Genomic DNA, 221225 nt, shown 5'->3' with positions numbered 1-221225 from the left:
CGCGCCCCGCAACGTCCGCCCCTCGGCAGGTGCCCGCACGGGCCCGAGAGCATCCCCCGAGAGCGTCCTCCCACGGCATCCTCCCGACAGGCGTCCCCCGAGTGTATCCCCTCCAGAGCATCCTGCCGAGAGCATCCCCGAGAGCCTTGCCTCCCCAGCATCCCTCCACAGCATCCCTCCCCAGCATCCCTCCCCAGCATCCCTCCACAGCATCCCTCCCCAGCATCCCTCCACAGCATCCCTCCACAGCATCCCTCCTCAGCATCCCTCCTCAGCATCCCTCCACAGCATCCCTCCTCAGCATCCCTCCTCAGCATCCCTCCTCAGCATCCCTCCTCAGCATCCCTCCCCAGCATCCCTCCTCAGCATCCCTCCTCAGCATCCCTCCCCAGCATCCCTCCTCAGCATCCCTCCCCAGCATCCCTCCCCAGCATCCCTCCTCAGCATCCCTCCTCAGCATCCCTCCTCAGCATCCCTCCTCAGCATCCCTCCCCAGCATCCCTCCTCAGCATCCCTCCCCAGCATCCCTCCCCAGCATCCCTCCACAGCATCCCTCCCCAGCATCTCCCCCAGAGCATCTCCGCGAGTGCTCGGCTCTGCACAGCTGTGGGGTGGGTGTGGGACACGGGCCTCAGCTCCATCCTCTGGATCCAGGAGGTGGCTGTGCCAAGCAGCCAATTATCACGGCTGCAAGGAAAGGGAAGGTGACTTGAAGGGAACTGGATACTCTTTGCTCACTGCATCTCTCAGTATTCCTCAAATGCAAAATATGACCGGGGACTGACTCATGTGTGGCCACTGCAAACACCACACAGCCCACCCATGTACAGCACTGCAGGTCACAACACCTGACAAGCCTCACGACCTTGGGTTATCTTTTTTGTGCTTTTTTTTTCTTTATTCCAGTCAGTTCAGTCATCACTCTATGGATATTGACCCCATGATTCACTGTGAACACTTGGAATTACCCTAGATAGAGGGAAAATCGGATCTCAACACCCATCTGTGCTCCCACCTGGAGCACTGGCTAGTTCTGGGGGCCTCAGCACAACAAGAATATTGACCTGTTGGAGTTGGTCCAGAGGAAGCCACAAAAATAATTGGATGGTTAGAGCCCTTCTGCTCTGGAGCCAGGCTGGGAGAGCTGGGAGTGCTCACCTGGAGAGTTGAAGGCTCCAGGGAGATCTTAGAGCCCCTTCCAGTGCCCAAAGGGCCTTCAGAAGAGATGGAGAGGGACTTGGGATAACAGCCCAGAGTGCCAGGACAGGGGGGAATGGCTTCCCACTGCCAGAGGGCAGGTTAAATGGGATATGGGGAAGGAATTCTTGGCTGGAGGGTGGGGAGGTCCTGGAAGAAGCTTCCAGGAGAAGCTGTGGCAGCCCCTGGGTCTCTGGAAGTCTAGGTTGGATGGGGCTTGGAGCATCCTGGGACAGTGGAAGGTGTCCTTGACCATGGCAGGGTTAGGAATGAGATGGGCTTTAGGATTCCTTCCAACCCAAACTTCTGTAATTCACCCCTAGGTAAGGTCAGAGACACTGGCATTGCCAAAGGCTGTGCCCTGCGACAGCTGTGACATTTCTGCTCTGTAAACTCACAAAAGGACTCTGGTCACCACTACTGCCAAGCTGCTTCCTCAAATATTAGGCTCATACAAACATACCATATGTTTTTGTAATTAAAATTTAAGTAAATGAAGAAAAATAATAAGAGAAGGTTTACCAGGTAATTATATCCTGAGATTTCTGAGGGAAAGGAAGCTGACTATCAAGCAACCGTAATGAGTTCTTTTACTTAATTAATTTTTGGTTAAGAATGATTGAAAAAAAAACCTTTTAAAATAAGAAACCAGATAGTTATTGTCAATGGAATTCCTGGTGTTTTATTTTTACAAATCACACTTCACTAATAATTCAGCCTCACGGATGCATTTGATCTTTAAGTCGTTTGTTTTTTGAAGTGTTCAAATATCAGGGATATTTCTAGGACTTGCAATTGTGGCATGAAACACAGATTTGTGTGCTATATAGAAATTTGAATTCCCAAACATTAATTAGTCCTGTATGGTGGGCTCTGCTCCTCTCTGCAGACGGAGATTTGGCACACAGAGAACAGTCTGCAGTTGCCAGGAGAAAAGCAGGGAAGGTGAAGAGCTCTGACACCTTCTCCCACTTATTACATAAATTGACCTAGAACTCTCTTCCCAGCAATGGAAATTCTCACTACCACGTAGAAAAAGGGTAAGATTCAGGCTAATGAGAGGGCTAAATGTAGCTGGAGCATTTCACTCTGCAGGTGGACAGGAGAAAATGGGGAATATTCTAGAGCTGACCAAATACCAACCCCAAAACCCACAATTGAGAAAAATATGGGGAAAAAAGAAGACATTGGATTTCCCCATCTGCCAGGCCTTGTCAGAGGAGAGAGGGAATCTGCACACCCTCAGGTATAAGGGAGCATCCCACCCCTGCCTCAGAACACATGAGCACTGCTGAGCTGCACCCGTGTCCCCTGACCCCTTCCCAGGGCTCCACAGGTGAAACAGGACCTGTTCTCACAGCTGAGTTTTTGTCCAGTGCCAGAAGGTGCCCAGGGCTCTCCCTGTGTCCATTTGTCTGCTGAAAGCTTAGCAATAATTTGCATGTCACAAACCTGTGATCCACTACTAAGTGCTCCAAGTCTGTCTGATCTTTAATATTACTAAAATGGAAAGAAAAAATTTCTTCCCACATCTTCTGTTTGACCTTTTCCGTGCTGCCCTCTACCTGCTCCACATCCCCAGGTGGGTGAGCTGGGCAGCACAGCTGGGCAGATGGGCTGGGCAGAGCTGGGCAGAGCTGGGCAGATGGGCTGGGCAGAGCTGGGCAGGTGAGATGGGCAGAGCTGGGCAGGTGAGATGGGCAGGTGAGATGGGCAGCAGAGCTGTGCAGAGCTGTGCAGAGCTGGGCAGAGCTGTGCAGGTGAGATGGGCAGAGCTGGGCAGAGCTGGGCAGATGAGATGGGCAGAGCTGGGCAGAGCTGGGCAGAGCTGGGCAGAGCTGGGCAGCAGAGCTGTGCAGGTGAGATGGGCAGATGAGATGGGCAGCAGAGCTGTGCAGAGCTGTGCAGGTGAGATGGGCAGAGCTGGGCAGAGCTGTGCAGAGCTGTGCAGGTGAGATGGGCAGAGCTGGGCAGAGCTGGGCAGAGCTGGGCAGAGCTGTGCAGGTGAGATGGGCAGAGCTGGGCAGAGCTGTGCAGAGCTGGGCAGAGCTGTGCAGGTGAGATGGGCAGAGCTGGGCAGAGCTGGGCAGAGCTGGGCAGAGCTGGGCAGCAGAGCTGGGCAGAGCTGTGCAGGTGAGATGGGCAGAGCTGGGCAGAGCTGTGCAGGTGAGATGGGCAGAGCTGGGCAGAGCTGGGCAGAGCTGGGCAGAGCTGTGCAGGTGAGATGGGCAGAGCTGGGCAGAGCTGTGCAGAGCTGGGCAGAGCTGTGCAGGTGAGATGGGCAGAGCTGGGCAGAGCTGGGCAGAGCTGGGCAGAGCTGGGCAGCAGAGCTGTGCAGAGCTGTGCAGGTGAGATGGGCAGAGCTGTGCAGAGCTGTGCAGGTGAGATGGGCAGAGCTGGGCAGAGCTGGGCAGCAGAGCTGTTCAGAGCTGTGCAGATGCAGTGTGGCACAGCATGGGCAGTGTCTGATCCAGCTCCCCACAGCAGGAAACAATGGCCCATCCCAGCAGAGGGATGCTGCCCAGCAGACAGAGAACTTTTCCTCAGCCATCAGGAGCTGTCGTTCCAGGCCGTCCCCGGTGTCCATGACCACAATGGACACACAGCTGGGGAAGGATCCAGTGCCCAGCTCTCCTGTGTCCTGTGCTCAAGCAGTCCCAAGCCAGCCTCCTGTCCCAGGCTCATGCCTGCTGGGTGAGGAATGCTCAGCAGGCACATGGAGTGGGCTGGAATGAAACCCAAAGTACAGGCTGATGCACTCTTTGTTTTTGCCATCCAGCCAAAGCCCTCAGCCACTGGGTACAGTCACCTACAAGCTACCTTTCCACAAGGGAGAACTTCTGTCCTGGGCAGAGGCCCTCACACCAGAACAGGCTGCACAGAGAGGGTGGGGAGACTCCTGCACTGGGGATACTCCAGAACTGTCTGTGAACACAATCCTGTGCTCAAGAATGAGCACCAGGTGACCCACCGTGGTCCCCTCCAACCTTCCCCATCCTGTGATAAGCTATTTTATGGGGTTGCCTCTACTTTCCTCAGTTTACCCAGGACAGAAGCATGTTATTGTTTCTCCTGCTGTCCCCTTTCAGCCTGTGCCAGCCAGCAGACACACAGGCACAAGGATGTTGCTCTATCCACACAGCATATTATATCAGTGTGCTTTGTTACCAAAGGACATGGAAAAAGATGAACATTTGCCATTTTCCTGATTGTTGGATCATCAGCCATCATCAGTGCAAGCTGGAAGCAGCTTCACCCTCGAGAGCTGACCAGTATACAGATGGCATTGGGAATTATAGCATGTTTCAACTAAGAGGCAGTGAAGGTGCTACCTCAGACTATGACCTTAATCAAGCCTTTGACTTGGAGAACTGCTCTTTACAGGAATGAAAGACAAGATGCTCACGCCCTGGGTGAAGCTCTCTCCCCATGCATGGCACCAAGTGAGACACATTGCCCCAGAGCAGAGATGGGCATTTCCACTTGACAAGCAGATTACCACAGGTCTGTCTTTGACTCCCCTCACTTGTGGCAGGAACAGTCAGTCACTCACTGACACAGAGCAGGACAGCTTGTCCCAGTTAATAGCTAGTGTTAGTTTTAAAAGGGACAAGAAGAACAATTTCACCTTACTAACAGCCCTTATTTTCTTTCCTTGTTTGTTCATTTGAGTGAGAAAGTTCAGTCCAGTTCAACCAGCTTGACTTTCAGGTTCTCAGATACTGAGAATTTTTTTTTATTTATTTAAAATAAATGCTTGCAGGAGACCATGGAAACCATAGACTCCAGTTTTCTATTAACTTGTTTTTTTATATAATTTATAATTGGATTGAAATCAGGTCAAATACCTATTGAGAGCTACTTTCAACTGCACCCAGGGTATGCTCTTCCACCTGCACATGTGCTCTGGGCCCTAGTGTAGTGTTATGTAGTAATTGTTTTTTCTTTAAAAGAACAAGAATGACCAGTTAAAAGCTCAGTTCCACAACATATTCTCCGTTAGGTCATCTGTGTTCTGTTTTAACTATTTGTTTATAGAGACAATATAGATACAGTGGTCCAAGTATCGTAGAATCCTGGAATCCTAGAAGGATTCAAGCTCATCCCATTCCACCCCTGCCATGGCAGGGACACCTCCCACTGTCCCAGGCTGCTCCCAGCCCTGTCCAGCCTGGCCTTGGGCACTGCCAGGGATACAGGGGCAGCCACAGCTGCTCTGGGCACCTGTGCCAGGGCCTGCCCACCTTTATAGTAAAGAACTCTTTCCTAAGTATCAGTTGATCTCAAGTTAATGGTTGGACGATGTTAGAGGTATTTTCCAACCTTAATCACTCTGATTCTATGATTCTAAGTCATTGAGTTTATAGAAACTAATCACAAAGGTGTAAAAAAGCATTTCTGTATGTCAGAATGATGGATGCTGTTGGCAAACTCACCTTGCAGGTAGTGAGGAGTGGGAAGGTGTGTGCCACCCTCCTCAGGAAGGGCTGGGCTCCATTTATCTTTGTTTGCCCTGCAGTGTGACACCGGTACAACGCATCATTCTAACATGCATCACAAGCTTAGTCTAAAAAAATGTTCCATGTTTTTAATTCCTACAGAATTTAATAGGCATAACAGTATGCCACCACATTACCTCTCAGGTTCCTTAAATAAACAAACTTAATGGTGCTGCACAGAAGTTAATGGGCAGTATCTTCATTGCTGTATGGATTTATGAGGTGTGATTGCTGCTCCCCAGGCCAGGAGCCAGCTGTGCCCAGGGAATTGCATTCAGGCCTCCCTGAAGGGCAGCTTAGTCAGCAAAAACACAGTTATTTTACAATTCTAGGATTTACATCGAGCATCATCTCTCCACACCACTTCATGAAGGTGAGGTTTATTTTTCAGACAGGCAGCCTGTCACCTTTCCCACCCTAAATCTGACCAATGATGAATAGCTGTTTTAAAATTACTGCATAATTCCAAAATTTGTATTTAATTATTCATCTGCTTTTCTTTGCCAGAAAACAATGGCTTTCAGCCTGACATAAACACAAATGAATGACCCAATTAATTTCCCACTGCTCCTGCGTGGCCACAGGGGTTGCATGAGTTCAAAGAGCAGATTGGGTTTTTTGAAAACCTCTTTCACCTCTTGTGCCATTTCCTGCTATGATCCCTCGGGTACCTATATAATGAAAACAAAATAGATGGAAAGGGCAATGTAAGAATTAGATCAAAACAAGGAACAGAGCAAAACAGGCCAAATCAAGGAGTTGAATGTGACACTTAATAGCACAGTCAGGACTTTCCAAAACATTAATATTTAAGTTGAGCGAGTGAATAGCCTTTACTTTTTTATTTTTAGCATGAAGCTGTATTTTATCAAAGAGCCCATCTAACACATTATGTTGCAAAATAGGCAGATTTAAGACATAATGACAGAGCCATTATTCTTCCTAACATAAAAGATGGGGCATAAGTTCTTCTAACTTTAATAAGAACATCTGCTGATCTCGTCTCCATGAAATGCTGCTCGTTATACCGAGCTCTTTGATCCTGGTTTTTCCATGAACAGAAGAAGTGGTGAGAGCACAAAACCTCAGCACAAACCCCTCCCTCCCTGCAAAGTGCACTCAGTGCCAGGCTCCTGTCACAAGCGAGCTGGAACGGGCGCTGCGCTGTGGGTACTGCGCCCATGTGGATCCAGTGAGCCCCAACACCCCACTCTGAGGAACACTCAAAGGTCACAAGCACCTCTACCATGGCATTAACCTGAAGTTAAAACAATATTTAAAACAAAGGTTAACCACTTAAGTAATACAGATACTGCGTCACACATGGATGGCAACAAAAGACCTGAGGACCAACGCCTGTGGCCTTCATCCTCCACCCTCCTCATGGGAAACCTCCTGTTTAGTGCACTGACACTTCATTTTTAACCTTCATCCTCCTGTTGAGTACATTGACACTTCATTTTTAAGGGCTTTTAAGTAAGCAGCTAACACCATTGTCTTCCTGAGGGGAGTCACCACATGGACACACAGAGCTCCAGCCTGTTTAGGGCTCACAACAAGGACAAGGAACCTTCTGGAGTCCCAAGGTGGCTGAGATACATGACACCCGGGATACATGAGCAGGCCTTTCAGTGCTGACTGCTCTGCTGGAATGCCAGGGCATCACTGGAGACCAGGCAGTCCAGTTGGGGTAAAGAGCTCCACCCATGGCCTGTGCTCAGACATGGAGCTTGGGCTCCACAGGAGAGGTAGCCTTGTGTTATCTCATCCAGTTGTATGCAGTTGCTTAATATAAACTTGTTGTTCTCTCTGCTGAATCCCCTGCAAACATCTGAAAAAGTAATAGAATCAGTCAGGTTGGGAAAGCCCTCTAAGGTCATCAAGTCCAACCAGCACTGTCTTATCCACCAGTTACCCAAGTGCCACATCTACACATCTGTTAAATCCCTTCAGAGAGGGTGAACCTACCATCACCGTGGGCAGCCTGTGCCAGAGCAAGAAAACTCTTCCAGTGAAGAAATTTTCCCTCTTACCCAATCTAAATCTCCCCCAGGGCAACTTGAGGCTGCTTCATCTTGCCCTGTCACTTGTTACTCGGGAGAAAAGAAACCTCCACCTGGCTACACCCTCCTGTCAGGGAGGTGCTGAGAGTGAAAAGATCTTCCTACAAGCCTTATTTTCTTCAGGCTAACTCAATTTAAGCTGCATCATCCTTTTGGGCAGAATTACATGTGTGGCTTTTTTTCTTGGAATAAGAATTAGTGGAGAGCCACTGGTGCATGTGTGTTGCAGAGTCACAGCCAGCTCTGAATTGCTTTTAGAGGTCCTAACAGAGTTTTGCTCTTGCTCTTTTGCCTTGTAGAATAATACTCCAGAAGAATGTTGATATATTACCATTTTTCAATATTTGATGAATATGTATGGCACATTGCTATGTCAAAATTTGCTTCTCATCTGTCAGCCCAGCACAACAAAAAAGAAATTGAGAAGTACCACGGTGTAAAGAAGCTGCAATTACTGTTTCCAGTTCCCAAGAGGAAGCCAGAAAATCCATTGAAGATCCTACCTCAGACCACAGACAATAGATTCCAGGACTGAGCCCTTTGTTCTTTTTCCTTTTCCCTGACAACAGCAAAGGCTGCAGGTGAACCCTTGATCTCGGGACTCTGCTGAGAGAGCTGGCATCCTGTATGAGGAGGGCTTAGGAAAAGCCTTTGAGAACACTTAGTTACAACATACCACCAAAAATAAAAGCAACATATCTCATTTTGGGTGCCAAACACCAAGGTCTGGAGTTCAAGTTCAGGTGTTAAAATTCAGAATTTTCAAAACATCAGATATCATTAACTGGACAGTAGTATTTGTCTGATAATTTAAAATAAGTGTTGGACAAACATACAAAACTAAAACTCCATAAGATTTGTAGAGCAACTAATTTATACTTAACAACAGTTAGTTTAGATAACAACATAATGAAATTGGTGTAGTCTCCTGAATTTCCAGGTAGGGTCTAAGCACAAGTGCAGTGTCTGAGGCAAGGTCCCAATTCTGGTTTAATTGCATTGACTGGCCATTGCTTTAAATGAAGGCAGGATCAGCATGTGATATAATAATTTCCCATAATTATTTCCCATAATAACTGTGGGTCTACACACTGTCCATGTGCTTGTTGAGTGAAAACATGCATTCAAACAAATGTCTGCCAGCCAGATAGATCCCAAAAATCTGCAAGGGAAATTAAAACATGATTTTAAATCTGAAAAACAAACCAAATGTGACACAATGCTACCCATCTCTCATCCTTTATATCATAAATTCAAAGGTTCTAAGCCCATATTTTAACTTTTCCTTTGAAATTAGTACACTATATGTTTATTGCTTTTAAGAGGAGAAGAGATGATTACCAAAGCAGCTAGGCACCAGCCTCTTGCTCATTAGAATTTATGGTACGCTTTTGAGTTTACTTTCTGGGCAGGGATTTGGCTCATTTTCAAGCCACAGTGACAGCTGGTTGTGTAATTGAAGAGTAAGTTTACAAAACTATGTATGTGAGAGCCAAAATCACCAAGCTCCACCAAGTGGCATAAGAGAGAAGGTGTTGCCATAACGGTGGAGCATTAGAATGGCTTCAGAGGAACTCTGATCTCCCTTTATGCTGCCATAATTCAATGTGCAGCTACCTGTGTTCTCTAACTCATACATGGCAGATGAGTAGAGCACTGAGGGAGAGATTCCCTGCAATATAATTATTATCCACTGTTCGACTTGTGATCCTGCAGTACTTGTCTCCTCATCCTGCTGGTTACCATGGAATCATGGAATATCCTGAGCTGAAAGGGAGCCATAAGGTTCATAAAGTCCAACTCCATGCCTGTGTCTGTGTTTGAGCTGTAGACACATCATGTCCTTTAAAATGTATACCACTAGATAGACATTATAAATAAATGTGAACAGAAATAACAAGTTCCTTGTTAATAGAGTGCATATTTGTCTATTTAGCTCTACCCACAAATATTTCAGTGATATTCTCACTTCAAAACCACATGTTAAAAACACCTGCATGTTCCAGGTAATTTTGACAAACATGTAGTAAATGTTTTCCCTGCAATACTGCTATGTTATATTTCATAAAAACAGACCAAGAAATTCAAACTGATCTGCTAACAAGGCAAGCATGGTGGTATACAATTTTGAAAGCTCTTTGCAGATAATTTTTTTTTTTTTATGAGGTGAATCAAGTGTCACACTCTTGCAGAACCAGTGCCTCTGTGGACATACACATCTGGCCCACAAACACCTGGTGTTGCTGATTTCTGTGCCAGCAGTGAATTGGGCAGGACACACAGAGTGTTACCAGCACCAAAAACAATGATGGCTCCTGCTCTGGAATGTTTCCAGACATTAAATTAACCAATATTCTGTTTTGAAAACACTAGGAGAAGGATAGGGCAGGCAAGAGAAACTCATGAAGACAATGGGATGCAGTCCTGATCCCCAGGGCAGGAACACCCTCAGATGCCCTGTCCCATCCCACACGTTCAGGTTGCCAGTTCCACTCTGGTGTCATTACACAGGTCTTTAGATAGAATTGGCTTGAGTTCAAAAACGTGTCTGCTTTTTCCAGGTCTATCAGCTGATGTGATAAGGCCATCATTTTCATCCAGAAAAGAAACCACCCAACAATCTTCACTGCACAGAACCCCAAGGATGTTACTTTTAGAATCACTTCACATGTTTAATATCAACCCTAGCAGGGTGTTCTCCCCCTCAGTGAATCATTCAGAATTGCAGTGCTCCCCCAGAGCACAGACAGAGGCTGAACTGGGAAAGGTTCCAACACCCTGGGACAAGTCCCATAGTGAGAGTAATAATAAAACTCCTTTACAACTACTCACAGTACTCTTCTCAGTGGTGCTTTGGGGGATCTTTTACCCTTTGTTTATTTTTAAGGGACCATCACGTGTCATATAACATGCTTTAAATTCTGAATTTGACATGGGAAATAAGCCAGATATGCTTTGGTGTGCCCAGAGCATAGAGGGAGAGAGCACACTGGAGAATAAAAGCAGCAAGATCTGTGCAGTTCACTGGCTGGAACACTGTGATGGAGGGTGTGACAGCAAGAAAGAAGCCACCACTGCAGCCACGAGGCATCTCAGGGTGCTGGCTGGCAATCACATCAGTCTGGGACTGTTGGGGTGGCAGTACCACAAGCCAGGGAGGAAAGGAAGGAAAAACTGAGAGGAAAAAGCCCTCAACAAAACAGCCCCAAACGAAAAAAGAAAGAGTGGAAAAAATGCAGGACTGGATGATCCTTGTGTGTCCCTTCCAGCTCGGGGTATTCTACAGCTGTATGATTCTGTTTCATCAGTGTCTTGCTAGTCAGACCAGAATGACTAAACCCCAGCTGAACCCCGCAAGCTATCTAAAAATAATGCTAGATTTTAATCTTTGCCCAAGATAATTCAAGGTATTTTTCTCCCTCTCACATATTACTTGTCTCAGTAACGTCAGGACTGACATTAAAAGATCTTCCCTAGCACAGAGAAGAAGCTATTACTATGTTCCCAGGGTTTAAAGATGAATGCCTTTTAATATAAAAGTTTCCTAGCAACATGTGTTATGAACCCAGAATGTATTCCAGAGGCAGTGATGCTTTCAGCGTTGTCTCCATCGCTCCAGCTGAGGCAGTCACTGTGCTCTGCTGCCTTTCCTGCCTTCACAACCCACAGTTTTACAGAACAGCAGTCTCCTCTTCCTAGGTTCAGCTTCTCACTGTCTCCCACTTTGTTCTTACACATGAAAATATCTACCCACCCTCGTCTAGTGATGTGTATCTGTTGCTTTTCTTCAGTGTTCTGAGGAAGCATCTCCTGTTTCCCCACTGAGCATCAGTCTCCTGAGTACTTCTGGTTCTCACATTACTTAGACTGCAAATGATCCAAACTAGGCAGCTCTTTTGTGTTTGGAGAGGGGTGGGCAGCTGAAGGATGCTCCTGGACCAGAACCTTCCCACCCAGGGCACCACATTCTCCTGCACTGTGCATGACCACAGAGCAAGAGCAGGGAGCACCTTCCACACTGGGAACTGCATCCCACAAGAGAAATAAACATGGGAAAAGGCTTAGCAAACCCCATTTTTTATATGATTGGGGAAGAAGAAGGAAAGGGGGAAGTAAAGGAAGAAGGAAAGGATGAAGGAAAGGAAGAAGGAAGGATGAAAGGGGTACCCTGTAGCTCCTTCAAAAGGGAATCATGATACAAAAGGTTATGCCAGGCCACCAAGTCTTGAGGAAAATCCTTTGGAGCATGGATGTGGAGACTGTGACAAAAGGTTCTTCTTCCCAGGAGCAGATCCTGAGCACTGCCCTCTCTATCCCAGGATTCCCCTCATGATCAGGGCTCTCCAAGTGCTGAGAGAAATGACAGAGGAGGGCACAGGGGGGGAAATGGGATGCTGGGGAATTAGTAAAGGTTGAGAGGAAAAAAAAAATCCCACCCCTGATTATTTCCTGGGGTTCTTGGGACAATTTCTTGGAGGAATTGGGCCCAAATGCCAGGACTGTAAGGTGCAAACAGACAACTGTTTCTCTGGCAACCTGAAAAATACTAGAAATACCAATAGTGTGTACTGCTCCTCCCCTGGGCACAGGGAATGCCAGCAGAAAGGCATATTTAGGGATCAAACAGAGAAATTACACAGCCTCAGAGGGAACAATGCCTTCCTCACACTGAGGTGCAGCTGCTCCTCAGCAGCTGAAGGGCAGATGTCGCAGAATCAAGGAATTGCAGCCTGGTTTGGATGGGAAGGCAGCTCAGAGCTCATCCAGTGTCACCTCTGCCACAGGCAGGGACACCTTCCACTGTCCCAGGCTGCTCCCAGCCCCATCCAGCCTGGCCCAGGTGTCCATGGGCAGCCACAGCTGCTGAGCCAGGGTCTCTCTACTGAGCTGTAGCTTGGGCTGGAAGTGCAGCCCTCGGCAGCTTTCACAGCTCCCAGGAACATCTGTGTGCCATTAGGAACTGTACAATGTGCAAAGGCCAAATAACCCAGACCCAAAGGGACATTAGCCTTGCCCTGAGCACTGTCCTCTGTCTGTCTCAGAGGAAAAGGAGGGCAGTGGGATTTTGGACAGTTCCCTGCTAAGTCAGGCTGTTCCAGCCTTAACTACAAGGAGGCAGGCTGCTAGCAAACACTCTTCACAGCAGCATCTGGGAGCAACATCTGAGCCCTTTTGTGATCCCTTCCTCACTCATTTACTGCAAAAACATACTGATGAAGTTTTGTGAACACCAGGATAGGCAGCTGAGATACCACACTGTCAGTGGTTTTGTGATACAGCGTTTGCTTTAATGCATACCTCAACAGCAGGTCACAAGATTGAGTTAGAGAAGCTTCAAAGAATTTTACTTTCAATTTACTCAGTCCCTCCATAGGGAAATTAATCTGTAATGTCACAGAATACATCTTGATTCCTTTATTTCAGGGCAGCTCCACAGTGCACCATCCCATTAGGTGAGGGTGCCTCACACCAGCTGTGCCAGCTCCGGAGCCTGCAGGGCACCACAGGGAACACAAAGCCAGGAGTCAATCACCAGCACACAGAGCTCTCTGCCAGGGGCTGGACAGGTTTTGGAGCAGCCTCAAGACATGTAGGAAACCTCCTTTGGGTTTTTCTATAGCACACATGGTCCTGAAGCTATAGGGAATATGCTCTGTACATTAACCTGCTCTCGTTAGCAGCCCCTTCATGTTTGCGTGTTGTGGGATCTCTGGACTGAGGAGCCAAAGCTGCCCAGAAAAATTCTAACACATAATTCCTTGCAAGGGAAGCCATGACCCCGCCCCAACTGCTTTGAGAATTCATGCACCTGCACCAGGGATTTCTTACACAGGCCAATAAGGATGAGTCCCTTTCCTCTGATTAGGGCAAAAAGTGAATAAAGAAATGGCTTTAGAGGAAAAGTTCTCTTTGTGCATTGGGAGCTGGTGGAGGAGAGAAAGGCTCTTCATTTCCCTTTGACCCCAGAAATCAGCTCCTTTTGGGAGCCAGTGCCTTGCTGAGCACAAATTCCTCGATTCTGAATGCTACCAATCCAGCAGCATTCTCACAAGAGACAGATTTGGACTTGGCAAAGAGGAGGCATAACTGGGATTCCTCTGCTGAATGTCAGGGGTGTCTCACCCTCTCCCTCCCTCTCCCAGGGGTCTGGGCTGCAAACCAGCTCCTGGAGAGTCTGTATTTTTCTTGTTTCTGCTAATTCTGGGATAAAAGGGATAATTTAGGTACTTGCTATGGGAGGAGAATATTCAGATAACCTTTACAGTGTTAATTGCAGTACACACAACACAAGCTTAAGCCATATATTTTTGGCTCAGAGAGCACACTTTGCACGCTCTCCTTGCTCCTTATCAGGTTCTACATCTGATGCTCCTTATTTATAGACAGCTGCCTTTCTCTGGCCCTTCTCACTCTCCACAGCTCCCTGACAGAAGGCTGGAGCCAGGGGGCCTCTCAATCTCTTCTCCCATGTAAAAAGTGACAGGACAAAAGGAAACACCCTCAGGTTCCACCAGGGGAGATTCAGGCTGGATATCAGGGAAAAATAATGCATTGAAAGAGTGGGAAAGCATTGGAACAGCCCTGGGACATGGTGGAGTCCAGGGCTGTTCAAAATAAGAGTAGACATTGCACTTTGCAATGTGCTTTAGTGACCATGGTGGGATTTGGCTGAAGACTTGATGACCTTGGAGGTCTTTTCCTCATGAATCATGAAGATTCCATGATTCTTCAAAACTTTGAGTGTTACAGTTTCTACCCAGTACCAAAAGGAAAAACCCTCTGCAGCCCTGGAGTGCTGCCCTTCACATCTTACCAAAGTCACTGTGGCACAGCAGCCAGGAAAAATGGAATCCTATGGGACCCTAAGCTCATAGGCCTCTTCTGCTTCTTTAAGTGTGCAAGTATCACAGAACTGAGGATGGCTTGGGTTGGAAAGGACCTCAGAGCCCATCCAGTGCCACCCTGCCATGGCAGGGACACCTCCCACTGTCCCAGGTGCTCCAAGCCCTGTCCAGCCTGGCCTTGGGCACTGCCAGGGATCCAGGGTTACACCTGTGCCAGGGCCTGCCCACCCTGCCAGGGAAGGATTTCTTCCTAATCTCTAATCCAAATGTAGAGATGTTCTCCCTTGTCCTATCACTATCTGCTCATGCAAAAAGTCACTCTCCATCGTTTTTATAAGCCCCCTTAAGGTACTGGAAGGATGTGTGTGCTCTATTTCATTCATGCAGGTGTAGAAGAATTCCTTCACAAAAACAAATGTCATAAATCCATAATGAGCTGTTATTATACACACCACTGATTCTCTGCTTTAAATCCACCTTCTGGATTTCAGCCACATACCCAACACTATCAATAACATATCTTCAAAATTCTGCTAGCATTTTGTTCTTCTAAAAAGAACTTTTGAAAGCAGGTGAGATCTCCCAGCTCCCAAGCCAGGCTTCCAGGGCAGAGTGAGGTATCTCCTGGCACTTCCAGGCTTTCAGTGCTGTGGAGTTGTCACAGCTGCTCAGAGGGGACCAGTCCTGCTTCAGCAGCAACTGTGGACCCTGCCCTGGGGGCCAGAGACACCAAAAGGTATTTGCCAATTTTCCTTCCTGCTTGGTACTACTCTTACCTCATAAAAAAAATTGTGCTGAAAGTTCAATTTCTGATCTCAGTTTTTCTGTCCAGGCATATAAACTTAATTTTCTGATCCTGACTTTTTTTGCAGATTCTGGCTCTTTCTTAGCATCACATTTTTAAGGCTTCATCTCTTTTTGCTTGTAAACTGTGTTGCTCTAAAAAAAACCTGTGTTGCACTAGAGGAGGAAAAGCCCAGTAATACCTGTATTCATAATACCCACTTTCCAGTTTTACATGGTCTTGTAAATTTTTTTGGAACAGCTCTTTAGTGCTGCTCCTGCTCTCTGCAAATGACTGAGATGATGGCAAAACACTCAGAAACTTCAGTGGGAATAGAGGGGAATGCCACTGTGATGAGACTGCTGTAAATCCTAACTTCATAACCACACTGGGCTGTAGCTGTTTGAGGAACCCTTTTGCTCATTCCAGCAGACCACATTGTCATTATTAGTCAGTGCAGTTATTCCTTCCCCATGGGGATGGAAAACTGTAAATAGCAAAAAGAATAAGAATAGGCAGCAGTCAAGCAACAGAATATTAAAAAGGTCATATGAAGTGCACAGCACCAAAATACTGGAATGGTTGTATTAGAGGGTGGAATTCTGATAATAGCCTCCCAATTCTAAGATAATATTAGCATGGAAAACTAGCACAGAATGTGATTAACAAGAATTGTTTAAAACACAGGGTTTTCTTCAACGCTCAAATTCCTTTTCTGAATGTCAGCTAAATTCTGTGAGCTTTATCATCCTTTCACCAGAGGTTTTAATGATGCTCCATTATATGAGAATGCAGCAGAATGAAGAAGAGTTGTTCTCTTTGACCCTGCACTTCCATTTCCCATGGCACGTGCTCCAGCCAGGCCCTGTGAAGCTCAGCAAATCCTGTGCATCCCCACAAAGATGAAAACACAGCCAGCTCCCCACTGGTACAGCACCAATCCATACTAATCACGGGTGCAAGCCCAGGGAAAGAGTGGAAGAGGGAGATGTATAATTGCATATTGGATGGGAGATCAGTGGCTCATGAGCCCATCACCCTGGGAGATGGGACCAAGCTGCTGAGTCATTGATTATTTCAAATGATTTCAAATACTTCAACAGTGTCTGTTGCTCCTGAACACCAGAGTGGCTTCAGACAAACTCAATGATTTCTTCCAGGACCCTCCTAGAGAGGAAATCAATTTTCAAAGACTTTGAAATCTCTGCTATTTCCATAACTGTAAGAATTGGTTTGCTTCTAGGATTTTCATCTAAAGGCTATATATAACCTTTCAGGGCTTCTGTCAGAACACCAGAGATGGGGAGAAATCCGTGTTGCTACTGGAGACCAGAGCAAGGAAGGGATAATGGTTTCTGGCAGCACCAGCTGACAGCACCCAGTGAACACAGTCCTCACCTGGAACAGGCATCACCTGAATGTCACCTTTTAGCTGGGCAAAGCATACTGATATCAGACAGAGAAGTTTGAGTTGAAGAGGGAAAAGTGTGTGGCTTTCACAATTAAATGCCTGAGCAACAGGTTCAGGGAACTATGAGCATGTGAGTGGGAATGAATGAGGGGCTGGTGTACTTCAGTGCACACTGCAAAGTTAAATCTGCAATTTTCATTACATTGGTAATGAAAGGGTATGAGGATGGAGAGGCCCTGGCACAGGTACCCAGAGAAGCTGTGTCTGCCCCTGGATCCCTGGAAGTGTCCAAGGCCAGCCTGGGACAGTGGAACATGTCCCTGCCCATGGGGAAACAAAATTATCTTTCAGATCCCCCCAACACAGACCATTCTGGGATTCTATGAGATGTAATAAACTGCAAATAGGGTGACAGTTTCTAGAGGGTGAATGTGCTGTCCTTTGACAGACCAGGAGCTGAGGATGGCTCAGCATTTCCCCTGGGCACAGCATCACCTAAAGCTAGCTTCCAACATGCTGATCCTGCTCTTTCTTGCTGGGGAGGTCACTTCTTGGCCAGCAAGTTAAAGCAGCTCACAACATTTGGTAAAATTTAGAATATACAGCCTAAACTGGCAAAAGCCCTCATTTCTACAGGACATGGAAGTCAAAGCCAGACATGGTTCTGGATGGTGGAAAACACTGTGGGAAACAACTGAGGATTCAAATGAGGATGCCTAATTTTATTCCATACCTTCTTTATGCATTCCATAGCTTCTTTAACTGGGCCTTAAGGAGGGTTTATAGCTTGGCTTTTGTAGGAAGCAGGATAAACAATGCTTTTGCTGGTACTAGTTGTGAGTGGGTTTTTGATAATCTACTTGCACTTTATAGGGGATCATAATTGTTTTCAAATAGGGTCACCTCATAATATCATTGCTTCTTAAATACTGCTGTAATCAAGGGTGCAGTGCAAAAACCCCAAAGATTTTAGAAGCTGGAAAAGCAGCTAAAACATGGAGCTTTCAGGTAATGCATCAGAGAGGCATTCTAATTATTTTTTGGTGACTTTTGACAACAGGGCACAGACCATTCTTTACTGCATTTCATTACAAGTTTGGACAAATCTGAACAACAGAATTTTTTGTACAAATTTACATCTGTTGTGCAGATGCATTTACAAAGTATTTTCAGAGGTTTGCAGAAAATATTTTATAAAAATGAAATAAAACCGGTTAACAAAATATTTTTATTATTATTTCAAAGCAAAATTCTCTGTTCTCCCCTTTGTACAATATCCTGTTACAGCTGGAGCTTTTTCTATTTCATTTTGTGGGGCAGAATTGCACTCCATAAGGCATTAAGGTAATACCTCAGTAGGGAATTTTCAAGCTCACTCTTTTAAGCATTTATATTTTCTAAAGTGTTATTCTAGTTTTACCAATAGACTCCAACTTCAATAAGTAATTGAAACTCTATCTGTAAATCGAACAGCCCTGATCTGAATCACAGGGGAGCAAAAATAAACCTTTATCCTCTGCACTGGAACCCTGACGCCTGAATTCAGCTCTTTCCTGTGATCTTGCAGATTTTATAGCAGAATTAGCTATTCAGTGCCAAATTCTGCTATTGGGTTCAGGTCCATTTGGTCTAATTACCAAATAATAGAAACATTGGAACAATAAAAGATCAGTTTCAAGTGTGTCCTATTTAAATACATCTGCTTATCCCTGAGATTGTTATGTCAAGGATATAATAGAATTAGTGCAGTAGGAATCGGGGCTGTACCACAGCAAGGGAACCACCACTGCTTGGGAATGCATTTTCCCAATGTGACATATAAACATACACAGAACCCCACCCTTCCCAAACACAGCACCTCTGGAGAGCAACAAAGGGATCAGAGATTCTGGGAGTGCCATGGGGAAGGACAGTGACAGCATCAGTAAAACCACAGAATCATAGAATCTCCTGAGCTGGAAGGATCACCCAGTCCAGCTCCTGGCCCGGCACAGACACCCCAACAATCCCACCCTGTGCATCCCTGAGAGCGTTGTCCAAATGCTCCTGGAGCTCTGGCAGCCTTGGGGACGTGCCCAAACCCTGGGGAGTCTGTTCAGTGCCCAGCAGGCTCTGGGGAAAGAATCTTTCCCTGATAGCCACCCTAGCCCTCCCCTGGGCAGCTCCAGCCGTTCCCTGGCTGCTGTCCCTGTCCCAGGGAGCAGAGATCGGAGCTGCCCCTCGGGAGGAGCTGCAGCCCCCGGGGAGCTCTGCCCTCAGTCTTCCCTTCTCCAGCTGAGCAAACCAAGTGTCCTCAGCCCCTCTCTGTAGGGCCCCTCCAGACCCTTCACCATCTTCATAGCCCTCCTTTGGACACCTTCTAATGAATTTATTAGAACTCATGCCACGGTGTCTCTGACATGGGACAAGAGATCACAGCAACAGAAACCTCCTCATGCAAGGCACATGTCCTAAAGGCACTTTTATCAGTCTGCTTTTATCAACATTCTGTGAAATGCTTTGCCAGCATTTCTGTAGGTAGTTGTGCACTACCAGCCTTTGTTTTATCAAAGGATGACACAAGCTCTGCAAAGCCTGCCCAGGGCAAGGCTGGGCTGCGATGGCTCTCACAGCCCAGGATGAGAGACAGCAGCCAAGGCTAAACCTTCTGCGAGCACATGGCTGCATTTAATACCTCTTCCAATATCTTAAAATAGCTCTATTTGCTTTTCTTTTGTCATGACACTTTCTTCACTTGCAGGCTGGAGCAAGACTATTTTCTCTCTTGATTAATGTCCCCCTAGCAAAATGACTTATAAATATGGATATATAGATATGGAGCGAGTGTTGCTGAAGTGTGGAGGGCTTGAGCCTGTCTACCACTTCAAGTTTCATAATCATGAGCAAGCTGCTTTCCAAGACTTAGCCCTCCTCTTTGCCATTCTGCTGACTCAAAAATAGGCCTGTGTTAGGTTTTTTCATAACCACCATATGGTGCCTAGAAAACCTTTGGTACATTTGCAGTTCCCTGGGGTCTGCTCTGGATTTAAGAAGTAGATTTCTGAGGATGGCAATCATTTATGGCAGCTCAAGCAATTTTTAGGGGTGTTTTTTACATCTTTTCTAGTGCTTAATGTTTGTCCAGCAAAGAGGCAGCATCTGAAGACAAGTGTCTCCTCAGTGAAGCTGGGTACTGCCTTTTCAATGCCCCAGGTTTGATGCCTCTTGATTTAAAACACTTGCTCCTGCAACAAAAGTACACAGAAGTGCAAGATTTCTCTTCAGGTCTCTAAGCACATCCCCTCTTACCCATACACTCCCTGCCTGCCATTTGTCTGGCTTATCTCTCACCTGCTTTCCTCAGTAGTTTTTATTTAAACAATCCTTTTGCAAACAGAATTGAAAGTTGTGCTGCAGGTGAGGCTGCAATGTGGATCTCAAATAGGATATGGTTACATTTGCTGTGGCATTTATCTAGATTATTATCCAGATTCTCACATTTTATTATATGGCCACAGCCACACCGATCAGCTTCCTTTAATTTCATCCCTGCAATGTCCAGAGATGTTTCAAGTTTCTTTTCTATTGTGGTTTGTTTTTTATCAACCCTAAATTTTATCAATTTTGTGGCTTGGTTGGTTAGGTTCACCCCAAGTCTTTAGGTTTTATCTTTGAAACTAAATTTCTCCTTGAAAGCTGTGATACGAGTCGTTCACATTTACTTCCTTGCTCTCTTTGCTTTAACGCCTTCTCCAGATTCTCTCCTCCAGAGATGAGAATAATTAGTACCTACTCTTAATTTTATAGTTTTGGTACTATTTTTGCTAGAATGAATATTTCCCTTCTTCTGAATGCGTTTTAAGACAGCTGGAGGTAGGTGACTTGATCTGAATAAATTAACAGCTAAACTTCCCTACAGAACAGACCAAGATGTACTTTGATGAGTGAATTCATTATTTCCCATTTTTTTCTGGAAGCTGGTTTTGACCCTCACAATGGAAACAGAAATATTTAATAATAATAATCATACAGGTCACCTTCTTTAAACCACTGATATCTCAAGAACATGCTCCAGTTTGTGCTGGCAGTTTGTTTTGGGGAGACTTTGGCCCAGTTTATCACCCCAGGCCTTTGATCAGCATTTTCCAAGTATCTGATATGTACCTGTCATTAATTACAATGTAAATAAAAATAAATGAGATCACCCTTTCATTATGAAAATTGGTTAGAACAAATACAACAGCACGAAATTAATCTACTTGGGTGTAATATAACCCCCAAAAGCCACATGAGTACTGTGATGGAGATGAACTGAGCACTCTATAAGCATGGACTTACTGGAATAAGTCATTGGAAGTAGGTGCTTTTAGACAAGACCCATTAGACTCTGCAATTTTCATTAAACACATTTCAGATATTAGCTAAGAGAACAGTTCTGTAGATCAGCTCCTCTGGCTGAGTTAATTCCTGTGACTTTGAAATGCACAGTTTCAGACACAGAGACTGACCAATTCCTGCTCAATGCATCCCCCTGGCAAAGAGCAGGAGCAGCCTCGTGGTGCACAACTCCTGCCTGGTAAAGGGATCCCCAACGTGAGCGACCCTGGTGAGTAAACCTGTGCAAGAGACAGGTGACAGAGCATCTTAGAATGTTGTAAGAATGGATTAGAGACATGAATTAGTGATGAACAGGGCTGGATTAACAGTTGGACTCGATCTTAGGTGGCTTTTCCAGCCTTAGTGATTCCCTGATTGTGTCCCTCCACGTGTTGCGCAGACGGTGCAGCCACACAGGCTCTCCACAGCAGCAGGCACAGCTCCACCTGAACCTCACCTGGGGACAAGAGATTCCCTTTGCTCAGGCTCCACCATCCACACAACCAGCTGGAACTCAGCAAATATGCTTTCCCCTTTTGTTGGATGGTTTTTCTTTACATTTTCCACTTGGGTGGTTCAAACACTTTATCTGGTGGAAACAAGCTGCACAGAGGAAGTTCCCAGCACAACAGCAGAGACGTTTCCTTGTTAAAGCAAACAGTATTTTGAGAAACCTAAGACTTTAACAGCTATAATAAAAACAAGCAGGATAACCCACACTGTGTGCATTTGTGCAATAATTTACAGTTTCTAACCATGAAACAACAGGAAGAAAATGCTACAGAGCTTCCTGCCAGCGCTGCAAGGGGTGTGTGCCTCACTGATCCAGACTCAGCACAGGAGCAGGAGCTGCCAGGCTCTCACCCTGGGTCACTAACTGGTTCCCCACCATCATGAACCAGCAGCTATGGGAAGATGCATCAGGGTCTTGCAATCTTTCTTCCAGGTTTCAGCAGTTTATAGGGAAAATGTGCTGATTCCAGCTGTTCATTCTGGAGCTGAAGTTAATGAACATTTGAGCAGATATGTTGTTATGTTCATTAACATAACAGCTTCAGATACAGAAAAATAAGGAAAACCAGCAGGGAAACACTTATGGGGAGTTACAAAAGCCTTTGGTCAATTTTTTTTTACTGGGTCATTATTTTTGTTGTCAGAGAGGACACAGCTCACCAAAGAGAGACAGTTTGAGTGCAGCTGCAAAGAGGTGTCGCTTTCTGCTGTAGCTGGGTAAAGATTCACACTGTCCAAACCCACTTTTTGATGCCAATAACACAAATAAAATATATAGTGCACCCCACTTTCAACAGCCTCCTGCTTTCAGCAGTTCTCCACCTTGTTGAGTGTTTTCATTAGGGCTTCACTGCCATGCAACTCTACTCCTAACTCATGTTAACTTTGTTCAGACCTTCCTTCTGCAATGCAAACGAGTTTCTTCAAAGGAAGAGAGCTCAGTGGCAAGAGGTAATGGAGCAGGCAATGTCTGTGATATATCAGGGCTAAGCTGTGAGGGAAGCCTGGTTTGGGGCTCATTTCAGTGAGCTGTGCATTCTCCTCAGGATGTTCTGAAGGCAGGACACGAAGCAGCTGGATAAAGACATGCACATCAGGTGAGGGTGCTGTGTGTCTGGAGTGGCAGCAGTGGTAACACCTCAGCTCCCAGAAAAGGTAGTGGCTGCCCAGTTTTGTGACTCTTGGGCTAAAAATGAAGATATGGGTAGGAACTAGCTGATCTTTAAGGCCTTTTCCAACCTAAACCATTCTGTGATTTTATGATTTTATGTCTTGTCACAGCTGTAAACCAAGTAAAAGCATGCCAAGTATCGTGGCACTAACCACTAACTGATGATAAAGCAATTTTAAGAATATTGTCTTCTTTATTATTAAAAGAAGACTCTATTAGTATGTGCAAGATAGTAAAGCTGTCTTTATTAAAAACTAAGCAAGGGTTCCTTGCTAAATTTAAACCAGCTCAAGAGAGAGAGAGAGAGAGAGGGTTCCTGCCTATTTTCATTACATTATTTTACACTGGATGCATTTTTAGCTATAATAGGACACCCTAGGAAGGATGTGAAGAGCTGTCAGTGGTTTTCACTGACTGCTGTGACATTTCCAGAGCACTCTGAACGATTCAAATAATGAAGAAATTTAAAAACTTCTGGATAAAACCACTGCTGGACAGTTACTAGCTGAATATGGCCTAAGCACCTTTTGGGTGTAAAATTGCCTCAGAAGGGGAGAGGAGTGATTTTGCTACATTCCCACCCTGCCCAGCCAAGGACTGGATGAGATACATTTCCCTGGAGAAAAAAGAAAAAAATTAAAAAGTAAAAGAAAAAGCTCTAGGATCATAAATTCTGATGCATCACAACTTACTACTGTTAATTCCTGTCAGTAAGAACATATTAAAACAACCCACTGCTGTTAAGAGCACAACATCCACCACTTCAGGATGGTTGCATTTCCCAAGCAAATTAAGGCCCCATCCAGCTTTACCTGGATACATCATTCTAAGAATCCCAAAGGCCTTCCATTGAATTACAGCAAATTTAAATACATTTCTTCTTATTGTTTCTTGAAGCCAAATACATTACACCTTTTGTGCAAACTCGAAAGGTTACAAAGGCATGGGATAGATTTAAAGAATTGCAGCAGGTTTTCCTAGAGGCATGAATTTTCCAGATACGGATCTGGAAGTTTGAAGCTTTTCAATGACAGATTAAAAAGGAATTTGAAAAGGTTTTGGAGCACTCTCCTGGAACCCATCTGTGTATCTTTGTGTGAGTGTCCTGCATTCTAAGCCCCCTTGACAGACCTGTCCATCTGCTCTCTGGGTTCTGAGTGTGGGGTGTGGGGCCCTTGGAGCACAGTGCCACGGGAACAGCACATGGGCCTTCCCTCTCCATGCTCCTCTCCATCTCTGCAGCCTTCCCCTGGGGTCTGAGCCAACCTCCACCTCTCTATTTTCTCACAGACAAAGATAGAAAAAATGACTTTTGGGGGCAAAACTAGACAGAGATGTTGCTTAGCTACACACAGGCATTTAGATTTGTATCGCCTGTCAAGAGGAAAAAAGACAACTCTGTTGGAGTAGCAGGGATAAAAGAGCAGTGTAGAGAGGTCACCCAGCCCAGCCTGATGCTCTGGGGCAGGCTCCTCAAAGCATGCACCACTCCTGCCAAGTTACATGTTGTTCCAGCCTGTTCCTAGCAGACCTCCAGTGGTGGATAATCCACGTCTCACAATGCAGGCTGCCGGCCAGGGCCCCGGTGGAGAATTCTTCCCTCACACCAATAATAGTCCTTTTTATTCTGTTCTGGCAAACACAGAAAGGGATTTCTTCTATCCCATAGATCAGGCTAATTCCCTTGCTTGGTTGGTTTCTGTCAGCTGAGCTTTGAAGATGCACAATAATTCTAGTCCTAGGAGAGTGTTACGAGCTGTTCTCTGATGAGCACATCATCAAGGACAACACTCTAATGGTTTTTAAATTGTTTCTCTTAGTCATAGGCTTAAAATAAAAATTAAAATGAGGCAGAAGAAACAGTACAAGCTTTAGACAAATGTAAAAGGAATGCTTAGACACTGTGAAAACCAAGGGAGAACATAATTACAGACCATGTTTCACTGAGAGCATGACTCATTATAGAAGACTAAAAAAATGTTTTAAACATATATATCTAACTGTTTGGCTGATAATAAAAGTGATAATTAAAAACAAGAACCCCAGACACTTCAGGACTCCTCAAATCCCTCAGATTCTTACATCCAGAAACACAAATCAGTGCACATCCTCAGGTGGTGCACGTGGTGTGCCAATTCCCCCAGCTGCCAGATGGCTGCTGCAGCTGCAGAGAGCCTGGACCTCGGACAAAACACATGTGCAGACCCCAGGGGTGGTGGCAAACAGGAGCTCCTTGGACAGATGGCTGATGTTTGAGTGGTGCACGAGCCCAGTCAGGCTGGGCTGGCTGTCAACAACCACACACCCCAGCAATGTTGGGTGTGCCAGTAATCTCAGCCAGCAGCCAGGAGAGAGGCTTCCAATTCAAAGAGATTTGAAAAGGCCATTCCCACCCCCAGGACACCCATCTGCACCTGCACAGGGTTTACTGGAAGCTCAGGACGTCACAGCACGTGGTGTGTTCGGTCACACAAGTGGTTTGAGCCTGAGTTATCAGCACTGGGTATCACAAGGAGCAGAGTCATTCCAGACCTGCACAAGGACACAGCAGCAGCGTGGCTCAGACTGGTTTTGCCCAGCTTCCCAACAATGGAAAAGAAAAGCACAAGTTGACATTTCTTCACCAAAAAAGTGGTAAAGCATTGCAACAGGCTGCTCAGGGGAGTAGCAAGGCCAACAGGTAAGGCCAGCTTTAAGGTCCTGTGTTGCCTGTCTTCTGCTGAGAAAAGTGAAAGGAAAAGAAATCTGTTGATATCTGATCACTGAACAGGTGTGCTCCAATAGGACTTACATGGGCAGCCACATACACACAGGTGTTGTCTGATATATATATATTTATATACCTGTGTAAATACAGGTATATAAAAATAGATAATTTCTATTACTGATTTTATTATTTTTTTTTTAATTGATTGATTAAATCCTGGAGCAGTTTAAACCTTCCAGCTATTAAAAACCCCAAAAAGGCAGTCAAACTGCTTAAAAGTTTAAGGAAAAGCTACTTTTCAGGTTTTGTTATTATTCTGCATTCAGTCTAAGAGCATTGCAGAAGTCTCAAGGCATGCCTAGAGAGACATAATCATGCTGGTAAAATAACCCCAAGATGCTTTTGTGGAAACCTGTACTATGTTGTGTCCCTGAAGTCCCATCATCCCATGAAGATAATGTTTCTATAATGTAATTGCAGCTGCATGATATTACCACTATTGCATTTTAATAAAACATGTTTAACTGTGTAAGAGAATGAACAAGCACACTGCAAAAAGCCATGGCACAGTAATCATACTCAAGGCAATTTTCTTCAAAAAATTTGAAAAAATCCCTGGCAACCTGATTTTTTTATAAGTTAATTGCAGAGGGGAAAAAAATTAATGGGAGGTGTTAAAATTGTGCCACAGCTAAAACACGTCAGTCAGCAAGGCAAATTATGGGCTGCTTTTAAAATTAATATCAAACACCAGCACGAAAAACTAAATATGTGAATGTCTTGACAGAAATTCAGCTCTTTTCTTAAAATCTAATGTACAGACTCCTCTTTGGAGCATATAAGGTATCCTTTGTGCCTCTGCCTAGCAACAAGCTGCCTGGGGCTGGATGCTCTCAGGAGGGACACTCCTATGGCCCAGACCTACCATCTCTTCCCATTTTCTGCTGGATTTTTAGGAGAAGTCAGTCCTGTTCCAGGTTTTCTCTGCACCCATTCTGTCTGAAGCAATGGGTAAGGTGGGTAGGCTGTAGAGCTCTTACATTAAACAGAATAGTGCTGAGCTGTATTCTGCACAGTTACAGTGGCAGTCTCACACACAATGTTTATTGAGTTTACTGGCAAAAGCTATCTTGTACACAATGACCAGTGCACCTAATGGCTTTAACTTATTTTAACTTATTTATAGGACTGCACAAAGACCAACCTTTGCTCTCATGTTGCCAAAGGCTATAATTAAATTTTAATTGGCAACCTGAATCCACCCAAGGGTTATTTCCTCATCTCTCCCAAGGACTTGCAGGGTGTTCCACATTTCCAGGTGTTCCCTGGACCTGGCTTTCACTTACTCAGAGCTGAAAAGTGTTCACGGGAGCATTAGGGTTTTTACCAAGTTTAATTCGAGCCCCAGATCTAGAATAATGAGTAACACACCTAACCTTCATTTGAATCAAAGGCTTTTCCATTTTATGTGATGGATTAGAATTCCTGAGGATGGTGGCCATTCCCCATGGGAGGGCTCCCAGCAATCCCCCTGCATGATTGCCTCCTCCAGCTGCAGTGTGAACAGAGAAACCCCTTGACTAGTGATCTCTGACCCTGTTTGTCAATGATGAGGTTTGGTAAACTCTGTAAAGAGGATATCTTTGTTCTTCCAGCCTAAACCTCAGCAGAAAAAGACCTTCTGCCAGAAGCAAAGGTCACTTTTGCAGCTGGGGTTGGAAGCTGTGGAGTCTCCCCCAGAAAGGGGGGAAGGAAAGCACTGGCAGAGGAGCGTACACACGAAGGTATTTGTCTCTGTAGGTGTTCACTGCATCTCCTCTCCCAACCAAAACCACCCCAACAAGACCTCACAGCAATACAGACTTTAAATAAGTTTTTTTCTTCCCACACAGGCTGTGAAAGTCAATGGGACATTTGATACAGGCAGTATATTTTTATTCTGGAAGCAGCCTGGTTCTCCCTCCTGCCAGTGTATATTATTCCTACAAAAGACTACCAGCTAAGAAGAGAAACCCATAGCTACAGACTCTGTATAAACTGAAACAGAGAAAAGCTATTGTAGGCAAGGGAGATCAAACATGCAAACTACACAGCAGGCATCAAATGTCTTCTTATTTTTTTTTTCTTTTTCATTTCAACACAAACATTTTTATATGTTTTACTGCAGTCTTGGTTCACGTTCAACAAAAGCTCACTGCAGGATTTCCTTCAACGTCGACAAGATCTGGATCAACTCACAAAAATGCAGGTTCTCTTTCCACTACAGAATCACAGAACCATGGAATGGGTCAGGTGACACCACCATGGGCTCAGCTGGCCCAAACTCCCTGCTCAAGCAGGGTCACCAGGAGCACTCCCCATAAAAGATACACACTACACACAGACATGACAAGCAAGGGGCTCACCCACACATCCACGACTTGGAAATCGTGCTGGTAGCAGCTCCCTGCCCATGAACACTTCAACAATCAAAAGTGCCTTTAAAGATGCATCAGGATGATTGCTCTGCACTGGTAGACTCAGGAATGTTGTCTGGCAGCCAGCACACACAGCTGTGCCCTGTACCACAGTACCACCCAGCTGGGATATAAATACTGGAGTGGGGTAGGCAGTTCAACTCTCTTTCCTCTGCATGTTTCAGTATAGATATTAGAGAGGTAATGCCTGGTTCTGCCAGGTTGTTTCTCAAATCATTAGCCCCATGGAAAAGTGTTATCAATTATGTTTGCATATATCTGCAGATCTCCTTAATTGGGCTGTTGGCCCTTCCAGCACCACATAGGTGCTTCTCATAGCAAGTCTATAATGAATTATGTTTGAAGAAAATGGCTCTAGATATCCTCGAGCTCCTTAAATCAAAGCAAGCTGTATCTCTAAATCGGAGCAGATAAAAGAGAAACACAAGAAACACCTTCTAAATTTTATTCTCCTTTTGTTAATTCAGTTGCATAGCAGAAAAACCTGTGCAAAAGTCTGATTGTATTCTAGAATCATATTTCAAAAGACTAAACTAAAGTATCCTCAAATGAACTGTCTACAGGCCTGGTTTACCTTGACTAAAAGCCTTTTGTTTCCTTTGAGTAATTTCTGAAGACATGTTTCACCATACTCCTGACTTTTGGCTTCTAACTTGAGCTGGAAACTGAGAGGAGCATTCTTGTTCCAGCACATACTCAGGCTCTTGGGCACAGCAGAAATCACAGGGCATTTGAGGGCCTCAGCACAAAGCTGCTTTTGGCTCTGCCTCTCTGCAGAGGACCCCAGGTGATGGCATGACAGATCCTGCTGCAGGGAAAGCCTCACACACCATGGCAGTTTCACACCACATGGAGCCCAGGAAAAATAGCCTCTGGCAGCGAGGCAGCAATGACCCAAGAGCCATCCCAAAAGGGCAGAAATACCTAACCCTAACCCTAATTCGAACCCTAACCCTAACCTTAACCCAAACCCAAACCCTAACCCTAAACCCTAACTCTAACCCAAACCCAAACCCTAACCCAAACCCTAACCCAAACCCTAACCCAAACCCTAACCCAAACCCTAACCCAAAACCCTAACCCAAACAATAACCTTAACCCCTGACCCTAACCCCTGACCCTAAACCCTGACCCTAACCCAAACACTAACCCTAACTAACCTAACCCCAGCTCTCACTCACTATTACCTACAGACACAGCTTTATGACTTCCTTTGTTTGCAGCTGCTGAACCACGGTTTAGTTCATGATTTAATAGGGCCCCTTACTTCAATTAGTCAGGAATTTTAGGAGTTTTGCTAAAACCTTTGTGAAAAACCTAAGTTAAACACATCAGCCATTTTCAAATCCTCCCAAAGAATCAAAGCAGGTTGAAGAACTGCGACGTGCAGCTGGTTAATTTGTGCTGGTTTGGCTCTGTGAGGCTGTGTTTTTTTCAAGCCTTGTGTAACTGTCCTTAATTGTACTTTCAATTAATTTCCTGAATGGACAGTAATGCTGTCTACAGCGAGGCACACAGCTTAAAAGCAAAGCAAATAATTTCTGGGGATCATTAATACAACATGGTAACATAAGCATGTATTTTGTGCCCTGAGCAGCATCAGAACAAACCAACTCAGAGCACTGACCAAAAATGCCTTTTCTTACTGCTTCTGACAGATTTATTAAAAAAAGAAGGAAAAAAAAAAAAAGGAGAAAAGTATATTGTGAGATAGTCAGATAAACTGACAGGCAAGCTTTGTATATACTTAGTGGGTTAAATTTCCTTTAATAAACTGGAGCCATTTCAATAACAGTAATAGAATCCTAGATGTTGGTTTCCAACAATTCATCCCATATAATAGTGCAATTCCATTTTGCATTGCTTTCTCTATGACTTGGATGAATACCATCTAAAGGCAGGGTGGTGGGAGGATTTACACTGCAAACTCAACTTCAGACTTTGCCCCAAGGTTACAAAAAAATATTTAAATTCCTAGAAAGCCACACTGATCCCATGTCCCAGTGAAAATAGAATAAATATCTAATTTCTTTTCCTAACAGCCTTGCTGCTCTGCCAGAATAGCTCATACACATACTTCTTATTTTATCTGATTATATAGATACTTCTAAGACTCCACTAAAATTAATAAAGATGCACTTGACTATGTCTAGTCTGAAAAATAGTTAAGAATACTTAAAAAAATTAGTGATTTTTGGAACCAAGTTGTTAAAGTCCATCTTGGTGTCTAAACTGCGTAGTCTTCAAACTACCAGTGGATCTGACATAAAGGTCACAAAGATGAAGTTTTCTGGAGTTTTAATTCTGATTTCTTTAATACATTAAGACAAAAATTATTTGGAACATATCTATAATCAGTAACTGGCATCTCTCAAATTGGGACAATTGAAACTCTTAGTTTTCCTACAATATTTTCAGGCAAGTGGTTTGGAAAACAGCCCCACTTTTAAGCTTTTCACCTTCATGCCAGGTGTGTTAGGTTTGGGAGAAATGTGTTTTTAGGAGCTAAGTAACTGACCAGTAGCAATTAAGTACATCAGAGCAGTTTTACTTGTCACATTTTGCATTTCTCCTGACAGCAGGTCTTTAATGTCTGTGCTCAAGGTATTCATGTCTCACTTCCCATACAGCCAGCACCACTGCAGAAGCATCTGCCAGGGAAATCTGCAATGTTACTTACCAAGAAGGAGATTAACCACAATTGTTGACAATAATACTTGTCAATATTTACACCACAACGTAAACCAAGGCTTACACCATAATGTAAACACGGTGGCTGGGGCATGGTGCAGCCAGGCTAAGGAGACCACATACAGATTTCTTTCTCATCTTCCTCATTCAGCTTTATACACCACTGATATTAAGAAAAAATACGCAGCATTTCTAAGCTAGGCTGAAATTCTGTGTTTTCTTTTCTTAAAAATGTGAAGGTGTTAATTTCTGTCCTGGTCATTTTTAACCTCTTCAAAATTGCTGTTCTGTATTTTGAGTCTATGGTTGCAATGTTTTTATGAAGGTCCAGAGACTGCCCAGTATTGTGGTGTAAGTATCCATTAGCATTAGAGTTTCTCTTCTGAAATAAGAAACAAGTGCCTAGAGATGCAGCACACAACAGCATCCAAACCACAGCTGCCCTGGCCTCGGCATTAGGCATTTCCTGTCTCTGTCATTGATTACCTCTTGTTTGTATATTAATCCTGCAGAAAAGCAATAGCAGAGAGAAAGTTAAATTCATATCTCAATCCTCCTGCCTACTTAGGAAGTCAGAAAAATGGTTTGGTGCTCAAGAATGAAATCCTCAGAAGGGACTAATGACTTCCCCTTGATTTATGACCCTTTTACAATCCATCACACTGATTTAGGGCCTCACAATTCGCTCTCCTGGCAGCCACCACACTACAGTGATCCTCCAGAGTCCTGTGGCAGAGACAGCTCTAGCCCAAAAGATGAAATCCTGCCTGCACCCATGCCTTGAGCCCAGCCTTCCCTTGGCCTGTGGAGGCTGGCAGTGGTAAGAGCACAGGTGTGCAGGCACCTGGAGCCTGCTCCAAGCACAGGATACAGCCTGTGTTTCATCACTGAAAGCTCCCTTGGGAACCAGAACTAGTGCAGAGCTTGCATTTAGCAGCACTTCATCCTGAGGCAGCTGATCCCAAAGCAAATCAGGGGATTCTGTGGTTGCACCCAGTTGTTTTATCAGTGGGATTGGACACAGCCAGCAATGCTGGGTTTCTCTTTGGGGCTTACTCTCATTAGCATGCCTGGCTTGCCAATGTTTTGAGGCAGTAACTTTTCCTCCTTCTATCCTCAGACATTTAAGCCTCTGAGCTTCAATGAAGACTCACAACCTAGAATGACTTTCCCCCTCCAGCAGATGGGTGAGATTCTTTTCTGAAATGAAGGAGGTGTGTTTTGCCTGAAGTGGTGCAGCAGTGTAGCTGTCAGAGCACTCAGCTCACTGTTTTCCCAACAGGAGGGGCTCAGACCTGTGCCCCAGACACCATAACCATGGCATTGTCACTGTCAGGGTCAGGGTGCTCTGCCCTTCACCCTGCAGTCATGGCATTTCCCCTGAAAATATCTGCTGGATCAGCAAAAGACTGATTTTGGATTGGCTTTCCTTGTGTTCCCCAAAGCACCACTGAGCAGCTCCATGCTGAGCTGAGACCCTAAACTCCTGGCATAACCCCAAATTTTTATCTACTGCTACCAACTTACCCTCTCTAAGGCTTATGATTAAAAGTTGCATCTTCACCCTGCAGACCAGAGGGACCTCAGTCTTGTCAATACAATCTGGACATCCCTGGGGTGGATGGGGAACAGCTCCATCCTCAGACCCTCGGGGGGGGGTGAATTAACCAGGGCTCAGCTTTCAGGCAGATTCAGCAGCAGGATGTGCAGTGAAAGGATTTCTTTAGGTAGAAGCACAACTATTGATTTTAATCTCCAGCTAGACAGGGGTTTTAAAATCACATTTGCAGATCTAAGCCCCATTTATCAATGGGTAATTTCCTCTACACCTCAGTATTTCAGTAGCACTGGACTGATGTTCAACTCCTTCACACGAGTAACGGGAGCATTAAACAGAGATGTTGGCAGCAGTTTGGCAATGGCAGAAACTGTCACAGCACAGTTAAAAAAGTAAAATATGCATCTTAATGGGGCAGTTATCCTAAACTTGTGGAGGCAGGTGAGCCTGCCAAGACTTTCCCTCGGAGAAATGTGCCCTGAGGGAGCTGGGATAAGCTTATCTCAACCCTCCCTTACAGGAGATACCTCCTGGATAAAGCCACCCTCTCTTCTCATGGTGAGCTGTCCCACCATGCTTGGTGACTATGCTGTTCCTTTGTAACCCATTGGTTCTCCCCCATAAAAACCCCAGCCCCTGCCCAGTTCAGCAGGGAGCTGCTGTCCCTGGCTGCCCTCACAGAGCTGCACAAAGCTTCTATGAAAACAGATAGGAATTAATTATAACAAATACCCTGTAAATACAAAGACGCTTATATATCCATAAAACTGATATGATACTCTTGATACCTTTTGTATTTATTTGATGTACTATTAATTCCATGATCACTATACTCTTAAGACAATGAAAATTATTCTCAGCTAGCGCAACCATCAGGATTTAATAAAAACACAAGAGTTATTCAGCAAGTAAATGCAGAAAAGCCAACAAAGGGAAGTAATTGCAAGTATAAGCATCTAGTGAATGAAAACATGGCAACAGTGCTAATGAACTGGTTGTGTTTGAATTAGTTTTACACACTGCATCAAATATTTGGTGAAAAAAAGGAAGACAAAGCCAGATGGCGCTGCTTTCATCAGGCAGGAGGTCTTGCAAGAAAAATGCCCTTATGTATATACGTGTTTCTGGAGATAGGAACCAGAAGAGAGAAACATTTGCAATGTCTTTCTGATAGTCTGCCAGTAAAACACCTGAAAACTAGTATTTTTACAGACAGCTCTCAGCATAACTGCAGAGGGGAATGCAGACCATGGGCAGAATTAATGTCTACAGGTTCTGCTGAGGCCACTCAGCGCTTCCAGGTGAAACAGATTTTAAAATTTCCTTATGTATCACCTTTAATGGTTTCAGTCCAGTCTAGTCTGTAGGCTGAGTGTTCCCATCCCAGAGCTGCCAAATTCTTTTAATGTCAGCTTTAAAAGCAATGTCAAGGACTTCAACAAAGCCAACTGTCCTTCTCTGGTTCAACCACGAGCTCCCAGGCAACCTGTGAGTGGTGCTGTGTGAAATCAGGCAAAATGACCACAATAGTGATTTTTGGCCTTGAAATTCCATCTGGGTTCGAATTTCCTCTCACTGTTTTAAACTGTGTGTCAGTAATAAACAGCAATCCATGTTTGGTACCTAGCTGGTCTATCACAATGGGATTTGAAGTGAATATCACTTTAAATCATCCAGACCTGAAGATTTCATGTGGTTTCCTTAAAAATCAAACAAATAAATGAAAAGTTATACTGTAAAATTCATAGCTTTTCAAAAAGCTTTTGTCTATGAACCTGGCAAAAAAAAACATGAAAGGGGTGTAAATTTGTATTTGTAAATTCATATACTGGAATATTATCATGACAAAGAAACTACCAAAAAATTCTTAAAGGCCAATGAGCCAGCCCTAAGTCAACTGGTCTGACCTCACAGCTTACCCTATTGAGCAAAATGTTAGGCTAGCTGACCTGATGTTTCTTTCAACCTGGATTATCCACAGAATCTAGCAAAAACTTCCAGAAATTCTGGAAAAAACAACTTTAACTAGGAACTCTTTCTAGAGAACAAAGCCAGCCCCACTGCTTGCACACTCCAGACATGTTGCCTCCCACGTTGTACACATCAGTCACATTCACAAGCCTATTTTGCACTATTTCTGGACACATAAACTTATCCCACTGCACACTGTGGAACCTGAACTCAGTCTTGAGAGAGCACAAAAACTCCAGAAGGGATCAGGCCTTACAGCCCTGCACACAAACACAATCCTACTGCTGCACAGCAGCTCTAAAGCCTTGACTGATGCTGCAAAACTGGGACTGCTGGCAAACATCACCTGGCAAACATCACCTGGCTTTTTTGGTGGTGCTTTTGTTGTTTTGGGGCTTTTTTTGTTTGGTTGTTTTTTGGGGATTTTTTTGGGGGTTGTTTTTGTGGGGGTTTTTTGTTGTTGTTGTTGTTGGGGGGGTTTGTTTTGGTTTCATTGTTTTTTTAAGGATAGTAATATTAATCAAAGACACAACAAATGGGGAGGGGCTGCACCTTGGAAATGAAGGCTGCTTTCTTCATGCCTTCCCTGTGGACCATTTCATGGCAGATGTTTGGGCTCTTGGGAGCCTCAGCACTGCTGTCACTCGTGGAGCTGCTGCTCTACCTTGTGGGGAAATTGTCTCTTTTTCTTCCTTCATCTCTCCCTCCCCTCCTCATACATCTTGGAAGCTGGGAACTCCTCCTGAAAGCATGAGTCTGATACAAAAGAACCCTTTGAACAGCTCATTTATTTCCTTTTTTTCCTCTCTTCTTTTTTTTTTTTTCTTTTTTTCAAATGCATTTCAATAGCATGCATTGTTCTTTGAACTACATTTGGGAGTAATTCCATACACAAAGGCTTTCTCATTTAACTAGATTAGTCTTTTCATTGAATCACCCTTTGCCAATGGTAGCTCTAGGGCTTGATTCTTCTCTTATTTGCCTGGTTGCTGACAAGTTATGTGGGGACATAGAATTCAGATTCACACCTGTACTGAGAGCTGGCATTTTAAACAGGTGCATTCTTTACTCTGGTTTACAGATAACCTCCTTCCACTCCCTCTTCTAGACCACTGCTGCACCCCTGCACAAGCTTGAAAAGTACATTAGGTTTGATTTTTCTTTGAATTCCTAGATTTGGGATATATTACTTCAAATGGGTCATCTCTGACCTATCACTGCCTATACATTTGATGAAAAAAGTTTACTTTCACCTTTCAAAAGTCAACATGAAACCTCAGAGATTGCACATAGATATATTTAAATCATTCTCCATCTAATTGATATAATAAAATCATTAAAAAAAGAATTAATGATAGTAAGATATTTGGATAGAATGAAACAGTGGCAGCACAGTCTGGGAATGTAAATGCAACTGATTCCTGATCTCATTCATTACCTAGATGAAGATTCAGCACCTCTGAAGTGAACTACCAGTACATCTTCTAAAAAGCATTACCACCTCCTAAACACCATCTTGTTTGTTTATTTTGTAACATCTAAGTTACACAGCTTCAGGCACACATAAATGTGATTTTATGAGCAAGACACATTACCAGCTAAAAGAAATCATTAACACACATCACAGTTTTATAAAAGACAATGCTCAAGCCCAGCAGAACTTTTAGACCAGTCTCAACATGACAAATTTACAATTTTATATGCCATTTCATTTCAGCTCTACAACTTCCATAACAAATTTTGCAGAAAAACCCCATCCTCTAATTGCACAAGTGTGTAAATATACACACATATATATGCTGTGGTTGAAAAAAGGCACAGAGATTCTACTAGGACTTCTGAAAGAAGAAATTAATATACAGAAATAGACTAAGCTATGCAATTTCAGCCAGAAAGTATAAACATTATGAAGTCTTTAAGACAGAGGATAAAAATAGGAGCTTTATTTCCTTCTATTGAGTCTCTTCTATCCAAACTCCTGACATTTCTTTCCTATTTTAAGTACAAGGCTGTAGCAATTTTCTCAGATAGCATTGTGTGGAAGCAGGAAATGTGTAGCAGTGTAAGCACACCCCAAAGCAGGCATTACAAATACAAATACAAACACAAATACAAAGCTTAAGCCAGGAGTGCCAGATCTCCTAAGGAAGTGTGCTCCAGAATTAGTGAATTAGGCAGACTGTCATCATCACCTGAAAAATATGTACAAAACAGATCATCAGACTCTCCAGGGAGGAATGCCAATAATTTGTGTAAAGGGCCAGGCTGGGGGATCACACAGCTGTCTCTGAACACGAGGTTTGGAGCCAGACATCACACTGCCAGGCCAGGCCCAGGCACAATTCTCTTGTGAGAAGATGACTTGTGGCCATGCTGAGGATTTGTACTTCGCTTTCAGATGAGACACCTGTGAGCACTCCCAGCCACCTCCCTTCCAGAGGAGCCCAGGGCCTTTGGGTCCTCCTCTCCCTAAAATCAGCCCTGCCAGCCCCAGCCTTGCTGACACCTGCCCTGCAGGCACACCAGCTGCTCCAAACAGCACCCAGAAGTGCAGACTATGGAACAGCTGTTTGTGCAAGGCAGAACAGAGCAGCTGAGAGCTGATCTGAGTGTACAGCTGATGTGCTGTGAACACAGCGCAGCAGTGTGTGACTGCACACAGCAGCTCCTGCTCTTTACAGGGAAAATTCACTGCCTTACACTTCCAAATGCATCAAAAACTAATCCAAAAGAGTTCTGGTAAATTGTATATCCTGGGTCAGAGCATTTTCACAAACTCCAGATGTCCCAGTTTTAATGCTAAAACACTTGCATAGATGCTTATTTCTAGGTAGGAGCTTACTCATTTCCTTCTGGCACAAGTGCTGGAAACTTCTGGCACTTGTGCCAGCCCTGCTGGAAACCTTCTCTTTCTCAAAAATTCTGTTCCAAACGTGTGCATGCCAAGCAAGGCAGCACATCTTAAGCAAAAAACATATTTAATCACTGGCTTCAAGATTTTAAATCCAAAATGGACAAACATAATTGCTGAAACTGATCTTCCCAATAACACAGGCTGAAAATTTCCATATGTGCTTCATGCATTAAGCCCATACCAGTTGCTTCTGAGCAGGCAAAACCAAAATCACAGAATCATGGAATATTTTGGGTTGTAAGGAACCACAAAGATCATTTTGTCACCACCCTCCTGCCATGGACAGGGAACCTTCCACTGATATCTTTCCAGAATGTCTGGAAAATGTTCCAAAATGTTTTTCCAGGTCCCACTGATTAGAAGGGAAGGGCACTATCCCTTGCCTTGATCACTGGCTCCTCATGAAAGCTCATAGTAAATAAAAACATTCAGGTCACTTGCAGGACTCTGACATAACCATTGATTGCCAAGCAGCCCTGCAGTTGGAGTTATTCTGGAGCGTTTCACAGCAGTGCTGTCCTTTCTAATTGTTTCCTCATTTAGGATCATTCTGTGCCTGTCACATCACCATCACAGTGATTTGGAGAGAAAAAACCCACAAAATGGTTAATAATTGCTAACAGCTTAAGAGTGTAATAGAGACTGGAAATTCCTTTCATAGCTAAGATGCAAAAATGCAGAGCAGTGGAGGTATTTTTTGTTTTCAGTATTCCAAACCAGATTTCAGTGGCTGTTCTGACAGTGGTCCCAAGGATTGTCTGTGCCCCCTGCAGTATCTGGCCTGACAAACACCTACCAGAACCCCTGACTCAGACTCCTGTGACAACACTTTCAAGCTCTCTTTTTGTAATTGACACACAAATGTAATAGAGATGATTTGTGCTAATTAAATTTTAACTATTTAAAAAGTTGTTATTATTATAAAGCAATAGAAGGAATCAGTGTTACAAGGCAGATGGACCCCTTTACAGATGTTACATGTTAAAAACAGGATACAGGATGTAGTTTAAGGTAAGTGATGTGCCAAGACAAAATCAACCTTGAGATGGACAAAGCTGGAGCGACTTTAAGCATAGGGCCTGAAATGATAAAATGTAAGACTAATTAATGGAATATAATGCTTATTTACATAACACAACGCTTAGTACGCACACCACAACCTGTAAGGTTATCCTGGAAAATGAGAATGAGTGTAAGCCTTCATCCAAAGACCACCAAAAGAAGACTGGAGACCCCCTAGCAACAAGTGAGGCATGTGCCATGAAGAATAGTGATGTAACATTTAAGAACTGGAAGTAGGAGGAAACTTACGGGAATTATTAATGAATATTAGTAAGCATACAGTATGTAAGTTTAGATTGAATTGCTTTGTTTTGTATGTGAGGTAGGATGAGAAGCCCTCTCCATACCCCGGTCGGTTTTGCTTATGCTTTAATTATACTCAATTACTGGCAAACTATATTCACATATCTATATATATTTATAGATATATATCTGAAATATATATCATGAAATTGTACTCTTTTACTAAATTGTATTCCTTTTATACCAAATTGCTATTCAAGCCACTAAATTGTATTCTTGTATTCAATTCACTAAATTGTATTAAATTTTTATGTAAATTTTTTTTTTTATTAAATTGCTTTTAACTCAATAGACCTAGTTGTAAAATTTTAATTTCATTTATAACACATACAAGACCCACCCACCACAGAGTGTTGTCTTGTTGTTTCCTTCCATGGCTGATCACATCACCAGTCTGCCTCTCTCTGACCACAGCTGGAGTCTGAGGCCATTTCCACAGAGGGAGCACAGGGTCTTCTCCATAAGCAGCAAAAAATATGTTTTTTCAGATTCAACCCACAGAACTAACTCAAAGACTGGATTACAGGAAATTTTATTGTTAAAAAAAATTGTACTGGACTGACAAATGCAAATTTCAACAGAGAAATACTGTTTCAGACCGTATGCCTCACAGACACAAATTCAGCTGTTTCCCAGTTCCACTGCAATGACACCCATTACTCACAGCATTAAGAACAGGTCTCACTCCCAGGCCTCCTTGGCACATGATTGTGCGGCACAAAGGGAGTTGCACACAGGAGGAATCACTCAGCACTGTCATGTCCAAAGAGCAGACATCTCATTTCTAGGACTAAGGGCAGAATAATTTCACTAGAGCACATCAAACCTTTACAACTGCCAAAGTTCTCAAAATGCATTTGCAAGGAGGTACAGAAGATAAAAAAGGGGTCATTAAAAATATAGTAGTATCTCTGAAAATGTCACTGGATGCTTGCAACCAGAGGGGGTTCTGACCAGGTTGTCCTGGGATCCAAATGCAGCAATTATGGTTCATGCATATTTAATGACTGTTAAATGAACAGGTAATATATCTGGTAAAGGCTGGCCTAGCTGAGCGTATTACTGGAGTTTAGCTACCACAAACCCAAAAATTAAGGAAAGCAATGTACCTTTTGAAGCCTTGGACTTGTAAAGAATAAATGTCGTTTATACACATCTTTGCTGTCATAATACACTGTTCCTTCCATTTTCAATGGACTATAACAACAAACTTTATTGCTCTATCCAAATTGGCGCTTTCTAGCCCACTGCACTAGCATCCACTCAGGAACATTTTTGGTGCAGGTGAGCAGTTCAGGCTTTAAGAGATTACATGTGGTCATACAAAACCCAATTACTTACATATATTTTTTACATTTCTGCACTTGCTGGCAGTTGTTTCTATGCATCTGAGTGTTCCTCTGATGTCCCATCACCACCAAACCTGCATGTTGATTGGTTTTCTACGTGCTGGTTGTCACAGTACAGGTGGGAAAATAAACATAGGGAGGAATAAATGTATAGGACAATGAGAAGGAAAAAAAAAAAAAAGAATAATGATACTGAAATCCTAAAAACACTGATCAGAGAACTCTTTGAACAACTGAACTCCAGTCTTCCGCTTTATCAAGACAGATTTCTGAAATGAGCCATTTGCATCCATCACCAGTTTCCTACATAGGGAGTAACACACAATGTGATCATTCCCTACATAGGGAGTAACACACAATGTGATCATTCCCTACATAGGGAGTAACACACAATGTGATCATTCCCTACATAGGGAGTAACACACAATGTGATCATTCCCTACATAGGGAGTAACACACAATGTGATTATTCCCTACATAGGGAGTAACACGCAATGTGATCATTCCCTACATAGGGAGTAACACGCAATGTGATCATTCCCTACATAGGGAATAACACGCAATGTGATTATTCCCTACATAGGGAGTAACACACAATGTGATCATTCCCTACATAGGGAGTAACACGCAATGTGATCATTCCCTACATAGGGAATAACACGCAATGTGATTATTCCCTACATAGGGAGTAACACACAATGTGATCATTCCCTACATAGGGAATAACACGCAATGTGATTATTCCCTACATAGGGAGTAACACGCAATGTGATCATTCCCTACATAGGGAGTAACACACAATGTGATCATTCCCTACATAGGGAGTAACACACAATGTGATTCTGGCCAACACTGGCAACAGGGGCTCAGTGCGGGCCGGCCGGGCTCGGGCCCGGGGCCGCTGCGGGCTCCGCTCCGCCGGGCCCCGGCCTGCGCCAAAGCTCGGCCCACGGCGGGAGCGGGAGACGGGGAGAGGAGGGGAAAGAGGAGGAGAAGGAGGAGGAGAAGGAGGAGGGAAAGGGCGGGGAAGGAGGCGGGGAGGAGCGGGGGAAGGCTGCCCCGGCGGTGGAGCGGCCCCGGGGCGCGGTGAGGGGAGGTCGGGCTGGCTCCTGGAACCGCTGCTCAGCGGGGAAACCTCCCCCCGGCCCTGGCCGGGACAGCGGGGACCCGGGCAGCCGCCATGGACTCCGGCAGCGAGACCCACGAGCTGAACGGGACGGCGGAGGGCGCGGAGTCGGCGGAGGAGCGGGTGGGGGCCGGGGCAGGGCCGGGCCCGGCGGGGCGGGGGGACCCGGCAGCCGCGTCCCTGCCGGGGCTGTGTCCGGCCCGTCGCGTCCATCCCGGGGCCGGGCGGGACGGGCACTCCGCGGGGTGCGCCGCTGGTCGGTGCTGCTCGGTTATTGCTGGCTTTTTACCTGCCTTGCACGCGTTCCGCGCCGTTCTGGGCGGGGAGGCCGCTGGCGGGTCCGTGTGGCCGGGCAGAGCATCCCCGGCAGCTCCCGGCTCCTGCACCTGCCAGCACGGCCCTCCTCTCCACCTGCGGGGCTCTGCATCCACCCAGAACAAGCAATTACAAAGCTAGGGGGAATTACTGAAGTGGTAGTGCTTGAATGGTTATTTTCCATGCAGTAATCTAAATAAAACCAAGAATACCCAGCTTTTTCCTACTCCGTGTAGTCAAAGTATGACTGGGCATCCTCACTGGGAAGTATTCATCTGGTATTCTGTTTAAGTATAAAGGATGTCTGTAGAGCGTGCCACTTATCTGAAAAAAGCAGAATGGTAGAAGAGTGTCCTTTATCTTGTTTCGGAAAAGACTAAACTCTAAAGGCAGCTCTTACTCCAGCACAAGTCTTTGCTACAGAGAAACCGCTGTACTAAACCCTCTTCTGTGTCACTGGTAAAACATTCTGGTTACAGACAGACTGGACTGATTGTGTAGCACATCTGTCCTTTCTCCATCCCTCCCTCCCTGACAAACCCTTGGAGTCATGAATATCAAACTGATAAAAATAAAAACCTATTTTTAATAAATCCTGGAAATCCTGCCTGAAGTGAATCAAGGCTGGGGTATGCAGGTCAAACTGGTGGTCTAGAGTGGTTTCCTCTAAACCTCTGACTTCTCAGCAGTTCTCTCATTTTCAACATATCTGTGTGATTGCATCACAAGTACTCTTGATAGAGGGTTTTTTCCCCATGTGGTCTGCTCCAAGAATTTTTCAGCAACTTTAGTTTCACTTCATCTTCACTTGCAAGCAACTCTCCATTTGTTACATCTTTCCCATCAAAACTCAAGTTCCCAGTGAGTGCCATATAAAGATTAAGCAGTGAGACATGTTATTCCATTGTTTTAAATGTACACAGTGTGATGTGTTTTAAATGTACACAGTGACACTTCAGTGAACTTCATAAACACTGTTTAAATTTTCTCACACAAACACAAAGTATATGCAAGGTAAAACATATGGGGACAGATTTTTCAAAAGCCCATCTCTGAACAGAAGATACCTTAAAAAATCTGCCAATGTTCACAAATCACACAAACAGCACCCCAGCTCAGCAGCCACCTAAACCTGGGGAGACCATCTGCAGCTGCCTGAATCTTCTGTGTTGGAGTCAAAAGTGTGTCTGCTTTGAGGAATGCTCACAGGCATCAGAACATGGGCCACCCTGGTTTCCTTCCTGCCTCTCCCAGCATCTGTGCTCTCCTCAAAACTGCCTTCTCATACAGAAGAGCTGACATGAAATGCTGGTATAGTTGTTACCTTCAAAGCAATCAAAGCATGCAAATTTTAAAAAGACCAGTTAAGCTTTTGGTAGTTCTGAACAAGTGGTCACACAGTGGTTTGATGTGGTTTATTTTTACTCCAACATTAATTTAAATACATTTTTTGGCAGCTGTCAGGTTTTTAGAAGCAAAAGATTCCTTGCTTCTAGGCTTGGGCTGGCGTGGCACACCTCACTGACTAATGTGCATAATTACACCCGGAGAAAGTACCTCACCTCTTCTTCAAAGGATCTGTTCACACAAATACGGATTGTAACTGGTTTTCCATCCATCTAGCTGCTTTCCTTGTCCATGGTCCATACTGAAACACTTTCCATCCGCTGTGTTCTAAAATCTAGTTTAGTGTTTCCAAGATAACAGGATATGCTGGATGAAGGAATTCAAGAAGGTCTATGGAAAAGCTGAACAAGAATTGGATAGTAGAAATAAACAGCTTTAATCATGTTATTCCTAAAAATGTGTTGAAGTCTGTATATTCAGAAGTAATTTGGAGCATAAAAGTAATTTTAAACATGGCAGTTTCTTGGCATCATACTGGAAGTAACCAGCCTGTATGAACTTGAAATTTGCTGCATATAGCCTGAAATGGTATGTTTTTATTACTCATATCAAACTGAATTTGGAGTATTCAGTATACTTCAAATATTGATACTATTGGTGATAAGTTTTTGCTTGCATGTTTTTTAAGTAGCTAGAGTAAACAAACTGTGTGTCAACCACGCAAATAGGCAGTCCACAGCTCAGTTGTGAGAAATAGTATTGTAAGATCAAATGACTGGAAAGAGTAGTAATAATGCAAGGCAGAAAAAATTATACAGGAGCAAACTTTAATATCTATGTGAACAAGTTTAAGTTACTCCTTCATTTCACAAAGTTAGCCATGAGGTGTGCTAGTTATTTAAATTATTTGGTCATTTCATGAGTAGAAATATTCTAACTGGATCCTGGAACCAGTACAGCTTTAGGAAAACAGTGCTTGGCCCTCAGCAGGCTGTACTTTTCCCTTTTTTAATATTAACTTCTTTAGCTCTCAGGAGTTCAACATGATTACCAGTTTTTTTCTTAATGTAGTCATACTTGCATTTTCTGTTTGTAAAAAAAGTGATTCTTCTTAAGCAGAAGCTTAAGATTCTTCTTAAGGTTTTGAAGCTGCTAGAAAATCATGATGTCTGTGAAGTACAAAAGCATGCTGAGTTTTTCCCTTTTTTTCTTTTATTTTTTTTTTTTGTATTTGCCTGAGCCACAGCATGTCAAGATATAATTGCAGAGTTCTCATGAACTAGTTATTGCTACACTGGGTTGGTACTTGGGTGAACATCTCCCCTTCTCTTCAAAATGGAATTTCCATGGGAAATGAAACTGATGATTCATTCCAGAGCCAGGGGTAGGGGTTTTTCTCTCTTGAGTCAGTGCTAAGCTCAGCAAGTGATCTAATGTTTTTTTGAAGGAAAAACCACAGAATATCTTCTGAGGAGGAGGAACAAAGGATTAATTAGAAATAAGGAGGCCATGAGGATGGTGAAGGGCCTGGAGGGGAAGCCTTGGTCTGTTCAGCTGGAGAAGAGGAGGTTGAGGGGAGACTCTGGGCTCAACAACTTCCTCGTGAGGGGCAGAGGAGGGGCACTAATGTCTTTTTGTGGTGAGCAGTGACAGGGCCTGAAGTTGTGTCAGGGAGGGTTGGGGTGGATCTCAGGGAAAGGCTCTGCCCCAGAAGATGCTGGCACTGCCCAGGCTCCCCAGGGAATGGGCACAGCCTGAGGCTGCCAGAGCTCCAGGAGAGCTTGGACAGCGCTCCAGGGATGCCCACGGTGGGGCTGTCGGGAGGTCTGGGCAGAGGCTGGACTGGATGATCCCTGTGGGTCCCTTCCAACTCAGCCTATTCTGTAATCATGTCATCTGATTCTGTAATCATCCATTACATGACTGATACAGCTTCAAATATTTTTGTTGGAAGAATATATTTTTCTTTGTAGAATATTTTACCTGTTTGTTTTTAGATCAGCAAGATTTCTGAGATGGAGGGGAAGTCTGACTTCAGAGTGGCCATATACGGCCCTTTGCAATTTCAGTGTGTAGGTGATGGAGATGTGGACAGAAATTCTACAACTATGAGAATTATTAAATATTAGTGTAAAGTTCAATCCTGTAACTGTAGATTTGATCCTAGAAAAAAAAGTTCTGAAATGGTGTTCTATTTTTGTCCAGTATTATTCTTTTATGTCTGATCCATCTCTTTTTGATTTAACTGGAATTTTTTCGAAACATGAAATTTCCTCTCAAAGATCTGGAAAAATTAGCCATATATTTATCTGAAAGATTAGTACTTCAAAACCATAGTAAATTACTTCTTAAACAAAATTGCTTTTTAGCATCTTTTTAACAGTTCTGATTGGGAAGAATATTGCAGAGCACAGTAAAGAGCAGCCTCACTATGTTCAGTATGGCTCAGCTTTAGTTCTGCACAGCTTCGTTATTATGTGGTAAGCTTCCATTGTTTTATAATTCAGACTTATTCCTAAGCACGAGATGTTCTGGAAGCTTCTCTACGGCACCACAGACCCAGAGGTCATTCTGGTCCATTCTTATTTTGAATCAAGGTTGTTTGCCCATAAAATTGCATTAATAACTAACCTCAAATAGAAAGAAAACTGCTGTAATCCTTACTATAACAATTTACAGTATTTATTTGTATTTAGCAAAGATAATTTATTGTTTTCATGTATTTCCATTTTCAGTGCTGTTTCCTTCCTGTTGAATCACCAGGTGAGGCTTAGCTGTGATTCATGAAACTGGGCACCTAAGGACATTTGCTGCAGAGACACTTGTATCTGCTTTTTGATAAATGTAACCAATAAATCCCTTCTGTATTTCAAAGGGACTCAGTTCTTCTGGGTGTACCACTGAAATGGGGAGCAAAGCAAGCAGGGGCTGCGTCTGTACTAACACAGGGAGACCGAGAACAAGTACCATGCCATCTTAGCATGAAGGTTTTGTCTTGGAGAACCAAAAATGTGCCACTTTATGACATGGCATTGTAGCTTTATCCTTGCAGAGTTCAGTACTCTGGACAAGCAAACAGCCCCTGCTTCTGGGAGGAGACCCAGAGGGGTACTGCCTGTGGGGACAGCACCTTGTCACTGTGAAAATCAGCTCTGCCACGGGATTCTTCCAGTCACAGACAGAGCAAGAGGGAGAGGCTTTTCACTTCCCTCCTTTGTCTAACTGTGCATAGAGCAGCAGGGCAGGTCTTGTTTTGCTGAGAGGCTGAAGCTTTGCAGCACTGGGGGCCTGAAGGCATGCAGGGAACACTGCAGGGAATGCAGTCCCAGCTGCACCTGGTTCTTATACACATGTGAGCCCACTTGCTGGCTTTGATCAGACTCCTCTGGAGACACAAACCAAGGGCTTAGCTTGTCTTTACCAAGGAATTTGAATGTTGAATGTGTGTAAGGAGGTGTTTTGGTTGCACTGAGACTGAAGCAGGTCACATGCAAGGCATACTGTTCTTTTGCCAAGTGACACCTGCAGGAAAAGCCTTCCTTTACCTGCATTCTAGAAAATCTGCAAGCATTGCCCTGGCCCTCTGCGTGCCCTGTGGGTGATCACAGCACAGTGAGTGTTGTTTGCTGCTGTGGGCTGCACATGTTGCTGCATGCCTGGAATCTCCCTGAAGCCACAAAGCCACATAACCAAGTTCTGCTATAATTTCTGTTGTACAGGTTGTCACTCTCCTGAGGTTAAGGCAACATCTCTTCTTTCATTGCAGTCTGTATATTGCTGTGTAACACATGGTCTGATCTTAAAAAGTACCCATGTAGTACTGACTGCATCAGCCTCAATACCTCTGGCAGTGGTCTTCAGCTTGCTCCCAGAAAACAAGGCTAATTTGCTTTTTTGTTTGTTTTTATTTTGTTTTATGGTTTTTCAGCATCAGTCAGGAGGCAGCAAGTGAATGTTTTTGGGGTTTTCATGATTACAGGTCATTTTTCCTGGTGAAGGCAAGATCACAGGCTGAGAAAAAGCTCTGATATTTGCTGCTGCCCTATGACAAATTACACTTAGTCAAATATTTAGGCTTGTGATGGATGACAAGATGTCTGGTGAAAATAGGTCAAGTTTGGTGTTTAAATGCCCTGGAAAAATTGGCAATACATACATGAACATCTACCCTAATTAAAAGGCTTTTAGGTCTGGACTGTGGCAAGTGGCTTGGAAGTTGATCATGTTTAATGCTGCTGAAGAGAGTAATCAGAGTGTGTCTTCTGCATTTGAACTAACCTGCAAAGCCAGACTTCTTTCACAGGATTTTCTGGCAAGCAGGAACACATTTGGGCAGTAAAAAAGTCGCTAAGAAGTAGATTTAAAGAAATCAGCTAGAGTAAGCTTACTTTTCATATATTTGTCTATTACTTTTGAAATCTAGAAGTGAGAGCAGCAGAAATGAAATTCCTAAGCTGTTCAGAGACAGGAGGATACAACCACGACTTTGTTTGTCATGGAGTTGGGCAGCTAAGTCTAAACTTGTTACCCTAAGTTGCATCTAATCCATGGAGAAATAGGCACCTCTGGGAGACAAGCAGTCAAATTCTAAGTTAGGTCACATGGATCATCATCAGGAAACACTCATATATTCATCCCATTGGATTAACTAGCCCTAGGTTTGCCCTGCAGATGGATTTTAATTTTCCTGTTTGCAGAGTAATTAAAAAAACCCAAACAAACAAAAAACAACCCCAAACCAAAACCAGCTGATGTGAAAATGGGAAAGAAAAGATTCTTGGCAACAAAAGATCACATGATAGTTAAATGTAAAAACATCTGTGTATGGGTATATGGATGACCTTGGACAGTGTTATGTCGGAGGAAGGAGAAGCAAGGAAAGGAGAGTAAGCAGAGCTCACACAGTGACTTCACATCAGTTCTGAAAATAAGACTCACGAGTAATGAAGGAACTTTCTGTATGTATGTATGTGTGTATGAGAGAAAGCGAATTTAGTAAGTATCTGAATTTTAAGTGTGCCTTCAGGAGTAAATTAATCACAACAACCTGTTGTTTGCTGGATTGTGTTACAGTGTTTTTTTTCCTCCCAGCATTTTCTCAGTGCAAACTTTTCATCCTTTCCAGTCTCTCCTTTTCCCAGGGTAGAAGCATGCTGACTGTTTAAACTGATCCTATAGGGCAAGCTGGAAAACATGCCAAAGGGCAGTAGAGGCAGGCACTGTTTTCTGCTCTCCTTCTGGAGGACGGGGTAACAGTGGGAAAGCGGCACAGAAAATCTCAGTGCTGCTGTGGCTCTGCCCATATGATCACAGGAATCATTGGATGGGCCAAGTGATGTCTCACTCAATTAAGAGATGTGAATAACCATTTTCCTCTGCTGGCTCCAGCGCAGAACGTGGCAGTGGTTCCAAAGGAACAGACCCATCAACATCAACCACTATGCCAACAAGAAGAGTGCAGCTGAGAGCATGCTGGACATCGCCCTGCTGATGGCCAACGCCTCCCAGCTCAAAGCTGTCATGGAGCAAGGACCCTCCTTCTCCTTCTACATCCCACTGATCGTTCTCATCAGCCTGTCGCTCACCCTGCAAGTTATGGTGGGAGTGCTCCTGATATTCCTTGGTAGGTAGCAACAGCAAGATCCACTGACTTGTGTTTTTCTTATAGGACAGAGTCTGTAAGATGGTAAATAAACACACCCTTTGCTTTTAAAAAGACTTTGCCTCAGAACTGATTCAGGTTAGAATCATATAATCATTTAGGTTGGAAATGACCTCTAAGATCATCTAATCTAAAAGTTAACCCAGCACAGGTTCAGTACTAAGCCATGTACATAAACATCACCATTGCACATCTTTTAAATATCTCCAGGGGTGGTGACTCAACCACTTCCCTGGGCAGCCTGTTCCAGTGCTTGACAACTGTAGTGGTTTAGATTCTCCAGTTTGAGTTTCCTGGCCAATGCACCGAATAATGTGGTGGTTTTAGCACTGGCTAAAATCACCACTGCACTTACTTATTTCTTGCTGTGAGATATGGATTAGGAGAAGGGCAAAACAGGCTTAAAACTTAAAAGGTATGAAGCTTATTAACAGAACTAAAAGAATAATAAGAAACAGAATAAAACCTTCAGAACACTTCTCTTCCCCCTGTCCAACTTCTTTCCCAACTGAAAGCGTAGAGAAAAAACCTGGGATTTAAAATTAGTTACTACTTCTACAGTAGTCTTTCATCAGTTCTTACAGGGAGAGGAGTTTTCTTTCACCATGCCATGGAGACTTCTCCACAAGAAACAGTTCACTCATGGCTTTTCATTTCTATGAACAGCAGCTGCCTAGGAAAAATCTGCTATTGTGAATCTCCTCCCATTTTCACAGCCTTCTCACAGCTGGGTTAATTGGCCATGTAACTTACGGGGTATTATTTTAATAATACCCCATAATACCTGTTCAAAGGCAAAGGTTTTCCTCATCTCTATGATCTTCTTCATCTCTGGGAACACAGGTCTTCTTCTCTCCCTGGGGGCAGAGGGTCTTCATCACTCTCATCTCTCTCTGTTCAAGCTTCTCATGGGATCACAGCTCCTTCAACATCTGCTTTGCTTAATTTTGGATGCCTCTGCTGAAGTCTACAGTTTGAACACTCCATCCCCCCATACTTTCTCATGAATTAAAGGGGATATTTTAGTACATCATAGTCCATCTCCATGGCCTTGCCAAAACAACTTTCAGCCCCATTACCAGGGCATCTTCTCCTTCTCCTTCCATTTGGGACTTGACTCCTTTACTGACCTTGGTGTCTTCATGTTGTCTTTCTACGTGTCATCATTCTGTCCTTTTCTGTCCCTGGAGAGAGGATCGAGGTCCCATCTGTGTGGTGAAAGGCTTCATATCTTGTCCGGTCCTGCAGATGGTCCCAGGCAGTGGCCGAGGCGGTCACTGTGATGGATTTCGGGCCGCGCTGTGTGCCTCCTGTGCCCGGCAGCCTCTGTGGCCATGCGGGCCGCGGCAGAGGGGCCCGGCCCGGCCCAGAGCCGCTCCCGGGGCCCAGCAGAGCCCGGCTCGGTGCGGGCTGAAGGCAGGGACAGGGCTCGGTGTCAGATATCAGCAGCCGTGACCCGGCCCAGCCTCGGCCGGGGCCCCGCGGCCTCCATCCCCTGCCCGGAGCCGCTGGGGCCCGGCCCCGCCAGGCCCCGCCAGCACCGTCACCTCCTCACAGCCAGAAACAAGAGAGCTTTCCTGGGCTTGCCTGCCCTTAAAATGGAGAATTCACAGAGGCGGACCCACTTCTAAATGGTTTGATAGGTTGTCGATTGTCAGAGCTAGCCAGCTATTGGTTTTTTCTAGGCACAGAGAAAGCTCTTAGCAGCTTCCCTCAGAAAAATGATTTCTGTGGGTGGCCTCTCTCCTCACTAAATGTCAACCAATGCAAAATCAACACAGTGAAGAATTTTCTCCTAATATCCAAAAATACAGATTTTCTCTTGAAACCATAGAAATACCCCAACAGAGGGAGGAAGGGCAACTTTATGTGAAATTTTCAATTTTTATCAACTTCCTCCTACTCATTTGCCCATACGATGAATATTTTTCCCAAGAAAGCCTGAGGAGGAAGGAAAATTATGAAATGTTTTAAAAGAAACATCAGTAGGCCAGATAAGATAATGCCGTCTATCCTGTTTCATAATAATGTTTTTGGCAAGACCTGTTATTTAATCTTATGACTGAAATGTATTTCTTCCATATCAGTGATAGAAGAAAATATTGTGAATGTGGAACTCTGAAGGGGAAGTGAAAGTTAAAAAGTCCATCGTCATGTTGGTGTGGCATGTTGTCTTTAGCTTGGCTGTGTTGCAATCAAACTGCATCTACCATTGCCCACCAGGAATAAATGACACCACCACTGGTAGGAAACAGCTGTGGATCATTTCTGCTAGTGATATGGGATCATTTATTTTCATAACATTTTTCAAATCATACCCTTTACCTTAGTGGGAGCTAGATAACTGGCCTTGGGCCTAATGTAAATGAAAAGGCAGAGTTCACACATGGCATTTATTGAGTTATGGATGCCACCTTTGGCATCCCTGCCAATCTTTCAGTGTTCTGCTCTGTTATCAAGCTGAAAAAACAATGTTCTGTTCAAGGAGAAAGTTTCTAGGGAGCCAGGATACACATGGCCTGTAATATTCACAGTTGATGTGGCTTTTTTCTTTCTTACAAAAGAGACGGAATTCAGCTATCTCTGCATTTGTTAGAGTTGGTGCAAGAGCTGAATCCAGGTCTTGGCTCAGAGGAGGTTCCAGAAGGGGACTGGAAAAAAAGCAACCTGTTGATGCTGGGAGGTGTGGAAAGTGAGTAATGGAAAAATCAGCAAAATACTTTTATGTTCCTCAGTTGAAGGCATCTCCCTGATTGTTTGAGCAGAGTTTGAGGCTGTAAACAAGCTCCCTGTCTTTCTGTGGGGCAGTAATTTCTCAGTATATTCTGAGATACTGCTTTTTAATGCTTGTTTCTGCAAGGCACTGCTGAAATGGTTTAAATTGCTCTCAATTTTATCTGTGTCACATTGAGGGTAACAGAGCCCTTGGTTTATGGTGATGCACTTTTGGAGCAGTGTTGTCCTGCTGAGGTCAAGGACAGAAAGAAGACAGGAAATAAGAGATGGAGGTATGAAGATACAGGCATCAGACCAAGAACTTGCTTTTCACAATGTATATTTTATAGTTTTGGCTTGCAGGAATAGTTTGCTTCTGTCCAGCCATGAAATTCTGTCTCTTTAAGCTCTCACATGGCCAAAGTCTGTGCCACCATCCAGTTTCTTTCCTTGAGTCAGGGTTTTATCCTGGGAGCTACCAGTTCTCACAGTTTCTAGTAGGTATTAAAAGCTTTTTCCTCCTTAAGAGCCTTTCATGAAAACAATGGGAGTAATGTTCAGCAAACTTGTCCTTGGAAGTGATTTGATGCCTTTAACTTTCTGGAAGAAAAGCAAAGAAAGTCTTGAAATAGTTTCAGTGGCATGAAATCATAGTAATCTACTATAATAAAATACTGAAAGAATAACTGTTCTTAAGAACATTTTTCACATACACCCTCATCTTAAGTGCAGTAATTACAAAGACAGGATTACTGCAATTCTACTTCAAAATTTAGAGCTCTTCCTAAACTGACAAGTATTACTTGTCTTCTCTGACCCTCCTTTGGACAAAGGGACAGCTCTGAAAGTGTCAGTTTGCCTTTCAGCATGGTTGCTTTTAACTCATATAACAGGTCAGGCCATTATTGCCTTTCCATTTTATTCCAACTGTCTCAAATGCTCTTATTTCATGTTTCAAAACTAATGATTCCATTTCATTTATTCTACATTCACATGGTGGTACCAGAGTCCTTCCAGGTTCTATTGGCATGTGAGCATCCACATGCCTCCAGATGTATTAACTTATTTTAAGGTTGAAGTCCTACCGAACTTAAATTTTTTCATGTCTGCACAGATGTGCAGTAGCTTCTCAGGGCAGTTTCCCCACACTGTTCTTCACTGCTTTGCCTGGCCTGTGATGTTTGACTACACTGCTTTAGCAAACAGGACTTGAACAGGCACACAGAATTCCTTGAAACCAAAACAGTGTTATTAGGGACCCCAGGTGAACCTGGCTGTTAGCACTTCAGTATCACAAGTGTGTTTGTGACCACTCAGCTGCTTCAACAACAAAGGCTATTGGTTCAGTGGTTCAGTTCTGCAGTATGGAACAGGATGATGATGGTACAAGCAGATAACAAGATTTATTTTGTGTGTTAGAGTCATAAGCTGTTACGTCTATGTATGTGCCTATCAGAAGGAGCTCTAGGTTTTATGTTACTGTAAAAACTTGTCTGGTATAAACTTTTTCTCACGTGTTGTGCACATGCAGACACATGCTCCAGTGATCTATGCTCTTGAGAACTTGGAGTCTTAATAGACAATACCCGTTGTAAAAACATGTTCCAGAATTCATCAGCACTGGGTCCACCAGCATCAAAAGAATGCAGCCAACGGTCTGAGCTCCAGGGCCCTTACTGCCAGAGAACACAGACAGCAAACTCGGGTTTTCACATGGTGGTTCAGTGGGTGTTTGGTCAAAGTTGGACCTGATGATCTTGGAGGTCTTTTCCAGCCTTAATGATTCTATGATGCCAGGCAAGTGCCCTAGACTTCTCACTGTCTTCAACCAAACCTATTATCAGCCCAGTGTAACTAATTTGTATGCTATCACGAGCCTGGAATCAAAGCTTTCACTATATTAATGCTATCTCCCTTGTGTGAGCCTCCCTCACTCCCTTTAGCAGTTCAACCAAAAAGCAGCTGCAAGAAGCAAAGGAAAATGTTTACACAGTTTTCTACAGTCTCTGTAGAAAGGAGTGCAGCTACGCTGCTCTGACAGCTCCCTCTGTTTAACAGAGTGCCCTTGCTTTCTAAAAACAGAATCAGGGGAAAAGCAGGGAGTATGAGGAGTACAAGCTGGGGAAGGGTACCAGTAATATCCATGTACCAGAAAAGAAATCCAGCACTGGTAATGAGAACTGCAGCATTTTAGCTAGGATATTTAACTTCATCCTCTCAGGGCTTCAAGTTTCATGAAGCTTCATCAAGTTCATCATGAAGTTTCATCAAGTTTCAGTCATGTATTCAAGACTTTAAAGACATTTAAATGCTGAAAGTCTGCAGCACAGGTAGGCTTCAAAACATCAAGAACTCAAAAGATTTCTAGGGATGGTAGTGCATTCATTACTTCCCACGTGTCTCCACAGAGATTAGATGCTAATTACTGAAAGCTAATAGGCTCCTGTGGTTACAGACCTTCCCCTTAGCACTTTCACTGACACTGCAAAATCTGACTTCCCTTTTAAATACGACTTATCCAAATAGCTTAGCATAAGATAAATTCTTTAACTACAGCAGCATGAAACCTTTTATTCTGGATTTTGAAATACACATATCATTAAACATTTTTTTTTCTCCTTTCTCTTTGAAGTAAAATATGACCTTAACAACCCTGCAAAACACGGAAAGGTGAATTTCCTCAACAACCTTGCAACTGGACTAGTATTCATTATAGTAGTTGTGAATATTTTTATCACTGCCTTTGGAGTACAGAAACCAGTTGCAGAGTCAGCATCAAGACAGTGAGGACCAGGTGAGTGTGGTCTCCTGCAGCATGAGCTATCGGGGCAAGGCACCCAGGGATGCACTTCAGAAAAAGCCACAGGCTGATCTGTACTCTTCAAGTTCTTGCAAATACCTGAGTTCATTTCCCATTAGTGCAAAAGCAGAAGCTGCTGGGTAAGTTATTACAGTGTGTTTGTGAATGTGGAGTTCAAAAGTTGATCACATGTATCACCCATAGGAAGTGTAAGGGTTGTCCTGGCCTAGCCACTCCTTTTCCTTACTGCTGACTGAGACTGAGACAATAAGGGAAATCGTGTTGTTCTGCTTTCTCCAAATGCCTCTCCTTTTTTTAAGGAAAGGTTGCATCCAGTCTGTTATTTAACACTGAATACAATCTGTTTCCAAGTAGCTAAGTCTGTTAAATCTGATATGTAACACTGCACATGCTGGAGCCTCTCAGTTCCTGTGCTGGCTCCTCTGTCCTCCATGGGACAGGGCTTTGCTCTGGGGGAGACTCAGCCCACAAAGATGAGTGCTGTCACTTCACATGTGGTTATTTAGGACAATGTTATTGCTCTACCTGCACTTTCAACTTTGCTCTTTACTTACACAGAACAAATAAAGGAATTGTGGGGATCAAACTGGGTGTATTCCCAGCATCATAGCTATGATGAGCAGTTTGGGAGGAGATAAACCTAAATTGTAGGCTTGTAACACAAGAGGCACCATGGTCAACATCTGCCTTTAAAATAGCACTGCTAAGTCTGTGTGTGCCAACACTGCTCTGGCTCCTGGGTCTCAGCCCAGGGTCAGAGACCTGCTGAGGAAGGAATGACTGAGCTGACAGGCTGTGGTGCACTCAGCCCATGCATGTAATGTTACTGCTTTGTGCAAACTTCTACAGGAAACCCTTTCCCCATGAAAAAGAAGATACAAGTCCTTTAAACCATTAATCTGTAGATGAGTGGTGTAACAAGAATGGGAATCAAACCAAAATTTATCATCAGTTGAAACAGTATGGGAGGAAACCATGCAGAAAATTACTAGGAAGATGAAGAACTACATTAATTTATCTTGGGGTGTGGGTGGAATTTTCTGCTTTAACCAAAACCTGTGAAATTCACAGGCAGTGAAACAAGATAGTTTTATTATATTTTCTGGCTATAGTCCTACAAACAGACTAATAAATATTGAATTTTAACAGCAAAGAGCACATAGGTTATCTGAGGTATTATCAGAAACACAGGTAGAAAGTTGACTTCAGCAGTACATGTTAAAGCAGTACTGAAGCACTAACCCCAAAATTACACTGGCAAAGCCAAAAGAGCTGCTTGAAGGATTACTGGAATTTTAGCTGCTTTCACAGGAGGAAACATACACAGTACCAGGGACAGGGGCAGAGGCAAGGATCTGAAATAGGCATAAGGAAGCTCAGAACAGAACCAGCAGCTGTGGGCTCCTGCCTCCATGCTCTCACACACTCAGTTTCCTAATTAAACAGCCAAATGTGGTGTCCTATTTTTTGCTGCAGACTTGTTAAATGTGAAAGTTCTGTATTGCTTTAGAACATTACAGCTGTTGTTTGCTCATTTGTACCCATTGCCCTTGCTAAAAACATCTGGTCATCTAAATGTAAATTGAAAAGTAAGTGGCTTTTAGTCTGTTGTCACAAGTCTCCTCAAAACCCTGAGAGAAGTGGGTTGCCACCATTTTCTGGCTTCACCTTTACTATTATGCACCCTTTTCCACAGAAAATTTAATTCCCCCTTTAAAGCAAATGTGTCAGTTCCTGTATCACTAAAATAGCAATATCTTTGTGTTTCAGAGACCTGGAACATTCACTGTAGATGCCATTTGCACTTGAGCCAGCTACACTGGTCACAGTGGGAAGGAAAAATGATTTGAAGAAGCTGGACACACCAAGCAGCTTTCTCAAGCTTCCAACACACTTGCATACCTGAAATTTTCCCATGTGTTAATATCTAAACTGTTTGGCATCTAAGAAAAGGTTGATTTTGCCCCAAGGACACTGTTTTTCTGGAATACTGGCATTTCAATTTCTGAAGAAACTTAATTTTTTTTCGGAGAAGCGACGCAAACACATAGAACAAGGAAATATCATCTTGTAGCAATTCACGAGACTTTTCTTTTTACATGGCTTTGGTTTTTGTGGCAATTTGTCATTTCCACCATGGTAGGAAATGTCAGGCCTTTGATTCTGGTGTGGAGACGTTGTCCTTTATTTCACAGCTTGCCAGCAAGCCCATGTGCTGTGTAGCCCAGCAGGGCTCTTCCTTTGCAGCGTGTAAAGGTAGCTGTGCCTTGTTTTTCTTTTCTTCCACTCTAGCTAAAGCAAAGATGAGACAAACAGAAACAAACAGCATTCTTTTTTCTTTCACAGGTAATCATTTGTATTGTTTCTTCTGGACACACTTAAAATTCCCATGTCCTTCATTAGGTTATAGCAATAACCTAATTGTTAATGGTTTCGTACCATGAACTGCTATTCTGTGCATTATATGTTTTTATTTGAGTCATGGAGTGGTTTGGTTTCAAGGGACCTTTAAAGGTCATCTCGTTCCACCCCTGCCATGGGCAGGGACATCCTCCACTTCCCAGGTTGCTCCAAGTCCTGTCCAGCTTGGACACTTGCAGGCATCCAGGGACAGCCACAGCTTCTCTGGGCACCCTGTGTCACCTCCCTCATTGTAAAAGGTTCTTTTTTACATCAAATTTCTGGAAACTCAGTTAGAGAAAGTGCCACCTTTTCTAGGCTCAGCTGGTAAACTGGGGGATCCAGGGTGGACTTTACCTGCTAAACTGGTACCAAGTGCCTGTCAGCAGCAGTTCAAATGGCAGAATGAACTGAGTTTTTCTCTCTAGTTTCCTCTCTCTCTTCCCATCATTGATTGCTGCATTTTTTTTTTACTTTTATGAGATTATGGCTAAAAGCAAAACAAATTTTTAAATTTTTATTTTAAAATATATATATATTTTAATATATATATATATATATATATATAAATACCCTCTAGGCCCTTACCTGCTGGCTCAGGGACTTACACTTTTTCTAAATACACTATTCCCAGTGATGGTGTAGGTTATAATTTCTTCAACAAAAACATTTCAGTCATTTTATTTCCAAAGTATCATACCTGCAATCAGAAAAATCTGAGTTTTCTAGGTTGCACTTATATGTAGATGCAGATTTGTATTAATCAATGTTCTTAGTATCAATTTTCCAATGCTCCCTCGTACATAAGATTAGAAGTTTGACTTCATATGTCTCATCTCATTTACAGTTTTTATTACTGATCTTTCTCTTTGGTTATGTCTCAAAGCCCATTGATGTACCAGACTTTCATGTGTATGTTCTGTATGGATTAGTAACAGAAAAAAATCAAACTTGTGTGATTAATAATGGAATAGACATTCTTTTTTATTTTCTAATTTGTCTTTTGTTGCTTCATTTCCACTGTAACATGTATTTAACCAGTATCCAGCAGGCAGTGGTCTAACTGTGTGTGCTGTACTAATTTAAACATAGCTCAGAACAAATTCTGAATGAGGCACGCAGGATAACTTCCTGTATTTATTTTTTACAAACCACCAACTGCTGTAGGACTCTTCATGCCCACTCATGGCTGTCACACTTCTGATGCCGCTTCCCATGTTTTTATTGTGATTAAGTAAGATTTGCAAAACATTCTCAGACATGAAATCTGTATTTTAAGTCTCTGAAGCCTTCAGAGTTCATGTATTTTTTAGGAGACAGAAGCATCTGCGAGTTGATTTCAAGTATAAATAATTTAATCACAGGATTATTATTCTTTTAAGTCAGGTGCTGCTTTAAAATCCTGGCAAGTATCTCTGAGGGGCAGCAAACAAATACATAGGTTTGACTCATTCTTGGACTTGTTCTTTGGTTTGCTGAGCTTTTTCAGAGTTCTTGGTTGGATGCAAATATCTCTTTTAAAAAGAGGTCATCAATAATGAAGCGAGATTAATTTTCCAGGCTGTGTGGGGAGCAGTTCCTGCCAGGTCAGCCGTTCGCTCCTGTTTCATAAGCTCTGGGCAGGGTGAGTGCTGCTCACGGTTCTACTCATTAGTCCCTTCCACAGCCAGAACAGCCTGGGCTGGGATTTTCAGTGTAGCTCTACTTACCAAAGGAGGTGACAACAACCTTATTTACTGGAGCTGACTCTAGTATTTGTCTTCTAAACCAGGTCACTGCTGGTGCTTATTCTCATACTGAGTCTTACATAAAATAGGCTGAAGCAGAAAACGCCATCCTGGTTTCTGTATCCCCTCAATTGCCATTCAGCTGTTTTAATTAACAGCTTCTTTACCCTCAGTGAGTTTGCAGATGACACTCAGGTTGCTGGGAGTATTGATCTGCTGTTGTGCAGGAAGGCTCCACGGTCGTATCTGGAGGGGCTGGATGTGAGTGTGGTCTGAGGATGAACAAGGCCAAGTGCTGGGTCCTGTCCTTGGTCACAAGAGCCCCCTGCAGCTCCCAGCTGAGCCAGAGGGGCTGGAAAGGGCCCGGCAGGAAAGGCCCTGGGGGTGCCGGTGGCAGCAGCTGAACAGGAGCCCAGCTGGGCAAGAAGGACCAGGGCACCTTGGCCTGTTCCAGCCCCGCTGTGGCAGCAGGAGCAGGGCAGTGCCACCCCCTGTGCTGGGCACTGCTGAGGCCCCACCTCCAATCCTGGGCTCGGTTTGGAGCCCCTCACAACAAGAAAGAGCTCGAGGGGCTGGAGCTTGTCCAGAGAAGGGAACGGAGCTGGGGAGGGGCTGAGGGAGCTGGGAAAGGGGCTCAGCCTGGAGAAAAGGAGGCTCAGGAGGGACCTTCAGGCTCTGCACAACTCCCTGACAGAAGGGGGCAGCTGGGGGGGCCAGGCTCTGCTCCCAGGGAACAGGGACAGGAGGAGAGGGAACAGCCTCAGGCTGGGCCAGGGGAGGCTCAGGGTGGACATTGGGAGGAATTGGACAGCACCAGTTCCTGAAGCAGAACTGGTATACACTGGTATATACTGGTATACACTGGTATACACTGATATATACTGGTATATACTGGTATATACTGGTATACACTGGTATATACTGATATACACTGGTATATACTGGTATACACTGGTATACACTGATATATACTGGTATACACTGATATATACTGGTATATACTGGTATACACTGGTATATACTGGTATACACTGGTATACACTGATATACACTGATATACACTGATATACACTGGTATACACTGGTATACACTGGTATATACTGGTATATACCAGGTACATACTGATATACACTGGTATACACTGGTATGTACTGGTATACACTGGTATATACTGGTATATACTGGTCCATACTTCCCAGGTATTTCTGAGAAGCTCAAGAGGAGCTGAGCCCAGGTGCATTTCTCAGGTCGTGGTGCAGCCTGGAAAGGGCTTGGGGAGGCACCACCAGCAGGACCCCACCCAGTGCGATCTTGCCAGAGCCCTTCAGGTGATCAACAGATTCACAGGTGATCAACAAAGCTGAAGCAGAGACAGCTGAGACGTCCCTGGAGAAAGAAGTAAACTGAAATAAATGAGAGAAGGCACTCCAGGAAAAGATAAATAACAGCATGGCCACAGCAGGCCTTAAAGCAGAGCTTCCATTAGAGGCTGGCTTGCATCCAGGTGATGTGTCAGCTGTACCCGGAGTTTCACCCCTCTCCCCACCAGTAATTCCCATCCTGACACTTGATCACATCTGGCAGCAGTGGGAGGGCAGAGGGGGCAGGAGCACGGGCAGAGCTGACCGAACAACTGGAGCTGATTGATAGCAGACATGTCAGGAAGCAAACACACATTGTTGGAGGTGCATCCACAGCAAAGAGACTGACAGGAAAAAATGTGGTATATAAAGGCTGCAGCTGTTGGCAGGGATTTCTTATTTTCATGCTGATTGAATTATTTTCACTGTTTGAAATTTTCACTGTATGTATTTTCACAGTATGAAATCACAGAGTCACAGAATCACTGAATTATTTAGGGTTGAAGAGATCTCCGAGATCATTGAGCCCAGCCTTTGGCTCTGCCTGTAAATGCCCCCACCCATCCTCTCTCCTGATGTTCTTAGTCCATGGCCATGCCACTGGGAGGGTCACTGACATGTCATTGCAGGATATGTGAAACACAGAACACAATCCTTTCAAAATAATATCTAACCAACAATTAGCCAACTTCCTAACAGGGTGGTGACAAAACATTACCTGCCTTCCTATTGGATGCTATGGGTTATTTTGAATTCACTTTTCCTCTGCAGTCTGTTGCAGGTCTGTTTTCATGGTTCATTTTATCCCCTTGGGTTCTCATAATGAGAACTATTTACTAATCTGGCTGCCTCCCAAGAAGAGTGCCCCAGCTCCCAGCCACGAACAGAGACTTATCAAAGGCTCCTCATCTGGCAAGTCAAGCTTTGTCAGAAATGGAGGTGGCGAAAACTCAGGTTCCTTTTTCCTTCAGCCTCCTTCCTGATGTTCTTCAGCTCTCTTTTTCTCCAGTCTTCCAGCCTAGAAGTTGTCCCACCCCCTTTTTAATGGTACAGGTTTTAACTGGTTGGGAGGTGAGTGGTAAATATGATGCCGTGCTAGGAAGCGCCACACCAGGACCACTGAAACATTGCAAAACATTTTCACTGGTGCCAAAAATATTTGAGAATTAATCGGTTTCATCGCCACCCAACATTACCCCAGATTTCTGACACAAAGGATAAAAATAATCTAAACTGTTGGGAAGGCCTTCTGCTTTGGGTTTGTTTTGGACTTTGGAAGGAGGGAGACAGCTATGTGTCTTTACCCTGAAATAGGAGTTATTTTTTTCTGTGTCAGAAAAACATGATTCACCAGGCATGCCAAGGAGAGCATTGCTCAGGAAAGAAATGACTGTACCCCCTCAGGCCCCTCCATCCCTTGTAGAGTTTCAAATCCTGGGGACGCGAGTTGGGAACGCGACTGAGCTTCACGGACTGTGTGAAGGTGCTGAGGAGCATTGGGAGCAAGCCACAATGGGCCTGTCTGTGTCAGTGTTCTCCTTCATACTCCATAAAAATTATTTCTCCTCCATGCTGATAAAAAAGCAGGTTTGAAAGCCCCACATCCCACAGCTGCACTGGTAGGACCCCTCACAGCATCTTGAAGGAACCCTGGTTATCACACAGAGGTCCTGCAATCTTCAAACCTGATGTCACTGTAATATTTTTATTAATTTGCACGTCCTCTTCACTTGCAGACACAGGGTGTGATGGAATGTTCATCTTTCCAGAATCAGGACCAGCCTAGACTCATCCAGGGTTGAATTTCATCCAGCTCTGAATGGGAAATTTACTTCCTACTTGTTTTCTTACTGCCTCTGAGCTCATCAAGATGAGATTCACTTGTATCTCACAGGGCTCCTGGCGTGGGGATACCCTGAAAGATACAATTGCAACTCTTTCATAGAAAACTGCTATCTAAATTATTACTATTAATAATAATTATTATTTTCTGCTATAATCTTACCTGTTATACCTGGACTTTGAATGTGGTTCCAACCTGATGTAAATCATCTCCCTACCTCGTGACAGAACAGAGTTCTTCCAGAGCAGAGCAAAGCAGCCATGATAAATTGAGTGTGAGCCAGCTCCAGAGGCACAGGTAAAGCAAAATCCAGCTGTATGCAACCATTATGGATCAGGAATATTTAAGAGGCACAGGCATCCTCTATCCAACCTCTACTAGGAGCTTTTAAAATTAATTAGCTCAGAGCCCACAGAGGAAAAATAACATCAGGTCTCTCTGTTTCTGCTGCTGCAGAGCGTTCAGCAGGGAGTAGCCACGGGGCACTGCTGGATGGCACAGAGCAGCCTCTGGATGGCAGGCTGAGCACTGGGAGACCCCCAGGGCAGCTAAAACCAGGGCTTAAAAGGAAAAAAAAAACACCTGAGTGTGATGAAATGTTTTGTTATGGAAAAGGGAGGATTTCCTGTGAATTGTGCCGTGAGAACGAATCTCGCCTGTGATTTATCCAGACTTCAGGTGCAGTGGCACTCTGGCTGCTGGCACCCAACTTCACCTGTTACCAGTGCATGAAGCACAGACTGAGTCTGAAAGGTTTTTGCTTTAATAGACACAATGTTATTAAAGATTTATCAACAGCACCATGGCAGAAAGCTTTTCCTTGTGACCACGGTGTATAGTGGCCTGTGCTCCAAAATAGAAAGGGCAGCTCAGGATTCACCCAAAATGCTCCTTCAATGCCAAAGCAATGGTACAGAATTAACTGGAGCAGTGCTGCCTGCCTGTCATCTCCTGCCTCTGACTTCTTTCCATTTGGCTCTAATAACATCCCTATGTAGTGGGTGAGACGAAGATGGAGAGAAAATTACCCCCACCCCGGATCCTGTAGTTTTGTAGTTTCATCAGGCCGTTGTTTCAGTCACATCCAAGGCTTGGTGATGCCCCTGATGCTCTGCTCTGGTCCCTTCACCTGGCACTTGGCACAAGGCTGCTCCTGCAGAGGCAGAGGGTTGGGGCCACTGCCCAGCACAGCACCAGCACAACCACAGCCTCCCACCAACACAGCTGCTCCTCTCCCCAGGGAGCCACAAACCAGTGGGAAAGGGGGGGAGTGCAGATACCACTTGCTCAGGAGTCAGGCTACAGAAGGGCACGGGATGAAGAGGATCTCTCCTCCTGATGAAGTTATCTCAGAGAACCTCCTCCACAACCACCCAGGCCCTGTTCAACAGAATCCAGTGCCAAGCTCTGGGGCTCCTCTTGTCCCCAAAGATGCAGCAGATGCAGTCCTGGCTTTGGGTTAGTGGCTCCACCTAAGGTTTCAAGTTGTCAGGGGAGATTTAGATTTGATATTAGGAAATATTTCTTCATGGAAAGGGCTGTCCAGCCCTGGCAGAGGCTGCCCAGTGGTGAGGTCACCATTCCTGGAAGTGTTTATAAAACATGTGGCTGTGGCACTTCAGGACATGGTTTAGTGGTAAGCACGGTGGTGGTGCCACATCAGCCTTAATTAGGTGTTTTCCAACCTTAACAATTCCATGATCCCATGATTCTCCTGCTACAGCAACAAGTTCCTTTGGTGGGATGTTCAACACTGCTCATAGAGGCACCCAGGCCAGCAGTTCCCCCTTAGCCAGAGAACAGAACTGTAACAAATCTGTCTGCATGGCTTTCCTTGGGTGGTCAGAGCAGCAATTAAAATGAACTGTGTGTCAAAGTCCCTTTCCAGCAAGCACCAGTGCACCTCCAAGGCTTCATGGGCAGTGACCCTTGGAACTCCCAAAATGACACAAAATCAAGGATTAACCCAGTCTTTGAACTGATAAGTCCTGTTTAACTTCAGATCCCTAAACATGCTAAGCAGAAAAACGTGCACAGGTGAAAATGTTAAAAATCTGGTGCAAACACCCAGAAAGAATTAACCATGAAGAGGCCAGAGCCCAGGAGGGGCTGATTGGCAGCCACGGGAGGGCAACAACCACGGGGCACTTGTGCAAGAAGAGCAGTGTATTAACTACAAGAAAAACAGCAACATTCTTCTCTCAGATTTTATTTCAATTTAATTTCCAGCTTCACCCCATTAAAAAGAGAAATACATTAATTTCCAGAGGATTCAAGAAGATGCACGTTCAGGGAAATTCCTACAGGACACAGGCCCTGTGAAGTGCAGCAAACTGAATTTTGGCAGTAGAGCCAAGGCATGGCATAACATGGAGTAGCATCTGTGCACACAGAATGGAAAAGCATCCACAACGACACATTTTGACCAAATATGTTTTCAATTTATTACAGTATGAGAAAAATAACGACAAATGAAAGAAACAAAAGGAATAGCTTTGCCTCAGCAAAGGCACTTTTAACTGCAAACTCCATCCAGCAGCTGTAAAGCAGCCCAGTGCATCCCAGAATGAATCATCACTTCATTCCCACTCCAGCTCATCAGGCATATCATCCTTCACCAAGTCCTTTAAATAGCAGTCTGGCATTAAATGGAATTGTGCAAATTCTTTGTAGGATCTATCACTTTGTTTCCCAGCTTTCTGCACAGTGACGGTCCTGTCACTCGGCCTTTCATTTCCACAGCTCCTGTACAATTCCTGCTTGCAGCATGGGAGCCACAGTGCTCACAAGGATGGCCTCCACCCTCAGCATGGAACCACCTGCAACCCAGCTGGGACAACTTCCCTGCACAGAGTGAAGCCTGTTTATAAATTAATCCAGCACAGGCCAAGCTATTCTTTGACTTGCCAAGGAAACTGAAAATTCTGCAGCTAAACAGCTTCATCCAAGACCCTGCTCGATTTATTCCCAAGTCCATAACACTGTTTGCCCAGAAGGACCTGACTCCCATGCAGGTGCACATGTGCTTCCTACAGGAGCTGAAAATGGAATTATCACTGTCCAGATGTGCATAGATGTGCTTGCAGAGAAGCAAGCTCCTGAAAGAAAAATATTCCACGAAAAAGAATCTCTCCCAGCCTATGCACATGCCAGTTTTATAGGCAGCCTGACATTCACTGTTCAAATTAATAACTGGCACTAATGAAGGAACAGATTGTTTTCTATTCTTTGCTGTTAGGTCCTTTAACACTAGGATGAACCAAGACTCACTTTTCTTTCTCCTTCCAGCTCTAACCCTTGGAATAACGCACTCTGGATCATTTTTTTCCCTGAGAGACATTCTCATCTCCAGCAGCCTCAGGAAGGGAGGAAATACAGCCCTAGCCACAGTAAATTTCCTGTACCATACTGGGACAGAATTCTTCTCCCAGCCCTGGCACAGGCTGCCCTGAGAAGCTGTTGCTGCCCCACCCCTGGAAGTGTTCTTTGGAAGCTCTACAGTAGTTTGATCTTATATTGTGGTGCCCAAACTGCCCCCAGCACTCGAGGTGAGGCTGCCCCAGTGCAGAGCAGAGTGGGCCAATCCCCTCCCTGGCCCAGCTGGCCATGCTGGGCCTGGTGCCCCCCAGGACAGGGATGTCCCCCCTGGCTGCCAGGGCAGTGCTGACTCATAACAAATTTTCCACCCACCAGAGTTCCCAGGTCACTTTGCACGGTGCTGCTCTCCAGCATCTCCTTGCCCAGCCTGTCCAGGGCTGCCCCACCCCAGGTGCACAATCTGGCACTTCCCCCTGTTGAACTTCACTTGGCTGGTGACTGCCCAACTCCAACTAGTCCACGTCTCTCTGCAGAGCCTCCCTTCACTTCACTGGGAAAGGGAAAGCTAAATTGATCTGGAACATTCTCTAGGCAGTCTGAAGTGCTTCAGGTCAGACATTCCTCTCCCTGGAACACCCCATGGGCTGGGAACCAGCACTGAGTGTGCCAGGGAACAAGGCAGGCTGGGATGAGGCACCAACAGGGAATCAGAAGACACAGTGACTACAAGGCACACGTAAAGGGAACTGGCCCCCATAAACTCCTCACAGGTGCCAGTGCCCACCTGAGCTCAGGCAGTGACTATAAAGGATCTGGACAAAACAGACAATTCTGAGACAGAGACACATTTCTTAGTAAGGCTTTGAGTGCATGTGTTTAAGTTCTTTTCTGAAATTAATTGTCACAAAAGACAGGCCAGAGTTCTTCAAAAAGTTGTGATCCTTCATTTCAGTATGGAAAATACATATGCAAACATGGCTTCAGACCCACACTCACTTAACAGATCATTTTAAAGCTTGTAATAAAAATACTTTTTATACAAATGATAAATACTTTAAGCATTTACAAAAATAAACGGTCCATTCCCATAAAGAAGGCCATTATAACTGAAATTCCAAATACATCTGGAGGCAAGGCAATTATTGATGAAGCTAGTTAATAAAATCTTTGGTATGAGTACAGGACATTTTTATGCACCACTGGGTTCCTTTGGCCGATGTACTGTACAGACATGCGAAGAGTTTTTCCTTAATTTCTTGACATGTCTTCCAAATACAACATACAAATATTTCTAGCATGTCTTCCTATGATAATAGGAGAAAAGCCCAAGATTCTCCTGGCTCTTCCTATGACTTGTGTTTCTAAAACAGAATGATGAGAGGAAAAAGAGAAAGTGAACACAGTTAAATTTTGTTTTAGCTAGGAAGCAGCATCTGCAAAAAATAAAAACCAATTGAAAATAACTCTAGAGGAAAGCCCATTTCCTTCCATTTGTAGAAATCAACTGCCAAGAGAGACAAACAAGGAATCTGTTCAGATTAAAGACTGTCTTTAAAAAGAGCCTCTATTTGTGGCATCCTCTGTAGGCAAAATATCCATTATTTATGCCTCAGCACGTCTGCTGTGCAATTTGTATCCGGAGCTGATTAATGAATGATGCCACCTTGACCCACCCTGTTAGGGAGCCCTGTCAGATGAGGAACCCAGCTTGCTCCATCCCTGCTGAGGAAGGCAGCCAGGAGAAGCCCCTGAGCAGCTCACCTGAGTTACAGCAGTACCAGAACAGGGCCAGTCCTGCAGCCACGCTGAAACACGCCAGGAAGAACACCGGGCCTACAGAAATGGCAAGGAAACACACTGAGACAGAGCAGGGCAGCACAAGTTCAGCTCAGTTCATAAATCACCAATTGCTATCAATATGCATAATTAAGCATATTCAAATGAAGCTTAACATATTCACAGTTCTGTATGTTCTGTAGCTAATGTACTGTGAAGCACATTTACTGGACTGCAATTAATTTTTACTACAGTTGCTTTGCCACCATTCCCTGTTCCCCTCTGCTCATCTAGCTATACCCTATGGTATTTAAGGAAAAGTTTCCAAACCAAATCTCCTGGAAATTGCCTGCCTGGAATTACACACAGTTTAATGGTGATGGTCAGTACTGATGTTCAGTAAAACCTTTCAAATTCATACTTTTCCACTGACAAAACAGCATAAAGATTTATATCTGCTTTTTTATCCCATACTCTGTGGTTACTATCTCACTAGAAACAGAGATACAATTACACTACACCTCTCTTAGCAGATACAATTAAGCTACACCCATCAATTTAAGGACAAGTGTACTGCTTCAACAAATTCTTAGAGCTGACTACGTGGACAAGGACACTGGAGAAACAGCAAAGGAGCAAGGATTTGGTTGCTCCTTGGCATGGACCCTCCCAAGGAGGGTGGTTAGTGGCCAAACAATCTCTAGTCTGAGGCTGGCTCAGAAAAAAAAAAAAGAAAAAAAAAAAGTAATAAGTAAAAATAAAATAAAATAAAATATTACTTGTTTGTCTTATTCCAAGCATTTTCTCTGTTCATCTTGTATTGTTATGCTGCAGACAGCAATAGCAATGTGGAAAGTCTGAACAGCAATTTGGTTCAATAGTCAGAGCAACACACCACAACAGAAAAATATACACAGTAGTTTCTGCTACTTATTTCAGTTTTCTCTCAGGAAACTACAAAAAAGGCATAATTCATTATTGTATCTAAATCTGTAAATAAAATACTGAACTTAAATGATACAACAGTTCATTATAAATTGTAAGAACTCTTCATCTTTATTTCAGAACTTCCTTTTCAAAACATCCTACTGTGAAAAAAATATTTGTCTCTGTAATCTGGCATTGAACAGAGGGAGGGAAAATAATTAATATGTTTTCCTAAGGAAAATATATTTAAGATCTTCCTTCCTTTCTGTCCTTGCTTTCAAATGATTTGTAGTTAAATTGAGAGCTTAAAAAAAAAAATGAAAAAAAATTGAAAAGCATAAAAAAAGGATAAAAAGGATAAAAAAAGAGTTACTGATGGCCTTACACAAAATTAATAGACAGGCATTGAAAGAATCACAGGAAATGAAGAATTTAGCTGTAATAGTGCAAACAATACTATCGTAAATATTGATTATACTCTATAGTCTCTTCAATTTCCTGGCACTGGTTTCCTCAACAGTAGCTCAGTATATTTTCCTCCATTAATTCTACTTAACTTGTGACAGTAAAGACATCATAAGCCAAAGTAGTTGTTACATGAAGTGCAAACTGCATGATATAATAAATTGCATCATAATGTGCAAAGGCATTCCATCCAGTGACACCGTATGATTTATTTACCCCTGTCATTTAGCATATATTGCTCCTTGTCAGTGTCTATCTCTGTGGGATCTGGGGTTTCTAGAAATAAAAGCAACACATGAAAAGTTAGTACTCAGCTCAAGCAAACAAACAAACATAATCAGCACATGCAAAATGGTGGAAAACAACATATTTCAGAAAAATATCCAATATTGACATAAAGTATTAACCCCTCCAACTGTAAATCATTGCTAGAGTTAAAGCTGGACTGATCAAAAGACATGGGCACAGAGTCACCTGAATGCAACTACAAATAGCTGCAGCCCCACCTCTCACCTGCTTAAGCACTGACCACATAAATAACATTACACTTGTTTCCCAGGTTAGGAAAGCAGGAGATAATCCTTCACAACACCAGCAATTTTCATTGTAATACATACAAACTCTTTGTTCCTAGATGCACTAATCTGAAAACACCTCTATAATATAATGTATAACCATTCTTTGTTCTTGAGCAAATCCCTGGGCATTGATGTATTTAGCAGGTAAAGCACATAAAAACACTTCTTGGTGCAGATCATTTACAAAATGCAGGTCTCAGCTGAACACATGCCCAGCTTCTTCAAAACTCTGTAGGTTCTACATGCTAATATTTGGTACAAGTAATTCTGGCCTCTATCTTTCTGCAAATTCTAGTAGAAAAGGAGGTTGGCTTTAGGACAAGGTGTTCAGTAGTTCCCAGTCTGGCCAGAAAGACCCTTTCAGAGCTGCCTTTGCCACAGAGATGTGGAGATCATGCTGTCTGCAGCAGGGGTGTGCACAGCTGTCACCAGACACGGCACAGGAGTGACCTTCCAGAACAAACTGCAACACTGTTTTAGCCAAATCTTTCTGTAGTCATAGAATCACAGAATCAAAAAGGTTGGAAAAGACCTCTACCATAAACAAGTCCAAATATCAAAGGGTTAGGAAGTTTAAAAAAGAAAAAAAGGTAAAAGCTCTGAATCTAGCTGTCAATAGGGAAGAATTTAAGACTGATGGGTTTCAACTACTCTCCTTCTTTTTACATGACACCAGGATCTAGAAGAGGTGCCTCGAAAACTGCCCTGTCCAGCCAGGCAGAGACAGGGGATCATCTCCCCTGCTGAGGATATCCCTCTCTGTAGGGGAACAGGACAGAAGCATCTGGAGCCCTTTGCTGTAAAGCCTGTGAGTCACAGGAGCAGCAAGGATTGCTGCAAAGCCTCTGTGAGCACGGTGTGCCCCTGGCAGCCTCACCCAGCCTGCCCCTTTGAGGGGCTGCTGTCCTCCCTAGGAATTCCAGCTAGAGAATCCTCACACTGCACAGGAGAGCACAGACAAATCTCTGCCACTTCTATCGCTGCGTGGGGCTGATCTGAGCCTTTATCCCTTCAGTCTGTGTCAGCATGGAGAGAAAAACATTTTCTGAGTCCCTTGGGAACTGCAGTTTGCTGCCCACACCGTGTGCCTTACCCCCCCTCTAGTGGTAATGTTCAGACATTACCAGACACTTCACTGGCAATTTACACTTCAGGCAAAGAAATTTTGTTCTAGCACAAATTTTAAAGCTGTCTTAAATATGAAAAATATTTGAAAGGATTTCCTTTGTTGAAAAAAATCTGTCCCATGTATAGCTGCGTGTAGCTATTACAGAACTCTGTCCTGGCCATGGTTCATCCATCATCATCATCAGTAATTTCTCCAGCTGTTTGTAATGCTGCTTGCTTCAGCTCAGCCTGCATTTACAACAAAATCCCCATGTTAGGGATTTTCCTTTTTCTTTACATTTACAAATTCTAGTGGCAATTCTGTAAATGCTTTGTGCTAAATTTAACAACTACTGCTAAGAGCATTACAGAATGGTTTGAGTTGGAAGGGACCCTGAAGACCATCCAGTTCCAACCTCCTGCCATGGGCAGGGACACCTCCAGGGACCAGGGTGCTCAGGACCCCACAGATCTTGGCCTTGAGCACTCCTTGAGCACTTCCAAGGAATAACACTTGAGTAATGAATTGTGCATGTTGGACTTCTGAAGCATAATGCCTTTAATACTGAAAATGTCCAAGTTCACTTCAATGAGAAGTTATTCCTCATATTGATGGAGCCTTCCCTGAAGCATGAAAGTGTTTGCATTTTTAGCTCAAAAAGCTGCACAGATGTTTCTTGACCATTCAATCCAGAATGCAGACATTTGTTTTAATTACAGAACTCTAAGAAGCAGCAAGCATATTAACACAATCATCTCAGTATTTATTACTTAGGTCAACAGAAAGAAACTGCCAAACCTCGGCACACAGTAATGTTTTAACTCAGTTCTTTAAATTATCCTCATCCTTCTGAGGATGGTAACATAGAAGAGTGTACCAAGATAACAGAGAATTTAGTGACTTTTGGTTACTGAAGTCAGCAGTTTGCAGCAGCAGCAGCAAAACAGTTTTTGGGTGCCACAAGGAGCTGTAGGTTTAACAAGAAGCATTTCTACACAGGTATTTGTTATGCAGAGTCTGAACATGAGAAACCCTAACCCTGCCTATTCATGGCTACCTGAGGAAAGCTTGGAGTCACCACGTAAATCATGTGCAAGGATGAGCACATTTCTGCTCTAGCTAAAAGTGAAAACATCCCACAGACCCTATCCAAGTCTCCTTGTAAAGCTACATTTTCAAAAATGGCTTGTAGAATGTGCTATTGAACATTAAAAAGCTTCAACTCTTAAACATCAAAACAATCCTGAAATTTTACTCTTAGTGACTACACCAAGACTTCTCAAACTGCTTTTAATTCATAAAGGCTGTCTGCTAACTGCTAGTCAGCCTGACAGAAAAACCTGTTTCTTGAGCTCTACCCAAGTCAAAATGACAGATCCAAGACAGTCTGACTGAAGAGCCTGTTCCCCAAAGTGCAAGACTTCTGCAAGGTGAACATCAGATCAAAGCATTGCCTTCGGTCTGCTGCGAGGCTCAGTCAGCTGGGACTGGGGCTCATCTGAGATTCTGAGGCTTCCCCAGTTCACAAGGATTCAGGTATGGATGTGGGGTTAACTCTGTAGCAGGCAAGAAAATGGTCTTCCACCAGTTTGTGCTGGGTAATACACATTGCTTCTTCCAAAATCAAAGACAAAATTAAGGTAATTACAATTTTACATTACAAAATCCCTTTACAGCTTTTGGAAAACTCAAGTCAGAAGGAATTAAGGTATACCCCAAAAATTATTTCAGTTACTTGTTTACTTGTATTTTTTATAACCTGTTTAGGTTGTTTAAATGACCTGCACTGCATCTGAAGCGAGGTTTTGTAATACACAGGTGAGGAAAACCACAAATCAATCAACTTACAAATTAACTTACTCAAGATTTTCCTGCTTGGCAGGTCATTAAACAGCTGTTCAGCATTGATCTGCAGAGCCCTGTAAAACTCCTGACAGTGTCTGTCTCCTTTCTTTTGGAGGTGTTTTAACAGATCTGAGAGTCTGGTTTGGAGTGATGCCTTTGGGTTCCTGAACTGTAAGAGAAAAGCATTTATCAGAAAAGAGATTAAAACAGAAGAGAGATTAAAAGATCAATTTTACATCACTATGCCAGGGAACAAAGTTACAGAGCTTCTTTGATATTTACTAAAAGAATGAGCCAAAAAGGGAAACCTAAAAAGGACATACATGCACTGCACAGCACTGAGCTCCATGTGGTCAGCAGAGTCTGATGGAGAGCACATTGCCTCTCCTGCCTTTTTCTGAAAGACTCTCTGCATTTGATGTCTTCCCTGCATCCAAGCTGACATGGTACTTGCTATCCTACAAGTTTAATTCTTACAGCTGTAGATAGAATATTTCAGCAAATCTTATAATATGAAATAAAGTTTGATGCTTTCAAGTTTGCCCTTAGCTCCCTAGTAATGATCCCCAAAAAGGCAGTTTATAGTGCTTATCCTAGTCTCAACGCTGGAGCATTCATCATCCCAAGATTTCCTATTTCATCGTTTGTTTATTTGCAGCACAGTTAACTGCTGTGTACCCACTTCAACAGGCACAAAGTCCCATTACTTTAGTTGGCAAACAGCTGCAGAGGAAAATACATTTTTTCTGTAGTGCTAAATGTGATGAGTATTAGGAGACCTTGCAAAGAGAAGGAAAATGCAGCACTAGCCTTACACATCAAACTTATTTCCACTTATTTTGAAAAAATCCGAAGCCATTCTCAGCAAAGCATCACATTTCATAGCAGCACAGTGGATAACCTTTGGAGCATACTGAGCTAGGAACAATTGCTGCTTGAGGGGGACAGGAATGTCACAGACCTTACACAACACTCCTTATTCTGACAAAATTCCCACAGGGTCTACCAGATACAGCTGGTTTAAGCTTCTTAAACACTCACTAGAGTTGATACAAACTTGCCTGGACCCATAAAAAACCAGTTCATCTTTGCCTAAGTGCAGAAGTCACAAATCATGTTTCAGATTCTTTAAGGATTTATTTTGAACTTCTTGAGGGAAGTGGCATAGACAGCCTCAGTAAAATGATCTAGCTCTGCTCTACACCACAAAACACTAACTGTCCCCATGGAGTTTGATTATGGTAGAATTGGACCTACTTTTCCTGATGTTAAAATATCGATATGCCAAAATCCTGTGCAGACATGAAGCCAGCAGAGGGCAAGTACAAACTATTACAAGTAGGATTGTGGAAGCTCTTAGCTGACTTTAATTTTGTCTCTACACAAGATTAGAAGCTTTTTCTTCCTAAAAAGAGCTATCCATTTTTGAAAGCTTCATGTCAGGGAGGGTAGCCGGTGGCACCACTGCAAGATATTAACTCCATCTACTTCCCACAGTTCCACACTTACTAGTGGGACTAACATCCCCCACTTCTCTACCAATACTTAAAATTATTAATTGGTTACCAAAACTGATTGAGCTAATATAGATGATTTTGTGGGCAGAGATGGATGCAGCACAGATCACCTGGTGTGCCACTCCACACCACCTCATGTGAGGAGACAGGCACGCCAGGAATGTGGTCGCAGGATGGGTGTGCACTGGCTGCAATCTGCGTGCCCCTGATCGTGGCAGGGACCGTGGCATTGAACTGCTGCTGAAGAGAGCATCCTCTCTCATGACCACTTGGCACAGGGAACGTGCCAGCCCTGTGACTGCTCCTCTGACATGAGGTGCCAGATACAACTGGTCAGCAAGCAGGAGGTGAGCCAGACTGGCTGCATGTGGCACCAAGAGTTGTGTCGGGAAGAGGGTGACCCTCAAAAGCAACAGAGCACTCAGACACACAGCAAAACTCCTCAAATTACCTTTTCTGCTTCTTCATTGGTAAGAATTTGGGGATAGACTCTGTTAAGCTGAAGAACAATTTTATCAACCACTTGCTCATTCAGTCGGCTAGTGCTTGTAAGGAAATGCATGTCATGCTGCAGCCGTTGACAGTACGACTGATCTAGAGATAAAATAACACAGAACAAAACACAGCAGTTAATTAATAAGCCCTTTTAAAATTCCATAAATTTCATTTTCCTACCAGTGATTAAATAGCTAAAATAAAATTATCACCACCACCTAATATTAGAAAGCTGAACTATCTGTTAGGGAAACACAACAATGTCATGTGCTTTCAAAGACCCATCCACTTGAAATTACACAAATCCAAACTTCTGGCTGGTCACTCCTACTGCCTCTCTCTTTCCAAAGGGAGAAGGCTCTAAATCATTTAGAAGTCAAGCTGTGATGGATATTTAATCAAATACAGCACTGAAGTTAATAAATCACTGAAGATAAATTCTTTATCACTTCTGAAGTCAGATTATGACGTTTATGACAAAACAGAACCTTCAGGTTATATTGGTTGCCAAAAAACCCTTCGTAATTTTGTTTCTGCTTAACTATTCTTAGCATAAAAAACTTCATGTTGCTTTCTGTACAAGAAACATCAAACAGGATTTTGTTTGTCACAATCCCCTGCACATATTTCTCTATGATCTACTTTCACTGCCCTTCTGGATAAAGCCACAGGGCCCTAAGGAGCTGCAATGCCATTTCACATTTATCATAGTAAATTAATAAATACAGCTTCATTTCAAATTTGTAGACTGAGATCAGCCCTTCCTTGCCACACTGCAACATGCAAACACTCTCATCCATACCTGGGCCCTGGGAGCATAAATGCTGCCAACCACCTTTAGTCAGGCAGGTACACATTCCCAATTAATAACTCCACTAATATTTACATAAGGACTTTGGACACTGTCTCTGACACCACTGTGTCTTTATTATGGTTTCATCTTTGGTTTGTTTTCCCCTTAAAAGCCTTCTTACCAAGCAAACAAACAGGATCATTAAGGAGATAAATTTAAATACAACAGACACAAAATCCAATGCAGCTCTCTGACATTCTCTGTAAAACACAGAACTTGCAAACATCCGTTCCAGAAACCTCTGTGGTGTCTGTTGTACAGTGAAAACACGAGCTGCTACTTCCTGTAAAACTCCTAGGTGATTTTCATAAACATTATACAGGAAAGCTGGAAACCAAAACCTGCAAGGTGTGGATCTGATGATCAAACCATTTGTACGTGTCCATGACAACTCCTTTCAGAAGCGTCTCTCAACAAAATGTTAGCTTAACGCTAATTTAGTTTTGGCTTTTCCCTTTCAAGAGCCTAAGAAAGGGAGGCCAAGGATTTAAGAAGGAGACTGGCTGCAGAGAAATGTTCTGAGATGATCAGATGGCACTGTTTACCAAATGCACCTGCGAAGAGTCTGCTCCTCTGGGCTGGAAGGATGACAGAAAGGTGAAAAACAAGATGCTGCCCTCCCCTGCTACTCTCATCCACTACCATGTGCTACTGCAAGTTACCAGAAGTCAAAAGTCTCTGACAGCAAGTCAAGAGAATCACAGAATCATTTAGGTTGGAAATGAACCTTAAGACTATTAAGTCCAACCATCCATCCAGCATCACCATATTCAGCACTAAACTCTGTCCTGGAGTGCCACATCCACACAATTTTTGAACATTTTCAGGGATGGTGACTCCACCACTGCCCTGGGCAGCCTGTACTAGGGCAACCCTTTCAATGAACAAATTTTCCTTAATATCCAAAGTAAACCTCTCCTGGTGCAACCTGAGGCCATTACCTCTCATCTTTTTGCTTGGTGCTTGGGAGGAGACTGACACCCACCTGTCAGGGAATTGTAGTCTTCAGTAAATCATTTTTACTTGAAACAGTTTTTAAAAGACAAGAGGAAAACGTAGCAAAACTGCAGTGAGCAAGACACTAAAAAGCATTTGAAAGCAGAGTGCGACATTAGGTTACACACAGTCCCAGACCTCCACGCTCCATACGATGGCTGAAACAACCGGGCCTCCGAGTCACCTGTGTGTTCCCCAGGTGCAGAGCGAGCCGGCTGGAGGCTGGGGTTAAACAGCTCATTTACACAGCCAGTGTGCCGGCGTGTGGGACGTGGCACTGCCGGGGACACCGGGGACACCGGGGACACCGGGGACACCGTGCCGGGGCTCCGCACGCCCCTGCTGCCCGCGGCCGGCCCGGCCCCGCCCGCCGCCACAGCGGCCCGGCCGTGCGGGAACCCGCGGTGCTGCCGGGCCCGTGCGGGGCCCCGGGGCGCTCACCCCGACCCACGGCCGTGCCGGGGCCGCGGAGACACCGCCACGCCGGCCGGGGGCTCCGGCCAGGCCCGGGAACGCGGCTCGCCTCACCAAGGCTCCCCGGAGCCCGCCCGTCCCGCACTCACCGGCCATGGCAGCGCCAGCCCCGCCCGGCCCGCGGCCTGAGCCCCGCGGCCTTCCTGCCAGGCCGGGCCGGGGCGGGCGGCGCTGGGCCGGGCTCCGCCTCACGGGCCCGCAGCAGGAAGCGCCGAGCCGGGGAGCGGAGCCCAGGGCGGGGGAGCAGCCGGGGCCGGTCCCACTCAGCCCCCCGAGCCCAGCCCGGGGCTCCCAGCGCCTTCAGCTTCCAGCTCAGTTCTTCAAATGTCCCTGCTCACCAGGCCGTGCCGCGAATTTACACTTGCACAGCCAGGAGTTTTTAAAGAATTAATGCACGATTAGTAAAGCCGTGATGTCCAGAAGTAAACACACTGTCCAGAACACCATGTCTACATCTTCACAACACACATGTAGAATTTATATTTTCCCTGTGCTGCAGCACAAGGCGTGTTTAAATGCAGCTGGACACGTAAGGTCCATTGGGCAGGTAGCGACTCAAGCCCAGCTTCTCTCATAGAAAAGGTTGCAGTGAAACATCTAATTAATTGGGATATTTAACTTTGTGAGGGGAAAAAGTACAAGCAAATTTGTGGATGTAAAACCTGCCATTTGCACTAAATGTTATCAACAATTAATTACCTAGCAAGGGATGGAAGAGAATATGCCTTGCTAGGGATAAATATGCAGAAGATTGAAGCATTGTCAAACGCTGTGACATTCACAGTGCATATCCTTCAGTAGATCGGTAGAGCATAAACACCCTGAGTTTATCCTTTCTACCCTCTGGAATCCAGATCTTCCTAAAAGCACAAAAATAATTTTTAAACTTATTATTATTGCACATGGAGACCTCGATCACGCCTGCATTGGTGTGATTTTGGCAATGTATTTTAGTGAAGAAATAGGAATATTGTGAAAAGGAACTTGGAATTTTATAATTCCTTTTGTCATATATTTTTAAGACCATTTTGGATGGGACTGAGCTACCTGGCACTGTGGAAATGGCAGGGGTTTGGAACAAGATGATCTTTAAGGTCCCTTCAACCCAAACCATTCTTGTATTCCACTCTTCACTTCCACATGTATATTAAAACACTACAGCAGGAGGGGCTGCCTAATACTAAGAAGCAGAGGGAGAATACCATGCTGAGGGTTTTTTATGACCCCTTTATACCTCTGTGAATTCATTGCATTTTGTACTCTGCTAAAAAGTTGCCCTGGAAACCTTTAGAAATTTTATAAATTTTAAATTTAAAAGCTTTTAGAACTTTTTACACGATGGGAATCTTGAACACTAAACAGAAAACCTGTTGGTCAATCTTAGTGTGACATGGACTGAAATCTCTGATACAAATCTAAATGTTTTTCAGCACGCAGTGATTCCAAGTGAGTGATTCACAGTGAGTGAAGTGGAAGCGAAAATCAATCCCTGAGGAATGCTGCGATGTACGGAGCCACTGTGCACGGAGGTATTTTTGTCCTGCAGACTCGGGCAAATCCACAAGAAGAGGAGGTTAAACATATCTCCTCCTCATGCCGGTGGCACGCAGGACCTCTGCAGCGGGCTGGGCTGGCTGTCACACAGCCTCGCACAGGAGATCCTGCGGAGCCTCAGGCCGTGCCCGTGCTGCCCGGAGGGAACCAGCGGGCTGGGGCTGGCCCCGAGTGCCCTCCCCTGGTGACACTCACAGCCAGCGACACTCACAGCCGGTGACACTCACAGCCAGCGACACTCACAGCCGGTAACACTCACAGCCAGTGACACTCACAGCCGGTGACACTCACAGCCAGTGACACTCACAGCCGGTGACACTCACAGCCAGCGACACTCACAGCCGGTAACACTCACAGCCGGTGACACTCACAGCCGGTGACACTCACAGCCGGTGACACTCACAGCCGGTGACACTCACAGCCAGTGACACTCACAGCCGGTGACACTCACAGCCAGCGACACTCACAGCCGGTAACACTCACAGCCAGTGACACTCACAGCCGGTGACACTCACAGCCAGTGACACTCACAGCCGGTGACACTCACAGCCAGCGACACTCACAGCCGGTAACACTCACAGCCGGTGACACTCACAGCCGGTGACACTCACAGCCAGTGACACTCACAGCCGGTGACACTCACAGCCAGCGACACTCACACCCAGTGACACTCACACCCGGTGACACTCACAGCCGGTGACACTCACAGCCGGTGACACTCACACCCGGTGACACTCACACCCGGTGACACTCACAGCCAGCGACACTCACAGCCAGTGACACTCACACCCGGTGACACTCACACCCGGTGACACTCACAGCCGGTGACACTCACAGCCGGTGACACTCACACCCGGTGACACTCACACCCGGTGACACTCACAGCCAGCGACACTCACAGCCAGCGACACTCACAGCCAGTGACACTCACAGCCGGTGACACTCACAGCCGGTGACAGTCACACCCAGTGACACTCACACCCAGTGACACAGCCGGTGACACTCACAGTCGGTGACACTCACACCCAGTGACACTCACAGCCGGTGACACAGCCGGTGACACTCACACCCGGTGACACTCACACCCGGTGACAGTCACACCCGGTGACATTCACACCCAGTGACACTCACACCCAGTGACACTCACACCCAGTGACACTCACACCCGGTGACACTCACACCCAGTGACACTCACACCCAGTGACACTCACACCCGGTGACACTCACACCCAGTGACACTCACACCCGGTGACACTCACACCCAGTGACACTCACACCCGGTGACACTCACACCCAGTGACAGCGGGGGACGCGAGCAGCGGAGCTCAGAGCGCTCCGGGCGAAGTGCGAACCCCGCTCCTGACAGAGCCCAGCCTTCCCAAAACCCTGGTTCATTTCAGAGCTCTGACTCCCAGTTTAGCGGCCGTGCGAAGTGACCGGCACCACAGCGTTTTTATTTCCCAGCACACTGATTTCCTGCTTAGCTGATCTCAAAAGCCACTACTGCTTCTCCCCGCTAAACCGATTTGTTTATTTGAGTGAGTTATCTGACTTATTAAATATCACCCTTGTCCTGGCAACATCATCATGTAGTGTTTGGTTTTATCTGTTAATTGTTGAATCACAGGACACTCTGTTATATTCCCACCGCCAGAGGACTGGATCTCTTTGGCAACAGATTGAGTCCAGATAGCGCAAGCAGCTCCTCTAACAGTCTTTCTTTGTGCTTAAGAAAACACAATAAAGTATTTCTTAAAAGCTCAGATTGCGCACTAGGCTCCCTTCAGCAAGTTTTAGTCAATAATTTACAAAAACAAGCTCTAAGAAGGGGAAGAAAATGTGAAGGCAGTGACCGACTGGCCACTCCCGTCAGAGCCACTTCCCCTCTGGCTCTGAACTCCTGTTCCTACAAATTTCCATCTTTCAGCCCGTTGTTTTGCCCGAATTCCTCCTTACAAATGTGCACTTACAGCTTCTGTAGAGCATCATCCATGGGTTTCGGGGTGGGTGCGTGCCGTGGCCGGCACACGTCCCACCGCGGTGCAATCCTCCTTGCGGGATAAGCAGAGGTCACGGGCAGCTTTGGGAAGCGAAAGTAAACGGGGAGGGAGCGAGTCCGGCTGTGACAGCCGGCAGAGCTCTGCCAGGAGCGATGGGCGGCTGCTCCTCTGCGCCTGGGAGCCAGCAGCAATTTGCTGGGGATTTTAAAGGACGTGTAATTAGCTCCGAGAACCAAGATGTTTGTTTACTCAAAGTTATGAAAGCTTTTTTGTGTGTGCGCTAATAATTTCTAGTGTTGCTTTGCATATAAAATGGGTTCTTTTCCAAACTTATTTATATAGTCAGAGTATGATTATTGGTATGATTACTTTGTTGGTTAGAAGGCGATGAAGAAAAAAGTTCTGACTCCAAACACAAAAGGAGAAGCTGTGCTGCAAATTCCCAGCTCTTTATTCCCAAGCAGTTAAGCCAAACCATGAAATGGGAACAGAACTGACTTGGATGAAATAATCTCCCCCCAGAGGCTGCTGGCACTGCCCAGGCTCCCCAGGGAATGGGCACAGCCCCAAGGCTGCCAGAGCTCCAGGAGAGCTCGGACAGCGCTGCCAGGGATGCCCAGGGTGGGATGTTGGGGGGTCTGGGCAGGGCCAGGGGTTGGACTCCATGACCCCTCAGGGTCCATTTCAGCACATTAAATTAATTCAATGATAAGAATGAGAATTCAATGATATCCTGGAGCATCCATAGGTCTGGAAACCCCTGGTGAGTTTTAACTTTCTGTGTATTCACTTTGTACACGGGGAATTACACACCCCTGATTCTGCTCTATGATACTCAATCCTTGGAAATTTTAACAGCATTAGTAAAACAAGAAGATGGTGCAGATAATGAAAAAATTCTGTATCTCTTGTTCCTGGCATAAGGGAAGAATGGGTATGTAGAACAGATCCAAGTATACTGATCACAAATAATCCTGGCAAATATCGCACGGATTCTGGAGAATGAACAGCCAGCTTCACAAACATTTCAATACTGCACTTGGCTTCTTATCTTACCCCTTGTAAAGCACAAATCAAATTGTACACATGAGAAAATATACTCAAATAATTATTAAAAAAAACCCAAACAATTGAATTCTTTGAAGACAGGAAGCAAATAAAGCTGTTAGAGCATCCTCCCCTTAAAATAGGTGTGTAAATAAACAGTTGACAGATTTGGCAAACTGATGTTCTGCAGAGCTGTGGGAAAGGAACAAAGCCGCTTGGGGTGCATGTCCTCGCATGGAAGTCACCCCTGTGCCAGCTCCAGGCCTCTGATCCCCACAGCCAGGAATGATGGAGAGGATGGTATGCAGCCAGCATGAAACCCACAGCCTGAGTGAAGTAAAGGCCAGTACCAGGCATGGGTTAGAAGCCACTGCAGACTCCAGTTTATAGATACAACGTATGTCCTGTGTGAAACACTTCTGTGAGCAGTGTGCAAGCCATCAATTTCATAAAATACACAAGGAAATGCAAGTGTTCTGTAGCAGAAATAGGAGCTTGAATCCAGCTGGAACCACTGGCCAGCAAATATTTAGGAGTTACAAGGTTTTAAGTGTCTATTTTAGAGTCTCAGCTGCTCCCATCTCCTTCCTGCACAGCGCTTTTCCCCCTTCTGACAGTAAATTATGTTTGCATGAGCAATAAAGCTAACTCCAGGGGGTGCAGCCATCAGAGCTAACCTCCCAGAGGGAGCCAAGCCACAAATCTTACACAAACAGTTTGGGTGTTGTTTCCTTATCTAGGTGTAGCTCTGCTGCCTCTTGCATGAACTGCCCAAATAAATGATCATCATGTAGTGCTCTGGCACAGGGACACTGAATTCACCTGCCTTCTGGGGTGCTTCCCAGGACTGCCAGCATCCCTGCCAGCTCGAGGGTGCACTTTGTCCCATCCAACATTACTCAGCTTTGCAAGTCAGCAGGAGCCAGGCTGTCTGCTCACACAAAGTGCTGACCCAAACATCCCAACAGGGAATTTATTTCACTTGCAGTCACATTATTGCATTTTAAAGCCACATAATAAAATTAAAACACCGGGAAACTAAATCATGGAATTCAGTGAACATAATCATAGAGATGGGAAGAGGAAGGAAATTCAAAGGAGCTGCTGAGAGGCAGGATCAAGGATATCTTGACCACCCTTCACACGTTCACTCTAAGCATAATATTGCCAGCAGGACAGAACACCTCCCTCCCATGCCTACAGCTCTTTTTAATCCTAGGTTGAGATGTATCTTCTTTGTGAGGGAATTGTTTAACCATTTGTTCTACACTTCTGGGGATCAGATAAACCCTTCCATTCTGGTACTTCTGAAGTTCTCTTCTCTCCCCTTATTAGATTTGCCCTTTCCCATTTTCTAAGGGCCAGGCCCTCACCACCCTCACAGCCAAGAATTTTCTTCCTGTACCACATCTAACCCTCTGGCAGTGAAAAGCCATTCTCCCTCATCCCCAGTCCCTCTCCAGTTCTCCTGGAGCCCCTTTAGGCTCTGGAAGGGGCTCTGAGGTCTCCCTGGATCTCCTCTTCTGCAGGGGAGCACTCCCAGCTCTCCCAGCCTGGCTCCAGAGGGGCTCCAGCCCTCGCAGCACCTCTGTGGCCTCCTCTGGGCTCTCTCCAGCAGCTCCAAGTCCTTCCTGTGCTGGGGTCCCAGAGCTGAACACAGAGATCTGGGTGAGATCCTACCAGAGCAGAGCAGAGCAGAGGGACAGAACCACCTCCCCTGACCTGCTGCCCACACTGCTGGGTACAGAAGCTGTGACAGGGGACTGAAAACTATAGGCAAAATAGTTCACAGCACAACTATGTCCTGATAAACAATGGCTAGTATTAATTGGATTAATTGAGAACTTAATTGGGTGGAGTGATGGGAAGTACATTCATTCTCCTTTCTGCAGTGCATGAGAAGAGTGTTGCAGGGTGTACATGGGTGTAATGTACAGTAGAACTGAGCTTATTAGAAATAAGAAAAAAGCTCTTTTTCTGCAACTTCCATGTTATTGAATTTCAAGCACGTGTTTTTGATCTCTGCAGAGTATTGCCAGGATAGAAGAGGGTATTTGCCAGCAAGTTACAGTAATTTGAATTTCAAAATGGAAGCTTCAGAACTGCAGGTCGTGAGAGGATGCCTGGTTCATACCAAGGGGATATACTATAAAACAATTACTGCAGCTTGCTATAAGTTTGTGTTTCTACCTATGAGAGGGATGTGATGATACCCATTAAACAGCTGATGACAGTATTAAGTAAGGCTTTAACTTGAACAAAAATAAATATACTATAAGTAGGATTTATTTGCATATAAACAGTAGAAAAAGAGCCATATCAGTTATTTAACCTGACTTACTTAACTATTTAAAAGGGACAAAACAAGGAAAAAAACCACCTTGTTTTCTCATATGATGAACAGATTAATAATAGGAAAAGAAGGCAGGCTTTCAAAAGCTACCTCAGCCCTTTATTTAGAGAGCTCTGACAGGGATGATGCTGCAGTGATCCCGAGCTGGCTGCTCCAGGAAGGCTGCACCACTGTCTCCACTCACACACCAGCTGCTCTCGCACTGGGACACTGCAGGAGCTACAGGAGGTCAGGGATGGGGGCCTGAGGTGTGGCACAGCACAACACCACATCCCTCCCTTTGTCCTCTCCTGCAGGCTGGCAGACCTGCAGATGGGCCTTTGACCAGTCTCACATGGTCCCTAAATGCAGAGCAGATTAAAGACCTTCCTCATCCAAAATGATGGGGCATTAAATTAAAACCATTTTTTGGTAGTTCTACCATGTTACTTTGTAAAAATATGGGGGAGTTTTATTTCTGAAATTCTTACAAAACCCACTGGTTGAAAGAAGACTGGAATCTGAGTGTTGTGTAATTATTATTGGCAACCTCATATGAGGCAAATATGCAAACTGGGTACCACTCTTTAGCTGTGCAGAAGGACATTATGCTTTTGCTATGGTCACACTGCACAGCACACAGCAGAGAACAGCTCTGGACTGACAGCCTCAACATTCATATATTTATTTGTATGAGACCTTGAAGCATTTCTGTTAAATAACCATCTTGGAATATAGAAAACTTACAATTCATATGAATAATGGACTATCTATGTTGTCTTTAAGGCACATTTTCTATCAAAATTTCATTTTGGTCCAGACAAGCAGTTGCATTTCAGACACCAGCTATCCAGGTATCTGGCAGGTTTGTTTGTTGTAGCTATCCTTATGACTGTAGACTTCAACAACGTGTATGGAGCTCACTGTCTGCAGTGTGGTGTTGTGTCTTGGTCCTGCGTGTGTCCCAGGAGCACCACTGCTCTTGGCTGCCTTCAGCAGGTGACTGCTGTCTTTGCAACACCTGGCAACTACATCATCCCGACTCCACTCTTCCTGGCACCTGTAAGCACAAAAGGAAAAGTTATTTCTGTTTCATTCATTCTGGTGAAGATACAGAATTTGTGCATTTTATTGGCACATCAGGTGTTTCACAAATGACTTGTGCTATAACATAAGGAATTGCTTCTCCCAGCATCAAAACCAGTTGGTAGCAGTGGGGCAAATAACTGTGTCATGGTAAGAGCCTCAACAAGCTCTCAGGTACCTCTTTGCTGGGTACTAACTGAGCACTGAGCACCCCTGTGACCTGCCATCAGGAAACAGAAGCTGGGTGGGGTAATGCTCCACACCTCACTGCCAAAGGAAAATCTTCTGAGATACTTGCTGCTGTGCATTTATTTATTTTTTTATAGTATAAGGAACTCAGTTCCATCTTCTTGAGGTGATAGTCAAAGGTCAAAATAAAAATCAAATCAGCACATACACAGAGAAGGACTGGAATTAAGTCTTGCATGGGCCAGCAAAACAACCTTTGATAAAAAAAAGTCTTTGTAAATTGCCCTGCCTGGATTACAGCTCTGTCAAGTCCAGGTATTCTGGTTATAGAGCAATAAATATAGTTCACCTGGGCAGAAGGCATCCCACCCTGATGTTTTCTGCTATAAAGCCCTATGTTGTGAAATACTGCAACTACCCATAGCCCACCACCAACTCAGGGACCCAAACTAGCTAAAAGTGTACTTGGAGAAGAAATGTACTCCTGGCTTAGCAACCCGTTCCTCCCATCTCAAGGGCTATTAACCCTTCACTGACATCTGTCAGCACAGTGTGCCCAGAGCAGCTGTGGCTGCTCCATCCCTGGAGTGTCCAAGGCCAGGTTGGATGGAGATTGGAGCACCCTGATCTTGTGAAAGGTGTCCCTGCTCATGGCAAGGGGAGGAATGAGATAGTCCTTAAGGCCCCTTTCCATCCAAACCATTCCATGATTATGTGATGCTGTAAGTGTAGGATTAGACAGTAGGCACCTCTCTTCCCTGCAATGGATCAAATCCTGAGCACATCAGAGGGACAGTGAAGCCAGTGGGGTTTCACCTCAGCAGAGGATAAGAAGAGCTGTTAAGAGGGTTGCAGTGTCACCAAGGGATAACTGTGCACGCAGCGGGCTTTGCTCTGCGTGGGTGACCTTCAGTCAGACACAGTCTTCAGTTTGCTCTCTCATCCCTGGAAGCTCTGTACTTTGTCCTGAATAAGTGTGACTGTTTTTTTTCAAGCACTTCAACTTTCCTTAACTCCAGTTCCCAACTGGGCTACTTCAAAACATCACAGCAAGAGGATCAGAACCCTTCTCTGCACTCTTACCTGGCAATATAAACCTGCCCTGGGTGCTGCACAGCCAAGTGCATGATGCATTTGACAAGGACAGCCTTTATCTGACAGATAAAATTTGGAGCTCCCATCAGGGGAGAAGAATAGCCATCACAGCATTTGTCAATGTGATTTAGAGGATTCACAAAAATATTTTTTTGTGTGACTGGAGAGCTGTTCCTTGCTGGAGGGAAAACACTGTTAACAGGACATCCGAGATGTGTGAGAACGCAGCCACAAAGCTGCCTGGTGCTGGCACTGCCTCTCAAAACAGCTTTTATGCTAGAGGATGGGAGGGGATTTTTTTGTTGCTGTATGCCTGGTGGCTTTGTACAAGACCCTGGGGTAATCAGGAAAGCATTATGAAAACAATAATAGCAGCTCTATTGAAAGCACATGTTGCTGTACATGCCCCCTTCGAGCTCTTGCTATGACAGTTAAGACTGAAATTTAGAAATGGGTGCAATTTAAAAGCCAGTTTATCCTACCCTTCTAAACAGGGCCCCAAGGTAAAACCTCCCTTTCCCTGACTCAGCTTTCTTTGAAACCTGCACGTTGAAAGGTACTGGGAAGATCTGAGCCTCTAAAAGGTGGTGGTAGGGAACACAGAGCAGAGGAAAAATAAGAGGGAAAACAAACAAACAAACAAACAAACAAACAAACTCCATGAATAGAGCAGCTCAAGGCTGGACCAGTCACGGGGAAAAACAGGGAAAAGCAGGGAAAGGAAATCTGCCCCTCTGCTATGCTGGGTCTCCTCCCCTTCAGTCCTTTGTGCCATGCAATCAAAGATTTTGTGTAGGGAACTGTATCAATTCCATACAATTGTATCAAACAGGTCATTTGCCCTTTGCAGCCCTTTCACTGGATGCTCTATGGAATGCAGTATTAAACCCCACAGCGATGCTGAAAGTGCTGAGCCACACTCTCCTAACAGGACTTCGGGATTTTCCACAAAACCTTTTCAGCTGGAATTCTTTGTTGCTAGATTGCCCTTATCTGCTTTTTGCCAGGTACAATGGCAAAGCATCTTGTAGTCAGAAAGGGCTCTGGTACAAAAATTTCAGCTGCTAAAAATATCTTCTGTGTGAGAACACACCAGCCTGCTTCTCTGCAGAAGGATTTTTTCTTCTTGGTAATATGCTCCAGCTGTGTGAATAGCTGAAAGGAGGACTTTAAGCCTACTGAGACATGGGCTTTTCCATTTGTCTTGCCCCTGCAGTCAGATCAGCTACTTCATACAGAATGTTTTATAACTTGACTTAGAGCTGTGAAAAATAATTCACCTCTAAACAGTCCAAGTTTGGAACGCCCAGCTTCTTCCAAATGCTTCCACACTAGACATAAAACCACACCAAATTTCTTTGATTCTCTTTAAATTGCATTTTTGAGCGGGACTACTTTTTTTCTGGTTCTCTCAGCTAACAGAGAATGAAAAGGAGTTAGTGTACAGCTACATTCAGTTCTCCTGAGTGTGGAAAATGCTGGATCATCAATTCCCCCTTACAAAAAATTAGCACATCCCTTGAGTCAAGAGAGTATTGATTCCAGGACAGGTTACAGGACTTTTGCAGTGAAAAGCAAAGCAACAGAGCCCAGGTGTGGCCATTTCTGACCATCACTAGAAAGCTGATGCAAACTGAAATGAGCTTTCTCAGTGTTTTCTTTACACTGGCTATCTGTGCTGCTCCTGGGAGAGTATCTTCTACACATGATGATTTATAAATAGGTTCCAAAAGGGGAGTGCCTGGTTCTTTAATGTCTCTTCATGCCAGAAGGGTTTGCTGTTTGCTCTTACAATGTTACACTAGGCTGTGTGTATTTTGCCAGACCAGAAGAGTTTCAATTGGATTCAGGCTCCCATTTCTGGCACAGGACACTTACATTTCCTTGTGTTATTTATGGAACTGATGGCTTCACTTACAGAACAAGTGAAAATGCTACAAACTACTTAAACAAGCACAAGACAGCCCCCTCCCTGCATGGATACTTCAAATTTAATTGATGTACATTACAGCAGGATAGGATAATTCTTTACAGATTTGAAAACTGGCAATGATGTTTATCAGAGCAATTGCTTATTTGCATTTCCTCACCCTGTATTTTAAACCTGTTTTCCTAGAGCAGCAGCTCTGCTGAGGCTGTTGCACCAGTTTGCTGTGAAGCTTTGCCTGCTTGCTGAAAACTGAAGGCACTTTTTAAGCTCTGTTGGGGGAGGTTTAGGTTGGATATTGGGAAAAAATTCCTTACAGACAGAGTTGTCAAGCCCTGGAACAGCTTTCCCTGGGGAGCAGCTGCAGCTGACCCTGAGCAGCAGGTGAGTGTAGTGTTAAGCTGACCCCACTCTGCACGTCACACTCTTCTCCTGGACACCCATTTCTTCAACAGAACGTCTCAGTGACCTTCACCTCCGCCTCTCAAACACTACCAGCAGCTGGCACAGAGGAAGGACAGCTGCCATTAAGTTTCTCTTTACTGATATTTTACCCTGTGCCTGTCACGGGGCAGAAAACAACCTACACCTTCTCTGGCAGCTGCCTGGTCCCAGCTCTCCCATGTGGCCACTTGCTGGCATGGCACAGGACTGTCTGTCTTGGGTGCACAAGCAAGTGCTCCAGAGAAGTGTTACAGCAGGGTCAGGTTTTATTCTTCATCAAAAATAACACATCCTGGTACATCTTGCAGTCAGGCTGTGAGAACCATTCCCAAGATGCTGACAAGCCCTCTGCCCAGCAATCCTCCTGGGCACGGCTTTGAAGGCTCATGGACATTGTTCTCCTCTAACTACGTGGCCCAGGGCTGCAGCTAATCTCCCTTCCCTAGACACAGACCCTTGTTTTCAGCTAATCTGGCCCAAACCTCTGCAGCACAGAGAGAAGTGCTGTCTCTGCTGCTCTGAACTTCTGACAAGCAATGCTGGGGAAACACCTCCCTCCCAGCAGCACCATGATCTGTAAATTGTTTTTCCCTGCTCAACATTATTTAGCGTTTTCAATAATGTAAGAGAGAATATATGGTGGAAATACTTGCAGGTCATGCATATTTCTGCTAAAAATTGGTATGTTCATCCCCATTATGATTCTTTACCTCCAAATGAAAGAGGTGCCATCTGGAGTGACTGCACTCTGTAGTTAATGATCCTGGTATTTGTACACATATTTCTTATCATTTTAAAGCAATTTGTTAAACCAGCAAAGCAGTCACAATGAGGCTCGTTATAGCTAAAGCAGTTGCCACTAAAATTCAATGTTTTCCTTGCAAAACTACATGTTTGTGATGTTTGTTCTATGCTTCAAACATGAGGGGAAAAGTTCTAATTTTGTGGCTGCCAGGTCCAGAACAGCACAATGGAGCCCCTACTGTCTCACAGCTGGGCTTCTCTGTTATTTATAACTTCTACACATCAGCATTCTGTACTAACATCAGGTCACCTCATTGCAGCCAAAATTATCTCGTCAGCATACTAAAAGCACTGCTTTAACTGATCAGTATTTCAATCCTAAATTTGTCTGTAAATCTTAACAAATACCTTACCTGCCTGAAAGAACTGCATTTTTATTTTATATTGCCTTACCTGAAAGAATGGTCTTTTTATTTTATCTCTTCTTACAGTATTTTGTTCCTAAAGTACTGAATCAAAATGTTAATCTCTAAACCTATTCAATTAAGTCTGAAAAGTAGCATAACCCACATGTTTTTCTAGTAAAAAATGAATTAACATACACTCAAGAGAGTCTTCTTCAAGGGTGGAGGAGTTCTTACTCTTCCAGATACTTCAAATGCTACAAGAAGCAGCAGAACAGTTTTCTTTAAGAAAAGAGAAAGCTATTGTAAAAATGACTGAATTTGTAAGTCCTCCACCCACTCCCTTGTCAGATATGGACAGCACTCATCTCAAGTTCCCCTTCTGAGTGGACTGCAGAGCCAGTGCCCATGGCTGGGTGTGGGAACTGAATTAGCTGGGGTGGGTAACGCCTTGGACCAGGTCCCTGGCACGGAGGGAATGAAGCCAAGGCCTTGGCAGGGGGTGCTGGGGGGATGCTGATGGAGTCATTCCATAACAGGTCATGGCCCTGGGCTGTGCTCACCCCTGGACCCCTGCCCTCAGGTGCCCCTTTAGATTGTGAAGTTAACCATGCCCCAGGTGTTTGGATGCAGCCCCTCAGACCATGCAGTCCCTGTGAACATTAAAATCTCTCTCTGGGCACTGTCAACCCAACCTGATTTATTCTGCCACGCTCAACCCGGCCAAAGCGGACAAGAGGTCTCAGAACCACACTGAGACAGCTGGGCTGCAGAAAACAGCATGGAAAAGGCAGGCAGGAAAGGATTCATCCCCTGCACCTCTTCAGACAGCTTCTGCATAGGAAAACCAAGTAGGATTGCTGTGCTCAGAGATCTTGTGATGCATTGGGCAATTCCTCCAAGTGTCTGAAACCTTAAGACACAAAGAGGATAGGATAGGATAGGATGGGATGGGATGGGATAGGATGGGGTACAGTAGACTACACCACACTACACTAGACTGAAATACTTCAGTTGGAAGAGGCTGACAAAGGATCATTGGGTCCAACTCCCTGACCCCTTCAGGGCTGATCAAAAACTAAAGCTCATTTTTAAGGGCATTGCCCAAATGCCTCTTGAGTAATGCCAGTTTGGGCCACCACCACGAACCCCCCTCCAGGATGCTGTTCCAGGGTCTGACCACCCTCTTGGTACACAGATGCTTCCTCATGTCAAGCCTGAGCCTTCCCTGAGGAGTCTTGGTTAAATTCTCTTTTGGTTTGTTCTTGACCACGGATATGCAGAAATATACAGAATCTTTCCTTTGGGACTGCCTGCCCTCAGATTTTCTGCTGTTTCCAACCATGCCATGTTCCTGTATTTATTTCTTTGGACAATCAATGCTGTAACAGCTTCAGCACTGCAGCAACACCCACAGGTTTAGAGATTTCCTCCAGGCACAGGCTGCCAACATTCCCACCTCACACTGGAGGGGAAATGGTACCACAGCAATCACCCAGACAGGGAACGTGTCCTTTCATGCTGGTCCCAGCTCCATGTTTGCATCTCCCCAGTGTCTGCACTCTCCTCCTGTTCCAGCAAGCCAGGTGAACACAGGATGAGGAAACTTAGCCTAATTTGCTACACACAAAAAATAAGCCTTGCAAGTGAAATACAAAGCTGACAGGCCATTTGTTGTCTTCATGAAATACAGAATTCCCACATCTTACCTTGCATGTCTATTCATTTTACAGAATTAAATAATAAAAATCAGCATCTTTTACTAATTATTTGATTAAACAGCTCTTATTTGAGTGGAAAAAGGGAACAAGGTATAAATAAGGGTCACATCTGTTCCAAGAGCAATTCCAGGACAGTTTTATTCAGAATCACCTTTAATGACACTTCCATCTCTGATTAGAAGCAGAACCCACTCTCCATATGCAAAACAGCCAGACTTTTGGCTCAGGGTGCACAGGCTGATATACCTGCTCTCAAAGCTGGTTTTAGCTCTGGTTAGTGATTAACCAGGATCCCATCACCTCATTCAAATCCACTATATTTTAACAGCCTTACCTGGAGAAGCCTTGGTTATCATATGCCATGTTAGTCACATCACCAAATACTGAAACATTCCTGAGTTTCTTATTGTTGTTGTTATTGTTTCTTCCCTTATGACCAAAGTAAGCAGCTTGCATGTGCTCTAGTTCTTCAGTCCTTAACTGGTACCACAGCTGCATTTCTCTGTGAATACACCAAGCAGTAGAAGCAGTACTGTGATAAATGGATATCTGACCACAGAGCTGACTCTCTAGAGTTTAAATCTCATTCCAGGTTTACTGAAGAAAGCACTTAAATATGTGCTGAACTTCATGTGTAAGCCAAACTTGTAGAGATTTAAATGACACCCTAAGATAGGGAGTTCTTCAATAGCATAAATATTAATGTGTAAAACAGTGCTATTTTAAGTACTGTCCAGCACTCCTCAGAAGCAAACAAACAAGAAAATGAGAGCAATTTTCTTATGAGCACCAGTGGATAGTTCAAAGGAACAAACCTCCAAGAATTATGTCCATTTGATTCAGTGTTCTTCCAGACTACAGGTAATAAGAAAAGTCATGTAAGGTGGGATGATGTGTCAGTGTTCTCATGGACCTTCATCAGTGACATCAGGCCACATCACACATCACACACCTGTTGTGTGTGAAAAGACTTCAGAGCATCTCCATTTTATGGGATAAATTATTCTGGGAAAAAAAAACCTATTTTTTGTGACTTTTTGCATCACTGCCATTCTTAAGGCTTCCAAAATCACCAGGCAGGTTGAAAAGATATTGACTTAAAAATGGAGGAGACAGGTAATGTTGCCTTTGTTAGGCATAGAGCATATTCCCTCACTGTCAGAATTCTCTTCTGGAAATGCTCAGGGCTGTTTTTTCATGCTGGTCTCTGCAACTCTGAGGCAAGGAAAAAAATCCACAATTTCTTTTCTTGTCTTTAAAAGAACTTTAAGATTCACAGAATCAAAGACACTCTCACTGGCTGAAAGGACAAGATCAAATGGTGAGAACTGGCAATGCTGATTTTGGTGACATTTCTGTCTTCTTGGGACACAATCCTGCTCTTCCCAAAGAAAACAGCAGCCAGGCTCCCTCAGTGGGTCAAGATCTGTGAGGAGGATGAATGGTGGGAGGCCTTTCAGCAACCTAAGTCCCTTTTCTCATCAAAACACATGTGGGTGTGGCAGTTTAGTTGTGAAGTTGGTAGTGCTGTGCTGACAGTTCAACTTAAGGCTCTTTTCCAGTCCTAATGATTATATGTTGATTAAACACAAGATGACACTTCAAAGGTCATTAGACACAATACAAGGCAGGTTTAGGCAGAGATGATCTCTCAGGTGACCAACTAAGAGCCACAAGAAGACAGGCAGACCTCAGAGCTACAGGCAAGGTGAGGACATCCTCTCTGCTCCATAGGTACAGATTAGCTGGTCTTTCACATATGGTCTAAGAGACACTTATTTTCCCCCCAAGAGTTCTCATTTTGTATTAAGTTATCAAGCCTGCAGCTTTTTGTCAGATTAATACTTTGTGCATCCAGAAGTCGATCCACTTTTCCACCTCCATCACCAACAGAGATGCTGCCACTGCACCTGACAAGTTTCACACAGGATTATTTTACTTTTTCTCCCACGACAGGGACAGTTTGTTTGTGACTTCAGCTCTTTCTGACAGAATGGATAAGACACACCATGTCTGCAGTGCCCTTGGAGCTGGGCTCTGTTGCCAATGGGATGGAGCAGCTCCTTCAGGAGACAGGGAAAGGAGCACAGGGGTAGCAGGGAACTGAGAAGGCCTCAGCAAAAGCAATCATTTTACAGCCTGATGACAGAATCAGGTCATAATGTCCAGTGTGAAGAGCTTTTCTTTTGTAAGAGAAAAATATCAAGTCATCACAATAATGGGAATGGCTACCTTTAACAAAATTTCATTTAAAATAAATGAAAAACAAGGATTGTGATATCAATAGTTTTACCAAAAGAAAAGTGGCACTTCCAAAAACGTCAATTAACCTTTCATTTCAAAGCAACTTATTTCATGCTACCAACAAAAACCTAATATTATGACTGACACAAAGGACTTTCATTTTTTGACAAAAAAAAGTCTTTCAAGAGAAACAAAAAAATCTCTATTTTGGCTACACTTGGATTTTGAATGACAGAAGTTCCCCCTTCAGCTGGTTCCCATGTAGCTTCAGATAAAGCACAGTTCAGCACTGAAACCTTCACTGCTGTCTTCCCCAGCCTCCCTCCACTCCACTGGATGGGCTGGTGGGAATAACCAGCAAGAAAAGCAAGAGGGGAATCAGGTTCCCATGGAAGGTTTTCTGCAGCAGTGACTGCAGGTGGATGCTCTGGTGAGCAGCAGCAGCTTGGCTCCAGCCTACAGGTTAATGTGCTCCTGCTGACACCACCCACACTGACTTTTTATAATGGACTGGATTGAAAATTTGACTTCTTCATATTCCTGTTTATAATCCACTGATTTGTGCTCCAAGCCAGAAGACAAAATCCTCTGTCCTTCCAGCCCCACACTGGGACAGCTTTGAGGATGCTCTGCAGATGGTGAGGGTCTGGATGACTCTGACACAGGGAGAGTCCATTTCCCAGCAGTGTTGAAAGAAAGAAAGGAAAAAAAAGGAAAGAAATAGAGAAGAAGGGGAAGCACTGCCAATCTTCAATAACTTAAGGAGAGAAATGCTGTGCCAGAAAAGAAGACTTGTGTGTTCAGCTTCTGCACAATCCTGGGTAAATCCATATCTCCTCAGGCCTGTTGAGGTTATCTGATATTAACAGGCACCAGGTATTTAAATACTCTGGAATTCCAAGTCTTTCTTTCCAAGCCTAAAGCCTGACCTACAAATTAAGGATATTGAGTAATTAACATCATTGCAGTGCTGCAAGCAGCAAATACTTAGAAGGACTTGTTATCACAGCAATGGGGTCCATATGATGTACACTCTTACATTGTTATTAAAAGTGTCTTCTTGACATACCTTTGAGTTCTCCTCCTCTCACTTTTCTTCACACACTTGATCAGACAGCAAGTTAAGAAAGCCATGGACATCAGCAGAATGACAGCACAGCTCACAATGGAGGCAATCACTGCGACCTTAAAGCCAAAAGTCTCGTACTTTGATATGGCTGCAGCAAAGCAAACACAGAGATGTTTCTAAGATCAGTCCACAAATTTTTATCTTTCACATTTTCATTAAACCGTGCTGAAACCTACCTGCTTCACACTTCTGCTCAGTAAGGGCTTTCACATTATTGTGTGTCAAGACACCAGAGTGTCTTGGCTTCAGCTTAGACCTATGCAAGCATCAAACTGGACTGTGTAAAAATCCCCTGTTTATAAGTTACTAATGAATTGTTCACAAGCATTTCACCACTGCAATTAATTAAACACAGTGCTCTTAGCACTGCAGTGGCTAAAAAGCACAACTCTGTTGGCAGATCGAATGCAGATGAGCTGCAGACTCGTCATTAACAAGGACTGAAGCTACAAAAACAAATACTAACAGTGGTACATGGACCTAAAGAAGCCATTTAGAGCAAGGACAGTTCCATGTAACTACATCCTCTTTGGCAGGCAGCAAACAACAGGTCTTCCTCTGTTTGGGGAAGGATGCAGGATGGAAGAAGTGGCCTGCAGGGCTGAGTGTTTGCAGGGATCTGATGCTGGAAGTGAGCTATCCAGACAAAAGGAGGAGTGGGAATGTGGTGTGGCACAGCTAACACAGATCTCTGCCAACTCACTTAGAGCAGTAAGTGTGTCTTGCTTCAAAACTCATCTAGTTCTCCCAATGTCACAATGACCAGCATCATAAATGGTTCAGCTGAGCTCCACACAAAGCAGTATATTTCTGCAGCCTCTGGGGGAGGGATTTATCTCATTTTTTCTTCTATGGCATCTCCAAACAAGAGGTAAGAATAGCTGAGTGTGTGAGAGAGCACTAAGTGTAAGAGCACTGTATCCACTGGGGAATCAGGATGACACAAGGTCTGAGGCTCCTCAAAGCTCAGGGGCACCGAGTTTTGCTTGGGTCTACTTCTGGTTAAATTACTAACAACCTTATAACAAACAAGAAGGAACACAGCTAAAAGGTAGTTAATGCTGTTGCCATTCCAACACTATTTCTCTATATGTAACTTCCCCATGCAGCTGCCCACAGACAACAACCAAGAATTGTTCAAAAAGTCTCGCTGTGTTTCTTTTACATCAAAAACATTGTCATTGTTAGAAAAGACTGCCAGGAGATGAGATGTTCACAAATATGCTTGCACATCAGTTGGTCATTCTCATAGTGCTGGGGTGATTTATGATGATGTTCTATTCCCTGATCCCCTGCTTTATGCCCCAGAATGGTTGCTGTATCTCTAAGGTGGGTCTGGGGAGGAGCCTTTGCTGGGCTTTTTCAAAGCCTCACTGCCCCAGCAGTCCAGGGAAGTGGTGCAGTCTGCGTTTTGCTTGGCTAGCTTGGGGTTTTTTTGTTAGCCCAGGCAGAAATTGGTTGGTTTATTTTTTCCTTTCCCTGGGCTTGGAGAGGCTGCAGCACCAATCCTTTGGTGGCTTTTCGAGGTGAGCTGGAGGGTTTGGTTTTGGTCCAAGATCAGAGGGAACAAGCTGCAGGAGAAGAATCGGCCCTGGTGGGAGAGAGGGGCTGCTCTGTTTCAGCCCCAGACCTCAGAAAAAGCCTGACCCAGAGAGGGAAAGCACACCTGCTCCACCTGCTGTGGCTGTGGACAGGGGACTGACCCCAGAGAGTCACTGGCTTCCCACCTGTTTGCCTGAGCTGCTGCATGAAACTTGTTTTTCTCCCTGAGACAGGAGCTGGTTTCATCCTTCTCCCCACCTGGCTGCTGGCTGTTGTGGGCTTTATCTTCCCCTGGCATTTTGGGGTTGGTATTTTTTCCAGGAGAGGGGGTGGTGGTGGTGTTGAAACCTGACAGTGCAATGTCCAGCACTTATTTACCTTTTTTCCCGTGCTGTGTGGGCAATCTGTTTGTCAATAAATGATTGGGTTTTTTTCACTTTCATTTCATATGAATGAATTCATAGTATTCATTTCTTATTGGTGGAAAGGGCTTGTTGGAACCTGTTTTTTAGAACACTCATTCCAGAGTGTTTTTCTCCTAAACTTGTCTCTAAACTGAGACACCCATACATTCTCTAAAGCAGCATACAGCTTTTAGCTAGAGCCAGTTATTCCAGGTTCTACCTGGACATGAGATCAGGGATGAATCCAACAGAGTCTTTTCTGCCTCGTGACTATGGCATGTCAGAACACATATGGAGTGCAATTACCATCAGTGGGGCAACTTTGAAGAAAACTGAATTTGTCTTTTTCTTTTTTCAGTTATCTAGAACGAGTCCTAACGTTGCAGGAGAGGCAGGGCAAGGGAGGGGCAGGCTTTGGGAAGAACCTTACGCTTGCAGGAGGGCACTCCGGCTGTCCACTGCGTGCTGTTCCCTTTCCAAACGCAGGAGACGATGCCTGGTCCCTCCAGCTGGTGCTCAGCAGGGCACTGGAACACGAGCACTGATCCCACATCGGTGCCATTGCCATGAAGGAGCTGCAGAGAGCCCAGCTGGGGCGGGAGGAGGCGGCTGCACTGCCCTGCAGAGCAAGCACAGACACAATGCAGCCCCGCCGCCAACACTGAAGGTCCACTGAGGTTTTATCCACTGCAGACTGTAAATCAGTCACAGTTAATGGGCAGAACAAATCCCAGACCTCGGGGTGGCCAACACTCTGCCAAGCACCAGCCCACGGCCACTCTCCATCAGTGCCATTCAACAGCTCCTCTGCCCTCACCCCCAGCTCAAAGCAACTCATGTTGTGACATTATCTGCTCAGGCTGGTACATGGTGAACACTAAAACACTAAAAACAATTTAAAAAAGCCATTTTTGAGTGGCACAGTACCCTACAGTTCCCTGTGTTATTGGATTCTGATTAATTTAATACTCAGGATGGCTGGGAGTATTCATTACACGTCTTCCCCTGTGCAAATTTCCAAGATCTACTGGCCTGATCGTGCAGTTCAGCCTCCTTGGTAGCACCTTGGCATGATCTGACCAAAACCTCTTATCTTTACAAGCACTGCACCTCTGTTTGGCTTGGCTGAAAGGGGCCAAGGGAAAAAAAACCCACAGAAAGTGGCATAGAAAGGCATACACATATATATTATCTCCCTTTTCAAGTGACAAACTCAGCTTTACAGTAAATCATTAATTTTTAATACATTTTTCTTCATTCCACTTTTCTATAACTTTGCTGTTTATATAGCTGCTCCTTGAGCTGTGGAGCTGTTCTCCCTTTGGCCACCTAATGTCAGCCACTAACTTCATACAGTAATTTCTGTTGTCACAACATTCCTTGTTTACAGTCATTTTAAACAAAACTTTCAATGTCAGGTCATTAAGACAACATATAACATCTAGATAATTTCAAAGGTAACAAATACTTTTTCTGGGTCTGTACATGTGCATTGACAAATTCTAGAAACTTGGGGGTTTTTTAACTTTTACAAAAACCAGCACTGCTTCTGCATCAGAGCCCAAGTTCCCTGTTTTTCACTGGATTTCCAAATGACTTGAGAAAACTCAGAGGCACAGTGCTGCAAGCACTATGATGACACACACAAAAATATTAAGAGGGAAAATGTATTTTCCACATCTAGAGGCAAAAAGAAATTACAGCCTCCATGAGAACATCCTGACAGAACCACATGTTGTTAGCAAATCTATTTTATTTTTAATGCTAAAACTGCCCCCATGTCATTAATTGTTGTTAAGTCCCCAGATCACACACAGCAGGCAGGTGTCCCACCTGTCTCAAATCCGTGCTCCTGAACTCCCTGTCCCTGGAAAACAAACACGAAGGAATCTCAGCAAAAGACCAAACAGAAGTCCCAGGGACAATTACTGGGCTAATCTCTTGAGTAAATATGCACCAAACACTAGCTTTTAAAACCATAGCTCTTTAATTCCATGCAGATTATTTCTGTTTGTTTTGCCACTTCATTCAGCCACTTACTATGGCAGCAATTGGCCTCAATGAGAGCAAATATTTTCGATACAAATGGTTTCTCCTCACCTCTTGTCCCTCCCACCCACATCCCTGGAACACACAGGATGTACTGGACAATTTTCCTCCTCACTCCAGGTGAGTGTTACAAGTTTGGGCTTTTTATCTTAATCACTCTGTGGCTTACCATGAGTAACCATTGTCCTAAACTGCAACATAGTAAGGATTTTATATATAGATGTTTGGGGTTTTTTTGTTTGGTTGATTTTTTTACAATTTCAAGGCTGTTTTTTGAGATCAGACCACATTTTTAAGAGTTCACATTGGCGACTCTTTGAGCTGTACAACATGCAAAAAGTAATGAGAGCTGAGCTGGACTGGATGCACACCTGCTGGGCCACCACATCAGCCTCAGTAGAGGCACTCAGTACACCTGGACTGCCCAGTACACCTGGACTCACTGTCCTCCAAAGAACAAATAATATGGCACAATATCCACAATATCCTTAAAGATGTATTTAATTTAAACCAGAACCCTCCTGTGCAGTTGCTGGGGTGTTTTGAATCTTCCCTGCCCCACCCTTGCCCACGATGGTGTCTGCCAAGTGCTTAAACCTCTGACTGGCAGTGATCTTTGTCAGCACCATTCCTCAGCTGTGGGCTTTAAAATATCTTTGCTCCACTTGAGCTCTACAGAAATGTCTACTTGCCAGCATCCCCTCAAAGTGTGGCTATTTCCATGCTTTGCTGCAACAGCATCACGGATCATGCCCAGAGGATCATTCCCATATGAATGTAACTGGGGCTGGAGCCACAGAGGTGCATCTCAATGAGAGCTACACATCCAAAACCTTCTGTAGCTGAGCTGAGAGCCCATCAGCAACTTCATGTACCTGCACTCGTGCAGAGGAGAAACACCATTTTTCTTTCAGGAGCTTCTCAACACCATTTCATCCCACTAAAGTAAAAAAACTTAAATGTGTCACTGCTTTTTGCTTTTTGTTGATTGAAATGCTTTTCATTTATTGAAATGTCCAGATGGAGTTTTTCCAGAATGTTTTTTTGAATTTCATCCAAGCTGAGATTTAGCTTCTCTGCATAAAATTTGCCCTAATTTCAATCATCATCTTCTAAAAACATGTTTGGAAAACTTTCCTGCAAGCTCTAGCATCCTTCACTATTAGCTACCTGTAATGTTTTCATAGTCAGCCATGGCATTCACTTTTCTGCTAGGTTAATTTTACCCTTACATCTCCAAAGAATCATGTTTAAGTAAGCTTCCATCCTTATACTTACATAAACAGATGTTCCAGATAGACTTCTTTTTTGAATACTCTTCAGGCATGTTTATCAGACTGAATCTACTACAATCAAGAATTTTATTATTGTTTTTATTAACATAATCAATTTTATTTTTGTTTTCAACTGAGACTGGTGTCTGAAGCTGCACTGCTCCCTGGTAAAACACAAACATTTGTGCTGACCAGATTTACATTTTGATTTATTAAATATCTGGAAAATGTCATGTTCAGGTCTTGGTTTGCATAACTGCTGGCACCCAGAAATGCAAAAATTAAAAACTGTAAAAATTTAATAAATCCCCTAATTAGAGAGCTGGAGGCCCTCTGCTCTGGAGACAGGGTGGAAGCACTGGCATTGTTCAGTCTGGAGAAGAGAAAACTCTGGGGAGATCTTAGAGCCCCTTCTGGTGCCTAAAGGGGCTTCAAGACAGCTGGAGAGGGACTTTGGACAAGGGCCTGCAGGGACAGGACAAGGAGGAATGGCTGAAGCAGGGCAGATTTAGGTGGGATACTGGGAAGAAATAATTCCCTGTGAGGGTGGGCAGGCCCTGGCACAGGTGCCCAGAGCAGCTGGGGCTGCCCCTGGATCCCTGGCAGTGCCCAAGGCCAGGCTGGACAGGGCTGGGAGCACCTGGGACAGTGGGAGGTGTCCCTGCCATGGCAGGGGTGGCACTGGATGGGCTTTAAGGTTCCTTCCAACCCAGAACCTTTGCAGCTATCTCTGCAGCTTTTGGCAGAGCAGAAGCTGTTTTATAAAAATGCAATTCTCAGCTTGGCCTCACACTGAGAGGGTTTCCAGTGTTCAGAAAATCTCTGAATCTGAAGCTGCTGCCTGGCACTGGCTTCAACAAACAGGTTATTGCATATGACAAATAACTATCCTCAAAGTAAAGACAGACACTAAAGTGCAGTGTCCTCCATAAACTCTTAATTCACCCTAACCTCTGGGTTCAGAAATAAACACATACATAATTTCCAGGCACTGAAAAACAGAGAGTAATGCAAGAATTAAAATAATCCAAAATATCTCTTCTCATGTACAGACAGGATTATCTGTACTGCAAAATTGATTTGTCAAAAAGAGGAACCATATGGTTTCACTGTCAGCAAGCTCTGGGTTTATGTTTTGCTGATAAGAAAAAATAAATGAGAGTGCAACCTAGGCATGCCTGCCTGGTAAACATTTCCTGTGCTCCTTCCACAGCAAAACAGTGACTAAAAATCAAATACATTGCATAAGTGTCTACCAAAATGATCCAACCTACAGAAGTAATTACCTGGAAGCGTGTTAGCAAGGGTGCCACTTGGTGTCTGTGCAGAAAGAGGGTGATCCATGCCTTCACCTCATTATTCCCAGACACACAAAGGCCAACCCCTTTGCATTGCTAATTGTTGGCAATTTAATATCACTAAAACATGCTGGAATAACTAGATGCCAGAAAGCAAGAGAACACTAGGCTCTCTCAACCCTGTAGAAAATAAACACCAATATTACTGCTGCAAGTCTCTTTTCCTACAGAAGCACAGCTCAGAAATTGGTGTCCCTGCAATCACAGGCATGTTAAGCATCCACAGCAAACTCACAGAAGAGCTCACTGTGTTAAAAAGCAAAAGAAAAGCAGCTGGAAGTGAAACATGAAATAAAGCAGATGTAGTAAAGCATGTTCTATCGAGTGAAACTGTCTGGCCCTGGCCCTGGTCTCCCTGACACCATGCTGTTCCTTCCTCGCAGAGCTGGCCTCGAGTCCTGCCAGGGCTGGGCTTTTAAACCAGCAAATGACCACCAGGACCCTCCTGATCCTCCCACGAGAAAATCCAGATGCTGGCATGGCTTTTAAAGAAATTAGTGTGAAACATGACACCAAACCCACAGTAAAAGAGCAGGGTGAGACCCAGGCTATGGAAGCTGTTGTGGAGATGCTGGAGGGCTCTTACAGACCTGTCTGCCTTCCAACACACAGGTATGGCTCTGTGAAGTTACTCCCTGGGGGAAGCTCTGGAGGGTCAGGTGTGGCACAAGCCACGTGCACCAAAACATCTGCACACCCATTACTGCAAGTACCACCTCAGAGGCAGGGCCAGGCTTGGCCACCACTGCTCTGGGAGCTTCACACCCCAAATTCTGATGGAGACCTGCAAGAAATGAACAGCAGCCACAGGACTGTTCCTCCAGGCCAGTCGCATGACTGCCACGGCCACTGCCCATCTGCAGGCCTGGCGAGATTTAACACTGTCACTGCACAGATGAGACCTGCAGACCTTGATCTCCCTCCAGGGATAGAAAAAGAGTGATGACACATAAAAAGACAAAACACCAAGGTCAGTAAAGAAAGAGTCAAGCCTCAGATGGAAGAAGAATGAGGAGATGCCCTAAAGGGGCTGAAATAATCCTTTTGGTAGGGCCAAGGAGATGGACAACGATACACTGAAATATCTCCTTTAATTCATGAGACAGTATGGGGAGATGAAGTATTCAAACTGTAAATGTGAGCAGAGGCATCCATTGATGAAGCCAAGCCGATGTTAGAGTAGCTGTGATCCCATGAGAAGCTTGAACAGAGAGAGAAATGAGAGTTGATGAAGACCCTTGGCCCACAGGGAGAGAAGAAGAAAACCTCTGTTCCCAGAGATGATCACAGAGACAGATGGAGAGAACCTTTGCCTTTGAATAACTCAAACTAATACCTCATGAGTTCACGGCCCATGGACACACCTCTAGGAGAGCTGTGAAAATGGGAGGAATTTCATGAAGGCAGAAATTTTTGCCCAGGTGGCTGCTATTCGTGGAAATGAAAAGCCACGAGAAAACTGTTTCTTGTGGAGAAATGACATGGCATGACAAGAGAAAACTCCTCTCCCTACAAGGACTGATGAAAGACTATTGTATAGTTGGTACTGCTTTAACATCCCGGGTTTTATCTCTGTGTGGTTAGTTGAGAAAGGAAAAAAGTTGGGTATGAGGAGGAAAGCTGTTCTGGAAGTTTTACTCTGATGCTTCTTATTCTTGTAGTCCTGTTAATAAAGTTTCTTTATACCTTTTAAGTTTTAAGTCTGTTTTGCCCTTCTCCTAATCTGTATCTCACAGCAAGAAATGAGTAAGTGCCCTGGTGATTTCAGCCAAGGCTAAAACCCACCACAATATTTGGTGCATTGGCCGAGAAACTCAAATTGGCAAATCTAAACCACTACACCCTTAAAGCTCATCACATTCTGACCCCTGCCATGGGCAGGGACGCCTTCCACTATCCCAGGTTGTTTCAAGCCCTGTCCAGCCTGGCCTTGGACACTTCCAGGGATCCAGGGGCAGCCACAGCTTCTCTGGGCACCTGTGCCAGGGCCTCAGCACTCTCTCAGGTCACCCTGGGACCTGCAACATGGGAATCCCAGGACAAGCGTGCACTTCCCCTCTGCCACCAGGTCCCTCTGTTCCCAAACAGGTTTTGGTGGGCACATCCTTGCTGGTGTCCTTCATTGGGCCAGTGAAGTCTGTATGTTTATATAATTTCAAGTTTCACCATTATTTTTTCCCAGCACTCATGAATAATCTCACATTCATTAAACAATTGTGACATTTCTGCAGGGGGTGCATGTGGAGGAAGCCCAGTCCTCCGACAGGCTCCCTCCCTGGAGATCTGCCCCAAGATAAGACAAAACTACTTAGTCCTGGTGACTGAGCTGTGGACCCCTTCCTACTTTGGGTCCTCATGTTATCTTCTTGTGAACTATTGGCCACTTTACCCCGGTCTCAGACCATTGGCCCTTTTCCCAATTCTCCCCTTCCCTATAAAAACCCAGCTTTTGCCCAGTTCAGTGGGAGTTCCCCACTGGCCCCTTGCAAGAAGCCTGCTATTAAAGGACTCTGGAACGCTACACAGGCTCCCATCTCTCGTCTACACGTCGGCTGTGGTAGCCCATGAGCAGAGCTGGGCTGATCTGAGCTGTTCACAGAGCAGAAATCCCTCCTAAGCCTGGTGAAGCCTCAGACTGCTCCGAAGGGTTACCCCTGGCTGGAAGCTGCAGACTCCCTGGATGGCCGTTCCCTCTCGGGACCTTTGTCTGGGATAGTTGGTGGCAGAGCTGGGGGTCGGACAGGCCCCCTGCCCCAGCCTCCAAGGTGCAAAGGGGTCCCCTAGCTGGAAGGACAGCCACTGAAGAAGCCAAAGGAAACCCCATGTGTATTTCCACAGGGAAAGCACATGTCTGTTAGGAGCCATGGACAGAGGAAGGATGAAGGATGCCCCACCAGAAACGTGGACAGGACAGAGGTCGTGCGCTGCCCCGTGGGAAGATTCCTGGAGGAGGAAGGGCAACATTCCTGCATTCCACTGCCCACCTTCAACACAGTCCACTCTCCTCCACTGCTCTGGGTGCTGTAGGACACAGAGCTCAGCCTGGCTGCATATTTGCCTTGTCTGGCTCTGGCTTATCTGCCTGCACCAGCTCTTTGGCCTGGCTTGTGCACAGTGATGTGCACACGCTGGGGTACTGAACAGGGAGGATAAGAGCAGGACGTGCCTGGACCATGGGGCCGGTGGTCTCTTGCTTATGCATGACACTTGCCAGACTGGGCACAACCTCTATGGATGACAGAAATCCCCACTGCTGGGGCCACATTGCACTGACCTACCTCGACCAAAAAAATTCTCAAGGAGAAAGGGTCCTGAGCAGGACAAAAACCACTTCAGTCATTAAAAAATCACCCCCCAATTTGAAAATTTAGGTGGACCAGACCTGCATGCTACTTGATGGTTATACATAAATTTTTTGCCAAAAAGCTTAAACTGTAGGAATTCCATTTCCACAAAGAACTGATTTGTAAAGACTATAGAAACTTTTCAACATTCTCTCTTTGAAACCACTTTCCTGGTTTATAACAGATGATGTAATAGAGGTTTGTTAATTTTCATGGGGAATTTCCAACCACCCTGTTAAGCAAAACCAGCCTGAATGGCACAGACCTTACCTGCATTCTCTCCCCCTGGCTGGCCCATTTTGGCTTCCCTAAGTCTTTCCCAAGAGCAATCTGAAGCTGCTCCTGTCCTTGGTTTGCTGTGTTAAGCTGTGAAATGCACACCACAGAGCTGTGACCTGGCATCCACAACTGTCAGCAAGAATTTCTGTGAATAATTGATTTAGACAGCAGTCTGAAAAAGTTAGTTATACCCTATACATCAGCCTTTTATTCTGGTGATAGAAATCATTCATGGGCTGAGAAACCAACAGCCAGATTTAAAACCCTTCTCCGTGGTTTTATCACTTTCTATTTTTCTTCTCTCCTGGTTGGTTCTTGTCTTGAGAGAGTTTGGCTTTCCTGTTCTGGGCTTTCATGCAGAGGGATGTGCAGCCCCCGAGCACCCCGCAGCCTGCTCGGGGAGAGCCACGCAGCATCCTGCCAGGAACAGCTCAGGCACAGCAATGATTAACAGCACAAGTCAATAAACACATCTACTTTCGGCCTCCCTGCACACAGGAACTGGTGCAAGATGGCACAAAGATTGACAGGAATGCCAGTATAAGGACAGGGAACCAGTGCATTGTGTTTGCTTTTTCCCATTTAAAAAGTCAATGATTGCAGGTGAGTTATGCACAGAATGACAAGCAGCTTGAGAGAGCAGAGCTGAAGGTGGCAGCCTCATGTCCTGCCCTTCCTTTGTACATGGCTAGGGAACTCAGAGCTACACCTGAGAATACAGCTTCTGGGCTGACACAGATTAAAATGAATGAAAACCTTAGCCCTAATCTAAACTTCTGCAGGTATTAAGAATAATGGGCCAAACACCAGAGCTCTCCCTGCTGTGTAAAACTGTCCCTGGTTTTGTGGGGCACTGCTTCTTAGAGCAAAGCAGAACCTCTGTGTCCAGTCCAGATGCCTCTTTGGACACAAACAGCTAGCAAAGATCTTGGAAATAACTGTGGCTGTAAGCAGAAACCTTCCTGGGTGTAATTCTGCTTTCACACGAAGGCACAAATTTCTGCTCCACTGAATAGGAAAAATCAAAACCCAAAACTTGCCCTTTGAACCTCTCTGAGCTCCACCAGGCCAAATCATCTTCCCACACACTGTTCTCAGCCTATATGTACACTCAGGGAATTTTGTACACCATCCCTTCACCCTACTCAACTTTTGTCCCTATTTTCACCTCTCCTCAAATCCATTCCCAATCAAAGCTATTCTGCTTAGGAGTCTGGCATACATGAGCAGCATTGTGACTGGCTTTATTTCATCCCAGAAATAATAATGGAATCATCTCTCTCAGGTCTGTTGGGAGGAAAGGCAAGCAGTTAACCCATCCCTTTCCCCAACACTGCTTCTACCAGCCACCAGCTCTCCAGTTTGGGCTGAAGTAGCCGCAAGCGCTGTCCCCCCAAGCTGCTACAGACCCCCCTAAAGATGCTGCTGGGCCACAGGGCCTCTGCTCTGCTGCAAAGGCTCGTTTGTAACCCAGGCACCAGCTCAACCTCATCCCTGAGACCCTCAGCAGACACAGGAATCGATTTATTTTGGGGAGCAGTTGCTCATTCTGCAACTTCTGCATTTCTCACTGTCGTCTGACAGCCAAATGAGAGGCAGACGTTCATGCAGACTGCAAAATCACCTCTCTACCAATCCTGATCCACTCAGCCAGTCAAAACTGCTCCTTAGAATAACATGCTTGCTCATCTGCGGCTGCATTTCAAAGACAGCATGTCAATAAAATGCCTAAATGAAAACTAACAATTGTCCTTTGTGTCAGCTTGTCCCCAGCATAATACTGAGGGCAAGAATCTACAGTGCACATAAAAAGTCAGTGGCAATCATGATTAATAAGCAAAATCATGTCAATTCCAGCAGAGTTACAAATCTCTTTGCTGTAGAGTTGCAGAGATGCTTGGGGATGCTCTGCTTATCCAGGGGAAAGGTCCAAGGATGTCCTGGCTCTGCCACAGTGGGAACAGCAAAACTGGCAGTGGTTTTGCACTTTAAAATAGACCACGCCACACCACCCAGAAAATGCTGTGTCAATCACTGTCATTGGGGTTTTCTGTGTTTTGAGACTGTGACTTTTTAAATTTCAATGTTTTGGATCCAAAGCATTCAGCTCATCTAATTCATTAGCTGAAATTCAGAAGTCTACTAATAATCTGTCTCTCTAACCTAGGTAATTTCAGAGTACCTAGGATGAAGCATTGGAGAATCACCTGGAACAGTCCTGCAGTGTGGAGGACTCAGAAAACCCAATAACTCTCTTCATTCTCTATTTTGTGCTGTTCTAGAGCTTTGTGACAAGCACAAAAATCCTTCCCTCGGGGCACTGTCAATGCCTGGTGCAAGTGCCTAACCACCCAGATTAACACCTTGCAGTACAGGAGATAAAGCTGACATTCTGCAACTGCCACTTCTTTTACATTACTTAACACAAGGTTTTACTTTGAGCTCATGGGAGAACAAGAAAGGAGAAATAACTGGAGAAATGACAAGCCCATGTATTCCAAGTTGTATCACCTTCTGTCCTGTGGAAATGGGAATTTGGGACCCATGTTTTCTTCTGCAGCCTAAAAACTGAACCACATCTCAGGATCGCAGGGACAAGGTGACAAAATTCCATGCACCTGTTCCGCAGCAGCGCTCCTGGCTTTGAAGAACAACTTTGTTTTTGCTGTCCTGGAAGAGAAACTCTAAGTTCTTAGTAACATAACTTTGGTTTCTGCACTGCCAAGGAAATTGACTTCAGAAAAATAAAGCTGCTCACAACAAAAGAGCAAACAGTTTAAGTCACACCAAAGGTACATCCTGGCACCAGCATCCCACCCTGGCCATCAACATCCAGGCTACAACTGAGCCAATATGTGCTGTCCCTCTCCTTTCCTCCAGCAAACTGCAACTTTTATCTGTTCTAAGCCAGAGACCCTGTCACCTTCTTTCAGTGGTGTCTGCTAGATAATGCCTCCCACAACTAGGTCTGAATGGAGCATTCACTGCAGCCTGCAGCACTTCCCACATCATGAAACCTCTCCCCTTCCCTGGTCTGGAAAGTGGAGGGACAAGGCAGAACCACAACTACAAGACAACAGCTCAGCAGTGAAATCTTCTGATTTATAACCTGTCATAGTGAGTGTTTCTGCCAGATCCTGCATTTACTGCCTCTCTGTCTGTGGCTGCACTCGTGTTTGTGGATGCATCTCTGCGTTGACAGAAGTATGTGCTGCCTGGTCTCAAAGAGCTACAGGAAGGTATTGAGGAATGAGAGGAATCACAGAAAAAAAGGTACCACCTTGGATAACCAGAGGGCCAGAGCCTCCCACTTCAGCAATACAAGGACTAAAAATAATTATATGCCTTTGTGCTCCTTCCTCTCTTTCCTGTTTCACCCAAAAGCCCCCAGTAAACTCTGGGCAGCTTCAGAGGCACCAGTAGCTCAGTGGCTGACGACAGCACTCTGCTCCACTGCGATTCCCACAGGGCAGGAGAGTGCTCAGGGCACCTGACACAAGCCTTTCAGAATCTCAGAGCCTTCTCCAGAGAACTTACCGAGCCTGGCAAGTGATGGTTGATGAGTGTCCACAGAACACCACCACAGTAACACTCTAAATACCCCTGTGACAGCACAACAGCCATGGTACAGAAGGCTCTTCTGAGTTTCAGACATTTGTTGTGCTCTTCCCTTGCCCCATGCTTCTGCCCTGCTGAGCTTCCCTCGGGGTGAGCCAGGGAAGCACACTGCTGGCCCTCCCCAAATACAGGGTGGGACTGATCTCCCTGCTCCTGTCAGTCCTTCTAAAGAAGGCAAGACCAGGAGAAGCACAGGGTGTTTGAATCTCACAGCTGTGTCTCAGGAAGCTATAAGACCCTCTAAGTACTACAGGCATCAAGGCTGTACTAAGGAACTTCCTTTAATTTCTCTCTCATTCATGCATTAATTCAAATGGAAATCCTGGCACATTTTTTTTATCCTCTCTAAAGGAACATGTGAGGGAGTTTATCTGTGCAAATCTTTATTATCACCCTATTGCTGAAAAAATCATAAAGGATCATTTCACCAATAAGGTGAAATGAAATGAGGTGTAATGAAAGATACTGTATAAATGCTGTACAACAATTGGCAGCAAACAGTGATGTATAAATAACATTTAAATGAACAAGAGTTTAATTTAAAATTATACAAGCAACCATCATTTTAGTTATCTAAACTGCTTAGGACTGCCAGCAGTATGTCCAGCTGACTCAATTCATATTGAGTTCAAATTTCAGCTCCACATGGGTGTTTGTGAAGGTGGAATGGCACCATGGTGAACCCCAGTGAGGTGGCAGAGAGGGTGAGGAGCATGGAGAGCAGACTCCCAGCTAATGTCTGGCACAGCCCCGTGTGCTCAGGGGTCACAGCTGGTCCTACAGCCAGTGCAGCAGCTCTGACCCAGGGTGTTCCAGTTTTGCACCTTGCTGAGAACTCCTGCTCCACAGTTTTGGTGTGGTTGGCTTGGAAAAAATGGTCTTTGTTGTTCTGGCTGGAGACATTGCTGAGAGGAGCCAGGTCTATAGATATCCAAGGGATTAACTGAGGGTGGATTTCTAATTTGATCACCAAATATTTTTTGGCATATTGCCATTTCTAGCTGTTTTGCCACGGATCTACACAAAGCAAGATTAACCCATACAGAATCAGAAAGTCTGAGTGCAACACAGGACATAGGACTTCCAAAACTCCTTTTAGTGTGGGCAAACTCAGCCCCACAAGACTTTGACACAACAAATAAAAGCAGCCAAATATACACCATCCTAAAAAATATAAAAGTCAAATAATTAGCAACACTATCAGGTTAGAGCAACAAGGTTTACACTTGGGTTTGAGTTAATTCTCTAAGCAGGTTTCCCAGAACTCCTTTCACATTTTCAAATTAACTGCTTTATTAAATTCAAAGTAAACAATCAAGCATTTTCAGAGGATACAATTTAAAACATTGCTGTGCTAGCAGCCCAAATACATTTGCCAATTTCTACAGGCACAACAAAATCAGGTCATTAATAAAGTCTGTTAGAACTTCATGAGGCAAATAAATCGCAAGGATATGCAGGCTGCACATGAGAAGGACGTCCCTGGATTTCAGGAGCACTCAGCCCTGCTTGCATTGAAGCCAGGGAAAAGCCCATCTGCCCTGTGATCTGAAGAACAGAGGAAGAAACCCCAGCAAGCAGCAGGTCACCACAGCTGCCCCAAGCTCTGGCATCCTTCCATCTCACCTCGCTCCTGGACTCCAGAGGTGGCTGTGGCTGGGAACAAGCATCTCCTGCTGTCCAGACCATGGCTCTGCTCCCTCCAGGCCCAGACACCCATCACCACCACAGCCCTGTGCAGTGGACATGTCCCACCAGTTTAGACCCTCTGTCACCTCACATTACCCCCAAATTATTGAAACCACTTAAGCCAAAGAGTTTTTGAAAGGATGTTATGGTCTATGCAACCAAATTGAGTAACAAAACTCAAAAGAAGAGAAAGATAAGAAGAAAAAAGCTTTGATTGATTTCTCATTCCACCCCTCAACGTATTACCACATTCCATTAAAACACCGTATCTTAATTTCCCTCCCAGCCCGGTGACATGTGCCCGGGAGCGATGTCTCTGAGAACCAGCACCTTCCATCCCTGTCAGACACTCCTCTCTGTCCCCATTTACTCGTCCCCTGTGCCCGCGGCCATCCCAGCGACTGAACCCCGAACTTCTCCCACTGAACCGCAGCCCCTCCTGTCCGGGATCCCCTCGGTCCCCCAGGGCTCCGGCAGTCCCCGGGAGCCGGCTGGAGGCTCTGGAGTGGGGCTGCTCTGGGCAGCCCTGGGGGTGCTCGGCCCGACCCGCAGCTCGGGCTGGCCCCGCTCGGCGTCCCGAGTGCAGCCCCGGCAGAGCTGGCTCGGGGTCTCCGGGACCGCCGGGACCCGTCCCGAGAACTTCGGGGTGCGGAGCTTTGTCCCCAGCGCGTTCCGCGGCTGCGGGAGCGGCACGGGGTGAGCCGGGAGGGGCCCGGGAGGAGCGGGGAGGTAACGCAGCCTCGGCCGGGTGTCCCGAACAGAACAGCTCCGGCCGGAGCTACCGCGTCCCGCGCCCGTCACCCCGCATCCCTACGCGGGAGAGATCCCGCACCCTGAGCGGGGACTGGCGCTACCCCCGCTGGCATCCTCCCTTCCTCCGTCCCTCCCTCCACCCCCTCCGGAGCGACGCGGGACGGAACTCGTGCGAGGAACGATGCGGGGCCAGCTCGTACCTGGGTATCCGCGGGGGTGCCCGCTGTCCTGCCCCAGCGAGGGGGAGCGCGGCGCGTCCAGCCCGGGCGCGGTGGCTGCCGGCATGGCTCTGCCGAGCCCCGCTCCGGGCCGCAGGGCAGGTGCACGGCACAGCACGGCACGGCACGGCACAGCACGGCACGGCACGGCACGGCACGGCAGAGCACAGCAGGGCACAGCACAGCACAGCACGGCACAGCACAGCACGGCACGGCACGGCACGGCAGAGCACAGCCCAGCACAGCACAGCACGGCAGGGCACAGCACAGCACAGCACGGCAGAGCACAGCACGGCACGGCACAGCACGGCACGGCACAGCACAGCACGGCACGGCACAGCACGGCACGGCACAGCACAGCACGGCACGGCACGGCAGAGCACAGCACAGCACGGCACGGCACGGCACGGCACGGCACGGCACTGCACAGCACAGCACGGCACGGCGCCGCCTCCGCCGGGGCCGGGCCCAGCAGCGCAGCACAGCCCGGCCCGGGGAGCCGGGCAGCCGCGGGGCAGGGGAGGAGCGGCAGCGGAGCGAGAGGAGGGGCCGCTCGGGGCTGCCGTGGGAGCCTCGGGACAGCGCCGTGCCCTGACACGGGGCTCGGCCCGGCCCTTCCCCGGCACCACGAGCGGCCCGGCGGGGATGCGGCAGCGCCCGCGGCGCCAGGCACCGGCTGCCCGGTCCCCGCTGCCAGCCCTGCTCGTCCTGCCCACTGCCTGTCCCCTGCTGCCCGCCCTGCTCGTCCTGCCCACTGCCTGTCCCCTGCTGCCAGCCCTGCTCGTCCTGCCCACTGCCTGTCCCCTGCTGCCCACCCTCCTTCCTGCCAGCCCTGCCAGCCCTGTCCTCTCTTGCCTGCTGTCACTCCCCGAGGAAGCCAGGCTGGTGCTCGTGGGCACCCCAGTCCTGTTCTCATGGGTCTGGTCTTGCAAACAGTCTACTGCTCTTCATGTGGTTATATTCCAGGAGCGGAATCTCTTGTATACATCCAGTTTATGGTCTACAAAGTTGTGTTTGTTTTCACTGGGATCACTGCAGCTAAGCCCACTGGATTGTTCCCAGATCCATCATCCTCTCTGAAGCTGGGTGGCACTCGGCAACCTGCACAGGGTACTTGGTGAAACCCAAACGCATGAGCCGTGTGTGTCATTTTGTGCTTGTCACATCCTGGCCGTGTCACCCCCCTGCCACGTACTGCCCTGGCAGCATCACCACACTGAGTCTGGATCTCATCAGTGTTTGTTGAGATCCTCGATTTGCTGACACTGGCAGTGGGTCCAAAAAAGGCCTTTAATGGTCTGCACCGTTTCTGTGTCCACAGAAAACAAGAGAAGGAACCAGGCTCTGCTGGAGCAGCTCTGTGTGTTGGTGTTGAGCCTATAGTCTGGGGCCCACACCAAGCACTGGAGCTATTAGGACTATTATACCCTCCCATTCTTTTTTTCACCTGGAATTAGAAGGAACAGATTAGAGAGATGAAATTCCAAGGTGTGCCAAACCCAAATAGACTGAAATACCTCTTAGGGCTCTTCTGGAAACACCAAATGGAGCAAGATCATGCCCAGATGTAAGGTGACATAGCCCAGTGTGCTGCTAGCTGTAGCACTCTTTCCTGTGAGCTTATCTAGCAGGGAGGCCTCAGGAGTACTGCAGATAAAAGGGACTGCTATTTCCATCTCTGCAACTGAACCACATTCAAAAAGCCATGCTTGGTCATATTATAGCAAAACCCCAGAATTTCTGAAAATGCTGCAGCTTATCAATTAGGTTTGTATTTCCAGTAATGCCAAATACGAATCAATCTAATTAAAGACAACAAGGAACTACAGCTCCTCCAGTCAAGTCTAGTGAAACTAGAAGAATACCAAAGACAGAGAAGTAGTTTTTTCTGTAAGTCACTACCCCTGCAGCTGGTGTTACACAACTCAAGTTGAACACAAGTGTGTTGCAAGTCAAATCTTCCCTTACAGGCACTCACAGAAGCAAATTACGCAGCAGCACCTGAATTCTACTTACCTCATGGCAGCATTCAGATTTGCTTTGTAAGGTTTTGCTTTTTTGTAAGGTTTGGTTTTGCTCCACATGTCTGGGAACAGCACAGGCACTGTGACCCCACAGAATGTCACTCACCTCCCTGGCTGCAGGTGAGTGCTTTCGTAATTCCAAGGCCTCTGGTTTCACCTTCAGCATCAGGGGAAGCCATGCAGCCCCAGCCACTTGCTGCTCTTGCTTAGGGATTGTTTGGATTTCACTAAGCTGCCCTAAGGCATTGCCATTCTTTAAATCCTAGTTATTAGAGCTGGCTCCAGGCATGCCAAGGGCACAAGACAGCTGAAGTGACAGTCCCCAGCAAAGCTGCCTGGGCAGCTGCAGGGCTTGCAGCATGTCCCACAAGCAGGGACACTCTCCCAAGCCCCAGCCTGGCAGTGGCAGCTTTCCAGCCATCCAGCAGCAGTAAGCTGATCTCCTTTCTCCTCTCCTGGCTGGCCCTGCTCCCACCCCTCTTTCCCTGAGCCTCAGGAGATGAGGCTGCCCCAGCTGAGCTTCAGCCCCTCAGCCCCAAGCAGTGACTCTTGTAGAGTACCAAAGGGCCAAATGTAGGTGGAGAAGATGCAGGTGGATCAACTGGATCCAGATAATTTCTGGAACGCTGCGTCTCTCCCAGTTGTAATTATGTGTGTTCCTCATCCTGACCACCAGACTTGCTCACCACCTGCAAAATGAGCACCCACCAATGTGCATCCCAGCTCTAGGAAGGAAATAAATAATTGGAGGCTGGCCCTGTCTGCTCTGCCACTGCCTTTTTTCCTTGCCCTTGCCAGTTCTTTGTATTTTTGCCTTTACCAGTTCTTCCTTCTGAGGGTATAACACCACATTTTAACAGAATAAGAAAATTAATAAATAAGTACTCAGAATGAAAAATGTGTGGGAATGAGATTAAATACAGATAATTGATTTGTTAATGAAATCTTCCCAAAACAAATCCAGGGTTGTTCAAACCCCTTAATCTGTGATTGTCAATTTACAGAAAAAAAAAGAAAAAAATGACAGATATCAGTATAATTCAGGCAAGAGATTGTCTCTCTTGGAGAGAGACAGCAGCTCCTGGAGGAGCAAAGGAAAGGTTTATCCAGATGTTGACAGGAAGAACCAAGCAAGCTCTCAGAGATTTTTGAGATTTAGCTCCCAAACACAGCAGAATTTTGGGATCCTGCAGTGTCTGAGAGCCCAGAGCACCACAGCTTGGTTTAATTCTGCCTCAGCCATGCTCAGAGCAGGAATGTCGTGGCTGTGAGGCAGGTAGGGTCTGGTGCCTTGACCTGACAGGCACAGTCACAAAGACCTGGTGTGTTTTACTTCATAGCTGTAAGCAGCAAAGTGGAGAGGACCTGGTGCAGCTCCACAGGCCACATCCCTCATGCACAGAAAAGGTTCTTGGTTTATTGTGAGATTTTGGCATCTTTTCTGAGATGTGCTGATGTCATGACACCGAAGCCATGGGTATTGTACTTTTAATCCCCACTTCATCAAAATTCAGTCCCCTGGTTAAACTTAACTGCTGCTGCCCCATCTGAATTTTTTCCTCTGGTCTTATCATGGCCAGCAGATATATAATTCAGCTCTATACAGAGCTAGAAAGGGGCTATTGGTGGCTTAAATCTTATTTATGCACTAATACGAAGGCATAAGTAGGATTTATGGGATGCTTAATCCCTGTGCTAACCCTCTGCACAGAAGCAGGCTGAGCTCAGAAGAACAGCTTTTATGAGAAAGGAAAGTCTAAAGCTTACAGCTTTCATGACAAATAGTGTCAGCAACACCTATTTCTTCAGCTTTGGGAGTTCCCACTTCCTTCCAAAGGAGAGAAAATGAGGAAGGAGAATGAAACAAAAGTCCTGTCCCTCCAGCCTTTGATCTGGACAAGATTAGATCCTGCTGTAAATTTAGGACAAGCCTTCAGAGACATCTAGTGATTTCTCAGAGGATTTGATTGTGATTTCACAGCACTGTATTCTGGGACCTTGTGCTGGTCAATCAATGCAGCCCAAAACAGACTCTTCTGCAACAGCATCCTGCAGCCTGGGGCTGCTCTGGGAGAGAGCTTTGCTCTTGCATTATTGCATGTTGGCTTGTTAAAGTGTTCACTAAGCACATTTCCCTTGTTTTGCTTAGACTCATAGAATGAGACACAAAAAACCAACCAAATAAAAACTCACACCTCCAAACCAGAAATGTTACTAAATGAGGAAATTTTCAAGGCAAGCACTCTACATCATTATACTTTCAAGGAAGCCTGGGAGAAGAAATAACATATGCTGGAAAGAATTCCTTTTCATGGTAAAAGCTACTCTTCAAGAATTTTTTTTCTGTGTAGACTCTTGGGAGGGGGTGGGTAGGGAGGAAAGATTCAAGTCTCAAGAAAATTTTCCAGTAGATAATCAAATACATGACCTCTAATTTTTTATCATCATGGACTTCAGATATATGATTTATTCACCAATGTAAAAAATAAACCAAACCCCAAACAAGGATAAGTCGTTTTCTGTAGGTTCAGAAAATACTCACTGATGCAGATCACTAATTTTCAACAAGCCTAAAAAACTCTCTGTATGGAGCATTTCTTCCTCTCTATCGATATCAGAAAATGTGGAAGGCTGAAGAGGAAACAAAAGTTAAACCAAACCATTTAAAAATACAGTACTGTGACAGATTTTATTTCATTTTGAGTGATACTACATGCTTACTACCACTAGGAACAGCCATGCCTTTTTTTTTTTTTTTTTGGTTTGTTTTGGACTTTTATATATTTTTTTTTAATCTATATTAAATGTTGACCTAAACTTTGCTGTGCCTTGGAAATCTGGCTCAGGAGTTAACTGCAGGAATTTTTATTTAAATAGATAAGCATTTATGTTTGAAAATAAGACAAAAACAGGTGAACAGAAAAATTAAATTACAAATTCAGTTCATACAAATATCTCTTACACTATGCACTAAATCCTGTTAATTAGCTGAGGTCTTTTAAAAATTCTTAAAATACTTATGAAACATTATTTACAAATTATATAAACAAAATCTAGGCCACTTAAATTAACCAATACAACAAAAAAAGTCACCTTTTTGTATGGTGTGTACTAAAAATGTTCTTGTTTATTGATCATAACCCAGTTTGCAGTATAAAATGTTTGTTCACTTACATCAAAATGGGTTCCAATAGAAGGAAGGAAGGTATTGGTTCCAGAAGAAAGCAATCAATATAATAAATGCTTAAAATCAATGAGGCTTCTTAATGTTCTGTTCTGCACCATTTGCAGTCAGTTTTAGAAGTCCGTTCTACAGTATTTGTCATTTGAACAGGTCATCTCAAAATAGCAGAGACATGGTTTTAGCAACCAGAAAATACTCAGTACATTGCTCACACATCACAAAGACCTTACCAGGAGGGCGAGGCAGAAAATGGAATGTCAGTGGCCAGCACAAGCCTTTACAACATTTAACTTAAGAGGCAGCATTTATAGAACTAATCACAGACTATACACATCCTGCACTCAACAGCAATCAAAAGGACTGGAAAATATACATTTAGGAAAACAAAAGACTGATGGTATTCCATTACCTCTGTTAAAATGAATGCTTTGCTCCTTGTCTTTTGTTTTAAAACCAGCATTGACACCACCACCACCAACTATAACTACTTTTTCCTTTAACATAATATATGGCAGGTAACTACTGTACGTGAAAAATGTACAATGAAAGGTGAGAAACCACTGAATTTCCTATGCAGACACATGAAAATATAAAGCCATACAGATTCCAAAGTGCCATGAATGCCAAATTCAAGTGATGGTTTATAGCATGTATGAAAGAAACTAAATGAAATTTGCTCTAAGGGTTGCTGAGCCCTTCAGCTGTATCCTCAGTCTCCCCTTTGGCAGCTTTGGTGAGAATTTCCATCCATTTCATCTGCAGTTCTTCATCTTCTGCACTGAAATAGAGAACTTGATGGGACTGGCAAAGCTTAAAAACGTGCTTCACTTCAAACTTCTCACCGGAACCTGGTAAACTGACTTCGTAGCCAGGCAGAGGGATGGGCCGTGGGCTCCGTCCTTCCTAAAGGAGAGAGAAGAGATGTGAGAGCTCTGAGGTGCAGTTTGGGGCAGGAGGGGTGGGTACATGGCATGTGAGAGCTCTGAGGTGCAGTTTGGGGCAGGAGGGGTGGGTACACTGCATGTGAGAGCTCTGAGGTGCAGTTTGGGGCAGGAGGGGTGGGTACACTGCATGTGAGAGCTCTGAGGTGCAGTTTGGGGCAGGAGGGGTGGGTACACTGCATGTGAGAGCTCTGAGGTGCAGTTTGGGGCAGGAGGGGTGGGTACATGGCATGTGAGAGCTCTGAGGTGCAATTTGGGGCAGGAGGGGTGGGTACATGGCATGTGAGAGCTCTGAGGTGCAGTTTGGGGCAGGAGGGGTGGGTACACTGCATGTGAGAGCTCTGAGGTGCAGTTTGGGGCAGGAGGGGTGGGTACACTGCATGTGAGAGCTCTGAGGTGCAGTTTGGGGCAGGAGGGGTGGGTACATGGCATGTGAGAGCTCTGAGGTGCAGTTTGGGGCAGGAGGGGTGGGTACACGGCATGGGGCCAGCAGGCACACACTGCAGGAAGCACACAGACTCCTTGCTCAGCGGGCACGAGGCAGTACCGACTGCTCAGCTTCAACCAGCAAAAAGCAATGACTTTATTCTTGTGCTTGATTCTTACTCCACTGGTTTCCTTTCACAGTAAACATGGCCAGGGATTTTAATATCATTTCATGTAACTTATGCACGTGTCTTTTAGAAAATTTCCTCTGCATTAAGTGCAGGCAATGAGATCCAGCAGAGAAGAGTTTTGGTGTTGTCCCTTTTGAACATCACTGGGTATTTTGTAGCATTGGTTAAAAGGAAGCAAATAAGCAAAGCTGGACCCTGAGAGACACCAAGGCAACTAAAGAGCAAGGGAAAAGTCTTTGAAAGAAAAGACAATTTTTGATTTTCAGTCATTTATGATGCCTTTGAGAGTTGTCAAGGAAGCTAGTGCTTAAATTCTTGACCATCCTTTAAAAGCCAGCTTGACTCACAGATCTAAGGAGCAATATACAGCTCTCTAACAGCCACATCTTGAGCATCAACCAACTCCTCTCCTAAGCTCTCAAGGAAAACATATTTCAGCAAGGCAGGGTGTGCCATGGTCAAGCAACCTCTTTACCTGTTCCCAGCAAACTGTTTCTAAAGATGAGTCCCCAAACTGAAGTCTGAATCACACAGGCACCAAGCATCTGTACAAAGCTGTCACCTTCTGTAGCAGCTGCTTGTGTTGCAGCCCCATACCAAAGCTAACAAATCATCCCACAGAGAAGTGGCAAAGTCATTCTTTTTTGAGCCCCCACACCAAATGCAGATGACTTGGTAAATCTGAAAGAGGACCAAAACTCTGAGAACAATGGCCAAAAAATGTGCCTCCTTTTCCAACACTTTGTCTAAAGTAATTCAAGTATCAAAAATACTCACATCAATTCAAACACATACATTAACTATATGGGCAAGAAATACAGTCAAAAATGTATCACAGTTTATTAAATCAATACAGCCTTCTTGATTTATTCGTCTATTGCTTGTTATTGTCCTGCAAAAATGCCAGAGTCCAACTGCTTGAAGACCAAGCACTATTCAGTGACATTTAAGGCAGCTTTAGGCCAAACACTAAAGTTACACTCAGTTCCCACTTGAGTGTAACTAGCTGTTCTAAATGCAGCACAGTTTCTATTCCCTGACACCACAGCCACATCCCTATAAACAGGAAGGTCTTGCCCATGCAGAAGAAGTGGCATGTACAGAGCAGCTCCTGCACACATGGCACTGCTCAAGCAAGCAAATGTGGGACTGATGAACACAAACACACAAGAGCACATGCAAGCTCAACCATGCCTGCTTCACTGATCTTGGTTTGGAAGAGTAGACATTTAGATTTGTCAAATGGAAAATTGTAGGTTGCCATGACAATGACAAATGATGCTGTTTGTAGCCACAAAGTGCACTGTAAGAGCAAATTGATGTTTGAGTTGTATGTGTTGCACCTACCCAAAATGTGCAGACACAGGCAAATTAAGCAGTCTGCCTTTGGTCTTGCATCCTCCCTTAATATGCTGCCTTTGGTACTTTGTCTGTACCTGCCTGATCCAAAAGGAAGGGATTTACATTATCTCTGAAAAGCTGTACTACTGACAGGTAAAGGTGAAACACTTGGCCTTGAGGAATACCCCACCCCCAATCCATACTTTTCTTTGGGAGCAGTAGCATCTGTGAATGTCCTTTGCCCCTGAGCCCTTCCCTCCTACCTGAAGCCCAGCAAATCCAGGTGCACCCATGAGGGATTCCAGCCCTATACTGAGCATGTAAGTAGGATTTACAGGCCTTACAAGAGAGATGAAAGTCATGTTTTAGTTTTAAGAGCCTACCAGATTTGGCTGGTTGGACTGTATTTTTAAAATAATTTTGCATGTAACGTAGTATAACTGCATGATACTGGTATCTCATCAAACCAAAATACCCTGTGCTGAAAGAACTTCACCTCAGGGCTGATTACAATAATTTTCCTCAGATAGTGAGTGAGAGATAAAAATCCAGTGGATGTGTAATACCGTCAGCAATCAAAAGCACTGTGCACTCATCCTGACTCTCAGCAGCACAACAGAAATGAGTTATTTATCTAGGTCATTACAGCACCATGTATTTATTGATCTGTTACAGCCATTGCAACACCCAGGCTTTAAGATTTGGGAGCAGACAACTCAGTTCCACCACACAGGCAGTTCTGTTTCAGGCACCCCTGCATACAGACATGCCTCTTGCACTACAGCTCTTCGCAGTGTATAAACTCTCTCAGACAACAGTGACCCACCAGTGGCATTTCCCCCCTCCTAATTCTGAGTGGGCTTAGAAAATCCCTGGTTTTTTCTACCCAAACTCCACTCTTTATCCACTCATGATATAACCCCAACATTACACAAGTCATTGAGAAACTCCTGTGTGGCAAAGATCTTCAGGACCAAAAAAGGGCAGGCAGAGTTTTGTGCAGGGCTGCAGGATCAACAGGCAAGCAAAAAAAAAAACAAAACCCCAAAAAACTTCTCAAAAACACTGAGCTCAATTTCAAACTCAGCTACTCCCTTATTTACTAAAAGTAAATCACATTTACATGATGAATGGAAGATTTTTCTTCTTTATAAATCAAAATTTTCTCTTGGATCAGGCTTGATCTGATATATATATAAATATACTAGCTCTAGCTATACTAGTTTTACCCTTTGTATTCCTCCAAAATCCATTACTCTTCCAGCTAGCTTGGAAGCCTTAACTTTGTACATCTCAGGTAAGTTCATGTCAGAGCTTTGCAAATAGCTATGCATTTTACAAGGCCAACAAGGGCAGAAGGTCCAGGTGGAGCCCTTGAAAAGACAAAACTAATTTATCTTAAAGCTGCTGCTCCTTACACTTGAAGTGGTCTTTGCTTTATAAGTAAACTCTTTCAATTTCACTGAGATAAACATGACAACAGCTGTACAAATTGTGACTCCATTTGAGGACAAATCAAACTGGTGTGATTCCCAAACCTAAACAAGCTGGGAATCCTCATCTGTAAAGCCTCATACAAGACTTGAACTGTGAACACTCAGGGGATTAATTCATTCTAAATCAAAAGAGCAGATTTCTTGCTATTTTAAGTCTGTGAGTCATGTTTCTACCTGCACTAGCATCCCTTCTCTTGTGTGTGGACCAGGGGTGCAGAGGAAGAAGCTTTCACTGTATCCAAAGCTCCAGATTCAGCTTGGTTTGCTCTTTCCCCCCAAGAGGCAGCCATTCTTTCTGTTCCTCTACAATAATCCCCCAACTTTCAAACTTCTACTTTACTCTGTTTCAAGACCTTTAATACTGTTGTTGGCAATATTATTCCCAAAAGACATATCTCAGGCACTGAAATGCTTCTTTGCAGGTTTAAAGAGGTCTGTGACATCTACAGAGTGGCTGTGCAAAACAGAGCTATGCCTGGGGAAAGAATATTTAAGCACATGAGTGGCTCCCAACTGATTCCAGACATTCAGACACCAATAATGAAGCTCTGGAAGAGATTTTCTTCAGAATTGTAGTGTATCCTATGTAAACCAGAATTAACAAGAACGTTGGATTAAGAAATAGGACTTGTTTCCTAAATTTTGTTCTGCAAAAGGTTGGATGCAAATTGAAGTATACAAATGAGAATGGCAAGCCCTTGAAAAAAGGAAGAACTGTTGTTGTTTGTAGTCTCATTCCAGACAGTAAATCATGGTTTTGGAATGTAAGATAAATAACCTTGTCCTTTTGCTTTCTTGACACTTTAATGAGAGATTTATCTCACCCCTGAAATAGGTGAGGACACTAACCACTAAATTTAACTGTCACAGAATTGACTATCAGCGCCAAAGGCAGCCTTTTCCCCTAAAAGAATAGGATCTTACTAATAATATTATCAGAGGCTCAAGATCCAATTTGGCAGGACATGGACAAAATACACAGCAACTGAAGCAGAGGAGCTCCTCCAGCTTCCATCTGTGGCTTTGCATGACTGTCAGGTGGGGCCTGCAAAATCAAGCATCATTGAGTTTGCACTGAACACAGGTGATTTATGTCCATGGATTATTATTGGTGCTGTACTGCAACAATCAGTTGGGTAGTAGGAGAAATTCTCAATCATACTGTGTAAGGGGTGCTCTCAACTTCTCAGCCTGCCAACTCTTAGATGACACACATTGTTTCTGAGGAAGGTTGTTGTGGTGACACTGGTGGTTGGGGTCTTTTTCCCTGGGACTGAGATTGACAAGAGAGAGGCTGTTTTCTTCTGTTTGGGCTCAGCTGTTAATTGTTTTTTATCTATATTATGTATATAGAGAGTACAAGGAGCTACATACACTAAGAAAGAAAGGTGCAAAATGGAGAACAAATAATCTCTTTTAGGTCTTTTATGTGTCTATTTATCTAATAATCAAATGTTAAATAAGTTATTTTTTTTAGTGGCTTAATGTCTTGACACCTGTGTGCTGCACTGCAGATTTTTTCATTCAATCACTTATTATTACTTAAAAACCCAAAGAAGAAGGGGAAAGAAGAAGGACAAGAAGGAGAAAGAGACAATGTCCGAAAGTCTTCATCTTAGATTTACTTATTAATATAACTAAAACTCCAAACTCTAACTTTTTTACCTAGTGATTTAAGAGATCTCTAACTTACACACTCACATTATTAGTTTCTTAATTTTAAAAGCTGTCTCTAGAGTTTTAGGCTAAGTTCAGTGCTCTCCCGGGTGTCAGAGCCAAGCATCACAAATAAAGGCCTATTTTCTGTGCCTCAGACTTCAACAGAAGGCCAAAGAATTTAAACTTCTCTCTCTCTCTTCCCACTCTCCTTGCCCAAGTGTGAGACAATCTGGCTTGGTTTGTGTGGATGCAGGGCTTGCACTGGCCCTTGGCTGAGGCACAGCTTGTGCATCAGTTGAGAAGTTCTGCGGGTGAAGCTGTTCTCTCTGCTTGGCTTTTTAAGGCACTGCTCCTTTCCCCAGACCCTGACTCCAGAGAGAGCCAAAGACTGGATTTGTTGCCTTTGTTTCAGTGCCTTGTCTGAGGCTGTTTGCTTTTCCAATGTGTCATTTCATGTCCTGCTGGCTAGGAGGGAAAGCAGGCAGCTCACTGCCTGCAGGATGAGCTGGAGCCTTACCCAGTGTGGGGCTGGAAACACAGAGACAGCCAAGGGGGCTGAAGCTCCAAATTCAAGCTTTCAGCCTCTTTGAGCACTATGTTTAAAACATTAGACAAACTTGTTTAAAGCCAAAGGTGCTTCTGGTGACAGGCTGCAAAATGAACACAACTCTAATAACAAGGTGTAGTATTTGTTGATCAGATACAGGGTGAGCTTTACTCTGAAATGCTTTATAAAATCACAGGGAAAATTGATTTCCTTGACTGTTCCTAGCCACCAACAGATGCTAATAAAAAGAAAACCTTCTTATCACTACAACTACAGCAGGGTAATGGCTGGCTGAATTCAGTTCCATTCCTCCTTCACACAGGAGATAAAACAAAGCTCTGTATAAATGTGTCAAATGCCAAATGCAAAACTGGATATGGGGAATCTCCTTTCAGCACTGTTGTTCTTCAATGCTAAGGAAGCATGACAGATATTTCTAGTTTGGATATAGATGTTTCTATCCCTTGACTTTCATCCCACACAAATGCTAGCTAATTTCAACAGTACATTTTGAGACAAAAAGCTCTTATCAATGTAAGTACTTCAAGCAAAGATAAAACTCTATGATGCTATGACAAGGAGCTTCATAATTTTTCAGGCTGAAGAACATCTACATTTTCACAAATTCCTCTATCCCATCAACCCAGAACTAGTTTGTTTGTTTGTTTGTTTAAAAAAAAAAAAAAAAAAAGCAAGCAGCTTGAACCAGCAATTCCAGCAATTGCAATATCCAGCCTCCTTTGGAATTCTATATATTTAAGAGGAAAGTGCTTTCCCTAATGAGAGAGTAATAAAACCCTTGACTACACCTGTCTGAAACCTTAAAAAAGTTAAAGCATAATCTAATTATTCTTGGTTTATCCTGTTTTTTTGGTTAAATATTTGAATGGAAAAGCAACGAGCTTTAACATTTGTCCACAGCTGTATCAGCAGTAAGTACAGGTAACAAGGTAACCTAAAATCTCTGAGGCTTTGTGCCAGATCCAGAATAGCAAATTCAGTTCTGTTGTTGAAACCAAGCCAAATCCTTTGACCCATTTCTCAGCTCAACATATTTAAATTTAGGCTTTTCTTTTCCTGTGTGTTAACCCTTGTGAATGCCATCTTACCTGGCTGCTGCCTTGCAGATACAGAACAAGAGGCTCATTCCTGGGGATGGTCACCCACACTTTGTACCAAGTCTTCCCTTTCTCAAGGAACTGGAGGTAGCTGCTGAAGAGGCTGTTTTCAGCCGCAAGGATGCTTTGCTTCTGGATGAGGGGGAAAAAAACAAAACAGAGTTGTTTCCATTTATGTTTAAGTGTGCAAAATACTTAGAATTAAATATAAAATACTCAAGTGGTGCAGAGTCAAATAACTCGAGGGCAAATGTTGGATAGGCCATAACTAAATAAAAATTAGTAATTATTGCATACAATTAAGAAATAGCATAATTCCATGTGACAGAGGCAGAGCCACCATTCCCAGCAGACATGAAGCTAAATTCAACTTCCACCCAGTAAATTGAGAATGGTAATTAAGATGATGCAGCTTATTTCTTGCTTAGCAAAGTAGGCTGGGAGATTACTTCAAATTAATGCTAAGGGTTTATTAACAGATCCTCTTGTGCATGGATGGAGCCAAATCAGAGCATAAAAAAGGGAAGAAATTGTTGTGTACTGATAGAAAGCAAAGAAAATCAAAATTCCTGTTTGCATTAGGATTTGCACGGAAGTCTCCTGAAGATTTCTGGCAGCTGCTAATAACATTTAAGTGGCAGTCTCCTCAGCTGCTACTAAGCTTGTTAAGAAAGTTTAATGTAAATAGAAGGGAAAGAAAAAGCCTGACTCTGATATTTTCTTTCTATACACTGGCTTTCTTGCATTTTATCTCATCCTTTCAAGATTTAACAAAAAAAAAACGAGCAGCCTGAGTAGAGGATGGGAAAATGACACACTTTTCCTTGAGTTTTTACAGCTTTTTGCTGTAATCTGCTTCCTGAAGTAAAGCCATGGGTTCCATTTCACTGGTTTGCCTCTCAGCTTTTCAGATTAACAGGGCCCTCTCTTCCTTGTGTAGGTGCAGGTTTGCCCCTGAAACTTTTCCTATGGAAAGAGTGCTGCAAAGTTTGTCATGAGATACCACAGACTGCACTGGCACCCATGAAGAGCTCATAATCTGTAGGCACAGCTGGAGTACATATATCACAGAATCACAAAATGGCTTGGGTCAGAAGGGACTGTAAAAACCATCTCATTCCAACCCCCTGCCACAGAGGGGAATAGCTATATTCCATACCATTCTACATGTATACCAGATCTGAAGGTTTTGATGGGGTCAGGTTCCAGCTCCAGAACTTTCTCTGCACTCTGCAGACCTGGCAGCTCAGGGCAGAGCAAGGTAGACCTGCAGCTTTACCCCATTCTATTGCCGAGGTCTTGGATGTGTTTGGGTACAAAACTGACAAAACCCCCAAGCAAGAGAGTTGCTACATGGAATTAAAAGTGAAAAAACAGATCTTATTTTTTGAACAGTTACTGTGCACAGCTCAAGATTGGAAATACACCATAATAGAAAGTAGTCAGAGGGTTTTCCTTCTTTTTTGTGACTTTGGAAGCTGAAGCTTAGCTGCCAAACCTGTGTGCGTCCCTGTGTGACCAGCATCCTATGATGAACGCTCACCATCTACCATCAGCATCCAGGCTGCAGGTGTGTTCAATGAGAGTTACAGGTCAGAGGATTAAGTATCATGGTGAGGCAGAAAAGAAAACCTATTTCATTAGTTTTTAATAAATACACTAAAAAAAGAGAGCCACACGAAGTTTCTTAGGCAAAGACTGTACCTCTGCAGCTAGTCTTTTCTTCTGCTCCCCAACTGCTTCCACCCCAGGGCTGCAGGGGCTTGCTGGGAGCTGCAGGAAACACTCTTTACACACTCGATTGTGGCGGCTGTTATCTGCAAGTGGCTTAAACTCGGAGCATTTTGCACAGATCACCTGTAACAGACAGATGGTGCTTAATTAGCCATGTTTAAAACACAGCCCTTTATAAGAGAAATTGACTTGCAGAGTGGTTGTTAGTAAAACAAAATTCTATGAAAGCTAATGTAAACTTAAGATAGAGAGACCGATATAATATTCAGTATATCTACCTCCATTAATAATTAACATGTTTGTGATCCTATGCCATATACCAGAATACCAAATTAAAGAAAACTAATGTCTTTGGGGAAATACTGTATGACTAACATCATGCAAGTTTGCTTTTCTTGTCTTTTCTTATAAGACAAAAAGAGCTTACGTTTACAAAGCAATTAGTGCTTTTTAATGGTCTAAGAAGGACTGACTTTCAGAGTGAACGTGGCTGACATCTCTCATCAATCAAGGACACCCTGGAGAACTGAGGAATCTGGAAAGCACCAACTATTTTAAGAACATAGTCCAGTATATTATCCATTAAAATTGTCTGTGTGCCTCAGCTGCCAAGAGCATGCAGTGGCACATTGGGCCTGAGGAACCAGTGCTTGGAGACAATGCTGGATCTGCAGCTCCAGATCCTGCTTTCATGCTAAAAACTTGTCTCTAATACACCTGCTCCAGGGAGAGAAACTGTCTCCAGGGTGTCAGCCTGCTGGACATCCATTCTGAATTTCCTTACAATAATAACCACAAACCTGCAGAACACATATATGTTGTTACATGCTTCAATGTAAGACTTTAATTACTATATGAAAAGAACTGCCTTAATTCAGGAAATGTTACCCAAACAAAGGCAAGACAGCATTTTTAGCAACATGATAGTCATTCATTGAGACAAAATAACTTCTTTAATTTGAATGCTATTGCCACACCACAAGGCATTACACAACAAACAATGGTTTAACAATAAATTATTAATGATATAATTCTTGTTATCTCCCTGTTCCTGGGGGAAAGCCATTATTTAATTTCTTTAGTAACACTGTCTTTGCAAGGGGATATTTTAAACACCCAGAAATGTATTTCATTATTTAAGCAATTATTAATAAAAATGAACCCAGAAGGTTGAAAATCCCAACTCTAGGGTAAAAATGCCTCCTCCAGAGCAATTTAATTTCAATTGCTGAGGTTGAGGTTTCTTTAAATATCTTAACTATACATTTAGATCTCTCTGCAGCTGAAAATTTATCTCTACTTCAAATTACTACAGTTATTTAAATAACATTTCTCTTAGTTACATTAGGAACACTGAATGAGGTTTCAAGTCATCTTGCAGAAATCCATCTCATCTTGGCCATGGTTATGATTTACAGGGAAAAAAAAAAAAAGTGAATTCAGCCATCAATAAATGGCTCTAGAGGAGGTGGCTGAGGGCCTTCAGTAACTCAGCCTTGCCTCTCTGGAAGAGATTTGCTTTGGTTTTTCAAGCAGGAGAGCAGGAGGAAGCCACTTTTGCAGAGTCTTTACTTAGGGAAAGAAATGCAGAATCACCGAGTATGCTGAGTGGGAAGGAACCCACAAGGATCACCAAGTCCAGCTCCTGGCTGCACACAGGGCATCCCCAAGTGTCACAACCTGTGCCTGAGAGTGTTGTCCAGACTCTCCTGGAGCTCTGGCACGTTTGGTGCTGTGACTGCTTCCCTGGGGAGCCTGCTCCACTGCCTGACCACTCGCTGGGGGAAGAACCTCTTTCTAATATCCAACCTAAACCTCCCCTGAAACAACTTCAGGCCATTCCCTCAGTTCCTAGAAAGAGATCACAGAAAGAGATCAGAGTCTGCCCCTCCTCTTCCTCTCAGAGGAAACTGTTGACCCCAGCAAGTCTCTCTTCAGTCTCCTCTCCTCCAGGCTGAAGAGAAGTGCCCTCAGCTGCTCCTCACCTGGCTTTGCCATCTTCATTGCCCTCCTTTGGATGCTCTAATAGCTCAATACCATCTTTAATATTGTATGCTCAGCTGTTTATTTTAGAAGAGCTGCTGTCTGGGTGAAGTGAGGCTGTCTGAAGGCCATTGCTTCTGCAAACAAGTTACAACCCCAGATACACACCCAGCCCCAGGAAAAGCACCACCTTTCTTTCTATCCACTGAGGCACTGAATTTGTCTTTAAACCAACACAAACTAAGACCCTTGCACCAGTTTTGCTCTTTTCCCCCCTGATACTGAGAGAGTAAAGCAAGTGGAAAAACCTGCTCTGATGTCTTGCCATGAACCACAATGCCTATTAGTCTCTGCACTGAAAAAATAAAAAATTGTCTTCAATGGTCTCTGCAGAAGAATCCCAAGAGCTGAGCGTGCTGGGATACTTACTGCCCCACACTGCTTACAGTGGTGCCGCCTCTTCGTGATGGAGTTAAAGCTCTCACTGCAGCTCTTACAAGACTGTTTCTCTTTGTCTCGCTTGGATTTGGAAGATTTCCTAGAGGAATCACTCTGAAATTAAAAGTACAAGTACGTGATTAAAAAATAATAATTAGAAAATGACAAAATTGTTCATGGAGTTCCACTGACAAAGATGGGGTTCACACCATTCTAGGAAAGAATTTGCATGACTCTGCTGCTTGTCTCAGCTGGAGGGAGGCTCGCTCAACCATCAGGGGTCTTGGGGGGACATTATGTGGCCTCAGCCCCTCTCTGCCCACTCATGTCCTTACTGCCACGGAACAATCTCCTCTCCCTGTCAGTGAGGAGATGGAGGAACGGCCTCAAGAAAAAGCTTCCCTTCCAGCACTCACCTCCTTCTTTTTCAAGGTACATGTTGACTTTGTGAGTGTGTTGTAAACTTTCCTCCCTTGGTGGGAAGGAGATGTGAAGGTTTTGGAGAAAATGGCTTGAATGAAGAAATGAATGGTATTGGGAGTGGACTCTGTGCCACCCAACTTCAAATGCTTAATTTAGGAGTTTTCTTAGGCTCCCTCCCAGCCCAAGATGAAGCATAAAACTCCTCAGGAAGGCAGGGACACCCACACCAGAAAGATCTGCACTATCTGCTGTTTAGGTGGCCAGATAAGGTTAGCCTCTAAATCCAAGCTGGTACCTAAAGTCACTAAGCAAACACTATTGGACCATTTCCTGGTAAACAGAATATCATTACTGGATCCAGCATAAACTGGACTTCCCATGCCTGGAGGTGTTCAAGGCCAGGTTTGATTCAGCTCTGAGCAACCTCATCCAGTGGAAAGTGTCTCTGCTCACAGTGGGGGTTGGAATGAGATGATTTTTAGGGTCCCTTTCATCCCAAACCATTCCATGATTCTGTGATTAACTTGCCAACACAATGTGCAGATCACAAAAACACAAGGCACTGTATAAAGATGTCTTTAAGTGTTTGATGAATGCCAGCAATATTTCACAGTATTTCTCAACAATATTGTCAGAATACAGTGAGAACATGAGTTTGAAACATTGTTGTTGTAGTTGCAGAAAAGACAATAAATATGAAAAAGTCTTTATTACTTGGCAAATTCCAGTGAGCTATTTTAGAAGAAAGACTTTTTCAATAATATGTTATTTAACTGCTGACACTGAAAAAGAATTTAAAAAAAACTTGTTTCCATTCCTGTGAAAACGAGGAGACCATCCTGCACTGGAAGTGCCCTCATCCCACCCAGGGATGGTTCAGGTGACCTTACCACATGCTCTTAACACATCATCTGAACAGAGGGGCTTTTGTAACAAACAAGGACATGCACTGTAACTCACACTGTCCACTGTGGATAAATTTAAGTCACTTTGCAACTGTGTCCTTTATTACACAAGCTACTTTATTTACTGCTGATGCCTTTTAAAAGGGGTGATAACACAGAGCTGCCTTCACTTCAGCTTCTTGATACTAATGAGCTTGAATAATACTCACATAAAATCTGTTCAGAGCAAGGATCTACTTCTTTCACACCAGGCTGCTTTGACTGCTTGCTTTTACTCTACTGCATTTAACTCTCTAAATCATGACAGTTTCCTCCAATATTAAAATTTTGATGGAAAAATGGAATATATCCCAGCAAGAGGTACAACTCATGAGACTGCAAGATGAAGGCCTTCTTAGGTGAGCAGACATCTGAACTTAGTGAACTTATGCTGCCTCCCATTTGCTTCTGAAATGCAGGGAAGAATCACCAAAAAGCTGTTAAGAACAGCAAGAAAACCAGTGGGCTGCTGTTATCATTATTTATTACTCACTATATCGTTGGAGAATCACACAGTCCCAGAATGGTTTGGGGTAGAAGTGACCTTTAAGCCCATCCAGTCCCACCCTGCCATGGCCAGGGACACCTTCCACTGTCCCAGGCTGTTCCAAGCCCTGTCCAGCCTGGCCCTGGGCACTTCCAGGGATACAGGGATACAGCTTCTCTGTGCTCAGGTATTTCATTCTGTCTGGCCCAGCAAGTAGAAATTCAGCCCCAATGTTGTTCATGTACTCATAAATACTGTCTGATGAGACTCTTACATGAGCAGACACATGAGCTACAAAGCAGTTTTAGTTATTTTCCTTCTCATTATTCTCTTACAGGTGTATTTTCCATTTATAAATTAATTACTTGGAGTAACCCACAATGGTGTAGAACATCAGCAAGTGCTTCTGGAAATGCTTACTATAAGTGAAAAATAATTTTAAATTACATAGCGAATTTTGTTCTTTGTAACCTTTTAGTTTGTTTCTCTACACACCAACATTATACATGCAAGACTACATGTAAGACAATTTCCATAGGCTCATATTTCCTCCTGCACACAGAAGTCTGAGCATAACCTTCACTAGCAGTGCAGAACAGCAAGACAATCCAGCAAAAGGGTACCATGATGACGTAGACAGGCAGATGATCCTTCCTGCAGTAGGATTTCACTGTCTGCTTATGCAAATGCTGAAGAAAATCCCAGAAGCCTCTCAAGCAGGCTGGGGAAGAACAGGAAGGCACTCCCAGTTCGCTGGCCACCACTACCACCAAGTGGTTTACACGTGAAGCTGTTGAGCACACCATGCATTGCTTGTGCTCTCACTGAGCTGCTACTGAAGGGATGGCAGCACTAAAAATTCATATTTTCTGAAGCTGCAACTAATGTTTTCATTATTCTCATCGATATTATCCGTTTTTAGCAACATAAGAGCCCAGAATCAATACTACACAATTTTGGGTATTTTTACCTTTATCATTTTGATCAACTCCATTTTTATTCCTATGTCAGAAATTAAATTTTTCTTTAAATGCAGGATTTAAGGAAAATTACTTAACATACCAAGATATGCTATTGAAATCACTGACACAACTATTTATAATCAACTAAAAAGATACAATTTGTTAATTCAATTACAAATAAAATTTACATTTCCTGAAGATACTTAAGACCAACCAAAAATTTTGTGTGGGTTTGGGTTATTTTAATATTATAAAACATCTTTTTTTTTTTTTTTTTTAAGTAGCCCACTAAATACAGCATCTGTAACTCAAGGCACAAAACACTAATCACAAAACTGACTATAAATAAGGAAAAGACTGTTTAGTGAAAATATGAAGTAACAAAAAAAATAACCAGCAAGAAGTACACTAATCACAAACACAACTTGCTTTTTGTATAGGTCAGGTTTCTGGCTTGTCTAATGGCTTTGCATTGACACTGTGCATTCTACCAGAAGGTTCCAAGCTTGGCCAGAGGTCTGGTGGAGCTGCTAAATGGCTCCTTTGTTACTAAAATAGCCATGCTAATACATAATATCCTATAGCATGTCTCTACAGGTAAGGGTATTTTTGGTGGTTATTCTTGTTGAGGCTAATTTTCAGTAGATTCAACTGACCCTAGGCATTTCCTGAAAATCTTTTAATCTGGTAGAGAGAGATAAGAACAATAAAACATAGACCGTATTAAGGTGTAACCCTTGGGTTTGGCTCAGCAGTGGTCATAGCTGTTTTACTGAGCAAAATGAATAGTACCTTTGAAAGACTATTTTGCTTTTGTGGCAGCCAATGTTTTATAGGCCAGAGACATACAAAAATACTATCATCTCTTCCTCTGCACTAGCAAAAACATGGAAAGCATAGTGTGGAAGCAGTGATACTCAAAATTTGGCTCTGGAGAAGAAATTCAGAGTCACACAATGCAACAGCATTAAACACACAGGTTTCCTGGTATCTTTTTTCCCTTCTTTCTTCAAATAATCAGTGTAACTCCCTATCACAATTTAAACACATGCACACAAAACCAACCAACCAACCAAAAAAACCACAAAAAAATCCCCATGAAGAACAAACAAACAAACAAAGCCCACACAAACCTCCCACCTCTCCAAACCCAGTGCTACAAACTGAAGGAATCAATTCTGATGCAGCATATATCCACTACCTGAGCTATGTTACTTTAAGAAGTTTCTGCATGATTTGAGAAGAATCCACGCATCCAGCACTGTTAATAAAGTCAGCTTTCTAACCCAGCAAATTGGTTGGAGAGTTTATTTGCTGTTTTTTGTGACACATCTGAGCAGGATTCAAATTCCCTTACGCTGCAAATGGCAAGTAGCTATGGGTGTAACTTAGCCAGAAAACTAATGGCAGCACAGCTGAGGCCACAGACAGCATGATATAAACCCTACTGTGCTGGTTTTGCATTGATTGACATTTGGGGAAAAAAGTAGGAAACCACCCACAGAAGTGATTTCTTTAAGAGAAGCTACTGGGAGCTTCCTCTGTGCCTAGGAATAGCTGGCTAGTTCTGAGAACTGACAATGTTTTGCACCATTTAGAAATTAGATCTGCCTCCGTGAGATCCACCTTTTAAAAGCCACAAACCCGGGAAATCTCCCTGTTTGATTCCAGGCTGGAAAGGCAGCAGAGCTCTGGTGGGGCCGGCCCGGCTCCCCTGCGGCCTGGGCTGGGGGGGAGGCCAGGCCGGAGCCCAGTGGCTCCCGGGCAGGGGATGGAGGCCGGGGGGTCCCGGGCCCAGGCTGGGCCAGGCCACGGCTGCCACATCTCGCCCACACTGAGCCCCCTCAGCCCTCACTGCCGGCTCCAGGCACAGCCAGCACCTTCCGCTCCCAGCAATGGCTGCAGGGAGAAGGAGGGGCTCAGCACGGCCTGAAATCCAACACCTGAAACCCAACACTGAAACCCAACACCTGAAACCCAACACCTGAAATCCAACACCTGAAATCCAACACCTGAAACCCAACACTGAAATCCAACACCTGAAACCCAACACCTGAAACCCAACACCTGAAATCCAACACTGAAACCCAACACCTGAAACCCAACACTGAAATCCAACACCTGAAACCCAACACCTGAAACCCAACACCTGAAATCCAACACTGAAATCCAACACCTGAAATCCAACACTGAAACCCAACGCCTGAAACCCAACACTGAAATCCAACACCTGAAACCCAACACCTGAAACCCAACACTGAAACCCAACACCTGAAATCCAACACCTGAAATCCAACACCTGAAACCCAACACCTGAAATCCAACACCTGAAATCCAACACCTGAAACCCAACACCTGAAAACCAACACCTGAAACCCAACACCTGAAATCCAACACCTGAAACCCAACACCTGAAACCCAACACCTGAAACCCTACACCTGAAACCCTACACCTGAAACCCTACACTGAAATCCAACACCTGAAAACCAACACTGAAATCCAACACCTGAAATCCAACACCTGAAATCCAACACCTGAAATCCAACACCTGAAATCCAACACCTGAAATCCAACACCTGAAATCCAACACCGTGACTGCCACGGCCACTGCCCATCTGCAGGCCTGGCGAGATTTAACACTGTCACTGCACAGATGAGACCTGCAGACCTTGATCTCCCTCCAGGGATAGAAAAAGAGTGATGACACATAAAAAGACAAAACACCAAGGTCAGTAAAGAAAGAGTCAAGCCTCAGATGGAAGAAGAATGAGGAGATGCCCTAAAGGGGCTGAAATAATCCTTTTGGTAGGGCCAAGGAGATGGACAACGATACACTGAAATATCTCCTTTAATTCATGAGACAGTATGGGGAGATGAAGTATTCAAACTGTAAATGTGAGCAGAGGCATCCATTGATGAAGCCAAGCCGATGTTAGAGTAGCTGTGATCCCATGAGAAGCTTGAACAGAGAGAGAAATGAGAGTTGATGAAGACCCTTGGCCCACAGGGAGAGAAGAAGAAAACCTCTGTTCCCAGAGATGATCACAGAGACAGATGGAGAGAACCTTTGCCTTTGAGTAACTCAAACTAATACCTCATGAGTTCACGGCCCATGGACACACCTCTAGGAGGGCTGTGAAAATGGGAGGAATTTCACATTGCAGAACTTTTCCTGGATGGCTGCTATTCATGGAAATGAAAAGCCATGAGAAAACTGTTTCTTGTAGAGAAGTCTCCACAGTATGACAAGAGAAAACTCCTCTCCCTACAAGGACTGATGAAAGACTATTGTATAGTTGGTACTGCTTTAACATCCCGGGTTTTGTCTTTATGTGGTCAGTTGAGAAAGGAAAGAAGTTGGGCAGGGGGAGAAAAGGAAGTTTTACTCTGATGCTTCTTATTCTTGTAGTCCTGTTAATAAAGTTTCTTTATACCTTTTAAGTTTTAAACCTGTTTTGCCCTTCTCCTGATCTATATCTCACAGCAAGAAATGAGTAAGTGCCCTGGTGATTTCAGCCAAGGCTAAAACCCACCACAATATTTGGTGCATTGGCTGAGAAACTCAAATTGGCAAATCTAAACCACTACACCTATAAAACCTATATTGAAGTATGATTTTTTTTTCCTGCTACAAAACAAACTTAACCCACCTCCCTGCTCTGACTAAAGTATTAGCTTCAAGTTACTCACCCCTCCTAATGCACCACCACCATCTGCTCCTGGCATTGATTCCACTGAGCTGGTGCTGGCTATCTGAGGAGAAACAGAATGACACAGAACAGATTCAACATGGACATTCTTCCTCAAATATATTAAACACTGAAAAAACCAAACAAAAAAAAACCCTCCCAAAAACCCAAAAAAATCCCACCAAAAAAGCTCCCCCCAATAAAAACCCAAAACAAAACAAAAACCAAGGGGCGGGAAGAAGACTTTGCTTTCAGCCCCTCAACTCTTTGCTTGTGAGCACAGTTTAATTCAGATTGCAGAATCATAGAATGGTCTGAGTTGAAATGGACCATAAAGCTCATCTTGTTCCAGCCCCCTGCCATGAGCAGGGACACCTTCCAGCAGCCCAGGTGCACATGTTGCACATGTGCTCAGTTACCCTCAAATATGAGGTGGGTTCTGATGTGGATGATTTTACAGATGGCACTGAATTGCTGCAGAAAGCCAGTGCCATGGTTTGAAGGACACTTCTCTATTGGAGCCTGCCAGCCAGACCAGCAAGGGCTCTGTGAAGGCACTTTATTCTGAGAGGAACAAAATTTATTCCATTAAAACATCACTCTGCTAAGTTTCTCTTCTTCACAATACATCTCAGTCCCTAAATAAATGCAAAGTGGCATTTCCATTTGTTCAATTATAGTGATGTATATGTACTAAAGTCACATAGATTTTTGTATATCTATATATATTCATATAGAGTTCATATATAATATTCATATATCTATATGTATGCCATACATTCAGATATATACACATTCAATAGTATTCAAAACATACAGAGGGCAAATAACAAGCTTTGTACATTAAGTACCAAAATCATACATTCTAAAAAGAAAGGAAAACCACCTTATCTATAATTAATTTACAGGGAGTTTGCTAGTTTACACGGGGTTCTCAAACTATTAGATTCTTTATGATAAATTCTCCTGTTATTCCCATAGATAATTCTTCCTCTGCCAATCAGACAACATCTCTAATTTCAAGATTATCCAAATGGCCAGTGCATTTTGGCTTCATTTCATTCTCAAGCAAGAAGGTTTAATCCCTGTTTAAGTGGCCTAATTGAAGATCTATTAATTCTGATGCCTCACTGGATCTATTTATATTCTAATATAATCAATCAACTCTCTAGAACAAGGAAAGGAACATATGCATCTCCTGGGGCCAGGGCTGAGTCGACCTAGAGCACTTCTTCAGGGAATTTGACTGAATTAAGGGAAGCACCACTACTCAGCTCTAATCACCTATTTCTGCCTCTGAAAAAACCCAGCAAACCTAAGGCATTCACATCATCAGTTCCTCTGTCCTCCCTGCAAAGGGGGTTCTTTTCACTGGAATCCTAATCATCCCAGTGTTTTACTCTGCCTAGTAAAAGGACATCTGTGCACTGTGATGGGTCTTGGAAAAAGTAATGTGGGGAAAAAGACATTTTCTCCACAAGAAATGTGGAGGAAAAAAACACAGTTTGAAGAAGAGCTCGAGAAAACCCCCAGCAAATTTAGGGAAGAGTAAATTTGTCCAGTTGCCTATTCAGATCCCCATGTCTGTCTGTTTATTTGGAATAATGGGCTGAAAATCACATACCCTCTACTCTTACCTGGAAAATATTTCAAAAGGGCTTTTCCCTGTTAAGTTACCATTACCACTCACAGTGTCTCAAATCTGGTAAGAATACAGTTATTGACATGTTTGTCAGAACCACCCCAGATCTATGGGGAAAGAAACAGCAGAGGGAAAAAAAGATGATTCAGCATCTAATATTCATGATTTAAGTAACAGATGCAGTCTCAGTCTCAAATCCTAGGGATGCCACTTCCACAGAGCTCAGCTCTCTGCAGCACTTTTCCTTGCTAGCCTTCCAAGACTGCACAAGCTGGGTCCATCACCACACCAGGAGCCTCCAGCTCTTCTGCGATGAAGAAACAGTAAAAGAGGTCCTTTTCCTTGGGAACATTTTTAGACAGCTTTTAAAAACACCTTTCACATAGCCTGGAAATGCTGCAGGTAAAAATGGAGAAACTAAACCACGAGGGAACCTGAAAGCTTTCTAAAAAGACTTTTTGAAAAGACTACTGCTACCATTACCCTGCCTGGCACTGACTGGCAATTGCCCTCCTGACAGCTGAGAGTTCATTAATTGCTGAAGACCTGCACTGGCATAATCTTAAGAGTAGGTCAAATTTCACATCTCTGCACCTCCCAGAAAGCATAAGTTTTCTGTAGGCAGATTTCAGGCTGACACCAACCCCGAATGCTGATATGAGCTCATGTGAGTCAGCAGGGAAACACAAACATGGTCAGAGTTGCATGCACTGGACATGAACTGCAACCAGTCCTAAGCATCGTAACAGAGAAAATACATGGCCAAGGATGGGAAAAAAACTATTTGACTCTTATTTTACAGGCTACTTTCTAGTAGCTGTTACAGATTCAGCCAGGAATCCACAAGTGCATATCTGTTTCTTGACACATGAGAGGTAAAAAAAGGGTTAGTTTTTCCTCTGAAGCTGCTGCCCAGTATTCCATAGATGATATGTCTGGTGGATGCTACCCAGTGCAGTGTACTGCAGTTAGAATGTTCTCAGTATTTGTCCAGTTTTCCTTACAGAAAAACTTTCAGCTCATTTCAACTGACAGCAATTACTATCACATTTAGCTGCGACATCAGTTTCAAAGATGATTATTTAGAGAAGCTAATCTCCTAAAAATGCAGGTTAGTATTCTGGCATTAAAGAAATTACAGTACAGACTGCATTAATATCACAGCCAGGGATAAACCAGACTCCTGCTCTGTTTGGCTTTTATGAAGTGTATAATTATGTAGCTACACCATGAACACAGGAGCAAAATCAAATTGAATTTACAAAGCAAGATGGTAACAATGAACTTGACCAGATGCTGTTTCTTAATTACACAGAAAGAAGTGTGCTTATTAGTTAGCTTACTAGCAAAAGATTTTTTTCCATCAAAACATCCTGGCTCTGAATGAAACCATGAGTTAATAGAAAAATAATGGCATGAATTGATTATTTTCTAGTTTTTTTCCCAAATATTTTTAGCTGATGAATATATCAGGATAAGTAAACTATGCCAGATTCTGAAAATGGATCATTGCTGGTTGCTATCAGTAGAAGGATTCTAGACTCTATGGAGCGTTGAGATCTTCACTGCCAATCTGATTATGCTGGGATGAAAGGGATATTCAGCATCTCTCCTGAGGCCCCTGGGAAATCAGTCAGATAAAAAAATCCAGATTACTGAGTCACCAAATCAGTCCTGAACCTCCAAGGAGAGATGTCAAAAATGGTTAGGTACCAAAACAAAAAAAAAACAACCCTAAACAATTTTGGGAGACAGGGGAGGAGGAAGATAAAAAGCTCCGAAGTTGAATCCCTGCAGATGGCCCTTCTCTCCCTCTGCTCCAAGATCCACCATGTCTGAAGTCTTAAAGTCACAGACAGCACTGTATGATATATCTAAATATTTTGCTCTCCCAAGCCCCATTCCTCTTTAGTTTGTAGCAAATGCCTGTGGTTATCACCATCATTTTCAAGTTGAATGGAGAGATGCTGTCCTGATGTGAATACTTGTAAAACAAAATTCCTAGCAAACACAACACAGTGATTCCTTATGGCTGTAGAGAAACAATTAACTTTCAAGACTATTTTACATATTTAGTTGAAGAGTATTTTTCTGAAATACATTTACTGTGCGTAAGGCAGGATTTTAAGATCCTTTTAAAATGTGTCATTTTCCTTCCAAGTCTTTAAAATATTTTAAATAATAATAACATCAAAGCAATAATCCCAAACTATGTCTGTGACAAGATGGGGAGAAGTAATGAACAAAACCTCCCAGGGACACAAATAACATTCTAGACAGCTAAGCACTTGTAACATTGAGGAATTATACCTGTTCTGCTAAAAAAAAGCCACCAGCCTGGAAAACATGCCTGATGGGTCTTGGGCATTGAATAGTCCTGGGTAATTTATTGTGTATCTGCATGGCTGAGTAGCTGTGACTGATACACATCTGAGAGCCAGAGAAATGGAGATGACTGCCCTGTAATGTCATATAAAAATCCAGAACAAGACTCCACTAATTTAAAGGTAGCTGTGCAGTTCTTAACTGTTGGTAAAATTGTTCTGGCAAAGGAGAATGAAGCACTGGTACTTACTGAGGAATCAGGAAGATGCTCCTCCTCTTGTGAAAAAGAGCTATTGAAAGCTCTGAAGGTCTCACTGTTCTGTTTGTGCTTTTCTATTGTGGCTTGAATGACCTGAGACAAAAATGTCAGCAAAGATGAGAAGCATCACAAAAAAAATTTCCCTCATAGGAAGATAGGTAGGATTATCATTTGGTGAAAACCCCTTACACTTGTATAAATGAAAGGGAAACTTAAAAACCTTAAGTGGTGGTGCTAAACCCATTATTGTTTCAGTTAAAAACAAAGACTGCCATCAGACAGTGTCTCTACAAGTCAAACTGGAAGAATATACAAGTTCTCTTTTCATACTGGGCTTGAGGAATGCAGGAAAGGGAAGCCCACTGGAGCCCTCAGATACTTTCTGGGGCCAACTGGTCAGCACTGGGACCCTGACTGAGCTCCACACTTCTCCACGAGCAGCTCCATCAGACTGGCCCACCCAGCTTCCCTGCACAGCCACATTAATTCAGAACCCCAAAATGATGATTTCAAATGCTGCCTGCATGGTGATTCCCTCCTTATCAATGGTGCTTTGTACTAACATGAATCCATTCCCTCTTCTCCTCTTCTGTCCTGTTAAAACATAAGAAAAATAGAGAAAACATCATCATTCTACTTAGAGTATTTTCAGTAAATTCAATTCCCAGCTTCACAGCTTTATATTCATTATATTTTTAGCTTTGCTGTCCACTATTTTATAAACACTATTGAAAATTATTGACAGTAATTATTACCAAATGCCAAAAATACTTGAGTTGTTCACACAGTGGACCCTACAAGCACTATTATAAACACTGTAAGCATTCAATAAAGGCAAGCAACACACTTTGACTTAGGACCAACATTCTCTTACATGTCCAAGGTACCCACCTCTGCTGCTCACCTTGTGATTTAAAGTTCTGTCACACTAGCACAGCCCATAGATCAATTTCTCCAAACATATTCACAAACCCTCAAAGACAGAACAAGTACCATACCTGGCTTGTAGTTCCAATGATCTCTTTTTTCCTGTTATGGAAAATGTATGGGCCACATTTTGCTTGGCAATTTCTTGGACCTGTAAAAAGCACATCAGCTTTTTACTCATTGATCTTGTCTTTCCAACTTTTTTAATTACTTACGAATACAGTCATTCTTTGGAATGCTTAGTTGAAAGGATCATTTGGAATAAAGTATAGAAATAGAAAAAATAAGGGACTGTTTCCATAGTTACCTGTCTTGCTACAAAACTTTTGGGTGTGTACCACCAACAAGAGTCCTAAAGCAGTAGGGGGAGAAGGTGGCTCCTGTGCCAGCCAGGGTACAAGGTAACTCTCTCAATCCAAACATGTCACACAGTCACCATTATTCTGCTCTCCTCTGAATGATTCTTATAAAAATTTTAAAAACCCAACTGTCAGAGACTGAAATGCTGTAATTTATGTCTTAAACATATTCATGAAAGACTTTGGCCTGTTATAGCTAAACTGTACAAAAGCTGCAGAGAAAACCACCAAAACCCTGACTGGAGCCCTACACTGCTAATGGATGAAGATAAGATGAAGTGACTCAGGGGAGAAGACTACATTCACAGAGGGATCAAGCTTAGCACCTTGGGGTGGAAGCCACAGCCTTGGGACTATCAGCTGCCAGGCTGGAACAGACCCTCTCACCAAAGGGTGGGGGTAGGAGAGGTTTTGGGTGTGTCTGGAGGAGGTCTCTGATCAGACAGTGAATGCCCATCCTCAGCTGCACAGAGGAGCTCAGCTCTGGGCCCCTTCACCCTGGGAAAAGCTGCATCCACACGAAGGACAGCAGAGTCATGGCCCATTAAAGACCCCCCAAAGAGGTCCCCAGACCCTGCACCAGAGATGATTTGACAGATCATAGAGTTGCAAGGGACAGCATCAAAGTTGCCCTCCCCACCAGAGGCACGTGAGCATTCCCACCTGGCCCAAACCACTTTATTAATCCACTGGATTCCATACTTTTCAGCAATGGGTGGCATGGGGACCACCAAGAAGAGCAGATGGAGGGGAGCAATGCGATGCTGTTGGGACCCTGGGAAGGGTGATATGCTTCTACCTAACCCCAGTCACCCTCTCCCTGTCCCCCCACCTGTGCACACCTCTTCTTCTATTTCTTTCCTTCATTTCTCTTAATTTCTCTTAGCCTCCTTTTGCTGTTAAATAAAATACATCATTTTTTTTGGCATCAACATCTAACTTTGTTTAGTTTTAATAAGTTTTGGAGTATATTTTGAACCTTTCTGGGTTCAATCCATTTTATTCACAGAGGCTTAGCTTCCTCTGGTCTTCTGTGTTAAATCGGTTCATAACATCAATCAACCAAAAAAACCCAAAAAGAGATAGAATCATAGAATCATTAAGGTTGGAAAAGATCTTTAAGATCCTCAAGTCCAACCATCAAAACAGCACCATCACATTCACCACAAAACCACTTATGCTCCAAACCCTTCCCCAGCTGTGTTGTGCCTCTCTGGACACACTCCAGCACCTTGAGGTCTTTCTCATAGTGGAAAAGCTGCACTGATCCAAAGTGATCCAAAGCCAGGTTTGAGAATTTTATTATTTTTTTTTTTTTTACATTCACATAATGTTACGTGTTTGGATTCAGCAGGGATCCAAAGCTATCAAGGTGCATTAGAAAGTGGGAAGAGATGCAAACCTGCAGTCCTGCAATGTCCATCTTCTCTCGGACACTGAACTTCTGGCCGATCAGCCTCAGTTTTGGCACACAGTACAGCACCATGCTGTTAAACTGAAATGAGGCAAGAGTTTAGCTTAGGCACTTACATGCTGCACACAGCCTGCACTGTCAAACTTTAGGGCTCTGGTGAGTTTTATTTTAAGACATAGTTCTCAAGAAGAGATTTAAGGTGAGAGTGGGGCTGATGGATCACTATTGATAGAAGTGGGCAGACACAAACACATCAGCCAGTCACTTCTCCCTTCTGCCCCTCTCTCTGAATTTGACTGCCATAAAAGAGCTCTTCTCCCAGGGCCAGTGAGAGCTGGCCATCTCCTGCAGCAAGGTGGTTTGGCAAGAAACCACCTCCTGTGGCACTCAGCCTCTGAAGAGGGAGATGGAAAAAACCCCTTTGGGCCTGACAAGGCACCAGCAAAGGCACAGCATGGAAGAAAAAAAGAAATTTTTGAGGAAAAAAGCTAGAAAACTGCTGCTTAGAAGGGGTAGCTGGGCTCAGCTGGTGAATGCTTTTTCGTCTTTAAGCTTAGGAAGATGGAAACATACCACAGAATCATAGAGTCAAAGGATGGTTTGGGTTGGAAGGGACCTTAAAGCCTATCTCATTCCACCCCCTGCCATGAGAAGGGACCCTTTCCACTAGACCAGTATGCTCTAAGGCCCATCCAAGCTGAGCACAACCCTGAAAATAAAAGAGCAACTAAAACACTCACCAGGAATAAATACCTATCCTGTGCTGTGCCATTCTTTGCTGAAAGTTTCTGAATGTGTCCTTCTTTAATGAGCTCATTGGCCGGGTTAACAATATCCTCTTCACCACCCAGGCGCTCATAGACTTCCAAAAGCTTGTGCATCTTTTCCTGCAGGTACAAACCACCATCAATTTAAATTTAAAAAAATTATTCCATGTGGTCTATTGCCCACCATTTAATTTCTCTGGTAAGTGTATGTAAGTTGAAAGAAAACTGTCTTCCACTTCCACTGTAGCTTTGCATTTATATTAAAACCTGTTGCATACTCTTCAGTGCTATTCCCCACTCTGGATTGGTCATACTGGATTATTTATACTTGGATTGTACTATTTACTGACATTTTGAGATAAATTTATTTGATACTTTTAGACTATTACCATTCAATAATAAATGTGTATCATAGAACCATAAAGGTTGAAACAGAACTCTAAGATCAAGTCCAAATATTAATCTTTGGAATTTTAGAAGCAATGTCCAATAAAATCAATGGCCAAATTGGAGACCTGTACTTTACCAAATAACAGAAGCGTGGTTTATTTTTCCTACTGCACCACAACAGGAGTAAACAGCCAACAATTAATTCAACCCTCCACTAACTTTTGGAGATTTTGCTACAGCATTCACTTTCCTTTCAGTCTGGCTTGGACCTCAAGCAGCAAAATTTTTAAAGTAGCCTTTTCCAATGGGTTCTTGTGTACTAACAGAAAAAACAACCAACACAGAAACCAATGAGCCGAAGAGTTGTTTCATATTCCTGATAACTGCAGAGATACTGTACACAGCCCCCAGGAAAAGTTGTTAACCAGAAAAATTTCCACCAAAATATATCCTTATCAAGAGAACATGCCAGACTCAAATAGAAACAGATGGTTTCCTCACTGTGTTTTCAGACATACTGACAATACACAGACATCAGCTGGTTACACAGACATAGCAGCCACAGGAAACGTGGTCTCATGGTGTCCCCACCAGCTGGGGAAGCAAATACAAACCTTGTTTCCCCAAATATTCAATGGGTGCTAAGACAGATACACAGCATTTCAGGTCTGTTTGACACAAAATGTCCCGAGACACCCGGGTGCACCAAAGGGATAACATCTGCAGCTATAAAGCCCATTTATTTTAATGGTAATGCACTAGTTTTTCTACATGTAAAACATGTGCTAATGTCCAAAATCTCCATCTCTGACTACACAGCTTTTGAAGCACCATTTTCTGAAGCTACTGATGCATGCAAAATGCACATTCTGTGCACTTAAGATGAGCCAAAATCAAATCAAATCAACCTTCATTCTGTTGAAGAACTGTAGGACTAAAAAAACCAGTGTGAAAATCTGCAAGGACACCTTGTGAATGGGCCTAATCGGAATACTTTCAACACTTTTCAAGGAAAAGCAAATAATGTCTTTTATGAAGACTTCCTTTTTCAACTCATTAGGTCCTTAAGAATGAGGGAAGTGAAATTTAAGCCCAAAAAGCCACAGAAAACTGCCTTCACAATAAAAAGAACTCAGACACCCAACACATGTTGAAAGCCTGACTGACAGTCAGATATTCCTCTCCAGTTACTGTACTGAGCCTGTTGCAATGGGAGGCCCTCAGTTCAGCCAAATGTTTCAGTCAGATCACAATTCCATTCTGGAATTGCTACTCACCATCTTCCGGATGGCTGCATTGGAATGGTTTGCTGCTGTTGATATCAGCTCCAGTGACTCTGCAATTAAGGTACCAATAGTTAAGCATTCTCTAGATTATATCTTTTAATAGCACCTTGGGGGATGGGTTCACCTCTCTGAGAATTGTTTTTCCTTCAAAACTGATGATACATAAGCAATTATAGACACAATCACTTCTGCCTGTTCAGCTGATCTATGTTTCATCTTTCTCTCCTAAAAATCTAGATGAGCCAAAGCACACAGTGACAAAGAACCCATCACCAGTCTTCCCAAGCATATTTTTAAGACTGTTTTCCTAAAATAGGGCTTGCCTGCTTATGGTGACATGGACCCTGCTTTGGCTGAGATCAAAAACTCCTCGTTATCAAGAGAAGTCCATTTCTCCTGTTTCACCATATAAATACAGTCTATCTGGCTTTCTTGGCAAGAAATACACATTTAAATACAATACAAATTTAAAACCATTCCTCCTTTCTTCCTCTGGCTACTGCAAGGATGTCCTCCTGTCTTTGTCCTTAGCCACATAACTGATTAAACATTAAAGTGTTAGATGCTCTACTATAGCAAACTTGAACATATTGTTGCTGTTTATTTGCCAAAGCTGCTTTCATTCCTAGAGCAGGCATTCCAACCCTTTTCTTCTCAACTCCAAAAGCATTCCAAATCCCTTTGGAAAAAATTTGATTAATTCAAATCTCCATTTCTACCATTGTCCTGGTTGTAAGTATCTGAACATGTGAAGAAAAAACTGCCCAAGATTTCATTGTGCTGTTAGACAGAGAGGAGTTTACATGTACTTTCAGCATCTTTCCTGTCTGGAGATTCTTCTGGAAGTTTCTTTAAGTAGTCCTTCAGGAGAAGCTCATAACGAGGAATCCTTTGCACTGGTTCAAGCATGTGATGCTGCAAAGTCAGGTTTCCACACACCTCCTGTTTCTGTAATGCAGAGAAAACAAGAACAGGAGGGGTTTGTTTTTTCCCTGCCTTTGGTGTTTAACAGCAATGAAAAATGACCATTCACATAAAACTAGAGGAGTGTACAGGAGCTTCTCAAGCCATCACGGATCAACAGACTCATTCGATTGGAAAATACCCTTGAGATGATAAAGTCCAAACATAAACATAACATTGCCAAGGCCACCACTAAATCGAGTCCTCAAGTACCACATCTGCATGTCTTTTAAATTCTCCAGGCGTGGTGATTCCACTACTGCCCTGGGCAGCCTGTGCCAGGGCTGGACAACCCTGTCCATCATGAAATTATTCCTAATATCCAATCTAAACCTTCCCCTGGCACAGCTTGAGGTCATTTCCTCTTATCCTGTCCTTTGTTTCCTGGAAGCAGAGCCCGACCACCCCTGGCTCCACCCTTCTGTTGATACGGGAAAAATGTATGTTTATGAAAATTCAGAATTTTAAAGGCACATAAAGTGTAAGCAGGTGGAGGGAGACATAAATATAGCTTATTTTAAAGGCAGAAACAACTTGTAGCAAGAACACATAGGAATGTAACTTGTTAGGTAGAAACAGCTTGTAACAGAACACAGATGCTAGGTAAAGGCCATAAAGGTAAGTTGTATATTGTGAAAACCCCATATAGCAAAACCTGTGGTTTAAGAAGCCAGCAAGAACCAGGCTTCTAGTTTTGTCCAGGGCAAACTGACCTGGGAGAAAGCCAAACCCCCACTGCCCCTGCCCAGAGACAGAGGTCAGCCAGTGAACACTGAGGAAGACGTCTTTACTTCATCAGAAGACATCTGCTGCTGACCTCCAGGAGGTGTGGCACCGCAGAAGACTCATTATGATCTGAAGCAGGAGGTGGAGAATGGGCAGGGAATGGGTGGGTAGGGAGGTGTGGGCTTGTGGGATCAATATCTAAACCTGAAACCTGTCTCCATCACAGAGGTGTGTATGGTGGATGATGCCCTGTGTCCCAGCTGGAATAAAGCATACTGCTTTACAATTTTAATTGTAAAGTCCTTATTCCACTCATCACTGTCAGGGAGTTGTGCAGAGCCTGAAGGTCCCTCCTGAGCCTCCTTTTCTCCAGGCTGAGCCCCTTTCCCAGCTCCCTCAGCCCCTCCCCAGCTCCGTTCCCGTCTCTGGACACGCTCCAGCCCCTCGAGCTCTTTCTTGTTGTGAGGGGCTCCAAACTGAGCCCAGGATTGGAGGTGGGGCCTCAGCAGTGCCCAGCACAGGGGGTGGCACTGCCCTGCTCCTGCTGCCACAGCGGGGCTGGAACAGGCCAAGGTGCCCTGGTCCTTCTTGCCCAGCTGGGCTCCTGTTCAGCTGCTGCCACCGGCACCCCCAGGGCCTTTCCTGCCGGGCCCTTTCCAGCCCCTCTGGCTCAGCTGGGAGCTGCAGGGGGCTCTTGTGACCAAGGACAGGACCCAGCACTTGGCCTTGTTCATCCTCAGACCACACTCACATCCAGCCCCTCCAGATACGACCGTGGAGCCTTCCTGCCCGACATCAGGTATCAGAGCTAGCAGGTTCTATGTGAATCTTCATCCCACGTCTGGTGTTTTCTGCTGATATGCAACTATCTTCCAGAAGGCTCAGAAAAGCTCTTCCCATCCATGGCCCTGTGCAGCACTGTTCTCCCAAATACATGAAATTAGAACTCCCCCAGGGATGTATTGCTTGCCAGAGCTCACTGTATGAGCAGCAGACACACTGCTCACACACCAGCTTTGAAAGGCAGAGCTCTCTCAAATTCTACTTCTTTTTCACTAGGCCAAGAAGGGGAGGAGATTTGAGTCTGATTACACTAAACATCAACAACTAAACCTGTATAAGGCACCGAGGTGCTCTGCTTACAATGGCACTGAGTATTGCAGGGTACTTGCTTTCATAGGGTCCTGTGAAGCAAAAGAGTATTTCTATTTAAAAGAGGAGAGATGACAATCTCAGTAAGAATCAGTTACTTGCTTTAAAGCACACAGGAAGTTTCTGCTAGCTAAGTAATCTGACTCCACAGCAACATATTAACCACAGACACACACAGGCTCTTCTACACAGCATTATTTTTATATCAGCCCACGAATGTGGTCTGTTCTAGTGTAAACAGCCTCTCTACAACCATGTTAATTTTACTGTGTGTTTCTTAGAGAAAGGAACTTCTTTCAAGTAGCTGCAATTTCCTCATAAATATTCCAGCCCACAGCATGCTGCTGACTCACTCCATTCTCACAGCAAGGCAGGAGATAATGGGATGAATGTCTGAGAGAAAAATATTGGCTATCCTTCCAGAAGTTCAAAGGACTAAACTTGATAAGTCACAGTCATCAGCTTATAAGTAACATTTGATTTTTGTTTTCTGCTTTCCCTAATTTAACATGATTAGTAACAGTGAATGCATTAACCTGTATATTATATATACACTATTCCATTAGCAGCTTAGGTAGACAGTGCATCCCTGAAGGATCACAACACACTCCAACTGGTGTGCTGAAAATATCGTGGCTTTTGATAGTGCAGAGATATGTCAGATGGGTGGTCTAAGCATTCTAGGTCCAATCTCTGCCTCCTACACCTATGATCACTGAGCAACAGAGCAAAACAAAGCAAAAGGTGCTGTGCAGGTGTGAATATCCTCCAGTGCAATTCTGCCATCAGCAGGCTGCCTGTATTGCCAGTGCCCACACTGCCTGGCAAGAGCTCTGCTCAAGCAACAGCAGAGCTGCCCATGGCCTGGAACCAGTGCAGACTGACAGGTGACACACGTAATTTGTGTTGGAAGCTGGCTGGTGGGAAGAGACAGGTGAATTCTGGAGAAGGGAGTTGCCTGTGCTGTAGGAAAAACAGTCCCAGATGGATTTACCCTGCAGAAAGTCATGGCTTGCCACAAGCTGAGGACAGCAAAACACAGCGCTGGTGTGCATGCCCTTAGCGGGAGCAGGATGGGTACAGGCAGAAAAAGAGTAAGAAAAGGCCATGTGGAGCAGCAGCATAGCAGGAAATGACCTCCCCCAGTCCTTGCTTCTCCAAACTTCTGAGTCTCTGACACAGCCCTAAACCTCCACACAGGGCCTCTCCTCTCCCAGCTTGCTAGGGGATTACTTGATTCCTGACAGCTGGCCCAGCCACAGTCATTCAGGCCCCCAGCCCCCATTTAGGGCAGGCAGCTGTGCTCCCTGCTCAGCTTAACCCACTCCTTGCCAGCCCTCCCCTCCTGAAGGATGGTGTCTGCTTTCCCAGGACTGGCATGAGTGTGCTGGAGCCTGCATCCCTTCAGCTGGCCCAGGGGACGAGCAGGATAGAGCAGTTTTATGAAGACATCAGCGTAACTGGAGCTCTTCCCCTCTCACTGCGCAGCTTTTTGTGTAATCATGAGAAAACACGTGAAAACCTGTGTAAAGCATCCTCCCGTGGAGCTGTGATCCCAGGAGCAGTATGCCACTTTGGAAGCCTCAGAAAAACTAGACAAACAGCAGGTGTGGTCAGTGACACATCCAAACTTAAGCACACCCACCTCAGAATGGAAATGTATTTATTAAAAAAAAAAAATTAAAGTTAGAACTAAGGAAGACAAATCCAAAAGAGTCAGAATTGCTTGGCCAAGGGTGAAGTTTCATTCTGTGATTTCTGATACTCCTCTTAAATCACAGAATTGTGAAATGGTTTGGGTTGGAAGGGACCTTGAAGACCATCCAGTCCAAACCCCCATCCACTGTCCCAGGTTGCTCCAGGCCCCATCCAGCCTGGTCTTGAACACTTCCAGAGATGGGCCACAGCTTCTCCAGGCAGCCTATGCCAGGGCCTCACCACCCTCACAGGGAAGAATTACTTTCCAATATCCCATCTAACCCCGCCCTCTGTCAGTTTAAAGCCATATTAAAAATTAAATTAAATAAAAAAAAAACAAAACAAAACAAAAACGAAACCAAAAAAATCAAGCTTGTGTGACATCCGTATACCAGCAAAAGAGAAGAAAGAAATGACACTGAAATTGTGTATTTTTAGTATTAGTGTCTTATTATCTTGACAAGGTGTTTGTTTTCCCAGTCCATGGACTGGGAAACAAATAAGCACACTGAATAAAGTGAAGATCTCTCACTCCTGATTCCGGCCAGCAGAAACTTAATTTTTTCCAGTAGGCAGGAGGGGGTGTGGCCAGGGCCCCAGTGTTACTGGAAAACACCTCAGGTCATCGCCAGGCTGGAAGAGGATCTCACTTCAGAGGAGAAGGTTCCTTATGGTGGAGCAAGTGTGGCACACTGACTGGAGGGAGTGGTTTGGGTGACGTGGCTGCAGCTGGATTGAGCTCTGCACTCTCTCTTTAGTACACTTTTATTTTTATTATTAATATTATTGCTTTTACTGTTTGTTTTCTTATCTCATTGGTGTTTCCAGTAAACTGTTCTTACCTCAACCCACGATTTTTCCCTTTTGTGCCTCCAGCTCTCCTCTTCAGATGCTCCAGGGGAAGGGGCAGGGAAAAAGGGAAGAGAGGGGAAACAAAGGAGTGGCAGTGTGGTACTGGAGTCTCTAAACTGTGGAGTATCATTCCTAAACCATTACAATCTCAAGTCTTATTCGTACCAATTAACAACATACCTGTATATTCTGAACAACATCTTTGAAGGGAGAGGACCGCTGCATACATGTGTTCACTATGTCCATGGCCCTGTCAAAGTTCTTTACATATTCTCCATACATTTTCAGAAAAGGAGCAAGTTTCTGCAGGATATCTCCCAGCCGTGGGTTGACACTCCTATGGTAAAGAGACAGGTAAGTACTGAAATCTCTGGAAATCAATGGTATCTTCAGAGAGAAAACACAGCTGTGAGATTTCCACAGCTGTCTCCCACATCCCAAGCACTTACACATATGTGCAATCAAAACAGGCTAAGTTTAGTTTAAGGTAATCTATACAATATCCTAGATGAAACTTCCAACCTGAATCCTGATGTAAAAGGGATGACATTTCTGCCCTCACTGTCTTAAGTGAAGAGCAGACTGACTACGTGTACATATCTCTTCTGCCCAGCACAAAATCTCGTGGGAAACTTGTACTTATCAAAAATAACCTTTTCCACCATACTCAAACATCTGAATTGGTTTTAATGCAAGGAGATGGTTCAGTTCAGAGCCCCAGGGGCCAGTAAGCCCAGGCTGTGCAGCATTAGGCACAAATCTCTCTCCTGCAGAGTCACTGCCAGGCAGAGAGCCAGCCATTCTCCCCCAGTCTGCCTGTGCAAGACTGTCTTTAGCCAGCTGCCAAGCTTCTGTCCTCTTCTGACTCCCAGACTCTGCACTTCTCTTCCCCTTTGTTACAGTTATCCCTGCAAGTGCAAGTCAGGCACACATTTATTCCTTCTGTTCACTGATGAGCATGTGAAGACTGGACTCAGCCAAGAGAGAGGCAAGCTCTGGTGCTGTCTTGGTCAGCCAGGGTACGTGGGACTGCAGGACACCATGCAGCCCATTTGTCACCTCAAATTTGGTTTCCTACATCTGACTTACAATTAACCTTTCTACCTATCACTGCATTTCTGCCTTATCTACAACTTACAGAATCACAGAATCATTAGGGTTGGAAAAGACCTCAAAAATCAACAAGTCCCACCTGCAACTTGTTATAGTAGCCAAATTTTAATTGGTATTGGAAAATATTTCTTTCAGCTTTGGAGCCAAGACAAGCAATTTCATTCCTTCCTAGTACTGTAATTTCATAGTACTGCAATAATAGGAGAGTGAGAATGCAGTAAGGAAAACAGCTCTGGCAATAACTTTGAACTGAAAAAGTGCTCACAATGTATTCTGGAAATTTTGAGTGCTCAGGCCTACTCCTTAAGTCAGAAATGTTTGAGAGACTTCACATTAACATATTATATAACTAATGTAACTACTGCATTAAACAATAAAAAATTTGGAATTAGACTAGCCCTTATGGTTGCTACAGTTTCTCGAAAATGTATTTTGAAAATAATTGTAATGACAGCTACCTACCATTCTTGTGTAATTCTTGTTTTGAGCTCAGGAAGAAGAAATTGTCCATGGAAACAGTAGATGGAAGAAATATTTGAGAAGATGCCTGTTATCACATCAGATGAAATCCCTGCTTCAGACAATTTAGTGCAAAAAACCTGCAGAAGGCAACAAGACAGTACCAACATTTTTTAGCAAAAAACAGTCCTAGACATGCTGATTTTAGATTGCAATTTTTCAAAGCTGACTGCTTAGAACAGAGCTGCAGATTTTGACCCCTGGCAGCCTTGGAGTCTTCAGGAGGTTCACAAAACTTAAGCCCACTGTCAACCAGGGTTAGATATATCACTACAGGCTATAGAAAAAACTAGGAAAATCTGAGCTGCAATTCAAAAAAGATTGAAATAACTGAGAAGATCAGACATCTCATATTTGGGAGTGCAAGCTGCAAAGAACATCCAGTCCCTGAAAAGCATTTACTGATGTTTACACAAAGCAAAATTAACCATGTGATTGGGTTTTTCTCAATAGGAAAAATTACACTGAAAAAAAGGGAAAAAGACATTCCCTAGATTTCTGTGGTCTAGAAACAGTCTCTGTTCATCTCTTACAAACACTCTAAGTCTTCCATAGAGCTCCAAGAGTTGTAGGGTGAAGGGTTCTCCAAGTTAGAGCTTCTAACATTTCTAGCCAGGTGACAATTTTCTCTCTTTTTTTTCCTTCTACTCATTTTTAAAAAGCACTTGGCTAGCAATGTGTCTCATCCCCATTTTTATTTCTGTCTTGCACATTCATGGGTTTTTTCTTTGAGATAATTATAGAAATGCCTGAATTGTGTAGCATCAACTCAAAGTCTATGGGAAAGAAAGTTCAGACTCATCACACCAGTTTCACATCATCCCCACGTGTAAACGTGATGGACAACAATTACAAAACACAGCAGTAAAGAAATAGTTTGCTGGAGGCATGGGGCTGACACACGTGGCCTGATTTTAGTAAAACTTCAACTTCTTGCCCATCAAAGAGCAATCACAGATTTCATCATTTCTCAGTGCCTTCAATGTCCCTGTGATTTCCTCTCCCCATACACCCAGGGAGGAACCAAATGCTGGCAGTGTCTGTGTCTTGGGCTTTCCCATCTCCCTTCCTGCCATCCCAAACCTCTGGCTCCTTCTCAGAGAACCCTCTTGCCCAAAGCTCGCCTCTGGGACCCTCAGCACACAGCCTGGCAAACAAACTCCATCTTCCACCCACACACAGCATTTCTATTGAGCTACAGCTTAGGCAATGGACAGGAGATGTCATTACTGCCCACTGAAAAGAAATGAAAGTTAATTCAAAATGGAATTACCTGGTCCAAGAGATGGAGTCTTTTAACATACGCTTCCTCCGTGTGGAGCAGCTCATTGGCGATGTTGAAAAGCTTTTGGGGCTCTGTACACTGAAAAAAAAGTTACAAATGACATAATCCATCTGCATCTCCATGCCTAAATTCCACTAACTGTGCTGGTTTTCATTTTGTCAGTGTCCAAAATCCCTACCAGCAGAGTGAAAGAGGTTAACACATTTCAGAATCCGCTCCACATCTCTCAAAAGATCACTCTGCTCCAGAGACATTTTTAATGTTTTTTTCTGAAAGAGCAATTAGTAATGCAATCAGTGGCTGGTCAGGACATCACTTGAATTTATTATGGCTTTATAAAAAGAACCAGAAACATCCTCTAAACCTGTAAATAAGTCTAGTCTATTTGAAAAACAAGGCAATAGATTGTAAATCAACTGTTCTCCTTTTTGGAGTCAGGTCCTGTAACTAAAATCAAAACCAGGCTATTTGACCAGATTTCTATCTTTGCCAGCACAGCATTACTCTCTATGGCATATTTCTAAGATTTTTGTGCAGCTTTAAACACAGGCCAATTCCCTGGAAAGAATTTTCAGCAAGGTAACCCAAATCACTCAGTGAAGCCTTTCATTAAGCTCATTTTAAAAAAATAAAATGAGAAAAGACTACTTTAAAACTCTAAATACAGTTATAAAACACTGACTTTAGGCACAGTTCAGCCAAAAGAGACCCTTCACTCACTAAGTGCTTCAAAATACCTGAATTACCAGAATACAGGCTTGAGCTTTCCAACAACCTTTTTAAGTGTTAGACTTTAAACACCATGCCTAAATAAAATGAAAGCAGTCCAGAACAGAGCATTGGCTGGCTTGTATTCAGGAATACAAGCATGGAAAATGGGCAGCAAGGATGATCAAATGTAAGGAAACTACACTGGGCTGGATCCAGAAAAAAAGACATGCAATGAAGAGGTGCATTAATGATTCCTGAACTGGAGAACATTGACTGGGTGCAATTAATCACTATTTCTATGGGAAAACTGAAGGGCATCAAATAAAATCACCAAGGTGCTGCTTCAGGGGCTGCTTCCTCAAGCAACACTGCACTGCCAGCAGTAACCTTCATAGAGATTCACAAAAGAACCAGAAATATCCACAGAGGAAAAATTCAGCTGAAGTCTATTAAACACATGGGGCAATTTCCAGTTCAGGAAGCATCTGGGCCTGACACCAGTAACTCCAGCCCAAATGCCTGTCTCTGGTGCTCACATTTGGGGCAAGGACTTCCAGATATAACCCTGTGGGTCACCATCAGATTGCTGGAAAACACCAAATAAAGGCTCTCTTTAAGCTTCTTCAACATCACTCTATTTTGTTTCCAAATAAAGTTTATGAGAAACATTTAAACACCTGCCCTCCACACACACTCAGACAAACTGCAGTACAACTGAAATCCTCAAAGGCTTTTCAAAGCAAGCCATGAACTCCAACAAATCAGACCCACAGTTATCCTACATGGAATGAGATGTCACTTGGTATGATGCACCCACAGCTCCATGATGTATTATTGAAGGAAAGTGAATAGCTTTCCTTTATTTGAAGCAACATCAGATCTCCTTTGAAACAAGCCATCTTTTTCCAGGCACAAATCTGAAGGTAGGCAAACCTGAAGATGCCATGAGCAAAGTTTTGACATGGAGACTCTCTGCCCTGCCTCTCCAATTATTCCAAGTCAATTCAAATATTCTTTCAAGCTCTTTCAACATGCTACACAATATCCTCCTCTGTTCAATGTGCATTAATATTTAGGGGAGGAGAAAAAAAATCACAGCACAATAAGTTTTGGAATTGTTCCAAGCAAAGACATCTTATTAAAGTTTACACTGAAGTGCACTGCTGGCCAGTCAAATCCAGTAACTACAAGGATTTCTCACTGAGAAAAGAATTCATCTGCTGGTTTTGCTGGGCACAAAGGAACGCTCAAATGAAAGGTACTGATGTCACCAGCTGGCATGCCAGCCACCAACAGCACACTTTGAGTTGTTTGAATTCAGAATTGGAAAAATACTTATTTCCAACCAAATGCATTTGTACTCAGAAGTAAATCTTTACATAACACAGGCGCTTTTTGACCTCCTGACCTTCACCATCTGCAATTCAGTTTATATTTCAAGAAAACTTGCTGACATTAGCTTAAATACCAAACAAGGGCTGAATAGACTCAGCTTGAGCTCAGTTTTACAGAGTGACTCTATCTTCAGTTGCTCTCTCTGCTAGGCAGGGAGACAGGAACACTTTTCAGACAAATTTGCAACATATTTGCCTTTCAATGGGCATAACATTTTAAATGAAATTGTAGATTAATTAAATGTGAGGCAGTCCCATTCTTCTAACTCCATTTTGTGCCATGGCAGGATAGCTTTAACAAAGCCCGAGCCATCATCCAGTTCACTAGGAATGAGATATTTCATGGTCCATGTTTCTAAAGAGAAAGATAAATCTGCAAACTGAGATTATGCTCTGCTTTGTGCAGTGCTCCTGGCACAGCCACAGCATCTCCTGTGCAGCCATCACTAGAACCTCACAGAGGCTGGGTGGAACAGTGTGGCTGGTGGGGTGACAAGAAGGATGAGAAAACTGAAGTGTTGACTTCATAACACAGAAAGTTCACTCCAGTGCTTGAAGCAGCCTGATGCACTTCCACTTCTTTGTGGAAGATTCAAAAATTCATTTTCAGCTGCAACTGTCCATAAAGCTTTTTAAATAAAAGGAAACAACAGCCTGAAATCAAACAAAACCAGTTTCTCATGAAGGTCAGATTCATACTTGGAATGCATTTGCACCTCAAATCTTGCAACCATTTTTCATACAATGGGTGTGCACAACTACATTCAGTCAGCATCTGTCTCACACAGGGCTTTCAGCAAATCTTGCAAGAGAGCTGCTGGGGTAGAGCTTAGGATAAAATCATACATGATTATACTTCAAAATCCCACCAGTCAGCTCTGCACAGAACACAAAAAGTCTCAGAAACATTATGGATCACTTCCTACTCAACAATTCCGAAAACAATATGGAGAAGTTATCCTGTGCTTGGCTGTCTTTGTTGCACTGAAATCACATTTTCATTAAGATATTTAAACCAAATATGATGATGATGATGATGATGATGATGATGATGATGGCATATCTGAATTTTCTCAACCAACATTATGACTAAAACATTGACATATGGACTTTTTTTTCAGAATATACATGGAGCTAATCTCACCCAAAGGTCTGAGTAGCAGGACTGCAGGCCAAATTTTACAACACACACTGCACTATGAAATCAGATGTGAAACTCCAGCCATGTACAGGCAGAATGGAAGCATGTGTCCATGAATGCATGGGACCCATGTGGGAGTCAATTGTTACTATTTACACAGCAGGAAGCAGGACAGAGGGAGAAAAGCATTTTTTGGTGATGACAAATGAACATATATTACTCTTAGTGAAAAAATACCTAAATAAAAAGCTATGAAGCACTGATACCCCTCCCAGAAGCATTACTCAGGCTCTCCAGGCAGTCAGCAGAAGTCTTGGGACATTGGAGTGTGACAGTCCTTCAGTCTCACTTTCATGTCACTTCTTTTCTTTGTAACCATCCAGGTTACTCCAGCATCACTTCCTGGCGCTCCTGACATTTTCTGAGACATTATCAAAACTAATAAGCTCCCCTTGGCTCATTTTTATTTTGATAAAATAACTGGAAATCTCAGTAAGTAAGTCACTCCTGAGATTTTAAAACATGGTTTGTGCTCATAATGAGCCCTGTTAGACTTCTACAGACTCCTAAAGAAAGCCATGTCACTGCATAGCTAACCTAGACTAAATGAAACAACACCAGTCACACATCAGGCAAGGTTACCTTCCCCAGCCATGGGCTGTGTGCAAGCTTGGGTGGAAGATGGAGAGATAACTGAAGTAGAAAAGAATGGTTATTCATGAGCTTCACTTACCCTGATATCCTAGGAGCTACTGAGCCATCATTAAATCACTCTGCAGCTGTACTTATGCATTCTCCTCCAATTATAACAGGTTTCATATTTAATGAGACTACTGGTTACCTTCATGGTGCATCTGCAAAGCCTGGTACTAGGGGTAGGAGGGGGAATGCAGGAAAAACACACTCTCTCCCAGCTTAAGGCTTTCTGAAGGAGATGAGCTCTCCCCAGCTCCCAAGCCAGCAGCTGATGCCAAATGAATTCTCCTCTCTTCCTTCAAGCAAGAAAATGATCAGTTTTGTCAAGAGTGATGTGAAATTCCAGCCTAAGAATAACTGTGGAACAAGTCAACTTTGAATCACATTAGTTGTCCTTGCTGGAAGCTATAGCCCTTCACTCCAACCCTGAGTCCATAGTGCCCCAAATCTGCAGCAGGGAAAGACCTCAAGTTGTGCCAGGGGAGGTTTAGATTGAGTATCTGGAAAAAGTTTCTTCACTGAAGGGTCTGGCACTGGAAGAGGCTGGCCAGGGAAGTGGTGGAGGCACCACCCCATAAGTGCTCAAAAACCAGGTAAATGTGGTGTTTAGGGACACAGTGCAGTAGTGGACCTGTGAGTGTTAGATCAGCGTTAGACTCAATGATCTTGGAGGCCTTTTCCAACCATAATGATTCTGTGGTTTTATGTGGACACTTGACACAGAAATTGGTTTCCCCCAATGTGCTCCCAGAAGAGGGCACAATCTTTACACTGAAGAAGAGGCAGCTGCTCTCTCAGCCTTCCTGCTCTATGTGACTGCAAAAACAAGGTGACTTAGTGTAGCTTGGTAAACTCCAAACTGCCTTTCAGATGGAGAAATCAACTCAAACTGCCAGGGAAAACCTGCACTGCATCACATAAATGCACCTCAGGAAGAAGGGTAATATAAAAAAACCAAAACAGATGTGTTTTCTTCTGGAGATACCTCTCTCATAAATTCACCAGGTGAGCTCCAGAGAATTACAACCTCATAATTCTGTGTTTTGTCATCTTTATTTCCTACTATATGGACACTTAACCTAACAAGACTTAAAAACAGCCATCAAATCATCGATGTCTTACAGAACATTGGCATTTGTCAACAAAGAACTTCTTAATCATATGGTAAAGTGTTTAGCTTGGGGTTGTCACAGTTGGTTTGATACAGCATTCCTAGTCCAAACTGTAAATTTAATTACCAGATTAAAGATTTTTTTCAATGTAATGTATTATTTTCCAGAAGTTGGACTTTGATGATTGTTATGGGTTCTTTCCAACTCAGGAAATTCTACAATTCTTTGGTTTCTTCCTGGCCTGTTGCAACTAATAACATATCTTTTAAATAATATTTCAGTGGCACACATGCACATACATACCCATTTTGAATATAAAATAATTAAAGTATGTCACAGCATGTCTATGTATGTATAAACACACTTGTCAAGCTCTGAGAACTTGTTTGCCATTTTCATCTCTCTTTTATAGTCACCAGATGATTGACCTAAATCTAAGAAATGCATTCTAATGTTCACATTTCCCAAGGGACAAGTGCTTGACAGACACAAATCATGATCTGCTTGGTGATTTCAACAGAACCACTCAAATTTGTACAAACTGAGGTGTGGATGCTGCACTTCACTAGCTACAGATCATTAGCTGCAGCTGCTTATCATATCCTTCAAAACACAAAAATCCCAAATATTAACTTTACTGTCATGATGGCTTGGTGGGGGGGGAAAAACTAACAAAACCAAACACCCCCAAATACAAATAAAAAGTGCAAAAAGTGGAACATTTTGCAGATATTTTGCAATATTCTTGGGGTTTTTTTCTGGAAAAGTCAAATCCCTTTTAACAGCGCTTTTTCTAAAAATAACTGTCCTGATAAGCTGATAATCAAAGGAATCTGTCATTAATCTTACATAGCTGCTGCAAATACACAAGAGCCTGGACTACATTAGTTTGGAATCAAAGAAAAATCTCTTTTCCCACTTCAGTTTCCTGAAGAATAATTTGACATAAAACAACTTTAAACAACATAAAACAACATTAAAACAACTTCTTTGCACTCCAGAAGTGGTCACACCAACAAAAGCACAGATTTCTACAAAAAAAAACCAGTCTAAATTCTGTGTGAGACAAGATTCTGATCCTGCCTGTTTGCAAGGTCCTGACCCTGCAAGATGCACTTTACAATTAACTCTCTGAATAACATGAAGATCCACAGAATACAACATGCTCTAGCAAGCTGAACCTAGACAAACCCAAACAACAAACACAACTTGGGAGTCTCAATCTACAAAAGTATTTGAATTTCAACAGCTTACCTCTGGCTGTGATGGATTCTCTGACATGAAACCTTTAAAAGCAAGCTGGGAACCTTTCTAAAAGACTGTCTAGGTCAGGAATAAGTTAGGACCTGCATAAAGCAGGAAATAATACTGACCTATCATGATCCTTTGAGGAAAAACCAGCCAAGCAAATAATCCAAACAATGTGTGATGTCAAGAACTGGTTTCTGAATGCTCAATAGTAAGGAACAAGCTGTCTTACCTTGTTTACATCCAAATACTCTAACTTTGGCACTTCTGCTATCTCTTGCTCCTCACTGCTTCCTTCATCAATGTCACTGTCCTCATCCTGCATGGAGTCTCTCTTCTGCTCTACAGAGGAAGGTTTGGTGCCCTTACTGTCAGGTTCCACCTCTCCTGGGTTCCCAGCCATGCTGGGCTTCCTCTGCTCTGCCCCTTCTTCACTGGGGAACGTTTCCCCAGCCACACTACAAGAAGGACTGTCAATGCCGCTGTCTCTGTTGGGAATTTTACCACTCCCATTCAGTTCTGCACTTGAGTCTTTATTGCCAAGCTCTTCTTGGGGCTCTTTGCTCACAGTCACAGCAGTACAGTCTTCATGGCTTTTGTTGTCACCTATGCTCAGCTCTTTAATTTTCATGATGTCTGTGTTAGTCAGATCCGTGCTGCACGGTACATTGGGCTCGGCCTCATCCAATTCAGTTTTGTCACTTGTGGAAGAGCCACCAGAAGCTGCTGTGTCACAGTCACACAAGCTCGTCTGCTTGGATGAGTCCAGGCCAGGTTCCATCTTAAGAGCCAAATTTAGCTGGTTTCTTTGAAGAATATGTACAGGTTGCCTGTGGGTGGAGAGAATGCACCACAATCATATTAACACTCGGGTTTCACAAGTGCCCTGCAAGGGAGGGTCTGACTGTCCTTGATTCAAGTTGTATTTCTTGCACCCCACTGACAATCCCAGAAGGTAAAAGTGTGCACATTGCAATAATAATGATCACCCAACAACATCCAATGAAAAAACAACACCCCTGCACTCGACTGAAATGGCAGCACCAGAATCCTGGGCCTTTAGTGCTTTCCATGCCACCTTGAAGAACAGTCTGGTTTGAGGGCTCAGAGAAGAAGGAATCGCCTCTAAAAAGAAGCAATTGGTTCTGGGCTCATTTAAACAGGAACTCTCATTCTTCAACAGAGCAAAGTCTTTGTGGCAAGGCATTTTCTGCCAGAGAGGGTGCACTGCAGCATGAGAAGGCACTGCTTTTCCTTTTTGAAACACAACAGATTCACCTGGGTGATAAAACTACAAGGCACAGTACGGTGCCTCTCTCCATCGCCCTCTTTGTGAAAAAAACCCCATCACTTAGCTCCATCAGGCAGATTTGTTTTTCAGGGAAATATTTCATGTGTTTGTAAAATGAGCTGGTTTTACATCAAAATACATGTATTTTATCCAATTTAGAGTCTTTCATATGCAAAGTTTCAGAACAGCTGCTGTTGCACATGGCATTGTTTCACAGTACTCTATACCCTTCCCTGCCTCCAAGAAGCAAGAGCTGATGTTTATTGTATCTCAGACAGAAAACTCAATTATTTCATATCATAACAATCAAGTTCCTATGCTGCAATTCCCATATTGAACCAACTTACTGAAAGCAGATTGTGGGCTACTTGCCTCTGTTAGAATCTTACCAAATTCTGTAGGTCTTAAGCTCCTTAAGCATAACTGTATGTTACAAATAAAAATTTGCAGCTTATTAAAATATTTATTAAAATTTAAATATTTATTAAAAAGATACTTTGACTTCAGTGAAGCTTTGCACTTGCAGTAGAAAACATCCCAAGAGGACTTTCCATGTGATCATCACAGTTAATGTTTTCTACTGTTATATTCTAAGTTAAAAATGCAGAAAAGGGAGAGTAGATCTCTCAAAGCCATATTTACCTAATACTTTCAAATTTCTCAATGAGCGTGTTGACTCCTGCTGATACTGGTATTTCTTCCTCTCCAGGTGCTAAGCTCCTTGATGACTTGGGATCAGCTGGCAAAGGCCGAGATGGTGCAGGAGGAATTCTTTCCTGCCCAGGTTTGAGATGGACAGGTTTAGGAGGTACTAATGAAAGAGAAGGGAAAAAACAGGATAAATCTCCATTTTCTTTATCCTAAACTGGAAACAAAATCCAGACTGAGAGGTATGCATTCTTTCCTCCTTCGTTGTAAGTGGCACAGGTGCAGTCCTGAGGTATTGCTTACACCAAAGCAAGCTGCTAAAGAAAAATGTCAGGCTTCTATTTTGTGTTTCTACAGCTGGCTTAGCCGTGCTAACAAACTGAGTGGCTTGCAGCACTGCACTGCTTCCTCATTACCAAACAGGATGCACAGCTTACACTTCAGTTTGCAAGTTTGCTTGCCATCTCAATCACACTAATGAGCTTCCCCTTCCATGACTTCTCAAAATTCTGGCACCCCATTGAATCTCATATTGGGGGGAAAAAAAAGGCAGAGGGATGAACCACATCCCAAAATAAACCATCAAAACCCAGCCCCAGCATGGATTTCAGTGCCTTGTGTTTGCTTGGTCCAAAATGCCACAGGCTGAACATAATGGCTTTTCTTCCTCTCATTCTCCCTCCCCCCTTCTTGTCTGTGGTATAGTAGTCTTCACAAATTTCCTTCCTCTTTTGGTTCTATGTTGAGTTGTGTACGGTATAAATAAAACAAGTACTGTAAGAACACTCACATTCCGCTTCAGGACTCAAAAGGAGGCCAAGGTACAAAGTTTAATACAGTATTTAAAAAAAGGGCATTAAAATGTAATGTCATTTTAAACAATTTGTTCAGATCTTCCATTGATTGCAGAGTAAAGGATTTATCACACACAGGCAGTAACTCATGGCAACAGGTTCCCATGCTGTCGTGGTTTCATACAGGGAAAGCAACTCCCATAGCTGCTGGGACTGACACTGGAAGGCAGGAAAACTGGCTGTGGGATTGTTCCCAAAGCACACACTGCATGGAGTAGCACTGCCAAGTGTGCTCCCTAGACTATCCAAGCAGTTGACAGGTTACATGAGGAAATTCTAACTACATGTTGTATTAAAAAACATTTTCTAGAACAGTTTCTTTCAACCATTTCTGACTCTGATCATCCATTTGGCACACATGACCAGCACTATAACGGGGCTTGAGTTAACAACTATTCTGAATATTACTTGCTTTAGGAGCACAAACAGAAGCATATGCACCCAGAAAGTCAATTCCAATTGTCCCTTTCTTACAGAAGGCTTTGCATCTGTTTTAAGATCCACATCAGCCCAGATGTCTGCCCTGCTCTAGCAGATGGGCAGCTGCCATAGCAGTCACAGCCAGGCAGTGGCCAAGGTCAGTGATGAAGAGCTGTTAAAGCATTTTGGAGTTCTCAGTACAGGGCAGATTTTAAACTTCTTACATTACTGAGTTTACTTCAGCATGAAAGAATAAAATCAAATTTTCTAAGGATTTGACAGGTCCTCTTCCTATAAGAGGACTGATTTGCCCAATCTCCAAAACCATCTGAAATTCCTATCCTAAAATAAAGTTGTTAAAGTCCAATTTTGAAAAGACCTCTACAAGCCCTATCTTATGCAGGCATAACAGGGAAACAGGAAAAGAAAATCTTCTTGCATATAAATGGTATGGTGCAGATCTGTGTTATGTTCACCAGGTTTTCAAGTGCACACCATGTGACCAGTGAGTGTCTGGCTATATTTTTCCTTGTAAAAATATTTTAAAAAATATAAAATATAAAAACAAGTATCCACACAGCCATCTGGTGCATCTAGCCAAAGACAAGTTCTGTGCTCCTTACAGAGGGTGCAGAGTGCAGCAGCCAGACATGTCAGAACCTACCCCACATATCCCATCAAGCCTTCAAAGCTGGCCCTGATCCGTAACACCCAAAGGTTTTACAATAATATCAAAGCATTTACACTGCTGTCCATGCAAACATTTGATGTCTTTCCTGTTAGTGGAATCATCTAAATCACCTCAGACAACACACTCTGCACTGGACCAAAAGGAAGCAGGAAAACACTTTTGTTAATTCTGAATTTTTACCTACTGAAGTAATGTTGAGAAATGGAGATGTCAGCATGGAGGCAAAGCCACTAACCCTACCAAGAACTACTGAGCAAGCGAAATTTCAGCCCCACCAGATGTGGTTCAAGGCCAAGTCACCTGGGTCAAGGCAATCCCAGATGCAGACTGGGTGGAGAATGGAACAAGATTAGCTCTGGGGAGAAGCATTTTGGAGTGTAGTTGTCAAGATGTTTGACATGACCAGACCACATGCACTGACAGCTCAGAACCTCATCCCCACCTGCAGCACGAGCAGCAGGTAAGGCAGATTCTCCCCCTCTCTCCATTCTGATGAGACCCCACCTACAGCTCTGGGCACCCCAACACAAGAACAACGTTGATCTGTTACAACAAATCCAGAGGGGGCCACTGCAAGGGCTGGAGCCTCTCTGCTCTGGAGTGGGCTGAAAGAGCTGGCAGGGCGTTCAGCCTGGGGAAGAGAAGGCTCCAGGAAAGGCTTACAGCCCCTTCTGGTGCCTAAAATGCTCTCTTTCCAAGAGAGCCAGAGAGGGACTTTGGACAAGGGCCTGGGACACCAGGACAAGATGGAATGGCTTCCTAACTGAGGGCAGGGTTAGATGGGAATGAATTCTTCCCCGTGAGGGTGGTGAAGCCCTCGCAGAGGTTGCCCAGAGAAGCTGTGACTTCTCTATTCCTGGAAGTGTCCAAGCCAGGTTGGACAGGGCTTGAAGCAACCTGGTCCAGTGGAAGGGGTTCCTGCCCATGGCAGGGGATGGAACATGATAAACTCTAAGGTTCCTTTCCACCCAAACTCTGATTTTTCAGCTAGAAGTTTGCTACATGGAAGATACTAGTGTTTCAAAGCATTTTCAGGTGCTGCCTGAAGGCTGAAGCCACATGCTGGAAAGGTCTCTCCTCATTCCTCCTCCTGCTGAAGGTTTTACACAGCAGCTCATGGTTTCAAATCAACCTAACTAGGATCCCTCCAACCTTCTGAAATACACACATAGGAAAAACAGTTTACATCCTCAGTGATTGGAAATCAGTGCCATGAATACAACAGCAAAGTATTTGCACCAGGTGAATTCATTCCAGATCTCACTGAATAGACACTTCTGCTGTTCCTTTTTGTTGTTATTACTGACAATGGAACAACCACTAATGAAACTTGGAGTTTTCACCTAGAGGTCTTGGTGTAGCCTATAAAGACACAGACCATGTGAGATGTTTCAAGCATGGAGTAGTATATTAACTTAATGTTTAAGGTTTACTTCCAGAATCAGAAAATGCAATGCTTTCTTTGTTGTTGTTTAAGGCTGAATTGCTTTTGTATAGATATTTTAATTGGGAGCGGGTGGTGGGGCAATGGCTCAATGTGTACAACACCAAAATATCTTCTTTTTCAGAAGAAAATGACCATCTTTCACATGGACCCATATCTGCTAAACATTTTGGTTTGTGAACCTAGTGCCTTCTTGAGGCTTAGCTTCCTTTGTTCCAAACACCTCTCAAGCTCCATGTTTTTGCATTCCCTTGAGGCAAGCACCCAGTACATACACCAGGGTAATCAATTGTATAAAGCATGGGGTGTTGAGAGTGGGGCTCTTGGAAAACTGGCATTACAGAGATCACATGTCATTTTGCTGATAAAGAAACATGAAAATAATTTATACTCTTTCAAGAAATTTCCTGCAGTCTTTTTTGCAGACTTCAGAAGCCTGGGGAGACCAGAAGAACAGCTGGAGACCAGCTGGAGCACGTTTCTTCATGGCGCCTCTTCCATCATACTTTGGGATTGCCACCTATTTGACTATTAGGTGGCAGTTCTCTGGAAGTACCACAGCCCACAGGTGATTGATTTAGCTTCTACTTCATATTTTCAAAATACACTTGTTCTATTTAGGCATTTCCTGTTGCCATGCATAGTTCTTACAATAAATGGAAAACAGACCAGGTTTTAAAAATAAGATATTATTACCTAATTTATATAAACCTAATTTTTATAAACCTATTACTACTTCTAAAAAGATTTATCAAAAATATAAACAATACTGTTAAATTCAACTTACACTTCATAGCTACAGGAGGTATAACAACAGGACAAGAAATATAAAATGACAAGCTAAGTAATTGGTTATTGCTGAATCAATTTCTTCTTGAAGGCTTCTCTAAGTGGTTATCTAACAGTGGAAAATGAAGATAATAAAACCTTACCAGCCATACATTACAACGTAAAAGTAACTGTTTTGCTGTGACTCAAATCGAAACAATAATTTTAAAATATTATACTTCCTGTGCAATAGGAGCTTATACAATTTCTAGAAGGACAAAGCTACTTGCCTTGGGGTTTCTGTAGAGGATGCATTTTGGCCAGTGCAGTTTTGGTTTTGGGCTTCCTTCCAGCCTGATGGAGACATTGTGCTGAGCTGAGGTGCTGCAGTTCCCCACATGCTTCCAACACAGGATTGGAGTCAATGTGACACTTGATTCGAAAAGGAGAACAAGGGCAACCTGAGGGAAGGAAAGAAGCCAGTATTTATTTTGTTCTATTGATCCTGAAGAAAATTTGTGCTACTTCTGGAAGTATGTCACTCATCCAAGCTCCTGAGGAAGGGAAGGGGAGAAGGAGAGGGGTGAGCCCTTCGCTCACAAATTATTACAACCAATACACCCAGCCTTTACAGCCCTGTTAAACTGCCTGACTGATAAGACAGGCAGAATTTCAGCAATCCTTTCTTTAATTAATTATTTACTTCTTTACCACAGACACACAAAATCAAAGAGCAAATATAAAAGCTAAAAACCATTTCAAAAGGATTTCTCCAAACAGAAATACAAGTGCTGCAGCATATAAAGTTATGTTACTTGATAAAAAATACAACTGTAATAGGATGATTCAGAAATACATTCCACGTGGTGGGAATGGTACAAATGCCATTTCTTGAGATTTAATCAGTCATTTAATCACTAATTGCATTTTATGCCTATTTATTACCCCTCTTTACATAAAATATTAACATGCCTGCAAAAGGCACCAGTGTAGAAGATGCCATTAAGATACAATCCAGTGGCAACACAGAGGAAGATGTGATTAATACAACTGCTGGTCTTCAGTTTTACATTCTTGATTCACTTCTGTGAAAACTCGGAAAACAAACCATCATGGACCCTGCAGTATTTGATTTGGAGTTTTTTCTGGACTTGTGGCAAGCCTACACAAAACCCTTATGTCAGCTTTTCTAGTGTGTCATGAGAAGGTTAAAAAAAAGAGTTTAAAAAGGAATGTGGTTTAAAGTTCCTGTATATGAACATATAAATATATAGGGTTCTGGCACTTCTCAGAAATGAAAAAACACATCAAATTTAGAAATTTGAACATAAATGCACTAAAAAAGGGCAAAGAAAACATGACAAACATTCTTTTCCTATTATTGTTTTGAAATGGACTAGCTGAATTTACCAGAATCTCGCCGGAGTGGAGTGTAGCTTATATCACATAGAAAGGATTCATCTAAAGGTGAAAAACCAGTCTTTGCCTTTCTGTGATGTCTTCAACAACATGGCTTTAGCTTCAAAAATGCAATCTACTTTCAGCCAGATTCCTATTAAGATCAACAACCTGAAATGAAAAGCACTCCCATTCACATCAACTAAATTATCCTGTATTTATATTAATGGTATTAAATCAGGATGTGACCTTTTGAATAAAGCCCCTGGATCTGAGCTATACAGACTGAAGATTTTGTTGTCAAAAATAGATTCAGATGGCACAAATCTACTTACTGATCTCTGCCACCCAAATATTCAGTCCCTAAATTCCCCATGTATGGCTGCCAGTTGTTGCTGGTTGAAGCTTCATTAGCATTTCTACCACAAAAATCTTCTTTTCAGCAGATTTGAGACCAGCTATTAAAACATCCTTCCAGCTAAAACCAGGAAATTAAAAGTACTAGGTTCTATTCAAATATAATTTCATTTAACAGAAAAGTGCAGTGAAAACAGACAAGATTATTAAAGAAGATTAATAGATTACTGCAAACACATCATCACTGACAGAATTTACACTGATGGCTCAGTTCTGGGTACCAAAAGCTCCCTGTGACAGCAGCAGTGCTGCCACAGGCCAGCTTCTAAGGGGAAGGGCTAGGACTTCTTCCTTGTGAACAGTAGCTCAACACAGCCAGAAATTAAAACAATGCACTAGGGAAAAGCCTGAATTTGAGAAAATTAGAAGGGCAGCATGCAGAAAACAGAGCCCAGTGTTTCAGCAGGTATTCACCAGCGTGACAGGAATGCAATCTAGCAATGTTGTATTTTCTTAAAAATTGCTTCAGTGATCCAGTTCCTCAGTGGACAAATCTCTGCACCTACCACAGCTCTAGAAAACTGGAGAAGACCCCTCTAACGTGTGCTGTGCTGTCTGATGACACAAGCACGGCACCGGTTTCAGCTCTGGCAAAGCACTGAAGTTCTGGTAGATGCCAGACACATCCACAGTCCCCCACAGCAGCTGGAGGAGAGCCACAGCTTCTCCTGCCCCCAGGCACCACATCTCTAGGGGATGCCCAGCTGGACATCCTAAGCTGAGCCCAGCTACCCCACGCTGACTTGGGATAAAGTACAAGGTACCCTAAGCATCTGCCATTCTTCAACCACTGCCACAAAAAAAGGACTATACTGTATCACTTTGTGAAGTTTCAGAAGGAATTAAAACCCAATTCCTGTTTTTTTCCTCCTGGGATTCATTGCTGTAAGCCACTTTACTTTTTTATACTGAAAACAAAACCTAGTGTTTCCTTCATTGGTGTCAAATGTGTGGCACCACCAGACACCCCTTTTGTCTGGGCTTAAACCTCTAATCACTATTTACAGTACTGCAAAGCAGGGTGTTTTGACCCTTATTTTATAAATTCACACATAAATTCTTCCTCTTACGCTGTTTTATTAACTCCAGCATTTTCCTCAGAACCAGTTAAAGCTCACTTCTTCCTCCTGTCCACAGCCCAGCTGGGACCTCAGCAGGGGTGTGGGCAGTGTGTGCTGGGGCTCTACAGCCCTGCTACAGAACCCAGCTCAGTGACACTGACAACAATTAGCTGACATTTTTCTGGCATTCCAAAACATCAAATTCAGCAAAAAGAGTGACAGAAAAGTTACCACCATAAGCTTTCAGAAACAGATGCAATCAAGCAAACATTTATGTTCCAAAGCAAGCAAGAATCTGGCATGGACTGCAATTCCCCACCAAAAGAGAGGTGTATCACTTACTTGTGCTCAAGCAGAGACTCACACATTTTTTCTGACTTGCTTAAGCTGCAAGACAGACAAAAACAAGGAAGAACAGCTCCTGCTGCAGCTTTAATTTAATGGGTTAAATGCCATGTTCACAGGAACTGACCTCCCCCAGCTCACTTCCGACCACCACTGCGGTTGGTGAGTCAAAGCATATAAACGTGGCAAATGCCCGTGGAGGAGTGTGCTAAGCACAAGTCACAGGAGATTACTGCTGGCTTTGACTTTCAAACCCTCTGAAAGGCAACACAGAGGATGTGGATGCTTTAGAAGCCTGAATCTTCTGAAACAGAAAAGAGAAAGCTAGATAGTGGAATCACCGATTCTCAGAATGGTTTGGAGTGGAAGGCACCTTAAACAAAAACCATCTTGTTCCAGCTCCCTTCCACTAGACCAGGTTACTCAGAGCCTCATCCCACCTGGTTTTGGACACTTCTGGGAATGGAACAGCCAGAGCTTCTCTGGGCAACCTGTGCCAGGACTTCACCAACCTCACAGAGAATTTCTTCCTAACATCCAACATAAACCTAAGCTCTTTTCGTTTGAAGCCATTCCCCCTTGTTCTATCACTACATACCCCTGTAAGAAGTCCCTCTCTAGCTCTCTTGTAGGCCTCTTTCATATTTTTATAGAGATTTTTGTTTAGGTATAGAGTGATTTTAATGCAAGAACAGTCAGTAACAGCCATAACATGTCATGGAAACCAACAAAAACACAGTTCTCAGGACACAAACTCACAGTCTGCTTCACAGTCTGAGAAGGGAAATGGGGGACCACAAAAAGTGACAATAAATGCAATTCTATCAGCAAGAGATGGAGCTTGCTAGAAGATTTACATCAAATGTCTTCAAAATGTTCAAAGCTTCTTCTTCCCCTATCCTGCTCTCCCATCAGAATCTCCACAGGAAATAATAAAGGATGAAGCAAAATCTAAAATTTTTGAATGAATGCTGCATTTCAGGGCAGACTCGATCTCTGAGGAGCCACAGAGGGGCTGCTGCTTTGGGTTCTTACAAAAAACACAGTGCTGAGAAGCCCTGCCAAATCCCTCAGTCCGAGCAGGGCTGCCAGAAATTTGGTATATTCAGTTCACCTCACACCACTACAGAAACACAGACACAAAAAAAAAAGCTTTTCACAGAGAGAATTGCATCACTAAATTCAACAAATTTGTGCATGTAAAGCACAAGAAGGACCAAAAGTTTCCCTAGACCTATAACACTACTACTTGGGATTTTTGGATTTGCTGTACTTTCATCCTGTTCTGACTAATTTTAACTGCCTTAGGAGAGGATGCTTTCTCTAACAGATGTTTCACAGCATCTCTAGTGTCACTACTGAACATCATTACCATTGTATCTTCCATAAACCTGCAGCAAAATACCCTGCCTTTATTCTCATTAGATTCTCCTAAAGTACATTCCTGCAAGCTAATCCAAATAAAGGCTGTGCTTTACCAGCAAGCATTGGCACACACTTTACATCTCTCATCATCTGAATCACAACAGGCATATTCTGGAGAAAGGAGTTTTCAGCTCTGGCTTCTGCTCTTCTTGAACAGGTTTTTACATAAAAGGAGTAAAAACCTCTTTTACACACTCATATCTGTCATTGCAATCTTGTTTTTACTGCCCTATCCAAAACAGCACCTAATCCAGGTACCTCTGCAAAGCTCTTCCAACATTCCTCTGCCTCTGGGACATTTCACACTTGATCCTGCAGCCAGGGATTTCTCCACAACTGCTTTAAAGAAACCATTCACAGAATTCTAATTACTCATTTAATCTTTATTTTCATTTATTTTCATTTAAAGAATTAGCTTTTCAACAGACCTACATCAAGCCTTTCCTCACAACAATAAAGCACACTCCTTGGCCCACCCAATGCTCTCCAGACAGGGTACTACAGCACAGCCCTCAGTTTCTATCCTGCATGTAAATTTAAAAACTTCACCCTCCAGACTCACTTTTGTCCAGCCAGAAGCCCTGCTGGCACTTTTAGTCCTACATGAAGCAGGAATGTAGTGTCAGTCCAGGCTCTCTGGTCCCCCACCACTGCAGGGGCAGCTTGGGCACCAGGCCCTTTCCCTCACACGTGGCTTAGCTGGCAAGCTGCTCTTAAAAATTGGCTATAAAAGTGATTCTTCAGTGTTTACATTACATTTATATAATTACAATGGTCAGAAGAGTTCTGAGTGACAGAAATGAGGAGCTTCAACACCTAATTCTTTATTGCAGCCCTACTCAACAGAGATGTGCAAACCAAATTCCTGACAAAATCTTGGTACTTGCCCAATGACAAGGTAAAGGAAAGGCAAAAATATAAGCATGTCTCAGAAATCCTGCTGCTAAAAAGGCATTACATAAAACTTTACACTGGGTAAAGGAAAAAAAACAGACAAAAAATCGAGCAGGCACTTCACTCAGAAGGAAAATGAGAAAGAAAACAAAGTAAAGCACCACAGAATATATTCTCCTCCAGGACTAACAACAGGCACAATAAAGCCCCGAAACAAAAATATTTTTCTTTCCTGTATGAAACAGGATGTGGTACTGCAGTTAGCAAGCACTTACCTTCAGGTCCTGGGGTTATTGGTACAAAGTTTTAAAAAAAAGGTCTGGTGTTTTTACTGACTGTGTTTTAATTGAGCCCCCTGTTAACATCCACACTGAGGACACGCCTCTGCTGCACAGCCCCAGCCTCCCTCCAGTCACAGGAGTCAGCCCCAAACTACAATGCTGTGCAGATTTATCAGTCTTTTCTGTCACTCTGTTTTGCTAATAAACTTCTAAGTGATTATAATTTAAATTCTGCTGGAGTATAGATGAGGACTGATGGATTTTGGGGGGCTTGAGAGGTTTTTTTTAAGTAGTTATATATGTCCTCTCATGTGGTTTAACACAAATATTTTAATTTCTAGATCTGTGTCTGCAGTGCTGCTGAGTGTGATAATGAACTATGCAGTCAATGTCCTGAACCAATATCAACATTGTGTGCTTTTCCACAGTATCACAGGATCATGGAATGATTAGGAATGGAACAGATCTCTGAGATCACCATCTTGAACCATCAATCCCCCCACCACCTGCATGTTCACCACTAAACCATGTCCCCAAGCGTCACCTCCACACATTTCTGAACACTTCCCCTTTTTGAACACTCCACTGCTGTTCTGGGCTTGGCCACCTTTTCAGTGAGGGAATTTTCCCTGGTATCTAACCTAAATATCCTCTGGCTCAAGCTGAGGCTGTTTCATCTTGTCCTGTCATTCGTTAACTGGGAGAAGAGACTGACACCCACCTATCTGAGTGGCAAGTCTCAAGTTCTCTCATGATGTTCTGTGACAATCTTGTACCAGAGTTATTCTTTCTTATTTTGTTCATATTTGTATCCCTTTGGAGAGTATCAGTCTGGCCTTAGGTTTCATCTGTCAGTTGAGTCGGACTCAGGTGCCCAGCAGTAACTTTTGCATTAGCATTTCTAAAATACCTCAGAATTTGGGCATATCTTTACGGATCTGGTCCCAAACTTTGGCATTATGATTTCAAGCTTCCAGTGACATTCCCACAAGGCACACAGGAAACAGATTTCCAACTTGAAAACAGCATGTTTAATTTCTGTCTAGGGCTGGAGACTGTCCATTGGTAAGCAAATTCCTGCATTTAGCCATAGTCTTCTCAATATTTACATTTGGCCTGCTCTTCATATTGACATACAGAAAATAGACATTAGGGGATACTGAACATCAAATCCCCATAAACGGAAGGCAATTACAAACTTTAATGATCTAACAAAATATAACAAAGAGGCTGTGAAAATCTCATTCTCCTGGAGGAATCATTTAGCTGACTTTCCCCCTGAAATGGCATGGCTTAATTAGGCTAAAATAATCACCACAGTAACTTTCTGTGACACAACATCAAAGGTAGAAGAGAAAAACCCCTGAGATTCTCCCATCTAGTAAGAAAAGCAGGTTAGATGACATAAAAAGACTGAGGCACAAAGAGTGACAAAGTAAAGAAGAAGGAGCCTGGGGTAGGTGTCAGCCAGCCTGACATTGCAGGAGACAAAAGCCCTGCCAGAACGCTGCTCACAGCACACATCAGGAGGTTCAGACATCACATGGGGCTGTCAAACGCTGTTCCTTTACTCGAGAGAGGGAGGCAAGAAAGGATGAGCAGCCAGACGCATTCTTGGGTGCACACAAGTCTTGTCCTACTTTTGTGTGATGAAATGCAAAGCAATTTGTTTAACTTCAGCAGCAGATTTCAAGACTTAATTCCTGCGTTGGCCAAGGTGCAGATGCCAAGGTCCAGATATCAAAGTCCATCTTAAGTTGTTGCAGATGCCTGATTTAGAAGGGGAAAGGAGGACTGGTTTTCATTCATATATTTCATTACAATTAACATGAAACCCAGAATTCATTCATTTGTAAGACCGTGTTTTGCTTTGCTTTCCTCTTTTGCAAAAGGATTCATTGAAGATAGAAGATAATGGGCCTTTTTCCCCTTTTTTCTGAGCTCAGGATTGAGTATTGAGCAGATAACATGCACAGGGTAAAAATTAAAGTAAGTACTAGAAACAGACTAGAACTCTGTCTAAGGAAGTTTTAGTTATAGCAAAGTATTTCTCATGATGATTTTACCCTTATCATTCTCATCCTAGCCAGGTGAGCAGAAGTAAGGGCATTTCTCTGACTCACAGGACAAGTCCCACACACCACCACTATGGGACCCTTCAGCACAGCAGCAACATTTCTACTTATCTTTTCCTCCCCTTGCCTCGTCCCCATTCAAACTCACTTTGCATCTCCTGTTTCTGGTTATTAACTCGGTTTAGCTCTGGTCTCCAGTTTTAGTCTGGCTGATTCCACCACGACACAGGGATGCTTTCCCACAGACAACTCCTGGTCTCCCAGAAGGGAACACCCCATACAGAACTGATCCCTCTGCAGTGTCCCCAGAGATCAGCCAAAGGCAGCTGAGCATGATGTGCAGTGTGTAGCTACAACTATAAATTCATTTTCACCATGGATTTCCTAAGTTGAAGCTATCATTTTGCCTGACAGCCTCAGAGCCCTCCCCGATTTCAGATGTCTGTATCATCTCTAAGATGCCCACACTGGATGACTCTCCTCTAAGATGCACACACCAGATCCCCATGAAGGGAATGCCGGCAGAATCTTTATTCAGCATTCCTGAGACTTTCCTCTTAGAGTAGCAGAGAGTTTGTTTTTCTTTTTCCCCTGACAAATAAAAGGTTTTTCATTATGATGAAAGAGTCCTAATTTATAATTACACTGATTGTGCAAATCAAAGAACTATTTCAGGCTAATAATACACCTGCAACCTCACATCTGTACTACTTTAACACAGGAATTGCAACACCAGAGTGATCCATTACTGTAAAAACCTGAAGAGATTTATTCTACAAACAAATTACTGCAGCCAAAGCCATCTCAGTTTGTTCCTTTCAGGTTACCTGCAGCTGGGTGATTTAGTGTCTTTGGGATTCTCTCCCAAGAACAAAGAGAAAGATGGCAGATCTCCAATCCCCAGAACTGGTGGGAAGAGGGAAGAAGAGAAAGAAGCATTACAATGCCCACCTTCCAGTGATTTAAAAGACACAATGATGAGAAACAGCCTGATCAAGTCCTATGAGCAAATTCCAGCCTTCATTCAAAACCATGTCAAAAAATGTTTCATGTGCTTCATTTCGTCTTTTATTAAAAGCTTATTAAATTGTTATTCCTAATGACAAATGCAGCATGCAAGGATCCCTCTCTACTCAGTTGATGTGCCTGTGCATATTCTAAATGTCACACATTGCAACGTGCAAGATCTCATTTAACCAGCAAGATGAGTAAAAATTACCCTTCCCTTAAGATTTAATGACAATATAATTAATCTCTAACAGTGTCCCAAACAACTGGCTTTCTCTTTATAATCCTGAATTGTTTCATTAGTTTTAGTAAACCAACAATTAGTCTTTGCTGATTTAAAAGTCTATTTAGGTACTAAATAAAAGTATGTAAAACTGAGCTCAGTTCTTTGCTACAGAAGTGAGCCTTGCAGGGCAGGACTAGCTTTTCTGTGTGATCACAATGTGCTGTCACTCCACACTGCAGAAATTAAGAAAATTCTACTTCATTATTGAAAAGCACAGTGAATATTTTTACACTATTTTGACAGCAGAGCTGCATATTTCAAAATCCAGAACCATTTCACAATAATTACTAAAACAAAACATATTTCATCTCTCAGTGTGGCTCAGCAACACCCTACCTGAAGTTTAAAGCTTTGGCAGAAAATGGCCAAGCCACAGAGTCTTTGAGGTTGGAAAAGGCTTGGGGAGATCACCCAGTTCAACCTCTCTGCGCAAAGCAAGGCCACATGTAAGATCATATTTACAGGAAAATGGACACGGGCTAAATGAACCAGCCTAACCTCTGGAACTAAAGAATGAGGTCATCTTTGTGGATAAAAAAGCTGATGTTGCAAGAAGAAAGAAGAAGCAGAAAAGCTGACAGACAAAGGGGTGTCAAACCAAGTAAAATGATGCTTCCAGCATCTACCAATTAGATTAAGAAAAGAGATGTGTGCTTGCCTGGTGGACACACAGAGCTCCCGATCAAGAGATGCGTGGACAAAGTGGAGCTACCAATTAAACAATGCCTGACTGTGTAGACCCAGATAAGAAGTAAATATAAACAATGTTTAGAAGCGAAATGAACGGCTTTTGCCTGATTCACATTGAGGTGTGCAGAGTCCTTTGTCTCTCAGCTGACTAGAGAACACAATCTTTACCCTCTCTGCAGCCTCAGGCTCTGCACCCTGCTCCTCCAGAGACCTACACACCCAGGTTATCCCAGAGCCGTCCTGAGCTCAAACTCCACATCTCTTCCAGCCCTGGGGAGACACAAAAACATTTTCTGTATGTTGCAGATGGAGGAACCAAGAGCAAACAGATTCTTTCCCTTGCACTTGGATCAATGCTTCCTCACTCTGGGATCCACAGTCTCTAGGATCCAAAGTGAGAGCAGGAAAAAGAACCTGGGAAAGGTTAAAGCTGTCCACAGGAACAATGCACAGATAAATAGAGTGGAAGAGCTTGAAAACCACCAAACCACTTCCGGTATTTTGGATCCCAGTCACAGGATAGCATAAAGCATCCTTTATTTCAGCCAAAATTTCAGCTTTGGAGCTATTTCAGCTCCAAAGAAAGTAACACTAGATCAAAGGCCTCTAATAAAGTACAGAGAAAAACTGGAGTAAAAAGAATTAGTATTGGTTTTCCCAACAAAACTTCAGTTAATTCATGGTATTTAGAGCAGCTGTTTGATCTCTCCTGTTATCTAAAATTGCACTTTCATCCAATCCATAGCCACTACAACGTGAAAACCAAGGACATTTCGCAAGAACCCAAGTTATCATTTGGGACATCAGTTTTAAATCACAAACAATAAAATCCCTGTGAATGACTGCTAAATGTTCATTCTAAAGAAGAAAACAACATACTTCATCTCAAAACTGAATTACAACTCTGCCAGAAATTATTTGAAAAGAAATATCTTTAAGAAGTTGGAAGCTCAAGCTGAACAGAAACAGGCAACAATTTCAGAATCCGACCATTAACCCAAAATATCCATCCAAATTATTATTGTGAAAATAGTATACATTCTCTCTTGCTTAGGTGACAGCTTTCAATTCCTAAGTAAACTCAGAGTGTGGTCTATCATTACATAAAATATAACAGGCAACTAGCATTTTCCAATATATATGTATAGCTAACATGGATAATTACAAACTACGTCACTTGCACAGGATGTCTGAATATTTGTGTTTTAAATTAGATTGCATAAAACAGCACATACTGCATGGTAGTCACTGTTTCAATAATTACTGGTTTCTATATAATTTCTGCATCATTATTATATATTATTCTTCCATTAATGGAGAAATATCCATGCATACAATGCATCTTTGCTTATTGGCAAAGATGCATTATTAAGAAAGGATGACTAGAGGGATTAAAAAATAAAAGCCATCATAGATATTAAGATGCTATTAAGAAAAATCCAAAGAATTTTCACTGTAGAAGAAAGTCAGTGAAAGAAAAGATCATTACGAGATTATTTCAGATAATAATTGACTCTTGTAATAAATTTACAATTTTGAGCTCTTATAATAATTGACAGTGAGAGTGTAATTTAGTACTAACATCATAATCCTAGCAGTTGCTTGGAATGGGTTGTGGATAAATAATTTTTGTTTGGTTGGAGTTTTTTCAGATCTATTATGGCATATTGGCTTCAGAGAGCTTTAGCTGCTGCCAGCATCACAAGGAGAGGAACATGACACGTTTCAGAGCAATACCTTCACGTGTAAAATGAGGACCTGAGTTAGTATCCACCAATAAAAACAAAGCAGTAACATGAATACATCTCCAGATTGCCTAGGACACTTCCTGCTTCCTTGACAGCACACTGGTGTCAGCAAACACCACTGAGCCCTCCACGGCCCTTCCAAAAAAGAAACCAAAACCCATCAAGCACGTGCATACACGAATTGCAGTAAGAATCAATAATTGATGATGCCCTGGCCACCCTGCTTGACTCTGGGAATGATTGATACATTCCAGCTCATTGACTGTCATTGATCATGACACTGACTGGGTGCAGTCCTGAGCCACACTCCCCTGTGGCACTGAGATCTCCTTCGGAATATGATGGGCAGACCCCTCAAAACACTGGGATGATTGTTACCATGCAAAGTTACTGCTCAAAAGGCACCTTAAGCCATGTTATCCTAGCTCATAAATAAACTGAATTCAGAGATTAGCTTAGAGCTCAGGTGTCGTCCCCCTATATCCAAATGTGGCATTCAGAAATACATGCAAAGTCTGCAGCAGCCATGTCTCCCCACCTGCCCTGCTCAGGAGGGACAGCACTCCTCAGAGAAGCCAAACAGGACAGCTGCAGCTCTGGCAATTTCTAAGTTAGGCCAAGTGCACAGCCTGCTGTGCACATCCTGTTCTGCACAGCCCTGTTGCTCCCCCAGCCTCACTCCAGCGGGGCCACCACACCACTGTGTGTGGGGCACATTCCCCATTGTCCATTCCCTCTCCTGTGCTCCTGCCTCACCTCTCAGCCCTCCTGAGACACTCCACACCAGGGACCAGCCCTGAGCTCGTGTCCACTGCCTGAAGCTGTGTTCTCAGAATGGGAACGCTCTGCTCAGGTTCTGTGCTGTACTGTGGCAAAAGAAAGATCAGACTTGTCAAGCAAAATGATTGCGTCAAGGTGGTTTTTAATTGAAAAGCTCATTTGCATGCATGGTCAGGAGGATCAGGTATTCTGCTCCCTCTGGGATGCAGTTACAGAATCACAGAGTGGCTTAGGTTGAAGGGGACCTTGAAGACCATCTCATTCCAATACCTTCCACTAGACTAGGCTGGTCTATCCAATCTGCCTTGTGAAAAAACAAACAGAATAAAACTAGAAACAAACTGAAAATGCTAGGTAATCTCTCTTCATAATTTTCTGGTCACAGATCCAAGAGTATTTCCTCTTTTTCACCATGGTTTACCTTCTTTTCCTGCCTAGATACTTGAATGCAACTCCTACAGCATGCCCAACCCAATATCTACAATAAAACATTCTTGCCCTGAACAGATCCCTCTTCCTCTCCACAGAGCAGCCAGTCTGGGATTCTCAGATGCACAAAAAGGCAACGTCCCCTGCCACTGATGTATGCTGAGAAAGGCACAGAGCACAAGATTCACTCTATTGAGGACTTCTACATTCATCTTCTACTGATCTGCCACAAGGGGATAAATTTGATAACAGGAATGTGTGACTGGCTTAGTGCAACACAAATTAAGTGCACTAACGTCCAGTTCTTTTTGCATTTAATACAAGCAGCTACCCAATACGTGCTGTAGCCATCTTACAATTCTGCACCTGTCATTTTAAAACATTGAATAACATTTGAATGCCAGAGTGCACAGCATACACAAAGCACAGGCAGTTTTCAGAATACATGTCCCAACCAGGGATGTTCTCCAAATACTTCAGTTCAGTGACCAGATCTGATGATGGAATTACAACAGCTGGTTACAGTTCCATCAAAGAATTCATTCTAGCCATGAAAACATACAAATTTCTTCATATCAAGTAAAATTTAATTTCTTACACGTTCTAAACTATGTTATACATTAGGGTTCCTTCTTATATACAGTAAGATGCATTTTATTTCAAAACATTTTCAGAATTAAAAACATAAAAGCTGTATAAAAACAAAAATATATTGGCTTCTTTGACTAAAGAACTTAAGTTGTATTAACATTTAACAGCACAAAATTCCAATCCACTCAGCAATCTATTAGAAATACACATGATAACATTAAATTAAAATTACTGGGTTTTGACTTTTAAAAAAATATTTAAACAAACAAATTGTTAAATTTGTTAAATTTAATTGTTTAATCACCTGAAAGTGGAAAAAGCTTCAAGCAGCTTTGGTGTTCAAAGAGGATGCAAACAAGCCTTTTAGGAGTCACCACCATCTGACCATAAGGGACAGCAGGCAGGAGTTGCCTCTCTCCCCAGGGACATACACACACTGTGAGCTCATCATTACCATTCTTATGTAGATCACACCATGGATGTTCAATGACATTTTACAGAGAGATAAGACTTGAAAGCCCTGCCCTCAGGAACCTAAGCCTTCAAGGACAGGGCAAAGCCTGTATACCACACCTTTCAAACTGGAACTATCCATGTCACTGAGAAGTAATTTAGGGGTCAGAGCCTGCAAAAAGTCAGTAAGACATTGAATTTTGTAACCATTTCCTCAGAAAAGACAACAAATTACCTGATGATTAAAGGTAATCTTCTAAATATCTGTGATTATTAGGAAGTCAGCTCTGACTAGTGCTGCAGGACATGATGAAAGACACAAGCAATGGTTCTAGAAAGCCCATTGTGGGTCATACTGAACACCTCACCTCCTGCAAAGCAACAGCAATGCAACTAAGAACATAAACACAACAGAAAGTATAATTACAAAGTCAAAATCTGGTACTACTACTCCACACAAGATATTCCCCCACATAAACCCCCTGGCTGTCAGTAATGTTCTGCCTTTCTCCAGTCTCAGTCCTCCATGACCTAAATATTCACTGATTAGTACTTCTCTGTATTTAACTCTTTGAGGGCCCAGTCCTGAAGCCCTTCATATTTTTCCATCCAGGCTGGACCAAGCAAACACAAGAATGCTGGGCAGGGAAGGGAAGGGAAACTCAACACCTGGCAGGACCAGCACATGAGCACTGCTAGCATTCCACGTTCTGTATCTATCGTCATTCTGCTTCTCAGAGTAGTATTTCCAAAAAAGGACATTTTAACAAACCAGACTAAACACCCAATAGCAGAAAGAAATGGTAAATCCTGGGCTAAAGGGCAGAATTTAACACAGGTGAAAGATACAGGTGGTGGGACTAATGGTGTGGTTTTATACTACACTTAACATCCTCCCACTGAAAGAGTTTTTCTTCCCTGCTCCCTCAACCAAAGCCATTACATTCCTCTTACTTAGAAGGTTTTGACTCGACTCAGAATTGATTGAGGTGATCCCATGCATAGGGCAGTGGTGTGAAAGCCACAGTGACACCAAAGGCAGCAGAAAGAGGAGTTGGGGCTGCTGCTGTGACAGGTACTACACTCTGCAGAACCCTGGGAATGGCATGGTTTACTGCAACTCAATTGGCCAGCAAACAGAAACACTTCCTTTCAATTATTATTACCTAATGGCACAGAAAAAAATATATCAAAACCTCTTGTTCTGCAACAAAATACTTCTTCACTGGGAATCAGAAGTATTGAAAGTATTCAAAAACTGATACCATTTATTCCTCTTAAAAGCAAAGTCACATTTACAAGGAAAATAACTCTGGTTTGATCTTTCCACCTTCACAGACCATGACATTTTTACCACTCATTTACTAAATATAACCTAAGTTAAACCAGTTTGCCTTTTATAACCAAAGAGATCGAGACCTTGAGCTTTTTCAGTGAAGTATGTTTTCCAAACCTCTACAATTTTTGTGGCAAGGGTGTTCTATTGCTATATCACATTTATAGGGGAAATTAAACTTCAATTGATCCCATGCTTAAGTGAAAAGGCTCAGTTTTGGTTTCCTGTTGGAACTTGCACATGAAGAAATTTCTTTTTTGGGGGGGGAGTGGGGAGGAGTGGAGCAAGGCAAAGAACAACAGCTTTATAGAAAACAAGATTCAATTTTAACATTGAATTGTGAATTTATCCACTATGATGAAGTCTTCCCTTTTTTGAAGGGGTGGTAAGTGGGACCCTGTAAGCTGGAAAGAATTTTTAAATTCTGGATGCAGTTCTTCATGGCGATCCATGAACCCACACTGCCCCTGCACCAGGAAGGGACAAGAATCAGGATTACACTGCAAGCTCTGACACTCAGCAAAACAAGGCTGTTCCAAAGAAAATACTGTAAATTAACTTAATCCTATTGTGTAGGACTGAAACCGAGACTTTTTTTTTTCCCGCTCAGAAATGAATAAAACTAATAAGAAAAAAACCACAGATGCCTTGATCATCACTGAGCTCTTAGAGCACTACTGCTGAGAGCAGGTGGAGCAAAAAGCATAATTTCCATCACCAGAATCCTTAAGTACCAAGAATGCTATAATGGCATCACCAGTGTCACTCTGCCCTATTCCCCACTGGATTTTCATATTTTAGAGGGATTTATTTTGGTGTTGATTTCCTTGCAGCATCAAGCTTGACTCCAACACTTGAAATAAGAAGAGGTTTCTTTTGTTGTTTGTGGTTGGGGTTTTTTGGTAGGGAAAGGAAGCGTGGGTTTATGTTTATTTTTTAGCTACTCCTAAATTCAGGACATTAAAGTTTTTGCCTCTAGCATTATGATATGTATCCTAACTGTAAGAATCTTGAAAGCAAGGTATGCAACCACAAAAGTCTGTATAACTCCACCAGGCTCTTGCTCTTACTTGTTTTTCTCATATTTGATAAATCTCATATTGAGATTTATCTCATTATTTGAGCCTCTGTCTCAAAATAAATCTTCTCAGATGTTTGAGATGAATTTCTAAAGGACTACATTTTCTGCACATTTTCTATATTCAAAATTATAACATCAGGTAACTTCAGGAAAAAGGGAAAATATGCCACATCACACAGACGTGGTTTTTCAGAGGAGAAAATCCTACCCAGCTGTAGAAAATTTATTTTTAGCATTACTTGAAAACTCAGCTCCAGCATAAGACAGAACTCAAGATTTTCCAAATTAAAAAAAGTCATTTTATTATTCATTTGGCATCAAATAAAACATTAGGTTAATGGGTATCAAGAGGAAAATGCATGGTTCTTCACATTCTCGTGTCGAGATGCAGTGTAATAATACAAGGTAAAAGTCACTGGCATGTTGTACTTACTTTTCATTGCCTCAGTACTCAAACATACTCACAACTCTGCCACAAGGGCAAGTAAATCCATACATTCTCAGAAAATGTCACAGACGTCCTTTCCCTCCAAGTTTAGATGGGCACAAGCGACAACAGCAATGATTTTTACTTTCATTTACCCAAATGCTAGTGGGGTTTTTTCCATCATGAAGTATGATGATAACTGAGGAGTATGTAATTACCCTCCTCTGCTGACCCTGAAACATCACCTCCACAGAACATCTGGTACTAGTCATTATTCCACCAAATTCATTATCAATTACACAGGTTGCTGCTACAAGTATGAAACAAACACTTCTCCAACCCTAGAAAACCTGACAGGAGGAGGAAGAAGACAGCACCAGGGAGAGATCTCCAGGTAAGATGTCTCCTCCCCAAAGTCAATACTCTTCTAGAAGATTCCTAAGCTGGATCACCCCAAAATATCAACCACAAGATAAACACATCTAATTCCACACACGTGCCTGCAGCTGTGGCAGTGGAGACCAGAAATCAAATGCTGTTCCTCCACAACTCCCCATCAAAGCCTCTTAGCAGCTACTGCCTTCCCTGCACACCCTCTCTAAGCTGGGGAAACTTTCATTCCCTTCTGAACAGTGCCAGGGCTTCAGGAGAGTGCAGAATGCTCTGTTTGGTTTAACTCCTCACAGTCTGTGTTCACCACTCCAAAATTTTTAAGTGGTGAAATGTGAAAGCCTCAGATGAAGAAAGGAGCTGAACACAAACCTTACTTCCCTCAGGCAGCATGGCTTCACTACGTCCCAACAAGTGGAGAGGAACAGCCAGCAACACATCTCACAAAATCCTCTTTCCCCTGAGAGGTACCCTCAGCACCTCTTAGCAAAGAAGGGTGCAAGAACTGTTTGTTTCCTGAGCACGACCAGGAAACATGAGCATGATCTTTTTTCTTTTTGTCCCTGAGCCTGCCCCTAACTCCAGGCATTCCTGAACAAAGATTCTCTTAGACCTTAGCTTGGACATAACTTTCAGGAATGGCTCTGGGTTCCACATGGGAACACCACAAGCACACAGGAATCCTCAGGACCATGGAAGAGCTCAGCAGAAGATCTGCAACACCAAAATTTCAGGAAAGGCGGGCCCTTAACTCCTGCTGGAGGTGCTCATGTCCTTGTTTAGATCCCACCTTAATTGTACAGCAAACTGTATAAATTGTGCTGAGCTTAATCCAAAAAAGCCCCGCATGCACCATTTACTTTAAGAGCTGGATATCATTAAAAGCCCTATAGAAGCAGGAGCTGTAAGATACTCCCTCATATCCTTAAGGAATAAGGATATGAGGAATCCTCATATACCTTAAGGAATGCCTAAATAACAAATAATTTAAAACAACAAAACAGCAAAAGCATGAAGGGAAGTCTGATCCAGGTCCCCATGTTGTCATGGTGACTTCTCAGTCATTTATGTACTTCAGACACATTTAGAAAAAAAGCTACATTTTCACCCCTCCCCACCAAATAATGTAAGAAAGGGAAAAAAAATCCTGCCAGCTTGTCCCAAGCCAATCAAATGGCAACTGAATCCTTTGATCAGGCAGCACCCCTGAAATATTTTAACCAATACTTTTCCTGCACTGTGAATCAGGTACTCAGGATGGAAACAGACATCAGCAGAAAATTCAAATTAATAATTCATCCAAACCCTTTACCATACAAGATTCTGACCACACTTGGACCCAACAGGTTTCCGCTTCCAGATTATTTAAAAAATAATTACTTACAACATCATTTCATTCATCCCCCATTTGCAGGCACTGTTTGCAAGCAATTGGTTTTCTTTTACCAAGTACTAAGCGTTCCACATGCTGCTGTTATCATACAGAGCAATCAAACAGCCTTAGCCAGCTCAGAAAGAATAAAATCCTCTCAACATTTACACGCAAATGCTGCATAAATACGGATTTTCAAAAAACAAAACCAATACAGCTCATTATGGAGCTGCACGGAAAGAGCAAATGTTTTACTACCAGCACTAAATTGCTCACACTCGGCAAGCGCTGCCCAACACCGCCAAACCTCCCCACACCAGGAAAAGGCTAATGCACAACACAGTGGAAGAGCAGGCATCCAGTAAGACACCATTTTCTACATGATACCTGAAAAAGCATTCCAGACTCCACAAGAAAGCGCTGTTTGAACAGATCACAGCATGCACGCTTACCGGCAGCTCGCCAGCCCAGCCTGGCCAGCCATCTGCCCCTCGCCCGCCCACCTCCCAGCACCGAGGAAAACAAGGCATTCGCTTCACAGACACCATCCTGATGACCCCCACCCTCCCCGTTAATCAATTAATGAAGCAAGACTGTTTTTTCCTTACTAAGCAATGTACGGACACTAGGTCACTTGAAGGTTGCCCGCTCCTTCCTGCTGCAGGGCCTCCCAAATAAAAATTGCCCAGCCAAATTCAGGCTTTTTCTTTTTTTTTTTTTTATATATATTCATTCAAAGCTGTAGGAATACACTCAGCCCTTGACAATGCCGGCTTGCATGATGAAAGAGCAAAAGTAGTTTTGAGGCTGCAGAATGCCTTCTCCGGGTTACCATGGAAATAAATGTGGGAAGGGGAGGGGGCTTCGCTGATGGCAATTCCTGCTACTTAGTGGAGATGTTCTGAAGCCAGAATGCGTGGGAGTGTAGTCCAGGAGAAGAAAATGTGTTTTACTATTACTACTATAATTTTACCTGCACTTCCTTTCATTTGTACCGTATTTCACACAGTTGAAAAGCATAAAACTTCCCTGAAATGCTGAGAGGATGCTCCTTGAAACAAGTACAGGATCCCTCCAATGGGGAGCTGAAGAAACTTTATTTACATATTGGAATTTATGCAGGAATTAATGACAAATTAATGTTCAGTTGCAATTAAAACTTGATTGACAAAGATGAACCTGTTGCAGCGCTGAGGCTGTATCAAGGAGGACCAGTTTCAGGAAAGCTTGGTAAGGAGCATCACCTTGTCATTAAAACACAGGGTAACCTTTCTCTTACAAACAATTCTCACACATAGTATGAAGCAGATCACCTCAAGGATCTTGTCCCTTGCAGAACTGAAAAAAGATCATCAACAAAAGCCCTGTGACACTGTGACACACTGCTCCACAGTGCTCCTCCGTGAGATCCTGACCCACACCACTGCCACCCTCCCTCTCCTTGGGTCTTGTCAGGATCCCCATGGAAAGTCAACAAAAATAATCTATGGGAGGTGGAAGCCTGGCACCAAAATCCCAGTGAGAACAGCCAATACGATTTCATCAAAATGATTATATTTTATACAAATTCAATTAGTATTTTTAGGATATTATTAGTAGTATTTTTTTTTATATTAAGAAAAATTCTTTCATTGAAACAGAATGGTTAAACATTGGAACAGGCTAACCAGAGTAGTGGTGGAGTCACTGCCCCTGGAAGAGTTCAAAAAATGAGTAAACATGATGTTTGGTGACATAGTTTACTGGCCATCATAAGATTCAGAGGTTGGACTTGATGATCTTGTAGGTCTTTTTCAACCTCAGAAAGAGGTAAGAGCTGCTCACTATAGTGACATTAACACAATGCTCCAACCAAAGTGCAATACTCACTGTGCAATATTTGCCACAGAACAAAGTAACTTCCAGTCACCAGTTCACCACTGACTATTATCAATGTAATTTAATTTTGCACATCAGAAAATTCTCCAAACACTGTCTGTGAACAAACAGAAAAAGTTTTTTAACAGTAGTTTATAAATAGAGAGCTCTACCTTGGCACATGAGCCAGAGCTCCCTCCTTAGCCTCTCTGTAGAGGACACCAAAAAACCTATACTAACACAAAGACCACTTTGATTTGCAAGCACAGAAGCTGAAGGTGATCCTCTCCAAAATCCACCATTTATTTATTTATCATTTCCAAATGGGCTTGTTTAGAAAGTTAAGCCAAAAAGAGAGGAGGTAAGCAAGTTGTGGGCCATATAAAAGGAAGGGTAGAGACACTGTGAGAACAATTACAAGCCAGCTGAGCACAAGGCTGGAAAAAACCTGTCAGGCTTTGGAGTTTCTTCAGAAAAGCCCAATGCTGGCTGCTCCACAACTGCTCCAGCCAGCCCCCACGCAGCTGCCTTCTCCCTGGGGCTCCCTCATCTCTCCAGTCCATGTCAGAGAAAGGGAGACACCACCGAGGTCCCAGAGCCCCAGGAGAAGTGGCTGATACCTTCTACCCAAGTGGGACCAGGGCAGAACTGGTGGGAGAAGTAACCTAGGCCAGGTCCCTTTCTGACTCCTCCCTCACTTGCAGCAATTTCTGCCCCAGTCTGAATTGAGAGGAAGAAAAAATGTATGAAAAGATTTTGCAACATGTCACAGCAGTAAGATGAATTAATACATTACATTCACACATATAAAATCCCTAGAACACACACTGCTGGCCCAGGAGCAGAGAAACCCCTCCTGGACCTGAGGGAAGGTCCATCTCCCTATGAAGCAGAGCAAACACTCCAATCCATTTATTTCCACTGTTTCTCCTCCTCCTCCTCAGCCAAATACGAGTTCAACATTTCTTTACAAGGCCACAAATCAACAACCCTAATACAAATAAAACACAAATTTGATTTTATGATATCACAATAAAAATCAGTTTTGCTGATCACACGTGACCCAGATCACACAGTACAACTCTCCCTGCTTTCCCAAGTTCCTACAGGTGGCCTTGCCATCATATCTTTATAATCACCAACAGCAAAATTTCACCCACAGCAAAATCTCACTTCATACACAAAGCCAATGAAAGAGCAGAATTAAATCTGCTAATGTAAACACAGCAAAGCACTATAAAACACAAACAATGGGGAAGGGCTGAAAGGGCTTAAAAATCTAAACAGACAGAAACCAGAGCAACCCAAAGCCATGGAGCAGCTCTGCAGGGTTCACCTGGCATGGGCTTAGGTGTTTCCAGCCACATCCCCTCACACCATGCCAGCTTTCCATGGTGCCCCTCTCCCAGCTCCAGCAGGCACCAAGCAGTGCAGGATGGGGCTGATCCAGGGCAACTCTCGTGTCCACTGTCCAGCTGGCAGCTGCCATCCTGATGCTTCTGCCCACTTGTCTCCTTTCTAGGGACCAGTCTATCTGGCTAATAAATTTTGGAAAAACAGGATAAAAAAATGAAAAAAAAAAATGTTGTATAGATCCTTACCCATTTTATTGACTACTCTGAAATGACCCTGAGGAGCAAGAAGGGACAGAAAGCACAGTGCATAAACATCACTCAGGAAAACAGATTAAAAGCCACACCATCAACCACCAGGGAAACTCAACAAGACCAGGGAGCTCTGATTGATTATTCTTTTCTTTAAAAGGCAGCTGCCAGGGAAAGACAAAGGTAAACAGTGAGGCTGAGCAGAAGGCCAAGAAATTGCAGGGAGAGCATATATTGATTATTAAAAGTCAAGAATATACTTATTTATATCTGTATACAAAAATTGTACATAGCCAGGAGTGTCTGGAAAGGGCAGCCAGGAGATTTCTTTGAAGCCTCCCTGAACAAACAAAAAAGCATCACTGTAACAGCTAGACAGCAACAGACTGACCAGCCAACATTCCTGTGATTATGGGGGTAAAATCACTGTGCTCCAGGAGAGGAACACGCATCATACAAATCACACCTCGTCTCCTAGTAACAAGGCAAGGTATCAGATGTGCAAAGCTGAGGGGAAAAACAGACTTTTGTCTTCTATTGCAAAAAAATAAATGGAACAAAATTGAAAAATGAGTGGCTATTAATTATTACATGATCCTCCTGTAATCTTCTTGAAGCTTTTTATCAGAGCTTTCCATGTGCAAAGAAATGAAGAGTTAATCTCATGGTTGGTGGTAGCTTTTAGATGACTGATAACCTCTTATTGGAAGAACAGATATAAAATTACCAAAAAAATCCCAAAAACAAAAAGAAGACATTGTTAAGGACAAACTATCACTTCAAATCATGTACCCAGCAAAACAGGGAACAAGTTGATATCTATTATTTGTTTGCCCTGTATTTTATGTTCTGACAACTACATTCACCTGCCAATGAAACAAAGGAAAAGTCAGCTTGCCTAACTGCAACACTGGTATCTGATGCAGCCACTTGTGTTGCTGTATATCCATACTATCATTAGCTGGATGCACCAAAAATAAATTAAAAAGAAACCTAAGAAGATGCAATGAATCACTCATGCCACAGTGGAGCAAGCAAAAGAGCCTTGTTTTTTTTGAATGGAGTAATATCTTTTAAATAACCAACAAAAATAAGTATACTTACTAATCTGTCAGAGCTACACAAGTGCATCATGTGATCTGGTCCCAGAATTTCACTAAAGGTGAAATGGCACACCAGCCCATGGAAATGGAGATTTACAGAGGTCCCTGTTACATCCAGAGACACTCTGTGGTTTGCAATATGTATTTTTACAATCTTCTCCTTTGCAGAGCTGACTGGTTAAGGAAGACAGAACACTCAGGGTATTTTTATCAGCCATACAGGTTTGCCATATATTTCAACCTAGTCCAAGTCACCTGAAAGGAAACTGATCTTTTAGAAGGTGACTTTTCACAATTCTCCTGAAGTTTTTTGACATTTTAAACCCTATCTCTGCTAACACCCAGCATTTCCTTCTCATACAGCAGCAGAAAAATTCCTCATATGCACTAATAAAGCATACAGGTGCTACTCTACAGACCCTGCTTTAAAACATCAATTTTAAAAAGCTACATAAAACAGTTTTCATTAATTATTATTTCCCTCAGCATGTGCAATCACTCCAGGGACACTGCAACTTTAAACCTTGATCATTCCAGGTGACTAGGAGGAACCTTAAAGGCATTAAGACAGCAAGAGTTCTGTCCTGTTGCAAGAGAAACTTTTGAAAACCAAGTAACTTTTGAGAAAATGGAAGTAGCTCTGTTGTCAATCACCTCTGCTGCCAAAATTTATTCCTTTAAGAACTTAGCATCTTTGCTCTTTTAGTCTTAAACAAACTAAACAGAAATTTTTGCCCTGGTCATACAAATTTCTGAAACTTATTTTAGAAACTCCCTCCATTAAGACCTGCAGTAAAAATAAGGAGAGGGGTTTAAATCACTTGTATGGTTTAAATGGTGGCAAAAAAAGTTTAAACACCCAAATAACTTCACCTACTTAAACTGGGTAATTTTTCTACTAAAACAACAACAAAAAAATACTCCTCAATAAAGCTAGGTGAATGGGTCTTTAGAGACCTTTGATCCAGCCATTTCATACCACATGTTCAATAAGTGTATTAAATTTCACTGTGCTAATAATAGGTTATAATTGCTATTACCATCATGGACAACAGACAGGCAGTGCTGACCATTCCTTTAAGCACAAACACTTCTGAATTTCATCCTGGGGCTGTGTGTCCCCAGAGCTCTCTGCTCTGGAACCACAGCAGGAGAAAACCCAGAACCGAGCCAGCATGAAATGGGGAACAGGGAGAACTGCAAGTTCAACTCAATGAAATCGATCAGAAACAAATATGAAAGGTGTGAAGTGCCTTTTCCCACTTTCATTTTGTTTTCATAGTCAGAAAGTGCGTTGGAAGTAAACAGAACTTATTTGTAAGAGGTCACTGATAGGAGCTGTATATTTCTTCTAAAACATTTAGAAAAGTGGAACAAAACTTGAAAGCTGAAACCATAAACCATGACATGGACATTTATTCACAGTTGACTTTGCAAACTCCAGTTTGGTTTTTATCAGGACAAAGCCCCATGGTCTCATTTCCTTCAGTTTCCAGTGAACTTCATTATTAAAACATGGGGTTTAAAACAGACCATGACTTCACCCAAAAAACAAAGGTAGTCTTTGTGCAAGGAGAACCACAGTCATATGCTCTGAATGGTGCATAACACCACACAGCTTTAGCAAGAGCATGAGCCAGGCCAATTATTTTTAATTTTTTACATTTAATTCTTAATTTTTAGTATTTAATATAGTAAAATTAATAAATTATGTCACATTATATTAAATTATAAAAATAATATATCATATATTAATTATATATTTTATATTTAATATTTTAATATATATATGCATGCATCTATACATTATACATATGTACACATATCCATATGTGTATATGACACATGACAACCACTCCCTTTAATAATTTCAAACTTAGGGAGACAGTTTGCTAGTGTTACAGTAATTGTTCATGATTAATTTTATCTATCATCTCTTTAAGAAAAACATGAGTATAAATCTATCCACAAATAACACCACTGAACAATTTTCTTCCCAAAATCCCTATCAGTGCTCCCACAGCAGACAGTGCACAGGAGCAGCACACTGTGCTCAGCTCTGTGACATTCTGAAGTCATCAGTGAGGAGAATGAATCTCTGCAGTTAGCTGAATACACGTGCATGTATAATGTCAGCAACTTGCATTTCCAGGGATTTCACAGTTTTCTGGAAGCTCAGGGATGTGGAACACCAGGGCTTGCTCTTGATGAGAGCACTTTGATAGCAGCTTGTTGGACCACTGGCTAGTTTTAATTTTATTATTCTTACAAAGGCACCCAACAATCCCAAAGGAAAGCAGAGCCCATCGAGATAGGCACTGTACAAATACTTACTAAAAACAGGCTTTGTTCGCAGCTCAAACAAAGAATACTTGAAAAGGAAAGAAAATTAAAAAAAAAAAAAGAAAAAAAGGAAAGTGTTGCCAAGGTTTCACAGCAGGAACAGAACTGTAGCATGAACTCCTGGCCAGTGTCCTGCCGGCTCCTGGGACAGGGCTAACTCCCTTCAGCACCAGTGAGCGAGCTGGTAGCATTGTTTCAAACAGAAAGAAGTAAATAGGAGCCTTTGTTCTCCCACCCCACAAAGAAAAATAACTGAAGTACATGTATTCCTTGTGCACACAACTCCTCCACATGGGAGAGGCAGGGGAATTCTTGTGGGAATCCCCTACTAAAACACTGGCAGAACATCACTGGCACTACAGAAAGTGAATCTGTACATTAGTCACAGCCCTATGCAAACAGAATTCGCCATTCTGCTGGAAAAAAAACGTGAAGCACACAGAGCCTGACACCAAGCAGAGAAGTTAGTGTCATAACAGCATTTCATGCAAGAAGCGGTAAAAAGAACAGAGAATTATCCCATATGGATTCAGTTGCACTGAGCAGGAAGTGTATTTGAAAAATACCAGGTTTAAATCAATTCTTCCAAGCAAAACCTCAAGTATTTCAAAGAATGCAAATCCTCTTCATGGCACACTTGAAACAGGGTCTTGCCACTGCTGCCATACAAGGCTTAATAGCTCAAAGATTTTGTCTTCCGCATGTAGAAGAGCCTTGGATTGGTTTTCACAAGCCCATTAAAAATTGTTTTTAAAGGTATTAACAAATATGCACATGGAAAGAGGCAGGTGGGCTCATATAAGGATTTATATCAAAGTAATACTATCCAGAACAGAAACCATATTTCCGTGAGAATCTATAATGTAAATATGGGATGTCCAAAAAAAAGAGGGCCAATTCCCATCCAAATCCCATAATACAGCAGCCTTAGACAAAAAAAGAAAAAAAAAAAAAAAAGTGGAACATTTCATTGAATTAACATCTATTTTTTATGACTAAAGGTGACAGAACCCTGCAATAGAACCATAGAATCCTTAAGGCTGGAAAAGACCCGGAAGATCAGCAGGTCCAACCACCAACCCAGCACCATCATGTTCACCATAAATCATGTCCTCAAGTGCCACAGCAACAGTTTTTGAACATTTCTGGGCTGTTCAAACACTCCAGCACTGCCTGGGCAGCCTGTCCAATGCTTCACTTTCAGTGATGGGACTTGTCCCTAACAGCCAATCTAAATCTTCCCTGGTGGGAAAGAGGTCATTTCCTTCTATCCTGTCCTTGTTCCCTGGGAGCAGATCATGATCCCCCTCCTGTCATGTGGAGAGAGACATTCTCTCCTGAGCCTCCTTTTCTCCAGGCTCCCTCAGCCCCTCCTGCTGCTCCAGACCCTTCCCCAGCTCTTCTCTTCCCTGGACACACTCCAGCCCCTCCAGGTCTCTCCTGTCAGGAGGGGCCCAAAACTGAGCCCAGAACTGAAGCACAGCCTCATCAGTGCCCAGCACAGGGTGGAACAGGAGACCTCCCCTCCGCACTTCTGGCTTCAGTGCAGCAGGAGCAGGCAGAATGCTACACTGCTTTCCTCTACTGAAACATCCAACTAGGCCACCAGAGCTATTCTTTCCCTTACTTAGTTTCCAAATTATTTCAGAAACAACAAAAAATGGTGTTAAGACAAATTACTCTGCAGAAATTTGCACAGTAACAAAGAGCCTGTGATTATATCAGCAATTTTCACATGGACTATTGATCTACTTCTGATTTATGAAAAAAGCTTTAACATTCAAAGCTTTATTCTGCTGCTTTTGTAATCAGCTGTACATATGCATGCTCTCTAAAAAACAAAGCAAAAGTCTTTTTGTTTAATTTTGCCTTTCAATTTATCCTTTGCTGTAAAGAAAAAGGTTACAATTCACTCAATTGCTCATTTCTCTACCAGGCCTAAGAGGTACAAATGCCCTTATTTCCTTGCCAGGAACCAGCAGCAGCACGCTTGCATGACAAGGCAAATCCATGCAACATCCACACCAAAGGAAAATATAAAGCTTTATAGACACAAATTTAAAAAATAAATAAATAAAATAAAATTTAAAAAAAAAAATTGAAAAATCCTAATTTCAGTATTGCATCGATCCAAATTCAATGCCTGTAGAAAGATCTGCAAAATTCAAACCAACTCAAGCCTGTAGTTTTTAAGAGTCCTCATCTTGGATTTTGGAATGTGTTCAATGATAATTAGTCAGGCTTAATAATAATCTTATTATACAAAAGATATTTTTCAAACCCCCCCCAAAACCCCAAAGCACTTAATGAAGTAACACTTCCATTCACATGAAACAATATATCAATTACAGACATTCAAACACCTCCCAGCTGAGATTTTGCAGGTTTTTGCTGAAGGGACCCAGACAAAGAACTACAAATCAAGAGAGTCAGTTCTTTGAATTTTGCCAGCTGCTATTTTGGGTGCTGAGCATGGCAATTTGGAGAGCACTGCTTTGTGACCAGAGCCTGGCCCGAGATGCTGTGGACCCAGAACCAGCTCAGTAACTGCAGAAGGAGGATTTACTTTTGTCTTTTGATTTTTCAAATAGCCATGAAACTGCACCCTGGCTTGAGGAACAAGGTTACAATGCACTTGTCTTGCACTAACATGCCTATTTTATGGCACCCTTTTGCTTTGAATGTTTTCCTTTTAAGCACAGCCTCTCACACGTGTTTAAATGTTTGGCACAAAACAGTCGAAAAAGCTCTTTGTTGTAGCTTGCTGCCAAGAGGTTTGGATTTGGGCTGGTTATTGTTTGTTCCCTCCATACTAATGACATCCTTTAGACAAACATTTGGCAACACACTCTTGGCTCAGAAATCCCCACATTTTCTCAAGGAAAGATCCTTCCATGCTGTTAAATGAATATGAAAAATTGGGATCTCTGTATGAAAAAGGTGGAGAACTACTGTACTGGTTATGAAACAAAGCAAAACTCGGACCTGTTGGACTATGGAAAAAAAGTGGGGCACAAGTGAAGACAGAAAAGGCAGAGCACCACTTTCAAGAAATTCCCAAGTTTCCCACAGTGAGAAAAGGTGTGTAAATGGAGTCAAACAAACCACCCATGCCCTCAGTTAATGCCAGCAGCACTGAAACAGAGCTGTTCTGAACCACCTCATGACTGGTGTCCCACTCCACTCTTCCCTGACCTGTAAAACATGATTTTCCACACAAGTAATTTCACGTTCATATTAAGGTAAATATTCTGTTGCCCTTGAAACATTGTAGTCTTCTGCCTGCCTTCAGGAGCTGTTCACATCCTCTTTAATCCAAAAGAAAATAATTTTATGCATCTTTTTCCCCCTTCAGTAGTACACCTTGAGAATATCCTGAATGTTTTGGGGTTTTTTTGGGAGATGAAATAAGTTGATTTTAAGAAGGACAATTTTCTGCACACTTGTAGTAAACCTTGCACAGCTGATAGAGCCCCAGGATTGCTGGGACTGCTCCTGCAAACACAGCACAATGAAGCTCCTCCAGGGTCCCACAGGAACCCAGGAACTACATCTGAGGCAGCAATAATCTGCTGTCACTTATTAAGTTGAGCTTCAACAGATGTTTAAACAGGACTGAGGTTTATCATCAATAAATCTGTCATGCTCACTTAGCTTTGACTCTAATTAGGGATGCATAAGCCCCCTCTCTTGTTCAATTTCAAATTTCTTTTGAACACATTTTAAAAGCTCAGTTTATCTCAGTTGCTGCTTTATGGTTTTGGTCTAATTCTTTTATGGAGTTTTGAGACAAAACTGAATTGGAACAAAAGAACATTAATGAACATAATGAACATTATAAGAAAAGTTGTGAAAAAAGTGAAAGTGAAAAATAAAGGATTTGGGAAACAGATGGTAAGGGAAGAGGGAGGGCAGCAAAGAACATGACAAATGCATACCATGGCCTCTAAACTATTTCATCCCAGCCTGGAGGATTTGTAATTGCTGTCAATATTGTGGTAAAACCTGCAGAGGTACTGGGGTCTACCACACAAATGGATATCAAAACTACTCACCTTCTGATGAGGTAAGAAAACACCTTCTGAGGGTCTTTGCTCCCACCAGTAACTTCTTATTAAACAAGAGTATAGAATCATGGAAGGGCCCTCAAGGCTCATCTCATCCCATCCCCTGCCATGGCCAGGGACACCTTCCACTGTCCCAGATTGCTCCAAGCCCTGTCCAGCCTGGCCTTGGACACTCCCAGGGATGGGGAGTGTTGTACACAGCCCTCAAATTTTACAAGTACCATATGAAAACATTTTGGAAATAAAATGATCTGAACCTTTTTCTAAATCAACATAGGAATACAGAATTTTTCATGCAGGGCCACTTATGTTTTCATCCTTAAGCATCAAGTGTCATCTGGTGGATTGACACAGAACTGCACCAAAGAACCTCTCCCAAAAAATTTACTAGGGAGGAAAAGATAAATGAACTAAACAGAGACAAATATTTACCTATGGCCTCAGAGATGCAAAAAAAATAGAAGCCCAAAGCTCTGCCAGGTGCAGAAGAGGATCAGCCATAAGATTCTTATAACACATCCAGGGATGTGGTGGAATTACCACTGAAATTTGAGAAATGCAAATTTTTTTATGACTTACTGTCTGAAAGTTACTAAAAAGCTGTATGCCTCCAACAAAGACTTTGAAAAATCTCAGTCAAATATTTATTTAAGTTTTTTAATCTAATCTGAGAGTCATAGGTAACTACTTGAACCTGGAACTGGAGCTTTAAAGGAGAACTGTCACCTTGGGTGAAATGTCAAGCTGTTTTCCCTCATGAGGAAAAAAAAAATCAAAAACGTGGTAAAGAATCAGATGCCTTAATCAAAGCCAACAGGGATCCTGCAAACCTATAAATAAAAAATCAAATATTTAACTAGAAATCCCTATTTCTTTCTATGCCTTTGAAACATACATCCTGTGCTTCTCTCTCAACCAAAATTAATCAAATTAATCAGCTATGATATCATGATTTTAAAAAACAGACATCTCCTTTTTTAGCACTAAAGAGAAGCAAGAGCCTGAGCCAAGAAGAAAAAGATAGATTACAAGAAACTCCTACTAATGAAGCTCCTGGAGACAAATAATAAAATTTTAAAACCAAAACAAAAACCCCACAAAAACCAAACCAAACCAAAAACCCCCACAGAACAAACAAACAAACAAAAAGGAGCCATTGCCAGGATCACCACAAAATTATTATTTTCTATCAGTTTTAATGCTTCAATCTGAAAAGTAATCCCCCCTCCAATGAACATAATACTTTAAAGACATTGATTTTGAAACATATTTAACAATCTTGGTAAGCAAACAATGGGGCACACACCTCCAGGAAATAACTCCAGTTCATAGGAAGAAGACAAGTGTTGATTAACTTATGAAACAGAAAAAACAGCAGCATCTTCCTGGCCTTTCAAATAATTTCACTGCTTATTGTGGAAGGTCATGGTCACAGCTGCTGATGGAACTAAAGCAAGTTTTAATTGTTTGAAATCACAGCAAAAGCCAATTGCCAGAGAAGGCAGCCCAGCCTCCACAGCATGGTTTTATTTGTCAAGGTCCTAGAATGATTTGGGCTCGATGGCATTTTAAAGATAGTCTAATTTCAACAAGATGTTCCTGCCATGGGCAGAGACTCCTTCCACTGTCACAGGCATTTCCAAGCCCTGTCCAGCCTGGACTTGGACATTTCCAGGGATCCAGGGGCAGCCACAGCTTCTCTGGGCACCTGTGCCAGGGCCTCACCATTCTCTTACAGCCAAGAATTTCTTCTTAAAATCTAATTTAACTCTGCCCTCTGGCACTGGGAGGCCGTTCTCCTTATCCTGTCACTCCAGGCCCTTATCAGAAGTCCCACTCTAAATTTCTTAGAGACTGTTTGGGCACTGCAATGGGCTCTAAGGTCTCCCAAGAGCCTTCTCTTCTTCAGGTTGAACACCCCCAGCTCTCTCAGCCTAGCTCCATCTCCAGCTGGTACGACTCTTTTAACTCTTATTTCCCATGCTGTATTAATGTGCATAGAGGAATTTAATCCAGGCCCTAATGAAGCCAATCTACTGGCTGGAGTAGCTGGAATTGCTTTGCATTGTCTTTCAGGTGCTCTCCTGCCACCTGTGATCCCTCTCCAGGCTCTGGGCATCTCTTGCTGTCACTGCCATCAAACCAGAAGGAGTGGGACAGATTGAGGTTCTCCTACTTTAGTTTTTGGGACAAGTGGCTGTGTTCTGTGTTAGACTGGGTGGTTCTGTGTTATGAAGTCAGACTCCATCAACTTCATCATTTTCCAAAGTCAAATTGATGAGCGAAGGACACCTTACAGACACAGAATTTATCTGTTCTCTGACACTTCTGTCCTGTGTGGGATCAAAGAGAAGAGCAGCCAAGGCTCAATTTGAGCCTTGAGTCATGGCCCCACCATGGCTGACCAGGTGACCAGGTTTTCCAGGGGCTGACAAGGGATGTGTCACCATCCTCATTTTAGTGCTAACCAGAGAGCTCCTCTGAAGCCATTTCCCACCTCACTCCATACTACTGTGTTTTGGTTAGTAGCCAAGCACAGTCTCAGAGCCCACGACCTGTAATAATAGCAAAATTACTAATATCTACTAAATACTAAATAACTAATAAATAAATACTAAAAACTAAGAATACGTCCTAAGAGGAACAATGTCAACTAAACTGCTTCCTACTCCTGAATCAGAAACAGAAATACTCAAAGAATTGTTTATACTCCTCCCTTACAAGCCTAATCCAGTCTTCCCCCAAACCTGACACAAGAGAGAAGGCAACCACAAAGTCCAGTCTATCCAGGAGAAAGTGAGAGCAGACTTCTCAGCAGGAATTTCTAACAGGCAGCTGAGAAAAGGTTTGTTACTCTCTGCATCCCAAGTCACAGCTGCCACTAATAACTGGCAATGCTACAGATGGAGAGCAGATCCATCTGGCTGTGAGGAGACCGTGTATCTGTGCACTCTGGTTCAAGCTGAAACCTTAAAGGTTACCCAAAACACCACCAGTTCTTCATGCAAAGAGCTGTCTTGCTGGTAACACACAAGCCTAGATACAACCCAAGCTTTTGGGCAGCCTTAGAGCTGAACCAAGTCCAACAGGGTATTACAGACAGCTCAAATAACCTAATCTTTTTTACAGGCTCCAAATAAAGTCCTCAAGTGACCAAGATGAAGTATGGAAGAGCCAAAAAGCTTCAGGAGGTCAAGAGGAAGCAAAGCCAATCCTCTTGATTTTCTCAACTGCTGTCAGATGTCCATCCAACTGAACTGACAAAGACCAAAGAGCATTACCTCAAAGCTCAATTCAGAGGTAGCTGATCCAGTCAAAGTGTGAGCACTGTCTATTAACATCTGAAGGGTCCGTTGTTTCAATCATACAGTCTAAGTCAGTACTTGAAACAGGACAAGTTTCTGATTCTCCTGATTAGAAACTGTCAAGCAAGTGAGTGCAAAACATGGTCTGCTTAACTGCAGAGGAAGCCAGAGCACTAGAGCAGCACCTTACCTCTCAGTAACCTCATAGTTCCATGCCCAATTATTTTGGGTGAAATCCAAAAATACTTTAGGTAGCTAAAGAGGTTAATACAGTTATTAAAATAAAATTTTTAAAAAAATAAATTAAAAAATCAGTCTACTGTAACATACCATGCATTTACCCCTGGTGCTCCAAGGTAAAGATATGATCTTGCTATTAGTCCTAGAAGAACAAAAAGCTCTGAACTCTGCACGCATAATAAGAGGAGCCCTCCTCCACAAACTGCAGAGCAGCAACAGTGCCAAAATTGTGTTCCAGCTCAAGGCACCAGAATGTCTTACCACCCTGACAAGTAAAGCCACTTCAGTGAGGAGTCCTCATGCCCCATTAGAGACTGCAAACCCTATGTTTAGGAGAATGGAAAGAAGCTGAGAGATTTACAAGAATTAGCAGGGCCACATCCTGAGTTTCCTACAACACCCACTTTTTCCACTGAAGATCTGTGGTCTCACAGAGCATGAGTCAATCAAATGCCACTTTATCCAATACAAAAAGATGTAACTCCAGCATGACACCAGCTTCTACCTGAAGGAATCTTTTCCTGACATACATCCTACAGATTCCTTAAACACTCATCTTTCTAGCTTTGGCTTTGGTGTTGGTGCCAAGACTGCTGGCTGCCAGCACAGTAGGAACTCAACTTTGTAATGGGGGAGGGGGGCAGGGAAGCATTCCTGACAATATTAGCAATTAGGAGTTTCCTGTAACATCAGCAGAGCACTCACTGGTGAACAGCTCAGAACTACAGAAAATTATTTTCTTCTCTCAGATTTGATCAGTCATTATTAAGATGCCAAGGTGACCTCTGTCATCTGCCTGCAGGACCCCTGGAACTGCTGCAGAGCCAACAGTTTAGACTATTCCACAATGAATAAGACTCTTTCCTTTGGCAGAACCCAAATTCTCCCACTTTTCAGCATCCCATTTTTCCCCTGCCCTCAGGTCACTACCTGAGCCACTGATCACTAAACATCTTATATTTACCTCAAGAATGACAGATATCTTTCTCTGACTGCTGCAATTTTTCCTAATCTCCCAAACTGAAAGAAATCTAGTCTTTCCAGATGGACCCATGTACTTCACAAGCTGAAGTACAAAAGGAACTTCCATCAATTTCTACTGTAACAAACACATCCCCTCTGATAAAGAGGAAAATTAAGGGGAAAGAAAACCAAAATTTTGTTCCTACTTTTATTTTCCCATTGGAACAGAGGGGTGTAACAGGCAATAAACATTTTTTTTCCTGTCATTTCCTGGTCTTATGGACCAAAGCCTTTCATGCCACATAAACAATAATACTCCTATCAAGCCTGTAAACAGAGAGTGTAAAAGATAATATAAAAACTATTTAGAATAGCCTGGGCTTTTTTTCTTAATGATATTGACATCCTGAAGACAATCCCCAATTGTTAAGCACCCCAGATCTTAAACTAAGATTACTTTACAATCTGTATCCTCAAGCACTTTTAAGGATAATTGAAGGAGATTACCTAACATTTGAATATGGAGAACACTCATAACATGACTTGTAGGGAACTCTACATTTGGTTCAGAACTCTGAGCATACTTGGGACCTAAATCTGGAGAACATAGATATCCATTTTCTTACAAAGCTGACAGACTCAGAATATTTTTTCCCCTAACAAGACACTGGTCAGTATTCTCCCTCTGCTGGTACTGGGTCTGCTAGTATTGCAGGCTGACTACAGCACAAAAAACTTGACTATCAGTGATTGTTTCTGAAGCGTCATCCCAAAAAAATCCCTGTGTCCTGGTTACAGCAAGGACAGGGTTAATTTTTACTGCAGAACCCAGAGGTTATTCCCTGCCACTTCATATCATTTTCCAGGTCATGGTCAGGTATTGTCAAGGGTCCTGCACATGAGCTTGTTGGCCACTTTCCTGTTCATTCTGTATTACTATTGTTGCCTTCATTATTAATTTTCTTACCTCATTGCTGTTTTCAGTAAATTGATTTCTCAGCTCATGATCTTTACCTGCTGTGCCTCCAATTCTCCTCTCCAGCTGCCACAAGGGAGAGAGCAAGTGGAGCATGGTTTGGAAAGGCTTGGTGGGAGCACTGAATTGAGGAGTACCATTCCCAAACCATGACACCATGAAATTAAGCACAATGACAAAGAGCAGGAAACATGCCATTGTTTATAATAATCCTGGCTACATGATATAAAACTATGTGTGCCCTCATTTACAAACACTGCAAGCCAACTTTGAATAGTGGGTTAGCCTACCTGAACTCAGAAGATAATGCTTCTTTTCTAGTGGAAAATCCATCCAAGGATCCAATAACATATAAAGGAAGCTAAAGCCAAGCTCATACTGCCAAGGATCTGCTGTTTGCCTTCACTGGATGAAGCTATTCCAGCATGTATACAACACATGACGTTATTTTTGAAGGCCTTTTTAAAAACCAAACACACTCAAAAAAATCCCAAACAAAATAACCAAACCAAACAAAAGAAAAATCCCAAACAAAAAAAAATCAAACAAAACAAATCACAATATCCTTCCTGCCCCTAAAAAACCCCCACAAATCCCCCAACAGAAACAAGAAAAACACTCTCCAAAACAGTACTTGTAACAAAGATTTTAGTCTCTTCCCACCCAGAAGAGCCTTAGCCATGCTGGCCAGACCTCAGGTGAGTTTACATGCACAGCCCCAAAAAGGCATGAGCTCACCACCTGCAAGATGCTTTAGCAGAAGAAAGCTAAAAGAGTGTCCCAAATTTGGAGACTAGCACCGTGAAACTAATCAAAGCTAAACACAAATAGCTCTTTTTACATGGTCTGTATGACAGAAGCTGAGAGAAGGAAGAAGCTGGAGGTGTTTGCATTAACTTTCTGGAAGAGTGTGCTGGGAATGTGTTCAGAAGTGGGTGTGCCTGATGGAGCGTGGCTCTGTCAGCTCAGAGCTAACATTTAGGAGATAATCGTCACCACTGAAAAACAGACTGGAAAGAAGGAAGTCATACTCCTGATTTCTCACAAAAAGCAATTAGTTTAAAACAATAATAAAAAAATCCCAACCCTACAAGACAAAACCTAAGCCAAAAACCACACCAGATCTAATATCAGTAATCAACAAAACCAGAATATTTATTTAATTAAATTTTAGCCTTTGGACTACATGGAGAACAGATGTAATGGGTGGGATTGACAGAGAGCAGCAGCGCTGACCTATCTATGTCAACTCCAAGTAAGAGAACAAAGATATCAATATCTTTAATGAATATCCTACATATTTCAGCCAGACAACAGCCAAACACTGTCACTATGTAGCCTCTACAAACATTTCTAAGCTATCTATAAACTGCTGTAGAAATCCACAGCTGAGCTACACTTCAAATCCTGCATAAATCAGCCTCTATCATGACTGTCATTAAATAAATGCAAAAATAACAATGTAAAAAAAATACAGACTTCCAGTTTTTGTGGGTTTTTTGTTTAAACAAACTAGTTCAAATCCTGCAATTGTGACATCCAGCTCTTAAAAATGCATTTAATGTATTCCAAAAGGAAAAGGGAAAAAAAAAAAGGGACACTACAATTTAATCAATACCAGCAAGTTAAAATAAAGACTCTACACCACATCTTGAATAGGCCATCTGGGTGCAGGGAGTGAGGACAAATTCAGAGTCAGCTGAAGAGCCAGCTAATGATGCAGCAGCACATTTTCATCACTGAAAATCAAATCTACTGCAAGTCAGAGCCAAAACAAGGAAGTGTAACAACCTACATCCAGTTTCTGCATATTCACAGAATTACAGAATCACATATGGTTTGCTTTGGAAGGGACCTTAAAGGCCACCACATTCCAATCCCCTTCCCATGGGGGTACTGCCATAGGTACTTTCCACTAGACCAGGATGCTGGACAACAAAGACAAACCTATCTGATAAATGCAGTCCTTATGAAGAAAAATCTTGTTAATTCCATTTCTTTTATTCTGGACATTAATTACACATTCATTCAGTAGACATATTTACACAAGTCTATTACCCAGCTGAAACACCACCTAAAAATACATAGAATTAAGAATTATCATTTTAAGCAGAACTCTGATTATAAATCAAACAGTAACTTGAACATTACCACCGTATTTTCAGTTCAGGCTTCCTTTTGGATAAGCATTTTTCCAAAAGATTCCCTTTCTGTGGGAAACTCTGGGCATGCAATCTGGCTGATTAGCTCTAGTCCTGTACTGGTTACCCACTGACATGAGAAGACATCCAAGAAGATACACCCAGGGAAAGCTCTGCCCACTCTTTTCAGACGAGGCTTTATCCTGCTCCAGCCTGTGTTAATCCCTGGAAGTGTGACCTCCCTCCAATATATCTATCTGGCAGCAGAATCACCAGAGGGAAAACTATAAAATTTCTTTGGGTCATGTCTTTTAACACCAAAGTTGCTGAAAAGCATGCTCTGCTTCTAAATGAAATAAATGACAGTAATCATCACTACACCAGACTGAAAAATAAGGACTTGGATTTGAAGGTCTGCCACAAGCCTTCTCAGCAAGGACACACCACTGCAATCCCCAGCATCAACTTAAAAAATCCTTCAAACACCGTCTGATTTTCAAGTCTTAAAAAAATAAACAAAACCAAAATGGAAGTTACAGAATCACACTTGAACTACTCCCCCTTCTATAACTGTGCCCCCTTTGAAAATACCTACTAACATTTTAAAAAGAAAAAACAATTTTATTTCATAAAAAGGTATTTTAATGCCTTTACTGCAAATGATGATTCTGCACTATTTTCAGAAACTAAGGTACATGACATTTAAACATCTTTAATGCATTTCTAAAGATAGATAAATATATTGATTTACTAATCAAATGGATATTAGATTCTCATCTTATTTTTCCCACTACCTGGTGAAATAAAAAATCAGCTTTTAGTGCCAAGCACCTCCTCAGTAGGTTCCTGAAGGATTCCCTGTGGGATGCATGGTACTTAGGAATGACAATGATGATGGGTTTTGTTATTTATATCACCACAACCAGAAATCTTCAAGCTACACCAAGAGATTACATACTCAAAAGCCTCATTTAATATGTAAGATAGCTTCTTCCATCACTAGATAGTGGAACATAAATTCAGTGGTGGGTGGAGATTAAATTAAATAAAATAAAAAACCAGGGAAACAGCAGCACAGAGTTATCATAGGTCCACAAGCACAATCTACCTAAACCTCCATGTTTTGGATATAAAACTAAAAGTTTAAGAGAATTGGAAATAATGCACAAGAATGCACATTTTTGCAATCTGGTCTCCAGAAGGATCTGAAGATCAAGGCTAAGTTCAGCTCAAACTGCAGTAACTCAGGGTTTATTCATTTTTATTAGTCATCCAAGCAGATGTCACAGCAGAAACATCTTGGGAAAAGATGTCATCAGGAATATCCTGGAAGTTCCACATAACTGGAATATGTTAGAGGGAAGAGACTGAGAACAGCTGGAAATGGAAAAAATAAAAAAAAAGTGGTAGGTTGATGCTGAGCCACATCAGTAGTACTCAAGGATTCCTCAGGCACTGTGAAGTGGGACAAACAGATGACCAGGACTCAACAGGAGTTTGGTGTTCATCCAATAAAGCTGATGGAACAGATCAGGAATCGGGAGACAGCATAATCTAATGTGTTTGGCAGATTTGGAATATACTCTTAGCAGCCAATATCTTTGTGGTTGGAGCAATGTAGGTGCAAAAAGCAGATGTAAGGGAATCAAACAGCCAAATTTAAAACCTGTGTTCTCATGGTTGAAGATTTTTAAGAGGATTTCATCAAGCCTCTTCCAGATTACAGGTACCACCTATGACTCCTGTGTTTCTGACCCTCACTGAAGAGAGAGGAAACCATCACCTTATAAAGGCTCTGCTGTCATCAAAAATCATTCAGCAAGATCCTGCTCGATTCTCCATGGAGAAACCTAATCCAACAGTGAGGGAGGAGAGAAAAGGAGCAATAAAACAGTGCACACTGTGCAGCTGGAGGCAACTCACCTGCGGGTTCCTTACAGCTTGGAACGAATCAGCTCAAACCCAAAATACAACACTTTGCACAGAGGAGAGAGGAGCGGGGTGGAACATCCATCCTCATGCTGTATTGTCATGATACAACATTTTAACACTTCAAACATACATGCAAAACTATGGCACAGCTCTCTATATCGTTCTGAACAACTAGAATTCCTGTTACCAGCCATAAGAAAAGTTCTGTTTCCATGGACTCCATGAATTCTGTGAGTTGATGAACCCTCCAGCTTTAAGACACAATGGAATTTTTGAACAATTGAGTGTAGGGGGAAGAAAAGAAATAATAAAACCACCTCTTGCTGCCAGCTATTCTATAACCATTTGCTACAAAGGTTTTTGGTCTGTGGCCAGAACCCCAAAGTAGATGGACAAGTAACACAGCAGCTCTCCTATCCTCAAAATTTGCTTCGGCAGTTTCTTTGTCCTAAGAAGAGGATTAACAGTTTTTAAAATAACTTTTGGGACTTGCATGGTCTGGGAAATACCAACAAAGCACCAGACTATCCTTTCAAGTGAATAAGAAAAGCATCTGTTCTGCATTCCAAGTGAAGCAACTTTTTTGAGTGCACAACCATCAAGATCAAGCAGCCATAACTCCAACCAAAGGCCCAGTTCCAACAATGCCACACAGTATGGAGACAGGATTTTAAACAATTATTACTTTTATTTTACTATTTTGAGGAAATCTTACTCTCCCCTAGCTATGTACACTTGCACTTCCACCAGTAAATTAGGAATGGCAAAGCAAGGCACGTATTTGCATAAGATGAAAAAAATTTTAGGAAATGCATTTCTCAAGTGTGCAATAATTAGAGGGAGACCTCTCCCCTCAATGTTGATGTTTGGCTCTGTGTTTCTACCAAGAAACAGGCTGTAAGAATTTCAATAGCAATCAGTAAAACATTTCTGGGAGAGCTCAGCAGGCAGCACTGTTTGTTCCTCCATGGGAAACTTCACTCTGCATGAATGACTCCCACAGCCAGTGAGAGCAATTCACAGAGGTGGAACACCTGGCTCCAACAGGAAATTGGAATGGCTGAGGTTTTCCATCAGGCAAAATTCATCTACCCCCAGTCAGGAGCTTTGCAGATAATCAACAAACAAGGGAAAAATGGGGGAAAAAAATTAAATAGAAAACCCATATATGTTATTTCAATACAAGTCCCTAAGAGCTCCAAGACAGACACTACTACAGCCTGGGGACCGGGCCTTAATCACTGTCGGTTTTTGCAGGTTCAGCCACAGCTCCAGGACAACCATGTCAACCAACAGCACCATATTACCTAAGGGGGCACAATCCCCTTTTCCATCCCATTTAAGAGAGAATACAATGCCCACTTTGCACTATGTTCAGCTATCCCAGCAGCAGCAGCATGGAGCTGCAGTGGTTGACCCAAAGGCCAGATCACAACCAAATCCCTGGAGCTCCAAACACCTCTCCAAAGGCGTGGTCAAGGTGGGCTTGTGTGAGGGAGCTCCATCCTTCACTGAGAGCCTCCATGAAGAGCCTTGCACATTTCTCCCCCAAAGGGTATGGGAACTGAGTAGACTCTCACCCCCTGTCTTTCCCAGAAACACTTCAGCCAGTACCAGGCATGATGCTGGATTGTAACAGCAAAATCTAGGAAAAAACCAAACCCACAGGAAGCTGAGATCTGGCGGTATTTTCATTCGCTGGTCTGCAGAGAGAGCATTCCTTCCTCTAAATCAAATTCCTCCAGTATTTATTCAGCTCTCTGTTGGTGTTAGTTTCCCTTACTTCTGCAGTGCCCACAGGTTAATCTCCCAGAGCATTTTGTACAGGATTCCTCATCTACAAAATTTCAGACTACTTACTGATTTTGACTTTAAAACCCTATTTCCCCAAAATCTCTTCCTACACCCCATCAGGTTTTTTTGCACTGCACTCACTTTTTCCTTCTTTTGTATCTCAGTCTTCTGTTCTACTACTTCATTCCCTTCAGTTTTTACACAAACATTTTTATTCTGCTTTTTAAAGCTTTGGGTGAAATTCAAATCACAAGCCCCCATAAGACACATAGGGCCAGTTGCAGAAAGCACAGTATCTCTGCAGATCCCATTCTGGAAGTGATAATCAAACTACACTTAGCAGGTGATTCATATCAAACATGGCAAACCCATGTTTGGAGGCTTCTTTGGTCTTCCTTTCACAGTTCCTTGCCCCAATGTTTGGTACATTTACTTTCATCCTATTCCAACCTCAAGGCCCAAAATGATTACTGAAGTAGCAAGAATCTCATGAATGTAAATATTTGCTCAGGGTTAAGTTACCAAGAGAGAATTTCTGCTCAGAGCCTGCAAACGCAAAAAGAAAGAATAAAAAGAGGCCAAGAGTTTAAGAAAACTAGAGCCCAGTGTTAGATTCCTTCATTATAGTCAGACACCTGCCTGTTTCTCAGAAGTATAAAATATTGCCTGCTTTTCAGAAGTATAAAACAAAGAGGAGAAACCTCTCACATCCAAGTGATATTTAGATGTCACCCTGTCTTTCAAAAAATACTGGGACTACTGGGTTCTTTGGACTTTTAGAGATTAGGTTCTTCAATATCAAGACTGGTACCCTCCAAAAATCTCCATCCAGATTGCTGTGATGCCATGTGCAGATGTGTATGCTGCTTGCACACACTGTACCCAAATGCTCCATCCCAAAGACAGAGGCTGGGCTTCCAGTAACAGACTGATATTTAATCAGTGACAACTCTGGACCCCGTGTTAGTGTCTTAGCCATGCACATTAACTAGCTCAATGAGTACCAGAAATTAACCATAAAGGTATTACACTTTCAGCAGTGGTTCTGTATACTTCAGCAGAGATTATTCAAAATGCTTGAAGAGAGAAAAATGGCAAATACCATATGTAAATGATTCATTCAGTAGTCCAGCATAAAAATGCTCTCTCCTTGAATAGTCATTAAACAAAAGAATTTCTATGAAGCAGCATCAAGTTAGATGAATAAAGAAGAAAAAAGAACTAGAACAATTTTTCAGAAGGGGACATTTCAGGTTTTAAAAATGCAATTACAGTAAAGTAATTGCTCATGGCCATGCATGAGGACCTAGAATGTTTCAGAGCTCCTCACCTCTCAAAGCAATGGCCAGTGGTCTGCTCTGTCCCTGTTAATATCTTGAAGGTTCTGTCATCTCAAAAGATGCATTTTTCCTATGACTAACAACAGATTTGAAGACCATTAATTCTACATGACTCTATTCACAGCTCAATGACTGCTTCTGACCCAACCTCAAGAGTGCCCTCTGAACAGTTATCAATACATCCAGCACATTTAAATGTACTCTAGAGGACTATGGAATCTTAAAATTTAGAAATGGTTATTCTTGCCTTTAGTGACTCTGAGCTCTCTAGAAAGTCACCAGCACTTAAGACACCGAAGTTGGTAATACTTGACATATTTCTTCAAGACACAAAACATCCTTCTCAGGCTATTGGTGCCCAACACGAGTGCAGAGTGGGACCAACAATGCCTCTCGAGGATGCTGTGTGACAGTAAAGCCAGATTTATTGGCCCCACCACTTAACACACATCACATCATCAGGCAGCATCAACAAAGGAGAAAAATCCCATTTTAGCACTCCTGCAACTTTTTTATGCTAATGGTTAACTGTGAAAGAGCAGGTGGTTTTTAGAGTTCGTAAGCACAAAATAATTATACTAAGAAGGAGAGAAGAAGGACTGAGGGACAAAAGTATCATGTCCGTATCTGAAAGGTCATTCAAACTGCCTTGCTTCAAGAGAGGAATTTCATCCCCTGTTAATGGGGGGACTATAGATGAGGAGTTGATGAACTCACTTTGCTGAGCCCCTCAAGGATCCTGCAAGGAGTCCTGCATGACATGACTGAGATTATTCTATGTCAACCTCCTCTTCTCGGTCTTTCACCTCAATTCTTCACCTAGCCCTCTCATAGCAGCTTTGGCTCATTGGCTTTCTGTCCCACACAAGGGTCTTAACCCCAGGCTAATAGTGAGAAAAGTGAAACCCAGAAAACAAGAAAGCAGGTAACAGCAACAAACTCTTTCACAGAAAGACAAAAATAGCAACAAAACTCAGTAAAACCAGAAGAAGCAGGGAGAGAACATTTTGTGAGTGGTCAGGTACCACAGAGGCAACGCGCTTTAGGTAATGCCACTTAAACTCAACAAGTTAACCCTGAGAAGCCAGACCACAACTGCAGATCTGGGTATTTCTCACAGAAGGACGTGGTGACCACTGCCAGAAAAAGCAATGGCCACAGCACCAAGGCAGCAGAGATGAGCATGAGGCTGTCACCCCAATCAGTATCACCAGTGGGGACACCCTGCACCAGCACATCTCTGCACAGGCTGGCACGGCACCCATCTGGTACCCAGGTAAAGCAAATCCTCGGTATTGTAGTACCAGGAACTCCGAATCACAGGCAGCACAGATGGAATGGACAGCCACAAGCTGTGAAATAAAACCCAAAGACCCATACAATTTTAAGATACTGCAAAGTGTAAAATTCCAATCTAGTTATAATAACCCTTGCTTTTAGCAGCTGGCTGGGAATGGAAATGGGGAGAGTAGAGGGAGGGGAAAAAAATTCCCCTGGAAGTACTTTTCAGTGTACCTCACTATTGTTCCACCAACAAAGGCATCTCAAATTTCACCATTCATAACCTCCAAAGCAGCCAGAGTTCTGTGCTGTGACTTGACTGCCTCCTAAATGCTCCAGAGAATGCAACACTGAGCTGCAGACATCTATTTACAATTTCACATGGATTTTCACCATGGAGGCCTGGGGTGCTCAGGGGTGCCAGGCTCAGTTCTCAATGGGGGTGTTCAAAGGAGTTGGCAGAGGACAAAAAAAAAAGAGCCCTGAAAGCTGATGACAGGCATGCAGCATGGCTCGAGAGCTGCCACATCATGGAAAGGAATTCAAATATACTCCCTCCTATTTTCACTCTTCTCTCTCTTACTCATGTCCAAGTTCATCTTAGCTCAGGCTATGTCATACACTCTGTTCCCACATCTGAAATACATGAAGAAATATATGAAGTCATGTTATTTTTTACTTAAAAGGAACTTTCAACTAGTTCAGAGAATTTGGAACGAGACACATTTTCAAAAGGATATTAATATTTATCATTATGTAAGAATAGCAAATCATTGTCGGTCTCTGGAGTGAAACATAAATTTCACATTAAAATTTGATAATGCCAATACAAATGGATACCACAGTAGTTATTACAGCTTTTAATCTGCCACCATTCAGTCAACTCAAACAAGTTAACATCTACACAATCAATGGCTCAAATGTCTAACACAATATCTGTATCCAGGGAGCTAGAAATATTCATTACTTAGGTTTTACCAGTCACCTCTTTTAGTTTCAAATTGAGTTTTTGGTAAATTAAAAATTTAAATTTAAGAAATAAAATGTAAATTTTAACAAAACAGCTCGAAGAAGAAAATTAATCTTCCTCAAAAGCATTTCACAAGTTCATAGCTTTAGTAGAAACCAGAGTGCAGTCAGAGGAATTAAAGCATTAATCACAGTATTGCTGCATGTACAGTCCCTGCCCTTTCAATTCTCACCCAGACCACTGGGTCACACTCACTGACCAAAGCAGGACCATTACTGACCTCCAATAATCTTATCAAGATCCCTAAATAAAAAAGGACCATACAATCTGGAAATGAGCTTGGACAGCAGGAACAGACACACTTCAGTCAGGAACATTCAGTGTTCTTTGAGCTTGCAGGCACATGGGAAGACAAAGCTGTTTCCACAACCTCCTACAGAAGTTAGCTACACATTTTTCATTGAAAACCAGTCGGAAATGGCTGGAGTTTAGGCCATATTTCAGAGGGCAGCACTGCCCACACCACTCCATCTCACGCACTTCGTTTGAGAACAAAGCTTTCTCCACTCCCAACACATTGCACCTGATGAGGGAACTCGGGGTATAAAACCATAGCAATACTTTGGAACACCAAGCCACAAGAACTGCCTTGAAAACACTGCAATGCGAACAATGCACGAGTGAAAAATCATCGCCCGGGATTCTGACTTCCCAGTCTGTTGCTCCTGGTGTCACAAGGTTTCAACATCCCACTTCCACCACTACTGACCTAAGGCAGTCTTCCTCATTCTGGATCACATGCAGAAGCTCATCCCACACAAAAAGCCATGAGCACCATCACTGCTGTGATTCTACTGTTTTTACTGTTTTGAATATAATATTCTCTCTTGTACCTTTGAGACACTCCAAGACCAAATACGCTCTGCAGTCCCAACCTTGTCCTACATTATCACCTCAGCCAAAGCTGTGAGCTGGGGAAACACCCACAAGAATTGTGCTGGTCAGTATTTCTGTAGCATTAGTACACTACACTGGGTTTCCTTAAGGAAAGGGCAACCTGGCATCAGCCCTGTCTCCCTTCCCTGGCTCTGTGGAAGATACCTGACAGGCCTTAGATCTGCACACTTGGCAAGAGGCAGAGTCTGCTGGAAAGAGAAAAGTCCTGGGTTCACTTTCAGCAAGAGCTCTAGACATACATTTAAATGCAAGAAAGTGCACCAAGTGAGACTGAACAGCAATTTCAGCTCCATCCAAGAATGATTCCAGACAGGACTGCGCAAGCAGGGCACATCAGATCAGAGCCACAAGAGCAAGCAAGCTGTACAGATTTCCCTTAGATCACCGCACTGAGTGCCCTGACTCTGGAAACAGGAATAAAGCTCATTGGCATCTCCACGAAGAGCGCTGACCACATTCAAGAAAATAAACACACACATACAGAGGGTCACCTATTGCATCAATCTACAAGCAACTGCCCTTGAAGTTACATATTGCTTGTATTGTAATCTACAAGCAACTGACATGAGAATCCTGGCTCCTTCACTGACAGAGCCAAAAATTGCCATTTCAGCTACTGCAGGCTCCAACCCATGTGGGAGGACCACTCTAAAAATTAATGTACGGAGGCTGATAACCAAGAAGTTCAGGAGGTGCCAGAAGTCAGACTACCTGAATAGCTCTGGATCCTGGGTAGGTGGGGAACTTCAGCAGCTCTGCAAGTCACCATAATCTTTCCTAGGCTGATTCAGCTTTTACCTACCCAAGAAGCAGGGCAGAAAACTTCCCCTTTTTAAAAATAAGAATTTATTTATTTAAAAGGAGTTCCTTCAAACAGAATCTCATTTTTATCATTCTTCTTTAGCGTTATTAAGGTAAGAAAACATACAATATAAAGAACTGGGTCACAAGTGAGCTAAATCAGGAACAACCCAGCTTGCTTATTTCAAGGGATATTATAAACACAGCTCTTGCTAGATGGAGTATGAACTCTAAAACATCCTCCAAGCATTGTGAAAAACAGCTTTCTATGAAAGACAAACTTCTAAAGAATGCATTTTATCAATGTATTTGTCACCATACAGAACCCCTTTCCATTCTGCATGCTTCTCAACAAAACCAATTCTGGTCATTAACAATTGCCAATAGTCACTTCCATTCTTTGGTGCCGCTGCGTATCAGGCACTTCAAGATTCTTTTATGTTGCAGAGATATTTTCCTTTGTGTTAAAATTCCCTATATCTTGCAATGGAACTAAGGTAGAGTATATCCCTTTAACATAATTAAACCACTCTTAATATTTGGAATGGAAAATGTGACATAGGTACTGAGGTTTATAAAACAGCTACGATACATGTGGCCAGTTTTCTAAACATGAATCTCATAAGGGGTTTTAGGGCTTCTTCCCCCCCCCTTTGTTGCTTTTTTTTTCTTTCTTTTTCCACGAGAAAGCTGCCTTTTTACAGAGACAGACAACTAAACATAAGAGACCATTATGGTTCAGAGATTTCCAATTTGCAACTGAAAATGTTTTACGTTCAGAGTACTAACAGTTCCAGAAGGTATTTAAAAAGGAGAAAGGGAAAAAAACCTCAGCATTTCATAAGTGCCTGGATTGGCAGGAAATACATTTAATCCATACAGTTAATAGCAGTCTTACTGAATGTTGAACAGAACTGATTTTGTGTGGTCTTGGGAGAACTAAAAATACATTTCCACAGCTCAGGGCTGCATTTACTCAAACATGGATTCCCTGGCCATTGTGAGGCGCACAGGGAGCCGGCAGTGTGTGCGGGGTGAGCCCGCAGCTGGAGCTTGCGGGGCCGTGGGCAGCGCGGCCAGCGCCGCTCTGGGGAGGACGGGCCGGCCCCGCGGGCCATGGGTTTGCATCGGAACCGCACCAGCCGCTGGCGGGGGCAAGGAACGAAAAGAAAAAATAATAAAAAAAAAAATCAATTAAAGAAAGAAAGTTAGTTGAGCGTGCCCCCGGGTCCGTGCGGGCTGTTCCGCTGGGCCTCCGCCGACCCCCGGCGGAGCGGCCCGAGCCCCTGGCTCCCCGCCGAGGGCGCGGGCGGACCGGGGCCCTGGCGCCAGCGGGGCCGGCGGGACCTCGCGGAGCGCCCGCCGGCTGCTATGGGGAGGGCAGGGCAGGGCAGAGCAGGGAGGCGGCGGCGGGGGGCCCGCACACCTGGGGCGGGGCCGGCCCGGGAACCTCCCCGGGGACCTCCCCGCCCGCGCCGCTGAGACCCCGCGGCCCGCCGGGACCCCCGCACCGCCGCGCCCCCGGCCCGGCTCCCCGCGGCCGCCGCAGCCGCCACCGAGAGCTCGGCGGGCCAGCGCGGGGCTCCCCCGGAGGAACCGCGGCCGGGGCGCGGGGCGTAGCCTTACCCTCCGGTTCCATCTGCTCCCGCCGCCGCGCTCCGGCGCTCCCCGAGCCGCTGCGCGCCGAGCTGGGCCGGGCGCTTACAAAGGCGGCCGCCGGGCGAGGGGGGTGGGTTTCCTCTCCCTCCCACTGCAGCTGCATCGCGCCATGAGGCGCCGCCAGCGGGACGCGGCGCCCCTGAAGGCGGCGGAGGCGGGATGCGCCCCTGGCCCGGCCCGGCCCAGGCGGCGGCGGGACACGCCGGAGGGGCCGGCCCGGCTGCCGGGGGACCAGGTGCTGCTCCCGGCCCGGGGGCAGCTGCGGGGAAAGGGCGCACCCGCCTGGGCTGGCCCCTCCCTAGAGCCGGGAGCGGGGGCCGAGGGGAGGGGGAGAACACCCTTTCCTGTCCCCTTCCCGCCCGGCCCTGGGGGCACAGCGCCGGCCTCTTGCGGGGCCCCGGGGCAGCGCTGCGAGGAGCCCCCGCTGAGGCAGAGCCGCCCCGGGCTGACCGAGGGCATCCCGCTCCCCTCAGGTGAACCGCGGGGCTCCGGCATGCAGCTGCAGGGAGAAAGAGGCGCCCAAACTCCTCAGCACCCGCGTGCCACAGGAAGGTGTTGATGGGTCCCTTCGGTACGAAGGAGGACGAAGGAGGACGAAGCCAGGGCGAAGCTCAAAACAAGCGATAGAAAGGGAAACCTAAGGGCTACAGGCTCTACACCGGCTGTTGCCCTTGGAGCCAAAAGCTTCTCGGTGCAGCTGCTGTGAGACACATGCCGAGGCCCAGGAGAGAGCCCGGGCTGTGTACGGCTTCTCTGGCTGACCTGTTCTTCCCTGTACATGTCACAGAGCAATTCAAATACGAATTTTGTCTGAGGGGATCAAACCCTGCCAGCCTCTTCCCACCTCCCAGAACCATTACAAACAGCAAGAGCTTCTTGAATCTTCAGACCCGAAGGCCCATCACTGTTCTGTGCCTGGACAGGTCGTAGGATGCTGTAGGTAGGAGGGATTGCAGCTGAGTTGGAGGGTGATGCTCTCTTTTGTAGTCCTGGTGAAGTTCTCCTTCCAGAGAGGTAAAACCCTGCCTCTTCAGGTGAGGCACATACTGAACGGAGAGATTTCTGAAATTTAAGATCCCAGATTCTCATCACAAGGAGTAAATACAGAGAAAAACAAAAGTACCTATCAAGCAATCTATTTCTGAAAGCACAAAGGCTTGTAAAATGGTCTTTACAAAGGCATTTACCTTCAGGAAAAAACAGCAACACAATGAAATGAAAAGTTATCTGTTTTGGGCTTTAGTCTATTTTTTATTACCCAGTAGTTTGTCATTGCTCTTTACCTTCCCCCTGAAATATCCAGTGTTGATGATTAGTGTGGAAATAGACTGTTGAGCACTTCAGTAGTGTGGTGGAATGGACATGCAGTTTTACAGTCACATTCCCAAAATTAATTTCTGAGGACTAATCATTCCAGAATAAAAGAAGTAGCTGTTCTAGATCAACTCTATGGATGGGTCTAGATAAACCAGAGTGAGAAAGCAGATTCATCAGTGATGAACCAATGTGGATTTCTTATCACTCTGAAAATCCAGCCTGTTACTTTCAAAATCCTAACTTAAAGCATTAATATACATACACAAATTAAATACACAACTAATGATTTCAGACATTTATTGCTGTAAAAATTGATATTTCTCTCTTAAATTAGTCTTTTCCTTTAGGAAAATGTGGTGGGTCTTCTCTACAGCATTTACACCAGAACAGATCCAAGCTTACCAATAATTGCTGCATGGTTATCAGGTATAATGGAGATTCAGTAACAGAAACAAACTTACAAATTGTTGGAAATTTCCCAGATTCTTTGCTCTCATGAAAGCAAGGTCATGCTATCAAGTGTGAAGCTGAGACAAGCTTTATTTTAAGCATTTAAACTTGTTAGATATAACACCATAGCATCAAATAATCAGTATCCCTTAAAACTACCTATTTATTTCCTGTTCAGTTCTTTCCCTACCCTAGCCAGCATTTTGGTTTGGTTTGGTTTTTAGGTTGGGGTTTTTTTGGGGTTTTTTGGTTGTTTTTTTTTTTGTCGTTGTCGTTGTTTCTTGGTTTAATTCAACAATTTTTTTCATTTTAGGCACTTAGTATCTACAGTCTGGGTATCTGCAGCATTTAATTTATATTTCTGAACGGAATCAGTTAAGTTATTCTGGACTGAGTCAACAATTTAAGCAAGTTGTAGTCATTGCTTTTTACCAGCAAATTTGTAACAGAGGGCCAGTGTCAGTTTCTGTACATCTGGGAAATAAGCCATGTCTCCAGCCGAGGTAAATCGTGTGGAGTCAGAGAAGTTTCAGCAGATAAACAACAAAGAAAAAAAGGGCTCTGCTTTGCAGCTCTGCTAGGGATTGAAAGGAATAAAAGCTAAGAAGAAGGTGGTCTGACACCACTAGCAAAAGAGTGAAACAGTGCAGATTTGGGAAGACAAAAATTGCTGGGACACCTCCCCTGAATACTGGAACTTTCTTCCCACCTGAATTGAGAGGCATGCCGTCCTTTAAAACTGTGAGGAGCAAAATGATCCTGGGATTATTTACAGCACAGTTTGTGACTCCTGAGCAAGAAGCATGGGATGAGTTCATTTTCACTGAGTTGCAGGCAGTAGATATATACAGATATATATCCAGCTCAGAAAAGCCCTTTTCTTCTCACCTAACGCTCTCAGGTACCTGAGCTGTTTCCCTTCGTGTCTTGTGAAGTCATAATAGAAACAAGTCTGCCTTGTCAACATTGCTGTCATTTCTGCCATTCAGTGTTAGTCTCAAAGTTGAAGATTCTCTTAAATAGATTAGAAACTGGTTGGAAACCTGCAATGAACTGGACCTTGCTGAGCACCTGAAGGTCTTAGTTTTATTAAATCTTAGCTGGTAATTCTACTTTGTGGTCAGTACAATGAACTTTAAGCCTTGAAGCACTGGGCAATGTCCACTAAATATGGTCTTTATCTTGGGCTGGTTTTCTTTTCAATCCCTTGGTATCTAATGCACATCTGTGCAAGGGTAAGAGTAAAGGGCCAAGAAATGCAGTGTGAGTGGTTAGCAAAGTTCATACAAACATTCCTTCTCTCCAAAAATAAAAAAGCTGCCTGTCATATTGCATTAAAATTCTGCTACAAGATGAGCTCTCTCAATAGAAAGTAATTCTCCTTCATGGTAGCTCAGTGAGGATTACCACTGCACGTCCAGGAAAGATAGATTTAATGAGGGTAAGAATAATCTCTTCTAGATTTAATGAAACATTGGAGACCAAAAAGCCAAGGCTTTGCAGATACATGGGGCTTGTCTGACATGCTTTTCCTGTAGGAGATGCACATTTTGCTTTGTTCAGGATCATTTAATCCTTGGGGTGACCCTCATGTGCTTTTGCCATCATATGACACTCTATGGCAAACACAGAGTTCCTTTGTGCACAGAGTCCTTATTTATAAATCTTGGAATTTTGATTGGAGGTTTTTTCCTTTCTGAAAAGACTAGTTTTTATGTGAAAATGAAGATTTGAAGATTACTGTGACATCTTCTGAGTATTTGTGCAATCTCATTCTCATAAATTTGAAGCTGGGCCTTTGCACTTGCAGATAAAGCATAACTACTTCATTTCTCATTTACAATGAGCTTAAACCAGCAAATGCAATAGAAACAATTAAATTTTACTGCAGTGCAGAAACTCATTCTGTTGCTTTTAAATTTGGGGAAAAAAAAAAGCAGTCAGAAAGAAAAGATTGATCAAGTGTAGTTTTCAAGGGAAAATATTTTTAAGCCAAAACCATACTGTGGTAGGGTTTGTGTTTGTTTTTTTTAATGATATCTTAGGCAAAAGCAAGTTTATTCCATATTCACCAACCCCACTTACCACAGCAGTCAAGAATCCAGGGGGGAAAAAACCCACAGAAAAATATACAGAAATAAGGAACTCTAGATAAAAGTAAAGCAGGCCTCCATTTGGGACACAGGTCCTATGGTAGCTTTTAAACTCTGGCATGAGATTTTTATAGCAGAGTGGAATAGTATTTTAGCTGCACATCATGAAGTAGTTGAACTTAAACATTTACTGGGGCTTCAATGTTAATTTTTCTTAGCACTGAGACATTTCCAGTCCTGGGCTTTCTAATATCACTGGTATTCTTTATACACTGACTTAACAGGTTTTTTTGTTTTTTATTTAAATTGATTCGGATCTTTTTAAGGTGATATACCTTAGAGTTGTTATTTGGGGCCTCTGAGAGCAGAATTAGGTTCATACAACAGGTAATGAATGACCAGTGCATCACCTGTTTTCAGAGCCTGATCTTCATAACTGAAAATGTCCTCTGTGTCCAAGGAGGACACAAGAACCATTCTTCATCTTTTAAATGCTGGGCTGGACAAGACAGCAACCCTGTTGCCATTGTATGACAAAGTACAATGAGCTACAAGGGTGGTGGATCCATTCACTTCTGTCTTTGGGGTATAAAATGAGGGTGGATCATTAGGGGACACATAATATGTTGACCAGAAAGGCAAAATTTGATGTGTGACTGTCCATGCTTGCCGGAGAGGATGATGAGGATGAGGAGGTGTTGCTGACCAGTAGCTGACAGCCAACATGTGTGACAGACAGCAGGATCCTCACCTGTCAGTAGGTGTCTCTCTGTTTACTGCCTGTTGCCAGAATAGAGGGCTGAATTCATGACAGAGCACAGTGTTGTAGAAACCTCTGTGCATAGATTGGGTTCTGTTTACTGTGGGTTTGCATTTATATTTTTAGTTTACTTAAAGCTGAAGGCTTGTCAGATGTGCACATTAATTTTCAGCAGTGGGGGTGAACTCAGTGACCCAGAAGATTGTTTCAGCTCCCATGTTCATAATTTATTATTGTATCACATTATAAAGTAAATGAGGAGCTACAGATTGTCACCATTCAATCAAACATTTTAAAAAGCACTGACTTTTGCATTACCTTCAAAAACAAGATATGCTTTATGAATTGAATCATGCATCAAGGGTGATGTGTTTTGCAATCAATGACTTTCAGGAACACAAATCCCATTATTCAAAAGGAAGAAGAACAGAGGTACCTAAGTGCTTTTACCAATGAGCAGGATTAGAGTTAAACCCTTTCAGAAATTAAATAATCTAAAGGGCATTGCAGATTTTACTCAAGATTTTCAGTACCCTGAAAGCCAAACTGAGATTCTATCAGATTGCTGCTTTGATTAGAAAGGTACTAAAACTGGAATATCTGTCAAACAGCAGAGGGAAATACTGTTTTTTCCTGGGCACCACTGGATTAGAAATTTACTCCAGAAATGTTGACTTCTAATACATGCCAGAGTGGATTGGCAGACATAAGGTATAGCTTTTAAACAGAAACAGGGAATTCTGGCACTTAGTTTTTGTCACCCGAGTCACTGTTAATCTGGGTTCAGAAACAAACACTGACTAATTTTGAATTCTAATAAAAGACCTCTCATCTCCTTTTTTTTTTTTTGTCACTCTACATACATTTCATCAATTATGGAATTACTCCATTACTCAAGGGTGACCCAGCAAATCAGCTGAAGCCAAAATATTTAGTAAAACTTTACTCTGAAAAAACCCAAAAACAAAATGGTTAGTACAATATTTCTGTAATCTATTATTAAATTATCCAGAATACAGATGTCTGTTTTTTAAAAACAGATTCTCTATGACTCTTCACGAAACTACTCAAAGATTCTCATGAAGTTTCACACCAGCCATCATCAATTGCTGTGCTCTCAGACGTGGTTGGTCTGTGTGTTAGCAGGAGTTTCATGAGTTCCTCTGCAGCCCTCAGAGCTGCCCTTGCAGCTCATGTGCCACAGCCCAGGGTGATCATCACAGCCTGGGCTGGGCTTAGCGGAGTCATAAAGCAGAGGTGGAGGAAAGGTCTGCACACAGCTGCTGCCCTGCAATGCCATGTCTGTTTCCAGCCACATGGGAGACCTCATGTCACATCTGTACCCAGGAAAGCAGGAATGTGAACCTCATTTATTAAAAGCACAGTCAGTTTGCATCTCCTGTCTCCAAGGATTCAGTGGGCCAACTCTGGCACAGAATGTATTGGGTACAATGGATCTGCACAAACACCTTAGGTGACTTTTTCCAAACAAAAGTTTTTAAAATCACAGAATCATAGAATGGTTTGGGTTGGAAATAATCTTAAAGATCATCTAATTCCAACCCCCATATGTGTGTATATATATATATATCTGTACAATTATGTAAAGCCTGAATTTCCTTGAAAGTCAGAATTTGTGAATGGCTTTTTAGCCAAAGCACTTTTATTTCTAGATATTTATCTCCCAAAATATATACTAGATGTAGTTTTCACCTTGTGCAGACATTTTGGATATACTTAATAGACAAGAGCTGTTAGACTATCTGTTTGTCTTCATACCTGTATTTTCTCAGCTGTCACTATGATGAGAAAAGGCAGGCTTTAAGTAGTGTGGTTTTAACTAGCAATCCATTTGTGAGGCTTAAATACTTTTAAGTATTTTTAAGTATTATTAGCAGCAACTGTTCCACCATATGACTTCACTCACAAGTTAAAAAATACAGTTGGAGATGAACTGCAGATCAAAGAGTGGAGTTTCTTCCAAGGTGGAGTATCTTCAAATCTCTGAGAGAAATCAAATCTTTCCAGGAGTGCTATTAGCCTTTAATTGTTGATTAAATACTGTAATTATTTATTACTTTTCATATAGCAGGTTCATCTGCTAGTGAGAAATTACACCAATTTTAGCAAGTATGCCACTGGGACTAATTACTGTAGTTTCCATATCAGCTCTTGGCAGCAAAACTTCCAAAACTAATGAAACTAGGCATGTACGTGGCATGTGTGTGCCCACGCTATCCATTACGTAATGAGATTTTTGACTGATTTCAGGTTTTTTAGCTTTGCTCCTCTCTGTTCAATAGGATGATGTGTGCTGCAGGACCCTTGGCATTGCCTGCCTGGTTTCCTACCTTTGGCAAAGCCCCCCTTGGAGCTGGCAGTGCCAGTGAGCTGGGAATGAGCACAAGCTCTCACTTACAGGCAGCTGGACTCAGCTGGGGTGAAACCTTGGCCGTGCTGACTGCAGCAGAGCTCTCAGCCTCGGGGTTATGGGTGGGCAAAGGGGAAGGTGCAGACTGAACTCTGTCAAACCTGTGACCTGGCACAGCTGAAGACAGCTTTTGCTGCCCAAACCCATTCCTGCTAGGCATTGAAATTAAGAAGCAGGGCAAGTACTACGCACAACAGATCCAATGCAAGCCCAGAATAGTTATGTGACACAGGGAAAAATGGTGAATACTCAGGAAATGAACTGGGTTATCAGAGCAATCAAAAAAAAGAGAGAAAATCTTCACAATTGTGGTTCCATTTATTGTCTGTCATGTTACTCAGGGTAATCACTTGCAGCACTGGTACCCATTCATAAAACTTCATACTCCTGAGCTGCCAAGCCAGTGATTCGCTGAAGAGCAAGAAATACATCCAAGGTGAGCAGTGCATGGGTAACCATGGCAAACCTGAACAAAAGGGAGAAGGGCAGGGGTGAAGGGGAGAATTCTTGAGACAAAAGTCAAACCTTTTAGTGTGGAGGAAGTGTGAGCAGCTTTGATCGGCTCTCAGCTCCCATTTTGCTTGAAGCAGCAGAGGGTGGGTCCTGTGGCTGGTGCTGCCCGGCCCTGCCGAGCTGGCTCTGGCCCAGGCTGGCTCTGCCAGGCTCTCTTTTGCCCTGGCTGGCCCCCCGTGTGTCTCTGGTCCTGGCTGGCACTGCCATCTCGTGTTCTCTGCCAGAACTGCTCCCCCATCACGCACAGTTGACGGTAATTATATTTTGCATGTTAAAGCATAAGGGTCGCATCCCTTTTATGTTTCTTACTATTTTTCAACTCCTACCACGGATTCTCCTCCCCTCATGTAGACCACAGTCAATGTTATTTCTCCGAGCTGACTTCCAAAGGGAGCTGCTCTGGTTATTCAGCAACTGGGAAAAACAGCACTGGTGAGAGCTGGTAGCTGGGAATTCTGTCCCTATGAAGGAAGACAAAACCACAAGGAACTTACTTTTACAAACCAAATCTTATTTTTGAGACCTGATACTAAACAACCCCTTGATTACCAGCTAAAAAGAATGAATGCTTTTCCCATCTTAACAAGGCAGGGTAATTTTAGGATAGTCCTTAGAGCCGGGTAGGATCACACGGTAAAACCTCCCTGCGACACTGTCCATTGCCTGTCAGCACTGCTCCCTGATGGAGAGAGACATCGGGCTGCTAAACAGGAGAGACACTTCTGCTGCAGCTCCAGGACTCTGATACGTGACTCAATAAAGGTTTGTTGTTCATCTGGCAACAGCAGGAAGCTGATGTTTCACTGCTGGATCAAATATTTCATTCTTTATCCCTTGTTAAAGCTTTGAGCTGCATTAATTTGAATTCCAGGGTAGAAGCCACAGAGGGAAAAAAGCTAAGTAACATTTGAGATCAGTAGAAGCTGCCTGAATGTTTAGTCAATATAATTAGAAATAACTGTCATAGTAAGGAGCAGTCTCACCACCAGAAATTAAGGGGAAAATGTTTGTTATTACAGAACTGCCAAATGGAGTGTTTTCCCTAAATTTGAGTTAGCATGTATCTGAATGCTGAGACAATGTTGAAATGAAAATTTCTGTGTAAAAAATAGGGACTAAGGTTTTGTGGAGAAGATTTAGAAGAAATGACGTCAATATGAAGAAATGTATAGTTAAATTATTTGTTTCTTATTCTCTCCTTAAACTTAATAATTGAGAATTGTAATTCCTCAAATAAATCAGTGTTTGAAAAGCAGAAATGATCAGTTTAAAAAAAAAATATTTTAAAATACTGTTATTGAGAATGGATCATGTAATTGCTGGTGAGAATTTATTTTTTAAAGTTTTGCTCTTTTAACATTTTTTTTCCTCTCATGATTGCTTTAAAACCATATTCTTAATCATGAGTATGGAAGTTTCTCCTGCCTGTTAAGCCTGCTATAATATTTTACCCTAGGACACTCACAGCCCAAATGTCCACCTGCTGACATTTATTTTAAAAGTAACATCAGAGATGCTTCAAATATGAATTCTTGCAACATAAAGAGAATCACATGGGTGCATGTTTGGCCTACACAGAGTGTCCTTGTAAAATGACACTTGATTCAGTCAAAAGCCACAGTATTTGGGGGTTCTGCCCTGAAATTAATTTTCAGCTTAGTTAAATTCTTATTCTCATGAGGCTGGTGGAGGTCTGGACATGCACTAATTCACTTCAGCCTGCCTTAAACTCACCTCATCTACACATAGCTAACTCAGGCTTTGCTCGTGTATGTAACTTTCACCTGCAAATAACACATTACATACATTGTCCTAGTTAGGTATCAGTACAGGTTTGGTCTAAACTTTACATTTTTTCTCAGGTTTTCTCCAGCACAGTCACAAAAATTAGCTTTCATTACACTGCTCCCACTCAGTGTATTACCTTTGGTTCAGAAGTACTCTAAGATCTAGAAACAGATCCAGCTTGTTAGTTGGCTTTCATGGTTTTTTTGAGTTTTCTAAACAGTTGCTTGACCTAGGGCATTTTACAACCCCTTCACTTGAAAATTATCAAACCTGATGGCTTAGTTCAGGAGAAACACATCCCAAAGTCACAGGGCTGGGTAAGGCAAGGGGCAGATCAGCTCTCAGGTAACCTCTAAGAAACCTTAAAGATGAGGAAAAACACTCC

At 43.3% G+C, this 221225-nt stretch overlaps 4 protein-coding genes across 10 annotated transcripts; 1 reads left to right on the top strand and 3 right to left on the bottom strand.

Annotated features, from left to right (window-relative positions):
- Window positions 1-40921: 40921 nt before the first annotated feature.
- NINJ1 (ninjurin 1) lies at window positions 40922-57252 on the top strand. Its single transcript, XM_005532791.3, has 4 exons — window positions 40922-41120; window positions 48048-48282; window positions 53669-53830; window positions 55628-57252. Exons 1-3 carry the CDS (start codon window positions 41052-41054, stop codon window positions 53821-53823), a joined length of 459 nt encoding a protein of 152 aa, XP_005532848.1. The 5' UTR covers window positions 40922-41051; the 3' UTR covers window positions 53824-53830; window positions 55628-57252.
- A 6130-nt stretch (window positions 57253-63382) lies between these two features.
- CARD19 (caspase recruitment domain family member 19) lies at window positions 63383-79212 on the bottom strand. Of its 4 annotated transcripts, none has more exons than XM_005532790.3 (6): window positions 79066-79212; window positions 73175-73317; window positions 71222-71375; window positions 67892-67951; window positions 66269-66340; window positions 63383-65868 (listed from the first exon to the last, which is right to left on the bottom strand). In XM_005532790.3, the coding sequence occupies exons 1-6, from the start codon at window positions 79082-79084 to the stop codon at window positions 65756-65758; spliced, it is 561 nt and encodes a 186-aa protein (XP_005532847.2). In that variant the 5' UTR covers window positions 79085-79212; the 3' UTR covers window positions 63383-65755. The 4 variants fall into 4 exon arrangements, with proteins under 4 accessions (XP_005532847.2, XP_014116840.1, XP_014116841.1 ...); XM_014261365.2 differs by lacking the exon at window positions 79066-79212 and adding an exon at window positions 75631-75716; XM_014261366.2 differs by lacking the exon at window positions 79066-79212 and adding an exon at window positions 75057-75189.
- A 3931-nt stretch (window positions 79213-83143) lies between these two features.
- SUSD3 (sushi domain containing 3) lies at window positions 83144-110175 on the bottom strand. Its single transcript, XM_088061829.1, has 5 exons — window positions 109968-110175; window positions 95834-96022; window positions 93398-93545; window positions 90419-90586; window positions 83144-83534 (listed from the first exon to the last, which is right to left on the bottom strand). Exons 1-5 carry the CDS (start codon window positions 110050-110052, stop codon window positions 83321-83323), a joined length of 804 nt encoding a protein of 267 aa, XP_087917955.1. The 5' UTR covers window positions 110053-110175; the 3' UTR covers window positions 83144-83320.
- A 4941-nt stretch (window positions 110176-115116) lies between these two features.
- Window positions 115117-211591, bottom strand: FGD3 (FYVE, RhoGEF and PH domain containing 3). Of its 4 annotated transcripts, none has more exons than XM_088061877.1 (19): window positions 211456-211591; window positions 163959-164129; window positions 159486-159654; window positions 157785-158382; window positions 151239-151328; window positions 149909-150045; window positions 148514-148670; window positions 143752-143890; window positions 142934-142992; window positions 141240-141386; window positions 140488-140580; window positions 138798-138877; window positions 138363-138393; window positions 137791-137892; window positions 133575-133637; window positions 127059-127181; window positions 124617-124769; window positions 122904-123044; window positions 115117-116096 (listed from the first exon to the last, which is right to left on the bottom strand). In XM_088061877.1, the coding sequence occupies exons 1-19, from the start codon at window positions 211589-211591 to the stop codon at window positions 115872-115874; spliced, it is 2814 nt and encodes a 937-aa protein (XP_087918003.1). In that variant the 3' UTR covers window positions 115117-115871. The 4 variants fall into 4 exon arrangements, with proteins under 4 accessions (XP_087918003.1, XP_087918004.1, XP_087918005.1 ...); XM_088061878.1 differs by lacking the exon at window positions 211456-211591 and adding an exon at window positions 182764-182872; XM_088061879.1 differs by lacking the exon at window positions 211456-211591 and adding an exon at window positions 182168-182198.
- Between the last annotated feature and the right edge of the window lie 9634 nt (window positions 211592-221225).

The sequence above is a fragment of the Pseudopodoces humilis genome, chromosome 13 (assembly GCF_049639895.1).
Source record: "Pseudopodoces humilis isolate 2021_Gansu_Grassland_sample_001 chromosome 13, ASM4963989v1, whole genome shotgun sequence".
NCBI classification, from domain to species: domain Eukaryota; kingdom Metazoa; phylum Chordata; class Aves; order Passeriformes; family Paridae; genus Pseudopodoces; species Pseudopodoces humilis.
Note: the sequence above shows the minus strand (reverse complement) of the source record. Positions and strands in the feature narration are given on the sequence as shown.

Coding starts and splice junctions, on each gene's coding strand:
- NINJ1 (XM_005532791.3), top strand. CDS start 41,052: ATGGACTCCGGCAGCGAGACCCACGAGCTGAACGGGACGGCGGAGGGC. Junction 41,121..48,047: donor CGGAGTCGGCGGAGGAGCGG/GTGGGGGCCGGG, acceptor TGCTGGCTCCAG/CGCAGAACGTGGCAGTGGTT. Junction 48,283..53,668: donor AGTGCTCCTGATATTCCTTG/GTAGGTAGCAAC, acceptor TTCTCTTTGAAG/TAAAATATGACCTTAACAAC.
- CARD19 (XM_005532790.3), bottom strand. Junction 71,376..73,174: donor CCAATGAAGAAGCAGAAAAG/GTAATTTGAGGA, acceptor TTTCTCTTACAG/TTCAGGAACCCAAAGGCATC. Junction 65,869..66,268: donor CTGGTACTGCTGTAACTCAG/GTGAGCTGCTCA, acceptor ATTCTGTTTTAG/AAACACAAGTCATAGGAAGA.
- SUSD3 (XM_088061829.1), bottom strand. CDS start 110,052: ATGCCGGCAGCCACCGCGCCCGGGCTGGACGCGCCGCGCTCCCCCTCG. Junction 96,023..109,967: donor GCACCCCCGCGGATACCCAG/GTACGAGCTGGC, acceptor CTTGCTCTGCAG/GGCAGTGCAGCCGCCTCCTC. Junction 93,546..95,833: donor CGGAGTGCCCTCCTGCAAGC/GTAAGGTTCTTC, acceptor GCTTTGCTGCAG/CCATATCAAAGTACGAGACT.
- FGD3 (XM_088061877.1), bottom strand. CDS start 211,591: ATGCAGCTGCAGTGGGAGGGAGAGGAAACCCACCCCCCTCGCCCGGCG. Junction 143,891..148,513: donor ATGTTGTTCAGAATATACAG/GTATGTTGTTAA, acceptor TCTGCATTACAG/AAACAGGAGGTGTGTGGAAA. Junction 133,638..137,790: donor AGCATCTTCCTGATTCCTCA/GTAAGTACCAGT, acceptor GTTTCTCCTCAG/ATAGCCAGCACCAGCTCAGT.